The sequence below is a fragment of the Scyliorhinus torazame genome, chromosome 9 (genome assembly GCF_047496885.1).
Source record: "Scyliorhinus torazame isolate Kashiwa2021f chromosome 9, sScyTor2.1, whole genome shotgun sequence".
Taxonomy (NCBI): Eukaryota; Metazoa; Chordata; class Chondrichthyes; order Carcharhiniformes; family Scyliorhinidae; genus Scyliorhinus; species Scyliorhinus torazame.
The window spans coordinates 199,229,236-199,434,259 of record NC_092715.1 but is presented as its reverse complement, the minus strand read 5'-3'; the positions used below and the strand labels follow the sequence as shown (position 1 = coordinate 199,434,259).

The following is a 205,024-nucleotide window of genomic DNA, read 5'->3' as shown; positions in this document are numbered from 1 at the left end:
GTAGGGGTGAAACCTACCCAAACACAGGGAGAATGTGCAAACTCCACACGGACATTGACCCAGAGCGGGGATCGAACCAGGACCCTTGCGCCGTGAGGCAGCAGTGCTAACCACTGCGCCACCGTGCTGCCCTCGAGATTTGCGATGTTGAAACATCTCTTGAGAATTAATGGAGTCTCACAAGACATCGCAATCTCAATCTCGCCTTCACTGGATGTGACGAAAATCAACATATTAATGGATCGTTTAAATATATGCAGTGTGCTGTGGGTCCTGGGTGTGACACATGGGTTGTGCCAACCTGTCCGGGGCCAGGGTGGATGGGAGCAGGGGTGTGGTGCGCAGGCAGGTCTTGGGGACAGCCATTGGTCCTGAGGGTGGGCTAGCTGAATGTGGCACCCTGTCTCTCCCTCTGACACCTGGGCATCTAGGCACTGCCAGCCTGGCACCCTGGCAGTGCAACCCTGGCAGGGATCGGGCCCAGGGAGGGGGGGGCCTTACCAGTTGGAGGGGGTTTTTCTCAAGGTTGGTGGGGGGGGAGGGGAGGGCAAAATGGGGGGGGGGGGGGGCTGAAGGGTGGGGGGGCTAAAGAACGGGGCAGCCTTCCGAAAAAGTGCCCCAATCTGCGAGAAGCCTTTCCCACACAGTTCGCTGACAGGAAATTACTATAAGTGTGGCCTCAGCAGAGAGGAACTCCCTGAGGTAAATAAAATGGCAAAGTGCCGTTGAATAGCGGGGTGTTTCTCGACGCTGCAGCAACTCCGCTAAACACGCTCAAAACCGGACATAGAATTTTTCCTGTTGAATCGCGCCCATACATGTTTTTATTATACAACCAGGGCTAAATTCTGCGCCCCTCAACGATGGGAACGCAATTGGCCTGAAAATTGGGCACCTGCCGAAAATCGAGGTCTGCGCCCGGCGTCGAACCAAACGCCATTCTCCGAGACCTGATGTGGACGCAATGAGAACCTTGCCCCAAGCCAGTGGTGGCATGCAAATCCGTCATTTGCATGTGTTTACATATCATCAATGGGATCAACCCAGTTTGCTCTGGGCTTCTGTGATTCACTGCCCCTCTCAGATGGAAGTAACATGGGGCAGTTCACAGAAATTGAAATGCAGGGTGTGAGCGCCATGGCCTCTGAGGGACAGCAAGAAGGTAAGAGAAGTTTTTTAAATCATTCCACACTGGGATAAAAAGGTAGCGCTTGCCGGGGTTGGCTCTCGGGAGAACAACCCCAGCTGACCCATCAATGGGATGGGTGTGGCCAAGCTCAACCAGTAGCACACTTGGTACTGCCACTCCTCAGTGCACTCATCAGAAGCGCAGCCCCAATGCAGGGGAACAGAACTGTATACCCTAGACAAAGGACAAATGCATCGTGGCCTTCGGCACCCCACCTGGCACACCACCCCTTTCAGGGTAGAGGCCTCGTCTGTGCCACCATCAGCTAGCCCATCCTCAGGACCAATGGCTGCCCACAAGACCTGCCTGCCCACCGCACCCCTGTTCTCATTCACCCGGGCCTTGAACAGGTTGGCACAACCCTTGTGTCACACCCAGACGCACAGCACACTGCAGCCAAGTTCCCAGCAGGCGCCAACCCCCCTCGCCCAACCCTAGCCGTAGGACCTGCCCACACACAAGCCTCGCAGAATGGAGACAATTGGTGCACATCGTGACCCCCTCCATCGCACAGCCCGGTGGGATAACACATGGTCTACCCAGTGATGACACCCACAGTAGGAAATAGAGGGGAGTGATATGCTGACAGTTCTTGTTTTCTAGCCCTCTCAACATTTGTCTTCCTAACTGATGACTGTACCTGCACATTAACCATAAGAGAATCTTGAACTCGGACTTCTAAGTCCCTTTGTGCTTTTGATTTCTGAAACCTTCCCCATTTAGAAAATAGTCTATGCCTCCATTCTTTCCTACCAAAGTACATAACCTCACACTTTTTCACATTGTATCCAATCTGCCACTTCTTTGTCCACTCTCCAAGCCAGCCCAAGTCTTTCTGCAGTCCCCCACCACCACCCGGGCTTCCGCAATACTACCTATCCCTCTGGTACCTAACGGCTGGGATTCTCCGGGCCTCCGCGCCGAAATGGCGCTCGGCGCTGGGGGAGGGAGAATGGGGCCTCAGACCCACGATTGGGTCCGGCGCCGGGTTGCGATCCTCCGGCGACCGGAGAATTGGCGCCAGCCATGCGCGCACGTTGAATGAGGCGCCAGTCGGGGGCCGTTGAAAGAGGCCTCCGCGGCGATTCTGCGTGGTCGACCGGCCGAGTTCCCGCCGGCGTGGGTCACGTATGGTTCCACCTGGCGGGAGCTCGACGTCGCGGCTGCGGTGGCCGTCCTGGTGGGGGGGGGGCCTCCAAGACGGCCAGGCCCGCGATCGGGGGCCACCGACCGGCGGGTGCGCGCGATTGGGATGGGGGGGGCCTACCTTCTTCCGCGCTGGCCCGCTGTGTGCCTCTGCCATGTTGCGTGCCGCCGGTGCAGAAGTGGCCGCCAAGCGCATGCGCAGACCCGTGGCGAGCAGTGCAGGGCTGCGCATGGCAGCTGGAGCAGCGAGGAGCACTCCGGCACCCTGCTGGCCCCCTGTGGGCTACAGAAGCGCTGTGCCAAGAGGCCCATTGACGCCGGCGTGAAACACTCCGGTGTTTACGCCGGCGTCAACACTTAGCCACGTTTTCAGAGAATCCCGGCCAACGTGTCGTAAAGACCAGCTGAGCGGGGAGACCGTGTGCCATATTGTTGAAAGTGGCGTTCTCCAGGACACAGTGTTGGGACCCTTGCTTTTTCTGATTTATATAAATTATTTCGAAGTGGCAAAATCTCTAAATTTGCAGGTGATACTAAGCTCGGGAGAACAGTGAATTGTGAGGATGATGCTGAGCAACTTCAGAAGGGCATTGACAAGTTGGCCAAATGGCAGACACCTGGCAGATGGACCTCAATGCAGCAAAATGTGACATGATGCATTCTGGTAGGAGAAACATGGGGAGACAATATAGGAGCAGAGGGACCTCGGAATGTAAATGCATAATTCTCTGAGGGTGCCAGGCAAGTTGAAACAGTTGTTAAGAAGGGTTATAGGACCCTTGGGTTTATCGGATCATAGAATCATGGAATCTCTACAGTGCAGAAGGAGGCCTTTCGGCCCATCGACCCTCCAATAAAGCATCCTACCTAGGCCCTATCCCCATAACCCCACCTGTTACATCACTGGACACCAAGGAGCAATTTTATCATGGCCAATCCACCTAACCATCTTTGGACTGTGGGAGGAAACCGGAGTACCCGGAGGAAACCCACACAGATATGGGGAGAAAGTGCAAACTTAACATACACAGTCACCCGAGGCCGGAACTGAACCTGAGCCCCTGGAGCTGTGAGACAGCAGTGCTAACCACTGTGCCACTGTGCCACCTCATAAAAATGGAGGCAAAGAGTATAAAAGCAAAGAAATGATGCCGCACATTTATAAATCATTAGTCAGACCACATTTGGAGTATTGTGTTCAGTTCTGGGCACCTTACTAAAGGAAGGACGTTAAAGCCCTGGAAAGAGTGCAGAGGAGATTTAATAGAATGATACCAGGGGCGGGATTCTCCAACCCCGCGCCGGGTCGGAGAATCGCTGGGGGCTGGTGTGAATCCCACCCCCGCCGGTTGCCGAATTCTCCGGCACCGGATATTCGGTGGGGGCGGGAATCACGCCGCGCCAGTCATTCGCACACAGGTGCATCTGCGACGTTACGGATGCCGTATATGTCCGGGCAGCAGACTACATTACCTTCAGTCGGGATCAGACTCAGCAGGATGCCCGGGCAGCAGGGATCACTGCCATCGCCGGCATGCCTCAGGTCCAGGGGATGATAGATGGGAAACATGTTGTCCGATGCGCACTGGCTCATGAGGGGGTGCCCTTCATCAACAGGAACGGCTTCCACTCCGACATAATGCAGCCGATACCCGGGCAACATGCATGACTCATACATGCTGGCGTGCTCGTCGTTTCCCGACACCTTTGAGGCTCTCCCTCAGGTCAGTGGTTGGCTCCTGAGCGACAAGGGTTATCCGCGGTGGCCATGGCTGATGACGCCTGTCCGGAAGACCCAGACCGTTGCGGAGAACCATTATAACGACACCCATTCAGCAACCAGGTGCATCATTGATCGGTTCATCAGGGTCCTGAAGATGTGGTTCTGATGCCTGGGCCTCCCAATATAGCTCTTGGAGGGTCTCGCACACCCTGTTAGATTGCAGCATCCTTCGTAACATCACGCAGCAGAGGGGGTATGCTGGTGGATGGGGGGAGAAGAACGTCAGGCCTCATTGGACGAGGAGAAGGTGGATGATGGCCAGGGGGACTGGGGCCTGGAACCAGAGCAGGCACAGGAGGCCAGCCCACGTGTGCGTGTGTGTCACTCACACCCTCCCCTGTCCCACCTCCCCATACCCCCCATAGTCACTCACACCCTCCCCTGTCCCACCTCCCCATACCCCCCATAGCCACTCACACCCTCCCCTGTCCCACCTCCCCATACCCCACATAGCCACTCACACCCTCCCCTGTCCCACCTCCCCATACCCCCCATAGCCACTCACACCCTCCCCTGTCCCACCTCCCCATACCCCACATAGTCACTCACACCCTCCCCTGTCCCACCGCCCCATACCCCCATAGCCACTCACACCCTCACCTGTCCCACCTCCCCATACGCCCCATAGCCACTCACACCCTCCCCTGTCCCACCTCCCCATACCCCACATAGCCACTCACACCCTCCCCTGTCCCACCTCCCCATACGCCCCATAGCCACTCACACCCTCCCCTGTCCCACCTCCCCATACCCCACATAGCCACTCACACCCTCCCCTGTCCCACCTCCCCATACGCCCCATAGCCCTCACACCCTCCCCTGTCCCACCGCCCCATACCCCCATAGCCACTCACACCCTCACCTGTCCCACCTCCCCATACGCCCCATAGCCACTCACACCCTCCCCTGTCCCACCTCCCCATACCCCACATAGCCACTCACACCCTCCCCTGTCCCACCTCCCCATACCCCCATAGCCACTCACACCCTCACCTGTCCCACCTCCCCATACGCCCCATAGCCACTCACACCCTCCCCTGTCCCACCTCCCCATACCCCCATAGCCCTCACACCCTCCCCTGTCCCACCTCCCCATACCCCACATAGCCACTCACACCCTCCCCTGTCCCACCTCCCCATACCCCCATAGCCCTCACACCCTCCCCTGTCCCACCTCCCCATACCCCCCATAGCCACTCACACCCTCCCCTGTCCCACCTCCCCATACCCCCCATAGCAAACTCACACGCTCCCCTGTCCCACCTCCCATACCCCCCATAGCCACTCACACCCTGCCCTGTCCCACCTCCCCATACCCCCCATAGCCACTCACACCGTCCCCTGTCCCACCTCACCATACCCCCCATAGCCCTCACACCCTCCCCTGTCCCACCTCCCCATACCCCCCTATAGCCACTCACACCCTCTCCTGTCCCACCTCCCCATCCCCCCATAGCCACTCACACCCTCCCCTGTCCCACCTCCCCATACCCCCCTATAGCCACTCACACCCTCCCCTGTCCCACCTCACCATACCCCCCATAGCCCTCACACCCTCCCCTGTCCCACCTCCCCATACCCCCCTATAGCCACTCACACCCTCCCCTGTCCCACCTCACCATACCCCCCATAGCCCTCACACCCTCCCCTGTCCCACCTCCCCATACCCCCCATAGCCACTCACACCCTCTCCTGTCCCACCTCCCCATCCCCCCATAGCCACTCACACCCTCCCCTGTCCCACCTCCCCATACCCCCCTATAGCCACTCACACCCTCCCCTGTCCCACCTCCCCATACCCCCCATAGCCAGTCACATCCTCTCCTGTCCCACCTCCCCATACCCCCCTATAGCCACTCACACCCTCCCCTGTCCCACCTCCCCATACTCCAAATAGCCACTCACACCCTCCACTGACCCACCTCCCCATACCCCCCATAGCCACTCACACCCTCCCCTGTCCCACCTCCCCATACCCCACATAGTCATTCACACCCTCCCCTGTCCCACCTCCCCATACTCCCCATAGCCACTCACACCCTCCCCTGTACCACCTCCCATACCCCACATAGTCACTCACACCCTCCCCTGTCCCACCTCCCATAACCCCAATAGCCACTCACACCCTGCCCTGTCCCACCTCCCCATACCCCCCATAGCCACTCACACCCTCCCCTGTACCACCTCCCATACCCCACATAGTCACTCACACCCTCCCCTGTCCCACCTCCCATAACCCCAATAGCCACTCACACCCTGCCCTGTCCCACCTCCCCATACCCTACATAGACACTCACACCCTCCCCTGTCCCACCTCCCCATACCCCCCCCCCATAGCCACTCACACCCTCCCCTGTCCCACCTCCACATACCCCCCATAGCCACTCACACCCTCCCCGTCCCACCTCCCCAGACCCTCCATAGCCACTCACCCTCCCCTCTCCCACCTCCCCATACCCACCATAGCCACTCACACCCTGCCCTGTCCCACCTCCCCATACACCACATAGCCACTCACACCCTCCCCTGTCCGACCTCCCCATACACCACATAGCCACTCACACCCTCCCCTGTCCGACCTCCCCATACCCACCATAGCCACTCACACCCTGCCCTGTCCCACCTCCCCATACACCACATAGCCACTCACACCCTCCCCTCTCCCACCTCCCCATACCCCCCATAGCCACTCACACCCTCCCCTGTTCCACCTCCCATAACCCTCCAAAGCCCTCACACCCTCCCCTGTCCCACCTCCCCACACCCCCCATAGCCACTCACACCCTCCCCTGCCCCACCTCCCCATACCCCCCCCCACAGCCACTCACACCCTCCCCTGTCCCAACTCCCCATACCCCCCATAGGCACTCACACTCTCCCCTGTCCCACCTCCCATACCCCCCATAGCCCTCACACCCTCCCCTGTCCCACCTCCCCATACCACCCCATAGCCACTCACACCCTCCCCTGTCCCACCTCCCCATACCACCCATAGCCACTCACACCCTCCCCTGTCCCACCTCCCCATACCCCCCATAGCCACTCACACCCTCCCCTGTCCCACCTCCCCATCCCCCCCATAGCCACTCACACCCTCCCCTGTCCCACCTCCCCATACCCCCCATAGCCACTCACACCCTCCCCGTCCCACCTCCCATACCCCCCATAGCCACTCACACCCTCCCCTGTCCCACCTCCCATACCCCCACATAGCCACTCACACCCTCCCCTGTCCCACCTCCCCATACCCCCCCCCCACAGCCACTCACACCCTCCCCTGTCCCAACTCCCCATACCCCCCATAGGCACTCACACTCTCCCCTGTCCCACCTCCCATACCCCCCATAGCCCTCACACCCTCCCCTGTCCCACCTCCCCATACCACCCCATAGCCACTCACACCCTCCCCTGTCCCACCTCCCCATACCACCCATAGCCACTCACACCCTCCCCTGTCCCACCTCCCCATACCCCCCATAGCCACTCACACCCTCCCCTGTCCCACCTCCCCATCCCCCCCATAGCCACTCACACCCTCCCCTGTCCCACCTCCCCATACCCCCCATAGCCACTCACACCCTCCCCGTCCCACCTCCCATACCCCCCATAGCCACTCACACCCTCCCCTGTCCCACCTCCCATACCCCCACATAGCCACTCACACCCTCCCCTGTCCCACCTCCCATACCCCCCATAGCCACTCACACCCTCCTCTGTCCCACCTCCCATACCCCCCATAGCCCTCACACCCTCCCCTGTCCCACCTCCCCATACCACCCCATAGCCACTCACACCATCCCCTGTCCCACCTCCCCGTACCCCCCACAGCCACTTACACTCTCCCCTGTCCCACCTCCCATACCCCACATAGCCACTCACACCCTCCCCTGTCCCACCTCCCATACCCCCACATAGCCACTCACACCCTCCCCTGTCCCACCTCCCCATACCCCCCATAGCCACTCCCACCCACCCCTGTCCCACCTCCCCATACCCCCCAAAGCCACTCACACCCTCCCCTGTCCCACCTCCCCATACCCCACATAGCCACTCACACCCTCCCCTGTCCCACTTCCTCATACTCCCCATAGTCACTCACACCCTCCCCTGTCCCACCTCCCCATACCCCCCATAGCCACTCACACCCTCCCCTGTCCCATCTCTCCATACCCCCCATAGCCACTCACACCCTCCCCTGTCCCACCTCCCCATACCCCCCATAGCCACTCACACCCTCCCCTGTCCCACCTCCCCATACCCCCCATAGCCACTCACACCCTCCCCTGTCCCACCTCCCCATACTCCCCATAGTCACTCACACCCTCCCCTGTCCCACCTCCCATACCCCACATAGTCACTCACACCCTCCCCTGTCCCACCTCCCCATACCCCACATAGCCACTCACACCCTCCCCTGTCCCACCTCCCATACCCCACATAGCCACTCACACCCTCCCCTCTCCCACCTCCCATACCCCACATAGCCACTCACACCCTCCCCTGTCCCACATCCCATACCCCCCATAGCCCTCACACCCTCCCCTGTCCCACCTCTCATACCCCACACCCCTGCTCCACCATTCCCCTCAGAGATTCCTACCAGCAGCAAGGTGTCGGCCCTGGGTTGGCAGTCTCAGCGGGTCTTGTCTACGGCACGGAGGATGATGATTGCTCGCTGTGAGTTGTGCACGAGTGCTGCTCACCGTTCGACAAAGCCTGACTTCTGCCTATAGTATCGGATTCCAGTGTCCGATTGGGTCGTTCTTGCATATGTGATGACAACCCGCTCTGCGATGAGCTCCAGTGCTCCACATCATATGACAATGTCTGACTCATGCCCACAGTAGCACCTTCCACCTGGGTCAGTCCTGCATGCGAGCTGGCCAGTCCATCACATGGTCCCATCGAATCCCTAGGGTGGGGGTGCTGGGGATGGTCAGGGCTGGGGATTTCGGGGTGGGGGGGTAGGAAGGGAGGGTGGGGAGCATGGTCCACCCACGAGGCCTGCACCGGTCCCCCACCCCCCACTCCACCTGGCCAGCACTGATTGGCCTACCCCCCACAACCATCAGACGCAGCACCGAGGCAGGGTTTAACGGTGTTAACAGGTGTTTATTGTGGAGGAATATATACATTCTGTGCCCTAATCCCTATAACGCAACTGTGCCCTTCACCCAGGACAACTTAACCGGTGTCTAACTTTCTGGCCTAATGGGCTCTAACACTACGCCTACATGGTTCCCCAGACGGTACAGCAGAAGTGGAGGCAGCCTACTGTGACTCCTGCCCTGCGACAAGGGTCCCCGTTGCCGTACATCTCCTGGGGCGACCCGGCCTGGATGGACCAGGCCGCTGCTCGGGTGTCCTGGGTGGTGTGGTGCCACCCTGTTCTGCCTGCTGCCCACTGTGGTAGTCTATGTAGAAGTATTACGGTAGCTGGTAATGCTGGAACACCATTGGTAGATATTGTATGTTTCCTGGTGGACCTCAAGTCCGCCCACCACCAGCTACCCCTCTGTAATAGTGACCGCAAGTACACTGCCTTCGAAGCAGATGGGCGGCTCTATCAATTTTTAAGGGTTCCCTTTGGTGTCACTAATGGGGTCTCGGTCTTCCAGCGAGAGATGGACCGAATAGTTGACCGGTACGGCTTACGCGCAACGTTCCCGTATATGGATAACGTCACCATCTGCGGCCATGACCAGCAGGACCACGACACCAACCTCCGCAAATTTCTCCAGACCGCGAAATCTTTAATAGAACATATAGAACATAGAAAATACAGCACAGAACAGGCCCTTCGGCCCACGATGTTGTGCCGAACCTTTGTCCTAGATTAATCATAGATTATCATTGAATTTACAGTGCAGAAGGAGGCCATTCGGCCCTTTGAGTCTGCACCGGCTCTTGGAAAGAGCACCCTACCCAAACTCAACACCTCCACCCAACACCAAGGGCAATTTGGACATTAAGGGCAATTTATAATTGGCCAATTCACCTAACCCGCACATCTTTGGACTGTGGGAGGAAACCGGAGCACCCGGAGGAAACCCACGCAGACACGGGGAGGACGTGCAGACTCCGCACAGACAATGACCCAAGCCGGAATCAAACCTGGGACTATGGAGCTGTGAAGCAATTGTGCTATCCACAATGCTACCGTGCTGCCCTTAAGAACAAATTAATCTACACTATATCATTTTACCGTAATCCATGTACCTATCCAATAGCTGCTTGAAGGTCCCTAATGTTTCCGACTCAACTACTTCCACAGGCAGTGCATTCCATGCCCCCACTACTCTCTGGGTAAAGAACCTACCTCTGATATCCCTCCTGTATCTTCCACCTTTCACCTTAAATTTATGTCCCCTTGTAATGGTTTGTTCCACCCGGGGAAAAAGTCTCTGACTGTCTACTCTATCTATTCCCCTGATCATCTTATAAACCTCTATCAAGTCGCCCCTCATCCTTCTCCGCTCTAATGAGAAAAGGCCTAGCACCCTCAACCTTTCCTCGTAAGACCTACTCTCCATTCCAGGCAACATCCTGGTAAATCTTCTTTGCACCTTTTCCAGAGCTTCCACATCCTTCCTAAAATGAGGCGACCAGAACTGTACACAGTACTCCAAATGTGGCCTTACCAAAGTTTTGTACAGCTGCATCATCACCTCACGGCTCTTAAATTCAATCCCTCTGTTAATGAACGCGAGCACACCATAGGCCTTCTTCACAGCTCTATCCACTTGAGTGGCAACTTTCAAAGATGTATGAACATAGACCCCAAGATCTCTCTGCTCCTCCACATTGCCAAGAACTCTACCGTTAACCCTGTATTCTGCATTCATATTTGTCCTTCCAAAATGGACAACCTCACACTTTTCAGGGTTAAACTCCATCTGCCACTTCTCAGCCCAGCTCTGCATCCTATCTATGTCTCTTTGCAGCCGACAACAGCCCTCCTTACTATCCACAACTCCACCAATCTTCGTATCGTCTGCAAATTTACTGACCCACCCTTCAACTCCCTCATCCAAGTCATTAATGAAAATCACAAACAGCAGAGGACCCAGAACTGATCCCTGCGGTACGCCACTGGTAACTGGGATCCAGGCTGAATATTTGCCATCCACTACCACTCTCTGACTTCTATCGGTTAGCCAGTTCGTTATCCAACTGGCCAAATTTCCCACTATCCCATGCCTCACATAATTTGACATACAACAAGGATAAATGCGTGTTTAGCACCGACCGTCTAGCCATTCTAGGCTACGTAGTGCGAAGTGGAGTTATAGGCCACGACCCTGAGCGCATGCGCCCCCTTATGGAGTTCCCCCTCCCTCACTGTCCCAAGGCCCTGAAGCGCTGCCTCGGGCTCTTCAGCTATTATGCACAGTGGGTCCCCAATTACGCAGCCAAAGCCCGACCCCTAATCCAGTCCACAACCTTCCCCCTGTCGACGGAGGCCCGCCAGGCCTTCAGCCGCATCAAAGCAGACATTGCAAAGGCCATCGGCATCGACAAGTCTCTCCCCTTCCAGGTCGAGAGCGATGTGTCCGACGTAGCTCTGGCGGCCACCCTCAACCAAGCGGGCAGGCCCGTGGCTTTCTTCTCCCGTACCCTCCATGCTTCCGAAATTTGCCATTCCTCGGTCGAAAAAGAGACCGAGGCCATAGTAGAAGCTGTGAGACATTGGAGCATTACCTGGCCGGCAGGAGATTCACTCTCCTCACGGACCAACGGTCGGTTGCCTTCATGTTCGATAATGCACAGCGGGGCAAGATTAAAAACGACAAGATCTTGCGGTGGAGGATAGAACTCTCCACCTTCAACTATGAGATCTTGTAGCGTCCGGGGAAGCTCAATGAGCCTCCTGATGCCCTGTCCCGCGGCACTTGTGCCAACGCACAAGTGGACCACCTCCGATCCCTCCACGAGGACCTCTGCCACCCGGAGTTCACTCGCTTTTTCCATTTTGTCAAGGCCCGCAACCTGCCCTACTCCATCGAGGAGGTCAGGTCAGTCACCAGGGATTGCCAAATCTGCGCAGAGTGCAAACCGCACTTCTACCGGCCAGAGAGGGCGCACCTGATAAAGGCTTCCCGTCCCTTTGAACGCCTCAGCATGAACATCAAAGGCCCCCTCCCCTCCACCGACACAACACGTACTTCCTGCACGTGATTGACGAGTACTCCCGTTCCCATTCACCATCCCCTGCCCCGACATGACCGCAACCACCGTCATCAAGGCCCTCCATCGCATCTTTGCACTGTTCGGGTTCCCCGCTTACATACATAGTGATAGGGGGTCCTCCTTTATGAGCAATGAACTGTGTCAATTCCTGCTCAGCAAGGACATCGCCTCGAGCAGGATGACCAGTTACAACCCCTGGGGTAACGGACAGGTAGAGAGGGAGAACGGAACTGTCTGGCAGACTGTCCTACTGGCCCTATGGTCCAGGAATCTCCCAGTCTCCCGCTGGCAGGAAGTCCTCCCGGGCGCCCTCCACTCCATCCAGTCACTGCTTTGTACCACGACCAACCAAACACCTCACGAACGTCTCCTTGTCTTCCCCAGGAAGTCCTCCCCTGGGACCTCGCTCCCGACCTGGCTTACAGCTCCCGGACCCATCCTGCTCCGAAAACACATGCGGGCGCACAAGTCGGACCCGTTGGTCAAGAAGGTCCATCTTCTCCACGCTAAGCCCCAGCACGCCTACGTGGCGTACCCCGACGGCCGACAAGATACGGTCTCCCTACGAGACCTGGCGCCCGCCGGATCCCCACGCACACCCCAGCCACTAGTCCCACCCTCCCTCCCACTAGTGCATCTTACAGGATGATGATTCTCCCGCGGTTCTTGTTTGTTTTTCAGTGTCTCCCCATTTTTATCCGCGGTCCTTCTTTAAGAGGCTGAATAAAATTATTCTGGGATTTGTCTGGGCAGAGAAGTCCCCGCGGGTGAAGAGGGTGATGCGTGAAAGGAACAGAGGAGAATGGGGGCTGGCGTTGCCGAACTTCAGCAACTATGACTGGGCAGCCAACATAGCGATGATAAGGAAATGGATGGTGGGTGCGGGGTCGGTTTGGGAGCGGATGGAGGCTGCTTCGTGCAGAGGCACTAGCTTAGCAGCCCTGATCACGGCGCCTCTGCCGCTTCTGCCAGCATGGTACTCCACCAGCACGATAGTGGTGGCGGCTCTTCGCATCTGGGGCCAGTGGAGGAGGCATGTGGAGGAGGCATGTAGGGGAGGTAAGAACATCTGTGTGGATCCCAATCTGCGGCAACCACCGATTTGCCCCAGGGAACATGGACGGGGGGGGGAGTATCGACTGTGGAGGAGGGCGGGGATTGTGAGGATGTGGGATCTGTTCCTGGAAGGGAGCTTTCCGAGCATGAGGGCTTTGGAGGAGAAGTTTGGGCTGGCGAGAGGGAACGACTTTAGATACTTACAGGTGTGGGATTTTGTACGCAGACCGGTGCCGTCTTTCCCACGTCTCCCGCCGAAGGGGAGGCAGGACAGGGTCGTTTCTAGGGGAGAGGTGGGAGAGGATAGTGTCTCAGATGTCTACAAGGAACTAATGGGAGCTGAGGATACGCAGACCGAGGACCTAAAGCTTAAGTGGGAGGAGGAGCTCGGGGGGGGGAGATCGAGGACGGTGTCTGGGCAGAAGCCCTGAGCAGAGTAAACATGACCACAACACGCGCCAGGTTCAGCTTGATCCAGTTTAAGGTCGTGCACCGGGCCCACATGACGGTGGCCTGGATGAGCAAATTCTTCGGGCTGAAGGACAAGTGTGCTAGATGCGCCGGAGGGCCGGCTAACCATGTACACATGTTCTGGTCGTGCCCTAAACTCGGGGGGGATTGGCAGGGATTCGCAGATGTCATGTCCCGGGTATTGAAAACTGGGGTGGTAATGAGCCCGGAGGTGGCAATCTTTGGGGTTTCGGAGGACCCGGGAGTCCACGAAGAGAGAGAGGCCGACGTTCTGGCCTTTGCTTCCCTGGTAGCCCGGCGACGAATACTGTTAGCATGGAGGGACTCAAAGCCCCCGATGGCTGAGGTATGGCTACCGGACATGGCGAGCTTTCTTGGCCTAGAGAAAGTCAAGTTCGCCTTGAGAGGTTTGCTACTAGGGTTCGCCTGAAGGTGGCAGCCATTTATTGACTTCTTCGCAGAGGAGTAAGCATCAGCAGAGGGGGGGGCTAGGGTAGAGTAGAGTAGGGTAGAGGGATATTGAGGCAGGTCCTTGTGTGAATAGAGCCGTGGTGCACTATGTTTAATTTGTGTCTTGACTTCTTTTTTTTTTGTACTGTACAATGTCACTTTTTCTATATGCCTAAAATACCTCAATAAAATTGTTTGTTAAAAAAAAAATAGCTCAATAAACACGTTGAACTCATTTCAGAGTCTGGAGCATCCTTTAGTTAAGACTGCATCAAGTAGCAGCCTGTGTTATCCGAAGCAGCATAACACAACAGCTTTTATATCCCCAACCTCTTTTTTGCGACACGCTGTTGAATGGACATTGTCTCAGAGCGAGTGATTATTTATGTAGCATTTAAAAATAAAAAATTTAGAGTACCCAATTCTTTTTTCTAACTAACGGCCATTTTAGCGTGGCCAATCCACCTAACCTGCACATCTTTTGGTTGTGGGGGCGAGACGCACACGGACACGGGGAGAATGTATAAACTCCTCACAGTGACCCACGGCCAGGATCAAACCAGGGTCCTGACCACTGAGCCAGCGTGCTGCCCATTTATGTATCATTCTATGGGCACATTTTTCTCTGGTTATCCGTTACATAGGAGTTCCTTCAAAATACTCGATAAATATGTAGCCATATCTGTTTCCTCTACCAGCACAAGTGGCTCCGCAGCTAGAGTGATTTTAACAATTCTATGTTTTGATTGTCATGTTAATGGGCAACATTTATTATTTCTTCCCAATAAAAATATAATAAATCCTGCTGTACTTGAATACCCATTGGGCAGATTAGCTCATGCGGCATCACTAAAAATGACTACTTTTATCTCTTCTGGGTCACTCAGGTCTGGAAATCTGAGGACTTCCGGTGACGGCGGGCGGGAGGCGGCCGCACAATGGAGAGCCCCCGCTCGGGAACGGCAATTTCGGGGCTTTAAGCCCGGTCCCAGGGTCCGCGGAGGCGGCAGAAGAAGGGAGAAGGCATGGAGGAGGCACTGAGAAGACACAGGAGGAAAAAAAGAACAAAGAAAAATGTCGATGGTGAGCAGAAAAACGGCTGGGAAAAAAACAGCTGGAGGTCCGTCGGGGAGTGGAAAGGTCACCGCGGGATCACCAGGAAAAATGGAGGCTGGAGCACCAGGGAAGGCCGCACTGCTTACGGCTGAAGAAATAACCAAAGTGATGGCTGCGGAATTTGAAAAGCAGTTGGCGCAGATTGTGAAATGCATGGAGACGGTGAGGAAGGAGATGAGGGAGGCTTTGAGTGTGCTGGTGGAGGAGGCGGTTTCCCCGGTGAGGACGGAGGTGGCGAGCGCAGTGGCGGAGGTGCGAGAGCAAGGGGAGGCGCTGAAGGAAGTGGAGGAGACGTTATTGCAGCACGGTGATCAACTTGCCTCGATGGGGAAGGAGATGCGGAAGGTGATGGGCACTAACAAGGATCTGCGAGGAAAAATGGAAGACCTGGAAAACAGATCCAGGCGACAGAACTTGAGGATTGTGGGGCTGCCCGAAGGAGTTGAAGGACCAAAGCCGACTGAGTATTTTGCCGCTCTGCTGGCAAAACTACTGGGGGAGGGGGAGGCCCCCTCCTGATATGAACTGGATCGGGCTCATCGGTCGTGGAGGCCTGTACCGAAGGCGAGTGAGCCGCCAAGGGCAGTGACTCTGTGCTTCCGTAAGTACAGGGCGAAGGAGAAGGTCCTGAGCTGGGCCAAGCAGAAGCGGGTGGTGCAGTGGGCTGGAGCTGGTATACGTGTATACCAGGACTTTACGGTGGAGCTGGCAAGGAGGTGGGCTGCCTTCAACCGGGTGAAGAGGGCACTGTACATTAGCAAGGTGCAGTGCGGCATTGTATATCCAGCGAAGCTGAGGGTGACTTACAAGCTCAGGGACATTTATTTTGGAACGGCGGAAGCAGCGGAGGAGTTTGCGAAAGAAGAAGGACTGTGGCAGAACTGACAAACTGAGGAATGGTCATGTGCCGATGTAACCTCATGACTGTTTTTTCTTCTTTTTTGTATCACTGCGCGCGGGTGTAGAGACTAAAGGAGCCAAGGTGGTATATATTTGGACGAGGGAAGGGACGGGGCTTTCACTCGAAATGAGAGTTCTTTGGGGTGTAGGTGGATAGGCGGGGTTTGTGTGCTAAAAGGGGATCTTTGGGCTTTCCTGGGGCCGGGCAAGTGGGAAAGGGACCCGGGCGGGGGCCTCCACGCTGGCCGGTGTGTGCCGGCAGTGAATGGGAGTGAGGTGGGGGAGGGGCTGCGGCCATCGGAGCCTGGCAGAACAGGGTCCGAGTGGTCTAGCCGGGGTGGAAAGTTGGGGGGGAAGGAACCGAGGGTGGGGGGAGGAGTTTTACAAGAGTCAGTGGATGGGAGGAGCTGGAGGCCTGGGGTGGGGGGATGGGAGCTGTGTAAGATTAAGGGTGATTACGGGTAATCCCTGATTTATTTTTGTCATTTGTTTATGTAAACATGCGGGTTGAGGTTTGGGGGTTGGTGGGTAGATGGGATCGTTGTTGTTATTATGGGGACTGTCATATCTTGCTGATTATTGTTTTTGTTGATGGATGTAAATGTGGGAGAAAATGTGTAAATGGAGGAGAATTTTTTTAAAAAAGGTCTGGAAATCTGATCATACATTGTTCTGAACTTAATTTCTTCAATGTATCACTTGTTTAGCAACGACGTGGAGATGCTGGCGTTGGACTGGGGTGGGCACAGTAAGAAGTTACAACACCAGGTTAAAGTCCAACAGGTTTGTTTCGAATCACTAGCTTTCGGATTCACCTGAGGACGGAGCTGCGCTCTGAAAGCTAGCGATTCAAAACAAACCTGTTGGACTTTAACCTGGTGTTGTAAGACTTCTTATTGTTTAGCAACAGTAGCATATTTCTTAAACACAGACATTGGGATGAATTCTCTGTCCTAGGATGTCCAAAGCGCTTTCCCCGATGGAACAGTGATGCACTATCAATTACGACTAGACAAGAGTAGAGAGTAATCGATTCTTTATTACACAGAGATGTGTGGCCTCCTACAGCTGTTGCCAAAATGACTGCAGTTCAGAGAGCACTCACATTTATACTCCGCCTACTGGGGGGAGCCAGCAGGCAGGGATCTACCCCCGTACCTGTAGTACAGGGGCCTTGCCATAATACCCTCGTATGCAGTATATACAATACAACAGTGGTGACTACCACAAACAGAGAATTGAAAAGTCAGGATGGGAGCCGGGCTTCGATGATCTAGTTTCACGCCATACCAGCGGGAGGATATAAATGAATGTAAATGGGTCTTAATGACACATTTGCATCCATTTAGTGGGTCCGGAATCCGAATCTCTGACCCTCCGTGATTCGCCGGTCTCCAGGTCAGGAATCACGTGAGCGGGGTTACTACAAGTCTCACCAAACATGAGCCTGACGTCTGGACCTCGCGGTGGGCCAAGGGTGCAACTCCCTTAAGGAGTCCATCCAAGGGTCAGCCTCCCGCCTTAATACAAATCGTGTCCACCCAACCCCCACCAGACCCCCTACCAGTCCCCCACACGAGAGAACCCCCCCATAAGAGAGACCCCCATCAGAGACTCCCCCCCAAAGACAGTTAAGGGCTCTCACTTCCTCTTTTTCTCTGCAGAATTCACTGAACTGCCTTTGATGTGGTCCAAGTTCTGTCACTCATAGCTAGATGTTTATAAACATTGCAGTTAGTTTTACAGCTGGCTACTTGAAATCCACTCAAGCATGAAGGAAAATGAGATGTAACAATCCAAACAGCTGGATGTGTATGCAAGCTGTCAATCGCAGCCTAGTAAAATCAATTTCACACTGATATGAATGAAAGCCTTGCAGATCAAAGATGATGTGGCTTTCCCTTTCTAGGAATTTACAGGTGCTGCTTTCTCTGCCTCGGCCAACAGGTGTACTGCACAGGTGAGTTTTCAGGCAGCCATTTTTTTTCACTGTCTCTTTCTGGACTACTCTCTAGCTTCCAGGCGTTCCAGGCAGGGGTCTCTGTAATGGGGGCGGGTGGGGGCTTACAGGCAGGGGTCCCTCTCATTGGAGGTTTCTGGTGGGGGGCTCTCTATAGGGGCTTGGTTTCTGATGGGGCTCCTGTAATGTGGGCGTCTCTTTTGGGTCTCTCTAATGCAGAGAACTCTGGTGGGTATCTCTCTTATGCAGGAAGGTCTGGTGTGGGTCTCTCTTAATGGGAGGCTTCTGGTGGGGGCTTCTGTAATGGGCGGCCTCTGGAGGGGGTCGTTCTTGTGGGGGTCTTTGGTGGGGGACTCTATTATGGTGGGGTTTCTGCTGGGGGTTCCTTTCTGATGGAGTTTCTGGTGTGGGTCTCTGTGATGGGGGGTTTCTGGTGGGGGGGGGGTCACCCTCGTACTGTGGCGTGGGCGACCCAGATAATCCTGCGGTGGGGGAGTTGGTGGAATTACATTGCTGGGGGAAGGGGCCCAGCTGCTGGATCTCGCAATCGGGCCGCCCGTGCAAAATGGCAGCCCAATAGTGCGATTCGCGAGGGAGTTCCTCGCAATCCCCGCCATCTATAAATTTGCATGACAAGGGAGAGTGAATCACCTCTGGATTCCCACTCACAGTGATTCATCTCTGGTGGGAGAACATAGGGCTGAATTCTCCGTTTCAGCGGCTAAGTGCCGACTTGAACGGAGAATTCGCAGGAGGTTTACACTGAAAGAATTGGCGCAGGCCCCTCACCGATTCCGGGACCAATGAGGGGCACTGGGTGAAACTCCTGGCTCCCGTGCCGAAAATGGATGGAGATTGGCCAGGTCCGTGGCTGCACAGGCGCACGGCTGATGACCTGCAGCGGTTGCGCCGTATAACATGGTGGCGTCCGTGCACTGATCCGACCCGCCATCCGCGACCTCACAGCCCACCCCTTGACCATCCCCTGACCACCCCAAGCCCAGTCCTCACAGCCCTTGCGGAAACCCCCGGCCAGTGGCACGATCCCCACCGCGTTTAGCGGCGCTGGGCACAGTCTGTAGCTGCCACGCCGGGTTCCCGCACGGCTGAGACCACATGTGTCCCGCGCCATCGGGAACTAGGCCCATTGGGGGCGGAGCATTGCGGGGCCAATAACGCGCTAATGCTGTTGCAACAGCGTGCGGCGCAACAACGAAATGCCATTTCTGAGGGGACGGAGCATGGCTGACCGGCGCCGGCCAAGATTTGGGCATCGGGGTCGATTCTCCGCCCGATCGCCAATTATGATATGGAGAATCCAGCCCATAGGCTACCAAACGGAGAATTCTGGCCCTTATCTCCCAGTCCTGCTACCTCCAGAGACCTGCGGACATATATTCCAAGGTCCCTCTGTTCCTCTACACTTCTCAGTATCGTACCATTTATATTGTGAATTCTCCAGTCTCCAGTCCTCTGGCATCACACCTGTAGCAAGAGAGGGTTGCAAAATGCTGGTCGGAGCCATTATTATTTCCTCTCTTGCTTCTCTTGGAAGACTGACACATTTAGTCTAGACATTGCAATTTATCCACTTTCAAAGATACTAACCCCCCCCCCCCCCCCCCCCCCCCCCCAATGCTTCCCCTCTGACTATGTTTATACCATCCCATATTCCGCACTCCTCTTTAACTACAATGTCTACATCATCTGCCTTTTTGTGAAGGGAGATGCAAAATATTCAAGAATCATGTCCATGTCGTCTAGCTCCACACAAAAGTTATGTTCTTGATCTTTAATCGGTCCTACTTGTTCCTTAGTTATCCTCTTGCTTTTTAAGCATTTATGGACTCTAGGTGCAGAATTCCAAAGAGATCCACTTGCCTGCAGCCACTCAAACGAATGGTAAGCAATTAGTCAATGAACAAAGAAAGAAAGAAAGAATTGCAGTAATGTGGTGCCTTGTAAGACCTCAGGATTTTACAGCTAATAAAGTACTTTTGAAATGCCATCACTGTTGTACTGCATTAATGAGAAGCACAAATGAGAAACCTGGGGCGTCATTCTCTGACCCCCCCGCCGGGTCGGAGAATGGCCATTGGCCGCCCTGAATCCCACCCCCGCCCCCGCCGAAGTCTCCGGTACCGGAGATTGGGCGGGGGCGGGAATCGGGCCGCGCCGGTTGGCGGGAGCCCCCCGCTCAATTCTCCGGCCCGGATGGGCCGAAGTCCCGCCCAGAAATTGCCTGTTCCGCCGGCGTAAATCAAAGCTGGTATTTACCGGCGGGACCAGGCGGCGTGGGCGGGCTCCGGGGTCCTGGGGGGGGGCGCGGGGCGATCTGACCCTGGGGGGTGCCCCCACGGTGGCCTGGCCCGCGATCGGGGCCCACCGATCCGCGGGCGGGCCTGTGCCGTGGGGGCACTCTTTCCCTTCCGCCTCCGCCACGGCCTCCACCATGGCGGAGGCGGAAGAGACGCTCCCCACTTGCGCATGCGCGGGAAACTGTCGGCGGCCGCTGACGCTCCCGCGTATGCGCCACATTTCCACGCCAGCTGGCGGGGCACCAAACGCCATTTCCGCCAGCTGGCGGGGCGGATATCCCTCCGGCGTCGGCCTAGCCCCTCAATGTTGGGGCTCGGCCCCCAAAGATGCGGAGCATTCCGCACCTTTGGGCCGGCGCGATGCCCGTCTGATTGGCGCCGTTTTTGGCGCCAATCAGCGGACATCACACCGTTGGGGGAGAATTTCGCCCCTTGCCAGGAAAAAGGCAGATACTGGGAACTTCACATAGGCACCAGGGTAAACACCGTACTCAGTCACGTCCTTGGTTGCAACATTGGCTCACAAAAATTCCTTCCAACAATGGCTCACCTGTTAGAGTCGCAGCCACTCCTTGACGCCTGCCACTCAATCAGGATGGGCATCAAGTATCAAATATATTAGTTTCCCTTGACATATGCTGCTTGTTAGCAGCTGTTGCCCCAGGTCTTGGAGTTTGTTCATTCAGTATGTGCTTCACTCATCCTCTTGGTGCAATCGGTAACAGTTTTGAGGTGGCAGGTACCTTGAATTTACAGTTCAATGCCAGGGTTTTCTCATCACCAATTGCTTAATCCAGACCCTTCAACCAGCGTTTTGACAAAGGGACCTACAAAATCACCTCCAACACTAAAACAGGACTTTTTGATTGGAGGCAATCCCTGTATTTGTATTGAAAGTTTGGGCCTTGATTCTGCTGAAATGGAGCATCTCCCGGCATGTTCCATTAGTTAGATATTTTCCTTCATCTTCCAGCTCAAAATAGTTTTACCCCTAAATGGTTGGAAGTGTGAACTTATAAATGGGGCAGCGAGGATAATGTAATGGACCATTTGGGAACTTAGTGACTAACAAACATTTTCCTTAAGCAATGAGCTGAACCAGAAAAATGCAGAGCTCCAGCAGTTGCTGTCAGTGATATGATGCTTCTTCAGAGGGTGAGCTGATGAGGTATCTGCAGGCTGCAACCAATGGGAAATCATCCCCTCCTTTGCCAGTTCTCCCATTGTGAAAAATCCATGAAAAAGTGTCATGTGAGAGTGCCTTTAAGAACTGGATGCTGAAGAAATGTACCTTTAACAGATGAAGCTGATCATATTACTGAAGTGATGTCACGGGGGGAGCTGAGCTCACTTCTGCTTTTGGTTTCAGTTTGACAAAGCAGCTTGAGTGTGTCTGTGTGTTTCCAGAGAGCTGCAGGAAGAAAAGCAAGGTGCTGGAGCTGAAGTCAACCAAGCTGATATATCTCTGCCATCCAACAGAAAAAATATATATTCTGTGACCTGGTGTGTTACTGTTTTGAAGGTTTGAAGCCTTTTGGATGTTTGAAGGAACATTTTGAGGTGTTTTTAGTGTTGTATTATAATTATAATTTAGTGTTGTATTAGTTTTGGGGTTATCTTTGAAGTAAGGGGTGTTAAGGAATCCAATGTTTATTTAACAGGTTAAGTTGAGTTCATGGAATAAATATTGTTTTGTGTTAAAAACCACGTGTCCATAATTGTAATATCACACCTGGGGAACAAGCTGTGTGCTTCAAAAGCAACAATCCATTAAAGGGAGAGGTTGGTTGAACTCCATGATACATTTTGGGGTTCTGAAAACACCTCGCCCATAACAATTGGGGACTCGAGGGGGATAAAAGTCTATCTATTGGATTGGCTTTTGTGAACTTAAAGACAGTGAAGGATTGTTTCTTTTCCGGTGTGGTATTTTAGTTTAAGTGGGGAGAGTGTTGTGAACAACGGCTCTTTCGGAGGCTCAGACGTTTTTGGGGGTGGACACGGTGACACGTGATACGCTACGGACAGAGAGTAAAAACAGACTGTTAGGTTTGGCAAAAGCATTGCAGTTAACACTGCCGAGCAACATACAAAAAGATGAGGCACTTAACGCGGTATCTGCGCATTTAGGTTTGCCTGTGATACATTCCGACTCATTAGATATGGCAAAGCTCCAGTTGCAGATTAAGCAATTTGAACATGAAAACGAATTAAAGCGGCTTGAAAATGCAATGATAGAAAAAGAAAGAGATAGCGATAGAGAGGAAAAAGAAAAGGAGAGAGAAGAAAGAAACAAAGAAAGAGATAGAGAGGAAAGGGAAAACGAGAGAGAGTTTGAAGTTTGGAAAATGGCTCTGAAACATGAAAATCAGTTAAAATTGGCAGATGCAAAGGGACACGTACAGTTGGAGGAGATGGATGAGGATAATGAGGCAGAGCGTCATAGTTGAAGATGTGGTGGGGATCTATTTAAACATGTCCAAGCATTGCCAAGGTTTGACGAGAAGGAGGTAGAAGCCTTTTTCATTTCATTTGAGAAGGTAGCTAAACAAATGCAATGGCCACAGGACATGTGGGTATTACTGATTCAAACAAAGCTGGTAGGTAGGGCTAGTGAAGTGTTTGCATCACTACCGGAGGAGGTATCTGGAACGTATGAGGAGGTGAAGAAATCCATCTTAAATGCATATGGGCTAGTGCCTGAAGCTTGCAGACAAAGGTTTAGAAATTTAAGGAAAGAATTTGGTCAAACATACATGGAGTTTGAAAGGCTCAAACAGAGTAATTTTGATCGGTAGATAAGGGCTTTGAAAATAGACCAAACGTATGAAGCTCTCAGAGAAATTATACTTGTGTAGGAGTTTAAAAATTCAATTCCTGATGTAGTGAGAACTCATGTGGAAGAACAGAGGGTTAAAACTGCGAGATTAGCAGCTGAAATGACAGATGATTATGAATTAGTTCATAAATCAAAGATTGGTTTCCGACATCAGTTTCAGTCAGTGAGGGATAGAAACTGGGGACATGAGAAATACTCAAGAGGTAAAGGTAAAGGTGATCTCATGGGAGACAATAAAGAGAGTGTACCTCAGATTAAAAAAGAAATCCAGGAGGGTGGAAAAGAGATGAAAAGTTTCAAATGTTTTCACTGTAATAAACTAGGCCATGTGAAGTCACAGTGTTGGTGGTTGAAGAAAAGCACTGGGCAGGCTGATGTGGTAAAACAGGATAAGACAGTGGGATTTGTTAGAGTGGTAAATGAAAGCCCAAGGGAAGCGAAGGAGGTGCAAATGATTGTACAGCCTGTTCAAGAAGTAATTGTTAAGAAGGTGCCAGATGTCTTTAAAGAATTTACTTGTGTGGGTAAAGTTTACTCATCTGTATCAGGAGGAGCAGGTAACAAAGTCACAATTTTAAGAGATACAGGGGCTAGTCAATCTTTAATGGTAAGAGATGAGGAATTATGTAGTTTGGGAAGAATGTTGCCAGAAAAGGTGGTGATATGTGGAATTCAGGGTGAGAGGAGCTTTCTATTATCTAAGGTAAGGTTGGAAAGTACAGTGAAGAATGGTGAAGTGGTAGCAGGAGTAATAGATAAACTATTTTGTCCAGGAATACAGTTTATCTTGGGTAATGATATAGCTGGATCACAGGTGGGCGTGATGCCTACTGTGTTTGATAAGCCAGTGGAAAATCAGACAACTGAAGGGTTGAAGGACGAATATCCTGGGATTTTTCCGGATTGTGTAGTAACAAGGTCGCAAAGTCACAGGTTAAGACAAGAGGAGAAATCAAAGAGTGAAGATGAAGTTGAAGAGCAATTATCAGAAACGATTTTTGATGAGATGGTTGAAAAAGAACAAGAACAGGTGGAGGATGAGGCGGATATGTTTAGTTCAGGAAAATTGGCGGAGTTACAACAGAAAGATGTAGATATAAAACGGATATATCAGAAAGCATATACGGAAGAGGAATCTGAGAGTATACCAGAGTGTTATTACCGTAAGAGTGATGTCTTGATGAGAAAATGGAGACCTGTACATATGCAGGTGGATGAAAAGTGGGCAGAAGTTCATCAAGTAGTATTGACGGTAGGGTATAGAAAGGATGTTGTGAGTTGCACATGAGGTACCAGTGGGAGGTCATTTGGGAATAATGAAAAATCAAGCTAAAATCCAGAAACATTTTTATTGGCCTGGACTACATAAAGTTGTAATTAAATGTTGTCAATCATGTCACACATGTCAAGTGATAGGGAAGCCTCAAGCAGTGATAAAACCAGCACCCTTAATACCCATTCCAGCATTTGAGGAACCTTTTACAAGGGTCCTAATTGATTGTGCAGGACCGCTTCCTAAAACAAAAAGTGGGAATCAATATCTTTTGACTATAATGGATGTGGCTACTAGGTTTCCAGAGGCCATTCCAGTACGTAATATCACAGCTAAAAGGATTGTGGGGGTGTTACTTAAATTCTTTACTAGATATGGACTACCCACAGAAATTCAATCGGATCAAGGATCAAATTTTATTTCAAGGTTATTCAAAGAAGTTATGGATAGCTCAGGAATAATACAATTTAAATCAACTGCGTACCATCCAGAATCGCAGGGAGATTTAGAAAGGTGGCATCAGACATTAAAGACAATGTTGAGGGCGTATTGTCAAGATTATCCAGAGGATTGGGATAAAGGAATTCCATTCGTATTGTTTGCAATTAGGGATGCACCTAATGAGTCTACTAAATTTAGTCCTTTTGAACTAATTTTTGGTCATGAGGTAAGAGGACCACTTAAATTGATTAAGGAAAAATTGGTGGGTGAGAAATCGGAAATTACACTATTGGATTACGTGTCAAATTTTAGGGAACGATTAAATAGAGCAGGTGAATTGACTAGACAACATTTGAAAGTTGCACAAAATGTGATGAAACGGGTAGCGGACAAGAAATCCAAAGTTCGTAGTTTTGCCAGTGGGGATAAAGTTTTAGTGTTGTTACCAGTGGTAGAGGAGCCTTTAAAAGCTAGGTTTTGTGGACCGTATCAGATCGAAAGGAAATTAAGTGAGGTGAATTATGTGGTAAAAACACCAAATAGAAGGAAGACTCACCGAGTGTGTCATGTGAATATGCTTAAAAGGTACTTTGAAAGGGAAGGAGAAAAAAAGGAGGTTTTAATGATTCTAACTCAAAGTGACGAACCAAATCTAGATGACTGTGAATTTGACATACCTCAAATTAAATTGGAAAATGAGGATGTTCTTAAAAATTGGGATGAATTGTTAAGTTACCTTCCAGGGGAAAAACAAACTGACCTGAAAGAGTTATTGATATCACATGGGCAAGTTTGTGGAGATAAATTGGGAAGTACTAAAATGGTTATATCAGATGTAGATGTGGGAAATGCTGTTCCTATCATACATCCATATAGACTTAATCCTTTAAAATTGGCTAGGTTAACAAAGAGATTGAGAGTATGCTTAAAAATGGCATAATTGAAGTGGGTTGCAGCCAATGGAGCTCACCCATAGTGATGGGACCTAAACCAGGCGGTACCCAACGGTAGTGTGTGGACTATCGAAAGGTGAATGCAGTTACAAGAACAGACTCTTACCCTATCCCACGTTTGAAGGATTGCATTGAGAAAGTGGGACAATCTGCTTTTATTTCCAACTTTCAGACATGGAAAGAACATTTAAAACATCATATGGAGTTCTTCGATCGTCTTCAGGAGGCGGGTTAGGTGATGAACCTAGCCGAAAGTGAATTTGGAGAAGCCCGAATCACTTTCCTTGAGGAGTTTCCGATACCGTCAAGACAAAGAGAAATAATGCGATCTCTTGGCATGAATGATTTTGATCGAACCTTTGTGCAAAAGATTTGTAGCGTGGTTGCTCCACTGATGGACTTGCGAAAGAAACGTCAAAAACTTCAAAGGACAGCGGACTTTCAACAGGCATTTGACTGCCTGAAAGATGTGGTAACCAATGCTCCTGTACTGGAGAATTGCAAAGGACTCTGTGGTCAGATTGAACTGAAGTATCTGGGGCGAAATTCTCCCCCAACGGCGGGATGCCCGCCGACTGGCGCCAAAGCCGGCGCCAATCAGACGGGCATCGCGCCGGCAAAAAGGTGCGGAAGTCTCCGCATCTTTGGTGGCCTAGCCCCAACATTGAGGGGCTAGGCCGACGCCGGAGGGATTTCCGCCCCGCCAGCTGGCAGAAATGGCGTTTGTTGCCCCGCCAGCTGGCGCGGAAATGCGGCGCATGCGCGGGTGCGTCAGCGGCCGCTGTCAGTTTCCCGCGCATGCGCAGTGGGGAGAGTCTCTTCCGCCTCCGCCATGGTGGAGGCCGTAGCGGAGGCGGAAGGGAAAGAGTGCCCCCACGGCACAGGCCCGCCCGCGGATCGGTGGGCCCCGATCGCGGGCCAGGCCACCGTGGGGGCACCCCCCGAGGTCAGATCGCCCCGCGCCCCCCCCCCAGGACCCCGGAGCCCGCCCACGCCGCCTGGTCCCGCCGGTAAATACCAGGTTTGATTTACGCCGGCGGGACAGGCAATTCCTGGGCGGGACTTCGGCCCATCCGGGCCGGAGAATCCAGCGGGGGGTCCCGCCAACCGGCGCGGCCGGATTCCCGCCCCTGCCCAATCTCCGGGAGCGGAGACTTCGGCGGGGGCGGGGGCGGGATTCACGGCGGCCAACGGCCATTCTCCGACCCGGCGGGGGGTCGGAGAATGACGCCCCTGAATCTAAAGAGAAATGCCGAGGCGTAGAGGAATGGATGGATCGTGCAGAGACTTTCTTGTTCAAAGAGACTGTCAATCGAGAAGGAATTCGGTTGGAGGAAGAAGAACGGGAAAAATGGACTATATTATTATGCCTGTTTGCGTGTGCTGTTTTGTTTAAAAAGGTAAAAGGTATATTTACTGTGTACATTTCTTAGTGGATGGTGCAAAAGTGAAAAATAAAACCATCTTGAAGTTGATGGTTTATTTTTTTTTCTTGGGGGGGTGTCATGTGAGAGTGCCTTTCAGAATTGGATGCTGAAGAAATGTACCTTCAACAGATGATGCTGATCATATTACTGAACTGATGTCACAGGGGGGAGCTGAGCTCTCTTCTGCTTTTGGTTTCAGTTTGACAAAGCAGCTTGGCTGTGTCTGTGTGTTTCCACAGAGCTGCAGGAAGAAGAGCAAGGTGCTGGAGCTGAAGTCAACCAAGCTGATATATCTCTGCCATCCAACAGAAAATATATATATTCTGTGACCTGGTATGTTACTGTTTTGAAGGTTTGAAGCCTTTTGGATGTTTGAAGGAACATTTTGAGGGATTATTTAGTGTTGTGTTATTTTCGGGGACATCGTTGAAGTAAGGGGTGTTAAGGGATCCAATGCTTATATTTAACAGGTTAAGTTGAGTTCATGGAATAAACATTGTTTTGTGTTAAAAACCACGTGTCCATAATTGTAATATCACACCTGGGGAACAAGCCGTGTGCTTCAAAAGCAACAATCCATTAAAGGGAGAGGTTGGTTGAACTCCATGATACATTTTGGGGTTCTGAAAACACCTCGCCCATAACAAAAGTTACACCATTTTGAATGTGGGTTTTTAATGGCATACTAAATTCATAATTACTACTCTCTGGCCCTGGTTACCCTCCCTGGCCCTGAGAAGCTAATTTTACTTTTGAGGAAAGTCAAATTTCTGCATAATAATTAAGAATCACATTTTTCATGTTTGCTAATCTTCTTCTACCTTAATCATTTATTTTGCTATCTGAAAATTTGTGTTATTTTGTAATATTGCAATATTAAGCACTTTTAATTTCCTGGTTTGATGTTTGCGAATATGATTTGCTGTTTACCTGTTCATAGAATCCATAGAATCCCTACAGTGCAGGGGGCGGCCATTCAGTCCAGCAAATCTGCACCGACCCTCCATCGGAGCACCCCAGGCGCATGCCCCCACCTAACATTTTGGACACTAAGGGGCAATTTAGCATCCACCAATCCACCTAACCTGCACATCTTTGGACTATGGGAGGAAACCAGAGCATCAGGAGGAAACCCACACAGACATGGGGAGAACATGCAAACTCCACACAGTCATCCTAGGCCGGAATTGATCCTAGATATCTGGTGCTGTGAGTTAGAAGTGTTAACCTCTGTGCCACCATGCCACTCTGTTGGCTGACATCACTGTTGCTCCACACCGGAGATCCTCTTGATTTGGTGCTGGTTTAAACTGGCACTGGGAAAAGGAGAAAAAAAAATGCCACAGAGATCTTTGAGGGAAAATGGGTGGAATTCTCTGTTGCCCGAGAGACAACAGAGACACCAAAACCAGGAAAGGCGTTCAAGCGGAGAATAGCTCCCGACGCCGAAATCGTGGCAGGCGCCAGTTTGACGCCAGGTCATGATGCTCTGCCCCCTGTAAGTCAGCGTCATCGCGAAAGCGCACCACGTGCAGTCACAACCGCGTTTGCAGAGCGCGTACGGACAGTGTCCCACACTGCCATACTTCGGCAACAGCTGTGCTGCTGGGTGTCCTACCAGGGCTGGGGGATTGGTGGGGGATGCCCAACAGGTGGGCTGTGGGGTCCGGGTGGACAGGTACTCAGTCCAGCACAACCGACGCCATCTTTTTCGGCGGGATCGGTGCATGTGTGGGGGGTGTAAGTGTATGCGCGGCTGCCAGACATTTGTCAGCCGTGCACGTGTCCAGCACAGACCCGGCGATTCTCCCACCATTTTTCGCGCTTTCTGCGGATGTTTCACGCAGGACTGGTGCTAGCCCCTCACCGGTAGCTGAATTGGTGCGGGTGTGGCGTTTCCATTGTGGAACACCACGGATAATCCGTTGGCGTCAGCACTTAGATGCAGGAAGAGAGAATCCAGCCCCATGCCTTTGCAGTCAGAGGTGCACACAGTTGCGTTGCTGCAAATTCCAGACCAAGGGCTTTAAAGATTGAGAATGAAACTGAGGGTTGATGGAGAAGAATGATGGATTAAGAATTAAATCAAGTACCTAAAGAGATATAGAGAAAATAAAGAGGGATAGAGAGGGAAAGGAGACAGAATTTTTTTTAAATGGTGTAAAATTTGCAAACTTTAAATCACTAAGAAGGATTGAAAGAACATAAGAACATAAGAACTAGGAGCAGGAGTAGGCCATCTGGCCCCTCGAGCCTGCTCCACCATTCAATGAGATCATGGCTGATCTTTTGTGGACTCAGCTCCACTTTCCGGCCCGAACACCATAACCCTTAATCCCTTTATTCTTCAAAAAACTATCTATCTTTATCCTAAAAACATTTAATGAAGGAGCCACTACTGCTTCACTGGGCAAGGAATTCCATAGATTCACAACCCTTTGGGTGAAGAGGTTCCTCCTAAACTCAGTCCTAAATCTACTTCCCCTTATTTTGAGGCTATGCCCCCTAGTTCTGCTTTCACCCGCCAGTGGAAACAACCTGCCCGCATCTATCCTATCTATTCCCTTCATAATCTTATATGTTTCTATAAGATCCCCCCTCATCCTTCTAAATTCCAACGAGTACAGTCCCAGTCTATTCAACCTCTCCTCGTAATCCAACCCCTTCAGCTCTGGGATTAACCTAGTGAATCTCCTCTGCACACCCTCCAGTGCCAGTACGTCCTTTCTCAAGTAAGGAGACCAAAACTGAACACAATACTCCAGGTGTGGCCTCACTAACACCTTATACAATTGCAGCATAACCTCCCTAGTCGTAAACTCCATCCCTCTAGCAATGAAGGACAAAATTCCATTTGCCTTCTTAATCACCTGTTGCACCTGTAAACCAACTTTTTGCGACTCATGCACTAGCACACCCAGGTCTCCCTGCACAGCAGCATGTTTTAATATTTTATCATTTAAATAATAATCCCTTTTGCTGTTATTCCTACCAAAATGGATAACCTCACATTTGTCAACATTGTATTCCATCTGCCAGACCCTAGCCCATTCACTTAGCCTATCAAAATCCCTCTGCAGACTTCCAGTATCCTCTGCACCTTTTGCTTTACCTCTTATCTTACTGTCGTCTGCAAACTTGGACACATTGCCCTTGGTCCCCAACTCCAAATCATCTCTGTAAATTGTGAACAGTTGTGGGCCCAACACTGATCCCTGAGGGACACCACTAGCTACTGATTGCCAAACAGAGAAATACCCATTAATCCCCACTCTTTGCTTTCTATTAATTAACCAATCCTCTATCCATGCTACTACTTTCCCCTTAATGCCATGCATCTTTATCTTATGCAACAACCTTTTGTGTGGCACCTTGTCAAAGGCTTTCTGGAAATCCAGATATACCACATCCATTGGCTCCCCGTTATCTACCGCACTGTTAATGTCCTCAAAAAATTCCACTAAATTAGTTAGGCACGACCTGCCCTTTATGGACCCATGCTGCGTCTGCCCAATGGGACAATTTCCATCCAGATGCCTCGCTATTTCTTCCTTGATGATAGATTCCAGCATCTTCCCTACTACCGAAGTTAAGCTCATTGGCCTATAATTACCCGCTATCTGCCTACCTCCTTTTTTAAACAGTGGTGTCACGTTTGCTAATTTCCAATCCGCCGGGACCACCCCAGAGTCTAGTGAATTTTGGTAAATTATCACTAGTGCATTTGCAATTTCGCTAGCCATCTCTTTTAGCACTCTGGGATGCATTCCAAAAGGGCCAGGAGACTTGTCTACCTTTAGCCCCATTAGCTTGCCCATCACTACCTCCTTAGTGATAACAATCCTCTCAAGGTCCTCACCTGTCATAGCCTCATTTCCATCAGTCACTGGCATGTTATTTGTGTCTTCCACTGTGAAGACCGACACAAAAAACCTGTTCAGTTCCTCAGCCATTTCCTCATCTCCCATTATTAAATCTCCCTTCTCATCCTCTAAAGGACCAATATTTACCTTAGCCACTCTTTTTTGTTTTATGTATTTGTAGAAACTTTTACTATCTGTTTTTATATTCTGAGCAAGTTTACTCTCATAATCTATCTTACTCTTCTTTATAGCTTTTTTAGTAGCTTTCTGTTGCCCCCTAAAGATTTCCCAGTCCTCTAGTCTCCCACTGATCTTTGCTACTTTGTATGTTTTTTCCTTCAATTTGATACTCTCCCTTATTTCCTTAGATATCCATGGTCGATTTTCCCTCTTTTTACCGTCCTTCCTTTTTGTTGGTATAAACCTTTGCTGAGCACTGTGAAAAATCACTTGGAAGGTTCTCCACTGGTCCTCAACTGTTTCACTATAAAGTCTTTGCTCCCAGTCTACCTTAGCTAGTTCTTCTCTCATCCCATTATAATCTCCTTTGTTTAAGCACAAAGCACTAGTGCTTGATTTTACCTTCTCACCCTCCATCTGTATTTTAAATTCCACCATATTGTGATCGCTCCTTCCGAGAGAATCCCTAACTATGAGATCCTGAATCAATCCTGTCTCATTACACAGGACCAGATCTAGGACCGCTTGTTCCCTCGTAGGTTCCATTACATACTGTTCTAGGAAACTATCGCGGATACATTCTATAAACTCCTCCTCAAGGCTGCCTTGACCGACCTGGTTAAACCAATCAACATGTAGATTAAAATCCCGCATGATAACTGCTGTACCATTTCTACATGCATGTTATTTCTTTGTTTATTGCCTGCCCCACCATAATGTTACTATTTGGTGGCCTATAGATTACTCCTATCAGTGACTTTTTCGCCTTACTATTCCTGATTTCCACCCAAATGGATTCAACCTTATCCTCCATAGCACCGATGTCATCCCTTACTGTTGCCCGGATGTCATCCTTAAATAACAGGGCTACACCACCTCCCTTACCATCCACTCTGTCCTTCCGAAAAGTTTGATACCCTTGGATATTTAACTCCCAGTTGTGACCATCCTTTAACCATGTTTCAGTAATGGCCACTAAATCATAATCATTCACGATGATTTGCGCCATCAACTCATTTACCTTATTCCGAATACTACGAGCATTCAGGTAAAGTACACTTATGTTGGCTTTTTTACCTCTGTTCTGAATCTTAACACCTCGATCAGTAACCTCTCCTAAGTTATATTTCCTCTTAGCCTTTCTCCTAATTTTCCTTGTCGTTGAACCCATATCTTCATGTAACAAACTGCCACGTCGCTTACCATTAATGTTTTCACTTCCCGTTTTATTTCTTTTAGTATTCCTGGTCCTATTCACTGAGCTCCCCTCAGTCACTGTAACTTGTACTGTCGCCCTTTTTGATTTTTGACTATGGCTTCTCTGCCTTACACTTTCCCCCTTACTGCCTTTTATTTCTGTCCCTGTTTTACTACCTTCCAACTTCCTGCATCGGTTCCCATCCCCCTGCCACATTAGTTTATTATGTGCATGAACGAGGCACAAAAGTAATAATTGTTCCATTTCTGTGCCAAAGAGGTTGATTTTTAAAACTTTGTTCTTGGGATGGGATGTAGGCTTCGTAGGTTGTGTCAGCATTTATTTTCCATCCCTAATTGCCCTTGAGGGGGAAGCTAACAGTCAACCACATTTCTGTGGGTCTAGTCACATGGAGGCCAGGTAAGGATGGCAGATTTCCTTCCCTAAAGGACATTAGTGAACCAGGTGGGTTTTTACAACAATTGATAATGGTGTCATGGTCACCATGAGACTTTTTAATTCCAGACATTACAATGACAATAATCACATTAATAGGATTCTTAGGCTTGGGTTTTGCTGAGAAGAGACAAGCTGTCAAAGCTTGTTGCTTGTTATACTCACCGCTACAGGAGAAAATATGTACTTTTTATTATTCCTTTATCGGAGTTACAAAGCCAAAGCACAGAGTGGACAGGGGCAAACCCCTAACCATCTCCTTGCCTGGTCCAAAGTCTAATTCAAATTGAATCCAATTCATGGTCCCCACAAGAGAGACATACCAGATCCAGGCATTACACCTGATTTCACACTTGATGTTAGCCAAAAGGTCGAGAAGCGATAGGAGCAAATCTATCCTGATGCGTTCAAGATGAAAAACTTCAACAGCATGTCATTTTTAATCTCATGCTGACAATATTAGCCCAAACTTTCTGCGGTGAAGTTTAGTTTGAATTCAATGTGCAAGTTCTTCGAAATAACCAGTGGGTTGAAGGCGAGCTGCTATTCAATGGCACTCTCTCCCTCAGTCACCACAAATTGCTGCCCCACGGCCACACTATCCGGGTAAATTGTGGGTTAATGAGACCTCAGTGAGCAGCTTTCTGAGCCCCGCGCGGTCAAAGTCAGAGCGTCACCGACTGTGACGTCGCTCGGCCCTCATTAATATTGATATCTGCCTGGTGCCGCCGGTTGCCGCGCATGCGCGGTAGAGCGGACCGGGGGCGGGTCTGGGGTAAGTGTCCGGGCCCCAGGCGTCTTGTTTTCGGGGGAGGTGTCAGTGGCCGCCGGTGGTCTTCACCATGGACTCCCAGCGGGTAAGTGCCTGTTTTTTCCCATCCGGTTTGAAATACGGATGAGTCGGGTCCGTCATCATCGCATCGCCGGCGATAGCGACGGGTCTGAGGCGTTAGTGAGAGAGGAGCCCGCTCACCCCCCCCCCCCCCCGACTGGGGTTACAGATTCACCCCTACCCCTAACCCTGACCCATGGCTGCAGCCCCCCTCCTACCCCGACTGGGGTTACAGATTCACCCCTACCCCTAACCCATGGCTGCAGCCCCCCCCCCCCCCCCTACCCCGACTGGGGTTACAGATTCACCCCTAACCCTGACCCATGGCTGCAGCCCCCCCCCCCCCCTCCCCTACCCCGACTGGGGTTACAGATTCACCCCTACCCCTAACCCTGACCCATGGCTGCAGCCCCCCTCCTACCCCGACTGGGGTTACAGATTCACCCCTAACCCTGACCCATGGCTGCAGCCCCCCTCCTACCCCGACTGGGGTTACAGATTCACCCCTACCCCTAACCCTGACCCATGGCTGCAGCCCCCCCCCCCTACCCCGACTGGGGTTACAGATTCACCCCTACCCCTGACCCATGGCTGCAGACCCCCTCCTACCCCGACTGGGGTTACAGATTCACCCCTACCCCTAACCCTGACCCATGGCTGCAGCCCCCCTCCTACCCCGACTGGGGTTACAGATTCACCCCTACCCCTAACCCTGACCCATGGCTGCAGCCCCCCTCCTACCCCGACTGGGGTTACAGATTCACCCCTACCCCTAACCCTGACCCATGGCTGCAGGCCCCCTCCTACCCCGACTGGGGTTACAGATTCACTCCTACCCCTAACCCTGACCCATGGCTGCAGGCCCCCACCCCCCCTACCCCGACTGGGGTTACAGATTCACTCCTACCCCTAACCCTGACCCATGGCTGCAGCCCCCCCCCCCCCCTACCCCGACTGGGGTTACAGATTCACCCCTAACCCTGACCCATGGCTGCAGCCCCCCCCCCCCCCCTCCCCTACCCCGACTGGGGTTACAGATTCACCCCTACCCCTAACCCTGACCCATGGCTGCAGCCCCCCCCCCCGTACCCTGACTGGGGTTACAGATTCACCCCTACCCCTAACCCTGACCCATGGCTGCAGCCCCCCACCCCGACTGGGGTTACAGATTCACCCCTAACCCTGACCCATGGCTGCAGCCCCCCCTACTGCGACTGGGGTTACAGATTCACCCCTAACCCTGACCCATGGCTGCAGCCCCCCCCCCCCCCCCTACCCCGACTGGGGTTACAGTTTCACCCCTGACCCATGGCTGCAGCCCCCCCACCCCGACTGGGGTTACAGATTCACCCCTAACCCATACCCTTTGCTGCAGCTCACCCCGACCCCGACTGGGGTGACAGATTCACCCCTAACCCTGACCCATGGCTGCAGCTTCCCCCCCCCCCCCCCCCCCTGCATAACAACAGAATAATCCCAGGCATTCGGGCCCCTTTAGGTCAGTTCTATTCAGTTTGTTGTTTATTGATTTTATTTTCCTCTTGTTAGGAGGTGAGGATGGGCAGGGGAGGTGAGGATGGGCAGGGGCGGTGGGAGGGGGAGGTGAGGATGGGCAGGGGCGATGGGAAGGGGAGGTGAGGATGGGCAGGGGTGGTGGGAGGGGGAGCTGAGGATGGGAAGGGGTGATGGGAGGGGGAGGTGTGGATGGGCAGGAACGGTGGGAGGGGGAGGTGAGGATGGGCAGGGGCGATGGGAGGGGGAGGTGAGGATGGGCAGGGGCGATGGGAGGGGGAGGTGAGGATGGGCAGGGGCGATGGGAGGGGGAGGTGAGGATGGGCAGGGGCGATGGGAGGGGGAGGTGAGGATGGGCAGGGGCAATGGGAGGTGAGGATGGGCAGGGGCGATGGGAGGGGGAGGTGAGGATGGGCAGGTAGATGGGAGGGGGAGGTGAGGATGGGCAGGGGCGATGGGAGGGGGAGGTGAGGATGGGGTGGAGGAGATGAGGATGGGCGGTGGAAGGGTGGGAAGGGGCGATGAGGATGGGCGGTGGAAGGGTGGGAAGGGGCGATGAGGATGGGCGGTAGGAGGGGGAGGTGAGGATAGGCAGGGGTGGTGGGAGGGGGAAATGAGGAAGGGCATGGGCGGCGGGAGGGGTAGGTGAGGATGGGCAGGGGTGGCGAGGATGTGCATGGGCGGTGGGGGAGAGATGTGAGGATGGGCAGGGGGGTGGGAAGAGAGGTGAGGATGGGCAGGGGAGGTGACGGTGGGCAGGGGCAGTGGGGGGGGAGGTGAGGATGGGCAGGGGTGGTGGGATGGGTAGGTGAGGGTGGGAACGGACAGTGGGGGCTGGGGGGGGGGGGGGGGGGGCGGGCGGGCGGGTGGGAGGTGAAGATGGGAAGAGGCAGTGTTTGGTTATTCACATCCCCAGAGGATTGAAAATGCTGCATCACTGTAATGTGTTAAGCAATCTCCATCCTGGCCGGGTATGGCAGTTCACAGGATATCAGACTTGCAGATCAATACTGGTACTAATGTAGGGTGTTGGCCGAGTTACGACCCATTCATTGCAGTGTGTTTTTTTTTCACATCTTATCCTTCAGCAAGTATATATACACTGAGTATCTGTGCCCAAAGTGCTACAAACTTGCTTCCATGGAGACAGTGTTACATTTTCTGGAAGTAGTCAATTTGGCAGATGTTCTTGCGATCATTTGTGTGACTGGGTGCTAATATTTAAGCCTTTATTCCATTGTTATACTGAACACGAAATTGAACTCTGAGTCAAGATTAACCATATTTTAAAGGGTCGTGTGTGAAAGTCTGCTTTGTTATCTTGCAATAAAACCTAATCTATATCTAGTCTGAGCCAAAAATGGGGTGACTGCTGGCTGATTCAACCCTCTGTGACAAAAGCATTTACAGGATTAGTGGATTTGCAGATTGATCTGCTTGCTCAGTGTATGTGAAACCAGTAACAGTGTAATTTGGAAGAAAAGAGCTTCCCTAAGATTCAGAGAATATGATTAGAACCACTGACAAGATTGCTCATTTGGACTAAATTAAATCTTGCTTGGCTCTTGGTGATTGGGTGTGGGTCTCAACACTTTTTGACGTGTGACAGTCTGTCACATCTCTTCGCAATAGGGTTTGTGTCGAAAAAAAATCTGCAGGCATGTTGGGGAGGTGGAAAGACTGGGGCGAGTGAAACTGACTATGTCGACGTGGGTTTGCCTGAATCCGCAGGGATCAGTGCTTGGACCTTTGCTATTTGTAGTATATATAAATGATTTGGAGGAAAATGTAACTGGTCTGACGATAAAGGTGGTGGAATTGCGGATAGCGATGAGGACTGTCATAGAGGATACAGCAGGATATAGATCGGTTGGAGACTTGGGCGGAGACATGGCAGATGGAGTTTAATCTGCACTAATGTGAGATAATGCATTTTGGAAGGTCTAATACAGATGGGAAATAAACAGTAAATGGCAGAACCCTTGAGAGTATTGACAGGCAGAGGGATCTAAGTGTACAGGTCCATAGATTACTGAAAGTGGCAATAAAGGTGGAGAAGGTAGTCAAGAAGGCATACATACAGCATGTTTGCCTTCAATGTCTCCCCTTCAATGGACGGGGCATTGAGTATAAAAATTAGCAAGTCATGCTGCAGGTGTTAGGTGAACCTTAGTTAGGCCACACTTGGAATATAGTGTTCAATTCTGTGGAAGCTCTGGAGAGGGTACAGAAGAGGTTTACCAAGATGTTGCTGGTATGGAGGGCATTAGCTATGAGGAGAAGTTGGATAAACTGGCTCTGTTCTCACTGGAACGACAAGAGGTTGAGGGGTGACCTGATAGAAGTCTACAAAATTATGAGGAGTATGGAAAGAGTGGACAGTCAGAAGCTTTTTCCCAGGGTGGAAGAGTTAATTACTTGAGGACAAAGGTTTAAGGTGCGAGGGGCAAAGTTTTAGAGGAGATGTACAAGGGGAGTTTTTTTACACAGAGTGTAGTGAGTGCCTGAAACTTGCTGCCGGAGGAGGTGGTGGAAGCGGGTATGCTAATGACGTTTAATGGGTGTCTTGACAAATGCATGAATAGGATGGAAATAGAGGGTACGGATGCCGGAAGTGTCAAAGATTTTAGGTTAGACGGGCAGCATGGCCGGCGCAGGCTTGGAGGGCTGAAGGACCTGTTCCTGTGCTGTACTTCACTTTGCTCTAAATGTACGTCAAATGTCACTGTAGGATATGGTGGCTGCAGGTTGGTGATTATGATAGCGTAGATAAAAAAATGTTGGTATCATGCAAGTCAGTAGGGTTAATGTTTTGCTACAGATTTCATTTGCACTCGATTGAATGAAGATGACATATCTGACCTACACTCGGGAGGTTTACTTGATTTCTCTTTGTTCTTTAAAAAACCAGAATCGAGTAAATGATTTGGTAAATTTTATAATCACTGACAAGAAAATATTGTAATAAAAATAAATGCAGGGCCACTAGAATCGAAGACAGTGTATTGCTGATGAGTGATTGCACCTTAATTTTAAGCACTGAGGCTGAGACATTAAATAAGGTGCCACACAAAAGGGTGAGACACAAGAGAAGAGCTCATGGAGTTGGGGGAAGGGCTCATGGAGTTGCGGAGTGTGGGTGTTAATATATTCATTTGGATAGTGGAAGGGAAGCAATGAGGATAAACAGGGCATTTCAAGTTGCCAGGCTGCCACTTGTGGAGTGCCATGAGGGTCAGTGTTGGACCTCCATTGTTTACAATCTATATTAATAACTTGGGCAAAAGATACCCAGTAATGTAGCAAAGATAGGAATATAGGAACAGGAGTAGGCCATTCAGCCTCTTAAGCCTGTCCCACCATTCAATGAGACGATGGCTGATCTGTGACCTAACTCCATATATAAATCTTTGGCCCATAATCCCTTAATATTTTTGCTTAACAAAAATCTAGCTATCTCAGCTTTAAAATTAACAAGATCTAAGTTGCTGTTCAACTGCTGTTTGTGGGAGAGAGTTCCAATCTCTACCACCCATCTCTCCTGAATGGTCTAGTCCAAATTTTTAGACTATGCCCCCTAGTTTTAGAACCAGTGGAAACAGTTTACCTTTATCTACCCTGTCTTTCCCTGTTAATATCTTGAATACTTTCATCAGATCACCGGTTAGCCTTCTAAATTCTAGCAAAAAAAGGTCTATTTTGAGTAATCCCTCCTCGTAACTCAACCCTTGTAATCCAGGTATCATTTTTGTGAGCCTACTCTACGCTCCCAGAACTGCTCACAGTACTCCAAGTGGGGTCTCACCAGGGTTTTGTATAGCTGCAGCTACACAAAAGTTTGCTGATGATCCAAAACTTGGTGAGAATGTAGTCTGTGAGGATAATGCAAAGAAGCTGCAAATATATTTACAGAAAATACTGGACAATCTGAGCAGGTCTGACAGCAGCTGAGATTGTCCAATATTTTCTGTTTTTGTTTCAGATTCCAGCATTCGCAGTAATTTGCTTTTGTTTATATGCAAATACAGTTTTTGATAGGTTAAGTGAATGGGCAACGAGGTGGCAGATCTAGTGTGTGGGGTTATTCACTTTGGGAAGAATAGAAATGCTAAATATTTTTAAAATATGTGAAACTTGCAATATTGATGCTTGGAATTGTGCCAAGTGCAGGAAGCAATTAAAAGGCTAATGTTCTTTATTGCAAGGGATTGGAGTACATAAATAAATGTTGCTACAATTGTACAAGGCTGGAGTACTATGTGCAGTTTAGACTTCATTTCTAAAGGAAGATATTCTTGCCTTGGCACAGAAAAGGTTCATTAGATTGGGTGCTAGATGAGGAGGTTGCCCTATGAGACCGAGTGAATTGGGCCTATACTCTCTGGAGTTTAGAAGAGTGAAAGGTTAACTCATCAAAGCATACAAGATTCTGAAGGGGCATGATAGGATAAACAGCTTATTCTGGAGAATCTATAACATGGAAAGAATGCCTTAAGATGAGGGGTTAATCATTTGGGACTGAGGAGAAATTTCTTCACTCAGCTGGTTGTGAATCTTTGGTGTTCGCTATCCCAGACATAGACCCAGGAAAAATGGGGAAGTGAAATGTGGTGCAAAGTACTAAGCCATTTCCTTTTATCCACAATCAATCTTTGGGACCATAGGATGTCTGCCATGTTGCGATAAACTGGTGCATTTGATTGCATGACATTATAATGAAACCACCACCTTTTGGTCTCTGAGACAAGACACAGGTGAACCTATGGTTGTCAAAATTGCACTCCCTTTAATCAAAACAATGCTGGAAACATGAAGGATAAAGCTGTCCATGTAGTACACATATATGCCTAATGCTTTCACAAGAAACCTTAGCACAAGCTTCCATATCTACATAGAATGCAATATTGGTGGTAGCACAAGGTAGAATGTCACTTTCTTAGGTGGCTAACATATTTTTCTTTATTGTAGGACGCATTGCAAAGAATTATCACAACGCTGGCAAACAAAGATGATGAAATACAGAATTTCATTGAGACGTTGAACCATACTTTAAAAAATGTTCAGGTAGTACTTCTCTAGAATCACATTTCTTAAATGCAAACATGTACTTGATTGACTCATTTAAACTTTTTTCTCCATTCATACTTCTTTCATTTAATTGTCTATATGGAAACTTGGTGATTGCAATTCAACTGTATACAAATATATCAAAGTAAATGATGAACTAAATAAATTGCTGAATACTCTTGACAAAGTGAAGATTATCATTATGAACAGTGCAATATATTTGTAGCATTTAAGCAAAAGCTGATTGTATGATCTCATTAAGATTTTACTTTGAAGCCACAGCTTTTCTCAAACACCATCTCCTGCCAACGCAAGATGGCCACCGATGTTCCTCTGCACATATGCACTTGTCTGCGTATGTGCCGAAAACCAAAACATCATTGGCTGGACAGCAAAAGCAGCCCGATTTTAAAAACCGAGACCATGCAGAGAATAGCAAAATGTTTCAGGCATTGATGAGTGAGCTGCCAGGGTTTGCACATAATATGCCATTGAAAAAGATAAATTTAAAGGAAATTATCGAGGCAAAATCTGTTTTGTATTTTGATTTGAATAAAATAGCCATATTTGGTTCCAAAATCCACTCTCTACAATTGTTAATTTTGTTCTTCGGTTTCATTCTCATTAGGATTGCTTATAAAAATGATTCACCAAATGGAGAGGACAAGTATCACATTGAGTTTGAGGGAATGAACAGAGTTATGATCTCTTGCACTCAATGACGCCACAGAGTAAAGCAGTACAACTGTGCATGCACTACATTGGCAGAGAAAGCAGCCTTTCTCAAATGTCTGGTCTTCCAGTTGCTTTTTTTTCCAGAGAGCTGTCACTGTCACATGAAGGACAAAAAGGTTACACAGACTGGGCTTGTTTCCAATGGAGTTTAGAAGAGTGGGGAGTAACTTAGAAACATAGAAAATAGGAGCAGGAGGAGGTCAGTCAACCCCACCATTGGGAACATCCTTCCTGCATCTACCCTGTCTAGTCCTGTTAGAATTCTATAGGTTTCTAGAAGATCCCTTTTCATTCTTCTTAACTCCAGCAAATACAATCCTAACCGATTCAATCTCTCCTCATTCGTCAGACCCGCAATCCCAGGAATCAGTCTGATAAACCTTTGCTGCACTCTCCCTAGAGCAAGAACATCCTTCCTCAGATAAGGAGACCAAAATTGCAAACAGTATTCCAGGTGTGGCCTCACCCAGGCTCTGTATAATTGCATCAAGACATCCCTGCTCCTGTATTCCAGTCCACATGCTAGGAAGGCCAATATACCATTTGCTGCCTTTTCCACCTGCTATACCTGCATACTTACTTCAGTGAGAGATGTACGAGGACACTCGGGTCCCGTTGCACATTCCCCTCTCCTAATTTACGGCCATTCAGATAATAGTCTGCTTCTCATTTTTGCTCCTCTTAAAACACTACCCCTAATTCCATGCACTTTCATTTTAAACACTATTCTCTCATGCGGAACTTTGTCAAAATCTTTTTGAAAGACCAAATATACCACATCCACTGGCTCCCCCTAGTCAACTCTACTAGTTACATACTCCAAGAATTCCAGTAAATTTGTGAAGCATGATTTCCTCTTCATAAATCCATGCTGTCTCTGTCCAATCTGTGCTCTGCTATACAATCTTTGATAATGGATTCTAGAATTTTCCCCACTACTGATGTCGGGCTTACTGATCCATAATTTCCTGTTTGCTCTCTACTTCCCTTTTTAAATAGTGGAGTTACATTAGCTACCCTCCAATCTGTAGGAACTGTTCCAGTGTCTATGAAATCCTGGAAAATGGCTGCCCAATATTATATCCACTATTTGTAGAGCCCCTTCCTTAAGTACTCTGGGATGTAGATTATCAGGCCCTGGGGTTTAATCAACCTTCAAACCCATCAATTTCCCCAAATTATTTCTCTATTAATATTAATCTCCTTTTGTTGCTCCCTCTCGCTAAACCCTACGTTCCCCAACATTTCTGATATATGATTTGTGTCTTTATTTGTGAAGACAGAACCAAAGTATGTGTTTAGTTACTCAGCCATTTCTTTGCCCCCTATTATAAGGGTGACGTGGAAAGGATGTTTATTCTTGTGGGTGAGTCCAGAACTATGGGGCATTGTTTAGAGGTCACTCTTTTAGGAAAGAGATGTGGACAAAATGTCTTTTGAGAGTTGTATGACTTTGGAACTCTGCCTCAGAGGGTGGTGGAGGTGGGGTCATTTAATATTATTATGGTGGAGGAAGATAGATTCTTGTTAGGCAAGGATCCTTGAGGGTAAATGCGAATATAGAAATTTAAACAGATGTTCTTACGGTATTATCAGCTACATCTGTACCGTTGATTCATAGGAATGCTGCAGTATTATAAAAAGGTACTTTTCCTGTCCTTTTGTGACCTCTGACATTTCAAACTTCACTCCACTTCATGTCCCACCTCAAAGACAAGGTAGAAGAAAGAAAGGAACTTTCCAAAACCATTATACCAGAGCCAAATACTTGCTGTCTCTTGATTGACCATTTATATTAACTCACCTAGTGTTTACTTCAAGACTTGGTAGAATTAAAGAGGGACTTTTGGACTTCTATGATACTGACTAAACAACAGTGCAAGCTCTGACTATATAAATTAGATCCCAAAGCCAGCACTGCCAATGACTAAGACAAAGAAGATGCAGAAGAAAAAAAACAATAAAGTCAATGCAGCTCAAGTACATTACTACTACCTTTAAGGTATCTAATTTTATTCATTCACAGGATGTGGGTGCAGTTGAAAAGATGAGCATTTATAACCCAACCCTAGTTGCCCTTGGAGTTGAGCTGCCACTTTGAATAAAACTGAGTGGCTTACAAAGTGATTTCATAGGGTAGTTATGTGATATTTACATTGCTCTAGGTCTGGAGTCACATATAGGTCAGACAGGCTAGGACCTTGGTGAACAGATGAGGTTTTACGACAATCTGGTAGTTTAATGGCCACCATTAATGATACTAGCTTTTTAGTTTCAGATTTATTTAACTTCCCCAGCTGCCATAGTGGGACTAATAGCTACTGAAAGTTCAAATTTTCTATTAGCTAAGAGAAGACACAACAAGATTTCCTGTTATGAAACTTTTAAAGAACAGTATTTATTAAACCCTATTTTCTTTTCGAAGACAACTTGTGCTTCAAATTACCAAACAGAAATTGCTTCTTTCTAATGTTTAATGACAGCTGAAAACCTAAATTTTGTTATGTGATGAATGGGCGGCACGGTGGTTAACACTGCTGCCTCACAGCTTCAGGGACCTGGGTTCAATCCTGGCCCTGGGTGACTGTCTGTGTGGAGTTTGCACCTTCTCCCCGTGTCTGCATGGATCTCCTCCGGCTGCTCCGGTTCCTCCCACAGTCCAAAGATCTTCAGATGAGGTGAATTGGCCATGCTAAATTGCCCCTTAGTGTCCAAAAAGCATAGGTGGGGGTACTGGGTTATGGGGATAAGGTGGAGGTGTGGGCTTAAGTAGGGTGCTCTTTCCAAAGGCCGGTGCAGACTCGATGGACAGAATGGCCTCCTGCACTGTAAATTCCATGATTCTAACTTAAGTAGACATTCAACTCTCCTGGAATTAATCAAAAGTGATTCATAGCTCCCATGAATTTTATTTCTGTTCTTTTACTTTCACAGTCAGAGTTTTCCTGGAGAACCTTTCATACTGAGTGTGGGCTCCCACTCAGTGTATGGTCAAAACTTTAGGGTACTCATTTTCACTCCAGGTGCAGGCCTGACTAATTCAATCCTTTCTTGCTTCAGTTGACTGCAGTTTGGTTTTGAGTAATCTGCAAACCCTCTCTGGTATTTCTGGAATTATTGGCAAGCAATTAGCCTGATTTTTGAATTGGCTTTTCTGTCCTTTCCTCCATGGTATCCCAGTGGAAATTCTAATCGGTTATCTCTGATCCCAAATCTCCTTTCATCTCAAGTGTAAAGGGATACCTTACAACGCCAAAAGTAAACGGACAGTTTTCAACACCATTGTTTCCAATTTAATAGCTCTGGGAAATTTGTTTGGTTTTATTGTCATGTGCACTGAGGTACAGTGAAAAGTATTGTTCTGCATACAGTCCAGACACATCATTCCATACATGAAAAAAACATAGGACATGCATAAATACACAATGTAAATATATAGGCACAAGCAACATGTGAGCATACAGTTGAGAAGATGTGTGACCAGATCAGATCAGCCCATAAGAGAATTATTCTGGAGTCTGGTAACAGCAGGGAAGAAGCTGTTTTTGAACCTATTAGTGCGTGTTCTCATACTTTTGTATCTTCTGCCCGATGGAAGAGGTTGGAAGAGTGAATAACCCGGATGGGAGGAGTCTTTCCCAAGGCAGCAAAGGTGTAGACGGTCAATGGATGGGAGGTGGGTTTGCGTAATGGACTGGGCTGTGTTCAGGATTCTCTAGTTTCTTGCGGTCTTGGGCCAAGCAGTTGCCTCAACAGGCTGTGATGCAGCCAGATGGGATGCTTTCTATGGTGCATCTGTAAACGTTGGTAAGAGTCAATGTGGAGCTGCAGAATTTCCTTAGTTTCCTGAGGAAGTATAGATGATGTTGTGCTTTCTTGGTCAGAGCGTTGACGTAGGTGATACTTTTTGGTACTTCAGAGAGTTGGGCCTATTCATGGTGATCCCAGGAATGGTAGGCCTAACATACGATGAACGTCTGAGGATCCTGGGATTATATTCATTGGAGTTTAGGAGGTTGAGGGGAGATCTAATAGAAACTTACAAGATAATGAATGGCTTAGATAGGGTGGACATAGGGAAGTTGTTTCCATTAGCAGGGGAGACTAGGACCCGGGGGCACAGCCTTAGAATAAAAGGGAGTCACTTTAGAACAGAGGTGAGGAGGAATTCCTTCAGCCAGAGAGTGGTGGGTCTGTGGAATTCATTGCCACAGAGGGCGGTGGAGGCCGGGACGTTGAGTGTCTTTAAGACAGAAGTCGATAAATTCTTGATTTCTCGAGGAATTAATGGCTATGGAGAGAGAGCGGGTAAATGGAGTTGAAATCAGCCATGATTGAATGGTGGAGTGGACTTGATGGGCCGAATGGCCTTACTTCCGCTCCTGTGTCTTATGGTGTAGCCACCTGGGTTGGCCAATTCCTGATGTAAAATGGAGAACAGCAAAGGCTGAAGGGAAATTCAGCCAACGCAGGCAGAAACTAGCAGGTGCAAGTTACTGTGTATTAAACTCTGCAAAAGCCCAGGCAGCACGGTACCAGCAACAATCTGCACAATAATGTAGCGGCCATCTACATACTAATGAGCGATCCCCAGGAACAATCGAAACACTTAAGGTAAACAAAGCCAAGCCAGACTCCTTGGCGCCAGCAGGAGCCAACACAAAAGAGGTTAACGGACACCTAAAGTCCGCCCATCGATCAGGGAACCGCTCCAGTATTGGAGAAATTGAACCAAGCGATTGGAACGAAGTCCAATCACTTGAAATCAGGTACGGGGTCCGCCCCGAAAGGTGGGAAGCCCCTGGGGACTATAAAGTAAAGCCACCAAGTTCAAATCGTCCTTCTTGACAGGGTCACTCATCAACGCGAACCAACCCTTGACAGTGACCTGTTCAGCTACCGCCAAAAGACAGTAAGTCTCAAATCAACGCTCGCTACGAGATAGGTGCTCCTAGCTACCAGTCCATATCAGCCCTTGAATCCCGCAGACTCCGAACCCGAACGAAAGGCCATTTGTTCCCTTGACCTGGTGGGCCAGTCCGAAGCTAAGTATACGCCTGTTAGTTGTAGAAGTAGCTTAGACAGTAGCATTTATGCATGAGTAGATTTGACTGTGTGTAAATAAATGTACTTTGATTTGAATCTTACTAATTGGTGTATTGAGTTATTGATCATTACTTGAACTTGAACCTCGTGGCGGTATCATAAAGATACCTGACGACTCGAGAGCAAAGTTTATAAGACAGAGCCAATTGAACCAACCAAAGTTAGCAACATATTACTGACGACTCCGCCAGGACCCGATCTAGAAGTGGCTTCACCACTCCGGGAGAACCCAAAAATTTGAATTAGAGATCCAACTGGGACAGAAAACCACAAGTGTTCAAGCAGTTCTGATCAATCGTCTTAATTCGGAAGTGTGTTAAATGCATGCGTAACCAACAGGGCAATAAGGTAAACTGATAGATTTTTTGTTGCGACAAAACTGTCGGGAGTTTGTATACGGGAAAATAGCGAAAGCCGTACCCGTAATTACAGCACCGCCTTAATACCACTTGTTTCAAATTTTAAGAAAGCTTTCAGATGGGAAAGATGGCAATGCAGGCAATGCAACGCCTCATGAACCCCGAAGAATTTGTGGTCGCAGCGACCAGCAGCAGCAGAGTAGGATAGTGTCCCGTTTGGGACGAGGAAATCAGGAAGTACCTCAAAGGGAAAGGATGGCCCCTTTGGAGCGAATTCTGTAACAATGAGGAAACCAGTCCCGGGAGTATAGGACATAATTGGTGGGAGAACCTGAGCGAGATTCACAAGAAGAGCTTAGGAAAAGCTTGCTAGCCGATGGCAATCGTGTCCTGCTTGGCACAATTGCGAGGCACAGCTGAGGTCGTTAGGACCCTCTGGAAAGAGAGACAGAAGGCATACATTGAATGAGCAAGGTCGATGTCAGTGAGGTAGAAAGAGAGAACGTAGAGTTAAGGAGGAAGTTGGCAGCAAAAGACGGAGAGATGGATGATGCCAAGAGGGCACACCAGTCTTGTCTGGCGCACTTAAGCAGCTTCCAGTCCCAGTACGAAAAGGCCTATCAGGACACCCAACGTGCAGTCCTGGCAGGAGAGGAAACCGAGAAACAGGTAGAGGCATTGCAGAGGCAGCGTAGTGACCTGAAGGCAGCGTTAAGAGCACTCCATGCTGCTACCATGGAGCAAAGACAAAGCTCATTAGATCAGGCAAAGTGCCGGAAGCAGATTGCAGAACTGCAGTTTCGGCTTTCAGTTCAAAATGCATTCCAGGAAACCTTTGGATCACCGTTAGACGAGGAAGACGGCCCTGATTGGGAAGAGTTAAATGAGACAGCGCAGAGATATGTTCAGGGAACATGTGCGCAGGGAAAGCCCCAGAAGAGAAAAGCGCCCCAACCCTTCACAGAGCAGAAAGTTCAGGCTCCAATGAACCCAGTCACCACCCACCGCACAGCCACATCGGACGACACAGAATTTCTGTACACCACCCCCTTAACAGTGACCCAATTACGGGACGTGGTGAGAAAATCACACCGTTCCTCTCCACCTCAGACCCCCACCACTTCTTTGCCAGAGTAAAGCAGCAGGCGACCATGTACGGCCTGGATGAGCGAGAGCACGTGAAGCTCACAGTTTTGAGTTTAGACCCTTCGGTCGTAGCAGCCCTTCCCGACCCACAGAATGTAGGAGGAGGCAGCCTTGCAGAAATGCATACCGCGATCCTAGACGCGATCGGGTATAACCGGGGTGACCCCGTAGATGGCCTCAATAAGTGCAGGCAAAAGAAATCCGAGCACCCCACAGCGTTTGCTGGACGCCTGTGGATCCATTTTGCAGCAGTTTTCGGAGACTTAGACCGCGCCCATTTGTCCCCAGACAACATGGCCAAATGGACCCGCACCCTTATCTCCCATGCCACAGAAACAGGACAAAAAGCTTGTGCGAATTATGATCCCTCAGAGGAGGCTCATAATGAGAAATGGGTCGTAAAAAGATTGTTCCGTGCCTGGGAGCAGTCCGTACAAAACAAACCCGCAGTTAAAAATCCCGAAGAACAGCAGGCAGAAGCGGACATATACGCAGTTAAGGCACACCGGAACCCCGCATGGGTAAATGAAGGCAAGAACAGCCCCCCACAAAAGTCACAGGAGTGTTACAACTGTGGACAGTTGGGACACTTTGCAAGAGAATGCAAGGCCCCACGAAAGCCACAGAGAGCACAGCAGGCAGGCACCCTGAATAAGAATAAGACAGAGCCCATACATAGTGTGAGCACCCGTTCAGATCAGACGGACCTCAACGGAACGGACTGACTGTGTTCGGGCTCCCCCAGTTGGGTCTGCGACACCCTTTGGGATAGGTCCGGCCGACCGGTAGTTGCAGCAAAAGTACAGGGACAGCCCATCGAGTTTCTCTGGGACACAGGAGGGTCTCGCACCACAATAAATTCCTCCATCATGTTTCAAAAGGACACGTGGCCCACTACAGCCACCATCACCCTCAGCAGCTTTACAGGCCACTCACAGCAGGGACACATCACAGCCCCTGTACCCATACAAATCGGCAACATCACCACCAAGCACCCCATAGTTTTAGTCGACCTGCCCCACACAGCAGAACACATTTTGGGCCTAGACTTTATGAATTCCCACAATCCTTTGATCCAGTCAACCAGTGTGTCTGGAGAATGGCAAAATCTGCACGAGCCCCTGCAACGCTCACCATAGGAGAATATGCAAACAAGATTAGCGCAGTAGGCGAATTTTGGTTTAACCCGACTACGATTAGCACGGACAAGCAGGTTAGGGCAGTTTTACAAAAGAACAGGACAGCATTCGCGACCCACAAACATGACTGTGGCCGGATGACTGGTTCAGTACAAATCACAGGACCTGACCCTAGACCCCAAAAGCAATATGGATTTCCCCAAGAGGCAGAGGGAGAAATCGCAAAAGTTATCAACAGCTTATTAGAGCAGGGCGTACTTAGATCAGTAGCCTCCACTAATAATGCCCCGATTTGGCCAGTGAGAAAGCCCGATGGATCATGACGACTGACCATCGATTACCGGGAACTCAACAAAATCACCCCCGCAGCAACCCCCACAGTAGCCACAAGCCCCATGCTCAAGCAGGGACTCAATTCCCGATACTTTACGGTTTTGGATATCAGTAATGGATTCTGGTCCATTCCATTGGCAAAGGCGTGCCAGTACAAATTTGCCTTCACTTTTAAAAATCAGCAGTACACGTGGACATGCCTGCCACAAGGATTCCACAACTCCCCCTCCATTTTCCACCGACAGCTGGCAAATGGTTTAGCCAAATTTTCTCGCCCCGAATGTCTGGTCCAGTACGTAGACGACCTACTACTGCAGACAGACACCAAGGAAGAGCACATCGAGCTTCTGTCCGAACTCCTGGAACTCCTACAAACAATTGGATGTAAAGTTAACCCCAAAAAGGCCCAGATTTTGGAAAACAAGGTGATATATTTGGGTACAATTATCACGCACGGTAAATGCGAGATCGAGCATAAAAGGATTGACTCGATTGCTAAATTGTCCCTTCCCCAGAACGTTTCAGCCCTCCGGTCGTTTTTAGGACTGGTTGGCTACTGCCGAATCCACATTGACGGTTTCGCCAGCAAGGCAGCACCCCTCTCAGACCTCCTAAAGAAAGGAGTCCCCTGGGAATGGCTTTTGCAGCATACGGATGCCGTGGACTCGTTGAAAAGAGCACTCATAGCAGCCCCCGCACTACAAGTTCCAGACCCGCTTTCCCCCTACGCTATAAAGGTAACAAGCACAGACCGCACCCTTTCGACCATGCTCCTCCAGGAACGGCACGAACAGTTAAGGCCCGTGGCTTACGCCTCCAGAGTTTTAAATGCTGTGGAGCAGGGATTTTCAGCCTGTGAAAGGCACCTGCTCGCAGTTTTTTGGGCAGTGCAGTATTTTTCTTGCATAACCGGACTGAACCCCATCACAATCCTCACTGAACACACCCCCACCCAACTTTTACTGGACGGACAACTTAAGGGCGGTACTGTCAGTCAAATAAGAGCAGCTAGATGGACCCTTCTTTTGCAGGGATGGGACATCACTGTTAAAAGGACAAAGACACACACTTTTTTCGCCGATAACCTACAGTACCCCGGAACCCCCCATGAATGTGAAATTATCTCTCCACACCACAACACAGGCGTCTTTATTGCTAAAACACCCCCCAGAAAGATAGGTAGTTCAACCCAGAGCCCCAAGCACACAGACACGTGCGAACCCATTAGGAAATATGTGGATGGATCTTACATAATATTAGAAGGGAAGCCCATAACAGGATGCGGCAATTACGTCGAGGACGCGCCCTAGAAGAAATAGCAATAAAACTTCCAGGACACTTAGGCGCGCAGGCGGCAGAACTTGCGACCATCACATATATAATGGAACACCCAGATTCCTTCCCCAGCCCAGCAGACATATATTCGGACAGCCTCTATGTCCGCAACAGCCTTACGGAATTCCTACCCCTGTGGAAAGCAAGTGGATTTGTTTCCGCAGACGGAAAACCCATCCCTTCAGCCCCATTACTCCGCCACATTTTAGAGAGAGCACAGAACAGGACCTTTGGAATAGTCAAAGTTTGTAGTCACCATCGTTCCTCCCCCCCCTGGAAATGTAAAAGCCGACGCACTGGCTAAGGCAGGTTCCAGGCACGGATATTTGTGGACACCCCCTTGAAAGTGCACCAGTGAATGCAGTTCAGGTCTCACGGGCTAATATCGAGGATTTAGTGCAGGCCCAGAAGCAGGATAATAATCTCAGGGAGATTTTAAAAGGAAGCTTTCCAGCCCCATACGATAGGTTTAGAAATGCTCTGACCACGCATGATGGTGTGGTGTTAAAAGACACCCTTTATGTGGTTCCTGAACAGGACAGAAATCAGCTCATTTGTTTGTTCCATTTTAAAAAATATATATTTTATTAAAGTTTTTCGATCAAACAAAAATTTCCCATTTTACAACTTTGTAATAATATATACATTGATCGTTTTTAAAATAAATAATATGCTAACTAACGGCAACTGCCAACAACAAAATAAGAAACAACAGAAATAATAACTAAAATAGTAACTTTGTGAAATCAAATTTAGATAACTAATATATAAACACACACATAAAACCCCTGAAGACCCAAATGAGCCCCCCCCCCCCCCCCCCCCCCCCCGGCTGCTGCTGCTGCCTTTCCTGTTTTCCCTTTTCGCTCTGCGAGATAGTCGAGGAACGGTTGCCACCGCCCGGTGAACCCCTGAGCCGAACCTCTTAATGCACATTTTATCCGCTCTAGTTTTATAAACCCTGCCATGTCGTTGATCCAGGCCTCCACACCCGGGGGCTTAGCGTCTTTCCACATAAGTAGAATCCTTCGCCGGGCTACTAGGGACGTAAAGGCCAACACGTCGGCCTCTCTCGCCTCCTGCACTCCCGGCTCATCTGCAACCCCAAATATAGCCAACCCCAGCTTGGTTTGACCCGGACCCCCACCACCTTCGAGATCACTTTTGCCACACCCACCCAGAACCCATGCAATACCGGACATGAGCAAAACATGTGGGTGTGGTTCGCCGGGCTTCCCGCGCATCTCCCGCACCTATCCTCCACTCCAAAAAATCTACTCAGCCTTGCTCCCATCATATGCGCCCTGTGTAGAACCTTGAATTGTATCAGGCTGAGCCTGGCACACAAGGACGAAGAGTTTACCCTACTTAGGGCATCTGCCCACAGCCCCTCCTCAATCTCTTCCCCCAGCTCCTCCTCCCATTTTCCCTTCAGCTCCTCGACCATCGTCTCTCATTTCCCTATATATATATCTGACGCCCTACCATCACCCACCCATGCCCCCGAAATCACTCTGTCCTGGATCTCTTGCGCCGGGAGCTGCGGAAATTCCCTCACCTGTTGCCTCACAAATGCCCTCACTTGCATATAGCGAAATGCATTCCCAGGTGGCAACCCATATTTTTCTGTCAGTGCTTCCAGACTCGCGAACGTCCCGTCTAAGAACAAGTCCTTCAATTTCGCAATTCCTGCTCGCTGCCAAGATTTAAATCCCCCATCTATCTTTCCCGGGACAAACCTATGGTTGTTCCTTATCGGGGACCACACTGAGGCACCCGTCACTCCCTTATGTCGTCTCCACTGCCCCCAAATTTTCAGAGTTGCCACCACCACTGGGTTTGTGGTGTATTTTTTCGGGGAGAACGGTAACGGTGCCGTCGCCAGTGCTTTTAAGCTAGTTCCCCTACAGGACGCCATCTCCAGTCTTTTCCACGCCGCTCCTTCCCCTTCCCTCATCCACTTACATATCATTGACACGTTGGCGGCCCAATAATAATCACTTAGACTCGGCAGTGCCAGTCCCCCTCTGTACCCTACTGCACTGCAGGAACCCCCTCTTTACTCTTGGGGTCTTTCCAGCCCACACAAAGCTCATAATACTCTTGTCCACCTTCTTAAAAAAGGCCTTTGTAATCAGTACAGGGAGGCACTGGAACACAAAAAGAAACCTCGGAAGGACCACCATTTTAACCGCCTGCACCCTGCCCGCCAATGACAGGGGCGCCATGTCCCACCTCCTAAAGTCCTCTTCCATCTGTTCTACCAGTCGTGCCAAGTTAAGCTTGTGCAAGGTTCCCCAGTTCCTGGCCATCTGGATCCCTAAATACCGGAAATCTCTTATTACCCTCCTCAACGGTAAATTGTCTATTCCCCTGCCCTGTTCCCCAGGGTGCATCACAAACAGTTCACTCTTCCCCATATTCAATTTATATCCTGAAAATTCTCAACTCCGAGTGTCTGCATTATCTCAGGCATCCCCTCCACTGGGTCCGCGACATACAACAACAAATCATCCGCGTATAATGACACCCGATGCTCTTCTCCTCCTCTAAGTACCCCCCTCCACTTCTTGGAGCCCCTCAGCGCTATGGCCAATGGCTCAATTGCCAACGCAAACAGTAACGGGGACAGGGGACATCCCTGTTTTGTACCCCTATATAGTCGGAAGTGGTCAGATCGTTGCCTATTTGTAATCACACTTGCCATCGGGGCCCTGTACAGGAGCTGAACCCATCTAATGAACCCCTCTCCAAATCAAAATCTCAGTACTTCCCACAGATAGTCCCACTCCACTCTATCAAATGCTTTCTCTGCATCCATCGCCACCACTATCTCCGCATCTCCCTCCGGCGGGGGCATTATTATCACCCCCAACAGCCTCCGTATATTAGCATTCAATTGCCTCCCTTTAACGAACCCCGTTTGATCATCATGCACCACCCCAGGGACACAGTCCTCTATCCTCGTCGCCATCACCCTGGCCAAAAGCTTGGCATCTACGTTCAAGAGGGAAATGGGCCTGTATGACCCGCACTGCAGCGGGTCGTTGTCCCTTCAGGATCAGCGATATCGTCGCCTCCGACATCGTCGGGGGTAGTGTCCCCCTTTCCCTATCCTCATTAAAGGTTCTCGTCAGAAGTGGGGCCAGCAGGTCCACGTATTTCCTATAGAACTCCACCGGGAACCCATCCGGTCCCGCGGCCTTCCCTGCCTGCATGTTCCCAACTCCTTTTACCACCTCCTCCACCTCAATCTGCGCTCCCAGTCCTGTCATCTCCTGTTCCTCAACCTTCGGGAACACCAGCTGGTCTAGGAAACGCATCATTCCCTCTTTCCCTTCCGGGGGTTGAGCCTTATATAGCCTCTCGTAAAATACCTTAAACACCCTGTTCACCCTCTCCGCTCCCCGTTCCATCTTTCCCTCCTCGTCTCTAACCCCTCCGATCTCTCTCGCCGACCCCCTCTTCCTAAGTTGTTGGGCCAGCAGCCGGCTCGCCTTCTCTCCATATTCATACTGCACTCCCTGTGCCTTCCTCCATTGTGCCTCTGCATATTGCCTATCCACCCTCAAAATCTCCCCCAACAATCTCTCCCTTTCTTTACCCTCTTGTTTCCCATTATGGGCCCTTATGGAGATCAGTTCCCCTCTAACCACCGCCTTCAGCGCCTCCCAGACCACTCCCACCTGGACCTCTCCGTCATCATTGATCTCTAGATACCTTTCAATACATCCCCTCACCCTTACACATACCCCCTCGTCCGCCAACAGTCCTATATCTAATCTCCAGAGTGGGCGCTGCTCCTTTTCCTCCTACTTCCAGATCTACCCAATGTGGGGCATGATCTGAAATGGCTATAGCCGAATACTCCGTTCCTGCCACCTTCGGGATCAGCGCCCTTCCCAGGACAAAGAAGTCTATCCGGGAATGCACTTTGTGGACATGGGAGAAGAAGGAAAACTCTTTACTCCTTGGTCTAGTAAATCTCCAGGGATCCACTCCTCCCATCTGCTCCATAAAGCCCTTAAGCACCTTGGCCGCTGCCGGCCTCCTCCCGGTCCTAGATCTGGATCGGTCCAGCCCTGGGTCCAGCACCGTGTTGAAGTCCCCCCCCCCCATTACCAACTTTCCCATCTCCAGGTCCGGGATGCGCCCCAACATACGCTTCATAAAGTTCGCATCATCCCAGTTCGGGGCATATATGTTCACCAGCACCACCGCCTCACCTTGCAATCTGCCACTCACTATCACGTATCTACCCCACTGTCCACCACTGTGGTCTTCGCCTCAAACAATACCCGTTTCCCCACCAGTATTGCCACCCCTCTATTTTTCGCATCCAAGCCCGAGTGGAATACCTGTCCCACCCATCCTTTTCTTAATCTGACCTGATCCGCCAGTTTCAGGTGCGTCTCCTGAAGCATGACCACGTCTGCCTTTAGCTTCTTTAGGTGCGCAAATACCCTTGCCCTCTTAATCGGCCCATTCAACCCTCTCACGTTCCACGTGATCAACCGGGTTGAGAGGCTCTTTACCCCCCCCCCCCCCCCGTCGACTAGCCATCCCCTTTTTTAGACCAGCTCCTCACCCGATTCCCACGCACCCGCTTATCCCCCCGACGGCGCCCTCCTGTCCCAACCATCCCCTCCCATAACAGCTCCCCCTTCCCCTTAGCAGCAGCAACCCAGTTAACCCCCCCCCCCCTCCCTGGCTAGATCCCTCTCTAGCTTAATTGCTCCCCCCATATTGCTTCCGGAAGTCAGCAAACTCTGGCTGACCTCGGTTTCCCCTGTTTATCCTTAGCCTCCCATTATGTGAGGCCCCCTCCTTCCTGCGCCCCCTTTTCCCGCCACACTTTCCATAGCGCGGGAACAAAGCCCGCACTTCCCTCTCGGCCCCGCCCCTGATGGCGCAGCTCCCTCTCTCCTCCCCCCTCCCCTTCCCCACCGGCGCCCACATTTCTTCGTGTCCCCCCCTTCGAGGGGAAAGAAAATTTTCCCCCATCTGATTCGCAGTCCCTTGCCACCACCTCGCTACTTCATTTCAAACACTCTTTCTCAAATCTAGTCCAACTTCTCCTCTTCAATAAATGTCCACGCCTCCTGTGCCGTCTCGAAGTAGTGGTGTTTACCCTGGTGTGTAACCCACAGTCTTGCCGGCTGCAACATTCCGAATTTCACTTTCCTCTTGTGGAGCACCGCCTTGGCCCGATTGAAACTCGCCCTCCTTCTCGCCACCTCCGCACTCCAATCCTGATACACGCGGATCATCGCGTTCTCCCACCTGCTGCTCCGTGTCTTTTTCGCCCATCTCAGGACCATCTCCCTGTCCTTGTAGCGGTGGAACTTCACCACTATTGCTCGAGGTATTTCTCCTGCCTTTGGTCTTCTCACGAGGACTCGGTACGCTCCCTCCACTTCCAGGGGGCCCGTCGGGGCCTCGGCTCCCATTAAGGTATGGAGCAACGTGCTCACATACGCCCCAACGTCCGCTCCCTCTGCCCCTTTGGGAAGCCCCAAGATTCATAAGTTCTTCCTCCTCGAGCTATTTTCCAGGGCTTCCAGTCTCTCCATACACCTCTTATGCAGTGCCTCGTGCGTCTCCGTCTTCACCACCAAGCCCTGTATCTCGTCCTCATTTTCGGCAGCTTTTGCCTTCACTCCACGGAGCTCCATCTCTTGGATCTTCTGCGCCTCCTTTAACCCCTCAATCGCCTGCAGCATCGGCGCCAGCACCACCTCCTTGAGCTCCTGCTGTTCCAGGCCCCATACCAACTGGCCTCCCTCCACCGCCATCTTGCTTCTCACTTCCCTTCTTTGCCGCTGCTCCAGAGGATCCTCCGCAATCTGGTCGCTATTATCTCTTCTATCTGTTCACATCCGGGGGGACTGTCTTCTATGTCGCCTCACAGTGGGTTTAGCCTTCGAAAATTGCCGTTGGGGCTCCCGATAAGAGCCCAAAAGTCCGTTAAAACGGGAGGTGCCGAAACGTGCGACTTAGCTGGTCATCGCCGCACCCGGAAGTCCATTTGTTTGTTCCATGACAGTCATGGACATCATGGAATTGATCCCACTACAGCCCACCTCCGGCAGCTCTGTTGGTGACCGAGTTTGAAAGAAGATGTAACTCACTACGTTGAGAATTGCCTTATCTGTGCCCAGAACAACCCGGACAGATACGCAAAAAAGGCTCAGCTTAGTCATACCTGACCCGTTAATGGCCCCTGGACTAACCTCCAGATTGATTATATTGGACCATTGCCCCCTTGCAGGAATGGTTATAAATATGTACTCGTGGTGATAGGCACGTTTACAAAATGGGTGGAAGCATTCCCATCCAGAACAAACACGGCAAAGATCACAGCCAAGATCCTAACCCACCACATCTTTACGAGATGGGGACTCCCCCGCAGCATTGAATCCGACCAAGGTTCCCATTTTACCGGACGTGTCATGAAGAACGTCCTCACGATATTTGGCATTACCCAAAAACTCCACATTGCATACCACCTCCAGTCAAGTGGTATCATGGAGCGCATGAATCAGACCCTAAAATCCACCCTCAGAAAAATGGTCCCGCAAAACAACATCACTTGGGATTCAGTCCTCCCTTTTGCACTGATGTTTTTGCGAAATACCGTTTCAACATCTACAGGTTACACCCCACACACCCTCATGACCGGACGCCCCATGAAAGGCACAGAATTTTTATTAGGATTAGATTTGACCAGCCCCGAAGTGACGGCCCTCACACACTAGAAAGCAGTAGAACAACTGGTACAAAATGTAAAAACGGCTCAGCTAGCAGCCGCAGTGAAATTGGGCAGAAGAAAGAAAAACAGCCAGGCCTGTTTCGATAAGACACTGCATGCGACTGAGTTCAGTGTAGGACAGCAAGTCGTGCTCTCCGTATACAACCCTAGCACATTCCTGTCACCTAAGTATTCGGGTCCGTACTCCATTGCGGACAAAGTAAGCCCTTCCGTCTACAAAATAAAGTACCCCAATGGAAAGACTGCGTGGTTCCATATCAACCAGCTGAAGGCATATGGAAGACAGTCTAACCACGCACATCACGTCATGCTCGACGCAGCAGACCACGCCCCGCCCACAGCCAACGTAACCCTACCCTCCCCCAACACGTCCAGCCCAGCCACGGACTCAACCCCGACTCCACCCCCAAACTCTAGACTCCGCCCCGGAACGCCCACAGACTGCAGCAGCAGCGACAGCGACTGTGACTCGGACAATAGCAACAGCACGCCTCCCTACTATCCCCACGCAACAGGACCCACACCCACCGAATCTGACCACGATTCGAGTGATCCCTTCATGATCACTTTCCTAAACAAACCCGACCACCGACCTACAATGACGACCCCGATTCCGTCCCCACAGAACTAGACACCACCTTTTGGCACCGAGATTATTCATACAGACTCCTCCGGAATGACGAGAGCGATCCCAAATCACACCATGCAGCCCTATCAGCCCTGATACACTCGAGAGTTTGGCATCTGGGAGAAGATGACGACTTTGAGTCTGACTCCCAAAATGAGAACCCGTTTGCGACCCTGTTCGCAACCGATAACTGAGGTGTCCAGATGATGTTTTAAAAAGGAACCGCTTGGGAGAAAACGGTGTCCTTTCTGATGGAACCTGCAGCATGTTTAATGTTGTTTGTACTAGTATTGTTAAATGTTGTATGTTAGACCGGAAATCTTTTTCCACGCCACCACCCTTCCGACGCTCACTGGCAGTCAGAGAAACTAGTTTGTCTGGGTGCTAGTTCAGAGGAACTAGTTTGTCCGCAGAGACTTGTTAATGTCCCAGACGCCAGTTCAGAGGAACTCGTCTGTCGACAGATACACAGACCCCCGTTCGTAACTGCCCTTCTGGTTCGAAGGAAGAACCAATACGGCAACCCCCCACGATGACTACATTTCTTGCCCGTTCTTGTCGGTTGCTCAGGCAGTGGAGAAACGACATTGGGACCTGCCCTGCCTGGGAACCCCCCTCTGGTCAGCTGCACTCGGGTAGAGCACACACGGCATTGGTTGCCGTCCTACCCGGGGACTCTATCCAAATCTTACCCGTCGCGGCCCATACGCACCTCATTTCGGCAAATTTTGTTCAAAAAGTTTTGTTTTGTTTTCAGGTAACCCTTAGGTTGCCAACCCTCTGCTATTTACACCCTCAAACATTTGGATGGTAAATCGCACAGTCTGCGAGACGGCTCACACTGTTTCAGTATTTGTAAGTGTGTCTTGTCCTGAAATTCGGTTTTTGGAAAAAGAAAAAATGAGGGAGTCACACATAGTGACCAATTATAAAGGGAGTAATTGGCACTAAAGGACAGACAGGCTATCATACGAGATATTAAACCAAGATAGTAACAGACACAATGCTTGATCCCACAGAACTCCAGAAGCTCCAGGACCAGAGAAGAGAAGAGAAAAGAGAGAAGAACCATGAGGACATCCTCCGTGTTGCTCATCACCATAATGGACATTTGGTTGCGTGCGAACGCGAACCCCCTGACCTCGACCTCCCCCAGCCGTTAATGATTCACTTCCCCATAGTACCCAGAGCCCAGTCACAAGCAACACCACATCATCTTGGTGTGACAGGTTTATAACCTGGTACTCCCTGTCCTACTTGATAGAATCCCTACTAGTATTGGCGATACTCTGCTGCATCGTGCAGACTATTCGTCTGAGGAAATGGAGAAGGAGAGCCTACCGCGCTCGCACCCTGGTATATAGGATATGACCAGACCCCCGACCCCCGCGATCTATAACAAAGAACATTCATTTGCGTTTTTTGTGAATAAAGAAATGTTTCATGAGCGATTGTACAATCCTGAGCTTGACTGCCAAGCCAGGGAAAATGTGTATAATGCTGCTATGATTTTGTGTGTATTGTTTAGGAAGTTAGTATGATTGAATGTTTGAGTGAGTGTAGTTTATTAAGGATAGTTAGAGGTACCGATTTTCTTATTTTGTAATGCATGTTCCTGTTTGACATAGCGCCCCTCCGAATTGTCAGTTAAAACATTTTTGCATAGTTATGGTCAGTGTAGAGGCCATAGAAGAGTGCTCGCTGGGTCAGGGAATGAAGAACAGCGCAGTTATGTGATCCTTCACGCTTCGCGTTAGGATCCCAAAGAGGGAGTGTAGCCACCTGGGTTGGCCAATTCCCGATGTAAAATTGAGAACAGCAAAGGCTGAAGGGAAATTCAGTCAACGCAGGCAGAAACTAGCAGGTGCAAGTTACTGTGTATTAAACTCTGCAAAAGCCCAGACAGCATCGATACCAGCAACCATCTGCACAATAATGTAGCGGCCTTCTACATACTAATGAGCGATCCCCGGGAACAATCAAAACATTTAAGGTAAACAAAGCTAAGTCAGACTCCTCGGCGCCAGCAGGAGCCAACACAAAAGAGGTTAACGGACACCTAAAGACCGCCCATCGATCAGGGAACCGCTCCAGTATTGGTGAAATCGAACCAAGCGATTGGAACAAAATCCAATCGCTTGAACCCAGGTACGGGGTCCGCCCCGAAAGGCGGGAAGCCCCTGGGGACTATAAAGTAAAGTCCCCAAGTTCAAATCGTCCTTCTTGACAGGGTCACTCAACAATGCGAACCAACCCTTGACAGTGACCTGTTCAGCTGCCGCCAAAAGACAGTAAGTCTCAAGTCAACGCTCGCTACGAGATAGGCGCTCCTAGCTACCAGTCCATACCAGCTCTTGAATCCCGCAGACTCAGAACCCGAACGAAAGGTCATTTGTTCCCCTGACCTGGTGGGCCAGTCCGAAGCTAAGTATAGGCCTGTTAGTTGTAGAAGTAGCTTAGATAGTAGCGTTTATGCATGAGTAGATTTGACTGTGTAAATAAATGTGCATTGATTTGAATCTTACTAATTGGTGTATTGAGTTATTGATCATTACTTGAACTTGAACTTCGTGGCGGTATCATAAAGATACCTGCCGACTCGAGAGCAAAGGTTATAAGACAGAGCCAATTGAACCAACCAAAAGTTAGCAACAATGGTATACTATATACCTGCTGGCATTGTCCACAAGCATAAATAAATTGTACCTTCCTCTCAGTAAAAGAATTAGAGTCTTTATCTGATTTCTAACAATTAAACCACCCAAGCTTACTGTCGGGCAGACTCCAGCATATGTCACACAATCCCTTTCATTTAGCCTAAATTCAAAGATATAGGGCTGGATGTTCCAATATCCAGACTAAGTGCTGACACCAGCGTGGGAACAGTCCCGTTTCAAGGCAGCAAAAACGGTGCAACAGTTGCACCGATCCTCTGTCCTAGCAGCCGTGCAGCGTAAAGCCCCCAGCTTTACCTGCGGATACGGCCGGAGAATTGCCGGATTCTTGACCGCGCAGGCTCACAGCGGCCTATGGAAGCCAAGCCGTGCAACATGGTGCCGGCCGATAACAGAATCGGCCTGCCAAATAATGTCTCCCAGTAAACCCCCTCACCACCCCTGGACCACCCCAACCAGCCCCGCCAGCCCTCGCCGAAGCCCTCCTGACTGCAGCCACCATGTGGGGTCCACAAAAAAAAATACCATAAGTGTTCCACGTCCTCGGGAACTTGGCCCATCAGGGCGCAGCATCAGGGGAGGGCCTCAGGTGATGTCCTGAGGCCGTCCTTGCGGCGTAGGAGTACGCCGTTTTTGAGAGGCCGGAGCATTGCAAAAGCATGGCCGTCCCCAATTTCGACACAAATGGGGATTCTCCGGCCGATCACCGAACACAATTTCAACGTTGACGACCGGAGAATCCCGCCCATAGTTCCAAACTATAACACTCCTATAAACCAAAATATAGTCCTAAAACAGAATCAGATTATAAACTTAGCAATTGTAACACTATTTTGTAATATCCATTTTGTTTTCAATATAGATATAGATATAGAACAATACAGCGCAGTACAGGCCCTTCGGCCCACGATGTTGCACCGAAACAAAAGCCATCTAACCTACACTATGCCATTATCATCCATATGTTTATCCAATAAACTTTTAAATGCCCTCAATGTTGGCGAGTTCACTACTGTAGCAGGTAGGGCATTCCACGGCCTCACTACTCTTTGCGTAAAGAACCTACCTCTGACCTCTGTCCTATATCTATTACCCCTCAGTTTAAAGTTATGTCCCCTCGTGCCAGCCATATCCATCCGCGGGAGAAGGCTCTCACTGTCCACCCTATCTAACCCCCTGATCATTTTGTATGCCTCTATTAAGTCTCCTCTTAACCTTCTTCTCTCCAACGAAAACAACCTCAAGTCCATCAGCCTTTCCTCATAAGATTTTCCCTCCATACCAGGCAACATCCTGGTAAATCTCCTCTGCACCCGCTCCAAAGCCTCCACGTCCTTCCTATAATGCGGTGACCAGAACTGTACGCAATACTCCAAATGCGGCCGTACCAGAGTTCTGTACAGCTGCGACATGACCTCCCGACTCCGGAACTCAATCCCTCTACCAATAAAGGCCAACACTCCATAGGCCTTCTTCACAACCCTATCAACCTGGGTGGCAACTTTCAGGGATCTATGTACATGGACACCTAGATCCCTCTGCTCATCCACACTTTCAAGAACTTTACCATTAGCCAAATATTCCGCATTCCTGTTATTCCTTCCAAAGTGAATCACCTCACACTTCTCTACATTAAACTCCATTTGCCACCTCTCAGCCCAGCTCTGCAGCTTATCTATATCCCTCTGTAACCTGCTACATCCTTCCACACTATCGACAACACCACCGACTTTAGTATCGTCTACAAATTTACCCACCCACCCTTCTGCGCCTTCCTCTAGGTCATTGATAAAAATGACAAACAGCAACGGCCCCAGAACAGCTCCTTGTGACTGTACTCCATTCTGAACATTTCCCATCAACCACCACCCTCTGTCTTCTTTCAGCTAGCCAATTTCTGATCCACATCTCTAAATCACCCTCAATCCCCAGCCTCCGTATTTTTTGCAATAGCCTACCGTGGGGAACCTTATCAAACGCTTTGCTGAAATCCATATACACCACATCAACTGCTCTACCCTCGTCTACCTGTTCAGTCACCTTCTCAAAGAACTCAATAAGGTTTGTGAGGCATGACCTACCCTTCACAAAGCCATGCTGACTATCCCTGATCATATTATTCCTATCTAGATGATTATAAATCTTGTCCCTTATAATCCCCTCCAAGACTTTACCCACTACAGACGTGAGGCTCACCGGTCCATAGTTGCCGGGGTTGTCTCTGCTCCCCTTTTTGAACAAAGGGACCACATTTGCTGTCCTCCAGTCCTCTGGCACTATTCCTGTAGCCAATGATGACATAAAAATCAAAGCCAAAGGTCCATCAATCTCTTCCCTGGCCTCCCAGAGAATCCTAGGATAAATCCCATCAGGTCCCGGGGACTTATCTATTTTCAGCCTGACCAGAATTGCCAACACCTCTTCCCTACGTACCTCAATGACATCTATTCTATTAGCCTGGGGCTCAGCATTCTCCTCCACAACATTATCTTTTTCCTGAGTGAATACTGATGAAAAATATTCATTTAGTATCTCGCCTATCTCTTCAGACTCCACACACAATTTCCCATCCCTGTCCTTGACTGGTCCTACTCTTTCCCTAGTCATTCGCTTATTCCTGACATACCTATAGAAAGCTTTTGGGTTTTCCTTGATCCTTCCTGCCAAATACTTCTCATGTCCCCTCCTTGCTCGTCTTAGCTCTCTCTTTAGATCCTTCCTCGCTACCTTGTAACTATCCATCGCCCCAACCGAAACTTCACACTTCATCTTCACATAGGCCTCCTTCTTCCTCTTAACAAGAGATTCCACTTCCTTGGTAAACCACGGTTCCCTCGCTCGACGCCTTCCTCCCTGTCTGACCGGTACATACTTATCAAGAACACGCAGTAGCTGATCCTTGAAATATGTTTAGCTCTTTTTGTTTAAACTGGTAGTGCTCCAAATAAATCAGTAGAAATGCTTTTTCTGATACTTTCAAAGTTTATTTTAATTACTATTGTTTGTTCTGGTCCTGTTTTTTAAATGCTTTTGAAGTAATATTCTGGCTCTGCCTTGACTAGACCATTTAATACTAGAGATCCTCCCTCCCTTTAATTGTCACCTTCCCTGGATGTTTTCCATGTGACGCATCACTTTCAAATTTGTGTACAGTCTTTTAAACAATGGGAACTGGCACATTCTCAGTGTTCTATTCTAGAAAGCCAGGCAGTGAAGAATAGAACCGGAGTTCAAACTTTACACACTTTGTAAGCTTTTATTTACAGAGATACACATTACAGCAGCCACAGTTTCAATGTGCTTCAATATGTAGGGGCACGGATTACCGTCCACCACCTGAATACAATTAAGTGTTCAAATACTCTATAATTAACAGATTAACTTAAAATTATATATGGTATAACCAAAACATTTTTTAAATGAAAGACTTACTATTCGATGCAAAGCATTACAGTCCAGTTGATCGGCTAAAATGTTATGCACCATTTCATCGATCAAAGCAGGGTCCCTTGCACACAGGCCGTTGCTAACTTCTCATCAGCAAATTGAACTCTTTTTTTTTTTAAATAAAAAAATTTAGAGTACCCAATTCATTTTTTCCAATTAAGGGGCAATTTAGCGCAGCCAATCCACCTACCCTGCACATCTTTGGGTTGTGGGGCTGAGACCCACGCAGACACGGGGAGAATGTGCAAAGTCCACACGGACAGTGACCCAGAGTCGGGATCTGAGGGGGAGTGACAAGTGGAGCAAAATAGTAGGTCAAGAACAGGCTAGAGGGTGTTGTTGACTTGTTGAAAGAGCTTGGACGTCAGATGAATCACATGTAGGTGGGAACAGACAGGCTATGGTGGGAGAGAGTAGAATCAAGAAGTTCAGTGGGACTGGGACAGGTTACAATGATGAGTATCAGGCCAGGTCTGTTTGTGGATTTTAGGAAGTTGGAGGCTGTGGAGTGAAAACCACCAGAGGAGATTAAGTCAATGCCAGTGCTCATCACCACCTCTCCCCCTCACCATCCAAAGCCGCAAACATGTCTTCCAGGTGTAGCAGCAATTTACTTGCAGTTGCTCCCCGTGTGGGTGTCACTACACTGGGGAGACAAAATGCATACTGGGTGACTGCTTTGCGGAACACCTTTGCTCAGTCCACAAACATGATCCTGACATTCTGGTCACTTGCCATTTCAATTCACCATCTTACTCTTATGCTCACATTTCTGTCCTTGGCGTTCTGCAATATTCCAGTGAAGTCCAACAGAAAATGGAGGAACAGCACTTTACAGCCTTCTGGACTTAAGTCTAACAAGCTCAGACCCTGAACTCTGTTCTGCATTTTGGATTTTCTTTCCCCCTTCCAAGTGCCAACCTGTATTTGTTCTCTTGTTTTTGCTTTCAGACATTGATCTTTTCTCTGCTATAAAGCACGGTTTTGATATTTTGCTTTCAACGGTGCTCTGATCTTTTATTCGACTATTAGCACATACTCTGGACCAAAGCTTCAGACTTTAATACTATCATTACCAATCCCTTTGTCCTTTGTTCCATGACATCTTTGTTTTTAATCTCTCCTGCCCTCTAACCTATCCCTGACCTTCTATTTTGTTCCTCTTGCTCCTTCTCTGCTGGCCTTTTAAACAGCATAAAACCCCTTGCATTTCTATCTCTCTTCAGTTCCAAAGAAAAGCCATGTTGAACTTGCACATTAACTCTGTTTCTCTCTCCACAGAATCAGCCAGGCTTGCTGACTTTTTCCAGCATTTTCAGATTTATTTCAGATTCCCAGCATCTGCAGCACTTTGCTTTTACTTTAGCAGTATTTATAAAATGGTGTGGTCCAGCTGTCTTACGTGGAATTACAAATCCCTTTTGAGAATTCAAGATGTTGTCATTGCCAAACCTAAAGCAAGTACAGTAAAATCCTGATGAATCGAATCCCAGGGGATCCATGCACAAATTGTGCTGGACAGTTTTGTGATAGTCAAGGAGGAACCGCACATTTCCACATGGGAGAAGCATCTCGATGTAACCCAATAGGCTTTTAAATGTGGTCTACATTTAAAATAGATTCAGATGCCAAATGAGAACACATTAAATCAGTAAATATGTGCCGAACTCTTTATTCAGTCTTTCAGTGGCCTGCCTGTGTCAAAGGCTGGGGTTGTGCATTGAAAATGTTGAGTTAGCTCTGGAAATACTCAGTATTTTTCTGCTTAGCGTGTTGTCTTTGGACACGGTCCACCATATTGGCAATGCAGTCAAATGTGTTTGTGGTGCTTTTGTGCTGCAGTGCGAAATCCAGGAGCATCTCCACGGCCTTTGCGGCATAGTCTAGGGAAAATAGGTGGTCTAACTCCATTCTGACTGCGGTTATACTACAAGCTTAGACATGTTTGACTAATCAGGAGTTATCAGTGCAGAATGTTCGTTTATAACAGGCATCGTTCAATGGGATTTGTTATTCTGCTGGTGGGATTGGTTGACGACTTTGACATAATCAGAATCTTGTGTCATCCGAGTTTGATTCATCATTTTATTGTAGTACTTTTATTCCCCTTAACCCGGTGTCAATCCTCCTCAGTACTGAGTGAATCAAGTATGAAATGTTAATCAACCTGTCGCACATTCTATTGAAATACAAGCATTACCTAATACTACACGATTAAAGGAGTCAGCAACTAACTTCATCACAGAACTAAAACTGTTTGTGTAGCATGTTGCTGTCTTCATCCTCTTCCCTTTAAAACCAATTGTCATATTATTTAGAGGGCCTTACCTCGTCATTTTGGCAATTCACCACATAGTGATACTTGGAGTCACGCCTGAAGCACCTATGACTTGCTTCTTGGGAGTCCTTGGTGTTCAAATTGTATCAATTGTGAAAGAAAACAAAAACTTGCCTTTCAGTTGTATTGATGCTGGTGTCTAGTGCCTGGATTATTTTGAAATCTGGCAATCCTTGTGTTTTCTATTCTTTGTGTCACAGCCAGATATCCCGATGTTTCCATGAAAGCTATTTTCCCAGGAATCTTTTCTGACAGCAGGTATCTGATCCAACAGAGTTTTCCTCTGAGAACTAAACACAAATAGTTGAACTAGTTGCCTGTTCATATGAAGCACCTGTAAATTAAAATCCTGTAATTTAAAATACCACTACCAATCCAAGGATCCCCAAATGAACCTTGTCAACTTTTTTATGCTATCTTCTAAAGAACATGGTATATTCTTCCATCTGTTTTCTGAAATCAATGAAACTCTGGCCATGCCTCATATACAATTAACAGATCATCTTTCTTGTAAGTTTCATCCAGGAACTATATTAGAAGGTCCAAACTGTTACTATCCAGCTGACAGGCATCCATCTCAAAATGCTTTACTTCTGAGTTGAGTTCTAGTAATAAGTGACAATGCCAAGGCCATACCTTATTTTCTCTTTGAAAGAGTTGTAACCCATGTCCCCACAGCCACTTCATTCTTCTACCAGTCATAAGGCTCAGACTTCACTTCATTCTTCTACCAATTGTATGGCTCAGACTCTAGGGAATATCGGAGGTAATCGTACCCAGGCAATTTAAACTTGCTTTTTGCCGCTTTTCACAATGGTGACTAGTTTCTTTGCTGTTACTATGAATGTTTGGATACTGTGTCTGTGTGGGTCTCACCCCCACAACCCAAAGATGTGCAGTGTAGGTGGATTGGCCACGCTTAATTGCCCCTTAATTGAAAAAAAATGAATTGTGTACTTTAAATTTTTTTTTTTAAATGAATGTTTGGATAGGCACACCTTCATAGGAATTTCCCAGACAATCCATAACACAGGGATGTGAAGGTGGTTATTGTTTTTTTTTCTCTGTACAACTTCATAATGTAGTCGGGTTTGCTGGAAAATGCCTGTAGTCTTCATTTTAAATTGCTGAACCATGTCCATTCCTTTAGCAACCTAGAACTAGCTTCTCAATTTAGTCTGGAAATGAAGTGCTCCATTCATTCTTTCATGTGGTTCCCAGAAATGCCCTCATGACCCCAGCTGAGACTAACCAATGATTAATGAAGATCTGGCATTATTTCTCTGCTTATACATTCTATTCCTCAAGTTATAAACTCCAAATAACCCTTTTTTAAAAAAAAAACAGCTTTTCAACTTGGGTGCCATTTTGTGTACACATGCACCAATTAGTGTCTCCCCATCTACACTTTCCAAAATCATGCATCACTTGATGCTTTTCAGTTTTGAAATCTATATGCATTCTCTGCTTATTTCACCATTGTGCCTGTCATACAATTGTTTATAGATTTTAGCATACCTTTCAAAGAGCTGGCAAAATTATTATGGACCGAATGGTGTTCTGTTGCATAGTACTGTGATTGTAGTCATTGCAGATGAATAAAGCCACTTGGTCAATATAAGTGACTGTCCATTTTAAATATCAATGTTTTGAGAGATGGGACTGGTAGATGTTTATTTCATGATGACCAAAAACTGAACAGGATGTTTGCCTGCCTGGTTCGCAATAAACTTTACTGTGTCGACTGCGTTTTCTAGGCTTTTAATCTTGCTTGGTGAGTAATGTTTCTGCTGTTACTTCTTGGCTCCTTTGAGTCTTCAGTTCTAATTTTATTCAATTTGCTTGTTGTATGCTCGTGACCCATATTTTTGGCCTATGTGTAATATGGTCTTTGTCTGTGAACCTCACTTGCCATCTGTCTACCTAATTCAGTACTAATCTAGATATGTTTGTTGTATTGTCTGTATTCCATGCTGCCAAGAAACTGGTTGCGTTTTGTGGTTTCTGATACCAAGCCCTTTTTGTAGATGAGAAACGATAGTGGTTTAATTATCTAACACCTGCGCGTAGGTCAGGTCAATCTCATCTTCAACAGTTTTAGTTGACTGATGTAGCTGTGCCTTACTGTAAATTCAGATCAAAATATGATCTATGATCACTAATGCCAGTGCTTTTGGTCATTTTCAAATTCCTGAATGCAGAGTTTTCAGTTGTAAGATTGTTTTAATTGTCAAATAATTCCAGGCATCTGTGTTTGTTTTTGAATTTTCTGTGAGGTGAATCTGATTTCACAAGGCTCAGTAACCTATTGGTCCAAATTATAATGTCCCAAAGAATGGATTTTTTTCACTGTTATTTAACAGTTGTGAAAAGTTGGGTCACTGTCTGTGTGGAGTCTGCACGATCTCCCTGTGTCTGCGTGGTTTCCTCCCACAAGTCCCGAAAGACGTGATGTTAGGTAATTTGAACATTCATGAATTCTCCCACTGTGTACCCGAACATGTGGCGACTAGGGGATTTTCACAGTAACTTCATTGCAGTGTTAATGTAAGCCTACTTGTGACAATAAAGATTATTTTTAAAAAAAATTAATCCAAAGCTATGAGATAGTGAACCAGAGAAAATGCTCAATCACTGACCATGTGAAATGTGATTTAAGATAGATTAGAATTTCATTTTAAAAGGAAGAATTTAAAGTTATATTTAATGTTTTTTTTAATGGGATGTGGCTATTGCTGGCTGGTCCAGCGTTTCTTGCCCATCTCTAATTGCCCTCTGAAATGGCCACTCAATTCCAGGGCAATCGCTTTGCTGTGATTTGGAGTCACAAGTAGGCCAGTCTTTGTAAGGGTGACTGATTTCCTTCCCTAAAGGATATTTGGGAACCAGATCAGTTTTTATGATTTCAGAGGGCAGCACGGTGGCGCAGTGGTAGCACTGCAGTCTCATGGCGCCGAGGGTCAGGTTCAATCCCGGCTCTGGGTCACTGTCCGTGTGGAGTTTGCACATTCTCCCCGTGTTTGCGTGGGTTTTGCCCCCACACCCCAAAGATGTGCAAGGTAGGTGGAATGAACATGCTAAATTGCCCCTTAATTGGAAAAAATGAATTGGGTACTCTAAATTTATTTTTAAAAACAACAATGATTTCAGGGTCATTGTTAGACACTGGAATTCAAATTTTGCCATCTGATGAGGTGGGATTCTTACCTGGGTCCTCTTGCATGTGCCTGAATTACTTTCAAAGGGCTTGTTTTCAAGTAATTAATTTACCGGCAATGCAAGGTTTAATTTAGTTTTTGACTCAGTTTCAGAATTTTACATTATCGCTTACTGTTTTTAGAACTTATTTTATACCTCTGTCTCTTGGCATCCTTCTTTCTGCCTCTGTTGGTCTGTTTGATATCAATGGAAGCAAATGCTTGAGCTCGGCGCGTGTATGGACTAGTGCTCACACGCAGCCTGGTCTCAGCGGCCAATTTGCATGGCCATAATTTGTTGCCAATAAATATATTATTTTTACTCGTGTTGACCACATCTAGGAAGAAACTATTTTAATTGCAAATACAACCATATAGTTGTCAACATTACATACTTATCTCCCTTTACTACAGAAAGTCCATCCGAGTCTGCCAAGCACAACTAAGAGAACTTGTATTTTTAGAATTACAGTTCGTTAGCGAACTTGACTTCTATATCCAAATAGATATGTAATAAAAATTGATTGTATACAGCCAAATGGAGTGCACTGAAAATATTTGTTTTCCTTCAGTTCCTCTTGGTTTTCTTTTATCCAATTCTTATCCCAAAGTGTGATTATAACATCTGTTGCTAAAGGTCCTATATACCTATATAACAAGGTAAGAATTGTTTTGTCACTTTCTCCATGGTAGGTCAATACCACCAAGGTGATGATTGACTTGGAAGAAGAATTTGGTGCTCTGCAGGCCACCTTAGATGACATGAGGGCTAGTATGGTGACTAAGGTCAAGCAAGAACAAGAATACAAAAGTCAAGAGCTCCAGGTAACATAAGTCCACCAAGCTAAACTTTGTAATTTTTTTTCTTGTTTTGGGATTATCTGAATGTCTTTTTGTCTGAATATTTGTGTATTTATGAAACCAAACCTATCACTTCAAACTACTGATATTTTTGTTACCCAAACTTGCAACTGATCTCAATTTAAATGAACCAGAAATGGTTAGTGATTCTGAACTTTGACAACTTTTCTTTCCAATTAATTAATCATTGGTAACAAAGTAATTATCTTGGCCTCTTCTTAGGTTTGAAATCGCTGTCCTTCATAATCCATACACTAGCAGTATTGCCTACCGTGACAATTACTGGAAAACAAATTCATGCTCAATGTTAATAGATAACATTATAAGACAGCGATGCTGCATGTGGTCTCTGCTGTTCATCCTATCAGGCTTATTAGCATTTATGGCACTTTATTCCCCAGTTAAGGGTTCTTCACTCCATCAGATCACTCCTTGGCAAAAGGGTATGGGACAAAATCTCCTTGCAGGAGCAGGGTAAAATAGGCAATGCCAAATGCTCTAACTGCTCAATTTATTTTTCTCAGATTTCTAAGTAATCAAATGAACTAACTCTGAAGGTAAACCTCAAGGTGTTGTGCATACAAAATAATGAAAGTTTTGGTTCTTTGAGCCATATCAATAAAACCAGTCATTCCCTAGATTCTGTATCAATGGAAAGCAGGAAGAAAATAAATGGCTCGAGGACCAAGAACCATCTTGGAATTTTCTTTTTAAATATTTTTATTCTCCTTTTTCACATTTTCTCCCAAATTTACACCCAACAATAAACAATAATCAGTAACGAATGCAATGTAAATCCCCATATCAATAACAACAATCCCATCCTCCCACCAAACCCCCAAACATTAGCCCGCATGTTAACATAAACAAATAACAAAAGGGAATCAGAAATCACCCATAGTCACCATTAACACATACAGTCCCCCTCCAACTCTCCTAACCCCCCCACAATTTTGGATGTAATCCAATTCTCGAAAGTGCATAATGAATAGCGCGCATGAATTGTCGAACCTCTCCATCCTTCCGCTCAGTTCAAACTTGACCTTCTCAAGAGTCAAGATTTCCAGCAGGTCCCCCCGCCACACCAGGGCACAGGGTGGAGAGGTTGACCCCCATCAACGGGATCCGCCTTCGGGCGATCAACGAGGCGAAGGCTACAACATTTGCCTCCGCACCCATTTCCAACCCTGGCTATTCCGACACCCCGAATATGGCCTCCCGAGGGCCCGGGTCCAGTTTCACTTGCACCACTTTAGAGATTACCCTAAAAACCTCCTTCCAGTAATCCTCAAGCTTTGGACAGGACCAAAGCATATGAATGTGATTTGTGGCCCCCCGCGACTTTCACACATATCTTCTGCCCACTAAGAGCTGGCTCATCCTCTCCCTTATGGGGTGTGCTCTATATACCACCTTCAGCTGTGTCAGTCCCAGCCTCGCGCACGAGGTGGAGGCGTTCACCCTCACCAGAACCCCTCCTCCATACCCTCTCCCATCTCTTCCTCCCACCTTGCCTTGATCCCTTCCAGCTATGCCTTCTCCTCTTCCAAAATAGCCCCGTAAACCGCCGACACTGCCCCCTTATCCAGTTCACTTGTCGTCAGCACCTCCTTCAGCAATGTGGAAGCCGTCTCTACGGGGAAGCTCTGATTCTCCTTTCTGGCAAAATCTCGAACCTGCATGTATCTAACTACTTCCCCCTGCTCCAGCCATACTTCGCTGACCATCTTGGAATTTTGCACTTGTTAGGAACAGCACCCTATCTGGACTGTGTCTCATGTGATGCACTGCCTGCATCAAAACAAACAATGCACTTCAATAGCTGTGTCGGCATGTTTTTGCCAACATCCGTCAGACTAAGTGGTTGTGCAAAGTACAACAGTCCATTCATGTTCACTAACTTTCAATTGTTGCATAAAGTGCATGTTGCCAAACATCATGACTGCCAAGCGTGTATAACATTCCAGAGATGCCTCGTAAGGCTCTATTATTAGGCTAGAAACCTGGAGGGCATGAGAGGTTAACGTGGTCAGCACAGAAAGCAGCAAAAGTTAGAAATTTGGTGCAAGAGAACATTCTGTGCAGAGGGGATAAGTGCTGTTTTTGCCTTCAATGCTTGTAATGCTTAGGGCAGCACGGTAGCATTGTGGATAGCACAATTGCTTCACAGCACCAGGGTCCCAGGTTCGATTCCGGCTTGGGTCACTGTCTGTGCGGAGTCTGCACATCCTCCCCGTGTGTGCGTGGGTTTCCTCCGGGTGCTCCAGTTTCCTCCCACAGTCCAAAGATGTGCAGGTTAGGTGGATTGACCATGATAAATTGCCCTTAGTGTTGGGTGGGGTTACCGGGTTATGGGGATAGGGTGGAGGTGTTGACCTTGGGTAGGTGCTCTTTCCAAGAGCCGGTGCAGACTCGATGGGCCGAATGGCCTCCTTCTGCACTGTAAATTCTACGATTTAATAGCTTGTGTAGGCTTGAAGCAGTATTTTTGCATGTTACTGTGTAGATAAAGAAACAGCTAAAATAAAGATGCAAATAATCTACCTTAACGTATGGCAGAGCAGGTTGTGTTTGTACTGCAATTTGTAGAAGTTCGTGCACTGTCATCTGAGGTAGATATCTGTCTCAGATCGCTTTGGCTCACGGTCATTGAGCTTAACTGCGAAGTTGGAGACGGTCAGTCACATAAGAGAGAGGGGGACAATCTCTAAGATTACTCCAGGTTTTGGGGTCACCTCTATAGACGTGCAGGTTCAGAACTGGGTTGGTGTGGCCAATAGTGTATGATGAAAGCGGGACACAAGTAAGTTACAGAAACTGATTCTATCAACAGGTACAGAAACTGATTCTATTCAACAGGTACAATGTACTTGCTGCCTGTGAGGATAAGAATAGATTGTCGGAAAGGCAGCCAGGATTCAAACTAGGGTACCTTGCAGCAGCAAAGGGCGGAAGAGGAGGGATGCGTGAGGGGATTCCATAATTAGGGGACAGATAATATTCTTTGTAAGCAGGACCAGGAGTTCCACTGGTATATTGCCTGTCTGTTGTCAGGGTGAGGAACACTTTGAGCTGGCTTTAAAGCTCAAGAGAGATGGGAGGATTCAATTGTTGTGATCCATGTTGGAACCAGCAACATGAACAGAGCTAGACAAAAGATCTCTGGCGCGATTCTCCATTTCTGAGAGTTGACGCCAATGGAGAATCTGTGGACTTTCACGACAGAAGAATCGGCGCCACGCCTGCACCGATTCTGTTACTATTAAGGGGCTAGTACAGACGCCACGTGGAACACAATCGATTCTAATGAAAAATGGTGCAGGATTCGCCGGGTCCATGATTGACACTCCGGAGGCTGACGAGCTGCAGCCGCATAAACACACTTCACCCCCCACTGTCACATGGATGTACTTTTAAGAAATGGGTGTTTATCAAATAGCTGCAGTGATGTCAGTGTGTGGGTGGAGCTGGGCTGTCTGTCTGTTTTTCACTTTTGTTTTGAGCTGGGAGCTGCAGTGTGTTTTTGGTTTTGTATTCAGAGTTGGAGAGCTGCATTCAAAGCAAGCAGCTGTGTAATGATCTGTTTCTCTACAAGCTAAAGAATGTCTTCGGCTCATTGATGATTTCAAAATAATACCTGTTTCTGTAGAGAATTTAAATCTGACGTCTTTGTTTAAAAAGGTTTTAACTTATGGATGTTGTTTGGGAAGTTATTATTTTTTTTAAAAATATGTTTATTAAGAGTTTTTTAACACAATTTTCAACCACACAAACAAACCCCCTCCACCCCGTAACAAAAAAAGAAAGAAAGCTCGCACAGCAAGACATGAACATGGCAAGTCAATATGATACAGAACTTTGTACATTGGATTCCTCCCGTACATGTCAGTTTTCCGGATCATTCATGTGTTTTCTTGCTCAAATGCCCCCCCCCCCCAAAAAAAACCCTTCCCCCTCCCTCCCTCCTCCCCCCAGGTCCCCCCCTCCCCCCCTGGGTTGCTGTTGCTGCTGTCCGACCTTCATCTAACGCTCCGCGAGATAGTCTAGGAACGGTTGCCACCGCCTGTAGAGCCCCTGCGCAGACCCTCTCAAGGCAAACTTTATCCTCTCCAACTTGATAAACCCTGCCATATCATTTATCCAGGCCTCCACGCTGGGGGGCTTCACCTCTTTCCACATGAACAAGACCTTCGCCGGGCTACTAGGGACGCAAAGGCCACAATACCTCCTCTTTCGCCTCCTGCACTCCCGGCTCGTCCACTACTCCAAATAGTGCTAGCCCCCAGCTTGGCTTGAACCGGACTTTCACCACCTTAGATACTATTCCCGCAACTCCCCTCCAGTGCCGGGCATGACCAAAACATATGGACATGGTTCGCCGGACTTCCTGAGCACCTCCCACATCTGTCCTCCACCCCTACTCAGCCTCGCCCTCCCCGTCATATGCGCTCTGTGCACTACCTTAAACTGTATCAGGCTAAGCCTGGCACACGAAGAAAAGGAATTAACCCTACTTAGGGCATCAGCCCACAGCCCCTCCTCAATCTCCTCCCCCCAGTTCCTCTTCCCATTTACCTTTCAGCTCCTCTACCAAAGCCTCCCCCTCTTCTTTCATCTCCTGGTATATCGCCGACACCTTGCCCACCCCGACCCATATGCCTGAAATCACCCTGTCTTGAATCCCCTGTGCCGGGAGCAGCGGGAATTCCCTCACCTGCCGCCTCACAAACGCCCTCACTTGCATGTACCTGAAGGCGTTTCCCGGGGGTAGTCCAAACTTCTCCAGCGCTCCTAAGCTCGCAAACGTCCCATCGATGAACAGGTCCCCCATTCTTCTAATCCCTGCCCGATGCCAGCTCTGAAACCCCCAGTCCATCCTTCCTGGAACAAACCGATGGTTATCCCTGATCGGGGACCACACCGAGACTCCCATCACACCCCTGTGTCGTCTCCACTGGCCCCAGATCTTTAGCGTTGCCGCCACCACCGGACTCGTGGTGTACCTTGTCGGCGAGAGCGGCAGCGGTGCCGTCACCAGCGCCCCCAGGCTTGTTCCTTTGCAGGACGCCATCTCCAACCTCTTCCATGCCGCCCCCTCTCCCTCCATCACCCACTTACGGATCATCGCTACATTGGCTGCCCAGTAGTAGCCACCCAGATTCAGCAATGCCAACCCTCCTCTATCCCTGCTGCGCTCCAGGAACCCCCTCCTTACCCTCGGGGTCTTGCTCACCCACACAAAACTCATAATGCTCCTGCCTACCCTCTTAAAAAAGGCCTTGGTGATCACGATTGGAAGGCACTGGAACACAAAAAGAAACCTTGGGAGGACCACCATTTTAATCGACTGCACCCTGCCCGCCAGCGAGAGTGGCAACATGTCCCACCTTTTAAAATCCTCCTCCATCTGTTCCACCAGCCGTGTCAAATTAAGTTTGTGCAGTGCCCCTCCAGCTCCTAGCTACCTGAATCCCCAAGTATCGAAAGCTCCTTTCCGCCCTCCTCAACGGTAGGTCATCTATCCCTCTTCCCTGATCCCCCGGATGCACCACAAAGAGCTCACTCTTTCCCACGTTGAGCTTATAGCCCGAAAAGTCTCCAAACTCCCTTAGGATCTGCATTACCTCAACCATCCCCCCCACTGGATCCGCCACATACAGCAACAGGTCGTCTGCGTACAGCGACACTCTATGTTCCTCTCCCCCTCGGACCACCCCCTTCCATTTCCCTGACTCCCTTAAAGCCATGGCCAAAGGTTTAATTGTCAATGCAAACAGCAGAGGGGACAGGGGGCACCCCTGCCTCGTCCCTCGATACAGCCGGAAATACTCCGACCTCCGCCGGTTCGTGACCACACTCGCCACCGGGGCTCTATACAGGAGCTTGACCCAATTAATAAACCCTCCCCCTAACCCAAACCTCCTCAACACATCCCAGAGATACCCCCACTCTACTCGGTCAAAGGCCTTCTCCGCGTCCATGGCTGCCACTATCTCCGCCTCTCCCTCCACCGATGGCATCATTATCACATTTAAGAGCCTTCGCACATTGGTATTTAGCTGCCTACCCTTTACGAATCCCGTCTGGTCCTCGTGAATCACCCCCGGGACACAGTCCTCGATCCTCGTAGCCAACATTTTTGCCAGCAACTTAGCATCTACGTTGAGGAGCGAGATCGGTCTATACGACCCACATTGCAGTGGGTCCTTATCCCGCTTCAAGATCAAAGAGATCGTCGCCTCCGACATTGTCGGGGGCAGGGTCCCCCCCCTCCTTTGCTTCATTGAAGGTCCTTACCAGCAACGGTGCTAACAGATCTACAACCTTCCTATAAAACTCCACCGGGAACCCATCCGGCCCCGGGGTCTTCCCTGCCTGCATGCTCCCCAGTCCTTTAACCAGCTCCTCCACCCCAATTGGCGCCCCCAAACCAGCCACCTCCTGCTCCTCCACCCTCGGGAACCTCAGTTGGTCCAAGAATCGTCGCATCCCCTCTTTTCCCCCTGGGGGCTGGGACCTATGCAGCTCCTCGTAAAAGGCCTTGAATGCCTCATTCACTTTCACCGCACTCTGCACCGTAGTTCCCCTGCCATCCTTGATTCCACCTATTTCCCTCGCTGCCATCCTCTTACGGAGCTGATGTGCCAGCATCCGACTCGCTTTCTCCCCATATTTATATATCGCCCCCTGTGCCTTCCTCCACTGTGCCTCTGCCTTCCCTGTGGTCAACAGGTCAAACTCCGTCTGGAGACTTCGTATCTCCCTGAGTAGTCCCTCATCAGGAGCCTCTGCATATCTCCTGTCCACCCTTAAAATCTCCCCCACTAACCTCTCCCTTTCCCTGCCCTCTCTCTTTACCCTATGAGCCCTGATGGAGATTAACTCTCCCCTGACCACCGCCTTCAGCGCCTCCCATGCTACTCCTACCTGCACCTCCCCGTTGTCGTTGGCCTTCAGATACCTTTCGATGCACCCCTGCACCCTCCCACACACTTCCTCGTCTGCCAGCAGTCCCACATCCAACCGCCACAACGGGCGTTGGTCCCTCTCCTCCCCCAGCTCTAACTCCACCCAATGCGGGGCATGGTCTGAAATGGCTAAGGCAGAATACTCCGTTCCCTCCACTTTCGGGATCAATGCCCTGCCCAGAACAAAAAGATCTATCTGGGAGTAGGCCTTATGTACGTGGGAGAAAAAAGAAAATTCTCTGGCCAAAGGCCTGGCAAATCTCCACGGATCTACTCCCCCCATCTGATCCATAAACCCCCTAAGCACCTTGGCCACAGCCGGCCTCTTCCCCGTCCTAGATCTGGAACGATCTAATGCTGGGTCCAGCACCGTGTTAAAATCCCCACCCATTATCAAGCTCCCTACCTCCAGGTCTGGAATACGCCCCAACATCCGTTTCATGAATCCAGCATCGTCCCAGTTCGGGGCATATACATTCACCAGTACCACCTCCGTCCCCTGCAGCCTACCGCTCACCATCACGTATCGGCCTCCATTGTCCGCTACTATGTTCTTGGCCTCAAACGCCACCCGCTTCACCACCAATATTGCCACCCAGCCCCGAATGGAACACCTGTCCTACCCATCCCTTCCTTAACCTGACCTGATCTACCACCTTCAGATGTGTCTTCTGAAGCATGGCCACGTCTGCCTTCAGTCCCTTTAGATGCGCGAACACTCGGGCCCTCTTAACCGACCCATTTAGGCCTCTCGCATTCCACGTGATCAGCCGGATTGCCCCACCCCCCCCGCGCCGACTAGCCATCTCCTATCTTAGGCCAGTCCCGTGCCCGCGCCTCCTACACCCTCCTGTCCCCCAGACAGGGAACCCCCACCCAGACCATCTCTTCCATGTTCAGTTCCCCCTCAGACAGTGCAGCAGCAACCCTAATGTCCCCCCTCTTCCCCCCCCCCCCCCCCCCCCCCCCGCTTGATCTGCATCTAGCACTTTTGCTCCCCCCATATTACTTCCGTGAGTCAGCTGACTTCTGCTGACCCCGGCTTCCCCCGCCTTCCCGTTGATCTCCCCCGTATGGGAGTCTCTTCCTCCTTACCTTCCTCCATTCCCCCCCCAGCGCGGGAAAAAGCCCACGCTTTCCTCAGCCAACCCCGCCCCCTGTGGCGCAGCTCCTGTTGCAGCCATTGTCCCAGTTCCTCCATCCCCGAGTCTCACCTCCCTCCAGCACCGACACCCACATTTCCCACCATCTCGTCTACAGAAAAAAAAAGAATTTTAGCCAGAACTCTACCCACATCCCCATCCATCATCCCACCCATGAAATATTCTTAGCCCATATCTACAACCCCGTATACAACCAACATCCCCCCCACAACCACAGCCACTCAGTTCGAGTCCAATTTTTCCGTCTGGATAAAGCTCCAAGCCTCTTCTCGCATTTCAAAATAATGGTGTCGGTCCTGATAAGTGACGCACAGTCGCGCAGGCTGCAGCATGCCGAACCTGACTTTTTTTGTGCAGCACCGCCTTAGCCCGGTTGAAGCCAGCTCTCCTCCTTGCCACCTCCGCGCCCCAATCCTGGTAGACTCGGATCACCGCATTCTCCCATCTACTGCTCCGCACCTTCTTGGCCCATCTCCGAACACTTTCTTTGTCCGCGAAGTGATGGAACTTTGCCACTATCGTCCTTGGCAGCTCATCAGCCTTGGGTCTCCTCGCCAGGACCCGGTGAGTCCCTTTCAGCTCCAGGGAAGCTCGGAGTGGCCTCCGCACCCATCAGCGACTGGAGCATCGTACTCACATACGCCCCGGCATCAGCTCCCTTCACTCCTTCGGGGAGACCCAGAATCCGGAGATTCTTCCTCCTCCACCTGTTCTCCAGGACCTCGAGTCTCTTGGTCCACCTCCTGTGCACCCCCTGGTGAGCCTCCATTTTTACCGCCAGGCCCAGGATCTCGTCCTTGTTCACATTTGTTTTATCCCTCACCTCACGAAGCTCCACCGCCTGGGCCTTCTAGGTCTCTTTCAGCCCGTCGATCGCCAACAGCATTGGTGCCAGCACCTCCTTTTTAAGCTCCTCCACACAGCGCTCAAGGAACTCCTGCTGGTCCGGCCCCCATGCTGCTCGATCTCCGCCCTCCGCCATCTTGTTTTTTTTCCCCCTCGTTTTTGCCGCTGCTTCAGAGCCTCTTTCTCCGACGCTCCACCGCTAATTTCCGCCATACAACTTAAGGGGGGACCTTACTTCATCTTCCCACACGGGATTAAATCAAAAAATTTCCGTTGGGGCTCCTCTGGAGAGCCCAAAAATCCGTTATAGCAGGAGCTGCCGAAATGTGCGGCTTAGCTCCGCATCGCTGCAACCGAAAGTCTCGTTTGGGAAGTTATTGAGGGTTATCTATAGAGTACTGTATCTTTTGGGGGGGGTTGTCAGGGTTGGTAGTTGATAAACTGTTTACAGTGTTTATAAAATGTTAACTAGATTCATTGAATAAACATTGTTTTTGTTTAAAAATACATTAGATCTCTGTTGCATCGCACCTGTGAAGTGGGCCCTTATGCTCCCCATAACTAAAATCTGTAAAAGGTTGTGGGTCAGGTGAACTCCATGATATACTTTGGGGTTTTCTAAACCCTGGCCCGTAATACCACACACACTATCCCAGTATCCCAGCCAACAAGACGGCAGCAAGGAGAGAGCACCCCCCCCCCCCCCGAGAAGGCCACACACACCCGCTGGAAGTGGGCAAAGACAGGAGGGGGTCCAACAGACCTGCAGCCCCTCACCATGGCAGAGCAGAGGGCGTGGAAGTGGCCGGCGACCTGGAGGAAAGGGAGGTCGCCAAGGTGGAGTTCGGTATGGTCGAGGAAGGGACACCCCGCTGAGTTGCGGTTCCCCATGACACGTCTGTCAACCCTACATCCCCACGCCACCCTCATCCCCACGCTACCCCCTGGCCCGCGGTCTAAGTATGCATTCCGTCTTGTGTCTTGCAGGACCTGCAGGAGATGTGGTGGTTCCATCTGGCGTCTCCGCCCCCAGCCTGTGCCACAGCTGGAGCCCCCCCCGTGAGCCAGGCAGCGAAGGGAGCAGCTCCAATACCAGCCCTCCATCCATGACTCAGGACATCCAGAGCTTGGGTCGGAGGATGACACTGATTTTCTGTCACAGCTATCTCCAACACCCTCCACTATTCCAGAGACACGCACCTCGGTTGGGCATGTTAGTGAAGAGGCTCCTGGATCACACTCTGGTGACCTGGTATAGCAGGTAGAGGTATGAGCACCCGAGGGGGCGGATGATTGAAGAGCAGGCCGATCCCAGGGACTAGCTGCTGTCCAGACGGGCCTCGGGCTTCTGGAACAGACAGTCCCATCTGTGGAGATGCAGTCACAGAACCAGGGACGACATGTCGGCGTTGCATCCAGTACCTGCAGGCGCAGTTAGAGGAGTCCAACCTTCAGGAGCAGGGGGTGGTGCCACCCAGGCCAACACTGCATGGGTGGCGTCCGCGGTGGAGACATTGGGGGCGACTGTTTCAGCTATGGATCGGCATGCCCAAGGCTTGAGAAATTCTGTACAGGCGCTGGCTGAGGCCCAGGACAAGGTTGCCGCCTCACAGGTAACCCTGTCCAAGAGCCACCTAGAAATTGTAGCGTGCTCTTGAGCATGGCCCAGTCACAGCGGGCCATGGCTGGGAACGTTGGCGGCATTGCACTGGCCAACGAGGCGCAGACACAGAGGCAGATGTCACAGTCACTGGCTGATGTGACACAAACTCAGAAGGTGGTGGCACAGTTGCAGCGTGATGTGGCGCAGTCCCAGACGGAGAGGGTCCATTCCCTGTGCTCCCTAGCCGCTAACATGCAGACTCTGGTCGAGACCAGAGCGGGCCTCCAGCACTGGCAGTGCCAGGTGGCGGGGGAGACTCGGCTGGTAGCTCCCCTCACCACCCCGTCCCATGGAGTAGCCATGGGGCCATTGGGAACCCCGAGGGAGGAGCAGGTGGTGATGGGGCCCGTGCCCGTGACGCCTGCAGGCCCCCGTCCCTGACGCATCAGGTGGGCAGCGGGCAGAACAGTGCGACACCATGCCACCGTGGGCACCCGAGCAGAGGGCCCATCCAGGCTCGGTCCCCTCAGAAGATGCCTGCCAATGGGGATCCAGCCCAGGTCGTTGTGTAGGTATCACAGCAGGCCGCCTCCACTCCTGTTGTATCGTCTGGGGAGCCACCTAGATGCAGCATTAGGGCCCGTATGGTCAGGAAAGTAGACACTAGTTAATATGGCACCGTTGCAGGGCTAGGGCACAAATGTGGCTCTATTTGTTCACAGTAAACACCTGTTACCACTGTTATGACCTGCCTTGGTGCTCTGTCTGATGGGTGTGAGGGGTGGGCTAGTCTGGGCTGGCAGGGGGCGGGGAGGGGGGGGGGGGAGGCAGGAGAATGGTGCAGACCCTGAGGGTGGCCCGTGCTCTTTCCGCCCAGGGCATCCTGATCCAGGGCATCCTGATCCAGGGCATCCTGATCCAGGGCATCCTGATCCAGGGCATCCTGATCCAGGGCATCCTGATCCAGGGCATCCTGATCCAGGGCATCCTGATGGGCTCAATCCACATCGATTTAGAAGTATTGATTTCCCTGGACATATCGGGCCTCCATGACGGCGTGGATGCACCTGTGCACCAAAGTCTGAGAGATCCCGGACAGATCCCCACTGGGCGCCTGGAAGGACCCCGTGGCATAAAAGTTATATTTCAGTGAATGTAAGGAAATGGCAGGGGCGGCATGGTGGTGCAGTGGTTAGCACTGCTGCCTCACGGCGCCAAGGACCATGGTGTGATCCCAACCCCGGGTCACTGCCCGTGTGGAGTTTGCACATTCTCCCCGTGTCTGCATGGGTCTCACCCCTACAACTCAAAGATATGCAGGGTAGCTGGATTGGCCTCACTAAATTGGCCCTTAATTGGAAAAAAAGAATTGGATACTCTTTTTTTTCAAAAAATTTTAAAAGTAAGGAAATGGCAGTCTTCATGAATAATTACTTTGCACAATATTCGCAGAGGTGGAAGATGTCAGCGTGTCAGACATTCCAAAACAACTAATACTGCATCAGACAGGAACTCACCAAAATTGACATAAGTAAATGTATAATAACTGTGTAATGAAGAAAATAATAATAGTGAAGAATGATAATGCCCAGGACCATGATGCTTCCATTCCAGGGCTTTAAAATAAGGTAGGAAGATTGCCAAGGCCCTAACTAAAAGTTTTATTTGTTCAGGAACCATGGGTGGGATTCTCCACTCCCGCGCCGTCGTGAACGCCGTCAAGGTTCACGACGGCACGAAACGGCCCCGATCCCGACCGATTCAGGCCCCGACAATGGGCTAGGATCGGGGCCGCGTCATCTACACGCGCCAGGCCTTGTCGCCGCATAAAGGCGGCGCCACATAGATGACGCGGCCGGCACCGCATAACTGGCGTCACCCACGCATGCGCGGTTTGGCAGGCGCCAACCTGCGCATGCGTGGTTGCCGTCCTCTCTGAGTCCGCCCCGCAAGAAGATGGTGGACGGATCTTGCGGGGCTGCGGAAGGAAGGAGGTCCTCCTTCAGAGAGGACGGCCCGACGATCAGTGGGCACCGATCGCGGGCTATGCCACATTTGAGGTACTCCCCGGTGCAGGATCCCCCCCCCCCCGCAGGCCGCACCCCCAGCGTTCCCGCGCTGTTCCTGACGGCAGTGACCAGGTGTGGACGGCGCCGTGGGGAACCCGCCGTTTTGGCCTGGCCGCTCGGCCCATCCAGGCCTGAGAATAGCGGGTGTGCCGGAGAATCGCCATTGTGGGTGTCTCCGGCGATTCTCCGGCCTGCGGCCTGCGCAACTCGATGGGGCCGTTCCCGCCGCTTGGGAGAATCGCGGGTGGGCGTCGGACCGGCGGCCCAGGAAATTTTGGCGGCCCAGGCGATTCTCCCAACCGGCGCGGGAGTGGAGAATCTCGCCCGATCTCTTTAGATTGACCAACTGCTTATTTACTGTTATTTAAGAAAAGTGAGTGACTAAACCCAAAGTGAGTGACTAACCCAAGGAAATGGATCAGTTAGCATAGAATCTATTGTTGGGAAATTCCGAGGGTCAGTAATTAATTGTACACCTTGAACATATTCTGCAAATCAACATGAGCTAGCATGAATTTGTAGAAGGGTTAATCGGGTATGATGAACCTGTTTGCATTTTTTGAAGAAGTGACTAAAGTAGCGGAAAGGGCAATATCTGCGGATGTTATTTATCAGAACATCCAGGTGGTATTTGATAAAGTCCCTCATATGAAACTGCGAAAGTTGCAGATCATGGAATTTTGATCAAATTATGAAGACCATGGGCGCAATTCTCCCATCGGGAGACTAAGTCCCGACGCCGGAGTGAAAACCCGAGTGTTTCACTCCGGCATCGGAGGACGTTCCCAGCCCCCTATTCTCCTAGCACCCTATTCTCCCACCCCCGGGGGGCTAGGAGCGGCACGCGTCATTTATGCGCGCCGGGCCTTGGCGCCGTGTAAATGACGCAACCGGTGCCGCGTAAATGACGTCACCCGCGCATGCGCGGTTGCCGTCCTCCCCGCGGCCGCCCCGCAAGAAGATGTCGGATGTATCTTGCGGAGGAAAGGAGATCCTCCTTCAGATAGGCCGGCCCGCTGATCGGTGGGCACCGATCGCGGGCCAGACCCATTTTGAGCCCCCCCCCCCGGTGCAGGAACCCCCCTCGCTCCTCCTCTTCCCCCCCCCCCCCCCAGCGTTCCCACACAGTTCCTGCCGGCAGCGACCAGGTGTGGATGGCGCCGGCTGGAACCTGTCGTGTTGGGCAGGCCGCTCGGCCCACCCGGGCCGGCGAATCACCGCTCGCCCATTACCAACGGCAAGCGCCGATTCTCCCAGCGGCCAGCCGTGAATCGCGCCGCGCCGGTTCGGGGGGGCGGGGGGAGGGGGGGAGAATCGCATGCAGACGTCGGGGTGGCGTGGAGGGACCCGCGCGGCGCCCGGGCAATTCGCCCACCCTCCCCACCTGGGGGAGGGAGAATTGCACCCCATGGGTGGGATTTTTTTGCGCCCCTCCCCACCTGTCTAGATGTTTTCCGGTGGCAGCCAATGTCGACACCGCTTTGTGTGGCTCACTCGTTCTGCCATGGGACTGGAAGATCTGCTGGCGCGAAGGGCTGGAAAGTCCTGCCCATACCTGTGGTAGGAAATGGAAGCAAATGGATATCTCATGTGGTGTTGAGTTCTTTACTGTTGGAATTCAGGCCTCATCTATCTAAATCTTGACTATCATGGCCTACCGTGGTTACCGATGACCTGACCTGATTTTCCTTATGTTTAGTGTATGAATGTAATAGGGCTATTATAAGGTCCGGAAAGGAGTCCACACTGAGCTGAACAGGTTGAATCAAAGGAAAAAGGTTTAATGCAACAGAACAAGAGTACAGAGCAGTTACTCTACTACAGAAGCCAGCTCACAGTTCATGGTCCTCCGGTTTTATACAGGATGTAGAAGGGGGTGCTCCGCCCATCATTGAGGGAGTGTGTATTCCCCATAGCCTTTGGGAATATCAATCCTCCAGTCTCATAACAATGACCTGCTTACAGTTTCATTAGTGTCCCATGATCTGCTTAACCCTAGGTTATGACAGGGGCGATTATAATTTGAGGCATTAACTTTCAGCTTGCAAGACAGAAAACGTGGTAAACGTCTCCTTTGGTTATTGTAAGCTCCGAAGTCTGATTGTTTTTGTGTTAAGTGAATCGGTCACTGAGTGTGATTACTTTTGTATAACTGAAATGATGGTGAGTTAGAACTATAGATTTGGGGGTGCAGTGGTTAACACTGCTGCCTTCTGTGCCGAGGACCTGGGTTCGCTCCCGGCCCCGGGTCACTGTCTGTGTGGAGTTTGCACAATCTCCCCGTGTCTGCGTGGGTTCACCCCCACAACCCAAAGATGTCCAGGGTAGGTTGATTGCCCACTCTAAATTGCCCCTTAATTGGAAAAAAAATAATTGGGAACTCTAAGTTTATTTTTTTTAAACTATCGATTTGAATGCTTATTTTTTTTTCTTGACGAGTGTTCTTTTACACTGTCAAAATTTAGAGCTCTTATAGATGAATTTGAGTGCATGTTTCCATTTGCAGTTGATGTTGAATTAAGCCTTCTCTGGTAAGAAAATTGCAACTTTATACTCTTTTGTAATTATATTGAACATGGATGGATGACTTCTGTTAACTTTTTGATTTCAACAGAACCAGTTGACAATATGCAACAATGCTTTGGAAGGTTCAGAGGAACTGCTAGAATATGCAAATCGGACACTGAGCACAGCTGACCCGGAGGCTTTCACTAAGGTATGATTTTGGCTTTACATGGAAGTGGGCAGACAATATTGACCAAATCTTTTTGGCAGAAGAGTTTGGTTTGAAAATTTGTAAGCAGCAGTTTTAAACAGGAGTGGAACATTATTGAGATCAGTAGAAATGACCAATGGGAAGGGCAGCATGTGGTGCAGTGATTAGCACTGGGACTGCGGCGCTGAGGGCCAGGGTTCGAATCGCGGACCTGTGACACTGTCCATGTGGAGTTTGCACATACTCCCCATGTCTGCGTGGGTTTCACCCCCACAACCCAAAGATGTGCAGGTTAGGTGGATTGGCCACGCTAAATTGCCCCTTCATTGGAAAAAAATCCCAAAAATAATTGGGTACTCTAAATTTATTTTGAAAAGAGGGAAAAAAAGAAATGAATAACGGGATGCAACAAAATCATGCAAGAATTTCAGATGCTGTGATTTACGTGTGACACATTCCACCTGTTTAAATGGTGACAACTGTCCAGTGCAGCGTTGGCTCAGCTTACTGCAGTGTGGCATCTGGATTCTCCCCGCCAGTTACCTGCACATGGTAATCTCCAGTGTGCTCTCAGAAAATTAGAGAGTTCAGGCTCTGTTTCTTCACAAGCTCTGAGCAGGGGAGAGCTTTACTTGGGTATCCTCTTTTTAAAAAAAAATACTAGTATGTAGCAGGAGAAACTCAGGAGCATGTTCCCAGTCTCTTTCCCCCTTTGTAAGTGAATAATGCAAGGGTCTGGGGATCTTGGAGGAAAGGGGGGGACAGCTACCAAAATGGAGCTAAGGGAACCTCGGAGATGACTATACCTAGATTGTTGTGCTTCATTGTTGTAGTGCATTCAAAGACTGGTAACTTTTCAACAAATGCAGTACATAGACTTAAATATAAAATGCAGCTGCTATATAAGTATATGTAGAGATAGAGACTACAATAAGAAAATTGTATGCATACCCCTGTAAATTTCACATTGACTTTGAAATGATGCAATTTACCTTTGACTAAATTCTGGAATGTCAGCAAACCTTTTATTACCTGCTAAAGCTTATCTGTGCTGGCTTAATTCCTACTGTTTTTGATATTTAAGACATTTCAGTAAGTTTCTGTACTAACTTTCTGCTTTACAGCTAACGAATTTGAGAATTGCCTGCTTTGGTGGATTTCGGCTTTCTCCTATTGATGTTTGCTGTTCCTCCAATGAAGAAAAACGTTTGGGCATGAGTGCTTAGAACTAGGAATCAGACCAATTGCCTTAAATATCCTCATGCAAACATACTATATTCTGTGGATCCAAAACCTGTTTTGCTCCTCTTCAAATATGAAGAAGTGCTATGTTAAGACAGCTGAGTTAGAACCTGGTGAATGAAAGTTGGACTTTGAATATACCGGAAAAATGGAAATTAGAACAAGATTTGATTCGAAAAAAACTGGATGAGACTTGGAAAGTTAGATCTTTTTATTGGGCGGGGGGGGAGGAAAGAAGAGAGAGAGGAGAGGACATTGCCGTTGTTCAGTGGTTTTGAGGTGTTTGTTTGTAGATTAGAGATGATGGATCACATGCAATAGGTGGGATCTTTTACCAAATGTCTCTATGAAAATAACTCCTGGTTGTCTGCCTGATCCTTTTGGCATTTATGATATATTTACAATCTCACTTCTGTCTCCTCCACTGAAGCTTTCGGGACGTTTACAGCTGAGTAAGAAAATGTAACTGGACAACTGTGGAACGCAATTCTGAAATGAACAGGGATACTCAGTGGACTTTGCCTGTGAAGAATGGACTATGTTTGAGGAGCAAAGCACATCTTTTGTGGATGATCTATAGTTTCCTTTTTGGAGGTGAAAAGAACCTTTCCCTGTTCATCCCTCCATTTTTAAAAATTGAGCAATTATAGACATTGTGGTTTTAAAAATCCATATTTTTATGGGATGTGGGCTTCGCTGGCTAGGCCAGTATTTGTTGCCCAGCCTTAATTGCCCTTGATATGGTGTTGGTGAGCTGCCTTCTTGAACCATTGAAGTCCAGGTACACCCACTGTGCTGTTATGGGGTTCCAGGATTATGACCCGGCGACAGTGAAGGAACGCCGATATATCTCTAAGTTAGGATAGTGCGTGACTTGGAAGGTAACTTCCAGGTGGTAATGTCCCATTTGTCTGCTGTCCTTGTCCTCCTAGATGATAGTGGTCATGGGGTTGGAATGTGCTGCCTAAGGAGCCTTAATGGGTTCCTGCCGTGCATCCTGTAGATGGTACTTGCTTCCACTGTGTGTTGGTGGTGGAGGGAGTAAATGTTTGTGGAAGGGATGCCAATCAAGTGTGCTGCTTTGTCCTGAATAGTGACGAGCTTCTTTAGTGTTGTTCGAGCTGCACCCATCCAGGCATTCCATCACACTCTTGACTTGTGCCTTGTAGATCGTGGACAGGTTTTGGGGCGTCAGGAGGTGAGTTACTTGCTGCAGGATTCCTAACCTCTGGCCTGCCCTTGTAGCCACAGAATTCAAATGGCTAGTTCAGTTTTTAGTTAATAGTAACCTCAAAGATGGAGGATTCAGTGATGGTAATGCCATTGAATGCCAGGGTGATGGTTTGATCCTCTTATTGGAGATGGTCACTGCCTAGCTCTTGTATGGTGCAAATGTTCAGCACTGTAGCACAGTGGATAGCATTGTGGCTTCACAGCGCCAGAGTCCCTGGTTCGATTCCTCACTGGGTCACTGCCTGTGAAGTCTGCACGTTGTCCCCGCGTCTGCGTGGGTTTCCTCCGGGTGCTCCAGTTTCTTCCCACAGTACAAAGACGTGCTGGTTAGGTGGATTGGCCATGATAAATTGCCCTTAGTGACCAAAAAGGTTAGGAGGGATTATTGGGTTATGGGTATAGGGTGGAAGTGAGGGTTTAAGTGGGTCGGTGCAGACTCGGTGGGCTGAATGGCCTCCTTCTGCACTGTATGTTCTATGTTATTTGCCACTTGTCAGCCAAAGCCTGGATATTGTCCAGGTCTTGCTGCATTTTCGCGTGAACTGCTCCAGGGCCTGAGGCGTCGTGAATGATGCTGAACATTGTACAATCATCAGCGAACCTCCCTGGATCTGACCTTGTGTTGGAAGGAAGGTCATTGATGAAGCAGCTGAAGATGGTTGGGCCTAAGACACTTCCATGAGGAACTCCTGCAGTAATGTCCTGGACTGAGATGACTGACCTCCAGCAACCACAATTATCTTCGTGCTAGGTATAACACCAACAAGCAAATACTTTTCCTGATTCCCATTGACGCCAGTTTTGCTAAGGCTCCTTGATGCCATACTCAATCCTATGCTGCCTTGGTGTCAAGGACAGTCACTCTTCCTCACCTCGAGTTTAGCTCTTTTGTCCATGTTTGAACCAAGGCTGTTATGAGGTCAGGAGCTGAGTGACCCTGGTGAAACCCAAACTGAGCATCAGTAAGCAGGTTATTGTTAAGTAAGTGCTACTTGAAAGCACTGTTGATGACCCCTTCCATCACTTTACTGATGATTACTGATAGGGCGGTAATTGGCCAGGTTGGATTTGTCCTTTTTGTGTACAGGACATACCTGGGTAATTTTCCACATTGCCAGGTAGCTGTCAATGTTATAGCTGTACTGAAACTTGGCTAGGAGCGCAGCAAGTTCTGGAGCATAAGCCTTCAATACCATAGGTGGAATATTGCCAGGGCCCATAGCCTTTGCAGTATCCAATACCGTTATATCCAATTTCTTGATATCATGTGGGGGGAATCAAATTGCCTGAAAACTGGCATCTGTGATGCTGGGGACCTCCAGAGGAGACCTCGATGGATCATCCACTTGACACGTCTGGCTGAAGATTATTGTGAATGCTTCAGCTTTGTCTTTTGCACTGATGTGCTGGGCATCTCCATCATTGAGGATGGGGATATTTTGGAACATCCTCCTCCAGTGAGTTGTTTAATCGTCCACCATCATTCATGACTGGATGAGGCAGGATAGCAGAGCTTAGATGGTTGTGGGATTGCTTAACTCTGCCTATCAAATGCAGCTTATGTTGTTTGGTATTCAAGTAGTTCTGTGTTGTAGCTTCATCAGGTTGACCTCATTTTTTGGTATACGTGTTGTTGCTCCTGGAATGCCCTCCTGCACTCTTCATTGAAACCAAGTTTATCCCCTGGCTTGGTGGTAATGGTAGATTGGAGAAATGCCTAGCCATGAGGTTACAGGTTGTGGCTGTGTACAATTCTGCTGCTGATGGCCCACAGCATCTTATGGCTGTCCAGTCTGGAGTTACTAGAACCCGTTCTGAATCTATCCCATTTAGCACCATGGTAATGCCACACAATACGATGAAGTGTACTCTCAATGTGAAGACGGGGCTTTGTCTTTACAAGAACTGTGCAGTGGAGCAGCACGGTGGCACAGTAGTTAGGACTGCTGCCTCACGGCACCGAGGTCCCAGGTAGGTGGATTGGCCACGCTAATTGCCCCTTAATTGGAAAAAATGAATTGGGTACTCTTAAATTTTTTAATTTTATTTTTAAAGAACGGTGTGATGGTCACTCCTACCGATACTGTCATGGATAGATGTATCTGCAATATGTTTTTCCCTCTTGGTTCTCTCACCACCTGTCACAGTTTAGCAGCACTGTCCTTTAGGACTCAGCCAGCTCAGTTAATAGTGATGCTACTGAGCCACTCTTGGCAATGGACATTGACGTCCCCACCCACAGTGCCTGCTGTACCCTTGCCACCCTCAGTGCTTCCTCCAAGTGGTTGTCTACATAGAGGAGTACTGATTCATCAGCTGACAGTGGATAGTATGTGGTAATCAACAGGAGGTTTCCTTGCCCATGTTTGACCTGAAGTCATGAGACTTCATGAGTCTGGAGTTAATTTTGAGAACTGTCAGCGCAACCACTGTGCCGCCACCTCTGCTGGGTCTGTCCTACGGGTGGGACAGGACATACCCAGGGATGTTGATAGTGGTGTTTTACGATAATACCCTACAGTGCAGAAGAAGGCCATTCAGCCCATTGAGTCTGCACTGACCCCCCCGAAAGAGCACTCCACCCATGCCCGCTTACTCACTCCACTGCCCTATCCCTGTAACCCCATGGCCAATCCACCTAACCTGCACATCTTTGGACTATGGAAAGAAACCGGAGCATCTGGAGGAAACCCACGTGGACACTGGGAGAACGTGCAAACGGTCACTCAAGTACAGCCAAAGCAATGGAACTTGAAACACTAGTTCAGGGATAGTAACAATTTGTTGCTGAATTATAGAAATTAACTTTGGGTAACTGCACATTTGAGTTTCTCCATATTTTGGAATCTGTTGCAGGGGATGTTCTAATAGATGTTGAGTGCCATATTGCGCTGCTGCTTGACACAAAGCATGCTGGAGATGGCTAGATGTGGTAAAGGATTATTGTATTCTTAGACATGGAATTTAGATTCACCTCTAACACTTGCCAGTAATATTTGCTATGCAATTCAGTTGCATGCTGTTTTGAATTTGTATTTGTGCTGTAAAAATATTATGAAAACATTCTAAAAATGGTCTTGGGAGTTAAAAGGACTGGATTGTGCAACTCGATGCAGCTGTATAATTGGTGTGCAAGCAAGCAAAGACTGGTAAGTGATTGACCGAGTGCTAGAAGAGGCTACCTTTCAGTCTATTGACTAAGTGCCAACTGTAGGCTAGTGACACAGTGTTGTAAAGTTGTGCATGATAAAATATCAACATACTTAGCCTGTTGATTTAATCATAGTTTGCACTAAAAATGTTAATTATCCAGTGACTATTTAATTAAATAACTTTAATTGAGAGGAGTGGATTGTGCATCTCTGCACTGGTGGGCACATCAACATTTGAATTCTGTTGTTTTTTTTAATTCTTCCCAAAATCCCTTTCCCTAATATTGCTGTGCTGCTTGAATAACTGGATATAATGTGGCGTGCTTAAGCATGTATGTGAAAGTCAATTATTTTGATTACTGCAGCACTAACCCACTAACTGCTGCAGCGAATATATGATTCTGCAATGTTGCTGGTAACTAAAAGTAGATCCAATATTGTTTTGATTTTAAACAAAACAATATCTTGGTTTTCTTGAACAAGTTTGTAGATTTCTCTTGTGCTTTCACCTCTTACACTTTCAGCATGATGTTTCAGTCAACTTGCATGAGCGGGACTAACATCCTCTTTTCCTCTTCCTCTTTCACTCCAAGGCTGCCAAGCAGATCAAGGATAGGTAAAACAACACTTATTTATTTTCTCTGACAATTTCTAAATCACGTACATGTGTAATATGTTATAAGTTGTATTTAATGTGAGGATTGAGAGAATGTAAGAGAAGAAAAGTAAAATGTCCATGTTTTTGTCTAATGGTACAGAAATAGGGTTTACTGGGAGGGTGCGGGGGTGGGGAGAAAGGAAGGAAAAAAGGACTTGCATAATGTACTTATTTCCCAATTAATCTACTTGTATGAATGAAACTGGCTTTCTGTTCAGAGTCTACTTAAAAACAAGCTACTCGGCTTGAAAATGGTTCTTGGTGCGTAGACACTAATGAGCTTGTGCCTCAATATTTGGGTACAATGTGTCATTTTTGGATGACCTTTTTTGTGTTCAGGCAAACTACTGGGTGAGGGTTGGTAGTTTAGGTGGGGCTCCAGCTCAGTGTGCTCAAACGCTGTTGCAGTATTAGATATGGCAGTCGCTCAGGATCTAGTGTGTCACTAACCACCATCTATTTTCTCACTTAAAGATTGACTTAATCTACCTGCTGCTTATTTCATTGGCTTTGGGTTGGCATTAGCTGGTGCTCATTGGTGCCTTCCCCAGTCGTCTTCCATAGTATTCAGGTTCAGAAACTGGCACAACCTAGGGTCTACTTCCAGCAGAGAAGCTTGACCCAGCTAACACATCCATACATGCTCTGATACTTATTCTAAATTGCAGCAAAGTTGGAACATTTATTGAATTTTATGTCAAAGAGTAATTTGCCTCAAAATCGCAAAAATGTGAGAGGCTGAGACTGGAGATCGCCGTACAACGCTGCAGAAAAACAGCATTATTCTGAGTTGCCCAGCATGTTTCCCAACTCATTGGCTTGTGTTTGAACATTTTTTATAAAACTGGTGATCTTCAGCTGACCTCATACTTGCCCATTTAAACACATTCCAAAGTATGTGTTATTAATTGCACCCAAGTCCTCTGTTCCACTTCCTGTTTTCCTTTCATCAGCACCTATGAGCAGTATGATTCTGGAACCATCCTTGCTATTCAACTGCATTTTGGATGGTTCATTGGAGTAGCAGTGTTCTCCATCTATAGACTACACCAAGCTACTACGATCATCACGTCTGGCAGACATACACAATTTAACCAGTTGGGAAGCGAGGTTGATATAGCTTGTGGACTAGGTCATGTACTCCCTACACAGCTGAAATGTAGTGGATACAAATATGATCAAATTAGCTAGTTACAAATATTACACTCCTGTTTTATTATCAGTTCAAAAAAACTGAAAAGAGCACCCTAACTTCCGATTCCGCGTTACTTTCATAGGGTAACAATGGCTCCTGCATTTCGGCTATCTTTAAAACCAAAGATCAGTGACAACATGACTCATTTGATGGTTGACTTCTCCCAGGAAAAGCAGATGCTTAGATCACTGAAATTTTTGCCAGGTAGGAATTTTGATTTGTTGACCTACCCTAGTTTAGATCAGTACAGTGCCTGTATAGTGTTTTTGCTCCAGCCATGCAAAGCTATTAGCCACTATACTCGAGTATTAAACTAACATGATTTACTTTCTTGCTTTTGGCCAATAGCTGACCTGCTCAAATCTTTGTCGTTATTTCAGCTGCTCCAATCCAAGTCTTGGCAATGGGCTACAATCTTGAGGGAGGTGTGGCTCTTCCTTGTTTCTTTCTCTTCATACACACGTGCACACACACACGGAAGAAATATGTTCAATCCCTACACCATGTAACATAGGACGGCTTTCTAGTTCTCCTGTCTATGTGAGCATAACCATTTGCCCACAGCCATTCCCCCACAGGTTTGTAGTTGAAATTAGAAACTGAATTATGAGATTTAACCTGAGCAGTTTTTTTTTTGTTTCAAACAAAGCTATTATGCCTGAATTTTAATGAGGCAAAAATCATTCTCAAATGTTAGTGGCATCTTCTGTAATTGTAAATGTTCCTTTAATAATTGCTGCTTCAAGCAATTGTGTTTTGAAATCTGTGGAAAAAGACTTAACGTAATGTTAAATGGACGTTTTCAAAACTCACTGAACATTCCTTTGTGTAGGATTCCATTTTTGGAGCACTGTCAAACAACATAAAACCCGTAGCCAGATTAGTTGAAGTGAAGTGCGGGAACATTAGCTCCTTTGTATGCTGCACTGTTCAGTTGGAAGTAATCCTAACCTACAGGAAAAATGTTGTGTCCATTATTAAATGTTTTGTTTTATAAGTAGAATAATTGAGTTAAGAACATCTGTCTATTGTAAAATGTATAACTTGTGTTCTTTGTGAATTGTCCTGATGTAGTTTGATTAATGAATTTGTGTCAATCGAGTTTAATCTGCCCATTGACTGAAATGACAAGTGCGAGGTAGACAAAGACAATAACTTGGGTGAATTGTGTGTGTGTATATTAAGTGTATTTTTTCCCTCATTATATAAATCTTCCACTTTTGCCATGTGGATCTTTTTGGCGAAATTTTAATATATTTATTTTCAGCTTGTATTTGTATGTCTATCCTCCTTTTTCAACAGCATAATGCCCATTACGATTCTACCTCTTTTCAGTTCTATCTGATTAGAAACGTTAACTCTGTTTCTCTTTCCACAGATGCTGCCGGACCTGCTGAGTTTTTCCAATACTTCCTGGTTTTATTATTAAAGTATGTGGATCTGTCTATTGAGGAATTATCCATCGCTTTTTCAAAGCTCAGCTGGACTGCTTTCAAATGTAGTAGAGTTTATATAGGACCCTATTACAGCAGGCCTGATCGTGCCACCTGTTTGTCTAGACTAATAATGATGCATTAATCAGCCATCTGCCTCCTTTCCTGTTAAAAGCTTTTGTAATTTAACATCATGCCGATTGATGAATTCCCCTAGGTGAATTTTTCATTCACTGAGCCTAATAATAATAAAATTGTAAACTGTCTAGCATTATTTTGAAGATATGTAATGTATGCTGTTTATGTCCAATCCCAGCCCAAACTCCTCAGTCCTCACTGGCCTGCACTGTTCAAATCTACTGGATATGTTTCTCTAACCACCTCCTTCCAGCCCAACAACTTTCCCTTCCCCACTCCACGCTTCTAAATTCTCCATTCCTCTGCCTCTGGCTTTACTGCAATCCCCTTCCTTCAGCAGCCTACATTGCCAGCAGCTCTTCAGCCAGTTGGCTCCTATACTTTAAAAATCCCACCGTAATCATATCTGCCTTCCCTCCACCCTGTCCTTCCAAGACCTTTCTTAAAGCCTACGTCTTTTGACTTTTGTTTGCTCCTCCTGATATCTCCTTTGGCTCAGCACCCACTTTTTATTTCAAAATGTCAAGATCTGACAGAGGTTTATGCTGAACTTCGACTTATACCTTGTCTCATGTGAAGCCAGAGAAATTATGTGCAGCAAGACTCCACCACAGGCCCCAGTCCATTGCAATCTCTTTCACCCCTGCCCAAGTGGTGCCCCACTCTTGAAGGGCCTCCTTAACTATACTTAACAGGTTGTCTTTGAATGGCCATGTCACTTCCATCTGGTGATGTCTATTCTACTCCCATTATGGAGGGGTGTACATCTCTGAGGCAAAATAATGTCCTGCCAGTCTCTGTTGTGTCACCATGACAATGTACCGCAGGTGCTTCTGACCAATCCCTTGTAGTAATTCTTCACTGCCGATGATGCCCAGGATTACACATTGGCATCGCTGGTGGAAGATAGGGAAATGTGAAGTTATTCACTTTGGTTGTAAGAATAAATGGCAGAATATTTTTTAAAGTTGAAAGCCTTCGTAAGTTGCTGTTCCAAGAGATTTGGGTGTGCTGGCACAAGGAATGCAGAAAATTAGCATGCAGGTGTGCAACAAGCAATTGGGAAGACAAATGACATATTGACATTTGCAAGGAGATTGGAGCACAAGAATAAATAAATCTTGCTATAGTTGTATAGGGTTTTGTTGAAACCACATCTGAAATACTGCGTGCAATTTTTGTTTCCACATTTAAAGAACAATATACTTGTATTGGAGATGATACAGGAAAAGTTCACCAAATTGGTCCCTGGGTGAAAGGGTTGTCCTATGCTGAGAGGCTGAGTATTTTGGGCTTGTATTCTCTGGAGTTTAGAAGAATGAGGGATGATCTCATTGAAACCTACAAAATTCTGAAGGGGCTTATGGCGGGGACTCTGAGAGATTGTTTCCATTGGTTGGGGAATCTAAAACACAGGGCACAGTGTCTGGATTAGGGGCTGATCATTTAGGACTGAGATGAGAAATGTCTTCACACGAGGGTTGCGAATTTTTGGAATTCCCTGTCCCAAGGGGCTGTACATGTTCCATTGTTGAGTACGTCTAAGCCTGGGATAAACCGATTTCTCGTGTCTCGGGGAATTAAGGTAATGGGGAGTGGGTGGGAAAATGGAGGTGAAGCTCGAGATCAATCATGATCGGATTGAATGGCAGAACAGACTTCAGTTGGCCATGTGGTCTGCTCCCGCTCCTATCTCTTATGTTCTTGCATCCAATTTATATGACCCTGTGCTGTCCTCTTCCCTATCTCACTGGCATAGATTGTAGTTGTAGCATGCAGCTTTATGGTCGTGTTGATGGGAGGTGTGATCCTAATGCAAGTTACTATTCTCCTTCCATCGTAATTGTTTCAATTGTAGAAGATGCAGGTATCACTGTGAATCCTTTTTTAAAAAAAATATTTTAAATTCTCCTTTTTCACATTTTCTCCCAAATTTACACCCAACAATAAACAATAATCGGTAACGAATGAAATGTCAATCCCCATATCAATAACAACAATCCCATCCTCCCACCAAACCCCAAACATTGGCCCGCATGTTAACATAAACAAATGACAAAAATCACCATTAACACATACAGTCCCCCTCCCCCTATTGTTATCACTGTCAATCCTGAGTGATAGGAACTCGTGTCCAGTACCCGAACAGGCGTCGGAATGTGGCGACTAGGACCTTTTCACAGTAACTTTATTGCAGTGTTAATGTAAGCCTACTTATGACAAAAAAGATTATTATTAGATCACTAGGGACTTCCGGTAACGGTGGGCGGGAGGCAGCCGCGCGTTGGAGGGCTCCCGTTCGGGAACGGCATTGTCGGGGAGTAACGCCCGGTCCTAGGTCCAGCGACGGCAGTAAAAGTCGGGAGACAGCGCACAGAGAAGAAGGATGTCAAAAAACAGCAAAAAAGCAGCCGTGAAAAAAGTGGCTGAAAGTCCGTTGGGGAGTGGAAAGGTCACCGCGGGGTCAGCAAAGAAAATGGAGGCTGGAGTGCTTACGGCTGAAGAAATAACTAAGGTAATGGCTGCGGAATTCGAAAAGCAGTTGGCGCAGATTGCGAAATGCATGGAGACGGTGAGGAAGGAGATGAGGGAAGTGTTGAGTGCGCTTGTGGAGGAGGCGGTTTCCCCGGTGATGACGGCGGTGGCGAGCGCAGTGGCGGAGGTGCGAGAGCAAGGGGAGGCGCTGAAGGAAGTGGAGGAGTGCCTCGATGGGGAAGGTGATGGACACTAACAAGGATCTGCGAGGAAAAATGGAAGACCTGGAAAACAGATCCAGGCGACAGAATTTGAGGATTGTGGGGCTGCCCGAAGGAGTTGAAGGACCGAAGCCGACTGAGTGTTTTGCCGCGATGCTGGCAAAACTATTGGGTGAGGGGGAGGATCCCTCCCGATATGAACTGGATCGGGCTCATCGGTCGTGGAGGCCTGTACCAAAGGCGAGTGAGCTGCCAAGGGCAGTGACTCTGTGCTTCCGTAGGTACAGTGTGAAGGAGAAGGTCCTGAGCTGGGCCAAGCAGAAGCGGGTGCTGCAGTGGGCTGGAGCTGGTATACGTGTATACCAGGCCTTTACGGTGGAGCTGGCGAGGAGGCGGGCTGCCTTCAACCGGGTGAAGAGAGCACTGTACATTAGCAAGGTGCAGTGCGGCATTGTATATCCAGCGAAGCTGAGGGTGACTTAGAAGCTCAGGGACTTTTATTTTGGAATGGCGGAAGCAGCGGAGGAGTTTGCGAAGGCAGAAGGACTGTGGCAGAACTGACAAATTGAGGAATGGCCATGTGCCGATGTAACATCATGACTGTATTTTCTTCTTTTTTGTATCACTGCGTGCGGGTGTAGAGGCTAAAGGAGCCAATGTTGTATATATTTGGACAAGGGAAGGGACGGGACTTTCTCTCGAAATGAGGGCTCTTTGGGGTGTAGGTGGATATGCGGGGTTTGTGTGCTAAAAGGGGATCTTTGGGCTTTCCTAGGGCCGGGCAAGGGGGAAAGGGACCCGGGCGGGGGCCTCCACGCTGGCCGGTTTAAGCCGGCCAGTGAACGGGAGTGAGGTGGGGGAGGGGCTGCGGCCATCGGAGCCTGGCAGAATAGGGTCCGAGTGGTCTAGCCGGGGTGGAAAGTTGGGGGGAAGGAACTGAGGTTGGGAGGAGAAGTTTTACAAGAGGCAGTGGACGGGAGGAGCTGGAGACTTTGGGGGGGGGGGGGGGGGGGGGTACAACTCTGGGGTATCATGTATGGTATTCTCTCAGAGACTGGACGGCATTGGTTGCGGGGGGGGGGGGGGGGGGGGGGAGCTGTATAGATTGGGGGGGACTATGGGTGATCCCTGATTCCTTTTTGCCATTTGTTTGTGTAAACATGCGGATTGAGGTTTGGGGGTTGGTGGGCAGATGGGATCATTATTATGGGGATTGACATATCTTGCTGATTATTGTTTGTTGTTGGTGGGTGTAAATGTGGGAGAAAGTGTGAAAAAGGAGGAGAATTTAAAAAAAATAAAAAATAATTAGATCACTATGGGAAGATAGAGTGGAATTGAGGCAAATCCATCTGTTGCCTTAGGCCAGCATGGTTTATGGTAATTTATCCACTAGACTGGCTGATAGAAATAGACTTCAATGCTGCATCGTGAATGTCAGAACAGTGTGAGTGAACAGATCTCATTATCTTTAGTCATAATCAAATCACTGTAGCCAGATATTACTTTGCAAAGTCAGTGATGCTATGTAGCATGATAACTGATTGGTTTCTTTTGTTGCAAAAATGTTATGGTCAAAAGATAGGATATGAGGTTCATAAAATCCTTTTAATTTGTATCCAAATATAGTAATATATCTTTAGTAACCATGAAGAGACTGTTGCATATTATTATGCAATATAATATATAAATACTGAGTAAGGTCTTAGTATTATTTTATGCATCACTTTTAAAAACAGATCCCCTAAGGCTTTGTCTATGGGTAGCTTGGGAACTAAAGCATTGTGAATTTTTATGCTGGAACTACTTTGGGTGATTTAAAACTAGTAAAAATTTGAACATGTCATGAAGCTGGCTTTACAGCTTGCACACTTAAGATAATTGCTTGACAATTAACATCGGATAATTGCTTATGGAAGCGATATTTGATCTCATTCCAATTTAACAGTACATCCACTGGTTTCTTGGGTATTCTGAAACTTGCCAGCGAAAGCAAGGTGAGAACATAGCAGTTTGAATCAAACATATGGCCGTGTGAAAAATGTTCTGTATTCCTAGCCACTTTCTTATCTATTTGCGGGAAAGGGTTTGGTCACAGTACTTCCATTGAGAGCTTATTTTTGCATTTTGGAGGTTTGCAGAATTTCATCAGGATGAAGGGCATGCCTGCCTTAGATTGGACCTTGGCTGCTGTGTAATATGACCAGCAACAGCCTGCTTTTGAAACCTGTAGTTGTGTAGCAAGAAAAAAGCAGAGACTTGCAGGAGGTAATCCCTACCCATGCCACAGGTAGAGGCTGAGTTTCCTCAATTTATCCAAACAGCTTTTCAGGAAGCTCAGGTGGTTGCAGACACTTGCGGCCTTCTAGAAGAAGACCTTCTGGATCTGGGTGGCCATATGCTACTAGTGACCATCAAAGTCACCAATGCCTTCAACTTTCTAGTCTTTGTAGGGTGGCAAGGTAGCACAGTGGTTAGCACTGCTGCCTTCGGTGCTGAGGACACGGGTTCGATCCCAGCCCCGGGTCACTGTCTGTATGGAGTTTACACATACCCCATGTCTGCGTGGGTCTCACCCCCACAATCCAAGATGTGCAGGTTAGGTGGATTGACAACGCCAAATTGCCTTTTAATTGGAAAAAAATAATTGGGTACTCTAAATTTATTCTTTAAAACTTTGTAGTCTTTGTAATCTTTCAGGGCTCTGCTGCACACCCATCTAAGACCTGTCAGCAGCTCACAATGCTTGGAGAGGGCATGGGGGAAATAGGAGACAAACTCTTGAGATTTGAAATTCTGGACTAGAATGAAGGGGAGCTTGAGGCAAGATCTCATTGATGGATAAGCAGCAGAAGCCTCTAAATGGATGGTTTGGATTGGATTTATTGTCACGTCTTCCGAGGTACAGTGAAAAGTATTGTTTCTGCGTACAGCTCAGACAGATCATTCCGTACATGAAAAGAAAATACATAGAGCAAACATAAATACACAATATAAATACATAGATACAGACATTGGGTGAAGCATACAGGAGTGTAGGATTTTTACTTAGTAGAGATGTGTGAAGAAATCAGAATAATCCATAACAGGGCGTTTAGGAGTCTGATAACAGCGGGGAAGAAGCTGTTTTTGAATCTGTTAGTGCGTGTTCTCAGACTTTTGTATCACCTGCCCAATGGAAGAAGTTGGAAGAGAATAAACTGGGTGGGAGTGGTCTTTGATTATGCTGCCCGCTTTCCCAAGGCAGTGGGAGATGGAGACCGAGTCAATGGATGGGAGGCGGGCTTGTGTGATGGACCGGGCGATGTTCACGACTCTCTGTAGGTTTTAACGGTCTTGGGCCGAGCAGTTGCCATACCAGGCTGTAATGAAGACAGATAGGGTGCTTTCTATGGCGCATCTGTAAAAGTCAGTAAGAGTCCATATGGACATGCCGAATTTCCTTAGTTTCCTGAGAAAGTATAGGCACTGTTGTTCTTTCTTGGTCGTAGCATCGACTTGGGTGGACCAGGACAGATTTTTGGTGATGTGCACACCTCAGAATTTAAAGCTGTCATCCATTTCCACCTGTTTGATGCAGACAGGGGTGTGTATGATATTTTGCTTCCTAAAGTCAATGACTAGCTCTTTAGTTTTGCTGACATTGAGGGAGAGATTGTTGTCGTTACACCACTCCACTAGGTTCTCTATTTCCCTCCTGTATTCTGACTCATCATTGTTCGAGATCCGACCCACTACGGTCTTGATTTTGGTGACAAATGTTTGTGAGCTCTGTACTTACTGGTAAAGGTGAAGATGGAAGTGGCATGGCAGGGGTTTAGGTTGATGGTTAGTAATGGATGGGGATAAAACTTGGTTTATCTTTGCTCTTCATCCTGATATGGAGTAGTGGCTAATTTGATGCAGTGAATTGAGACCAGGTAGAGCTTTTTGTGGTCCAGCCAGGTATCGTGAATGATGGGTGAAGTGCGCCGAATATCCTCAAGTCTGCAGCCTTTAAACTTGATAGAGTGCATACCAGAAGAACAATGGGATGAGTGGAGGAGATCAAGGTTTTGCTGATAGAAAGGACATCAAAGGTGGAGGTGAAGCAATGGCTGAGTAAACCGACAGTGCAAAGGTGTCAAGTGACTGAAAGTCCAAAATAATGGACAATTAAAGTGAAAAAGTGCAGTTGTACATGAAATAAGCAAGTATATTCCAGGAGAGCGAGCAGAAGGAAGTGCAAATGGAAGAGTGTTGACTTTGTCTATGATCAGGATGACAGCAACAAATTGCTAATTAGCAAGAGCTGTATGAATGATTTGCTTGCAAGAATGATACAGAAATTTGATTAAAATTCTTATTCTTCATGGTTTGCTTCTTTCTCATCTCCATGTCAGTTCTTTTTGATCCTCTACGTAAGCTTTTTCCGCAAAATGCAATTGACTTTTCTTATTCGGAACACTAACACAAATGAGTTTGATGTACATATTGATAGCAGTAATATTTTTGTCAGGTGGGTGAGCTATCTATGTTCCCTCATTGAAGGTTTGAACACTTGTTGTATTGGCAAGTACTGACGAGTCAAGAACTTATTGTTATTCAATTATATCTTTCACCTATGGCAGTATGAGGGATTTTTAAAAACAGATTTAAGTTAGCTTAATTGATAGTTTTGGCGGGACAGGTTTGGAAAAAGTAGCATAATCTTTTTTTAACCCTTTAAATTGGCGAATCCTGGCAAACTCAAAGCACAGGTTCTGTATGTGCTTTTTGAACAGAATGTCTATGAAATTACCATGGGCCACAGTTGCCCCAGCAGCACCTGACTGTGGTTCATCTGGTGTGTCTCATTCTTTACCAGTCACTATCGTAATGAAATGTTTTATTTAAATCGAATATTTTGAGTTATTGGTCATAAATTGTACTAAAATATTGCTGTAAATTATTAAATATGCAACTTTTTTCACAGTCCCACGAGCTCCTGAGATAGAACCAGCCGATTGTCTAGTTGCTGATAATTGTGCAACTGTAGCATGGAGAATGACAGAGGAAGATAATAAGATTGATCACTACATACTAGAATACAGAAAAACCAACTATGAAGGACCTCCTAGAGTTAAAGAGGAACGGAACTGGGACATCATTGATGATATCAAGGATTCCGAATACATGTTAACAGGTCACTTCCACATTTTAAAAGTTAATCCTAATATATAAACGAAACGTGGATGGGGGTCAGTTGTTACTGTTCCACAGGTGCTCTGTTAATCATTGTAGCCATTTTGTTATTTAAGGGCGGCAGCACGGTAGCACAGTGGTTAGCACAGTTGCTCCACAGCTCCAGGGTCCCAGGTTCGATTCCCGGCTTTGGTCACTCTGTGCAGAATCTGCACATTCTCCCAGTGTCTGCGTGGGTTTCCTCCGGTCCTCCGGTTTCCTCCCACAGTCAAAGATGTGCGTGTTAGGTGGATTGGCCATGATAAATTGCCCTTAGTATCAAAAATGGTGAGGTGGGGTTACTGGGTTACGGGGATAGGGTGGAGGAGTGGGCTTAAGTGGGGTGCTCTTTCCAAGAGCCAGTGCAGACTCGATCTGCACTGTAAATTCTATGATGATCCACAATCTGTCCACCAGTTTTCATGGCTGTATTAGCAGCAGGTCACATGACCATATAATTTCACATTGAGAAATTCAATGGATGGTTTATTTATTGAAAGAATATTCTGGTTTAATAGTCCTTGCTGCTGTTGAAAATACTTCTTTTACCGTTTCTCTTTGCACAACCACCCCTTCCAATCCAAGCTCAATGAAAATGACTCCCAATAAGAACATCTATATTTTCATCATTCTCCGATTGGGATGTGCAATTCCACTGCGATCCCAGCCATCATTCATGGGACAAATTGCTGAGGGTAGCAAGAGCACAGAATATACTCTGGGTGTGAGGTGAGGAGCTTCATTGTCCATCACCAGAAGTAGTTCACCTGAACGACACATCTGCCAGGTTAGGTCTGTAGCAGATGATGAGAGAACCCATAACGGTAAAAAGTCTACTTGACCTTATCCTCGCCACCGTACCAATTGCAGATACATCTGTCCAGGACAATATTGGTTGAAGTAATCAGTGCATAGCCCTTGTGGAGACAAAGTCCAATCTTCATGCTGAGGTTAGGAAGTGTGTCGAAGACTGTTTGCCAAAAAAAGCAAATCTGCATATTTCCCAACCGGAAACCCTGAATGAACAGGGATATCCACTGTTTGCTGAAGTCTAGGTCTGAGGTGTTCAAGCCAGGCGAACCTGATCTATACAAGAAAGGCACACATGATCTATGGAGATTGTTGAAATCTACCATGCGGTTTAAGTGTAGTCTCGTATACACTTTGAACTCAGTAGAATTTTAAGCTACACGTCTCGGATGCAAAATTAAATCTTTTATTGTGTCTATTGATTATAATTGAGAATTTGAGATCATCTTGTGGTTACAAATCAAATGTTCGCAATAAAGCCACTGCCAGCAGAAGACTTAAAGAGATATAATCGACTTAGTAGTTTACAAACAGATTTAACTTTCAAAATACAGTAATGGTTTCTTGCTCAAAGCAAAAACAGCTTGCGCAGACTTTTAAGAGTTAGAATGGAAATATGAAAATACAAAATAAGGACAGCGAATAGTTAGGTAAAAGGTATAGAGTGATCCTGGATGAAAAATGGCTGCCTCCCCTCTATCTAAGGAAAATGTTATCAGTCTGACTCCATCTGTCCTTATCCCTTGTTTCTAATTCTGTGCTTTTGTTACTTCAAGCTGTGTGTTTTTGTAATCTAAGGTTATGCTTGAAGTCTTATGATGAAATCCATTTTAAAATGGATTTCAAACTGGGTTTTAGTATTTACAGCAAAATGGCTAAAATAATGACCCTTTTACCTATCAGAAATAGCTGGTTCCCTTCAGGGATCCATCAAAGATGCCAAAAGACAGCACCGGACGAAGCTCGAGTCCCAGGCTAGCCACACAGATGCCCGCTGACTGTGGCAAGGTCTGCAAGACATAACGGACTACAAGATGAAGGCATGCATAATCGCCGGCTCCAACGCACCCCTCACTGATGAGCTCTACGCATTCTATGCACGCTTTGAGCAAGAGGTCTCCACCCCAGAAACCTCAGATGAACTTGTATCTGAGGTCACCATTGCAAATGTCAGAGCAGCCTTCTCGAAGGTCAACCCACGGAAAGCCACTGGCCCAGATAGGGTACCCGGACGAGCACTCAGGTCTTGCACGGATCAGCTGGCAGGGTATTCGCAGACATCTTCAACCTCTCTTTACAACAATCTGAGGTCCCTATCTGCTTCAAGAAGACGACTATCATCCCTGTACCAAAGAAAAGCCAAGCAGCGTGCCTTAATTACTATCGTCCAGTGACGTTGGCATCCATCATTATGAAGTGCTTCGAAAGGTTCGTCATGGCAGGAATCAACTCCAGCCTCCTGGATTGCCTTGATCCACTACAGTTCGCCTACCGCTGCAACAGGTCCACAGCAGACCCCATTTCCCTGGCCCTGCACTCAACCCAGGAACACCTAGATAACAAAGACACCTATGTCAAACTCCTATTTATTGACTACAGCTCAGCCTTCAACACCATTATTCCTACGAAACCCACCTCCAAACTCCGTGGCCTGGGTTTGGCTCCTCCCTCTGCGACTGGATCCTGGACTTCCTAACCCACAGACCACAATCGGTAAGGTTTATTGAGACAACAACACCTCCACAATCATCCTGAAACCGGTGCCCCACAAGGCTGTGTCCTCAGCCCCCTACTATACTCCTTATACACCTATGAATGTGTGGCCAAATTCCCCTCTAACTCGATTTTCAAATTTGCTGATGACACCACCGTCGTGGGTTGGATCTCAAATAATGATGAGACAGAGTACAGGAATGATATCGAGAATCTGGTGAACTGGTGCGACGACAATAATCTCTCCCTGAATGTCAACAAAACAAAGGAGATTGTCATTGACTTCAGGAAGCGTAGTGGAGAACATGCCCCTGTCTACATCAATGGGAACAAGGTAGAAAGGGTTGAGAGCTTTCAGTTTTTAGGTGTCCAGATCACCAACAGCCTGTCCTGGTCCCCCCATGCCGACACTATAGTTAAGAAAACCCACCAATGACTCTACTTTCTTAGAAGACTAAGGAAATTTGGCATGCCAGCTACGACTCTCGCCAACTTTTTCAGATGCACCATAGAAAGCATTCTTTCTGCTTGTATCACAGCTTGGTATGGATCCTGCTCCGCCCACGAACGCAGGAAACTACAAAAGGTCGTCAATGTAGCCCAATCCATCACGCAAACCAGCGTCCCATCCATTGACTCTGTCTACAATTTCTGCAGCCTCAGAAAGGCAGCCAGCATAATTAAGAACCCCACGCACCCCGGGCATACTCTCTTCCACCACCTTCCGTCAGGAAAAAGATACCAAAGTTTGAGGTCACGTACCAACCGACTCAAGAGCAGCTTCTTCCCTGCTGCCATCAGACTTTTGAATGGACCTACCTTGTATTAAGTTGATCTTTTCTTTACACCCTAGCTATGACTGTAACGTTACATTCTGCAGTCTTTCCTTCCTTCCCTATGTACTCAATGGTTAGGGAAACGGATAGGAGATTCTGTGGTCAGGAACGAGACTCCCGGAAGGTATGTTGCCTCCCGGGTGCCAGGGTCAGGGATGTCTCGGATTGAGTTACAGGATTCTTAAGGGGGAGGGGGAGCAACCAGAAGTCATGGTGCACATAGGCACCAACGACATATCTAAGAAAAGGGATGAGGATCTAAAAAGTGATTTTAGGGAGTTAGGTTGGAAGCTAAAGAGCAGGACAAGCAGAGTAGTAATCTCAGGATTGCTATCAGTGCCATGTGCAAGTGAGGCAAGGAACAGAGAGCGAGTGCAGCTGAACACTTGGTAGGGTAGCTGTTGAGCAGGCAGAAATAGTATGCAGCGAGTATGTGAGGAAGGATAGACCGGTTGATGGGGCAAAGTTGCACTCAGTGGAATGGGTTAAAGTGTGTCTGTTTCAATGCAAGGAGTATCAGGAATAAGGGAGATGAACTAAGAGCACGGACCAGTACTTGGAACTACGATATTGTGGCCATTACGGAGACATGGATTTCACAGGGCAGGAATGGTTGGTAGATGTTTCAAGAAGAACAGGGAGGGAGGTAAAAGAGGAGGGGGAGTGCATCATAGCTGTAGAAACGGATGTAGCCGAGGAGGGTTTGTCTACTGAGTCAGTATGGATGGGAGTCAGAAAAAAGAAAGGAGCAGTCACTTTATTGGGAGTTTTCTATAGACCCCGCCAATAGCAGCAGGGAGATGGAGGAACAGATTGGGCGGCAGAACTTGGAAAAGTGCAGAAGTAACAGAGTTGTTGTCATTGGTGACTTCAACTTCCCTAATATTGACTGGAACCTCCTTAGTGCAAATGGTTTGGATGGAGCAGATTTTGTCTGGTGTGTACAGAAAGGATTCCTGACTCAATATGTAGATAGGCGGAATTTGGGGGGGGGGGGGGGCATATTGGATTTAGTGCTTGGCAACGAACCAGGCCAGGTGTCAGATGTCTCGGCGGGAGAGCATTTCAGTGACAGTGATCACAACTCCTTGACCTTTACCATAGTCATGGAGAGGGATAGGAACCGACAGTATGGGAAGATATTTAATTGGGGGAGAGGAAATTATACTGCTATTAGACAGGAGCTGAGGAGCATAAAGTGGGGACAGTTGTTCTTGGGGAAATGCACAACAGTAATGTGGGGGCTGTTTAAGGAGCACTTGCTACGAGTCCTAGATAGTTTTGTCCCACTGAGACGAGGAAGGAATGGTAATGTGAAGGAGCCTTGGATGTCAAGCTTACGTAAGGTTGAGGAAGCAGGGATCTGGCACGACTCTAGAGGGGTAGCCAAGAAGGAACTCAAAAATGGACTTAGGAGCGCTAGAAGGGGGCATGAAAAAGCCCTGGCGGGAAGTATTAGGGAAAACCCCAAGGCGATCTACACTTATGTGAGAAATAAGAGGATGATCAGAGTGAGAGTAGGGCCGATCAGGGATAGTGGAGGGAACTTGTGCCTCGAGTCTGAGGAGATGGGGGAGGCCCTAAATGAATATTTTGCTTCAGTATTCACCAGAGAGAGGGACCTTGTTGCTCAGTGTGAACCAGGTTAACAGACTCGAACAGGTTGATATTAAGAAGGAGGATGTGCTGGAAATGTTGAAAGGCATCAGGATAGATAAGTCCCTTGGGCCTGATGGGATATACCCAAGGTTACTAGAGGAAGCGAGGGAGGAGATTGCTGAGCTGTTGGCGATGATTTTTGCGTCCTCACTCTCCACTGGAGTAGTACCGGATGATCTATAAGTTTGCGGATGATACGACGTAGTGGATCGTATCTCAAACAATGACGAATCAGGCTACAGAAGGGAGATAAATTACTTGGTTGCATGGTGTACCAAAAACAACCTCTCTCTAAATGTTGGAAGGACCAAGGAACTGATCATCGACTTCAGGAAGCGCAGCACGACACACACCCCGTCTGCATCAATGGCTCCGAAGTGGATATGGTCGATAGCTTTAAGTTCCTGGGGGGGTCACCATCACCAGCAGTCTGTCCTGGTCCACTCACGTTGATGCAACAGTCATGAAAGCCCAACAAAGTCTCTACTTCCTACGGAAGCTAAAGAAATTCAGCATGTTTGCATCGACTCTCGCAAACTTCTACAGATGTGCCATAAAGAGCATCCTATCCAGCTGCATCACAGCATGGTAAGGCAACTACTCGGCCCAAGATCGCAAGAAACTGCAGAATGTGGTGAACTCACCCCAACTCATCACACAAGCTTGCTACCTGCACATTGATTTTGTCCACACCTCCCACTGCTTCAGGAAGGCAGACAGCATTATCAGACTTCTCCCACCCAGGCTTTGCCTTCTTCCAGACCCTGTGATTAGGCAGAAGTTACAGAAGTCTGAGGACCCACATATCCAGCACAGGAATAGCTTCTTCCCCACAGCTACTAGACTCCTCAATGAGTCTCCCTCGGACTGATCTGTTCCCCGTAAGAACACTATTCATGACTATTCAAGGGCAGCACGGTAGCATTGTGGATAGCATAATTGCTTCACAGCTCCAGGGTCCCAGGTTTGATTCCGGCTTGGGTCACTGTCTGCGGAGTCTGCACATCCTCCCTGTGTGTGCGTGGGTTTCCTCCGGGTGCTCCGGTTTCCTCCCACAGTCCAAAGATGTGCAGGTTAGGTGGGTTGGCCATGATAAATTGCCCTTAGTGTCCAAAATTGCCCTTAGTGTTGGGTGGGGTTACTGGGTTATGGGGATAGGGTGGAGGTGTTGACCTTGGGTAGGGTGTTCTTTCCAAGAGCCGGTGCAGACTCGATGGGCCGAATGACCTCCTTCTGCACTGTAAATTGTATCTATGATCCTATGCTGCTCTTGCTCACCTGAGGAAGGAGCTGCGCTCCGCAAGCTAGTGATTCAAAACAAACCTGTTGGACTTTAACCTGATGTTGTAAGACTTCTTACTGTGCCCACCCCAGTCCAACGCTGGCATCTCCACATCATGGCTCTTGCTCATGTGTTTGCTTTGTTTTGCCCCTTGTTCCGCACTGTAACCAATCACTGTTTGTCAGTGTACCATTTGTCAATGTACTTTGTCAATTATTCTTTTTTTTGTCTACTGTGTACATTCCCTTGGCTGCAGAAAAATACTTTTCACTGTACTTCGGTACATGTGACAATAAATAAAATAAAATGAACCCAAGGGTCCCTAAGTCGACACTGCAAGGGAGGAAAAATATGGGCGGTCTGACCCTGCCGAATCTATAATACTACCACTGGGTAGCCACAGCTGAGAGGGTGAGGGGATGGCTACGAGAACCCAACACTGAATGGAAACATCCCCCCAGGCTCTCTCTCTCTCTTCCCCTCCCCCTCCAAATTAAACACTTCCGCCGCAAGGAAACAGCAAGATACCCCAGGGGCCGGGAGTCGCTCTACTAGAGCAACTAATAAAAACTGACAGCGTGGGGGGGGTGGGGGTGGGGGGGGACCGGTGGGAACATGTACGGACGGTTGCTGGATAGGGCAAGACTACCACTGGATGAAGCCAAATGGGAGGTTGAATTGGGGACATAAATGGGTTGGGGACTCTGGAGCGAAGCACTAAGTAGGGCAAACTGCACCCGTCTCCTGTGCTAAGCTGAGCCTCGTGCGGTTCAAAGAGATTGGGGTGGGGGGGGAACCACATGTACAAATCTCTGGAAATAAACAACTTTATTTGTAAATACCAGGTACACTTGTGCTGTTACTCTGTAAAGACTGGAAAATATCAATAAAAGTATTTCAAAAAATAAAATTCTGTTTTAATTGTTGAAGAGAGGCTGCTTTATACAACATTATTGGAATATGCTGTATATGGCAGCTAATGGGGAGGAGAGGCCAATGGTGGGTGAGCTATTAGGTGGTGCCATTCCAACATTCACAGTAATTTACTTCTATATTGAAATGAAAATTGCTTATTGTCACAAGTCGACTTCAAATGAAGTTACTGTGAAAAGCCCCTAGTCGCCACATTCCGGCGCCTGTTCAGGGAGGCTGGAACAGGAATTGAACCGTGCTGCTGGCCTGCCTTGGTCTGCTTTCAAAGCCAGCGATTTAGCCCTGCACTAAACCAGCCCCATGGCCTCGCCTCACATTTCTTCACTTGCATCACTGGTGTTCACTTTGAGATAGCTGCATTGATCCATCACTCTGCAGCTGGGACCAGCAATCCCAGCTGAAAAAGTACAAGAGGCAGAAGTCTTGGCAGGCAGAGCAATGCACCCAATATCGCATGTTGACCGGAAGATCTGGCCCAGTGGTTTTTTTCCCATTTTATTGGGTCCTATATTTCTCAATTCTAGGAATATAAGATTCCCTGAAACAAGACTTGCATGAAATTTTGATCAAATGTATATCTTCAAATATATTTCATACTATAGAAAGACCTGCTGCACTAAGAAGTCAGAGTCCATATTTTTCTTCATGAAATGAATTTATCCATTGTCACTTCACTCTGCGTCTGTATAGGGTCCCTTCACAGCCTGCCTTTTGTGTGGAGTACCTAACATTCTGTCTGATAATTACTTTTGTAACAGTTTTAAGCAAAAGCAAATTCAACAGTTCTTGATTTAGACAGTCTGTAAATTGTCTAGTACGATCAAATCTAAGTACGCAGATGGGAACTCGGTTTGGCATTGTTTCAGTGTGTGGGTGGATAGGGAGAATTTATCATGGCAATGAACTAAAACGGGGGGGGGGGGGGGGGGGGGGGGGGGGATATTCCAGTATGTAATATATCAGAAAGAGTTATTCATATTTCAGATGTTTCACCAATGAGGATGGAACATTGTTAACCAATGGTCCTTCTTTATTCACCTATCGTTTTTATTTATTCTACAGGGCTAAAGTTTGAATCCAAGTACATGAACTTTCGGGTCAGAGCATGCAACAAGGCTGTGGCAGGGGACTATTCCGAACCAATAACCTTGGAAACAAAAGGTGATTCCTTTGGCAATATTTTGTATTTATTCCCAATCTGTAAATTTTAGGACTGCTGGTTGCATTTCAAAAAGTATTGTTTTCATTGACCAAAATCATTTTGTATATATGTGTTGCTGGAAACAAAAGAGACATGTCAAAGCTTTACACACCAATTTTCTAGTTCTATACTACCAAACAACTATATATAAGTATGTTTAATGTTAAAATTGAAACTTTGTACAGGAGGTTAAAGATTAATATAATTCTCTTAGACTGATTTGTTCACCCAGTTTGTATTGTAGCCTCAGTAGGACAGCCTAATGGTTAATTTATTCTTTCAAATAATATTCATTACATTTTTGTTTTTATTCATGCAATCTCCACAAATGGCACGTGTGGCGTGGGGCGCATCTGAGGCAGAGCGTGTGTGTGGGCACGTGGGGGCCATTGGACAAGCCTGTTCCAGGGTTTGGAAGGTGCTGTCTGAGGAGTGTTGGTGAATTCCTGCTGTGCATCTTGTAGATTCCCAATTTTTACAGATGCACCACAGAAAGCATCCTACCTGGCTGTATCACTGCCTGGTATGGCAACTGCTCAGCCCAAGGCCGTAAGAAACTACAGAGCCGTGAACACAGCCCAGTCCATCACGAGAACCCGTCTCCCATCCATTGACTCTGTCTACTCTTCCTGCTGCCTTGGGAAAGAAGGTAGCATAATCAAAGACTCCTTGAGTTATTCCCTGGGTTATTCCCTTTTCCAATCTTTTCCATCAGGCAGGAGATACAAAGGTCTGAGAACATGCACTAGCAGATTCGAAAACAGCTTCTTCCTTGCTGATACCAGATACCTGAATGACCCACATATGGACTGAGCTGATCTCTACACGCATGAATCCAAAGAGCGTCTACATACATAAAGGGAAAAAAGTAACAAGGGAGAGAGTAGGGCCTCTTAAGGACCTAAAAGGGTATTTATGTGCAGATCCGCAAGAGATGGCGAGATCCTAAATGAATATTTCTCATCACTATTTACTGTTGAGAAGGGCATGGATGTTGGGGAACTTGGGGAAATAAATAGTGATGTCTTGAAGAATGTACATATTACAGAGAAGGAGGTTCTGGAAGTCTTAAAGTGCATCAAGATAGGTAAATCCCCAGGACCTGATGCAATGTATTCCAGGATGTTGTGGGAAGCAAGGGAGGAAATTACGGGTCCCTTAGCAGAGATATTTGAATCGTCGACAGCCACAGGTTAGGTGCCTGAAGATTGTAGGATGGCAAATGTTGTGCCTTTGTTTAAGAAGGGTCGCAGGGAATAGCTTGGGAACTACAGACCGGCCTAACGTCTGTGGTGGGTAAGTTGTTAGAACTAAGATGATTTACCTCCCAACAACCACAATCATCTTCCTTTGTGCCTAGGTATGATTCTAACCAGCAGAGAGGTTTCCTCCTGATTCCCATTGACTCCAATTTTGCTGAGGCTCCTCGATGCCATACTCTGTCTGCTGCCTTGATGTCAAGGGCAGTCGCTCTCGCCTCACCATTTGAGTGGTTCCCAAGCCTATTTCGCTAGCTGTGCTTAATTGGATTCCGATTGGCAATGTTTATAAAGAAACTAAGCAAAATTATTTTCACTTCATGTCAGCTGAGTTAATTTTCCTCATTTTGCAGTATTGTTTATTTCCTCCAGGAAGTTTATGCATCTCCTAAATCTGGACTGCATTTGCATAGCTCTTGTACTGTGAATAATGCACAAATATTCACAATATGCACAAATGGTTTAGCACAGTGGGCTAAGCAGCTGGCTTGTAATGCAGAACAATGCCAGCAGCGCGGGTTCAATTCCTGTACCGGCCTCCCCGAACAAGCGCCTGAATGTGGCGACTCGGGGGGTTTTCACAGTAACTTCATTGAAGCCTACGTGTGACAATAGGTTATTATTATTATTATTATTATTATTAAATAGAGAAAGATAAATTGCTTGCCTGTAGGCTCTTCATACTTTGATTTGGGTCTTCATGGCTCCCTTCACATACTTCAGGTGTTCCTAAGGTTATTTTGGCCCAGTTGAGAATTTTAGCAAGTGGTCAGTAGAGATGGGCTTCAGGTCATAAATGGGTAATATTGCATATAGCCTGTGCTCCACAAGATGGAAACTGGAATCTATGTATATCATGATGCAGTTGGGCAAGCTTAGCACTTTGCTTCCTCAATAATAGAAACTAGGACAATTTAATTGTTTCTGAAGAGTGAAGCCAGTTCTAAAAGTAGGTATTTTATCATTCCATTGCCCTACTCCTTCCAGAGGACAAAAAAACCTCTTAAGCTTCAGAAATGTTTCGCCATTCCATGTGTTTTGAAATGAGCCTCATCTATGATCTTTGTTTTTCCACAATTCCCCTCGAATGAAAGCTACTGAGGCCGTACGATAAATGGGCTCCCTCAGTAAAAGCTGGCTGTTATAATGCCATTGTGCAGCTAGATTGGAGAGCTCACCGGTTTATTTTTCAAGGTTAAGTTCTGCTGGTGGAATGCTGTTTCTTCAGATTCATTAAGGCTGTACTTTGTTTTAAACTGTATTGCATGAATTATTTGACATCTGAAAAATGTGAAGTGTTTTCGGAATGCCATTTCACTTTATTTTTTGATGTCCTAAAATCTTATTTTTGTGCCAATTTGCTCATAGGTTTCAACTTTAGCTTTGATGGCACAACTTCACACCAGAACCTAAAAGTTGATGATTTTAGTGTTGAATGGGACTCTTCGGGTGGAAAGGGTCAGGAGAGTAAAATAAAAGGAAAAGAAAACAAGGGCAGGTAACCATTTTATTGTGTCCACTTTTTTTCAGAGCAGAAAGTTTTATGTCTAATAACCTGTCACTGTTTTCCAGGAACATAAATCTGTGGATCTGACCTACTGCAGGAGAGGTTAATGTATAACCCACTATACCTGAAAATATTTCTGTAATACAAGTACTATAGAAACATATAATGAAAAGAATTAATCCAGTGAATTTGTCCTACTAAAAGCAGAGTATTTGAAAAAATCTATTTCACACCTGCTGGGTTCAATTCTGTGCACATTTCAGATGGATGTATTGTGAATATTTGATCTAAAGCAGGACATGTTTTCCTTCACCATTTTTGCCTAGGCTTACATATTTCCCCCACCATACAGTTATAATCAGTCGCTGGGAATTTCCATGAATTTTTTCCACTCCATTAATGTAACTTTGCAGCAAAACCATTAAAAAAAAATTTTTTTTATTTGTTCTTGGGATGTGGGCATCGCTGGCTGAGCCAGCATTTGTTGCCCATCCTTAATTGCCCTTGAACTGAGTGGCTTGCTAGGCCATTTCAGTAGGGGCAGTTAAGAGTCACCCACATCACTGTGTGGGTCTGGAGTCACATGTAGGCCTTCCCTGAAGGACATTAGTGAACCAGATGGGTTTTTATGACAATTGGCAATGGTTTCATGTCATCATTATACTTTTAATTCCAGATTTTTATTGAATTCAAATTCACCATCTGCCATGGTGGGATTCGAATCTGGGACCCCAGAGCATTACCCTGGATTACTAGTCTAGTGACAATACCGCCTCCTCTATTATATTTATTTATGCACGTCAACTGGGTTTCAGCAAAGTTACTGCAGTGAAACCGAAGAAGCCATGGAAGTTCTGGGTGTCGATGCATAATTTTGTTTTGCTCCAGGATCTAATATGAATGCACTGAAATGGGGAAATTAGTCCTCTTGTTATCCAAACGTTGGAACAGGAGTAGTCCTTTCCTTGAGCCTGTTCTGCCATTGTCAGATCAAATCTGAAGTCCAAACATGCATGTGAACAGGCTTGCACAGTGTGCCAGTAGTTTTCCTGCCACCCCTGTAGCATATTGTACAGAAAATATATGCAGTAGGCACCAATCCAGTGATGTAATCCAATACATGTTCAGAACCTAAAGTTGGTAATATCCTTTTATTTACTTCTAAGTTTAATTATCTTTGGAAAATCTTTAAGATGCTGGCTACTGCAAAGATAGGGAAAGTGGTACAAAGTAATCTTTGAATTTCTTTCTAAATCTGAGGGAATTTAAGGGGCAGTCCATTGTCCGGGCTCAAATGAACAGGAGTCATGTGGTTTTGCTCTTGCAGTATGAACCCTTGCCATAAAATCCATTTCTGATGACCAATATCATTTGCATCTTAGCGGTATATAAAAAAAATTGTCCTTGTGCAATTCTGTTTAAATTTTCCAAGTGTTTACATAAGATATTGTGCTAATCTACTATTTTCATCATCTCACAGTGGCCATGTTTCCTTGGTGAAGCGCAATATGAGGTGAAATATAATAAATAGTTGCATAGTTTGAGCTTAGCTGGTAGCAGTAGAACACTGATAACCATAGTGGCATTGTTTTCTACTAATGGAAATAGTGTGTAACTGATCTGCCAGCCTTATCATCAATCCTTTCAATTTTCTTGTTGATTTTGGAATATATCCACCTTTATACAGGTCGCAGTTCAGTAGACTCGGCCTTCATTAAATTTAAGCGTGTAGGGAATCTAATTTCCATTGCTCCCAGTTAATGATCTCTGGTTATTTAGATCTGACATTCGGTTTCCTTATGATTGATGAGAAGTGTTTCTTTCCTTCCCCCTTTTAACCACTAAATTGATACATGTGCACCTCAGGATTTGAGTAGGGATATCTATGAAGTATATTATAATAAAAGCAAATGTTAGCTTAAATCAAAGTTTTAGATACTCAATGCCGTATGTCATTGAGTAGAGATTTATAAAACCCAAGAAAATATCATGAATTCTAATAAAACGATAAATCTGTAGGAATGAATGATGCAGCATCCAGTAACCTTTCTTTTGGATGACCAAATGATGTGTTTCTGTGGAAGTGTATGGTAACAGCTGGTAGAACAGCACTCAGCATTTTCTTGACTGCGCTATATGAAGTACTGCTTGCAGATCCTGAACCTCACTACCTGTCTGTGTAGGGATTTGGAATCATAGTTTCTGTCCACTAATTTGATTTACAGTGCTTTTACCATCTTTTCCCTATTAAAATGCCTGATAAACAGAAAATGTAGGAAATGTTCAGCAAACTGAGCAGCATTTGGAGGACAGAGAGAAAGAGGTTGCAAGTTGATGACCTAATTTTTCCTGCCTGGGGACTTAAATTTACGTCTGTAGCATTTTCTAGCTCTGAAAGGTCATCGAACTGACACAATTGACTTCCCACAGATGCTAGCTGACCTGCTGACTATGTCCAGTATTGTTATTTCAGATTTCCAGTGTCTTTCCAGACTTGCATATTAATTTTTAATGATGCAACAAACTGGGCAATAAGAGTCATTAGCAACAATGATGGTGTCCAGTGTTTATGTTGCTATCTCTTGTCCATGAAAAATAATTGATCTTAAAATTTAATGCATATTTTCTCAATATTGATATATTTTAAAAGCTGTTACATTAGAGAAATTTCACTAGTGACTTGCCAGACAAAATAGCAAGTTACTTTGATACGATTAGGGTTTTTTTTTTTGTTGCAGCTTTTATAAATTGTGTAGAGGAAAAGGACAGTTTTCAGAAGCAAATGGTCTCCTAATTTAACTTTGCACCCTTGTGCATATTGTGAATGTGGTAGTATTTCACAAGATTAACAGTTGCCCTTTTACCTTGACATTGTACAACAGAGATCAAATGGGATCCAATGTTCCATTCACCCATCACCCCTGTGTTTTTTGGTCTGCATTGACTCTTTATGTGGCATTACCTCAGTATAAAAAGCTTCATCCTTGCAAACCACCCCCCCCCCCTCCCCCCGGCCATTTTCGTAACCTGCAGTCTGACAACCCTCTGATTTCTGTGCGCTTCCAATTCTGTCCTCTTGTGCATCTTTAAATTTAACCATTCCGCCATTGGCAGCCATGCCTAGCTGCCTTGGCCCTGAACCTCTGTAGCTCTCTCCACTCCTTTAAGAAGCTTCTTAACGACTTCCGGGTGCGGCGATGACCAGCTGAGTCGCACGTTTCGGCAGCTCCCAGTGAAACGGACTTTTGGGCTCTTGATAGGAGCCCCAACGGCAATTTTGACGGCTAAAAACACTGTGCGGTAAACCAGAAGGGAATCCCCCCTGGATACGGATGAAAAAAGGAGGCGAAAGTGGCCGGATTGCAGTGGATCCTTTAGAACAGCGGCAAGGAAGGCAAGCAAAAACCAAGATGGCGTCGGAAGGTGGCAGTTTAACATGGGGCCCTGAACAACAAGAGTTCTTGAAATGCTGTGTGGAAGAGCTCAAAAAGGAAATGAAGAAAGAGCTGTTGGCCCCGATACTACAGGCGATCGAAGGGCTAAAGGAGGAACAAAAGACCCAGGAGCGGGAGCTTCGGGTCATGAAGGCAAAGGCAGCCGCGAATGAGGACGACATACAGGGCCTGGTGGTGAAGACGGAGATCCATGAGGCACATCAGAAACGATGTGTGGAAAGGTTGGAGGCACTGGAGAACAATGCAAGGAGGAACAACCTGAGGATTCTTGGTCTTCCTGAAGGTGTGGAGGGAGCGGACGTCGGGGCATATGTGAGCACGATGCTGCACTCGTTAATGGGAGCGGAGGCCCCGGCGGGTCCGTTGGAGGTGGAAGGAGCATACCGAGTGATGGCGCGAGGACCGAGAGCAGGAGAAATTCCCAGAGCCATAGTGGTGAGATTCCTCCGTTTTAAGGATAAAGAAATGGTCCTTAGATGGGCAAAGAAAACTCGGAGCAGTAAATGGGAGAACGCGGTGATCCGCGTTTATCAAGACTGGAGTGCGGAGGTGGCGAGAAGAAGGGCGAGCTTTAATCGGGCCAAGGCGGTGCTTCATAAAAAGAAGATAAAATTTGGAATGCTGCAACCGGCAAGACTGTGGGTCACATCGAGGAAGGCACCACTACTTTGAGACGGCGGATGAAGCGTGGACTTTTATTGCGGAAGAAAAACTGGAATGAGCGGGTTATTAAAAAGAACGTTTGAACAAAGTGGTGGGGCGAATGTGGGGGGCGAAGAGGGGGGTTAAAAAGGGGGGAAAGAGGAGTTTTATGTACTAATCCTGCAATGTGGTAACTTTTCTCTCTTCCACAAGTGGTGATGGGGGGAGGTGGAGGAGATGGGGCGTTGGCCATTGGGGGCGGGGCCAAGGGAGAAGCGTGGGCTTGGTTCCCGCGCTATGATAATCATGGCGGGAATAGAGAAGCAGGAAGGAGGGGGCATCGCACGGTGCGAGCCGAGGTCACGGGGGGAAGCCGAGGTCGGCCAGAGTTTTGCTGACTTCTGGGAGCAACATGGGGGGAGTAACTACGCTAGCGGGGGATCTAGCGGGAGGGGTGGGAGGGGGAAATTACTGGGTTGCTGCTGCTGGGGAGAGGGGGGAGCTGGTATGGGAGGGGATGGGCGGGGGGGCACCGCCTGGGGGAGATACAGCTGCGTGGGAACCGGGTGAGGAGCTGGAAAAAGGGGATGGCTAATCGACAAGGGGGGTGCGGTAGGAAGCCCCCCAACCCGGCTGATCACGTGGAACGTGAGAGGGCTGCACAGGTACTCGCACACCTTAAGAAACTTAAGGCAGATGTGGTTATGTTACAGGAAACGCACCTGAAACTGATAGACCAGGTTAGGCTACGCAAAGGATGGGTGGGGCAGGTATTCCATTCGGGGCTAGATGCGAAAAACAGGGGGGTGGCTATATTAGTGGGGAAGCGGGTAATGTTCAAGGCAAAGACTATAGTGGCGGATAACGGGGGCAGATACGTGATGGTGAGTGGCAAACTACAGGGGGAGACGGTGGTTTTGGTAAACGTATATACCCCGAACTGGGATGATGCCAATTTTATGAGGCGGATGCTAGGACGCATTCCGGACCGAGAGATGGGAAAGCTGATAATGGGGGGAGATTTTAATACGGTGTTGGAACCAGGGCTGGATAGGTCGAAGTCGAGGACTGGAAGGAGGCCGGCAGCAGCCAAGGTACTTAAAGATTTTATGGAGCAGATGGGAGGTGTATACCCGTGGAGATTTAGCAGACCTAGGAGTAAGGAGTTCTCGTTTTTCTCCTATGTCCATAAAGTCTACTCGCGAATAGACTTTTTTGTGCTGGGAAGGGCGTTGATCCCGAAGGTGAGGGGAACGGAGTATACGGCTATAGCCATTTCGGATCACGCTCCACACTGGGTAGACTTGGAGATAGGGGAGGAAACAGGAGGGCGCCCACCCTGGAGAATGGACATGGGACTAATGGCAGATGAGGGGGTGTGTCCAAGGGTGAGGGGGTGCATTGAAAAGTACTTGGAACTCAATGATAATGGGGAGGTCCAGGTGGGAGTGGTCTGGGAGGCGCTGAAGGCGGTGGTTAGAGGGGAGCTGATATCAATAAGGGCACATAAAGGGAAGCAGGAGAGTAAGGAACGGGAGCGGTTGCTGCAAGAACTTTTGAGGGTGGACAGACAATATGCGGAAGCACCGGAGGAGGGACTGTACAGGGAAAGGCAAAGGCTACATGTAAAATTTGACTTGCTGACTACGGGCACTGCAGAGGCACAATGGAGGAAGGCACAGGGTGTACAGTACGAATATGGGGAGAAGGCGAGCAGGTTGCTGGCACACCAATTGAGGAAAAGGGGAGCAGCGAGGGAAATAGGGGGAGTGAGGGATGAGGAAGGAGAGATGGAACGGGGAGCGGAGAGAGTGAATGGAGTGTTCAAGACATTTTATAAAAAATTATATGAAGCTCAACCCCCGGATGGGAGGGAGAGAATGATGGGCTTTTTGGATCGGCTAGAATTTCCCAAGGTGGAAGAGCAGGAAAGGGTGGGACTGGGAGCACAGATCGAGGTAGAAGAAGTGGTGAAAGGAATTAGGAGCATGCAGGCGGGAAAGGCCCCGGGACCGGATGGATTCCCAGTCGAATTCTATAGAAAATATGTGGACTTGCTCGCCCCGGTATTGACGAGGACCTTTAATGAGGCAAAGGAAAGGGGACAACTGCCCCCGACTATGTCTGAAGCAACGATATCGCTTCTCTTAAAGAAGGAAAATGACCCGCTACAATGCGGGTCCTATAGACCTATTTCCCTCCTAAATGTAGATGCCAAGATCCTGGCCAAGGTAATGGCAATGAGAATAGAGGAATGTGTCCCGGGGGTGGTCCACGAGGACCAAACTGGGTTTGTGAAGGGGAGACCGCTGAATACGAATATACGGATGCTGTTAGGGGTAATGATGATGCCCCCACCAGAGGGGGAAACGGAGATAGTAGTGGCGATGGATGCCGAGAAAGCATTTGATAGAGTGGAGTGGGATTATTTGTGGGAGGTGTTGAGGAGATTTGGTTTTGGAGAGGGGTATGTTAGATGGGTGCACTGTTGTATAGGGCCCCAATGGCGAGCGTGGTCACGAATGGACGGGGATCTGCATATTTTCGGCTCCATAGAGGGACAAGGCAGGGATGCCCTCTGTCCCCATTATTGTTTGCACTGGCGATTGAGCCCCTGGCGATAGCGTTGAGGGGTTCCAAGAAGTGGAGGGGAGTACTTAGAGGAGGAGAAGAACACCGGGTATCTTTGTATGCGGACGATTTGTTACTGTATGTGGCAGACCCGGCGGAGGGGATGCCAGAAATAATGCGGATACTTGGGGAGTTTGGGGATTTTTCAGGGTATAAATTGAACATGGGGAAAAGTGAGTTGTTTGTGGTGCATCCAGGGGAGCAGAGTAGAGAAATAGAGGACCTACCGTTGAGGAAGGTAACAAGGGACTTTTGTTACCTGGGGATCCAGATAGCCAAGAATTGGGGCACATTGCATAGGTTAAATTTAACGCGGTTGGTGGAACAAATGGAGGAGGATTTCAAGAGATGGGATATGGTATCCCTGTCACTGGCAGGGAGGGTGCAGGCGGTTAAGATGGTGGTCCTCCCGAGATTCCTCTTTGTGTTTCAGTGCCTCCCGGTGGTGATCACGAAGGCTTTTTTTAAAAGGATCGATAAGAGCATCATGGGTTTTGTGTGGGCCGGGAAGACCCCGAGAGTGAGGAAGGGATTCTTACAGCGTAGCAGGGATAGGGGGGGGGCTGACACTACCGAGCCTAAGTGAGTATTATTGGGCCGCTAATATTTCAATGGTGAGTAAGTGGATGGGAGAGGAGGAGGGAGCGGCGTGGAACAGATTAGAGAGGGCGTCCTGTAGGGGGACTAGCCTACAGGCTATGGTGACAGCCCCATTGCCGTTCTCACCGAGGAACTACACCACAAGCCCGGTGGTGGTGGCTACACTGAAGATTTGGGGACAGTGGAGACGGCATAGGGCAAAGACTGGAGCCTTGGGGGGGGGGGGGGTCCCCGATAAGAAACAACCATAGGTTTGCCCCGGGGGGAATGGATGGGGGATATGGAATGTGGCAAAGAGCAGGAATAACGCAACTGAAAGATCTGTTTGTGGATGGGAAGTTCGCGAGTCTGGGAGCGCTGACCGAGAAATATGGGTTGCCCCAAGGGAATGCATTCAGGTATATGCAACTGAGGGCTTTTGCGAGGCAACAGGTGAGGGAATTCCCGCAGCTCCCGACACAAGAGGTGCAGGACAGAGTGATCTCAAAGACATGGGTGGGGGATGGTAAGGTGTCAGATATATATAGGGAAATGAGGGACGAAGGGGAGACTATGGTAGATGAACTAAAAGGGAAATGGGAAGAAGAGCTGGGGGAGGAGATCGAGGAGGGGCTGTGGGCAGATGCCCTAAGCAGGGTAAACTCGTCGTCCTCGTGTGCCAGGCTAAGCCTGATTCAGTTTAAGGTATTACACAGGGCGCATATGACTGGAGCACGGCTCAGTAAATTTTTTGGGGTGGAGGATAGGTGTGCGAGGTGCTCGAGAAGCCCAGCGAATCATACCCATATGTTTTGGTCATGCCCGGCACTACAGGGGTTTTGGATGAGGGTGACAAAGGTGCTTTCAAAAGTAGTAGGGGTCCGGGTCGAACCAAGCTGGGGGTTGGCTATATTTGGGGTTGCACAAGACCCGGGAGTGCAGGAGGCGAGAGAGGCCGATGTTTTGGCCTTTGTGTCCCTAGTAGCCCGGCGTAGGATATTGCTAATGTGGAAAGAAGCCAAGCCCCCGGGGGTGGAGACCTGGATAAATGACATGGCAGGGTTTATAAAGCTAGAGCGGATTAAGTTCGTCCTAAGGGGGTCGGCTCAAGGGTTCACCAGGCGGTGGCAACCGTTCATCGAATACCTCGCAGAAAGATAGATGGAATGGAAAAAAGAAGGCAGCAGCAGCAGCCCAGGATCGGCGGGGGGGGGGGGGGGGGGGGGGGGTGGAGGAGGAACCAGAAGGACTCTCAGGGTTGTTAATATATACTGTATAATATGTATAGGTCGTTGCTACAGATAATTATATATTGGACTGTTAAATTATATTTTTGGAGAGTGTTACTTGTGATAAGGCAGTTGCCAATTAGGGTTAGTTTTCATTTTTGTTATTTATTCATTTTCTGTTTATAAAATAGGTCATTGTTATTTGTGTTGTTATAATATTGTGTAAAAGATGCACAATGTACTGTGTTGGTTGACCAAAAATTTTCAATAAAATATTTAATAACAAATAAAAAAAATAAAAAAAAGAAGCTTCTTAACACTTGGCTCTTCAAAGCGCTACATGTCCCAATATCTCTCTAACTCGTGTCAAATTTCAAATATCTTAATGCAAGTTGTTGTTGGACGTCTCATCAGCTGAGTCCACTCCAAAAGGTGATGAATATCACCTGACAATCTTCTGTCTCAAAAACAAGAATACAACCAATTGAGCTACATCCTGACACGAATGGGGTTGGGAGGGGATTGCAGTGATGTGAAAGTGCAATAGACCACCTCTCTGCAGCAGGACATGCACAGGAGGGGGAGGCATCACAAAACTCTTGAGACTTTAGGTGGGGGTGGGGAAACGCTCACATAGGCCACACTAAGGATTGCGCTTTAAGTGAAACTTGGGGTCTAATTATACTCCTACTGAAATAAGATGAGAGCCTCATCTGCAGCCAAAATTAATGGTGTTAAAAATGGGAAATTTGATGGAATGGAGCATGAACAGGAATTGTTTGATTTTACAGGGATAGTTGTTCATTCATTCATGAGTTGTCGGGCCACCATTTAACGCCGAGACCTAATTGCACTTGAGAAGCTGGTGATGAGCTGCCATCTTGGCAACTGAGTGGCTTGTTAGGCCTGTTCAGGGGGCAGTCAATCATATGTTTGTGGTCTCCGCCTCAGACCAGACCGATAAGGATAGCTGTTTTCCTTCCCTAAAGGACATTAATGAATTTGGATGAATTTTTGCAACAATTTGGTGGTTCCATGGTTACCATTTACTGATACAGCCTTTTTATTGCAAATTTGATTTAATTAATTGAATTTAAATTTCTCAACTGTCATTGTGGGAATTTTAGTTACATGGGCTATGACTCCAGGCAGTTTCTGTTAACTGCTCACCTGGAATAAACTGAAGTCTTGTACACTTTAAAATCTGAATATTTCACCTCTGATGAAACTACTCAATATTTGGTTCGAATGTATATTAGCAAATCAACATGGTTTGCCTTTTTTTGGACATTATTTCATTGTATTAAGGCTACCCCAGGATTATCCATGCATAAATTGATACATTTAAATCCTTTTGAATTGTTTGGGTTAATTGTTTTGCACAGTGCATTCTGAAAAATATCTGGTGGTTATCAGGTCTTCTGCTATAGTAAATAAGCTCTGTAACTAACTTCAATTTTAATTTCATGTTTATAAAAGCATGCCTCAAGATTTAAAAACTGCTTGTGCTTTACCCCTGTAAGTGACTGTACAGGAGCACTGGTCTGCTTTCTGCGGTGACATTTACCCAACCTTTGCAGTTTATTTCATGATTAATGCTTGCTTTACAGCTTCAAATGTGTATGTGGGGTTTAAAACCACTAACTTCAGAAGTCTTCACTTCAGTTCCAAGTGTTTCGTTTCATTTGTGGTGATTGATTTTTTAAAAAAAATATATTTATTAAAGTTTTTTAACACAATTTTTCTCCCTTACAAACAATACAACCCCCCCGCCCCCCCCCACCCCCCCCCCCCCCCCCCCCCCCCCCGTAACAAAAAACCTGAGAAATCGCGCAGAGCAAGATATATACATGGCAAAATGATATATTTACACAGCTTTGTACACTGGCCCTCACCCGTACGTGCCAGTTTCCCCAACCCTTCATGTTATCTCTTGCTCATCCACCCTCCCAGGCTGTCCCCCCATTTCCCCCCCACCCCCCCCCCCCCCCCAGGACGTCCCCCCCCCACCCCCAAGGTTGCTGCTGCTGCTGACCCGACCTTCCTCGAACGCTCCGCGAGATAGTCTAGGAACGGTTGCCACCGCCCTGTAGAACCCCTGCGCAGACCCTCAAGGCAAACTTAATCCTCTCCAACTTTATGAACCCAGCCATATCATTTATCCATGGCCTCCAGGCTGGGGGGCTTCGCCTCCTTCCCACATTAGCAAGATCCTTCGCCGGGCTACTAGGGACGCAAAGGCCAGAATGCCGGCCTCTTTCGCCCTCTGCACTCCCGGTTCGTCCACTACTCCAAATATTGCTAGCCCCCAGCTTGGCTTGACCCGGACTTTCACCACCTGAGATATTGCTCCCGCCACTCCTCTCCAGAACCCCTCCAGTGCCGGGCATGACCAAAACATATGGACATGGTTCGCCGGGCTCCCTGAGCACCTTCCACATCTGTCCTCTACCCCAAAGAACCTACTCAACCTCGCCCCCGTCAAGTGCGCTCTGTGGACCACCTTAAATTGTATCAGGCTGAGCCTGGCACACGAGGAGGAGGAATTAACCCTACCTAGGGCAGCAGCCCACAGACCTTCCTCGATCTCCTCCCCCAGCTCCTCCTCCCATTTACCCTTCAACTCTTCTACCAGCGCTTCCCCCTCTTCTTTCAACTCCTGGTGTATTTCCGACACCTTGCCCTCCCCGACCCATACACCCGAGATCACCCTATCTTGAACTTCTTGTGCCGGGAGCAACGGGAATTCCCTCACCTGTCGCCTCACAAAAGCCCTCACCTGCATATATCTAAAGGCATTTCCCGGGGGTAACTCGAACTTCTCCTCCAGTGCCCCGAGGCTCGCAAACTGTCCCGTCGATGAACAGGTCCCCCATTCTTCCAATCCCGCCCGATGCCAGCTCTGAACCCCCTGTCCATCTTTCCCGGGACAAACCGGTGGTTACCCCTGATCGGGGACCAATGGTTCGATCGCCAATGCCAACAACAGGGGGGACAGGGGGGTCCCTCGGTACAGTCGAAAGTACTCCGACCTCCGCCGGTTCGTCACTACACTCGCCATCAGGGCTCTGTAAAGGAGCTTAACCCAATTGATAAACCCTACCCCGAACCCAAACCTACGCAGCACCTCCAGAGGTACTCCCACTCTACTCGGTCAAAGGCCTTCTCCGCGTCCATAGCTGCCACTATCCCCGCCTCTCCCTCCTCCGATGGCATCATTATCACGTTTAAGAGCCGCCGCACATTGGTGTTTAGTTGCCTGCCCTTTACAAATCCCGTCTGGTCCTCGTGGATTACCCCCGGGACACAGTCCTCGATCCTTGTGGCCAGCACTTTTGCCAGCAACTTTGCATCCACATTGAGGAGCGAGATCGGCCTGTAATTTGTGGTGATTGATGATGATAAACCTTCAGGTGTAGAATTTTGTGATTTTAGTTTGTCGTCCTCCAGTTTTTAGTAAGATGCTCTTTATTTTTTACCTTATAATTCCCATTAAAGCCCTGAGTTTAAGGGTGTTGTAAAAATTGGACATTGGTCATGCAATTGGCCTGAAACATGTGGATTTCTCTATAGCAATATGCCTATTTGCGGGGGATCTCTGAAGATGGGTTTTCAGGGTAGGCTATGGACCATCTTGTTAAATCTCCAGATTAAATACTGAGTTTGGAACTGAAATGAGTACTTTTCAGATAGCCCTCGATTAATCGTTGTTTTAAATGTTAACTTCTCTTTAATCTTCCTTTCCTGCGGACTCATTCTTAATTTTTTGGTGAGTGCATTTTATGTTTCAAAATCTACACTTTTTTCACTGGTGTATGCATCCAGTTGTATTTTACACTCTGCAACAATCTGTTTACTTGAAGTATCAAACATTGAAACTGAATTCAGAAGACTCTTACCATAGCCCTTGGGCAGCTACACAAAAAAAAACGTATTTATAGAAACAGGATAATGGGCTCGGGAGAGTACAAATGTTTATCAGGTGCTGATAGTCTATTGCAGTTATTAAGTAATCTGAATAGATCACTTAAGCTCCTTGTAATAAAATTGTCAACTAGTCACATGATTTCTCTGGAAACTACTGCTGTTCAATTATGTCAGCATGATCTATCTGGCCAAAAATTAAAAGAAGGGTTTAAAAAAGTCAAAATATTAAGATTAAATGACAGCGCTTGGTCTCAAAACAATTGAACAGAGCAGCACGGTGGCACAGTGGTTAGCACTTCTGCCTCACGGTACTGAGAATTCTGGTTCAATCCTGGCCCCCGGGTCACTGTCCGTGTGGAGTTTGCACATTCTCTCCGTATCCGTGTGAGTCTCTCCCCCACAACACAATGATGTGCAGGGTAGGTGAATTGGCCTCGCTAAATTGCCCCCTAATTGGAAAAAAATAATTGTGTACTCGAAATTTTTTTTTTTAAAAACAATTGAACAAATTTCAGAATAAAAATCAGCTTCTCTTTGTCAATTTGTTATATAACTTTTCCCTTGATTCTTGTCATGGTTACTAAATGTGGCCTAATTTCGCTGTCTGTTCATTCTGTAGAAGTGGTACGCCATCTCCAAAAAGATCATCAGTGTCCTGCCGACCAACATCAGCAAGAAGTAACAGAGATCGTTTTACTGGTGAATCTTATACAGTTTTAGGTAACGCTATGCTTTTATGTACAAAAACTGCAGCGTAGTGCCTATTGCAATTTGCCATTCTGAATCTGTCACTCGGTCTTTTAATTTTCAGAATATTTTAGATCACGTCCAGTAATAAATTTTAGATTGTCGTGAATAATAAAACCATGGAATAAATGCAGGGACATTTTCCAGCATGGAAGAAATTATAGGGGTAGTTCAGATTTAACTATTTTTGTGCAGTGTGGTAAACAGGCCAGGGATGTGAAAGAAATACTTTGAATTTGAAAGAACTGGGAAGCTGTTTGAGGGAGTAGGTGATTGAGCAGTTATTTCACTTTTGGAGTATCCAGTCTGACTGCATCATCTTTCTGGTCCTGCACTTGTCTATGCAGTTTTCTGCCCAAATATTGTACACATTTTAAATCTGAAAATATTCCAATATGGTTAATAGTGGTATCAGTGTTTTGAAACCGTGGTACAATATATGCTTTTTGAGAACCGGTGTAACTATTTTCCCCTTGATTCTGCAGAGCTAAATATTTAGCTTTGGGAATGGGGACTTAGTGAATTCTCCGTAGAAAGATTTAATCGCTGCTTCGAAGTACTATCATGTGAGAGTGCCTTTAAGAAATGGATGTTTAAGCAATATACCTTTAAGAAATGCAGTGATGTCAGAGTGTGGGTGGAGCTGGGCTTTAGATCAGCCATTTTGCAGTTTTGAGTTTCAGTTTTTGAGGAAAAGAGCTTGGAGTGTGTCTGTGTTTGCAGTGAGCTGGATCTGCTGTGATCTCTGCCATGAAAGACTATCTCTGGATCATTTGGATGATTTAAACTCATAATAGTAAAGCCTTTAACCTGATGTGTTTCTGTTTAAAGGTGTTAAATCTCTTGGATGTTGAAAGGAGTAACTGAAGGATTATTTAGTGTTGCAATATTTTCGGAGTTCTCTTTGAAGTAAGGGGTGTTAAGAGATCCAATGTTTATTTAAAAGGTTAGGTTGAGTTCATGGAATAAACATTGTTTTGTGTTTAAAAACCCACGTGTCCATAATTGTAATCCCACATCTGGAGAACAAGCCGTGTGCTCGGAAAAGCAACAATAGCATTAAAGGGGGAGGTTGGTTGAACTCCATGATACATTTTGGGGTTCTGAAAATGCCTCGCCCATAACAATTGGGGGCTTGAGGGGGATAAAAGTCTATCTATTGGATTGGCTTTTGTGAACTTAAAGACAGTGAAGGATTGTTGCTTTTCCGGTGTGGTATTTTAGTTTAAGTGGGGAGTGTGTTGTGGACAATGGCTCTTTCAGAGGCTCAGGGGTTTTTGGGGGTGGAGGCTCACAGGCAGTACCTTACGGACAGAGACTAAATGCAGACTGTTAGATTTGGCAAAAATATTGCAGTTAACATTACCTGACAAAATGCGAAAAGATGAGGTAATTATGGCGGTGGTTAAGCATTTAAAGTTGCCTGAGATACAGTCTGACTCATTAGAGATGGCAAAAATTCAGTTGCAAATTGAACAAATGGAACATGAGAATGAAGTAAAGCGGCTTGAATACAAAAGAGAGGGCGCGGAAAACGAAAGAGAGAGAGAGAGAGAGGAAAAAGAAAAGGAGAGAGAAGAAAGGAGAAAAGAAAGAATAGCCCTAGCAGAACAAAAAGAAAAAGAAAGGGAGATACAGATCAGGGAAAAAGCTAAAGAGAGGGAGTTTGAACTTCAGAAAATGGCCATGAAACATGAAAGTCAGTTCAAATTGACAGACGTAAAGGGAAACGTACAGTTGGAGGATAGTGAGAAAGCGTCATAGTCGAAGGCTTGGTGTGAATCTATTTAAATATGTCGAAGCGTTGCCAAGGTTTGACGAGAAGGAAGTGGAAGCCTTTTTCATTTCATTTGAGAAGGTAGCTAAACAAATGAAGTGGCCACAGGACATGTGGGTATTACTGATTCCAACAAAGCTGGTAGGTAGAGCTAGTGAAATATTTGCATCACTACCGGAGGAGGTATCTGGAACGTATGAGGAGGTGAAGAAATCCATCTCAAAGTGCATATGAGCTAGTGCCTGAAGCTTACAGACAAAGGTTTAGAAATTTAAGGAAAGAATTTGGTCAAACATACATGGAGTTTGAAAGGCTCAAACAAAGTAATTTTGATAGGTGGATAAGGGCTTTGAAAATAGATCAAATGTATGAAGCTCTCAAAGAAATTACACTTTTGGAGGAGTTTAAAAATTCAATTCCTGATGTAGTGAGAACTCGTGTGGAAGAACAGAGGGTTAAAACTGCGAGATTAGCAGCAGAAATGGCAGATGATTATGAATTAATTCATAAATCAAAGCTTGGTTTCCGACATCAAAGAACAAAGAAACGTACAGCATAGGAACAGGCCCTTCGGCCCTCCAAGCTCGTGCCGACCATGCTGCCCGACTAAACTACAATCTGGGTCCGTATCCCTCTATTCCCATCCTATTCATTTATTTGTCAAGATGTCCCTTAAATGTCACCATCGTCCCTGCTTCCACCCCTCCTCCGGTAGCGAGTTCCAGGCACCCACTACCCTCTGTGTAAAAAAACTTGCCTCGTACATCTACTCTAAACCTTGCCCCTCTCACCTTAAACATATGCCCCCTAGTAATTGACCACTCTACCCTGAGGAAAAGCCTCTGACTATCCACTCTGTCGATGCCCCTCATAATTTTGTAGACCTCTATCAGGTCGCCCCTCAACCTCCGCCGTTCCAGTGAGAACAAACCGAGTTTATTCAACCGCTCCTCATAGCTAAGCAACCGCTCCTCATAGCTAACATCAGTTTCAGCCGGTGAGGGATAGAAACTGGGGACATGAGAATTACTCAAGTGGTAAAGGTAAAGGTGACCTGATGGGAGACAATAAAGAGAGTGTACCTCAGATTTAAAAAGAAATCCAGGAGGGTGGAAAAGAAATTAAAAGTTTCAAAATGTTTTCACTGTAATAAACTAGGCCATGTAAAGTCACAGTGTTAGTTGTTGAAGAAAAGCACTGGGAAGGCTCATGTGGTAAAACAGGATAAGACAGTGGGATTTGTTAAGAGTGCTAAAGGAAAGCCCAAGGGAAACGAAGGAGGTGCAAACGTTTGTACAGCCTGTTCAAGAAGTAATTGTTAAGAAGGTGCCAGATGTCTTTAAAGAATTTACTTGTGTGGGTAAAGTTTACTCGTGTGTATCCGGAGGAGCAGGTAAAGAAGTCATAATTTTAAGAGATACAGGGGCTAGTCACTCTTTAATTGGTAAGAGATTACCACGAGCCCGGTGGTGGTGGCAACGCTAAGGATCTGGGGCCAGTGGAGATGGCACCGGGGTGCAATGGGAGCATCGGTGTAACCACCGGTTTGTCCTGGGGAAGATGGACGGGGGGTTCCAGAGCTGGCATCAGGCGGGGATTGGAAGAATGGGGGACCTGTTCATCGACGGGACGTTTGCGAGCCTAGGGGCACTGGAGGAGAAGTTCGAGTTACCCCCGGGAAATGCCTTTAGATATATGCAGGTGAGGGCTTTTGTGAGGCGACAGGTGAGGGAATTCCCGTTGCTCCCGGCACAAGAAGTTCAAGATAGGGTGATCTCGGGTGTATGGGTCGGGGAGGGCAAGGTGTCGGAAATACACCAGGAGTTGAAAGAAGAGGGGGAAGCGCTGGTAGAAGAGTTGAAGGGTAAATGGGAGGAGGAGCTGGGGGAGGAGATCGAGGAAGGTCTGTGGGCTGCTGCCCTAGGTAGGGTTAATTCCTCCTCCTCGTGTGCCAGGCTCAGCCTGATACAATTTAAGGTGGTCCACAGAGCGCACTTGATGGGGGCGAGGTTGAGTAGGTTCTTTGGGGTAGAGGACAGATGTGGAAGGTGCTCAGGGAGCCCGGCGAACCATGTCCATATGTTTTGGTCATGCCCGGCACTGGAGGGGTTCTGGAGAGGAGTGGCGGGAGCAATATCTCAGGTGGTGAAAGTCCGGGTCAAGCCAAGCTGGGGGCTAGCAATATTTGGAGTAGTGGACGAACCGGGAGTGCAGAAGGCGAAAGAGGCCGGCATTCTGGCCTTTGCGTCCCTAGTAGCCCGGCGAAGGATCTTGCTAATGTGGAAGGAGGCGAAGCCCCCCAGCCTGGAGGCCTGGATAAATGATATGGCTGGGTTCATAAAGTTGGAGAGGATTAAGTTTGCCTTGAGAGGGTCTGCGCAGGGGTTCTACAGGCGGTGGCAACCGTTCCTAGACTATCTCGCGGAGCGTTAGAGGAAGGTCAGCAGCAGCAGCAGCCCCCGCGGGGGGGGTGGTGGGGGGGGGGGGAGGGGGAGGAGTCTCTTTTGGGGGGGGGCGTTTGGGTGGGTGGGGGGGGGGGGGCTTCCCTATTGGTGCTTTTGAATGTCATATGGGGGGGTTATTGTATATGGGGGAAATCTCTTCACCCTCGGGGTCTTATTCGCCCACACAAAACCCATGATGCTCCTACTTACCCATTTGAAAAAGGCCTTGGGGGTCATAATGGGAAGGCACTGGAACACAAAGAGAAACCTCGGGAGGACCGTCATTTTGACCGATTGCACCCTACCGGCTAGTGAGAGTGGCAGCAGATCCCATCTTTTAAAATCCTCCTCCATCTGCTCCACCAACCGTGTCAAATTGAGCTTGTGCAGGGCCCCCCAACTCCTAGCTTCTTGGATCCCTAGGTACCGAAAGCTCCTTTCCGCCCTCTTCAGCGGTAGCTCGTCTATCCCCCTTCCCTGGTCCCCTGAATGCACCACAAAGAGCTCACACTTCCCTACGTTGAGTTTATACCCTGAAAAGTCCCCAAACTCCCTTAGGATCCGTATGACCTCCGCCATCCCCTCCACTGGATCTGGCACATACAGCAACAGGTCGTCAGCATACAATGACACCCGGTGTTCCTCTCCTCCCCGGACCAGTCCCCTCCATTTCCTGGACTCCCTTAGTGCCATGGCCAGAGGCTCAATTGCCAGTGCAAACAACAAGGGGGACAGGGGCACCCCTGCCTCGTCCCCCGGTACAGCCGAAAGTACTCCGACCTCCGCCGATTCATAGCCACACTCGCCACCTGGGCTCTATATAGCAGCCTGATGAACCCCTCCCCGAACCCAAACCTCCGCAACACTTCCCAAAGATACTCCCACTCCACCCGGTCAAAGGCCTTCTCCGCGTCCATAGCTGCCACTACCTCCGCTTCCCCCTCCACCAGGGGCATCATAATCACATTGAGGAGCCTCCGCACATTTGTGTTTAATTGCCTGCCCTTCACAAATCCCGTCTGGTCCTCATGAATCACCCCCGGGACACAGTCCTCAATTCTCGTAGCCAGCACCTTTGCCAGCAACTTAGCATCAACATTGAGGAACGAGATCGGTTTATATGACCCACATTGCTGTGGATCCTTGTCCCGCTTCAGGATCAAAGAAATCAGCGCCCTAGACATTGTCAGGGGCAAGGACCCCCCTCCCTTGCCTTATTGAAAGTCCTCACTAGCAACGGGCCCAGCAGGTCCACGTATTTCCTGTAGAATTCTACCGGGAACCCATCCGGCCCCGGGGCCTTCCCCACCTGCATGCTCCCCAATCCTTTAACCAGCTCCTCCAGCCCAATCGGCGCCCCCAAACCAGCCACCTCCTCCTCCAAATGAAATGAAATGAAAATTGCTTGTCACAAGTAGGCTTCAAATGAAGTTACTGTGAAAAGCCCCTAGTCGCCACATTCGGGTGTCTGTTCGGGGAGGCTGGTACAGTTCCCCTGGGGAACCTCAGCTGATCTAAGAATTGTTGCATCTCCCCCCACCCCCCCCAGTTGGGGGCTCAGACCTGTACAGATCCCCATAGAAGCCCCTAAATACCTTGTTTATTCTCACCGCACTCCGCAACGTATTCCCCCCTCTATCCTTAACTCCATCTATCTCCCTCGCTGCCTCCCTCTTACGAAGCTGGCATGCCAGCATCCGACTAGCCTTCTCCCCATACTCGTACGTCGCCCCGTGCGCTTTCCTCCACTGTGCCTCTGCTTTCCCTGTGGTCAACAGGTCGAACTCCGTCTGGAGGTTCCGTCGCTCCCTGAGTAGCCCCTCCTCGGGGGCCTCTGCATACCTCCTGTCCACCCTTAAAATCTCCCCCACCAACCTCTCCCTCTCCCTCCCCTCTCTCTTCTCCCTGTGGGCCCTAATGGAGATTAGCTCTCCCCTGACCACCGCTTTCAGCGCCTCCCAGACTACCCCCACCTGCACCTCCCCGTTGTCGTTGGCCTCCAAATATCTTTCAATGCACCCCCGCACCCGCCCGCACACCTCCTCATCCGCCAATAGTCCCACATCAAGGCGCCACAGCGGGCGCTGGTCCCTCGCCTCCCCCAACTCCAGCTCCACCCAAAGCGGGGCGTGGTCCGAGATGGCTATGGCTGAATATTCCGTTCCCTCCACTTTCGGGATTAGTGCCCTACTCAAAATGAAAAAATCTATCCGGGAGTAGGCTCTACGGACGTGGGAAAAGAAAATTCCTTGGCCAGCGGCCTGACAAACCTCCATGGATCCACTCCCCCCATCTGGTCCATAAACCCCCTGAGCACCTTGGCCGCAGCCGGCCTCTTACCCGTCCTGGATCTAGAGCGGTCCAGTGCTGGGTCCAGCACCGTGTTGAAGTCCCCCCCGTCCCCCATTATCAAGCTTCCTACCTCCAGATCCGGAATCCGACCCAGCATGCGTTTCATAAATCCGGCATCATCCCAATTCGGGGCATATACGTTCACCAGTACCACCCGCACCCCCTGCAACCTACCGCTCACCATCACATATCTATCTCCATTATCCACTACAATATTCAGCGCCTCGAACGACACCCGCTTCCCACCAGTATTGCAACCCCTCTGTTCTTCACATCCAGCCCTGAATGAAAGACCTGCCCTACCCATCCCTTTCTCAGCCTAACCTGATCTGCCACCTTCAAATGTGTCTCCTGGAGCATAACCACGTCTGCCTTCAGTCCCTTTACGTGCGTGAACACCCGGGCCCTCTTGACCGGCCCGTTCAGGCCCCTCACATTCCAAGTTATCAGCCGGATTGGGGGGCTACTCTCTTCCTCTTTCCCCCACCCTGACTAGCCATCTCCTTTTCTAGGCCAGCCACGTGCCCGCGCCTCCCGCACCCTCCAGTCCCCCAGGCAGCAGACCCCCGCCCCGACCACCTCTCCTACTTCCAGCTCCCATTTGGCCAATGCAGCAGCAACCCTGTTCCCTCCCCCTGCTAGATCCACATCTAGCCATTTTGCTCCCCCCATGACACTCCCGTAAGTCAGCTGACTCCTGCTGACCCCGGCCTCTCCTGCCATTCCATCGACCCCCCCAGTGTGAGAATCCCCCTCCCCTTCGCAGTCAGTGTGTGCTCCTCTCCAGCACTGCCCCCACCTCCCGGCCCCACCCCCGTCCTTCCCTAACGCGGGAAAGAGCCCGCGCTTTCCTGAGCTGGCCTCGCCCCCTCTGGCGCAGCTCCTTTTTGCGGCCTTACCCCAACTCCCCATCCCCGGGCCTCCACTCCCTCTCTTCCTCCGTGGGGGTCTGCCCCTCCAACACCGACGCCCACACTCTCCCACAGCCCCCACATCAAATCCATTCACCCATCCCCACCCAGCACTCAAACCAAAAGAACATTTCCCAAAAGTAATAAACACAGTAAACATCCCCCCACGACAAACCCTCAATTTGAGTCCAACTTTTCAGTCTGTATAAAGCTCCATGCCTCATCGGGCGTTTCAAAGTAGTGGTGCCGATCTTGGAACGTGACCCACAATCGCGCTGGCTGCAGCATACCGAACTTCACCCCCTTCCGATGGAGCACCGCCTTAGCCCGATTGAAACCAGCTCTCCTCTTAGCCACCTCCGCACTCCAGTGCTCGTAAATTCGGATCTCCGTGTTCTCCCACCTGCTGCTCCGCTCTTTTTTGGCCCATCTCAGGACACACTCTCTGACAATAAAGCGGTGGAACCTCACCACTACAGCCCTTGGCGGCTCGTTGGCTTTGGGTCTCCTTGCCAGGACCCGATGAGCCCCATCTAGCTCCAGGGGCCTCAGGAAAGCTCCCGCGCCCATCAGCGAATTGAGCATCGTGCTCATATATGCCCCGGCATCGGGCCCCTCCACTCCTTCAGGGAGACCCAGAATCCGAAGATTTTTCCTCCTCGACCTATTCGCCAGGTCCTCGAATTTTTCCGTCCACCTCTTGTGCAGCGCCTCGTGCGCCTCCACCTTCACCGCCAGGCCCAAGATCTCATCCTCGTTCTCCAAGGCTTTTTGCCGCACCTCCCGGATCGCCGCCCCTTGGGCCTTCTGGGTCTCCACAAGCTTCTCAATTGCCGCCTTCATTGGCGCCAGCATTTCTGTCTTCAGCTCCTCAAAGTAGCGTTTAAGAAACTCCTGCTGCTCCTGCGACCACTGCGCCCAGCCTGCTTGGTCTCCACCCGTCGCCTTCTTGCTTTTCCTCCCTCACACTTTTCGCTGCCCCAAGATCACTTTTTTCACCGCTCCACTCCTGGTCCAATCCATATAATGTCGGGGGGATCTTGCCGTCACCTTCCCACACTGGAAGCCGTCGAACAATTGCCGTTGGGGCCCCTCTGGAGAGCCCAAAAGTCCGTTCCCGGCGGGAGCTGCCGAACGTGCAACCTACCTAGGCATAGCCGCAACCGGAAGTTCGGAATCAATATCTTTTGACTATAATGGATATGTCTACTAGGTTTCCAGAGGCCATTCCAGTACGTAATATTACAGCTAAAAGGATTGTGGAGGAGTTACTTAAATTCTTTACTTGATATGGACTACCCACAGAAATTCAATCGGATCAAGGATCGAATTTTACTTCAAAGTTATTCAAAGAAGTTATGGATAGCTTAGGAATAAAACAATTTAAATCAACTGCGTACCATCCAGAATCGCAGGGAGCGTTAGAAAGGTGGCATCAGACCTTAAAGACAATGTTGAGGGCGTATTGTCAAGATTATCCAGAGGATTGGATTGAAGGAATCCCATTCATATTGGTTGCAATTAGGGATGCACCTAATGAGTCTACCAAATGTAGTCCTTTTGAACTAATTTTTGGTCATGAGGTAAGAGGACCACTTAAATTGATTAAGGAAAAATTGGTGGGTGAGAAATCGGAAAGTACACTATTGGATTACGTGTCAAATTTTAGGGAACGATTAAATAGAGCAGGTGAATTGGCTAGACAACATTTGAAAGTTGCACAGAATGTGATGAAACGGGTAGTGGACAAGAAATCCAAAGTTCGTAGTTTTGCCAGTGGGGATAAAGTTTTAGTGTTGTTACCAGTGGTAGAGGAGCCTTTAAAAGCTAGGTTTTGTGGCCCGTATCAGATTGAAAGGAAATTAAGTGAGGTGAATTATGTGGTAAAAACACCCGATAGAAGGAAGACTCACCGAGTGTGTCATGTGAATATGCTTAAAAGGTACTTTGAAAGGGAAGGAGAAAAAAAGGAGGTTTTAATGATTCTAACTCAAAGTGACGAACCAAATCCAGATGACTGTGAATTTGACATACCTCAAATTAAATTGGAAAATGAGGATGTTCTTAAAAATTGGGATAAATTGTTAAGTTACCTTCCAGAGGAAAAACAAACTGACCTGAAAGAGTTATTGATATCACATGGGCAAGTTTGTAGAGATAAATTGGGAAGTACTAAAATGGCTGTACATGATGTAGATGTGGGGAATGCTGTTCCTATCAAACAACATCCATATAGACTTAACCCTTTAAGATTGACACAGGTTAACAGAGAGATTGAGAGTATGCTGAAGAATGGCATAATTGAAGTGGGTTGCAGCCAATGGAGCTCACCCATAGTGATGGTACCTAAACCAGACGGTACCCAATGGTTGTGTGTGGACTATCGAAAGGTGAATGCAGTTACAAGAACGGACTCTTATCCTATCCCACGTTTGAAGGATTGCATTGAGAAAGTGGGACAAACTGCTTTTATTTCCAACTTCCAGACATGGAAAGAACATTTAAAACATCGTATGGAGTTCTTCGATCGACTTCAGGAGGCGGGTTTGGTGATGAACCTAGCCGAAAGTGAAAGAAGCCCGAATCACTTTCCTTGCAGAGTTTCCGATATCCTCAAGACGAAGGGAAATAATGCGTTTTCTTGGTATGAGTGGATTTTACCGGAAATTTGCACCACATTTTAGCAGTATGGTCGCTCAACTGACGGTCTTGCTCAAGAAGCGTAACAAATTTCAGTGGACAGCGGAGTGTCAACAGGCATTTGACTGCCTGAAAGCTGTGGTAACCAATGTTCCTGTATTGGAGAATTGCAAGGTGCTCTGTAGTCAGATTGAACTAAAGTATCTGGTTCTGAAGAGAAATGCCGAGGAGTCGAGGAATGGGTGGATCGTGCAGAGACTTTGTTCAAAGAAGACCCTTGTCAATCAAGAAGGGTTTCGGTTGGAGGAAGAAGAACAAAGAAAAATGGACTATATTATTATACCTGTTTGCGTGTGTTTTTAAAAACGAAAAGGTATATTTACTGTGTACATTTCTTAGTGGATGGTGCAAAAGTGAAAAATGTAACCATCTTGAAGTTGATGGGTTTTTTTTTCTTGGGGGGGGGGGGAAAAAGTGTCATGTGAGAGTGCCTTTAAGAAATGGATGTTTAAGCAATGTACCTTTAAGAAATGCAGTGATGTCAGAGTGTGGGTGGAGCTGGGCTTTAGATCAGACATTTTGCAGTTTTGAGTTTCAGTTTTTGAGGAAAAGAGCTTGGAGTGTGTCTGTGTTTGCAGTGAGCTGGATCTGCTGTGATCTCTGCCGTGAAAGACGATCTCTGGATCATTTGGGTGATTTAAACTCATAATAGTAAAGCCTTTAACCTGATGTGTTTCTGTTTAAAGGTGTTAAGTCTCTAGGATGTTGAAAGGTATAACTGAAGGATTATTTAGTGTTGTAATATTTTCGGGGTTATCTTTGAAGTAAGGGGTGTTAAGAGATCCAATGTTTATTTAAAAGGTTAAGTTGAGTTCATGGAATAAACATTGTTTTGTGTTTAAAAACCCATGTGTCCACAATTGTAATCCTACACCTAGAGAACAAGCCGTGTGCTCGGAAAAGCAACAATACATAAAAGGGGGAGGTTGGTTGAACTCCATGATACATTTTGGGGTTCTGAAAACACCTCTCCCATAACAGTACTGATTGGGTTTTTTCTAGACTGTGATAAGAAGAATCGTCAGCTAATTTGTAGAATTATTTTGCTGTAATATCCAGTTGATCTTGTTGAATATGAAGCTGCAAGAGTTTAATTTATTTTATTTTATCTTGGGTGCAGCAAATGAGGTTAATGTGTTATTCTGAAGTTAGCTTGTTTTTGCTGGAGGACTACATGTATTTTTTCCTTCAGAGGTACCTTCTGTTTGGAAGAGTTGACTATATTGGAGGCAGGTCTGAAACCAAAGTGTTAAGTGGTGGATTAGTCAAAATTTATCTCAAGTTGAAGGTTGCCAAATCTGAAGCCGTTGTTCGGCTCAATTCCAGGTTAAGCTTGATGGTGCAACTAGTGATTTTTTTAAAAAATGATGCAAGGACAAGCAGCTTGATATTACTTCCAAAAGATGTATGTGATTGGGGGCTGTTGTTTCTCTGCTTGCCATCCACCATTAAAAGGCCTCACAATGTTTCATTGCCTAAAAGATGTTCTGCAAATGTAGATTGTTTAAATTATTTTAAAACTCTTTATACTTTCTTTACAGGAGATGCAGTGATTGAAAGTGGGCAGCATTATTGGGAAGTGAAGTCTCAAAAAGACTGTAAATCTTACAGTATAGGTGTGTCCTACAGAAATCTAGGAAAATTTGATCAACTGGGGAAGACTGTTACATCATGGTGTGTTCACATTAACAACTGGCTGCAGACCTCCTTCGCTGCTAAACATAACAATAAAGCCAAATTCATGGATACACAGGTTCCAGACAAGATAGGTGTATACTGCGACTATGATGGAGGTAGTTTTCTTGTTCAAAGCTTTATTCATGTCCTCTAACAAAGCAATTTTCTAATAGCTTTGTCAACTGAAAAACTTGGAGTGCTCCAGGTCTCAGTCAGCCATGGATTTTGACCTGAGCACTAAGATTTTCCGTGATGTGTTTCTGAGCATTGTCGGTCTTGAAAATACTGTCATTGTATTTTGTTTAAATCTGTTTAACTGTGGCAGCGTGGTGGTGCAGTGGTTAGCACTGCTGCCTCACGGTGCCGAGGACCTGGGTTCGATCCTGGCCCTGGGTCACTGTCTGTGGAGTTTGCACATTCTCCCCCATGTGTCTCATGGGTATCACCCCCACAACGCAAAGCTGTGCAGGGTAGGTGGATTGGCCACACTAAATTGCCCCGTAATGGAAAAGAAAATAATTGGGTACTCTAAATTTATAAAATTTAAATAGAAAATCTGTATAATTGACGTATACATTTTAGCCTGAATGATTGTGGCCCGAAGTCCATGCTCTTTAAATAATTTATTAGTTCACTTTTTATACTCCGATGAGGTTTGTGTAAATTGAAACTATCCATGATTATCCATCTACATCCAAACCAAGACGAGCCAACTTTGAATGAATGTATTCATCGAAGATGATAGATGGGTATCATTTGTTTCTGAATGGGTATGATTCACTTGACCAAAGCCCTTGTGCTTACATCTTGCAGTCAATTAGACATAGGTCATATATTTTGAAGCTTATCAGCAAAAGAGCAGTAAGCAATTTAAACAGAAAATGCTGAAAATATACAGCAAGTTTTTGATGAACGATCAGCAATCTGAAACGCTAAATTTGTTTCGCTCCACAAATGCTCCCTGATCTGATTGATCTTCCAGCATTTTTGGTTTTATTTCTGTTTTCTAGCATCTGCAGAATTTCGCTTTCGTATTTCTGGTCAACAATTTAACTTTGACTTAAATGGATAGTCGGGTCCCGATCAGTAATTCTAGGAGTTCTGTTTGGACTTGATGGTAATATATTCTGTCCTACAAAACAGCTTCTGGACTCGCCTGCCCTCCACACATGCCACCAAACCTGGACATCAATTTTTCAATGCTCCATGCTGAATCCACCCTATCTATGTCTGCTTCATCCCAACATAGGGGCCGGGATTCTCCAACCCCGTGCCGGGTCGGAGAATCGCCGTTGGGGGGGGGGGGGGGGGGGAATCGCGTGACGCTGCTCCGACACTGGCCCGCCGATTCTCCGCCACCGATTCTCGGGCGCCTGCAGGGTTGCCCCCGTGCCGATCGGTTCGACGGGCCGAGTGCCCGCCGAGTTCGGCCGAGTGCTGCCAGCCCAGATTACGTACAGTCCGACCCGGCGGGACCTCTGAGTTCGGCCTGCGGGGGCCGTCCTGGTGGGGGTGCAGGGGGATCTGACCCCGGGGGGGGGGGAGCCTCCACGGTGGCCTGGCCCGCGATCGAGGCCTACCGATCGGCGGGTGGGCTAGTTCCGTGGGGTGCCTATTTTCCTCCACGTCGGTCCCCTGTAGGGCTCCACCATATTGCCCGCAGAGCGGTGCGGAGACGGGAACCCACATGCATGCGCGGAATCACGCCGGCTGTGGCACGCATGCGCGAACTAGCGCCAGCCGTGGCGTGCCGGCTTTCGGGCGCCAGAGCTGCGGACACCACTCCGGCGCCCTACTAGCCCCCTAGGAAGGGGTGAATACCTGGACGTGGAGGCCCGTTGACGCCGGAGTCAGAACATGGCCGCGGGATTGGGGAATCCCAGCCAGGATCTCTGACTTTAGACCCCCTTTCTATTCTTCGTTTATTATCAAAATATATTTATCCTGATTTTGTGATGGAACTTTGTACCTCTACCTTCCCAGTGTCCATTTGCCTGTATATTTTGGCTGCCAAACCCATTGCTTCTATTTCAATTTTTAAAATGCTTTCTCTTCATCCCTCTTTGTCCCACTCTTGTCGTCATGCCTGTTTTTATTTCTCCCCACTCTGTAAATACACAAATCCCTACTGCAACCCTTCACCCTTCTGCCATAATCTTGGGCATGCCTCCTTCCTTGTATAAAGCTACAACATACCCCTATGCATCATTTTGCAGCCTCAAAAGGATCAGTTAAGGCACTTGTTGCTGCCTCATTATCAACAATAACCCTACTGCCCCATCCTACCCCCTCAAATCTTCCCAACCATCATGCCTGCTGAGGGCTAATCTTGCTAACCCCCTTCCCATTCCACTTGCCTCTCCCAGTTCTGACCCTCTGGGCTCTACTAGTCAATCAGCTGTGAAACATCTCTCTCTAAAACTTCCAGAGAGTCCGTTCACTTGCAAACAAAGTCCTTGCCATTTGAGATTATTGGGATGATTGCATTGACCTCATGGCCTTGACTGGAGTTTGGCTGACGACTAATAACTCCCTTCTCCTTACTGAAGCCCTCCCATCCTTACCTTCACCTTTTTGATGCTCTTCTCCCATTTACACCAGTGCTCTAGGGTGTGTCAGCCTTGGCTCGTTGGTATCAGTCTTGACCCTGAGTCACAGGTTCAGATTTAAACCCCACTCCAGAATGTGAGCACGTAAGTCCAAAGTTGACCCACCAGTGCAGTAATGAGCAGTACTTTTGGAGGTGCCATCCTTTGGATGAGGCTGTAAACCTGAACCCCCTGGTTGTTTTATTGTTGATAATGAGGCAATACTTTGAAGAGCAGGACTGTTATCCTTGCTGTGTTGATCAATATTTATCCATCAATCAATATCACTAAAATAGATTACCTAGTCATTATCACATTGCTATTTTGTGGGAGCTTGCGGTGCACAAACTGGCTATTACATTTGCTAGACTTCAGAAGTATTTCTTGGTGATGTGACATGTTGAGGCATCCAGTTATTGTGAACGGTGCTATAGAAATGTAGTTCTGCCTTCCTGCCTGCCCACCTCTCTCTATTCCAGAATCATGCTGGAATGCAAGGATAAACCCTGGCTTCTCGTCTCTGTTATAAACTCTGGCCAGGTTTTTTATGTTGCTCGAGTGGGTGCACACCCAACCCGGAACTGTGTAAAATCGTGAGAAGACATCAGGTGTGTGCTCTGATGTCATCCCACCGTTGTGTGATATTTTGGTCAGCCAGTTTGGGCGCGTGTCAGAAGAGTGGTCACCGACAACCAAGAAGCCAGTTTAAATTAATTGAACAGCACTTGACTGAGATTTTGCATTGCCCACCTGTTTTTACAGTTGGTGAGCAGGCTGATTACAGTTTTAGCTGCAACCTCAACCCAAAGTGGGACAAAGGTCAGGATTCAAATTTAAGAACTGTCTGTGGACTGAGGTCTGTATATGATTATGCGGCCCAAACACTCGTATGGTTTTCCATTGAGATCCTCTTAATTTCACCCTCTCTAACACACACCCACCTATGTGGTGAGGTAGGGTTGATACTGGTGAGACAGGGGTGCTTAATAGTCATCCACTCAACAAGAGAATTTAGTTACTGTCTGGGGAATTGAAAATTTCCCAATTACAAATCTAGGTTCCTTGCAATGTTCCACATATAAGTCTGCTTGCTTGACACCCTCCCACTTAATGCTCTTCATGCTGCTACCCACCAAACACACCTCTTTCTCACTCAAAACATAGGCTGCAGTTTCTCCCACCCTGGGCCTACAAGACCCCAACTCCCGCAACAATCTGTTGCACTATTCTGTACCCTCTGTTCTTTCCCACCCGCACCGAGCCTACTGAACTCCATGGAGACTTGGCTCTGCTACTCTCTCACCTTTTTCATTCAAATCTGCATTAATTTCTAAACCCTTCCCATCCTCAGAAAACCCACTCTTGGTCCCTTGGTTTTGCAACTATCAGCTCATCTCCAATATCATTTACCCCTTAGTCCTCTCTGTTGTTCACATCTTTCTCACAACTCCATGGTTAAATCTCTTTAACTGTTTGTTCAGTGTGCTTAAGGATGTGGCTCTGGAAATAGTGAATGTATTGGTGGTCATCTTCTGGGACTCTATAGACTCTGGAACAGTCCCTGCAGATTGGAGGGTGGCTAATGAGACTCTAATATTCAAAAAGGGAGGTAAAGAGAAAGCAGGGAATTATAGACCAGTAAGTCTAACAGCGGTAGTGGGGAAAATTCTTGAATCCATTATTAAGGACTTTATAGCGGAACATTTAGAAAGCAGTGGCAGGAACAGTCAGAGTTAGCATGGATTTATGAAGGGGAAATTATGCTTGACAAATCTGTTGGAATTCTTTGAAGATGTAACTAGTACAGTTGACAAGGGGGAGCCAGTCAATGTGGTATATCTGGACTTTCAGAAGGCGTTTGACAAAGTCCCGCATAAGAGATTAATTTGCAAGATTTAAGCGCATGGGATTGGGGGAAGTGTATTGAGGTGGATAGAAAACTGGTTGGCAGAGAGGCACCAAAGAGTACGAATTAATGAGTCCTTTTCAAATTGGCAGGCAGTAACTAGCGAGGTGCCACAGGGATCGGTGCTGGGACCCCAGCTATTCACAATATATATAAATGATTTGGACGAGGGAACAAATTGTAACATCTCAAAATTTGCAGATTTGCAAAATTTGTTCAAAAAGGGGAGCAGAGACAACCCCGGCAACTATAGACCGGTGAGCCTCACGTCTGTAGTGGGTAAAGTCTTGGAGGGGATTATAAGGGACAAGATTTATAATCATCTAGATAGGAATAATATGATCAGGGATAGTCAGCATGGCTTTGTGAAGGGTAGGTCATGCCTCACAAACCTTATTGAGTTCTTTGAGAAGGTGACTGAACAGGTAGACGAGGGTAGAGCAGTTGATGTGGTGTATATGGATTTCAGCAAAGCGTTTGATAAGGTTCCCCACGGTAGGCTATTGCAAAAAATACGGAGGCTGGGGATTGAGGGTGATTTAGAGATGTGGATCAGAAATTGGCTAGCTGAAAGAAGACAGAGGGTGGTGGTTGATGGGAAATGTTCAGAATGGAGTACAGTCACAAGTGGAGTACCACAAGGATCTGTTCTGGGGCCGTTGCTGTTTGTCATTTTTATCAATGACCTAGAGGAAGGCGCAGAAGGGTGGGTGAGTAAATTTGCAGACGATACTAAAGTCGGTGGTGTTGTCGATAGTGTGGAAGGATGTAGCAGGTTACAGAGGGATATAGATAAGCTGCAGAGCTGGGCTGAGAGGTGGCAAATGGAGTTTAATGTAGAGAAGTGTGAGGTGATTCATTTTGGAAGGAATAACAGGAATGCGGAATATTTGGCTGATGGTAAAGTCCTTGAAAGTGTGGCTGAGCAGAGGGATCTAGGTGTCCATGTACATAGATCCCTGAAAGTTGCCACCCAGGTTGATAGGGTTGTGAAGAAGGCCTATGGAGTGTTGGCCTTTATTGGTAGAGGGATTGAGTTCCGGAGTCGGGAGGTCATGTTGCAGCTGTACAGAACTCTGGTCCGGCCGCATTTGGAGTATTGCGTACAGTTCTGGTCACCGCATTATAGGAAGGACGTGGAGGCTTTGGAGCGGGTGCAGAGGAGATTTACCAGGATGTTGCCTGGTATGGAGGGAAAATCTTATGAGGAAAGGCTGACGGACTTGAGGTTATTTTCGTTGGAGAGAAGAAGGTTAAGAGGAGACTTAATAGAGGCATACAAAATGATCAGGGGGTTGGATAGGGTGGACAGTGAGAGCCTTTTCCCGCGGATGGATATGGCTGGCACGAGGGGACATAACTTTAAACTGAGGGGTAATAGATATAGGACAGAGGTCAGAGGTAGGTTCTTTACGCAAAGAGTAGTGAGGCCGTGGAATGCCCTACCTGCTACAGTAGTGAACTCGCCAACATTGAGGGCATTTAAAAGTTTATTGGATAAACATATGGATGATAATGGCATAGTGTAGGTTAGATGGCTTTTGTTTCGGTGCAACATCGTGGGCCGAAGGGCCTGTACTGCGCTGTATTGTTCTATGTTCTATGTTCTATGATACCAAGTTGGGTGGGAGGGTGAACTGTGACGAGGGTGCAGAGATCCTACTGCATTATCTGGACAGGTTGGGCTAGTGGGCAAATCAATGGCAAATGCAGTATAATTTGGATAAGTGTGAGGCTATTCACTTTGGAAGCAAAACAGGAAGGCAGATTACTGCCTAAAAGGTTGTAAATTGGGAGAGGGGACTGTGCAGGGGGACCTGGATGTCCTTGTGCACCAGTCGCTGAAGATAAGCATGCAGGTGCAGTAGGCATTAAAGAAAGCTAATGGTATGTTGGCCTTCCATTGCGAGAGGCATTGAGTACAGAAGCAGGGATGTGTTGCTGCAATTGTACAGGGTCTTGGTGAGGCCACACCTGGAATATTGTGTACAGTTTTGGTCTCCTTTTCTGAGGAAGGATGTTCTTGCTCTCGAGGGAGTGCAGCAAAGGTTTACCAGACTGATTCCAGGGATGGTGGGACTTTCACTTTCATATGAGGAGAGATTGACTAGGTTAGGATTGTTCTCACTGGAGTTCAGAAGAATGAGGGTGAATCTCATAGCAATTTATAAAATTCTAACAGGACTAGACCGGGTAGATGCAGGGAAGATGTTACCAATGATGGGTGTGTCCAGAACCACGGGTCACAGCTTGAGGTTTCAGGGTAGACCATTTCTGACAGAGATGAGGAGACATTTCTTCACCCAAAGAGTGGTGAGCTTGTGGAATTCATTACCACAGGAAGTAGTTGATGCTAAAACATTGAATATGTTCAAGGGGTGGCTAGATATAGCACTTGAGGAGAATGGGATCAAAGGTTATGGGGAGAAAGCAGGATTGGGCTATTGAGTTGGATGATCAGCCATGATCGTGATAAATGGCGGATCAGGCTCGAAGGGCCAAAAGGCCTCCTCTTGCTCCTATCTTCTATGTATCTAAAACCTGTTGCATTCCTAGTTTTTCCCAGTTCTCCTGAAAGGTCACAGAAAGGAAATGTTAACTGTTTCTCGTTCCAAGATAGTGTCAAACCTACTTGGTATTTCCAGTATTTTCTTTTTCCAATCTATTTCCTAATTATTTCTGTTTTCCTAGCTATCCAGTCACAGCCAGAGAATTACCTCCAGTGGTTTCCTTTCACACTACTACACATCTGGAGTCCCCCAAGAATAAATTCTTGACACTCCCTTATTTTTCGACTAACCCCTGGCACAGCTTCGGAAAAAAACATTTGGTTCCACATGTATGATGACAGCATCCATCTCTACCTCATCACCAACCAGGTGGTTAGGGGAAAAACCTACTTGTACTCATCCTCGCCAATCTACCTATTGCAGATGCATCTGTCCATGGCTGCATTGGTAGGAGTGACCACTGCACAGTCTTGTGGAGGTGAAGTCCCAATTTCACATTGAGGATATCCTCCATCATATTGTGTGGCACTACCACTATGTTAAATGGTTGATTTTGAACAGAGCTAGTAACTCAAAAGCTGGACACCCATGGTGTGGGCCTCATTTCAACCGCAATAGCCTGACATATCCTCCATTCCCATTTGGTTTGGGGATCAACCCTGGTTCAATGAAAAGTGCAGGAGGGCATTCCAGGAACAGTACCAGGCACACATACCTGATGAAGCTACAACGACTTGCTTGCCAAACAGCAGAAGTGGCATGCAACAGACAGCTAAGCAATCCCGCAATGAATGGATCAGATCTAAGCTCTGCAGTCCTGCCACATCCAGTCGTGAATGGTGGACGATTAAACAACTAGAGGAGGCAACTTTACAAATATCCTCAATAATGGGGAGCCCAGCATATCAATTCAAAAGATGATGCGGAAGCACTTACAACCATCTTCAGCCCGCAGTGCCGAGTGGATGATCCATGTTGGCCTCCTCCGGAGATCTCCAGCATCCTCTATGCCAATCTTCAACCAATTTGATTAATTCCAGGTGATATCAAGAAACAGCTGGGGGCACAAAGGCTATGGACCCTGACAACATTCCAGCAGTAATACTAAAGAGTTGTACTCCATTATTAGCTGTGCCCTTAGCCAAGCTTTTCCAGTACAACTACAAAGGTGGCATCTGCCAGGCAAGTGCAAAACTATCCAAGTATATCCTGTCGTAGCTGGTCAAATCTAACCCATCCAATTACTGTCCCATCAGTCTGCTGTCGATCATCAGCAAAGCAATGGAAGGTTTCATCAACAGTGCTCTCGAGCAACAGTACGCAACAATAAATTGCTCACTAATACTCAAGTTTGGATTCTGCCAGAGCCACTCAGCTCCTGACCCCCATGGCAGCCTTGGTCCAAACATGAACAAAAGAGATGAGGCTGGAGTGATTGCCCTTGACATTAAGGCAGTATTTGACCAAGTGTGGCATCACGGAACCCTAGCAAACCTGGAGTCAATGGAAATCGGGGAAACTCTCCTAGTTGGAGTCATAGCTGGCACAAATTAAGGTAGTTGTACAAAAACAGAAAATACTGGACAATCTCAGCAGGTCTGACAGCATCTGTAAAGAGAGAAGGGAGCTAACATTTTGAATCTGGATGACTGTCAAAGTTGGGGAGAACTGGAAATGGGGTCAGATTTATACTGTTGTGGGGTGGTGTGGAGCAGTTCTGGATAGAGGGCCTGCGATAGGTGGAGATTGACATTGACAAAGACAAAGATGTCATGGCCAGAAAGACAAAGAGAATATAAATGAGGATGATTAAGGCTAAGAAGGGTGCTGATAGCCGCGTATAAAGTGATTAGAATGTGTTAATGGCAGAACAAAGACAGCCATGATGTGGAGATGCCGGTTTTGGACTGGGGTGAGCACAGTATGAAGTCTTACAACACCAGGTTAAAGTCCTAACAGGTTTGTTTCGAATCACTAGCTTTCGGAGCACAGGAAGGAGCAGTGCTCCGAAAGCTAGCACAGGAAGGAGCAGTGCTCCGAAAGCTAGTGATTCGAAACAAACCTGTTGGATTTTAACCTGGTGTTGTAAGACTTCTTACAGAACAACGGTAAGTCGTGTCAAAAGGCAACTAGGAACCGGGAACTGTTGGCCCAAGTGGGGTTGGGGGAGGGTGGACAATTGTGAGGGAAAAACAGATCAATGGAACAAATAAAAATAAATTGATAGAAGTAAAAATGGGGTGAAGGTGGAGGAGAGAGTTCACAGTCTGAAGTTGTTGAGCTCCATGTTCAGTCAAGAAGGCTGTAACATGCCTAATCGGAAGATGAGGTGTTCTTCCAGTTTGCTTTGGATTCATTGGAACATTGCAGCAGGACGACATGTGGAAGTGAGAGCAGGATGGTATGTTGAAATGGCAAGCGACATCAAGGTCTGGGTCCTGCTTGAGGATGGACCGAAAGTGTTCTGAAAAGCGGTCACCCAGTCTGCACTTAATGTAGTGTAGACCGCATTGGGAGCAGCGAATACAATAGACCAGACTGAAGGAGGTGCACGTGAAGCACTGCTTCACCTGAAATTAGTGTTTAGGCCATCGAATGGTGAGCAGGGAGGGGGTAATGGGACAGGCATTGCACCTTCTGCAATTGCATGGGAAGAGGTGAGGTGTTGGGGTGATGGAGGAGTGGATCAGGGTATCCTGGAGGGAACGGTCCCTGCAGAATGCTGACATGAAATGAATGAGGGGAAGATGCCTTTGGTGGTGGCATCATTCTGAGTTGGTGGAACTGGCAGAGGCTGATCCTTTGAATGCAGAGGCTGGTGGGGTGAAATGTGAGAACGAGGAGGACCCTATCCTGGTTCTGGGAGGGAGGGGAAAGGGTGAGAGCAATGGTGTGGGAGATGGGTCGGACATCATTGATAGCCCTGTCAACCACAGCTTAACCAAGGAAGAAGACATGTCAGCAGCAACAGTTTGGAAAGTGGCATCATCGGAACTGATGCGACAGAGGCGAAAGAACTGAGAGAATGGGGACGGAGTCCTTTTAGGATGTGGGGTGTGAAAAGCTGCAGTCATGGTAGTTGTCGGGGTTAGTGGGATTGTAAGGGATACTGGTGGACAGTCTATCCCCAGAAATGGAGATAGAGAGGTCAAGGAAGGGAAGTGTCCGAGATGGACCATGTGAAGGTGATAGAGAGGTGGGAATTGGAAGCAAAATTGATCCAGATTTTTCTAGGTCCAGAAGCGGCACCAAAACAGTCTTCAATATACAAGAATTGTGGGATCGGGCCAGAGTAGGACTGGAACAGAGCATGTTCCACATAGCCCATAAAGAAACAGGCAAAACTGGGACCCTTGCGGGTACCCATAGCCACACATTTGCTTGGAGGAAGTGAGATAAATTAAAACAGAAATTGTTCGGTGAGAGGACAGGTTCAACCATACGGAGGAGTGTGATGGTAGATGAGGATTGTTCAGCCTTCTGTTGGAGGAAGAAACTGAGAGCCCTCAGCCCATCCTGGTGGGGAATGGAGGTATAAAGGGATTGAACATCCATGGTAAAGAGGAGGCGGTTAGGACTGGGGAACCAGAAGTTGTTGATATGATGTAGGGCATCAGAGAGATCGTGGGTGTAGGTGGGGAGGGACTGGAAAGAACGCGGATGGAGTCAAGTGGGCAGGAGTAGGCTGACATGGGCTTACCGTGACAGTCCTGTTAGTGGATTTTGGGGAGGAGGTAGAAGCGGGCTGCCTGGGATTGGGAGACAGATTAGAAACTGGAGGGAAGAACTCCAGAGGAGATGAGGTCAGTGACAGTCCTGGAAACAATGGCTTGATGTTCGCTGGTGGGGTCATGGTCCAGGGGAAGGTAGGAGTAAGTGTCTGAGGGTTGATGCTCAGCTTCTGCAGGGTAGAGGTCAGTACACCAGACAACAACAGCCCCACTATCGTTGGCGAGTTTGATGAGAAAGTTAGAGTTGAACCTGAGAGAGTGGATCATTGGAAATTAATCTCAGTCCCAGGACAGTTCCCACAGGGTAGTGTCCTAGTCTGAACCATCTTCAGCTGCTTCAGTGACCATCCCTCCATCTTAAGGTCAGAAGTGGGGGCGGTTCACTGATGATTATTCAGTACTATTCATAATTCCTCAGATAATGAAGCAGTCAGTGTCCATATGCAGCGAGACCTGGACACAGCATTCAGGTTTGGACTGATAAATGACAAGTAGTATTTATTACACAAATGCAAGGCAATGACCATCTCCAACAAGCACTAATCTAACCATCTCCTCTTTATGTTAAATGAAATTACCATTGCTGAATCTCAACATTCTAGGGTTTGGCATTGACCAGAAACTGAACTGGACCAGCCATATGAAAATCCATATAAATACCGTGGCTACAAGAGAAGGTCAGAGGGTGGGAATTCAGTGCCCACTGAGTCACCACCTGACTTTCCAAAGCCTGTTCTCCATCAACAAGGCACAAGTCAGGAATGTGATCGGATACTCTCCACTTACTGGATGGGTACATTTCCGACAATATTCCAGAAACTTGACACCATCCAGGACAAGACCAGATTGGCAGTCTACCCACCAACCTAAATGTTCACTCCTTCCACCGCCAATGCACAGCAGCAGTAATGTGGATCATGTAAAGAAAGCACTACAAGTCACCAATATGCCTTTGACAGCACATTCCAAACCCATCACCTTTACTCCAGAAGGACGAGGGCAATAGCTGCAGAGGAATACGAAATGCTGCAAGTTCCCCTCCAAGGTGCACAGCATCCTGACTTAGAAATATATCACTGTTCCTTTATTGTGCTGAGTCAAAATCCTGCAACTCCCTTTCTACCAGCACTGTGGGTGTACCTGCACCTGATGGACTGCACAATTCAAGAGGGCAGTTCACCACCTTTTTGACAATTGAAGATAAATGCTGGTCTAGCCACTGACGCTCAAAATCCTGTGAAAGAATTCACTGCAGGTAGACAGCTGAAGGCACTGGTTAAATTTTGTTTAAAATTTAAAAAAGACTCAATCCCTTCACTGTCACTAATTGTCACACCGCAAGTCCGACATGCAATATGGGATGAACAGAAACCACTATCCAGGTCCCTGTGTCTCCCACTGAGTCAATCATTCTCCCTGGCCATTGCCTAAAGCTGAACCAGACTGATCATATTCTTGACATCCTATTTGACTGTGAACGGGATTTCTAACCTGACATCCTTCCCATCACCAAGGCCACTTACCTCCAAAGTTAAAACAGAAAATGCTGGAAATGGGGCAGCACGGTAGCACAAGTGGCTAGCACTGTGGCTTCACACGCCAAGGTCCCAGGTTCGATTCCCCGCTGGGTCACTGTCTCTGCGGGTCTGCACGTTCTCCCCGTGTCTGCGTGGGTTTCCTCCGGGTGCTCCGGTTTCCTCCAAAGATGTGCAGGTTAGGTAGATTGGCCATGATAAATTGCCCTTAGTGACCAAAAAGGTTAGGAAGGGTTACGGGGATAGGGTGGAAGTGAGGGCTTAAGTGGGTCGATGCAGACTCGATGGGCCGAATGGCCTCCTTCTGCACTGTATGTTCTATGTTGTATTCACTATGAAATGCTCAACAAGTCAAGCAGCAGAGTTAATGTTTCAGGTTGATGACATTTCATCAGTACTGGGAAAATTTAGAAGTGTAACCCGATGTGAGAAAGAAAGGGGTGGGTGGGACAATAGCAAATGAAGGGTCGATAATAGGGTAAAAGACAGGAGTGATTGAATGACGAGAGTTAGTGTTACAGGGCCAAAGAGAATGATGATGGGGAATGTAAAGAAACAAAAGATATGCCGAGATTTGATGTTTGAAATTAAAAATTAAACAAAACTGAAATATGTAAAGAAAAGGAAACCGTCTACTTCCACCTCAAACATGCCTCCACTTGTTTGTTGAAACAGTCATAACTGCCTGTGTTACTTGTAGACTCTAATGTTTTTCTGGCCTATCTCCCTGCATCCTCATTAAACTGAGCTCATTCAAACTCTGGGTTCTACATTCACAATCGCCCCAAGTTACGTTTACGTATCATCCCTTTGCTCATTGATTTACATTGGTTACTGATCTGACAGTGTCCTGATTTTAAAATGTTTACCCTAGTTTTTAAATCCCTCCATTGCCCCTCCCTATTTCCGTAAACTCTGTCATGATATGCAAACATGCAACCAATAAACACTCCGAATAGGACACAACCAATGGGCAGTCAGAGTACTCAGAGGTGGCATCACCACAAGGGGGCATGACATAAACACTATAAAAAGGATGAGGCACTCACGCCCTGCCTCTTTCCACAGCCAGACATCTAGAGAGTTTGGGTTGATCAGCAGCATCACACCCCAGCACGTTGCTTGGAGCAAGCTGGTACAGTTAGACTGAGTTACTACAGTTAGATTAGCAGAGAGTCAAACTCATTTGAGAACTGTGTTAATAGTTCAATGAACATGTTGAACTCATTTCAGAGTCTGGAGCATCCTTTAGTTAAGACTGCATCAAGTAGCAGCCTGTGTTATCCGAAGCAGCACTACACAACATGATACCAGGAGTGTCTGTTCAATCTAGTTAGTTCAACTCAGCAAGATCCGTGACAACCAGCTACTGAATACAGGCACAATAGACAAGATTCAGGCTCCTCATCAGCTCAGGACCACCGGCAATCTTAGTGCCAACTGGCGATCATTCAAGCAGAAATTCCAACTATACGTGGAAGCATCCGACCTCAAGGGCGTGACCGATGCTCGGAAGATAGCTCTTCTACTCACCACTGCGGGTGACCATGCGATAGAGATCTTCAACTCCTTTCACTTTTCCGAAGCGCAGGACAAAACAAAGTACCAAATCATCCTGGACAAATTCGACAGCCACTGCGAGGTGGACACCAACGAAATCTTCGAGTGCTACATCTTCAAGCAGAGGATGCATGGTAAAGACGAATCCTTCACCTCCTATCTAACTAACCTTAGACTGCTAGCGCAATCCTGCAACTTTGGTGATATCACTGACTCCATGATCAAGGACCAAATCGTTTTTGGAGTCCACTCTGATGCTCTGCGAGAGCAATTGTTGAAAATCAAGCACATGACCCTGCCAGTCACGATTGAAACGTGTACTGTGCATGAGCAATCTAAAAATCGCTATTCACAGTACAAAACGGTCGAAAGTGAAAATTAAGCCTCCCACGAGGTGGAGAGTGTTTACGCCATCTCCCGGATGCAGCGCCTCCACATTGACGAAAGCGGCCATTTTGCATGCTCTTCCCGGGGCCCAACCTATGCGCAATGCGATCGGGATCACTAAGTTGCCGAAAACGGCACTGTTGCAGCGAGTCAGCCACAACTTCAGCAATGGCTGGCAGAAAGGGAAATGCCCTCAATTCTACAACGTCAAGGACGACCTGACGCTGATTGACAGAATCCTGCTCAAGCTGGACAGGATAGTCATCCCGTTAAGTCTCCAGAGCATGGTGCTGCGGCAGATTCATGAGGGTCACCTGGGCGTAGAAAAGTGCAAGCGCAGGGCCCAGCAAGCTGTCTACTGGCCCGGCATCAACCAGGACATCACGGACATGGTCCTGAACTGCGAAACCTGTCAGAGGTTCCAACCAGCGCAGAGCAAGGAGACGCTCCAACCACATGACCTAAAGAGATCTCCGTGGTCCAAGGTTGGCATTGACCTATTCCATGCGAATGGTTGCAACTATATCTTAATCATTGATTACTTTTCGAACTATCCTGAGGTGCTGAAGCTGCCAGACCTCACCTCACGGACCGTCATCAAAGCGTGTAAAGAGACATATTCACGGCATGGCATCCCGAGTACCGTCATGAGCGACAATGGCCCGTGCTTCCACAGTGGTGAATGGTCCACGTTTGCCAAGAGCTACAATTTCAGGCATGTCACCTCCAGTCTGCACTATCCGCAGTCCAATGGCGAAGTCGAAAAAGGGGTGCACATCGTTAAGCAGCTCATCCACAAGGCCTCGGGACTCTGCTTCCGACATACACCTTGCACTACTTGCGTACCGGGCGACTCCCTTGTCCACTGGCATGTCGCCAGCTCAACTGCTGATGAACAGGGACCTGCGGATGACTCTTCCAGCCATACACCTGCCCAACCTTGATCACGGTGCTGCAGAAGATGCAGCAGCTTCGCGACAGCAAGAAGCAGGGCTATGACGCACATGCCACCGATCTGGACGTGCTATCCCCGGCAGACACGGTCAGGATCAAGATGGTGGATGGTCTGCTCCGGCTGTCGTTGTTCGACAGGCCGCGCCCAGATACTTTGTCATACGTAAGTACCAGCCTCCCCGAACAGGCGCTGGAATGTGGCGACTAGGGGCTTTTCACAGTAACTTCATTTGAAGCCTACTTGTGACAATAAGCGATTTTCATTTTTCGTATGGCTGATGGCTCCATTGTGCGAAGGAATCGAAGGGCACGGCGAAAAGTTGCTTGCCCACAACCACTTTCCCCTCCATTTCCACATGTCAAATTGCCACCTCCAGACACCTCGAACCACGAGGCCACCAGTCATGCCTCCCACTCGCCTGTCAAGACACCGTCATCCCCTCCATCACCTCTCCGGCGGTCGCCGAGGATCAGACGCAAGCCTCAGAGACTGGACTTATGAGCATTTGTTTTGTTTGTTCTGTTCTGTATTCCTCAGTCAGTCACATTAGACAGACACATTCACATGTATATACATCTAAAAAAAATAAAAATTTTAAAGGGGAGATGTCATGATATGCAAACATGCAACCAATGAACACGCAGAATAGGACACAACCAATGGGCAGTCAGGACACTCAGAGATGGCATCACCACAAGGGGGCATGACATAAACATTATAATAGGGATGAGGCACTCACACCCTGCCTCTTTCCAGAGACAGACATCTAGAAAGTTAGACAGGGTTGATCAGCAGCATCACAACCCAGCACGTGGCTTAGAGCAAGCTGGCACAGTTAGACTGAGTTACTACAGTTAGATTAGCAGAGAGTCGAACTCATTTGAGAACTGTGTTAATAGTTCAATGAACATGTTGAACACATTTCAGAGTATGGAGCATCCTTTAGTTAAGACTGCATCAAGTAGCAGCCTGTGTTATCCGAAGCAGCATAACACAACAAACTCCAAATTTGTTCTGTTGCATATCCACGATTGTCTTGGCTCCCCCATTGGTTACCTTGTGTTCGCTGCCTAGGCCCATGGCCAATGTTCCCTCTAAATTTTCTTTTGCGTGGTGTATTCGGTGAAGTGCGCAGGCCTTTTAAATTTTTCTGGGTGGCTGCACAAACACGATAACTTAAGCGGGCTAACTTGTGCTTGGCCTGCATGGAGCTGCTGGAGGTGGCTGCACAACGTAAATAGAACATTGGACATTGCTCTAGGTTGCCCTTACTAATCTTCTCTGCCTCTCTATCCACTTCTATGACAGCAAGTTGGGGGGTGTAGTTAATACAAAAGAATCTGACACCGTTCAGGAAGATGCAGAATGGGTGAATTTCAATCTAGATAAGTTTATTAGTGTCACAAGTAGGCTTACATTAACACTGCAATGAAGTTATTATGAAAATCCCTAGTTGGAAGAATAAAGAGGCCACATACTGCTTGGAGAATAACAGAATGAATGCAGTAGAGCAGCAAAGGGATATAGGTACAGAAATCACAAAGTAGTGGCGCATGTTAATAAGGCCATAATAGAGCAAATCAAGCATGGAGGTTCATTTCTAGAGGGATAGATTTGAAAAGCAGCAAAACTATGTTAAACTTGGTTTGACCACATTTGGGGCGCTGTGCACAAATTTGGTCTTGCATAAAGTATAGAGGCATTGATAACAGTTCCAACAGAATTCAAAACAATGATAACCAGAACTAGAAAGGCTCAACAGACTAGGGCTCTTTTTTCTCAAATGGAAAAGGCTAAGGAGTGAATTGATAAATCTTTACAGTTATGAAAAAAAATTGATCTGATAATCTGAGGAAAGATATTTCCACTTAGTAGGGGTTGGAATTAAAAACTAGATATCATAAATATAAGATAATCATATAATATTCTAAAAGGAAAATCAGGAGGTACTTCTCTACTTTGATTGAATGAAGTATTAAAGGAATACCTGGGTTAGATGCTTTTAAGGGGACGCTTGATGAGCATGTGAGGGAGAAAGGAGCAGAAGGACATGCTGATGGGGTTTGATAGAGGAGGAGGAGGAGGCCTATGTGGAGCTTAAGTCAGTATACACAAGTTGCATTGAATGGCCTGTTTCTGTACTTTAGATTCAGGGAAACCCATTCAGATCCTCCTTAAAGCATACCTCTTTGACCAAGCTTTTAGTCACCTGTTTTAATATCTCGGTCTATCAAATTTAGTTTGATCACTTCACTAGTGTTTTACAATGATAAAAGGTGCTACATGAGTAAAGTAAAAGAAAGAGTTGTATTTATATAACTTATTTCACAACCACAGGGCATCTCATACCACTTTACAGGCAATGAAATACTTTTGAATAGCTACCCTTGTCATATTTGCAACACAGCAACCAATTTGCACACAGCATGCTTGTTCCCTCAAATGGCAATGTGATAAAGACTGGATAATCTGTTTTTTGTGATGTTGAGTGAGGGATAAATATTGACCAGGACACCAGGGATATCTCCTCCCCTTTCATTTTCCAAGAGTGTCATGGGATTTTTTAATGTCCACTTGAGAGGACTGGAAGGGGCTTTGGTTTAATGTCTCATTCGAAAAGTGGCACATCCAACAGTGCAGCACTCCCTCGGTATTATTGCACTGTCAGCTTTTGATTTTGTATTCAGGTTCTGAAGTGGAACTTGAACCCACAGCCTTCTTCCTCAAGAGGTGGGAGTGCTACCAACTGAGCCACAGCTGAAATGCAAGTTGTACCTACGTAACTAACTGTGAAAGTTCTATCTTGAGTTTATTTGATTATCTGATGTATCTTCAGAATCAAGCATAAGGTCTTTTTCAGATAATAAAATTGAGATGTTCATTTGTAAATTTGCATTTCACTTATTTTGTAGGTCACATTTCCTTTTATAATGCCGATACAAAACAATTATTGCATACTTTCAAGACAAAGTTTGCTCAACCAGTAATTCCAGCCTTCATGGTAAGTGATAGATACTATGCTAAAGGACAACTTTGAGGAAGGATTTATGAATGATTGTAGATTGGAGAATCTGATATTTAGCGACAAACAGTTCTAATTGTACTAGGCTATTTATACAAATAACTAAAGGAAAATTACTAAAACTGGTCTGTGAAAATTAGACTACTTTTAATAATGAGGCACAAAAAAACTAAAGCGAAGGATTATAAAACGTGTAGGGGTGAAATTAAAAATGAAATTAGAAAAGCAAAGTACGGATATGATAATGCTGGCAAGCAAAATCGGGGAAACCTCCAAGACTTTTAAAATAAACATATAAACAACGAGAGGTCAACTAAAGAAAGCGAATCATAGAATCCCCACAGTGCAGAAGGAGGCCATTGAGGCTCTATTAGGGACCAAAAGGATGCGTGGAGGTGAAGGATATTGGTATGGTCAATGAATACTTTGCCTCTGTTTTCACAAAAGGGAGCGGCGATACAGTCATTGCAATCAAGAGTAGTATGAAATGTTAGATGAAATTAACAGTGAGAGAGGAATTATTAAGCAATTTAACATCTTTCAAAGTGGATAAATTCCCATGTCTAAATGAACTATATCCTAAACTTTTAAAGGAAATGAAAATAAATAATGGAGGCTGGTGACCATTTTCCAATTCACTCAGGCCAAAGGTGTGGTACTGATTGTTTGAAAAGGGAGAAAGTGGTAGAACAGTTGCAGGCCAGTCTGTATAACCTTAGTGACAGGAAAAAGATTGGGGGGAAAAGGGATGGGATAAATATTAATTTATTAATGAATTAATCATGATGTGGAGATGCCGGCGTTGGACTGGGATGGGCACAGTAAGAAGTCTTACAACACCAGGTTAAAGTCCAACAGGTTTGTTTGGAGTCACTAGCTTTCGGAGAGCAGCTCCTTCATCAGGTGAGTCAGCTAGTGACTCCCAACAAACCGGTTTGAATTTTTAGTGTTGTAAGACTTCTTACTATGAATTAATCAAGCAGTCAGCACATCTTTATGGGAGGGTCATGTCTTAGTAACATAAACTCTTTAGAGGAAGGAAGGAGTGTCAATGAGGCTAATGCATGTAATCTATATGATTTTCATCAAGGCATTTGATAAGGTTCCATATAGTAGTCACAAAAGTTAAAAGCCCATGAGATCCACGGCAAAGTGTAACATGGACATTAGTGGGCAGCACGGTAGCATTGTGGATAGCACAATTGCTTCACAGCTCCAGGGTCCCAGGTTCGATTCCTGACTTGGGTCACTGTCTGTGCGGAGTCTGCACATCCTCCCCGTGTGTGCGTGGGTTTCCTCCGGGTGCTCCGGTTTCCTCCCACAGTCCAAAGATGTGTGGGTTAGGTGGATTGGCCATGCTAAATTGCCCATAGTGTCCAAAATTGCCCTTCGTGTTGGGTGGGGTTGCTGGGTTATGGGGATAGGGTGGAGGTGTGGACCTTGGATAGGGTGCTCTTTCCAAGAGCCGGTGCAGACTTGATGGGCCGAATGGCCTCCTTCTGCACTGTAAATTCTATGATCTATGGACCCAAATTGGCTCTGAGGTAGGAAGCAAAGTGTAATGGTTAATAGGTGTTCTCGTGTCTGTAAGACCGTTTCCAGTGGGGTCCCAATGGGTGCAGCACATTTTGCAAAATGTATAGATGATTTGAAGTGAATGTAGGGGATATGATTAAGAAGTTTAAAGAAGATAAAAATAGTTTTTAATGAATCATGAAGAGAAAGGTGTAGAATTTAGGAAGCTATTAATGGGCTAGTCAGGTGGGCGGTACAGTGGGAAATGAAGTTCAATCCAGAGACCTGGGGTAATGCATTTGGGAAGGCAAGGGAATAGACAATAAATGTCCAGATACTGAAATGTCAAGGAATAGAGGGAGCTTAGAGTGCAGGCCCACAGATCTCTGAAGGTTTGACTGGACAAGTAGATAATGTGGTCAATCAAGAAGACAAATGGGATACTTTCTTTTATTTGACAAGGCATACAATGTAAGAGCTGGGAGGTTATGCTGGAATTGTTCAAAGCACTAGTTTGGCAACAGCTGGAGTACTGCCTGCAGTTAGCTCAATAGGATGTTATCTGGACTAGAGAATTTCAGTTATGAAGGAAGATTGAATTGGCTAGGTTTGTTTTCTTTGGAATGCAGGAGGCTGAGAGAGACCTAATTGTATAAAACTAAGGGGTCTGGGTAGAGCGAAAAGGAAAGGCCCTTACGGTGGCACAGTGGTTAGCACTACTGCCTCACAGCGCCTGGGACCCAGATTCAAGTACAGTCTTGGGTCACTGTCTGTGTGGGATTCCTCCGGATGCTCCGGTTTCCTCCCACAGTCCAAAGATGTGCAGGTTAGGTGGATTGGCAATGCTAAATTGCTCCTTAGTATTCAAAAAAGATGTGTAGGTTAGGTTAACGGGTTATTGGGATAGGGCGGGGAAGTGAGCTTGGGTGGAATACACTTTCAGAGGGTTGTTGTAGACTCGATGGGCTCGATGGCCTCCTGTACTGTAGAGATTCTATAATTCTATGATTTCCCCTTGGAGGAGGGGACAATAAATTTAGGGCAAGAGGTTTAGAGTGGGTTTAAGGAAAAACATTTTCACCATGAGGGTGCTAGAGATCCTGAAAGGGTGATAGAGGAAGAAAACCTCAATATTTTGAATATGCACTTGAAGTGTCATAACCTGCTAGGTTACGGACCAAGAGCAGGAATGTGGGACTAGGCTGCAGTCAGCCTCTGTGGATGCGATGGGCCAAATAGCCTCCTATGCTGTAAATCTTTATGATTCTCTGACTCCAGGAAGTCAGATCTTATTTATTCATTTAATGCATATTTGTTGAAAGATTATCATGAATTATGTGGTCCAAAGATATTTCAATTTTTTTTCAGATAAATTGAGCAGCAGCTTGTCTTTAAGAGAATTTCACAGTGGGCACAATCATTTTGTATTATTTGGGCTTTTCATAATGAGCTGCATTTGTATGCACATTTCTAATGCAAATTTTAGGAGATTATTTTGATTGACTGTCTCCTCCTCTTGCAGGTCTGGTGCGGTGGCCTAAACTTGTACACGGGACTCCAAGTACCGAGTGCTATAAAATCCTTCCAGAAGGGAGATGGTGGGTTGGGCGGCTCTGAAAACAGTTTAATTGGTCTTGCTCAATAATTGTTTGTGTGAGACTAACTTACTTAGATTGATGTGATTTTAATTTCTCGCTGATTGGAAATATGTGCCGCATAAGGAATGGATGCGTGGATACGATGGACCAATCCCAATCTGGCTTTCCTTTCACACCCAGTTACGGCAAACGTTTTCAGCGTGTAATATACAAGCAAAGTTCTGTATCGTAACTCAGGGTTGCATCCATAGTCAGCCATGGCGTGTTGATCTGCATTCATGAACTTCAAAACGTACTTTTACGTGAAGTATACATGCACTACTTCAGGGTTTTATTCACCATGCGCATTCTGTAGCCATGCCATTATTCCTCTAAATGGAAGGACTGTGTAAAATTTACAAAAGAATCAGTTAATTCTGTGGTTTACCTAACAGAATTGACTTTATAGAGATAAGGTAGAGGGTACATCATATCTTCTATAAGATGGGATAGTTCAGGTGGAATGCCAGGGAATTAATGAATCCTCTTGGATTGGAATATTTGGTGTGGAGCTGATGGCGATGATTGCACCAGTATGAAGATGACACCAAAACATGATGTTTAAACCTTCCTTTTAGTACATACATGATGTTGTAAAGCTGCCTTATTTAATGTTATATGAAGAGGATACAGAACTACAAAAAATAAGTCATTATTAGAGTAATTGTTAGTGAGCACTTTCATTATTTAGGCTAAGAGAATTTGTTAAACACAATACCTTGCTCAGTAGAGGTGCTTTATTGCAGTTATTACAATTAGTACAGTGTTCAACACCATAACAGTTAAATTTTCAGGCACATTGGATTCAGAATTGGACTTTGCCACTAGAAGTTAGTGTGCTACATGATCCATCTCAGCTAGCACTGAGAATTTATAACCCTTTAAAAGTGGCTGACAGTAAATTTGAAGTACAGAATGTGCATATTACTTGTATTAAATTGTACTGAAGCTGTTGGTAAAGATGGAATGGCACAATTAACCTACCTGGCCTGGAAAAAAACTAGCCCTTTTCACTGTGCACAGAGAATGGACCCTTTCATAATGTTACTGACTATGGCTTACATCTGTTTTCCTACAGGGTCATGTCAGCAACATGAGTATTCTGTTTTTAAAAAGAACGTCTTGACTGACATTATCTTGGTCTAATGAATACATTTGGGAGCTTTTAATCTTGTTGCCCATTGTTGAATGTATAATTTGAGACCTAACTTTCTCAAATACCTTACTTCATATCACAAGACTGACTTTACTCCAAAGTTTAATTGCTGCTTTCTGTTGATAACGATTGAATTTAACTCAAATTGTAAATTCAAGCCAGTGATCTCATTTATCAACCAGTATTATATAATATTGTCAATACGGTTTCAGCAGGCAACTTTATTTTCTAACACCATAAAACCCACTTTTCAAACTGTTCCCGGACTACATTTTACTAAGGACTCTGACGTTTGCTCCAATCCAGTTTGCCAGAAATCCTCCAGGTTTTTGATTTCAGGAATATGTGGCCTTTTAAATTCATATTCAAAATCGCCCTCCTAATGCTCTGATGAACCAGAAAAACTGAAGGGCATTTGTTTTCCTGCAGAGCTAGTAGATTTGAAAATAATTGAAAAAATATCTCTGAGCAAAGCATGATTGTCAAATTGTTTGTCCCATTACATCTCTGCAATCTTAGCTTGTATTTTCAATCAAATAACCAACTAATCAATATCTGAAAGTGAAAATCATTTCAAATATTAGTACTCTCTTTAAGACTGCTGATTATTTCTTTCCATTCCAGTTCCCTGCTTACTATTAATGCCTAGATATTATTAGTATTTGATTTGTTCGCTAATAAATTGTAGTAGTTCTATTGTTGAAATTTCATTTTACTAGATTACCTTAAATAATTTTAACTAGTGAATCCCATTCAAGTTAATGGGGAGAGAGATATTGGAGAAATCATTCACTGGAGCTGTAGACTGGGTAAATGGTAACACATTCAACGGTACTAACGGTGACTAACTCAGCGCTGAAACATGTATTTACTAGAGTTTGTGTGCTGTACTTCGGGTTAATACAAACAAGGTGCTTCAGGCATTTTGATCTCAGGCTTGCTTTCTGTTTATGAGCCAAAGTATATCAAACTGAGGGTTTCAAACATGTCAAAACGAACCTGCAACAACCTTTGACCACAATACAGAAAATGTTTATGGATGTTCAAAAGGAGAATGTTCCACCACTCAATTCATCGTCCTTAGTTTTATTACACGTGTCTTGATATCAAACATCACAAAATGTTAATTTAAAATAATCCTGTAGGTGGATTAAAGCAGTTTGCAGGTGCAGTATTTTGACTATCTTTGGTTAGCACCCACTTACCTTTTGTGAAATCCATCAAAGACTGAAAGATATTGTAGCCTACTTATTTGTACATTTAATTACAGTTTTCATTCTATTGTTTAATACTTTTATTGTGCATGGTTTCATTGTGAAATACCATTTGTTAATGTTCGCCAGTGTATTACCACCTAGGACCTGAGCAATAGACAGTGTTCCAGCAACAAAACATGATTTTATTTCTCGGGTAAAATAAATGGTACTTGTAATAATCTGCAGACAATTCGTAATCATCTTGTCAAACGTTTACGCCTGAAATATTAAGTAAATTCTGATACTCCAATAAGTTTGAATAAATGAAATGCCTGTAATTTGATTTCTGCATTTAGTTTTACAAAAAGGAGATACAACAGCAGAGATCTGACGTTGGAATTTCTGCATTAAAAGATGCTGACCAAGAAAGTGTTCATTTACGCGATATCTGTATCTGTTTTAACAACTTATGTAAGATATATTGAAGGAGAAGTATATGCTGTCTTAAAACTAAATGTCAAGTTTGTTGCAACAAAACCACTGTTTTGAACAATGTGCTGCTGCATTTTTGAGAAATACAGCAAGTAACTCTGCATAACGTCTATAAATGGAAAGGGCTTGTTTTGTGACTTCTCTATGCAGCATATCCTTGGTTGGAGGTGCCTCTTCATGACTAAACTGAACTATTTAACACAATGCAACAAAGCCATATCTGCAGACTATTACGTAACAAATACTGAGCAACGCAGATGTCCTACTTAGAATAAATTGCAAGAATAAGCAAACCCCATTTTCTTAACCGTCCCTCACCAAAGCCAAGAATGCAGAGTTACAAGCACATGGTTTAGTTCTTACTGAGTAAACTATTTGAGTGTCCGCCCTTGTTTTAAATATGAGGCTTTTTCTTTTTAATATATTAGTTGCACTTGTTCCGGAGCAAAATATTCACTAACACAAGACTGTAAACGACTGGGGAGGGAAAGCCTGTACTACATTTCTTTGCTATGCAGTTTCAATAGTAGTTGAACTTACTCAGGGTTGGAGAAAGTACCAAATAAACAGCGATTTAAAAACTGATCATGCCATCTGCACAATAAAGCCTGCTTTGAAAACAGTTGTCTTTAACAATTGTTTACATTTACTTGCTTAATCAAATTGTTGATGATAGAGGTGTCTATATACTCTTGGGGATAATAGGCACTCTGTTCAGTTACAAGCTTTGGGGAGGTGGGTGGGAGCAATGCTAATTGTTTACTTTGTCCATTTCAAGGGAGTGGCACATGAGTGGAGTTGAGTGGGAACCCATTGCACACCACAACATTTTTAGCAAGATTGGGCAAAGTATTTATAGGTTGTCAAGTCCAGTCCTGCAATAGATTAATAAAAGACTTCTACGACTTCCGGTGGCGGCCATGGAGGGTAGGTCGCACATTTGATAGCTCCCGCCTGTAATGGACTTTTGGACCTTTTTCCCCATTTTTTCCCGGATTTTATGGGATAAAGCAGTGAAGAGTGAGACAGTAAGGAGAAATCCCCCTCCGGTGTATGGAGAATTGGACCAGAAGGGGCCGTGTGAGACGACAAAGTCCTATAAGGGAGATGCAAGCAGAGCTGGTAACACGGGACAGCATTACGGAGGGCAAGGGCCGCGGGGAGACGGCACAATGGTCGATGGAGCAGCTGGTGAAGTTTTTCGAGGATTGCTTTGCTAAGCTGAAGAAGGACACGCCGGACCCGATTAAGACTTCGATTGATCAAGTGGTTCAGAATCAGGAAACTCACGGGAGAGCGATCCAGGAGGTCAAACCAAAATTTGTCCGAGCACGAGGAGTATATAACCGTGCTGGAAAGCAAGGTGGGGATGTTGAACGACCGCCAGAAAAGAATACAGGAGAAGCTGGAGGACCTGGAGAACAGGTCCAGGAGGCAGAATCTCAGAATTGTTGGCCTTCCTGAAGGCAGTGAGGGATCGGTTGCGAGGGCCTATGTGACGGATATGTTGGAGAAGTTGATGGGGGCTGGGGCGTTCCCTCGGCCTCTGGAATTGGACAGAGCGCACAGAGTCCTCGCGAGAAAGCCCAGAGTGAACGAACCACCGAGGGCCATGGTGGTACGTTTTCACTGTTTCATGGACAAGGAACACGTTTTGCGGTGGGCCAAGAAAGAACGGAGCAGCAAGTGGGAGAACTGTGAGCTGCGCATTTACCAGGTCGTGGGAGCAGATTTGGCCAAGAGGCGGGATGGGTTCAATCGGGCAAAAAATGACCCTCTTTAAGAAGGGGTTGAAGTTCGGGATTCTGTATCCAGCCCGCCTGTGGGTCACACGTGAGGAACGGGACTTCTACTTTGAAACGCCAGGCGAAGTATGGACCTTTATTAAAGAAATTAAGCTGGAGGTGAATTGAAAGACACTTGGGTCTTGGAGAAGTACTGTGGCAGTGATTTGTGGTGCTGGATTGTAAAAATTTAAGTAGCTCTATGTGAAATAATGGGTTGTGTGGATGGTTAACGGTTGATCTGTCTTGTAGGGACTTTGTTAGAGGGGGGGATGGGCTTTGAATTTAGTTCTGCGTTTCGGGTGACTATTTTTCTAAAGTGATTGTTCATTGTTATTTTTGTTTACTGGGGAATGTGCTTTTAAAATGTTTATTCATGTGAGGGGGGAGAGAGGAGAGTACAATAGGGAGACAGACTGCTTGGTGCGGGAGCTATCGCGTCAGCATGGGTCAGCTGACTCTCGGAAGCTCAGTGGGGGGTGGACAGGTGTTAAGCTGGAGCTTTACTTGGGGGATTGGGTTTTTAGTGTTGCGAGGGGGAGCTGCTTTGCTGACAGGGGAGGAACTTACTAGGGGACAAACGGGAGGCCGGGAACGGCAACAGCCCGAGTGGGGACACGAGGAAGCGGTGGGTGCGAGCTCGAGGCTGGCCTAAAAAGGGTGATGGCTAGTCGGCCGGGGGGGGTGGAAAGCCCCCGTCCAGTCTGATCACATGGAATGTGAGAGGACTGAATGGGCCGGTCAAGAGGTCTCACGTGTTCGCGCATTTGAGGGAAATGAAGGCGAACATGGCAATGCTACAAGAGACACACCTAAAGGTTACAGACCAGACAAGATTGAGGTAGGGGTGGGTTAACCAAGTGTTCCACTCAGGACTGGACTCAAAGACCAGGGGAGTAGCGATCTTGATCAGCAAACGAGTGGCATTCGAGGCAGGGTGAATTGTGCCTGACAAGTGGGGTAGGTACATAATGGTGAGTGGGAAGCTGGAGGGGGGTGCGAGTGGTACTTGTGAACATATATGCTCTGAATTGGGACGATGTGGAATTTATGAGATGGGTGTTAGGTAAGATCCCAGACTTAGAGTCACATAACCTGATCATGGGAGGGGACTTCAACACCGTTATTGATCCGGAATTGGACCGGTCAAAATCCAGGACAAGGAGGAGGCCGGCTGCGGCAATGGAATTGAAGGGTTTTATGGAACAGATGGGAGGAGTAGACCCATGGAGGTTTGCACGGCCGAGGATGAAGAAGTTTTCCTTTTTTTTCACATGTCCACAAGGTATACTCTCACATCGACTTTTTTGTTCTGAGCAGGACGCTAATACCGAAGGTGGTGGATACTGAGTACTCGGCAATTGCAGTGTCAGATCATGCCCCGCACTGGGTGGATCTACGGGTTAGTGTGGAGAGAGGGCAACGCCCGCTGTGGAGACTGGATGTGGGGTTGCTAGCAGACGAGGCGGTCTGTTGGCGGGTTAACAAGTCCATCCAGAACTACCTGGAAACAAATGATACGGGGGAAGTCTCTGCAGCGACGGTCTGGGAAGCTTTGAAGGCAGTAGTCCGAGGGGAATTAATCTCGATACGGGCCCACAGAGAAAAGGTGGAACGGGCTGAGAGGGATAGATTAGTGGAGGAGATACTCTGAGGCCCTGGCCGCGGGGCTACTGAGGGAGCGGTGGAGGTTACAGGTGGAGTTTGGGCTGTTGACCACAGGAAAAGGAGTGGAACAGTTGAGGAAGGCAAAGGGGGCAATCTATGAGTAGGGGGAAAAGGCAAGCAGAATGTTGGCGCACCAGCTCAGGAAAAGAGAGGCGGCCAGGGAGATAGGTAAAGTAAGGAGTAGAGACGGTAATACTGTCCTGGACCCAGCGGGGGTGAACAAGGTGTTTAAGGACTTTTATAGTAAATTATATGAGTCGGAACCCCCGGCTGGGGTGGAGGGTTCCCGAGGGTGGAGGAGGGGCTGGGAGCCCCAATTGAGATTGAGGAAATAATCAAGGGGCTGGAGGGCATGCAGTCGGGCAAGGCCCCGGGGCCTGATGGCTACCTGGTGGAATTCGATAAGAAGTTTTCAAAGATATTGAGCCCACTGCTGGTGAGGACATTTAACGAAGCAAGAGAGAAGGGAGTCCTCCCCCCAACAATGTCACAGGTCTCGATTTCATTGATCTTGAAACGGGAGAAGGATCTGGAGCAATGCGGGTCATACAGGCTGATTTCTCTACTGAATGTGAATGCCAAACTGCTGGCTAAGATACTGGCCACAAGGATAGAGGACTGTGCCCCAGGGGTGATAGGGGAAGACCAGACGGGATTTGTTGAGGGCAGGCAACTCAAGGCCAATGTTCGAATGCTTCTAAATGTTGTTATGCCCTCAGAAGGAGAGGAGGCGGAGGTGGAGGTAGCGATGGATGCGGAGAAGGCTTTTGATCGGGTGGAGTGGAGTTACCTGTGGGAGGCGCTGGGAAGGTTTGGGTTTGGTGAGGTCTTTATTGACTGGGTGCGGTTGCTGTATCAGGCACCAGTAGCGAGTTTGCGTACGAACCGGCTGAGGTCGGGGTATTTTGAACTACACCGAAGGACGAGACAAGGGTGCCCCCTCTCCCAGTTACTGTTTGCGCTGGCCATAGAGCCATTGGCCAAGGTGTTAAGAGCCTCTAGGAACTGGAAAGGGCTGGTTCGGGGGGGGGGGGGGGGGGGGTGTGTTGTAGCACCGGGTCTCGCTCTATGCAGATGACCTGCTCTTGTACATTTTGGACCCGTTGGAGGGGATGGGGGAGGTCATGCGAATCTTGGGGGAATTTGACAATTTTTCAGGGTATAAATTGAACATGGGGAAAAGCGAGATGTTTGCGATCCAGGAAAGAGGGCTGGAGAAGAGACTGGGAGAGCTGCCACTTAGAATGGTAGGGAAGAGCTTTCGATATCGGAATCCAGGTGGCCCGGAAATGGGAGGTACTACACAAGTTAGACCTATCCCGGTTGGTAGAACAAATGAAAGAGGACTTTAAGAGATGGGACATACTCCCGCTATCACTGGCGGGGAGGGTACAGACCGTGAAAATGATGGTCCTCCCCAGATTTCTGTTTGCCTTTCAGTGCCTCCCCCCCTTCATCCCTAAGGCCTTTTTCAAGCAGGTGAATAAGGTTTATTTCGGGCTTTGTGTGGGCGAGTCAAACCCCGCGAGTGAAAGAAAGTGTTGCTGGAGTGCAGTCGGGGGGTGGGTGGGTTAGCGCTGCCGAACATCTGCAATTACTCCTGGGCGGCTAATATAGCCATGATTAGGAAGGGGTAGTGGGGGAGGGGTCGGCATGGGAACGGATGGAGGAGGTGTCAGGTAAAGACACCAGTCTGAGAGCATTGGTAACAGCACCTCTGCCATTCTGGTCTGCCCGATACTCTACAAGTCCGGTGGTAGTGGCGGCTCTGAGGATCTGGGGCAGTGGAGGAGATATAAGAGAGTGGAGGGAGCATCGATTTGGACCCCGATTTATAACAACCACAGGTTTGTACCAGGTAGGCTAGATGGCGGGTTCCGGAGTTGGCAGAGGACAGGAATTAGAAGGATGGGGAATCTATTTATAGACGGGAGCTTTCCCAGCTTGAAAGCTTTGGAGGATAAATTTAAATTGCCAGCAGGGAATGGGTTTAGGTATTTGCAGGTGCGCGTCTTCCTGAGAAACCAGGTGCCGGCCTTTCCGCTGCTGCCGCCACGGGGGATACAGGATAGAGTAGTTTCCAGTACCTGGGTGGGAGAGGGGGAGGTATCGGATATTTACCAGGAGCTTTCGGAGGCGGAGGAAACTCCGGTGGAGGAGCTTAAGGGCAAGTGGGAGAACGAGCTAGGAGGAGAGGATAGAGGCGGGTCTATGGGCAGATGCCCTAAGCTGGGTTAATACTTCCTCATCGTGCGCTGGGCTAAGCCTGATACAATTTAAGGTAGTCCACTGGGCACACGTGACAATGGCTAGGATGAGCAAGTTTTTCGGGGTAGAGGATAGATGGACGAGGTGCACGGGAAGCCCAGCAAATCATGTCCACATGTTTTGGGCATGCCCGAAGCTTAAGAGGGTTTTGGCAGGGTTTTGCGAAGGCAATGTCCATGGAGCTAAAACACAGATGGTGCCGAGTCCGGAGGTAGCGATCTTGAGTGTTGGAAGATCTGGGAGTTCAGGGGGCGAAAGAGGCTGACGTCCTGGCCTTTGCCTTCCTGGTAGCCCGGAGACGGATCTTATTAATGTGGAGGGACTCGAAGCCCCTGAGTGTAGACACCTGGGTTAGTGACATGGCTGGGTCTTGAGAAAGTAAAGTTTGCCTTAAGAGGGTCAATGTTAGGGTTCTCCCGGAGGTGGCAGCCGTTCGTCGACTTTCTCGGAGAAGATTTAAAATGTCAGCAGATGCAGTATTCCAAGGAGGGGGGGGATTGTTGTTATATGGTTGAGGTGTGTGAAGATTGGGCTGGGGGGGGAAATGTTTATTTTACCATGTTGATGTCATTTTTTTGTTACTGTTATAAAAATTTTCAAATACCTTAATAAAATATTCTTAAAGAAAAAAAAAAGACTTCTACCAGTACAATGGATGATGTACTAAAATAGCAGACACTTTCTTCATTTTGTCATGATATCAATGCACTCCCTCTATTTGCATACTTTGTTAATTTAAAAACTGTAATGAACTTCAGGTTTGCCTTGGTCTCTGTACAGTCGTACATATACTGGGCTGATACTACCGAGTATCCAACAATGTGATGGTACAATTCAGGGAGTGTAACAGTAGTATGAAAACAAAATACTGTCGATACTGGAAATATGCAATAAAAACAATTATAAACAAATGCTGGAAATGTCTGGTCAGGGAGATCTATGGAGTGAGAAACAGAGATCATTGACCAGAAAAACATTGACAAATAACTTCCAGTCTGTGGGATATCATAGCTAGGAAGTAGCCCAGAGATGTGCTTCAGGATACCCTACCACTCCAGGTTCGCAGGCTAACGATTACACGGCAATTGTCTGGGATGTTCAAACTTCCACTGGGCAATTGCCCTGTACTGTGAACCATCTGCTACTCTGATTTAAATCTCAAACTTCAGATGGTTCTAACTGTCTGTTATTCATGAAAAGTTAGAATTAAAAGCACATATAATCTCTGGGTAACTAGACTAGAACCCCCCCCCCCCCAACAGATCTTACCAGTACCCCTGACAAATCCTACTCACTTAACGCACACACTTATCCCTGGCTTCTCAAAGCAGCTGAACCTTTAAGCTTACTTGCTTTATGGCCGCCAGTGCCATTTACTAATAATGTGTGGCTGCCTTTCCCTGACTCTCTGCAATTGACCAAAGGAATTGGGAACCCGCTGCACTACGCTTCTCGTCCAGCTGGCCTAAGTTGGACGGTTGGTAAGATGGGTGGCATGGTAGCACAGTGGTTAGCACTGTTGCTTCACCGCGCCAGAGGCCCAGGTTCGATTCCCGGCTTGGGTCACTGTCAGTGTGGAGTGTGCAAGTTCTCCCTGTGTCTGCGTTAGTTTGCTCCGGTTTCCTCCCACAAGTCCCGAAAGACATGCTTGTTAGGTGAATTGGACATTCTGAATTCTCCCTCAGTGTACCCAAACAGGCCTGGAGTATTGTGACTAGGAGATTTTTACAATAACTTCATTGCAGTGTTAATGTAAGTAAGTCTATTTGTGACACTAATAAAGATTATTATTATAAAAAGGTGCAGCTGCATTATAGTGCAAGTAAATAGGAGTGGCATGGCAATCTGATTGCGATTGCCACTCTATGGAAGTTCTGGCCCCCATTAATATTAACTTTGTTTCTCTCGCCACAATTCTGCCAGACCCAAGTGTTTGTAGCATTTTTGGGCGGTTTTTGTGCAGCAACAGTTTTCCCTTGTGCTCTAAACAGCTATCCATATATTGGCATGTCTTTCAACATGGCTTCCCAGTATTTTGAAGGCTACCTGAAAATTTGTTTTAACCTTCCCCTCCTTAAGACCTTCCTTAAAAGTCACTTCATTGAAGCTTTTGGTTGCCTCTCCCAATTAATACTTTGTTTTGGCATTGATTTTGTATTATTACACTTCACTGAAATAACTTGGGAAGTTTTTGTAAGTTAAAGGCACTATCTAAATATAGGTTTCTCTTTGCAAACCTGCTTGATTTTTCAGCCTTTGTAGCATCTTGACTGCCCATATCTGTCTGTCCCCTGTTGTTGATAATCAAGATAAGTCAAGGGCATCTACCAACCAATCTTGCCAACCTCAGGCCTCCCAAAACAAAAGTGAGATATTTTGTTTACTGAAAAATTGTGGGTTATTTACAATTTGGGAAATCCATTAGTAAATAGACTTTCATCTAAGTGCTTTTTAAAAATAAAAGACATGTTTTTCATTTGTTCTGAAAACCCCAGTATTTGGGTGGCACGATAACACAGTAGTTAGCACTGTTGCTTCACAGCGCCAGGGGCCCAGGTTCGATTCCTGGCTTGAGTCACTGTTGGTGCGGAGTCTGCACGTTCTCCCCGTGTCTGCGTTAGTTTGCTCCGGTTTCCTCCCACAAGTCCCGAGAGAAGTGCTTGTTAGGTGAATTGGACATTCTGAATTCTCCCTCCGTGTACCCGAACAGGCGCCGGAGTGTGGCGACTAGGGGCTTTTCACAGTAACTTCATTGCAGTGTTAATGTAAGCCTACTTGTGACGCTAATAAAGATTATCATTATTATAACTAACTTTTTCAAATCCAACCTGCTGAAAAATGGTCAAAGTCCACATTGTGATATGGGAACCACTCTTTCGTTCAACATACGCTATGACTTTTTTTTAAATTGTAAAGTACCCAATTATTTTCCCCCCCAATTAAGGGCCAATTTAGCGTGGCCAATTCACCTACCCTGCACATCTTTGCTTTGTGGGCGTGAGACCCATGCAGACAAAGAGAGACTGTGCAAACTCGACACGGACAGTGACCCGGGGCTGACATTGAACCTGGGTCCTCAGCGCTGTGAGACAACAGTGTTAACCACTGTGCCACCATACTGCCCCTCTTCAGAAATTCTGTAGATTCTGCACTATGACTTACTGGAGTTTGTAATCAATGGGCACAAACTAACGGAAAGGTTTCTAAGTATCTTTTGTGAAAGGTTTTGCTAGGAGTTTTCTGCTGGCTCTGTCAGCGAGTTCCCCACCGCTATCTAACCCCACATGGTCACTTTTTCAGGCCCTAGGGAGTTTCTGTCTAGTCAAGCCCAAAGTTCTGAACTCACTGACCAGACTGGCTCCTCCGAGATCGGGTTGCCATTTTGAAAGGGTGCCCCGATCTCTGTGGGTCCCCCACCCATAGTCAGTGTCAACCCCCCCCCCCCTCATGCATACATATGGACATTACTTTCTCCCCCCCCCCCAATGTGATGACACTCTAGGTGGGGTCACTGAGGGCACCCCTCCCAACCTCCCAGAGGCCTCTTTATATGTGCCCTACACGCTCCACCTTTCAAACCCCCCCCACCCCCCCTCCTTTCATGAGCATGGCCCTCTCAGGCCTGACCTTTGAAAGTAGCATCCTGGCAGTGCTGGCTTTGCAGTGTCGCCTTGGCAGTGCTGGGGTGACAGTGGCAATGTGCCCATGTTCCAGGGGGTCACCCTGCCCTATCTCTGACTACCCAGGGGCCTTCAATGGCCCAGGAGACCGACCCGCGTGGTGTTCTGCCTGGTCTACGTTTGTGTGGACCAGTACTGAATGGCCCCCAGCTGGGGGACTCCCTGAGAAGGCCCTTAGATTCCGGTGAGTACACCCAAGTAGGTTTAAAACCTAAACCTACTTAGGCACGTGTGGCTTGGTTATGCCCATTTGAGGCAGGATCCTGACCGCTTTGCGAGGTCTGTGTAGATCACGTGAGGCGTACTGGCTACCAGGAAGCCTGCGGGAGGCTTCTCCTAGCATCTACCAGCTGCTTTGTGCTCCCGTTTTGACACAATGGGGCCGGTAGATCGCGCCCAATATGTTCAACCATTCTCTTGAATATTTTAAGCTGCTTAGAAAAAGGTAGATTATGCCTGATACATGTAATTGAATTTTTTGTGCAGAGGTCACCGAAGTAATGGATGGGAATGGCTACGGATGTTATTTATATCGACTTCCAGAAGGCCTGTGATGAAGTTTCTCAGGAGCCACTGTGAACTAAAAATGAGACTCACAAAATTAAAGGCGAAATTATTAACCTGGTTGGGAAATTATTAGCCTGGTTGAGTGGCAGAAGTTCGAGTGTCTGATATGACTAGTGCTATCCGGCAATGATTGGGTGCTGGGATCTCATCTGGCAGTTATGCATTTTTCTATCCAATTATCTCATCTACTTATGTTTACCAATGACTCCAAGACGGGTGGCATTAAAGCATTGTCAATGCAATAATGCAAAAAATGTGGTTGAGGAAAATCTGGCAAATGGATTTCGGTGTAGGTAAATATTAGATCATCTAGTGGATTGACTAAAAGATACCACAAAGTGAAAAGCGAGACACAGTGGGGTCTGAGATTAATGGTCCAGAGACACAGACCATTGAAAATATACTCAACAGGTATAGAGATAATCATGGTTAATGGAATATATATCTGGCCTTTTATATTTGAAGCCCTGGAACACAAAGCGGTAGAAGTTATGCTGGAGCTATACAATGCCCTAATTAGACTAGATATGGTGTACTGCAAGCTGTTCTGGGCAGCACACTTTCGGAAGGATATACAGGCCTTTGAGGACTTGTTAGAAAGGTGAGCTTGATCCCCGCATGTTAAATTATGAGAAGAGATTTTGCAAACTTTCATTGTATTTCCTGGCATTTAGACAGTTGAGTGATTTGATAAGTCTGTTTACTTGCTCGGTTTCCCTTTTCAATTGGGGTCTTTCTCAAAAAGTACAAGGTTTGAAACCATGGATTCCATCTCCCCCTAGGGCTTTGTATCTTAGGATCCCTGTTTTGCTGCCAGAAGTGCAAATCTATGATCAAAGACACAGATACCATCCTAAGTTTCAATATATGGGGTAATTTCCATCAGAACAGGCAACCCATGTCTGTTGGTGCTGGTGAAATTCTCTCCAATAGGGTATGCAGGTCTCAAAATAGCCATAGAACAAGGATAAAGACCACCCGCCAAGGGATATTTAATATGCCACAATTCAATTACAAAAGTACTTTTTAATTAATTGGGCCTATCCACACTCAGCTGCCAAAGGCACTGCTGAGCCATATGCTTAAAGTTATTTGAATTTATGAGGGAGGTGGACAGAAGATGGAACTGCACAAGTGTTGATCCAGAGTGGGCTGATCGATGTGTGAAGTTGAAACCTGTTGAATCTCGCGCTACCCTAGAATGTGCCCTACCTCTTCCCCGTGTTCAATTCCTGTCCACTCCCATTCACAAAGATTGAATCTGTACACTTTACACCAGAAATTCACTTTTTACACAACAGTTTCACACTGGCTTTGATTCTCTCTGCACTGGTTAAAAGTACATACGTTTCTTAATACCAAAGAATGAATGCTATATCACTGCATTTTGAGATGGCATGGTGGCACAGTGGTTAGCACTGCTGTCTCACAGCTCCAGGGTCCCCAGCTTCAATTCCAGCCTTGGGTGACTGTGTGGAGTTTGCACTTTCTCCCCGTGTCTGCGTAGGTTTCCTCCGGGTGCTCCGATTTCCTCCCACAGTCCAAAGATGTGCAGGTTAAGTGGATGGGGCATGTTAAATTGCCTCTTAGTGTCTAAACAACTAGGTGGGGTTACGAGGATAGGATGGAGGTGTGGGCTTAAGTAGGGTGCTCTTTCCAAGGGCCAGTGCAGACTCAATGGGCCGAGTGACCTCCTTCTGAACTGTAAATTCTTTGATTCTATGAGACTAATAAATCAAACCAGAAAGTTGTGTAATTCCTGTTCTATTTTCCTCATTGTCATTTTGACCTAATCCACCACGTAATAAAGAAATAATTTTAATCATGACAAATTATCTTTTGGCGAGTACATAGGTAACCCATGAAGTCTCCCCTCAATCCGGAGGGGGAAGATTAATGAACCATTTTCACTGATTGGGCTGTTGCCTGCAATTTATTAGTAATGAATCAAAGCAAAGAAAAAACATGCTACAGGAATAACTACAAAACATATTTTCTTGTTTTATTTTATTAAATATTTTATTGAAACTTTTTGGTCAACCAACACAGTACATTGTGCATCCTTTACACAATATTATAACAACACAAATAACAATGACCTATTTTATAAACAAAAAATGAATAAATAATAAATAACAAAAATGAAAACTAGCCCTAATTGGCAACTGCCTTGTCACAAGTAACACTCTCCAAAAATATAATTTAACAGTCCAATATATAATTATCTGTAGCAACGACCTATACATACTATACAGTATATATTAACAACCCTGCGAGTCCTTCTGGTTCCTCCTCCCCCCCCCCCCCCCCCCACCCCCGATCCTGGGCTGCTGCTGCTGCCTTCTTTTTTCCATTCCGTCTATCTTTCTGCGAGGTATTCGACGAACGGTTGCCACCGCCTGGTGAAACCTTGAGCCGACCCCCTTAGGACGAACTTAATCCGCTCTAGCTTTATAAACCCCGCCATGTCATTTATCCAGGTCTCCACCCCCGGGGGCTTGGCTTCTTTCCACATTAGCAATATCCTACGCCGGGCTACTAGGGACGCAAAGGCCAAAACATCGGCCTCTGTCGCCTCCTGCACTCCCGGCTCTTGTGCAACCCCAAATATAGCCAACCCCCAGCTTGGTTCGACCCGGACTCCTACTACTTTTGAAAGCACCTTTGTCACCCCCATCCAAAACCCCTGTAGTGCCGGGCATGACCAAAACATATGGGTATGATTCGCTGGGCTTCTCGAGCACCTCGCACACCTATCCTCCACCCCAAAAAATTTACTGAGCCATGCTCCAGTCATATGCGCCCTGTGTAATACCTTAAACTGAATCAGGCTTAGCCTGGCACACGAGGACGACGAGTTTACCCTGCTTAGGGCATCTGCCCACAGCCCCTCCTCGATCTCCTCCCCCAGCTCTTCTTCCCATTTCCCTTTTAGTTCATCTACCATAGTCTCCCCTTCGTCCCTCATTTCCCTATATATATCTGACACCTTACCATCCCCCACCCATGTCTTTGAGATCACTCTGTCCTGCACCTCTTGTGTCGGGAGCTGCGGGAATTCCCTCACCTGTTGCCTCGCAAAAGCCCTCAGTTGCATATACCTGAATGCATTCCCTTGGGGCAACCCATATTTCTCGGTCAGCGCTCCCAGACTCGCGAACTTCCCATCCACAAACAGATCTTTCAGTTGCGTTATTCCTGCTCTTTGCCACATTCCATATCCCCCATCCATTCCCCCCGGGGCAAACCTATGATTGTTTCTTATCGGGGACCCCCCCAAGGCTCCAGTCTTTCCCCTATGCCGTCTCCACTGTCCCCAAATCTTCAGTGTAGCCACCACCACCGGGTTTGTGGTGTAGTTCCTCGGTGAGAACGGCAATGGGGCTGTCACCATAGCCTGTAGGCTAGTCCCCCTACAGGACGCCCTCTCTAATCTCTTCCACGCCGCTCCCTCCTCCTCTCCCATCCACTTACTCACCATTGAAATATTAGCGGCCCAATAATACTCACTTAGGCTCGGTAGTGCCAGCCCCCCGCTATCCCTGCTACGCTGTAAGAATCCCTTCCTCACTCTCGGGGTCTTCCCGGCCCACACAAAACCCATGATGCTCTTTTCAATCCTTTTAAAAAAAGCCTTCGTGATCACCACCGGGAGGCACTGAAACACAAAGAGGAATCTCGGGAGGACCACCATCTTAACCGCCTGCACCCTCCCTGCCAGTGACAGGGATACCATATCCCATCTCTTGAAATCCTCCTCCATCTGTTCCACCAACCGCGTTAAATTTAACCTATGCAATGTGCCCCAATTCTTAGCTATCTGGATCCCCAGGTAACGAAAGTCCCTTGTTACCTTCCTCAACGGTAGGTCCTCTATTTCTCTACTCTGCTCCCCTGGATGCACCACAAACAACTCACTTTTCCCCATGTTCAATTTATACCCTGAAAAATCCCCAAACTCTCCAAGTATCCGCATTATTTCTGGCATCCCCTCCGCCGGGTCTGCCACGTATAGTAGCAAATCGTCCGCATACAAAGATAACCGGTGTTCTTCTCCTCCCCTAAGTACTCCCCTCCACTTCTTGGAACCCCTCAACGCTATCGCCAGGGGCTCAATCGCCAGTGCAAACAATAATGGGGACAGAGGGCATCCCTGCCTTGTCCCTCTATGGAGCCGAAAATATGCAGATCCCCGTCCATTCGTGACCACGCTCGCCACTGGGGCCCTATACAACAGCTGCACCCATCTAACATACCCCTCTCCAAAACCAAATCTCCTCAACACCTCCCATAAATAATCCCACTCCACTCTATCAAATGCTTTCTCGGCATCCATCGCCACTACTATCTCCGTTTCTCCCTCTGGTGGGGCCATCATCATTAGCCCTAACAACCTCCGTATATTCGTGTTCAGCTGTCTCCCCTTCACAAACCCAGTTTGGTCCTCGTGGACCACCCCCGGGACACATTCCTCTATTCTCATTGCCATTACCTTGGCCAGGATCTTGGCATCTACATTTAGGAGGGAAATAGGTCTATAGGACCCGCATTGTAGCGGGTCATTTTCCTTCTTTAAGAGAAGCGATATCGTTGCTTCAGACATAGTCGGGGGCAGTTGTCCCCTTTCCTTTGCCTCATTAAAGGTCCTCGTCAGTACCGGGGCGAGCAAGTCCACATATTTTCTATAGAATTCGACTGGGAATCCATCCGGTCTCGGGGCCTTTCCCGCCTGCCTGCTCCTAATTCCTTTCACCACTTCTTCTACCTCGATCTGTGCTCCCAGTCCCACCCTTTCCTGCTCTTCCACCTTGGGAAATTCCAGCCGATCCAAGAAGCCCATCATTCTCTCCCTCCCATCCGGGGGTTGAGCTTCATATAATTTTTTATAAAATGTCTTGAACACTCCATTCACTCTCTCCGCTCCCCGCTCCATCTCTCCTTCCTCATCCCTCACTCCCCCTATTTCCCTCGCTGCTCCCCTTTTCCTCAATTGGTGTGCCAGCAACCTGCTCGCCTTCTCCCCATATTCGTACTGTACACCCTGTGCCTTCCTCCATTGTGCCTCTGCAGTGCCCGTAGTCAGCAAGTCAAATTCTACATGTAGCCTTTGCCTTTCCCTGTACAGTCCCTCCTCCGGTGCTTCCGCATATTGTCTGTCCACCCTCAAAAGTTCTTGCAGCAACCGCTCCCGTTCCTTACTCTCCTGCTTCCCTTTATGTGCCCTTATTGATATCAGCTCCCCTCTAACCACCGCCTTCAACGCCTCCCAGACCACTCCCACCTGGACCTCCCCATTATCATTGAGTTCCAAGTACTTTTCAATGCACCCCCTCACCCTTAGACACACCCCCTCATCTGCCATTAGTCCCATGTCCATTCTCCAGGGTGGGCGCCCTCCTGTTTCCTCCCCTATCTCCAAGTCCACCCAGTGTGGAGCGTGATCCGAAATGGCTATAGCCGTATACTCCGTTCCCCTCACCTTCGGGATCAATGCCCTACCCAGCACAAAAAAGTCTATTCGCGAGTAGACTTTATGGACATAGGAGAAAAACGAGAACTCCTTACTCCTAGGTCTGCTAAATCTCCACGGGTCTACACCTCCCATCTGCTCCATAAAATCTTTAAGTACCTTGGCTGCTGCCGGCCTCCTTCCAGTCCTGGACTTCGACCTATCCAGCCCTGGTTCCAACACCGTATTAAAATCTCCCCCCATTATCAGCTTTCCCATCTCTAGGTCCAGAATGCGTCCTAGCATCCGCCTCATAAAATTGGCATCATCCCAGTTCGGGGCATATACGTTTACCAAAACCACCGTCTCCCCCTGTAGTTTGCCACTCACCATCACGTATCTGCCCCCGTTATCCGCCACTATAATCTTTGCCTCGAACATTACCCGCTTCCCCACTAATATAGCCACCCCCCTGTTTTTCGCATCTAGCCCCGAATGGAACACCTGCCCCACCCATCCTTTGCGTAGCCTAACCTGGTCTATCAGTTTCAGGTGCGTTTCCTGTAACATAACCACATCTGCCTTAAGTTTCTTAAGGTGTGCGAGTACCCGTGCCCTCTTTATCGGCCCGTTCAGCCCTCTCACGTTCCAGGTGATCAGCCGAGTTGGGGGGCTTCCTACCCCCCCCCCCCCCCCTTGTCGATTAGCCATCACCTTTTTCCAGCTCCTCACCCGGTTCCCACGCAGCTGTATCTCCCCCAGGCGGTGCCCCCCCCGCCCATCCTCCCCCATACCAGCTCCCCCCTCTCCCCAGCAGCAGCAACCCAGTAATTCCCCCCTCCCACCACCCCCCGCTAGATCCCCCGCTAGTGTAATTACTCCCCCCATGTTGCTCCCAGAAGTCAGCAAACTCTGGCCGACCTCGGCTTCCCCCCGTGACCTCGGCTCACACCGTGCGACGCCCCCTCCTTCCTGCTTCTCTATTCCCGCCATGATTATCATAGCGCGGGAACCAAGCCCGCGCTTCTCCCTTGGCCCCGCCCCCAATGGCCAACGCCGCATCTCCTCCACCTCCCCTCCTCACTCCATCACCACCTGTGGGAGAGAGAAAAGTTACCACATCGCAGGATTAGTACATAAAACTCCTCTTTCCCCCCTTTTTAACCCCCCTCTTTGCCCCCCACATTCGCCCCACCACTTTGTTCAAACGTTCTTTTTAATAACCCACTCATTCCAGTTTTTCTTCCACAATAAAAGTCCACGCTTCATCCGCCGTCTCAAAGTAGTGGTGCCTCCCTCGATATGTGACCCACAGTCTTGCCGGTTGCAGCATTCCAAATTCTATCTTCTTTTTATGAAGCACCGCCTTGGCCCGATTAAAGCTCGCCCTCCTTCCCGCCACCTCCGCACTCCAGTCTTGATAAACGCGGATCACCGCGTTCTCCCATTTACTGCTCCGAGTTTTCTTCGCCCATCTAAGGACCATTTCTCTATCCTTAAAACGGAGGAATCTCACCACTATGGCTCTGGGAATTTCTCCTGCTCTCGGTCCTCGCGCCATCACTCGGTATGCTCCCTCCACCTCCAACGGACCCGCCGGGGCCTCCGCTCCCATTAACGAGTGCAGCATCGTGCTCACATATGCCCCGACGTCCGCTCCCTCCACACCTTCAGGAAGACCAAGAATCCTCAGGTTGTTCCTCCTTGCGTTGTTTTCCAGTGCCTCCAACCTTTCCACACATCGTTTCTGATGTGCCTCCTGCGTCTCTGTCTTCACCACCAGGCCCTGTATGTCGTCCTCATTCTCGGCTGCCTTTGCCTTCACGACCCGAAGCTCCCGCTCCTGGGTCTTTTGTTCCTCCTTTAGCCCTTCGATCGCCTGTAGTATCTTTCTTCATTTCCTTTTTGATCTCTTCCACACAGCATTTCAAGAACTCTTGTTGTTCAGGGCCCCATGTTAAACGGCCACCTTCCGACGCCATCTTGGTTTTTGCTTGCCTTCCTTGCTGCTGTTCTAAAGGATCCACTGCAATCCGGCCACTTTCTCCTCCTTTTTCCATCCGTATCCAGGGGGGATTCCCTTCTGGTTTACCACACTGTGTTTTTAGCCGTCAAAATTGTCATGATATTCAAACACACACATCATGATAGACACACCAACAGACAAATCAGAACACACAACACCACAACCAATGACAGAAAGATATAAAAGCACAGACACGACCCCCGGTGGTCAGTATTAGCGGCAGAGGAGGACCAGGACAGACCTACTACACGACACACTCAGGGAGACAGCACGTGCAGAGTATCCAGAACGAACTGTATTATAAGAGTTAAAATAAAATAGAGTTGTACCACATACAACTGTGTTGGCTCATCTGTGCACCAGAGCACGCAACACCACATGGTACAGGAGTGGATCGATACCTGCCGGCATACCTCAGTGTACACAGACAACCAGCAGTGCCCAGGCAAAATGATAGAGCTCCTGGTTCCGCAGCCGCTCCAGTGCTACGGCGATCTCCGCGAAAACTGGCGGCGATTCCGGCAAGTGTTCGAATTGTTCCTGGTGGCAGCTGAACTCCAAGACCTGGATGATAGCGAAAAAATTGAATTTCTCCTCACCATCGCCGGTGCAAGGGCAAGAGAAATATTCAGAAGGTTCAGGTTCTTCAGGAGGCAGCAAAGGTACGATTACCAGGCAGTCCTGGACAAATTCTCCAAGTACTGTGAAGAAAACGCAATCCAATCGGCAAGTAAAGGTAAGAAAAGCTGCAGTACTCACCTCGTGGCTGGGATCCCGGAGCCCGAATTCCCAGAGGCCGAAATCCCGGGCCTGAGAGAGGGCTGGGTCGAGGTCGGCGGCCATCTTGCTAAAGGTATCATGCTAGCACAGTTGCGCGAGCAGTGCGCAGAACCGGAAGTTTTGTTTGCGCATGCGCGAGATGCTGCGCATGCGCAGTCAAGAAAACGGCCATCGGTAAAGGAACAGCGATCTGAGCATGCGCAGTCGCTTCCTATGTGCTACATACCGAGCGTCAGGATGTCAGAGGCCCCAGACTGCACCAATTTAAAGGGGAAACGTCCCAAATCCAATTTAAAAGGGAAACATCCCAAATCAAAAAAACAAAAATCTGTTAAAGCTGTAAAACAACCTTCCCTCACCTGGAATGACAGCACATTGCCGCAAATTGACCCAGGAGATGAATTTGACCTCCGAAGAACCCTCCGACAAGCAGTTACCTACGCACAAGCCGATGATTCCGACCTCGAATACTTCGATGATGATCTTTACAGTGTTTCGGGACCTCGCGAGCCCAATGATAGCTCCGTGGTCCTATACGACTATGACTCGGACGAACCTTTCGTGTTGCACATTGGCGGCCCCCACATTGAATCCGACGCAGATGCGGATTCATTTTTCGGATTTGAGGATCTTCAGTCCAGCAGATATGACGTCCCAACTTATCAGTACCGGATGATGCTGCAGCCTGACATTAACAGACAGGGAGCGCTGCAAGCACACGGAGAGCGCCCTGCTGCCACACAGAGCGTGGTCCACGTCCCGCTCAACGTTCCCGACTCTATGAAGAACACATGCAAGACTCCAGAGCGCAGTCCTCGCATGAACCAGAAATGACTCCAGTGTCACAAGCCTCCACAGCAAGCTCGTGGACAGACTCCACAATTGCAGAAACGCAAGACTCCAGAGCGCAGTCCTTGCACGAACAAGAAGTGACTCCAGTGTCACAAGCCTCCACAGAGAGCTCGTGGACAGCCTCCACGATAGAAGCAACGCAAGACTCCAGAGCGCAGTCCTTGCATGAACAAGAAGTGACTCCAGAGTCACAAGCCTCCACAGGGAGCTCGTGGACAGCCTCCACAATAGAAGCAACGCAAGACTCCAGAGCGCAGTCCTTGCACGAACAAGAAGTGACTCCAGTGTCACAAGCCTCCACAGAGAGCTCGTGGACAGCCTCCACGATAGAAGCAACGCAAGACTCCAATGTGCAGTCCTTGCAGGAACAAGACCATGAGGGTCTAGCAACCTCTCCTGACCAACTAGCGGCAGACGATGCAAGTCTGCCATGCTCATGTGAACAGCAAGAAGGCTATAACAGCCTACCATGCTCCACTACACAGCAGCATGACCATGACGGTCTCTCATGCTACAATGAAGGGCACAGCGCTGAAGATTGTTCAAGCCCAACTGAAGACAAGCCAAAGGAATCGCCTCGTCCAAGCCCGAAGAAAAAAGGTTTATGCGCTGACCTTCAGGATCATTATAGCCGAACAGAGATTAATAATGCTGCACGGCCACAGAAGGATGCTGAGGATTTGCTAAAGAAATTAATTGAATGTTTAACTTGCAAGGAGCAGACTGAGAATTGCCAGTGTTTTAGTACGGATCGAAAAAATGGACAAGACATTGATCCTCAGGTAATGGACATAACACAACCTGAATCATATCTACAGCAGGGACAAATGTCTCCCTTCAACACAACGCCGCAAAGTCCCAACTTCGGAGACCAGCAGTTAGTCAGTAATAACTCTTCAAACCTTGAGGGGAACATTAATTGCATTGAACCTCTACACACTCCACTGATAAATGAGCAGAACATTGGAGCAAGAATCCTGAGGACACCGACATCGAGTAGCCAGATAACGAATTTAAAACCCACAGCAGTTTCAAGTGAACCAAGTGTGCTTTCCACTAATGGTGAAGATGCAGATAAGGTCGACCCGATTATCCATTGTACCACACTAACCCCAGTGATTAAGCAGTTATGTATGGGGAGTATAATGTGGGCAATTGAGAACAGTAAAAGAGAGACTGTGACCATGCCAGTCCCAGCAAAATCAGACCCAGAGACCATGAAGGCATGTACATTAGACAAAGATACATATGAGGTACCTGAGAAGAAAAGTGAAACGGAATGTTCTTTGGAAAATAGTACAATGTCGATAGAAACATTGGATCCTATATTCGAGACCATACATATGGGAGAATTTGGGGGTAATAAACAAGGTTCTGCAATGTCTGGGGGAAGATTTAAAATTCCAAAGAAGGAAAGCCCAAATGAAGGACAACGGCAAGACAATGACAGTCCACCGACATGGTGTGCACCACCAGATGAAAACTCTGACAATTTACCCAACCCTAGTGAACAGCAAGCTGCTAATGAGGATCTATCCACGGGATGTGAGACGAGTGACGACAGCATCCCACTTCCCATGCAAAAGGTGCAAGGTGACAGACCTCGCCTAGTGCGTACCGAGGGACTCGACGATCATGGTGGGACCGCTGACGACTGCGGTGGCGGCGCACCGCTTCCACCCTCGATGGCTCGAGCCTCTCCACTGGTTGGTGCATTCCTGCATGTTCCGACTCCAGAAGTGCAGCTTCAGGGAATCTCGGCTGCCTCCAGTGAACCTGTTGGGACTCCGGATGGGGGGCATCGACGGAAGGCAGACCGGACTCCAGATGGGGAGCAGCCAAGCGCCGACTCTGATTCGCGCACGCCAGACCTTGCTCTGGACGGGCGGTGTCGCGGCCTCGGTGATGGCACGCTCAGGGTGACGGCGGATGCCACGGCGACAGGGAATGGATTGCGTGGCAGTCCCACTGGGTCGGCAGTGGCAACCAGCACCGGCGGTCCAAGATGGACACACCAATTCGCGCCATCGCCAGACGTTGATGCGAGCAACAATTCTCTCTCCAAGGCGACATGCTTCGACGTTTCTCTGCGGAGTCGCCCTTCCGGCACAGCAGGTGGCCGGAACCAGCGTGCACGGTCTCGGCCAACTTCCACATCTGGCACAGTCATCGCCTTGCATGATATTAGTGATGGTGCTACTTCGATGGCAACGACCCATCGGCTACAAGATGCCGTCCACCACAAACATAAAAAGAAAAAAGACTCCACCTTGTTCCTGGCATGCAGGGCGGATGGATTGGTGCGTAGGCGCAATCAGCGAGCTTTGCGCCGCCTTCCACGCTCGCAACTGAACCGTACGCACACGCCGGATCCTCCACTGGTTCCCAAGGATGACTTCGTGGAGATGCCACGGATCATGCCCATTCCATCGCCACCAGAACCAAACCACAGCCAAGGCAATACTAACAAAGATGTTGAATGTTATATTTGCACGAATGAAAAAACCAAGCACTGCACGAAGTACAACAAATGGTAAAGTAGAGACTTCGGCAACAGCATCACCTCCAACAGTCCAAGGTGAACCAGTGTGACCCCAAATCTCCACAGCTGAACCGGCTTGAGGACCAGCCCATTCTTGAGGCGGTCACCCATTAGACTGGACTTATAACGCTGTTCATACGTTCAAAAAGTCAAACACTTCTGTATTATAACCTGTTGTTGTTTATTGTTCCAGATATCGTCTGACCGGACCACTGTTCAAGTTTTTTTTTCTCTCGCATCCATGTTTTGTTATGGTACAACCTTGTTAGTGTGACGCACCCGACATCGCCCCATGTAAATAGTTACGTCATATACACACGCTGTACACAACACACACACACACTCTTAGATGCACTCACGACACAATTATATTTATAACCACGTAGGCACATATCTTTGTAAAAAGGGGGGATGTCATGATATTCAAACACACACATCATGATAGACACACCAACAGACAAATCAGAACACACAACACCACAACCAATGACAGAAAGATATAAAAGCACAGACACGACCCCCGGTGGTCAGTATTAGCGGCAGAGGAGGACCAGGACAGACCTACTACACGACACACTCAGGGAGACAGCACGTGCAGAGTATCCAGAACGAACTGTATTATAAGAGTTAAAATAAAATAGAGTTGTACCACATACAACTGTGTTGGCTCATCTGTGCACCAGAGCACCCAACACCACAAAAATTGCCGTTGGGGCTCCTATCAAGAGCCCAAAAGTCCGTTTCACCGGGAGCTGCCGAAACGTGCGACTCAGCTGGTCATCGCCGCACCCGGAAGTCCAAACATATTTTCTTGTTAAGAAACAGAAAAAATAGGAGCAGGAGGAGGCCATTTGGCCCTTCAAGCCTGCTCCACTATTCATGGCTGATCAACCAACTCAATAGCCTAATCCCAACTTCCCCCATATCATTTGATCCCCTTCGCACTAAGTGCTGTATCTAACAGCTTCTTGAAACCATACAATATTTTGGACTCAACTACGTCCTGTGGTAACAAATTCCACAGGCTCACCATTCTCTGGGTGAAGAAATTTCTACTCCTTTTTGTCCTAAATGGTCTTCCCCGTATCCTCAGAATGTGACCCCTGGTTCTGGACACATCCACCATCGGGAACATCCTTCGTGCATCAACCTTGTCCAATCCTGTTAGAATTTTATAGGTTTCTATGAGATTCCCCCTCATTCTTCTGAACTCCAGAGAATACAATCCTAACCGATTCAATCTCTCTTCGTATGTCAGTACTGCCATCCCAGGAATCAGTCGGGCAAACCTTCACTGCAATCCCTCTATAGCTAGAACATCCTTCCTCAGATAAGGAGACCTAAACTGCACACAATATTTCAGCTGTGGCCTCACCAAGAGGTATATAATTGCAGCAAGACATCCCTGCTCCTGTACTCTAATCCTCTTGCAATGAAGGTCAGCATACCATTTGCCTTCTTTGCCGCCTGCTGAACTTGCATGCTTACCTTCAGAGACTGGTGTACGAGGACATCCAGGTCTCGTTACACGTTCCCCTCTCCTAATTTATGGCCATTCAAATAATAGTTTGCCTCCTTGTTTTTGCTACCAAAGTGGATAACCTCGCATTTATCCAAATTCTACTGTATCTGCCATTCATTTGCCCACTCACTCTACTTGTCCAAATCACACTGAAGGATCTCTGCATCCTCCTCACAGCTCACCCTCCCACCCAACTTGATGTTACCTGCAAATTTGGAGCTGTGACATTTTGACGCTATGCCATATGCCGGTAGGCGGAATGGTAACACAGTGGTTAGCACTGTTGCTTCACAGTTCCAGGGTCCCAGGTTTGATTCCGGCCTGGGTCACTGTCTGTGCGGAGTCTGCACATTCTCCCCGTGTCTGCGTGGGTTTCCTCCGGGTGCTCCGGTTTCCTCCCACAAGTCCCAAAAGACGTGCTGTTAGTTAATTTGAACATTTTGAATTCTCCCTCTATGTACCCAAACAGGCACCGGAATGTGGCGACTAGGGTCTTTTCACAATAATTTAATTGCAGTATTAATGTAAGCCTACTTGTGACACTAATAAAGATTATTATTATTTTGTTCCATCATCTAAATCATTAATATATATTGTGAATATCTGGGGTCCTAGCACCGACCCTTGTGGTACCCCATGAGTCACTGCCTGCCAATTTGAGAAAGACCTGTTAATTCCTACTCTGTTTCCTGTCTGCCAACCAGTTTTCTATCCATCTCAATACACTAACCCCAATCCCATGCGCTGTAATTTTGCACGCTAATTTTTTAAGCGGGACTTTGTCAAAAGCCTTCTATAAATCCAAATACACCACATCCACTGGTGCCCCTTCATCAAGCAGCTGCTGAAATGCAGGGCACTGCACAATTCCTGAGCTTTAGAATCTATCCTCTTTAAAACATAAAAAAATACATACTAAATATTTATGAAGATTGAGATCAGAACTCAGGCATCCTGGCTCATACCTGTCATCCTTAATCTTCAAATGCCTTTGAAGTTTTGAGGGTTTTAAACTTCCATTTGCCAGTACTTCCCTGCATATAACACACATGAAGCTTTGCATCCTGATGTGCATTGGCACAATTAATAATCCCATACCTCAGAAAATCATCTTTATACTGCTTTGTTCCTGATTTTAAATTCTTCTTAATGGGTTGGTCACCAGAGGCCCTGGAGCTTACACCGGCACTGCTGCCAACTACAAAATGGAGGAATCTCTCTCGCGCCCAGAGCACGTGACATCAGTATCCGGGGTGCGTGACACGCTCTCTGCTGCCGCTTCTGGAGAGCAGACTCCATCAATTTTTTTAAAGAATCTGCTCTTGGGTCAGCATGCTGACATCAGGAGGAGGCGATCTGCCTCGCTGGGCTCTGGGGCTACACGCTGCTGAAGGTGCATGCGTGCGCAGGACAACTGACATTCTGAAAGCCAGTCACAGCCATTGGGCACTTCTTTCTGTGATTGGGAACATCGCAGCCAATGGCTCTGTAACCTTCCCGACACCCTGAGTTTGAAAATGACGGCTATAGGCAGAGTTAGACAAGAATCAACCAGGACCACCTTAAGTTGGATCAGGCTGAGTGGCACACGACGAGGATGCGTTCACTCTCCGCAGGGCCTCCTCCCATACCCGAACCTCCAACTCACCTCCCAACTCTTTGTCCCACTTCCTCTTCACCTCCTCTTGGAACTCCTTCCCACACCATCAGCTCCTTACATACTTCCGAGACCTTCCCCTCCCCAACTCCTGTATTTGACATCACCTTGTCCTGTAGCCCCCTTAGTGGGAGGCACGGGAAGCCCGGGATCTGCCTCCGAACAATGTCCCGCACTTGTAGATACCGGAACCCATTCCCCCCCCGGCAACTCAAACTTCTCCTCCAGCTCCTGCAAACTCGGAAAGCCCTCCACAATAAAAAGATCTCCAAATCTCTTGATCCCTGCCCGCTGCCAGCTCCTAAAGCCCCCGTCCAGCCCTCCCGGAGCGAACCAATGGTTGTCACAGATCAGTGCCCACACTGACGCCCCCTCCAACCCCATGTTTGACCTCCACTGCCCCCACACCCTCAGGGCCACCACTACCACCGGACGTGTGGAGAACTGAGCCGGCAAGAATGGCAGAGGTGCCGTCAGCAAGGCCCTCAGGCTTGTGTCCTTACAAGATGCTGCTTCCACCCGCTCCCACACCGACCCCTCCCCCACTACCCACTTCCTGACCATCAATATATTAGCCGCCCAGTAATAATTGATAAAGTTTGGAAGAGCCAGCACCCCACCCCCACCCCCCCACCCCCCCCCCCCCCGCGCTCCCACTCAAGCAAGATCTTCATCCGCGTGGTTTTCCCGGCCCAGATAAAACCCAAGATCGCCACATTCACCTTCCTGAAAATCGCCTGCGGGATGAAAATTGGGAGACACTAAAATAAAAACAGCGATCTAGGGGGGACTGTCATTTTCAGTCTGTACCCTCCCCACCAGTGACAGCGGAAGCACGTCCCATCTTTGGAACTCCCCTTTCATCTGCTCTAATAATCTACCCAAATTCAATTTGTGAAGTTGACCCCAGTCCCGTGCCACTTGAATACCCAGACAACTAAAGCTCCCTCCCACCACTTTGAACGGCATCTCCCCCAATATCCTCTCCTGGCCCCTTGCCTGGATGGCGATGACCTCGCTTTTGACCATATTCAATTTATAACCTGAGAACCGGCCAAATTCCTCCAGTATCCCCATAATCCCTCAAATCCCCCCAGCGGGTCTGTTAGAAATTGGAGCAAATCTTCCGCATAGAGCGAGACCCTGTGTTCCACCCCCGCACTATCCCCCGCAAACATTCGACGCTCAAAGCGCCATTGCCAAAGGCTCTATGGCCAGGGCAAACAGTAGTGGGGAGAATGGACACCCTTGCCTTGTCCCCTGACAAGTTAAAATATTCCGACCGCACCCGATGCGTCTTTACATTTCCCACTGGTGCCTGATAAAGCAACCGGACCCAATCCACAAATCCCTGCCCAAACCAAAACTGTCCCAGGACCTCCCGCAAATATTTCCACTCCACCCAGTCAAAGGCTTTCTATGCATCCATGGTCACCTCCACCTCGACCTCGCGCCCCTCCGTAGGCATCATTACTACATTTAGGAGGGCAGCACGGTGGCATAGTGGTTAGCATTGCTGCCTCATGGCGCTGAGGTTACATGTTCGATCCTGGCTCTGGGTCACTGCCCGAGTGGAGTTTGCACATTCTCCCCGTGTTTGCATGGGTTTCGCCCCCATAACCCAAAGATGTGCAGGGTAGGTGAATTGGTCACGCTAAGTTGCCCCTTAATTGGAAACATTTAATTGGGTACTCTAAATTTATTTTTAACAAATTATTACATTTAGGAGTGGCCTCATGTTGGTCGCCAGGTGTTGCCCCTTAACAAACCCTGTCTGGTCCTCCCCTATTACCCCTGGAACGCAGTCCTCGATCCATGTGGCCAGGATCTTTGCCAACAATTTAGCATCCACATTTAATCAGCAGATTGGTCTATATGAACCCAGCTTTCTGGATCTTTGTCCCGTTTCAAAATAGGAGAAATCGATGCCTGCGATAAAGTCGGGGGGAGCACTCCCAACATCTTTGACTCATTGAAAGCCTTTCCCGCCAAAAGTGGCCGCAGCACCCTGGAAAACATCTTATAAAATTCCACCGGGTACCCGTCAGGTCCTGGGGCTTTGCCCGATTGCATCACCCCCAGCCCCTCTTATCTTCCCATGCTCAATTGGGGCCCCCAGGCCCTCCACCAATACTCATCCATCTTTGGGAATTCCAGCCTCCCCAAAATTCATCTCATTCCCATCTCCCTGGCTGGGGGTTCCAATTTATACAGCTTACTGTAAAACTCCCGAAACACACCATTCATCCTGCCGGGTCCAGAACCACCTTCCCACCCGTGTCCTTCACTTTTCCTATCTCTCTCACCACCTCCTGCTTCCTCATCTGATGCTCCAGCATCCTACTAGCTTTCTCCCCATATTCATAAACCCCCTTACCCTCCTCAGCTGCCCCACCACCTTACCTGTGGACAGGAGCCCAAATTCTAGATGCAGCCTCTGGCGTTCTTTCAAAAGCCCATCCTCCAGAGTCTCCACATATCTCGTCTCCACCTGTAGGATTTCGCCCATCAATCTTTCTACCTCCACCCGCTCCGCCTTCTCCTTGTGCACCAGAATTGAAATAAATTCTTCTCTGAAAACCGCCTTCAGTGCCTCCCAGACCACCACCGCCAACACTTCACCCATATCATTGATCTTTATGTATGCCCGGATGGCCTCCCTCACCCCTCACACACCTCCTCCTCCGCTAGTAGCCCCATGTCCAAACTCCAATGCGGGTGCTGGGCCTTTCCTTTACTCACTTGCAAGTCCGCCCAATGCAGGATGTGGTCTAACACCACCTTTGCTGAATATTCAGCATCTACTACCTCTGCCAGCAGCGTTTTATCCATCACAAAGAAGTATATCCGGGAATACACCTTATGTACATGGGAGTAGAATGAAAATTCCTTACCCCTCTCCACAGATCGACCTCCCCACTATGTGCTCCATGAACCCCCGGAGCTCCTTCGCCATAGCTGATACCTTCCCAGACCTAGAACTCGACCAGTCCAACCTTGGATCCAGGACCGTGTTGAAATCTCCCCCCACCATAATCAGACAATGAGAATCCTGGTCCAGATTCTTCCCCAGCACCAGTCTCATAAATTCCACATCATCCCAGTTCGGGGCGTATATATTCACCAACACCACAGCCATTCCCTCCAGTTTCCCACTAACCATAACATATCTCCCCCCCCTCCGCCCCCCCCCCTCCGCCCCCCCCTCCCCCCTCCGCCCCCCCCTCCGCCCCCCCCTCCCCCCTCCGCCCCCCCCTCCCCCCTCCGCCCCCCCTCCCCCCTCCGCCCCCCCTCCCCCCTCGCCCCCGCCCCCCCCGCCCCCTCCCCTCCCCCCGCCCCCCTCCCCCCCCCCCTCCCCTCCCCCCCGCCCCCCGCCCCCCCTCCCCCTCCCCTCCCCCCCGCCCCCCTCCCCTCCCCCCCGCCCCCCTCCCCTCCCCCCCCGCCCCCCCTCCCCTGCCCCCCGCCCCCTCCCCCCGCACCCCTCCCCCCGCCCCGCCCCCCCTCCCCTCCCCCCGCCCCCCCTCCCCTCCCCCCTCCCCCCCGCCCCCCCCTCCCCTCCGCCCCCCCTCCCCGCCTCCCCCCCTCCCCCCGCCCCCCCCGCCCCCCGCCCCCCCCCGCCCCCCCCCGCCCCCCGCCCCCCCCCACCGCCCCCGCCCCCCCCCCCGCCCCCCCCGCCCCCCCTCCCCTCCCCCGCCCCCCCCTCCCCCCTCCCCTCCCCCGCCCCCCCTCCCCCGCCCCCCCCTCCCCTCCCCCGCCCCCCTCCCCCCCTCCCCCGCCCCCCCCTCCCCGCCCCCCCTCCCCCTCCCCTCCCCGCCCCCCCTCCCCCTCCCCTCCCCCTCCCCTCTCCCCCTCCCCTCCCCCCCTCCCCCGCCCCCCCCTCCTCCCCCCCCTCCCCCGCCCCCCCCTCCCCTCCCCCCGCCCCCCCCTCCCCTCCCCCCCGCCCCCCCCTCCCCTCCCCCCCGCCCCCCCCTCCCCTCCCCCCGCCCCCGCCCCCCCCTCCCCTCCCCCCGCCCCCGCCCCCCCTCCCCCCCTCCCCCCCGCCCCCCCTCCCCTCCCCCCGCCCCCCCTCCCCCCGCCCCCCCCTCCCCCCCTCCCCCCTCCCCCCCTCCCCCCCGCGCCCCCCCCTCCCCCCTCCCCTCCCCCCCCGCCCCCCGCCCCCCCTCCCCTCCCCCCCGCCCCCCCTCCCCCCGCCCTCCCCCTCCCCTCCCCTCCCCCCTCCCCTCCGCCCCCCCTCCCCCCGCCCCCCCTCCCCCTGCCCCCCCCTCCCCGCCCCCCTCCCCCCCTCCCCGCCCCCCCCCTCCCCCCCTCCCCGCCCCCCCTCCCCCGCCCCCCCTCCCCCGCCCCCCCCTCCCCTCCCCCCCTCCCCCTCCCTCCCCTCCCCTCCCCCTCCCCTCCCTCCCCTCCCCCCCCGCCCCCCCTACCCCCTCCCCCCGCCCCCCCCTCCCCCCGCCCCCCCCTCCCCCTGCCCTCCCCTCCCCCTCCCCTCCCTCCCCTCCCCCCCCGCCCCCCCTACCCCCTCCCCCCGCCCCCCCCTCCCCCCGCCCCCCCTCCCCTCCCCCTCCCTCCCTCCCCTCCCCTCCCCCTCCCTCCCCTCCCTCCCCTCCCCCTCCCTCCCCTCCCCCCCTCCCCTCCCCCCCGCCCCCCCTACCCCCGCCCCCTCCCCCCCCTCCCCCCTCCCCCCCTCCCCCGCCCCCCCTCCCCTCCCCCCGCCCCCCCTCCCCTCCCCCCGCCCCCCCTCCCCTCCCCCCGCCCCCCCTCCCCTCCCCCCGCCCCCCGCCCCCCCTCCCCTCCCCCCGCCCCCCTCCCCTCCCCCCGCCCCCCCTCCCCTCCCCTCCCCCGCCTCCCCGCCCCCCCGCCCCCCCCCACTCCCCTCCCCCCTCCCCTCCCCCCCCACTCCCCTCCCCCCTCCCCTCCCCCCCTCCCCGCCCCCCCCTCCCCCGCCCCCCTCCCCCCCCTCCCCTCCCTCCCCCCCCTCTCCCCCCCGCCCCGCCCCCCCTCCACCCCCCTCCCCCCTCTCCCCCCCTCTCCCCCCCCGCCCCGCCCCCCCTCCACCCCCCTCCCCCCTCCCCCCCTCCCCCCGCCCCGCCCCCCTCCCCCTCTCCCCCCGCCCCACCCCTCCCCCTCCCCCCGCCCCACCCCTCCCCCCTCCCCCTGCCCCCCCCTCCCCCCGCCCCCCCCTCCCCCCCTGCCCCCCCTCCCCCCCTGCCTCTCCCCCCCCGGAACCGGCTCTATATTCCCCACCTTGAACGGCACCCGTTTATTGACCAAAATCACCCCCCCCTCGTTTTAAAGTATAACCCCAAATGAAACACTTGCCTAACCCAGCCCTTCCTCAACCTAATCTGATCCCCCACCTTCAAATGTGTCTCCTGCAGCATAGCCACATCCACCTTCACTTGCCTTAAGTGGGCAAACACACGGGTCCTTTTGACTGGCCCATTCAGTCCCCGAACGTTCTATGTGACAAGCCTGGCCGGGGGGGTGGACCCTGCCCCCTCCCATCTGCCGATCAGCCACAGCCTCTCCCAAGCCAGTCTTCGGCCCATGTCCTGTACCTCCCCTGGCCCGCCCTCTGGTATCCACCGTCATCAACCGCCTCCTCCTCAACTTTAAAAGCCCCCTCCCTGTCAACAAAACTGTTCCCCCCTCCCCACCACTAGATCCCACCGCTCCTCTCCCCCCCCCCCCGACCGTCAGCTCACCCCCCACTGCGCTTCCGTGAACTAGTTCACCCAGCTAGCCTGGCAGCACCCGTCCCTGGCACCTAGCATCCTACCCCCCACTACTTCCCCTCCCCCCGCTCAAACATTAGTGCCAACAATCAAAGAAGAAAGAAATGAAACAACCCCACCCCAGGACAAACACAGAAACCCACCCCCCATCCCTTAACAAAGAACGGTAAACAAGCCTGAAGTCAAAAAACAGAGAAAAGAAACGAACACAAAAAAGTTTTTCCACAGTACAGTACAATAACTTCACACCTCTTCCACCAAAGTTCTCCTTCTCCTGCCAGTCCATTGTCTCTCATGAACTCCACTGCCTCTTAAGAAGATCAAAATATAGCTCCGAGTCCCCATAGGTCACCCATAGGTGAGCTGGGTACAGTAGTCTGAACTTTACACCCTACCTGTACAGGGCCGCCTTGACCTTGTTGAAGCCCGCCCTCCTCTTAGCCAGTTCTGCACCCAGGTCTTGGTATACACGGATCGCGCCACCTTCCCAAGCGCAAAGCCTCGTCTGTCTGGCCCACCTCATGAGAGGCTTCTTATCAAGGAACCGATGCAGCCGCACCACCTTTGCCCTCGGCGGCTTGCCCCCCGAGGCTTGCGCATCAGCACTCTGTGGGCTCGATCCACCTCCAACGGCCGGTAAAACGCACCTTCCCCAAGCAGCTTTGCAAGCATCTTCCCACATACGCACCAGCATCTGTTCCTTCACTCCCCTCCGGCAGACCCACGATCTGAACGTTCTGTCTGCGAGACCAGTTCTCCAGTTCCACCACCTTCTCCTGCAGTCACTTCTGCTGGTCTTGCAACAGTCCCAACCCTGTAGCCATTGACGTGGACCGTTCTTCATGCTCCCCCACCAGCTCCTCCAACTTCTGGATCGCCTGTCCCTGGGCTGCCAGTCTCGTCTTAACGCGGTCAACCACCGCCTTGATCGAGTCCACCGCCTGGGCCAAGTCCTCCAAACTTTCCTTCCGTTGTTGGGTGAACATCTCGTTCAAGAAGCTCACCAGCTGATCCGTTGACCACAGAGCCAGCAGGGCCAACCCCTGCCCCTCCGCCATCTCCACATGCGTTGCCAGCATCACACCCACTTCTACCAATTGATTTCCTCTTTTTCGGACACTTTTGGTCCGCCGCTCCATAAACTAGGGGGTCGATCTCTTCTGCTCACACTTCTACACGTTTTTCCTTCACAATTCCAACTGCAAACCAGGGTAAAGGCCACAAAAAGACCTCCACAAGCGGGAGCTACCACATACACGACCACTCACTTCATGGCCACCACTGGAAATCAGAATGAATTTCTTAAGGTGACTGAAGTTAAGACAACAGAGATTAAGTTATTGTTCAGAAGAATTCAAGGAAGAGTAAATAAAGTGTTCTGAGTTAAAGAAACAATTGCAGGAACTAAATTTAAAGCGGGACAGCAGACGTCAACATAAATAAAAAATCTGATGCTATTTTAAAACAGTCTGGGAATTGAGAATTAAAGTTATTGTGAGCGGGTTGCACAGCAGTTAGGACAAAGAAATCCTAAAGGTGTTGGTGTAAAATCCTGGACTGTAGTTGCTGTTAAAAGTCAAGTGGAAGCTTAGTTTAAAAGTGTAATTTGGAAAACCTGGCCTGGATTTCGGAATGCAAACCGCTAAGGAAAAACATTATTGAGAGAAGATATTAAAGCATGTATTTCAGAGTGGTTGGAAATTCTCATGTGACAATCATTTCGAGGGATTCTGAGGAGGCATCACAAACATTCACTTGGGGTTCAGCGTATTTGTCCACAGTTATCTTGTGTGTTTAAATGGGACTTTGTTTTAATAAGACCATTGTAGATTAAGATGTACATGTAATCCGCGTTAATCCTAACAGGCATATTGTATCGCAATCCAACTTTTTCATATTTAATACATGCTTTTGTTTCATTAGTAAATCTAATTAATGGTTCCTCCACATTTTTATATTTAAAAAAATTTAAATTACAGGGTGCAATTCTCCGGTTTTGGGTCTAAGTGCTCCCGCCAGCTGGAAATCGGGATGGTTTCCCATTGGCACAAGCGGTGACGCTGACATGCCATTCAATTTTGTTTTACAGGATTGGGTTTTATGTTGGACTTGAAGGGGATGGGGTCTAAACTCGCTGACAGATTCCCCCCCATCAGAGATTGGGGTGCTCTTTTCAGAACACTGTTGTAGCCCTCCCCCCATCACTGGCAAGGTCCCCACCAACAGTGACAAGGCTCCCCCAATCACTAGCAAGCCCCCCCCCCCCCACCAAATCGCTGGCAATTGAGGCTCTTGCGAGCAAATAACCTACTCCAACGCCTTATTTTTGTGTCTTGTGATGAGGGACAATAATACAGGAATAGAAATGAAGGTAAGTGTGGGCAGGCAGTAGAAGAAATTCTATCGTAACAACCAATACACCAGCGTATCCAATACTATACAATTTTTGATTGGTGGGTGCAAATGTTAAGCTGACCAAATGCTCCATAAACTCCGAACCATAAGACCACAAGAAATATGAACAAAACTAGGCCTTCAGTTCCTCAAGCCTGCTTCACATTCAATAGGATCATGGCTAATCCAACATTCCTCATGTCTACTTTCCCCATAACCCTTGATTCCCTTACTGATCCAAGAATCTGTCTATCTCAATCTTAAATGTACACAACTCTACCCCGCAGCTTTCTGTGGCAGAGAGTTCTGAAGACTCACGACTCTGAGAGAGATTAAATTCCTCCGTATCTCAGTCTTAAATTGGCATCCCTTTGTTCTGAGACTATTCTGTCTGGTCCTGGACTCTCCCATGAGGGCATACATCCTCTCAGCATTTACCCTATCAAGACCCTTAAGAATTCTATAGTTTTCAATCAGATTACCTCTCATTCTTCTAAATTCCAATGAGTCTCAACCTGTTTAACCTTTGCTCATAAAACAATCCCTCCATACCGGGGATTATTCTAGTGAACCTTCACTGAACCATCTCCAATGAAGGGGTCCTTAAATAAGGGGTCCAAAACTGCTCACAGTACTCAAGAAGTGCTCTCATCAGTACCTTGTACAATCACAGCAAGACTTTCCTACTCTTATACTCCGATCCCCTCAAAATAAGGGCCAACATTCCATCAGCCTTCCTGATTACCTGCTGCACCTGTGTGCTAGCTTTCTGTGTTTCATGCACACGTACCCCTAAGCCCCTTTGTGCTGCAGCTTTCTGCAGTTTTTCTCCAGTTATATAATACTGTTCTTTTGTTCTCCCTTTCAAAATGAACTTCACATTTTCCCATGTTATACTCCATTGCCAATATTTTGTCCACTTACTTAACCTATCAATATCTCTTTGCAAACTGTTTGCACCCCTCTCGTAACTTGCCTTTCCACCTATTTTTGTTTTGTCTGCAAATGTGGCTACAGTACATTTGCTCCCTTCCTCCCAAGTCATTAACCCATCTCTGTCTTCGACCACCTATTGAATCTATTCCCTAATGCTGATATAGTTTTTGCATCAATCACTAATTCTGCTCAGGCAGGTGAGAACATACAACATGCAGTGCAGATTGTGGCCATTTGGCCCATTGAGTCTGCACCGACCCACTTAAGCCCTCACTTCCACACTATCCCCGTAACTCAATAACCCCTCCTAACCATTTTTTGATCACTAAGGACAATTTATCATGGCCAATCCACCTAACCTGCACGTCTTTGGACTGTGGGAGGAAACCGGAGTACCCGGAGGAAACCCACGCAGACACGGGAGAACGTGCAGACTCCACGTGCTTCCTCCTCCTCGGATCTAAATCTCTGAAATTAAATCTTTTAATTTGTGGTCCCTTACTATAGACCTCCAACCATGGGAAACTGACCATTTCTATTTACTTTTCCTTCCCTTCATAATCAAATCACTCTGGATACTGAAGCAAAACCCTGGATTCCAGAAAATTGAATGAAGAACAGAAAATGCTGTAAATACTCAGCAGGTCAGGTATCATCAGTGGAGACAGGAACAATGTTAACATTTCAGGTTGATGCTCTATCATCAGAACTGGAAACATTATGGCTGTAATAGGTTTTAAGTAAATGTAGAGCCAGCAAAAGGAAGAAGGGGGAAGATCAATGGAAGGGGAGATTAAATGACAAAAAGGATGATGGTGTGGCAAATGTGGGTGGCACAGTGGTTAGTTAGCACTACTGCTTCACCCTGCCAGGGACACGGGTTCAATTCCAGTCTTGGGTGACTGTGTGGAGTTTCCGCTTTCTCTCTGTGTCTGCATGGGTTTCCTCCCACAATCCAAAGATGTGCAGGTTAGGTGGATTGGCCATGTGAATTGTCCTTCAGTGGCCAGGGAGTACAGGTTAAGTCACAGGGATAGGGCAGGGGAGTTGGTCTGGAAAGGGTGCTCTTTCAGAGGATTGGTTCAAATGTGAATCGAATGGCTTCCTTCTGCACTGTAGGAATTCTAATGGAGCATGTGGAGGTGGAAATTGGCAACCTTAATGATGGCACCAATATGAGGTCAGACCTCAGCTCAGATTCAGAAAGACGCACTGTGTTAGTCTCCCAGGGAAGACAGTAGCAATGCTGGAAGAAGCAGGTGGCAGTCTGGCTCTCCATGATGGGAGTACATAGAGCACGAAAGGGCACATATACAGTCACCAATAATATAATGAAAAAAGGGTGACAGAGGAAACTTGTTGAAAATGCAGCCATAGTTACAGCCATAGATATGGCCCCTATATAAAACAGAGGCACAGAATCATTGTCCCTTTAAGAAAGTCGACGTCATTTGGTTCTTACGTCATACGGCGCGAGACCGGGAGTGCGGGTGAGTCCAGGAGCCGGTTTAAACGTAAACGGTCAAAGTATAAAAATAAACAGGCAAGATTTAAAATTCAGGGAATGGGGTGGGGATGGGAGAGGGGGGGTGGGGAGGGGGGGAGAGGGGGGAGGGGGGCGGGGCGAGCGGGGGGGGGAGGGGGGCGGGGGGGGGAGGGGGGGCGGGGCGAGCGGGGGGGGAGGGGGGCGGGGCGAGCGGGGGGGGGAGGGGGCGGGGCGAGCGGGGGGGGGAGGGGGCGGGGCGGGCGGGGCGAGCGGGGGGGGGGGGAGCGGGGGGCGAGCGGGGGGGGGCGGGGGCGAGCGGGGGGGGGCGGGGCGAGCGGGGGGGGCGGGGGGCGAGCGGGGAGGGGGGCGGGGCGAGCTGGGGGGGGGAGCTGGGGGGGGAGGGGGGGCGAGCTGGGGGGGGAGGGGGGCGAGCTGGGGGAGGGGGAGGGGGGCTGAACTGGGGGAAGGGGAGGGGGCTGAGCTGCGGGACGGTGGGCTGAGCATCCTCCCCTCGGCCTCCTCGCCCGCCCTCCCCTCGGCCTCCTCGCCCGCCCTCCCCTCGGCCTCCTCGCCCGCCCTCCCCTCGGCCTCCTCGCCCGCCCTCCCCTCGGCCTCCTCGCCCGCCCTCCCCCTCGGCCTCCTCGCCCGCCCCTCCCCCTCGGCCTCCTCGCCCGCCCTCCCCTCGGCCTCCTCGCCCGCCCTCCCCTCGGCCTCCTCGCCCGCCCTCCCCTCGGCCTCCTCGCCCGCCCTCCCCTCGGCCTCCTCGCCCGCCCTCCCCTCGGCCTCCTCGCCCGCCCTCCCCTCGGCCTCCTCGCCCGCCCTCCCCTCGGCCTCCTCGCCCGCCCCTCCCCTCGCCACCCTCGCCCGCCCCTCGCCACCCTCGCCCGCCCCTCGCCACCCTCGCCCGCCCCTCGCCACCCCTCGCCCACCCCCTCGCCACCCTCGCCCGCCCCTCGTCGCCTGCCCCTCGCTGCCCGCCCCTTGCTGCCCGCCCCTCGCCACCCTCGCCCGCCCCTCGCCCGCCCCTCGCCACCCTCGCCCGCCCCCTCGCCACCCTCGCCAGCCCCTCGCCACCCTCACCCGCCCCTCGCCACCCTCACCCGCCCCTCGCCACCCTCGCCCGCCCCCGCCCACCCCTCGGCACCCTCGGCACCCTCCCTCGCCCGCCCATCGCACATCCATTCCATAGAACATCGTTCTATTCCATTGACTAGAACAATCTCTGACACGATTGATGCTTAATGAGGTTTTTGATCACAGCAATGTCCAGAATAAATGTTGCATCATTGTGCTGTAGTATTGTGACATTTACCTGGTTTGCACAGTTTACTAGCAAGTCTCAAAATGTTTTCTGATCATCCGCCTTCCTCCGTTTGCAGAGAAATTAATGCCTTTTTCATATCTACACTGTGTCCAATTTCCCTGACAAGATGGCTTCCTCAAATTCTTTCAACACAACTGTCCTGTTCAAACAAGAGAAAAGTTTTGGATATCGAATTCCTGCCCTGCTCCACGTTCCAGATACAGGCATACTGTTGGCATTTGCTGAGAAGCGATTAGGCTCCAGGGACGAAGATGCTGATGCACTCATGCTCCGAAGGGGCACATATAAAATGTCTTTAAAGAATTTTGAGGTAAACCGGAAGAAGAATATGCAGGGGGCGCAATCCTAAACTTTTAAAATTCATGTGGTTGGCAAATTTAAAATTGGTTAATTGTACTTTTCGATTGAACTTGATTAAAATATTTGTGGATGGGCAGCATGGTGGCGCAGTGGTTAGCATTACTGTTTCATGGCGCCGAGGCCCCAGGTTCGATCCCGGCCCTGGCTCACTGTCCGTGTGGAGTTTGTACATTCTCCCCATGTTTGCATGGGTTTCACCCCCACAACTCAAAAAATGTGCAGGCTAGGTGGATTGGCCATGCTAAATTTCCCCTTAATTGAAGAAAGGAATTGGGTACTCTAAAATTTACTTTTAAAAAATAATTTAAAAACAACATTTGTGGATTCTTCTTCAGATCGATTGCAGCCACTCAAGAAAACAGCTCGTCACCACCTTTTCAGGGCAGTTTAGGGATGGGCAAAGGTACTGGCCTTGCCAGCGGTGCTCACATTCCACAAATGAATAAAAAAGAATGACTGGGATGGAATCCAAATTTTAATTGGGATTTGAAGTTAGGTTTTAATTAGAGGAGTTGGGGGTGTGGGGATATGAGAATTCTACATTGTATGCTATGTCAAAAGATGAAAGAAACCTGTTGGCATTGAGTGAAATGCCATTTGTACACATGCAATGTGAGTTTATGAATTAATCATTTTTTGTCTCTATTTTTTGTTGTCATCTTACCCTGCCACCTTGTTTTCCTCTCAGTAAAAGCTTCCTGGATTGTGACACTTGGGCGGGGGCGAGGACGGGGGGGGGGGGCGGGGGGGGGGTGGGGGGTCCAAGCTATTTACAGCTTGGGTAAATCCTATTATAAGACCTGCTTCTTGTGATTATCTCACTTAGGAACTTGAATGATAAAATATGAATGTTAGTCCTTTCTTGCTATATTAGATCAAATCGCTCTGTGCTGCCTTTAAAATGCCAGGTCTATGATTTGAAGTGGGTAGAATTGTACACTTTCTCTCTGGAAATGTAGCCAGCAATCATTGAACTGGGTGCAAATGAGTATTGGAAGTTGAGACGGGTGCATGTGGGTTAATATGTTAATTATATTGGCTCAATCTCCCCGTGTTTGCGTGGGTCTCACCCCCACAGCCCAAAGATGTGCAGGGTAGGTGGATTGGCCATGCTAAATTGCCCCTGAATTGGAAAAAAAGAATTGGGTATTTTAAATTTATATTTTTAAAAATGTATTATACAATAATTGCACCTTATTAACAAGTATGTTAATGAAGAGTAATTATTGTATTTACGATATTTTTCTGATAAATAATTCCTTTTTCTTGAGCCTGCTTGGCCTTAACGTCTCTGATAGACCTGTGCCCAGACTGCTGAGAATGTCCCTTTTCATATTTATACTATTTCAATAAATTTGTTATTTTAATAAAGAAAATGCATATTTTAAATCAATATTCTGACCCTGATGTTTGACCATATACAAGATGGTGTGATGGGAAAAAGTGGGAAATGGTAAGAGAAAGCTGGGGCATACTTAACAAAGAGGTCAATCTAGTTTGGAAGGTATTTACGGAGATCTGAAGTGATGGATCATGTTCAGTTTCCTCGACCAACAATTAGTAAAATGCACAGAATGTTGATCGATATTGCTAGATTAGTAGAACATGAGAGTGCCTGGAAAGACTTTGAGCCATTTTCAGTTCTTTCATTGAGGCGCTAAGGAAATATGAAATCCCTGAAATGGTTTGAACCTGATCTGTAGTGACTGAGGACAGAATTGCAAGGATAGATTAGAAAAAAAAACAGTATTTCATCTTTAAAAGGAGGCAAATGAGAAGGGACCATGCAAAGTTATATAACTGGAATAGGGAAAGCCAATGCAGCTCACAGCAGCAGGGACCTGGCTTTGGTTCCGGCCTTGGGTGACTGAGTGGAGTTTGCAAGTTCTCCCCATGTCTACGTGGGTTTCCTCCCACAGTCTGTGCAGGTTAGGTGGATTGGCCTGAACAATGTACGGGGTTACGAGGATGGAGCAAGCCTAGGTAGTGTGTGTTTTCAGGGGGTCGGTGCAGACTTAATGGGCCGTATGGCCTCCTTCTGCACTGTAGGGATTATACGGTTTCAGATCATAAAATGGTAAAAGACATTCAGTTTTGAAGTCGGAGAAGATCTTTTCTATTGAAGGGTTATTAATGCTAGCAGTGGACTCTGTGGGGTGGTGATGACGAGCACTTTAGTCATTCAAGGATTGATTTTATCCTGTAATGGGGAAGTGATGACGAGCACTTTAGTCATTCAAGGATTGATTTTATCCTGTAATGGGGAACCATGGGTTTCTATGAAGAATGCCATCACCCATCTACTTCATGTATTGAAAATGGGAAGATCGTAATCTGTTTTCAGAACTTCACAGCTGATGGGAAGTTTATATACTGATTCAGTTCTAGTTGATTAACTCTTGCTTTGATTTTCTCAGTGGGAGAATGTGACACCTATTGAGTCTGCACAACTAAAGAATCATCGATCCATGAATCCCTGTCCTGTCTATGACAAAGATACAGGCACTGTCTTCCTCTTCTTCATTGCTGTGTTTGGAAATACACCTGAGCAACATCAAATAAGAACTGGAAAAAATGTCACACGACTTTGCTTTGTCACCAGCAAGGACAAAGGACAGAATTGGAGCAATGCTACCGATCTGACAGATTGTACCATAGGTCAGTACATTAACAAGTGGGCAACATTTGCTGTGGGGCCAGGCCATGGTATTCAGCTCCGGTCTGGGCGCCTTATTATCCCTGCCCATGCTTACGAGAAACAATCAGGTGGCCAAGTCATGTCTCGTGTTTTCACTTTCTTTAGTGACAATCATGGGGAGAGCTGGAATTTTGGGGACTTTGTTTCCAGAGAGGAGTGTGGGGAATGTCAGATGGTGTCAATGGATCAAGGCAATGGACCTGGTATTCTATATTGCAATGCTCGAAGCATTAAACGTGGTGAAAAACAGTACCGGGTGCAGGCTTTTAGCATAGACGATGGATGTACCTTTACAGAAGGGCATCTGGCGAAAAAGTTAGTTGAACCCCCAAATGGTTGCCATGGTAGTATCATCCACTTCCCAGCATCAAAACTTTCACAGGTCAAAGTCTATCCTGCCATTAAAGAATATCATTGTCAGCAGCAGAAAGATACCTCAAAATTAACAGAAAACTTTGAGATTATATTATTCTCGCACACTACAAACTTCAAATCACGCAGAGATTTAGGAATTTATCTGAGTACTTGTCCTGGTAGTTTCCATATCTGGACAGAGCCTTGGATCATTTATCCTGGTCCAAGCGCCTACTCCGAACTGGCTTTCGTTGAATTTCCTGGGGAAGAAATTCCTCTTGTTACTTGCTTGTTTGAATGCGGCTCCAAATCTGAATGTGAGCAAATCTCATTCAGTGTATTCCAAGTTGACGAGGTTATTAAGAACATTCTAAAGAAGGCAACAGATTAAATCTACCAGAAAATACTGGGGGGAATTATCCGGTCCTTTGCGCCGGTGGGATCTTCCGGTCCCGCTAAAGTCGAACCCACGGCAGGAGAGGCAAGCCACGTAAATTGACATTGACTTCAGTAGCACCAGAAGATCGCGCCTGCGGGCAATGACGAGCCAACTCCGCTGCAGGGGAATTTCAGCCAATGTGTGATATTACTGTTGTAAAGGAAATCCACATGCAGATGAAATCATGAGCGTCATTCTCCGGCCTCATTGCTCTCTTGCCCAGTGAATAGCGGGAGAGGCCGAAAACAAGAACCGCGCCAGGTGCCAAACAGTTTACAATGCAACTGGCCCGATGCCATAGGCAAAAATCGGGATCTCGATAGTGTGCCGAGAAACCAATTATCACCACTTAAGCCACATTTCTTTACAATTAAAGGGAGTGACCTCATTTTCAACGGCCTCCTGTCATTCAGCGGCCTCCCGAGCAAGTGCTCACACTGGCGCTGATTAGTACTTCTTTTTTAAAACGTGAACTTGGCGGAAGGGCTTCTGTGGGGAGCCGAACAAGTGAGTAGCCATCTTTGTTTACAGGCAAAGAGCCTGGGGGCGCTGGGCTTGCCACCCAGTGCTCGTCAGGGGGGGTGGAGAATCCTCCGGAGGGTGGACCCCTGGGAAGGGGGGGGGAGGGGAGGTAGGGGGAAGGGGGAGGTGCTGGAGGGGCAACCGCACTGGTCACCAGCATGCCATCCCCTGGGTTGTGTGCACCCATTCCAGGGGCAACAACAACCGCTGCCCATCTGCCCCACGGACCACCCATAACCCCCACCAACTGCCGAGGCCTCTGACCTTGCGGCTGAAGGCTATTGCTAATAGGGAATTGGCAATCGTGGTTAAGTGAGCACTTCACACAACCCAAGTGGATTCCCATGGGTGGGTGGGCCATGTAGCATATGGGAGTCATTGCCTAGCATCCCATTCGCACCTTGATGCCTGGACACTGTGCTTGAACACTGCAGAAGGTAGCACCACACACGCTGCAGCCAATATCCGTACACCCAGGGAATGGGACGCAGGTCCTCGGCCGGAGGGCGGGTGAGTGC

The 205,024-nt window shown here is 48.2% G+C and overlaps 2 protein-coding genes across 4 annotated transcripts; both read left to right on the top strand.

The window, feature by feature from the left end:
* Nucleotides 1-33,956: 33,956 nt before the first annotated feature.
* fsd1l (fibronectin type III and SPRY domain containing 1-like) lies at nt 33,957-173,487 on the top strand. Of its 3 annotated transcripts, XM_072516968.1 has the most exons (15): nt 33,957-34,066; nt 40,522-40,617; nt 70,524-70,655; nt 85,955-86,056; nt 92,277-92,299; nt 93,619-93,740; nt 102,758-102,967; nt 111,301-111,399; nt 114,067-114,196; nt 115,686-115,718; nt 127,288-127,388; nt 139,141-139,392; nt 157,361-157,449; nt 160,508-160,583; nt 173,353-173,487. In XM_072516968.1, the coding sequence occupies exons 1-15, from the start codon at nt 34,052-34,054 to the stop codon at nt 173,418-173,420; spliced, it is 1,548 nt and encodes a 515-aa protein (XP_072373069.1). In that variant the 5' UTR covers nt 33,957-34,051; the 3' UTR covers nt 173,421-173,487. The 3 variants fall into 3 exon arrangements, with proteins under 3 accessions (XP_072373069.1, XP_072373070.1, XP_072373071.1); XM_072516969.1 differs by lacking the exon at nt 115,686-115,718; XM_072516970.1 differs by lacking the exons at nt 115,686-115,718; nt 173,353-173,487 and having other exon boundaries at nt 160,508-164,088.
* A 25,193-nt stretch (nt 173,488-198,680) lies between these two features.
* LOC140429675 (sialidase-3-like) lies at nt 198,681-204,581 on the top strand. Its single transcript, XM_072516967.1, has 3 exons — nt 198,681-198,813; nt 200,189-200,443; nt 202,911-204,581. The coding sequence occupies exons 2-3, from the start codon at nt 200,240-200,242 to the stop codon at nt 203,934-203,936; spliced, it is 1,230 nt and encodes a 409-aa protein (XP_072373068.1). The 5' UTR covers nt 198,681-198,813; nt 200,189-200,239; the 3' UTR covers nt 203,937-204,581.
* The last annotated feature ends 443 nt before the right edge of the window (nt 204,582-205,024 follow it).

Coding starts and splice junctions, on each gene's coding strand:
- fsd1l (XM_072516968.1), top strand. Junction 70,656..85,954: donor ACAAAAGTCAAGAGCTCCAG/GTAACATAAGTC, acceptor TGATTTCAACAG/AACCAGTTGACAATATGCAA. Junction 111,400..114,066: donor AATAACCTTGGAAACAAAAG/GTGATTCCTTTG, acceptor ATTTGCTCATAG/GTTTCAACTTTAGCTTTGAT.
- LOC140429675 (XM_072516967.1), top strand. CDS start 200,240: ATGGCTTCCTCAAATTCTTTCAACACAACTGTCCTGTTCAAACAAGAG. Junction 200,444..202,910: donor TGTCTTTAAAGAATTTTGAG/GTAAACCGGAAG, acceptor TGATTTTCTCAG/TGGGAGAATGTGACACCTAT.